Raw genomic sequence first — 288,358 nt, 5'->3', positions numbered from 1 at the left:
ATGTTGGTTGGGGTGGTCTTGTGGTGCAATGGGTAACGTCTCTGCTTCTGAGTTAGAAGCTCTAGGTTTTAGTCCCTAGGACTTGATGGTCATGGAAGGTGCATTCATAACATGGCCAAACAGGTTTATTATCAACCTGCAAACCCTCCCAATATGCCTATGAAGGGTGGTGAGAGAGGGGGCATCTCCTGCTCAGCCATGTTTGAGGCAGAGGGGTGCCTTTCAAGCTGTATCCTCTGGCTTCAGGCTAGCAATCTGTTCTGGGGAGAAATGAGCTATGGAACATAGACATAAGGGTGTTCTTCGTCTGTCTTGTGTGTCTCTTAGCGAGAGATGTTTGGTTGAAGGATAAATGTTGACCAAGACACTGTGGAGAACGCCCACTACTTTTTCAAAATAATACTATGGGACCTTGATGTTCACCCAGGATTGCAGACAGGGAGCTTGTTTAAACTGTACTTTGGAGTATCATTACACTGCATGTTTTCCGGACAATTACTGTACCACCTTCCACTAAAGGATCAGTTGTGAAGTGCTCCATCGAAAAAGTATCTGTCAGTGCCATGATACATACCTTAGGTGCTGGATGCTTTCCTATATAGCTGAGGAAAGCTAGAAAATCCGGCTTCAGATAGCCGTCAATGATAGGGTGAAGGTCACATGTTGAAGACGTGGCACTAACATCTGATCAGTTGTTCTTTTCTCGAGTTTCAAGGTGTGATGTGAAGATCTTCTCAAAGAGAAGAAACCCGAGAAGTTTGTTTCTGTGCAGCTTAAATAATTGATATGCTGTTCGGAGTTAATATTGACTTGGAATGATATCAGTTCAGCTGCCTGTTATCTATCCCTCATGATTTTTAATTTCCATTGACCTCAATGAGTCGCCACTAACTGATATTATCCATTTTATATTGTCACCCAAAGTCACAATTACACCCACTGATTCCCTCAATGACAGTATTGGACCATTTCCTTCACTCAACAAGTACCCAACTGTTCCTCAGGCTAGTTGACTTTGGCTAGTTGATTTCTACTGCATATACTTTTGACTTTTCCAGTTATCCCAGGCAGGAAACCTGGTCCCCATCATTGAACACTGTGATATCTCTTTTCTATTGGTTGTAGTATAAGGGTCTGGCACATACAGGGTTAATGTGAAACTGAGTACACAGTGATGTAAGAAGGCACATGACTCAGACCAAGCAGTTGAGCAGAGATGTGTAAAGACCTAAACATGGAGATGGCTCCTTGCCTGTACCCTTTACTATACTTGTGTAAATAGTTTTAGTAGGTAATAAAGACTTAGAGTTAGCCTACAGAAGACTATGAAAACTTTGTTAAGACAAACTGATCTGTAGCCAACACCCTCCCAACATGGTGGCAACTGGGGGATCAAAAACCCTCAACCTCATCAAATGCTGAAACAAACCAAAATACTAGAAGATGAAGAAAAACTTCAACAAAGGTTTCTGACCTGAAAGAAGTTCCCAAAAGAAGCCGGGGGCACAGAGGAAAGCCAACAGAAAACACTCCAGAAAAAGGCCTGGAAGCTGAAGGCAGAGATTTTTACTGCAGCAAAAGGTTCCACTGAATTTCTTTTGGAAGTCCAGCTTCAGAGTGCAGAACCGACAGAACATGCAAGGGCGAGCCACATCTTTTTAAGTTCCAGGCAGCAGTAAGTCCTGAGAACCCTCTAACTAATTCAGTGTCGGAAGCGCCATACGAAAGTCACCCGTCACCAAAACCTGATCCCCAAGTCGGAACCTCAAAACTTGTCCTCCAAGCTCTCCAGAGAAAAAAAAAGAGAAGAAAAAATTAATGAACTATCTTGGTATCGTTGTGACCATCCAGCTCTGAAAACAGCAAGCATAAGCCCAGAATTTGACTGCCTTGTTACTCGGCAAATTCAATTGCTGAACAAAAGAAGTCAATCCAGGCAGTCATTGTTAGAAATTTTTCTTCAAGAAGCACTCCATTGCCATTTTTCAGATTCCACCAAAAGCAAGCATGGGAAATCTCTGTCTCCGAGCCAACGGCAACGCTGTCTTGAAAGACTGAAAGCTCTTACGGGAACTTAAAATTTTTTTTAACATAGATCACAATTCCACACTTACAAGTCAATTTGGACTAAATTGGGGACTTTGGAGGAAAAGATTCCCACAGTACAGCATCGCTTCAGGTTTATGCAAAAAGTCAGAAGAAGAGCAGGCGAACACGCTGCTTTACTTGATAGGTCAATGGCAGACGACATCATTGTATGACAAGGAATTAATGAATCATCCGCCAAATTTGAAGAGGTGCTAAAATCTTTTGACATTTATTTCAACTTAAGAAGCAATAAAATACTAGAAAGAGCTAAATTCAATAGGAGAGTTCAACTGGAGGCATTAGAGAGAGTACAGAGGAGATTCATAAGAATGTTTCTAGGGATAAGGAACTGTAGCTATGAGGATAGATTGGAGAGGTTGGGTTTGTTTTCCTTGGAGAAAAGAAGGCTGGAAGGAGACTTGATAGAGGTATTCAAGGTCCTGAGGGTCATGGACAGGGTAAATAGTGAGAAACTGTTCCACTCAAGAGTACATCAAGAACTATAATGGGCAAAAGGAGTAGAAGTGATCTGAGGAAAACGTTTTTCACCCAGAGGGTGGTTGGAACAAACTTCCTGAAAGGGTGTTGGGGGCAGGTTTGATTGAGGTATTCAAAAGGGAATTGGATTGCTATCTGAAAAGAAAGACTGCACAAGGTTACAGGATAACGCAGGGGAGTGAGATTAGGTGGAATGCTCTTTCATCCAGCCAGTGCAGACTCGATGGGCCAAATGGCCTCCTTCTGCACTGTAAATATTCTGTGATTCTGTGAACTGCCAGGGGAACCAGTTGATCTATTCATCAATGATCTCAATAGGATGGCAGAAGTTTGTGACTGCAGAGATTTAAAGTCTGAACTCATCAGAGACAGAATAGTGTGGTAGTAATAGATGATGCACTGTCTAACCTCCTACAGGCAAAAGAAGATCTAACCATGGAAAAGGAAATCCGGATGGTTAGACAGTCAGAACTTAGTGACCAGCACAGGATAATCTTAAAGGGAATGAATAAAACACGGCGCAGAGGCCAAACCTCAGCCCAGCTTATCAAGTCACAAAGACACAGGGACAATCCAAATCAGGGAAAGCAATTTCCAAACAGGCCAGAAGAGTGACCTTGCCAGCGCTGTGGAGCAAAGTGACCTCACAGCAGAGGTCAGTGTCCAATGCTTCCACTGCAACAGGATTGGACACTATGCCGAACTGTGCAAGGCAAGAACTCTGAAGCGTGCGGAAGGCCCCAAGATGATCCATGAGGTGGAGACGACAAACCTTGAAGACACACAGCTGTGCTTCCTGAGTGAGGTCAACGATCTTGCTTTCTCATTTTGGAATGCAGACATTTTTGTCAATGACCATCTAACAAATTTTAAATTAGATCCAGGAGCCAGTGTAACAGTCCTGTCAGACAAAGAACCATGGCTAAAATACCACTAGCTTCCAACAATGGACACACCACTTTTCAGGTCCAGAGGAATCTGACTTCCAGACATTGGGATGATCCTGAACCACTGAGGATTGGCAGCAAACAAATCTTTGAGCTGATGTACATCATCCATAACCAGCCTTTCTCTGCCCTGAGCAGAGATGCCTGTGCAGCCTTGGATCTCCTCAAAATGTCGGATGATGTCAAGGCAACCATTATTATTAACCAAACAGAGCTGCGCACTCCTGAGTACTCAAACGAAAAAAGAATATTTTGATGGGAGCTTCACCTCTGACCTCTCTTCTTCCTTTGTGGAGCAGGCTTGTCCATTCTCATTGCATGTCCCAGCAAACCCTCAATGGTCAGACCAGCCAACATCCATGAGATAACCATGACACTTCCAGTGGAAGAGGTGCAGGAGGGTGATCAGGGGACCGATAAGCCTCTACCTCCAGCTCCGATGGTACAGCTGGTCAACTCTCCAACTACAGTGCATATACTGCAATTTCCTGCCAACATCCCATGACCACAAGAGATGCTGGAACCTGGTAGCAGTCACCTACGGCTGACAACAAAATACTTAGGTGAGCGTACTACTAAACCTTCTACTCACCACAGGAATGCTCTTCATCAGCCACAGAGGGCATCGAGAGGACCCGCACAATGAAAGAAGAAAAAGAGGTGACGAGGAGACAAACACATCCACCTCACAAGAAACGAGATAGAGTAGCAGCAACCACTGATCAACGCAAGTGCCAAAGCGACCAAGTGTGGTTGAACGGGAAGGAAAGGAAGAAAAGAATGAAAGCATACCCAGATGTCAGCTTAACTTCCAAACCAACAAGAAGAACCAACACCGACAGAGCCTACCACTCCTCCGACAGAACTGCGACCAAACTATGGAATGGTTATAAGGCCTCCAAACTGCCTGAAACTTCAAATTGAAGGGGGGGGGCAATGGGTTAGGATAATGTAGTAATAGTGATAACGTGGTAACAACAATGGGAGTGATAACAATGTAAGACATGAAGTAACCCATGCACCCCATGTGCAAGGACAGGGTTGAACTTATAGGGCACTGAATTGGCCTCAGCTAGGATGTTGCACCCAGTTCTGGGTGCTGCTCGTTGGTAAGGATGTGAAGAGATTGATAAGGGTGCAGAAAAATTAGAGAAATATATCAGGAATGTCATTTATAACAATGCACGGGAGAAGCTGGGACTGCTTTCCTTGGACTTTGAAGATTGGGAATGGGGGAAATTGATAGATGTATTCATGAGGGGCCTGGATAGTAGATGAGGACCAAGAACAAGAGAGCACAGATTTATGTCATTTGCAAAAGTCATAGATGAGAAAAACCATGTTCAGTGGTTAGGATCTGGAATGCACTGGTATAACTCCAAATACATTGGATAAAGATTCGATTGGAATCCCATCCGCAAACATTCATTCCCTCCATCACTGACGCACAGTAGCAGCAGTGTGTACTATCTACAAGATTCACTGCAGAAACTCACCAAGGCTCCTGAGGCAACACCTTCCAAACCCACGACCACTACCATCTAGAAGCACATGGGAACACCACCGCCTGGAAGTTCCCCTCCAAGCCACTTACCATGCTGACTCGGAAATATATCACCGTTCCTTCATTGTCACTGTGTCAAAATCCTGGAACTCCCTTCCTAACAGCACTGTGGGTGTACCTACACCACATGGACTGCCGCGGTTCAAAAAGGCAGCTCACCACCACCTTCTCAAGGATAATTAGGGATGGACAATAAATGCTGGCCTAGCCAGTGATGCCCACATTCCATAAATTTAAAAAAAGACTCGGGGTGGGAGTAGTATAAGGGTCTTGCAAATATAGGGTTAATGTGGGATTGAGTACAGTACCACCCATACGGTGATGTAAGGAGGCACATGACCCAGACTCAGGCATGGTATTAAGCAGAGACATGTAAAGACCTAAGCATGGAGATGTCTTCCTGCCTGTACCCTTTATGGTACACGTGTAAATAGCTCTAGTAGTTAATAAAGACTTAGAGTTTGCCTCCAGGTGACTACAAAGATTGCTTAAAGACATACAGTTCTGTGACCAACACCCTCCCAACATTAAAAACAAAAACAAAAATACCTGGAAAAACTCAGCAGATCTGACAGCATCTGTGGAGAGGAGCACAGTTAACGTTTCGAGTCCGAACTAAGTAAAAATAGAAAAGAGGTGAAATATAAGCTGGTTTAAGGGGGTTGGGACAAGTAGAGCTGGATAGAGGGCCAGTGATAGGTGGAGATAACCAAAAGATGTCATAGACAAAAGGAAAAAGAGGTGTTGAAGGCGGTGATATTATCTAAAGGAATGTGCTAATTAAGGGTAGAAAGCAGGACAAGCAAGGTACAGATAGCTCTAGTGGGGGTGAGGTGGGGTAAAGAAATCACAAAAGGCTAAAAGGTAGAGATAAAACAATGGATGGAAATACATTTAAAAATAATGTAAGTAGGTGGGAAAAGAAAAATCTATATAAATTATTGGAAAAAAATAAAAATAAAAATAAATAAATAAGTGTGGGGGGGAGGGAATCAGTGAGGAGGTGGGGATGGAGGAAAGAGTTCATGATCTAAAATTGTTGAATTCAATATTCAGTCTGGAACGCTGTAAAGTGCCTAGTCGGAAGATGAGGTGCTGTTCCTCCAGTTTGCGCTGAGCTTCACTGGAACAATGCAGCAGGTCAAGGATGGACACGTGGGCATGAGAGCAGGGTGGAGTGTTAAAATGGCAAGCGACAGGGAGATCTGGGTCATGCTTGAGGACAGACCGAAAGTGTTCTGCAAAGTGGTCGCCCAGTCTGCATTGGTCTCTCCAATGTAGAGGAAACCGCATTGGGAGCAGCAAATGCAGTAGACTAAATTGAGGGAAGTGCAAGTGAAATGCTGTTTCACTTGAAAGGAGTGTTTGGGCCCTTGGACGGTGAGAAGAGGGGAAGTAAAGGGGCAGGTGTTGCACCTTCTGCGGTTGCATGAGAAGGTGCCGTGGGAGGGGGTTGAGTTGTAGGGGGTGATGGAGGAGTGTCCCGGAGGGAACGATCCCTGTGGAAAGCCGCCAGGGGGGGTGAAGGGAAGATGAGTTTGGTGGTGGCATCATGCTGGAGTTGGCGGAAATGGCGGAGGATGATCCTTTGAATGCGGAGGCTGGTGGGGTGATAAGTGAGGACAAGGGGGACCCTATCATGTTTCTGGGAGGGAGAGGAAGGTGTGAGGGTGGATGCGCGGGAGATGGGCCGGACACGGTTGAGGGCCCTGTCAACCACCGTGGGTGGAAAACCTCGGTTAAGGAAGAAGGAGGACATGTCGGAGGAACTGTTTTTGAAGGTAGCACCATCGGAACAGATGCGACAGAGGCGAAGGAACTGAGAGAATGGGATGGAGTCCTTACAGGAAGTGGGGTGTGAGGAGCTGTAGTTGAGGTAGCTGTGGGAGTCGGTAGGCTTGTAATGGATATTGGTGGACAGTCTATCATCAGAAATTGAGACAGAGAGGTCAACGTTAGCCACGTTCCTGTGTTGACTCTGGCTTCAATCCCTTATGTTGATAAATGAAGATGACACCTGGACTTCTCAAAGGCTCCTTTGGCAGAAACCTCTCTTCCTCTGACGCGACTAACTCACTCACTCACCGTTTTTCAGTGGGTGCCAGAAACCAGTGTAAGTTGCTAGAAAACAGACATGGTGCAGTGCAGATGGGATAAAGGGCAGATGCCCAATACAAAAAACCCCTTTGTTTAAGCAAAACGGTTGCTACAGACCATCAGATTTGATGAGCTTGTATTTTTCTCATTGGTTGTTGGTTGCCATACCAACAGTAGGTAAAGCAGCAGCACATTTGTGGCAATGCATTCAATGGATTTTGCCTGAGTTGAATCAAAGAAAAATGAAAATGTCTAGGCTAAGGCCTTTACATGGACACATTGTTCTTTGAAATGAACACTAACCACTTTCAGTCACTGGAAATTTGAAAAGCGGCATTGTCTCTGAAGAAGATTCTGTGCTTGACTTGGAATACTGTATTGGTTTAAGCAGATCTCATTTCAAAGAAACTTTGGCCTTGGAATTGGACCATGCAGCACCTGTTCTTTGGGCACTAACCAGTCGACCACACTTCCAAATACTGGAGAGGAACACTTGCTCCTTATGAAGCAGAAGTGTTGCCTGCCAAATTGGTAAAGATCATACAAGCTGGTGTGGGGTGCCCGCGCGTTAAACAGGCGCTAGCACATGTGCTAATAAGGGGCCTATCATCTAGTTGAGGCCCCCATGGCAACATTGGTCTATCTTGAGAGAAACCCATGTCTGCATGTGGCCTAAAGGAGGTGCTGCAAGCCACCACTGGCAAGTAGGATTTTACAATATACAATCAAAGAACATACGAACATACGAACTAGGAGCAGGAGTTGGCCACTCGGCCCTTCAAACCTGCTCCACCATTCCATAAGATCATGGCTGATCTGATTCCGCCTACCCCTGATAACCTCTCAACCCCTTGTTAATCAAGAATCTACCTAGTTCTGCCTTAAAAATATTCAAAGATTCTGCTTCCGCTGCCTTTTGAAGAAGAGTTGGACTAGTATTCTAGAGACCCAGGGTAATGCTCTCGGGACCTGACTTCGAATCCCGCCGTGGCAGATGGTAAAATTTGAATTCCATAAAAATCTGGAATTAAAATGTTTGATGATGACCATGAAATCATTGCTGATTGTTGGAAAAACCCATCTGGTTCACTAATGTCCTTTAGAGAAGGAAATATGCTATCCTTACCTGGTCTGGCCTACATGTGACTCCAGACCCACAGCAGTGTGGTTGACTCTCAAGTGCCCTCTGCACAAGGGCAGCTAGGGATGGGTAATAAGTGCTGGCCTAGCTAGTGGTGCCCATATCCCCCATGAACGAATTAAAAAAAAGTGATATCCAGTTCTTTTCTTTAAATAGCCTGCTGCCAAGAAGCTGAATTTACTCATTTCCAATTAGTGATGAATCCTGGCTGTTCTTGAAAACGGTAGGATGGATATCGATCCAGGTGTGTTATTAAAGATGGAGATGGAGCCTGCAAAGATCTGATGATCATCACGAGCTAGTCAAACATGAGTGGGATTATTCAGACTTTTCAACATCTTGTCCCTAGCTGTTTAATTTTTACACAACATTGTACAATTAGAACATGTATCCCCCCTTCAAATCTCCTAACTCTTAGGCTCTTACGCCAGCCACCTCAGGAGTCAACTCTGTACAATCGTCATCTTTACCAATTTCTATCCGGCTGAATCGGTAATACTCTTATCTCTGGGCCAGTTGGTTGCAGGTTCTAACTTAGCTCCTTCAAAGACTTGGCACAGGCATGAAGGGCCAAATGGCCTCCTTTTCCATTGTATTGTTCTTTAATACTAACCTCAGCAAACTTCAAAGGTGGTGAACTTGTCGCCATAGGCTGGGAAAATGTTTGGGTCTAATGTTAACCCTCCCCCTCACAGGGTGAGGGAGATTTAAAATTGTGCCCACTGTATTCTATGTACAGAATGTTTAACACTACCCGTATGATAACTGCATTGAATGGCCCAGTATCTAGTCAGACAAAACACAGCAGCACATTGTACATTTTCAGTAAATAATGAACTGCGAGCACTTAATCTGTCTCTTCATCAGGATCTAGTATCTCATTAGAGGGCAGTACATGGCCCATTGAGAGGAGTAGAAAATGCTTATTGATTGCTCCAATGTGGCTTTGATAGTCAAGGACAGAAGCACAGAAAGTATATGCATTGTAATAGAAATCAAAGGATTACTTGGAAACATTTTATAGACTCAGAGATATTTACAGCACAGAAAGAGGCTATTCGCCCCATCATGTCTGCACCGGTCAACAAAGATCTGACCACACTAATCCCATTTTCCAGTGCTTGGCCCATAGCCCCGGAGGCTATAGCATCGCAAGTGAATATCTAAATACTTCTTCAATGTTACGAGAGTTTCTGACTCAACCACCTTTCAGGCAGTGAGTTCCAGACTCCCACCACTCTCTGGGTGGAAAAAATTCTCCTCAACTTCCCTCTTAAACCTCTTATCTTAACTCTACGCCCACTGGTTATTGACCCGTCTACTAATCGAAAAAGTGTCTTCCTGTCCACCCTACCTATGTCCCCCATTTTGTTGCAGATGTATATTAATGTAGTTTATTATAATCTCATGGAATCTAGATTCTGGCAAGTAATCCAATCTGTGTATACTGTGATCATTTTTTAATAAAATCATAGAATCTTGGCACTGTACAGCACAGAAGGAGGCCATTCTGCCCATCAATTCTGCAATGGCTCTTTTGAAGAGCAATCAAGTTACTCCCAAACCCCTGCTCTTTCCCCATATCCCTGCAACTTTTTTCAAGTACTTCATCTTTCAGATGAGACATTAAACCGAAGTGAAAGTGGACGTAAAATATCCCACAACATTATTTCAAAGAAGAGCTGGGGAATTATCCCAAGTGTCCTGGCCAATATTTATTCCCTCAATTAACATCACAAAGACAGATTACCTGGTTGATGGATGTTTGTGGCAGTTTGCTGTTTGCATATTGGTTGTTGCATTTTCTACATTATAGAAGTTATACACTTCAAAAGCACTTAATTCACCGTGAAGTGCTTTGGGACATCTTGTGGTTGTGAAAATCACTATATAAATGCAAGTCTTTCTTTTAATCTTTTATTTATCGTATGTCCTTTTGAAAACTACTATTGAATTTGTGTTCCTACCAGGCAGAGCATTCCATATCACAATATTACAGTATCTTTACAGTGCAGAAGGAGCCAACTGGCCTATCCAGTCTGCACTGGCTTTCTGAAAGAGCATTCGACTGAGTCCCACTCCCCCTGCTTTATCCCCATAACCTTGCACATTCCCCCTTTTCAGGTAGCAATCCAATTCCCTTTTGAATGCCTCGATTGAACCTGCCTCCACCACCCTCTCAGGAAGTTTGTTCCGGACTCTAACCACCTTCTGGGTGAAAAAAAATTTCCTCACATTACATTGACTTTTTTTTGCCAATTATTTTGAACTGGTGCCCTCTAGTTATTGAATAGGAACAGTTTCTCTTTATTTATCCAGTCCATACCCCTCATGCTCTTGAATACCTCTATCAAGTCTCCTCTCAGCCTTCTTTTCTCCAAGGAAAACAAGCTATCCTCATAGTTACAGTTCTTCGTTCCAGGAATCATTCTTGTGAATCTCCTCTGTACTCTCTTCAATGCTTTCACATCCTTCCTCAAGTATGGCACCCAGAACTGGACACAGTCCTCCAGATGAGGTTTAACTAGTGTCTTATACAAGTTCAACATGACCTCCTTACTCCTGTACTCAATGCCCCTATTAATAAAGCCTAAGATATTATATGGTTTATTAACTGCTCTCTCAACAAGCCCTGCAATCTTCAATGACCTATATACGTTTACACCAAGGTCCCGCTGTTCCTGCACCTCCTTTAGAGGCTTTCCCCTTATGTTATATTGCCTCATCATATCTTTCCTGCCAAAATGAATCACCTCACACTTCTCTGCATTGAACTTCATCTGCCACTTGTCTGCCCAATCCACCAACATGTCTATGTTCTTTTGAAGTTCAAGGCTATTCCCATCACAGTTGGCGACATTCCCAATCTTCGTATCATCTACACATTTTGAAATCATGCCCTGCATCATAAGATCATAAGATGTAAGAGCAGAAGTAGGCCATTTGGCCCATCGAGTTTGCTCTGCTATTCAATGAGATCATGGCTGATCTGAGTCGTCAACTCCACTTTCCTGCCTTGTCCCCATAGCCCTTGTTTCCCTTATTGTTTAAAAATCTGTCTATCTCAGTCTTGAATATACTTAACAACCCAGCTTCTATAGCCCTCTGTGGTAAAGAATTCCGCAGACTGACTACCCTCCTCATCTCTCTTTTAAGTGGGTGCTCCCTTACTCTGAGTTTATGCCCTCTGGTCCTAGGCTCTCCCACAAGGGAAATAACTTCCCAGCATCTATCCTGTCAAGCTCCCTAAGAATCTTATATATTTCAATAAAGTCACCTCTCATTCTTATAAACTTCTATAAGTACAGGCTCAACCTATTAAACCTCTCCTCACAAGGAAATCCCTCCATCCCCGGGATCAGCCTAGTGAACCTTCTCTGGACTGCCTCCAATGCCAGTATATCTTTCCTTAGATAAGGGGAGCAAAATTGTTCACAGTATTCTAGGTGTAGCCTAACTAGTGCCGTGTATAGTTTTAGCAAGATTTCCCTATTTTTATACTCCATTCCCTTTGAAATAAAGGCCAACATTCCATTTGCCTTCCCTATTACCCGTTGAACTTGTATGTTAGCTTTTTGTGATTCACGCACACGGACCCCCAAATCCCTCTGTGCTGCAGCTTTCTGCAGTTTTTCTACATTTAAATAATATTCAGCTCCTCTATTCTTCCTGCCAAAGTGCATAACCTCACATTTTCCCACATTATATTCCATCTGCCAAGTTTTTGCCCACTCACTTAACCTGTCTATATCCCTCTGTAACCTCCTTGTGTTATCCTCACCACTTGCCTTCCCACCTATTTTTGTGTCATCTGCAAACTTGGTGATAGTACATGCACTTCCTTCATCTAAGTCATTAATATATATTGTAAATAATTGAAGCCCCAGCACTGATCCCTGTGGTGCTCCACTAGTTACAGGCTGCCATCCCAAAAATACCCCCCTTATTGTTAGTTAGCCAATCATCTATGCATGCTAATATACTACCCCCAACTCTTATCTTATTAAGTAGCCTTATGCGTGGTACCTTATCAAACGCCTTTTGGAAATCCAAATATTACATCTACTAGTTCCTCTTTGTCTAACCTGCTTGTTACCTCCTCAAAGAATTCTAATAAATTTGTTAGGCATGATTTCCCCTTCATGAAGCCATGCTGACTCCGCTTGAGTAGATTATGTATTTCTAAATGTTCTGCCAATACATCCTTTATAATAGATTATGACTTTCCCAATTACAGATGTTAAGCCAACTGGCCTATAGTTACCTGTTTTTTGTCTCCCTCCCTTTTTGAACAAGGTTGTTACATTGGCCGTTCTCCAATCTTTTGGGACTTTTCCAGAATCTAAGGATTCCTGGAAGATTACTACCAGTGCATCCAATATCGCTGTAGCTACTTCCTTTAATATCCTAGAATGCAACCCATCAGGCCCAGGGGACGTATTGGTCTTTAGCCCCATTAATCTCCCTAGTACTTCTTCTCTAGTGATAGTTATTGTATTTATTTCCTTCCCCCGCTTTTGTCCCTTGATTATTTAGTATTGGAATGCTATTAGTGTCTTCTGCTGTGAAGACTGAAGTCTTACTCAAAGTATTTACTCAACTCCTCTGCCATTTCCTGGTTCCCTGGGCTGAATTTTTCTGTCGGTGAGAAAGGGGGCGGGGCCGACTCGCTGACGTGAAAATGATGCGGGATGACATCGGGCAGAACCCCCATTTAAATATTCAGGAAGGCGGGGGTACAGTGAAATCAGCTGTCTGCCCGCCGACCTGTCAATGGCCAATTGAGGCCATTGACAGGATAGTCAAAACAATTAAAGGCCCTGCCCGTCCAACCTTAAGATTGGCGGGCAGGCCAGGAGCCCGGTGGGCTTCTGAAAAAACATGAAACCTCATCCACCAGCGGGGTGAGGTTTCATGTTGGTGTTAAAAAAGTTTAATAAAGTTTTTGTGTGCTTTATTAACATGTCCCATCTTGTGTGACATTGTCAGATGAGGGGGACATGTTAATGATTTTTTATCTTTCTATTTTTAAACTTTGAAATCCTTTCAGCAATCTCCCTGAGGCACCACTTAGCCTCAGGGAGATGTGCAGCGGGGCCCATTTCAACGGCAGCAATCAGCTGCCCGCCTGCCCGTCCAGCGCAAGATTCATCCCCCAATTATTATTTCCCCAGCCTCATTCTGTAAGGAGCCTATGTTCACATTGGTCTCTCTTTTCCTTTTTATATATTTAAAGAAGCTCTCACTGTCCATTTTTATATTCCTTGCTAGTTTACCCTCAATGTTTATTTTCTCCCATGTTATTATTTTTTTGGTCATCTTTTGTTGGTTTTTAAAACTTTCCCAATCCACTGGCTTACTACTAACCTTTGCCATATCACATGTTTTTTCTTACAATTCGATACTGTCCTTAACTTCCTTGATTAACCATGGTTAGGTTATCCCCTTCCTTGAATCCTTCTTCCTCACTGGGATATATCTTTGTTGAGAGTCATGAACGATTTTCTTAAACGTCTGCCATTGTTCATCAACTGTATTTTCTACTAAACTGCTTTCCCAGTCCACTCCAGCCAACTCTGCCCTCATTCCATTGTAATTACCCTTACTTAGATTTAGCACAGTTGTTTCCGACCCAAGTTTCCCACTCTCAAATTGGATGCTAATTCTACCATATTATGGTCACTGTTTCCTAGGGGATCCTTTACTCAGATCATTTATTAAACCTGCCTCATTACACATTACCAGGTCCAAAATAGCCTGATCCCTGGTTGGATTCACAACATATTGTTCTAAGAAACTGTTTCTAATACACTCTATGAATTCTTGCTCGTGTCTACCTCTGCCAGTTTGAGTTTCCTAATCTACATGAAGATTAAAGCCACCCATGATTAATGTACTGCCTTTTTACGTGCCTTCATTATCTCTTGATTTATTCTCTGTTCTACAGTATAGCTACTGTCAGGGGGCCTATAAACTACTCGCACCAATATCTTCTTCCCCTTGTTATTTCTTACCTCCACCCATATGGATTCCACATCTTCCGATCCAAGATCCTTTTTTGCTATCGTACTTATTCCATCTCGGTACTAATAAAGCTACCCCAGCACCCTTTCCTTCCTGTCTATCCTTTCGAAAAATCACATATCCCTGAATATTTAGTTCCCAGCTTTGATCTCCTTGTAACCACTTCTCTGTAATGGCTATAATATCATACCCATTAACCTCTATTTGTGCCATTAATCCATTTATTTTGTTCCGAATACCATGTGCATTTAAGTAAAGGCCATTAATTTGGCCGTTTTACCATCTTTCCCCCCTTTGACTCTATTTGCTGCTTTTTTTATGTTTGTACACTCTGTCCCTTCTGGGTATCATTACTTAAATAGCTACCCTGCAAGGTTGCCATATCCTTTTGTTTTGTAAGCCTCTCCAGAACCCTCCCCCCCCCCACTCTATTTAGTTTTAAGCCCTCTCTATGGCCCTAGTTATTTGGTTCACCAGGACACTGCTGCCAGCATGGTTGAAGTGAAGCCCGTCCCACCGAACAGCTCCCTTCTACCCCAGTACTGGTGCCAGTGCCCCATGAACTGAAACCCATTCCTCCCACACCAATCTCTGAGCCACACATTTAACTCCTTGACTTTATTTATCCTATGCTAATTTGCCCATGGCTCAGGTAGTAATCCCCAGTTTATTACCTTGGATGTTCTGCTTTTTAACTTAGTTCCTAACTGTTCAAATTCTTTCAGCAGAACCTCCTTTCTAGTCCTATCAATGTCATTGGTACCAACATAGATGACAGCAACTAGATCCCTCCCCTCGCCCTCCAAGTTCCTCCCTAGCCCTGAGGAGGCGCTCTTAATCCTGGCACTGGGCAGGCAACACAGCCTTTGGGACTCATACTCACAGCTGCAGAGAATGGTATATATCCTCCTAATTATACTGTCTCCTACAAACCACCACGTTCCTATTTCCTCCCCCCACTTGAATGGCTCCCTATTCCACAGTGCCATGGTCACTTCACTCATCCTCTCTGCAGTCCCCGCTCTCATCCACACAGATTGCTAAAACCTTGTAAGTGTTGGACAGTTGCAGGGGCCGAGACTCCATGAATGCTGCCCTCTGGGTCTCCATACCTGCCTCACCTGCAGTCGCACCCTCCTGTCCCTGATCACAGACCAAATTTGAATTAACTAATCTGAGGGGTGTTCCTGCCTCCTGGAGTGAAGTGTCCAGGTAACTTTCTCCCTCCCTGATGTGGCACAATGTCTGCAGCTCGGACTCCAGCTCCTCAACTTGGATCTGAAGTTCCTTGAGCTGCAAACACTCGGTACAGATGTGTTTGCTCTGGATCACCTTGTCCAGCAGCCCCCATATGCTGCACCAGGAACACATCACCCATTCTGCCATTGCTATCATGTTTATTCAAGTTATTAATTACTCTAGTATCCCCATTCTTTACACTTTATTATAATTTTTTTTTATACACACCAGTATCGATCTTATACTTAACAAGCTATCTTTAAGAAAAAGAGATAAAAAAGGTTAGAGATCTAAACACAAACTAAAGACCTTACTTTTACTTTAAAGACTAGAAATAGTCACCAATCCTACTCACCAATCAGCTGCTCTCTGCGATATTTTCCCTCTCACATTCTTTAATGATCTCTCTCTCTTCTCGCACTCTCTCATTGTTGAAGGCTCCACTTCTCTCACATTCACTCCCTGCAAATGGCCTCATTGTTTCTCTCTCACTCTCTCACTGGAAATTTCCCCTGTTGTTTTTCTCTCTCACTGCCTCACTGTAAAATCTAGGTCATTAATATATGTCAGGAAGAGCAAGGGTCCCAACACTGACCCCTTGGGAACTCCATTACAAACCCTTGCTCCAATCTGAAAAACAATCATTTATCACTACTCTCTGTTTTCTGTCACTCAGCCAATTTCTTATCCAAGTGCCTACTTTCACTTTTATTCCGCGACCTAGAATTTTACTCACAAGTCTGTTGTGTGGCACTGTATCAAATGCCTTTTGAAAATCTATATAAACCACATCAACAACGTTTCCTTTATCAACCTTCTCTGTTACCTCAAGAAACAAAAACTTCACCAAGTTAGGTAAACACAATTTTCCCTTGATGAACCCATGCTGGCTTTCCTTAACTATCCTGCACTTGTCCTAACCAATCATTGTGCAAACCAAATTTTCCTCATGTCGCCTATGACACTTTTGCCAATTGGCTTAAATCCATGCCCCCTAGTTATTGTCCCTTCAGCCATTGGGACCAGTTTCCTTTATTTACTCTATATAAACTCTTCATGATTTTAAACATTTCCTGTTATCCTTCTCTGCTCCAAGGAAAACAATGCCAGCTTGTCTAGTCCACATACGTAACTGAAATTCCTTAAATCTGGTTTCATTCTAGGAAAGGAATCTTCAGCTTCCAAACAGTTCATATTTAAATCATGGAGCATTCCTCCCATATTTAGTTGTTGGCACTAATTTATTTTTATCTTGAGTATGGCTGAAAAGAGAGACATTTTGCTGAAGTGCTTCGCCTTTCACTCATCAGGCCAAACACATGAGTGCCAAATTTCAAATGAGAATATTATTTTATACTACAGGAGAAAAGGGTGCTGATTGGTTGACAGGTCAACTCTGATTGGTCAAGGTATTGTCATAAAGAAAGCAATGGGGAACTATAGGCTCCCCAAGCTCCCAGGTGATTCAAAAAAGGTACAAGGCTTGCACATGTTCCTTTTATTTGCAGAGAACAGGTCCCTGTGTATGAATGTTGAGGCTTGCTCTTTTCTCCTGTAGTATAAATTGTTGTGATTGTTTGAAATTTGGCATTCTTGCATTTGTCCTGATGACAGCAAGACAAAAAGCTTCAGCAATATGTCTCTGCTTTCATTCATGTCCTGTATGACCAAGTGATTTTATTTTTATCTATATTGTACTTCACATTTCTCAGAGGTGTTTCCAGGCCTCTGTTCTGTTGGAGAGAAGCAATTGTTTTGTACAAAACATCATGTTAAGCAGGAACAATTGAGCTGGCTGCATTGTAAACTGATTTTATGACCTTCTTCAACTGAAAGATTGCTGAGAACTTACTTTTCAAATCATATTGATGTTTTAGTAAACTCAGCCTTTGTAGAGGTATCAATTTCACCAATGTAATGTTCGCCACACTGGCAAAGACGGCAATACCAAGAGAGTGATCCTTTGAGCAGCTGAGATCATTTTTAGGAGTTCATTCTTGAGATGTGGATTGTCACTGGCAAGACCAGCAGTCATTAGTTATCCTTAGTTGCCCTGAGAAAGTGATAGACCATCTTCCTAAAGGTGGTTTCATTAAACTGAATGATTTGTTGGGTCACTTCTGAGTGCAGGCAAGAGTCAACATGTTGGCATGGCATTGGGGGGCAGGTCCTGGAAAGAAAGGAAGACTTACATATATAAAGAATCATTTACAACTGTCAGATATCCCAAAACACTCTATAGCCAATGAAGAACATTTGAAGTGTAGTCTTTTTTTTAATTATTTCATGGGATATGGGCATCACTGACTAGGCCAGCATTTATCCCCCATCCTAATTGCTCTTGAGAAGATGGTGGTGAGTCACCTTCTTGAACTGCTGCAGTCCATGTGGCTGTTAAGAATGGAGTTCCAGGATTTTGACCCAGTGACAGTGAAGAACCGGCGAAATATTTCCAAGTCAGGATGGAATGTGGCTTGAGGGGGAACTTGCAGGCAGTGGTGTTCCCATGAAATAGCTACCTTTGTCCTTTCAGGTACTGGAGGTTGCAGGTTTGGAAGGTGCTATCGTAGGAGCCTTGATGAATTGCTGCAGTCCAACTTCCAGATGGTATACACTGCTGCTACTGTGCATCAACGGTGGAGGGTGTGAATGTTTAAGATGTTGGATGGAATGCCAGTCAAGTGGGCTACTTTGTCCTGGATGGTGTTGAGCTTCTTGAGTGTTGTGGGAGCTGCACTCATCCAGGCAAGTGGAAAGTATTCCATCACACTCCTGACTTGTGTTTGTAGATGGTGGACAGAAACAAAAACAGAAAATGCTGGGAAAACTCAGCAGGTCTAACTGCATCTGGGGAGAGAGAAAAAACAGAGTTAACATTTTTGAGTCCGTATGACGCTTCTTCAGCGCTTAGAGTTCAGGGTCACACAGACTCGAAATGTTAACTCTTTTTTTCTCTCCACAGATGCTGTTAGACTTGCTGAGTTTTTCCTTCATTTTCTGTTTTTGTTTCAGGTTTCCAGCATCCATAGTATTTCACTTTTTTTCTTGGATGGTGGACAGGCTTTGGGGAGTCAGGAGGTGAGTTACTCTCCACAAAATTCCCAGCCTCTGACCTGCTCTTGTAGCCACAGTATTTATATGGCTAGTCCAGTTCAGTTTCTGGTCAATAGTGGGGGATTGAGCACTGGTAATGCCATTGAATGTCAAGGGGAGATGGTTAGATTCTCTTTTGTTAGAGATGATCATTGATTGGCCCTTATGTGGTGCGAATGTTACTTGCCACTTGTCAGCCCAAGTATGAATGTTAATGTTGTCTTGCTGCATATGGATATGAGCTGCTTCAGTACCTGAGAAGTCGCAAATGGTGCTGAACATTGTGCAATCATCAGTGAACATCCCCACTTCTGACCTTATGATGCAGGGAAGACCATTGACGAAGCAGCTGAAGATGGTTGGGCCCAGGACACTATCCTGAGGAACTCCTGCAACCATTTCCCACAACCAAGATGATTGACCTCCAACAACCACAAGCATCCTTCTTTGTGCTAGGTATGACTCCAATCAGTGTGGAGAATTTTCCCCCTGACTCCAGGTTTGCTAGAGCTCCTTGATGCCACACTTGGTCAAATGCGGCCTTGATGTCAAGGGCAGTCCCTCTCATCTCACCTCTTGAGTTCAATTCTTTGGCCATGTTTGGACCAAGTCCGCAATGAGGTCAGGGGCTGAGTGACCCTGGCGGAACCCAAACTGAATGTCAGTGAGCAAGTTATTGCTGAGTAACCGCTGCTTGATAGCACTGCTGACAACATCTTCCATCACCTTGCTGATGATTGAGAGTAAACAGATGGGGCGATAATTGGCCTGTTGTAAACGAAGCAGCCAATTTGCATGCAACAACCAGCCTGACTTGGAAATATATCGCCGTTCCTTCACTGTCGCTGGGTTAAAATCCTGGAACTCCCTTCCTAATGGCACTGTGGGTGTACCTACGCCACATGAGCTGCAGCGGTTGAAGAAGGCAGCTCACCACCACCACCTCAAGGGAAACCAGGGATGGGCAATAAATGCTGGCCCAGCCAGAGAAGCCCACGTCCCGTGAATGAATTAAAAAAAAGCTCTCACAAACAGCACTGTGATAATGACCAGATAATCATTTTTTGTGATGTTGATTAAGGGATAAATATTGGCCAAGTCACAGGGGATAAGCCACTGCCCTTCTTTGAATTTTTGCCATGGGATCTTCTGGAGGGCTGATGTGGCCTTAGTAAACAGACCATCCAAAGGATGGCATCTCTGAAAGTGCAGCATTCCCTCAGTACTGCACTAAAGTATCAGCCTATATTTTGTGCTTAAGTCTTGCAATAGGAACCCACAACCTTCTGATTGAAAGGCACAAATACTACCAATTGAGCCACAGCTGACATTGGAAGGTACTGGAGAAGAGGGTGTGAAGCTGAAGGGTGCGGCTGGCAGGAATGCTGCACACAAATATAAGGTTGAGAGAGTTTGTGGAACAGTTTTTGCTGTAGTCCCTTTGAAGACCACTCCTTAGGTCACTTCATGTTGGGATTTATGGGTTGAGTGTGCGAGGAGTTCACCATTGTGCCTCTTAGAAGTGTTCATCACTATGTCAAAGGACACCAATTTGTAGAATCAAGAACAAAAACAAAAATACCTGGAAAAACTCAACAGGCCTGACAGCATCTGTGGAGAGGAACACATTTAACGTTTCCAGTCCGTATGACTCTTCATCAGAACTAAGGAAATAGAGAAATGAGGTGAAATATAAGCTGGTAGAGGGCTGTGGGGGCAGGGGGAGTGGGGGGGTGGGGTAGTGGGTGGGACAGGTTGAGCTGGATAGGGGCCAGTGATAGGTAAAGGCAAAGAAGAGATTGCCAAAGATGTCACAGACAAAAGGACAAAGGGGTGTTGATAGTGGTGATATTATCTAAGGAATGTGCTAATGGGAACATTAAGGGTAGCAAGCAGGACAAGCTAGTGGCAGATGGCTCTAGTGGGGGTGGAGATAAAACAATAGATTGAAATAAATTTTAAAATAGGTGGGAAAAGAAAAATATATTTTTTTAAAAAATTAATAGTTATTGGAAAAAGGGGAATCGGAAAGGGGGTGGGGATGGAGGAGAGAGTTCATGATCTGAAATTGTTGAACTCATTATTGAGTCCGGAAGGCCCTCTCCCACAACTCTTTCTCTGGTACATCGATGACTGTTTCGGTGCCACTTCATGCTCTCGTCTGGATCTGTAAAAATTTATTAATTTTGTTTCCAATTTCCACCACTCCATCATTTTCACAAGGTCCATCACTGACACTTCCCTTCCCTTCCTTGACCTCTCAGTCTCAATTTCTGGTGATAGACTGTCCACCAATATTCATTACAAGCCTACCGACTCCCACAGCTACCTTGACTACAGCTCCTCACACCCCGCTTCCTGTAAGGACTCCATCCCATTCTCTCAATTCCTTCGCCTCCGTCGCATCTGTTCTGATGATGTCACTTTCCAGAACAGTTTCTCTGAAATGTTTTCCTTCTTCCTTAACCGAGGTTTTCCACCCACGGTGGTTGACAGGGCACTCAACCGTGTCCAGCCGATCTCCCTCCCAGAAACATGATAGGGTCCCCCTTGTCCTCACTTATCACCCCACCAGCCTCTGCATTCAAAGGATCATCCTCCACCATTTCTGCCAACTCCAGCATGATGCCACCACTAAACACATCTTCCCTTCACCCTGCCCTGGCGGCTTTCCGCAGGGATCGTTCCCTCCTGCATCAGCCCCTACAGCTCAACCCCCTCCCATAGCACCTTCCCATGCAATCGCAGAAGGTGCAACACCTGCCCCTTTACTTCCCCCCTCCTCACTGTCCAAGGGCCCAAACACTCCTTTCAAGTGAAGCAGTGCTTCACTTGCACTTCCCTCAATTTAGTCTACTGCATTCGCTGCTCCCAATGCGGTTTCCTCTACATTGGAGAGACCAAATGCAGACGCTTTGTGGAACATCTTTGTTCTGTCCGCAAGCATGACCCAGACCTCCCTGTCGCTTGCCATTTCAACACACCACCCTGCTGTCATGCCCACATGTCTGTCCTTGGCCTGCTGCAATATTCCAGTGAAGCTCAATGAAAACCGGAGGAACAGCACCTCATCTTCCGACTAGGCACTTTACAGCCTTCCGGACTTAACATTGAATTCAACAACTTCAGATCATAAACTCTCTCCTCCATCTTGACTCCTTTCTAAATCTAATTTTTTATTTATTTAAAAAAATATTTTATTCTTTTATTTATTTGTTCATTTTTAAAAATCTTTTCTCCCAAACCCCACCTATCCCACCCACAAGGCCATCTGTCACTTGTTTCTATGCGGTGCTTACACAGAGTGCTGACCCTTGTTCTGCTATTAACATCTTCTGCTATCTTACCTTTATGCCACCATCAGCACCTTCTTTACTCTTTATCACTACCATCAACACTCCCTTTGTCTTATGTCCATGGCATCTTTGTCAATCTCTCCTCAGCTGTCACCTATGCCTGACCTTCTATCTCGCTCCAGTTCCCCAATCTATCTTAGCCAACTCACGCCTCATACCTTCATAGTTTCCTTTGTTTAGATTTAAGACCCTAGTTTCAGTTCGGACTACTTCACTTTCCAGCCGAAGGAAGAATTCTAGCATGTTTTGGCCCCTGTTCCTTGAAGGACCCCACACCACAAGATTGTTAATTAAACCCTTCTCATTGCACAATACCGAATATAGGAGAGCTTGTTGGTTTTTTTGACTGGTACATCGAGGAACCATCTCGTACATACTCCAGAATTTCATCCACCACATTATTGCTAATTTGGTTTGCCCAGTCTATGTGTAAATTAAAGTCACCCATGATCATTGTAGCACCCTTGTTACATGCACCTCTAATTTCCTGTTTAATGTCGTCCCCTACCTTACCAATACTCTTTGGAGGCCTATAGACTATTCCCACTAATGTTTTCCGCCTCTTGTCACTTCTTAGCCCCACCCAGATTGACTCTGCACCTAGATTTTCCGAGCTAATATCCTTTCTCACTATCACAATGATTTCATCCTTAACTAACAATGGCACCCCACCACCTCTTCCTTTTTGCCTGTCCATCCTAAATATCAATGGATATTCAGTTCCCAGTCTTGGTCACCCTGCAGCCCTGTCTCCGTAATCGCAATCATATCTTACCTGTTTACATCTATTTGTACTGTTAATTTGTCTACATTATTGTGAATGCCCCATGCAATTAGATACAGTGCCTTTAGGATTAGGGTTTTTAACCTTTTTAACATTTTTATACATTTTTTTTTGTACCATAGCCCTATTTGCTGCTTGCCCCTGTTTCCTCCACCTTCCACTTTTGCTTTCTACTTTTCTGTCTTTCATTCCCACCTTTGTTTCCCTCTCTTTTGCTCTCCGCTCAGGTTCCCATCCCCTTGCCACTCTAGTTTAAACCCTCCCCCATGCTACTAGCGAATACCCCTGTGAGGATGTTGGTCCTGGTCCTGCTTTGGTGCAACCCATCCAGCTTGTACAGGTCCCATCTTCCCTAGAATCGGTCCCAATGTCTCAGGAATCTAAATCTTTCCCTCCTGTGCCATCACTCCAGCCATGCATTCATCTAGTCTATTCTCCTAGTCCTGATCTCACTAGCAAGTGGTACTGAGAGTAATCCTGAGATCACTACCTTTGAGGTTCTGCTTTTTAATTTATTTCCTAACTCCCTATATTCTACTTTCAGGACCTCATCCCTCTTATTAGCTATGTCGTTGGTACCGATATGGACCACGACCTCTGGCTGTTCATTCTCTGCCTTCAGAATATCCTGCAGTCATACAGTGACATCCTTGACCCTCGCATCAAAGGGCCCAATGGCTTACACCTGCTCCTAAGTCCTATGTTCCAATGTTCCTTTGTCCTAAAAGGGGGAAAACACTGCACATGTTGGAAATCTGAAATGAGAAGCAGAAGATGCTGGAAACACTTGATAGATTAGTTAGCATCTGTGGAGAGAAAGATCAGGTTACAATGACCAATGTCTTTGGTATTGGACGCTTGGTGTACAATCATTAAACTGTTGCTTCTCCCCCACATCCCACCACACCCCAACTGCAACATAAAAACAGCTCGCTCGGCCCAACTGGTCTATATGACCATTTGAACCTCATCCCACCTGCTTTCATTTAACCCTATCAGCATATCTTTCAATCCCATTCCTCTTGAATGCATCTAAACCTTAACTATTCCCTGTGGTAACAAGCTCCACATTCTCCCCACTCCCTAAGTACAGAAGTTTCTCCTCAATTCCCTATTGTACTTATTATTGACTATCTTATGTGTATTGCCCCTAGTTTTGGACTTCCCGCACGAGTGGAAAAAGCTTCACCACGTCTCCACCATCGAATGTTTTCTTAAAGACCCTCCAATCGGTTTTTTCCCTTAGCCTTCTCTTTTCCTTACATTTTACTCAGCCTTAATCAACTGGCCTGCTTCTCATGCTTCACCTCAGAGGCAGCCTCACCTTTGATGTTTCACTTACAGAAATGAGGCACATCCCCACCCCAGCATAGAAGCACAGAGCGGATTGCTCCCAGAGTGCTTGCGATTCCCATCTTCTTGTTATGTTCTGCTTTTATTATAGCAAGAATTCAAACTAATTATTGAATGGATATGGAACCATCTCGCTGCCAACGTCTTGCTGGCCAGTCAAGTTTTGCGGCATTGACAATAGCAGCCTCATGTTTCCGTGAATTATTTAAAAGGCCCATCATAATGTAGGTCGAGAAGTGTGAAAGATTACATGAATAAACCTGACTCCAGTGATTTTCCTGGCACAATCAGTTCTATTTTATTCATCAATTTTTTTTTAAGTTTATTCTTTCATGGGATGTCGTCGTTGCTGACAAGGTCAGCATTTGTTGCTCGACCCTAATTGCCCTTGAACAAAATGGCTTTCTAGGCACTTTCAGAGGGCAGTTAAGAATTAACCATATTGCTGTGCATCTGAAGTCAGATTTAGGTTAGGAAAAACCAGGTAAGGATGGTAAATTTCCCTCAAGAACATAAGTTCACTAGATGGGTTTTTTTGTAAATGACTGTCGTTTCATGGTCACCATGCTTTATAATCCTAGATTCCACCAGCTGCTGAGGTGGGGTTTGCACTTTTACCCTAGGCCACTGGATTACTAGTCCTGTGAAGTGACCACTATGCCACCATCTCCCCCATTCTCACTAGCTTTTATCCTTTACCCTATAATAGAATCGCTTTAAGCTTCAGAATATATGTCTGTTTATTATTTTCACATCCCACATGATTGATCAGAAAGTTTAAACACAACGAAAATGATTTTCTCAAGTTTAATCCTTCATATCTCCTTTTCATTGTGATGTACAGGGTGCCTGCCTATTCATCAAAAGACACTCTTCTCCATACAAATTCAGTCTCCTGTAAATCAGTTCCAATGACGTTCTCCACGGTGTTCTAATCAATATTTATCCCTCAACCAACAGCACTAAAACGTATTATCTGTTCATTATGACATTAACAGTTTATGGGACCTTGCTGCATGCAAATTGGCTGTTGTGTTTTCTTACACTATAGTAATGACTGCACTTGAAAAAGAACTTCATTGGCTGTCAAGTGCTTTGTGATATCCTGAGGCTATGTTCTTTGTTACTTCTCTTTATATTTCTGTTTCTCCTTCTAATTTCTTCTCTTCTCCCCCCATCCCCAGCCCTGAAGGTGTTAGTTTCTAGCTGAGATACAGTTCCATGGTCATAAGTCACTCTCTGATTCCTCACTCAAGTGGCAATTATTTATGTATGAGTGTTGACAGTGCACATCAGCAGCTGCGAAGGACATTAACAGCCAAATCTGTTCCTCTCCTCACTCAATGTGCACATGGATATACTTTCAGTAAGGGTTTTTAGATAAACATTGGCCTTGGCAGCGATGTCTACACGCCATGAATGAATAGGAAAAAACCTCCCGAACCTGTGATCTCCAACACTTCAAAGGCATTTTTCAAGTACCCCTCTAAGTCTACACTCTCCTGACTTCAGAATATGTTAGTGTTCCTTCAATATCACTGGTCCAAAATCCAGGAACTCTCTACCTAGCAAATCAGGAATACTCTTTCCTAACTCAGAAACGTTGCAACATTTGTGTAATTTTATGATCATATATGGATGCTCTCTTCCTTCATTGAATATGTTTTTTCTCATCATAGGGTGGCATTTGGAAACAACTTGTCAAGACATCTGTGGTGTCATCTAGGGTAGGCTAACATAATGGTCATGTGTTACGTTCCGGTTGAAGAGAAATCGGAACACCTCGTTTTAACCAATAGAACTACGCCTCAAATTTTAAGTTTTTGAACAAAATCACAGGTTTTATTGTATATTAAAGACTTACACAAAACAAGCACTATTAACCTAACAATATAGTTTATAACTACGTATGTTATGCATCATGTTTACTTCTTACTTCCCCTAAGAATTCTCTTATAAGACACATCAATCTTAGTTATTTATTTCTGTAGGGACCACCATAAGTATGCCACAGTCCTTTGGAGACTACTTCAATGTTCCTCAGCTCCAGCTTTTCTCAGAGGTAAAATTGGCATTTAACATCTCTTAATTGTGGATGCCTCACTCCCCTGTTCTGGTTACTTTTCCAATGCTTCCAAGCTAGTCAGTTGGTTGTTTTCTTTGCCACAAGACTCTATGGGGACCACTGTAAATTCTTCAACTTGTTTCAAACTAGGCAATGTTCAATCTTCTATCTATCCCTCACTAAACTCAAACTGAAATTAAGCCTCATCTACATTCCACACTGTGAAGGATGAAGTTTTTCTTTACTCTGCTTACAGTGCAGATCTATCTAACTGTAATATACTTTGGCTACTTTCTCTCAGTGAGCTGCAAACTGTGGACACCAGTTCCAAACTGCAGCTACTGAGTTTGGATGGCTCTGCGTCTCTTTATATAACCTCAAACAGTTTCTGTCTGCCCAGAAGGTTTGGTTTCCCAACCTCATGTTCAGTTTTTGTTTCCCTAGAAACTGGGAGGGTCAACTTCCTCTCTATGTTTCCCTTTTCTGATCACCAGATAAGGAAGATTTCAAGGGAATAAGTGGGCACTGACTGCTCATACTTCATAGAGGCCAGGGCAGGAGCCAGTGCCAGAAACAACAGTGCAAAAGAATGTAAAACTATAAAGCAGCTGACAACAGTGGTATACAATGTGAAATATGGAAAACATTCAAGCAGTATTGAAGAAAGAGATTCAGAGGAACTTGCGCTTATATGGTGCCTTGCATGACTTCATGATGTCACAAAGCACTTTACAGCCAATCAGCCACTTTAGAAGTAGAGTCAATGTTATCATGTCAGAAATACTGCAGCCAATTTGAGCACAGTGAGCTCCCACAAACAGCGCAATGATAATGAGCATCTAATATGTCTTTGTGGTGTTGGTTGGCGATAAATATTGTCCCAGACAGCATGAGAACTCCCTGCTGCCTGTCATAATAGTCCCATAGGGTTTTTTCCATCCAGCGGAGAGGATTTAATGCTTTAATGGGCTGGGTTTTGCCACAGGCTTCAGGGCCAAATGGCGTTCCTGCCCTGCACCTACTGGCAGTGAGGTTGGCAGCACAATCTCCCTGGAGGCAGCCTCCTAGCTGGCAGCCTCCTCCCCCACCATCCTATTAAGGGTGATAGGTGGTCTCTCGGTGCTGCCAACTTAATCAGAGGGCTGGCAGCTCGAGAGCTTCGGCAGCCCCACTGGGACAGATGGGCGCTGCTGAGGCAGGTCAGGGACCCCGAGGGCATCTCAGCATGGTGGCTCCCTCAGAAGTGCACATTTAAATAAAAAAATTCCGAGGGGCCTTCACACTCCGGTGCATTGGTTGGACGGTATGTGCAGCCTTCTCTGCTCATGGCCCCAAAGCCTCCAGCTCTGATGACCACCCCAGCTACCATTAGGAAGCCACGTTCATTAAGTTGGTGGCCTCCACATGCAGCGGGGGTGCGGTCCTACCCCCCAGTGGCAAACTGTCAGTGAGGCTGCAAGATCACCCTTAATTACAAAGATGTTAATTGGCTGCTTGTCTCCATGGAGTGGACAAGCCCATCCTTTTTCCCAGGCTTCCCTGGGCAAATTCCCTGGTGGCTGGAATGTGTGGGGTCACCATCGCGACTGGGCTTCTCCCATTTTCCCAGCACCCCCCCAACTCCGAAACCATCACCATGGGTCAGGAAAAATTCAACCTAATGCCCGGTTGGAAAGGTGGATTTAATAAGTTTTTAAAACTTCAATAAATAATGATAAATTTATTCGCAGTATGTATCACAAGCGTGAGGGAAGATACAGTTAATCAGAAAGAATTGATTGATAAGCAGGTAGAATAATCCAACAAGAGAGATTAAATTATATGGTCAGTAGCAATGCACCTTAGACCAAAAGTGCCTCGGCGACTGTATAAGTAGAGGTGGCAAAAATAACCACTTCGCAAGATGTTGTAAATTGCAGAGGACTAAAATTAAATGGACAAGGAAGGAAGGTCACTCGAACAATTCCTTGTGCCTGTACATTCCTTGTACCAACACTATGAAAGACAGCGGTGCTACCTTTAATAGTGCGACATTTTAAAATGGATGCGAGAGCGCAACAGCAAGGAGATCACATCAAAACAACACTACAGCGTTTGGACCTAAACGGCGGTGCGTTAAGATAAAAGTGCCATGATACACATTGGCAGGCCTGCCTGTGAATGGATGGTCTGATGTCAGCAACACATACCTAGTGCATCAAAGACCTGTGGTCATTTGTATTGGCATTCAGGCAATTTTACCTCAGTGTATTTGTGAGAAAGCTAATCTTGTGACAAGGATACTCAGGATAAAGTGCCGCAGTGTTTTGAATATGCATACAGGAGTACAAGGATCAATTTCAAAGAGAGCATTAATCACAATTAAGGGAATGCTGTAATTTTCCTTTAGGGAATAATATTATTCATACTGCAGAAAATGAGTTCTGATAGAATGGAGCATTCGGGGATCATGAAGAAATTAGCTGGACCATTGAAATGGGCGATAGCATTAGTGATTATGGATAAACTAATTTGCGGCAACAATAGATCAGTGAGTGAGTGGACAATTTCTCAACCAGATTCTTGAAGGAGATGATGGAAGCACTTAGTATTGATTCATTCAAATGAAAATGAGATTTGGTTTCCTTCATGCAACACCATTTTGGGAATACAGTGAGTAATTTGAGACATGATGTGTGGTGGGTGTAGAATTCTTGGGAGGAACAAGTGACTTTGGACCTATGATTCCCAAAGCTCTCCATTATTTGGAGATTCCTCACCTCATACCTGCAACTGCTGTAGACTATTTGAGAGATTGATCACTGTCATTAGTCAACAACCCCTATTGCTGCATCATGCAACAATCAGGATGTAGAAGATAAACTAAATGGACCTTGACATTTTCTGTGTAGCAATTCCTGTAAAAAGATAATAGAATGTTTGAATCTCAGAAATGTAAGCAAGGATATATGTTGTGTGGTGGGCGAGTTTTACTATGAATGATAGAGTTGATCCGCAGACATTTCTTAGGTGGAAACATTAAGTTTATTTACAATATACTCAGCAACAACTACACGTGTGCTTTCAACTCCAACTCTAGCTCTCTACACTGACTGCTGAGGAAGCCCACACTACTCCTATTGGTTACTACAGATCATGTGATCTTCCTTAACCAGCATTATTCTTAAAAAGGTACATCACACACTAAATAAAGCCATAATTACTACATTCCTCCCCCTCTTAACTCAGCTATACATATATTTACAAGTACATATTTTTCAAGACAACATAATATTTACACTGGGTAAGGAATTTACTAGTTCAGTCTTTCAGGTGGTTTCCTGGTACGTGTGGAATGTCACAGCTCCACAACTTCAGATTCTTTATCAGGAACCTCCTTTTCCAGAGTTGCCTGAGCATCAGGTGCTTTGGTAGCACTTGCAGTTCTCTATCCGCAACTCTTACAGGATCATCAGACATCTCAGTCCTGGGTTAAGTGTCCTCAGCAGGAATCGCTGACCCGGTCACGATCACTGGTTGAACCAAATCTTGGTGATTTGTCTCCCTCTTCCTTAAATGGTCCACATGTTTACAGATGATCAGGCCTTCCACCTCCACATGGTAAGAGGAGGTCCAGTCACTGCACTTATTTCACCCGGTAACCACTTTGGTCCTTCCCCGAAATTTTTCACGTACACCGGCTCTCCCACTGTAAATTTACTCTCCTGGCTATGCTGGTTGTGTCTGGTTTTCTGGCTTCCCTGACTCCTTTCCACCTTCCCCTCTAAATTCAGCATTATTAAGCTCAATCTCGTCCTGAGACGGTGTTTTGACAGTAACTCCGCAGGTGTGACCCCTGTTGTTGTGTGAAGGGTAGTCCTATAATGAAAAAGAAAGCATGCTAGCTTGGCTGCCAAGGAATCACCAGTTAGCTTTTTCATGCCTGTCTTGAACGTTTGAACCACCCTTTCGGCCAGTCCGTTTGAGGGAGGGTGGTATGGTACAGTTTCCGTATGAGTGATACCGTTGAGGCTGATAAACAGTTGAAACTCAGCACTTGTAAATGCTGTGCCATTATCAGAAATAACTACTTTTGGTAATCCGTGAATGGCAAAACTCTTGACGTTGTTTCTCAATTGTAGCAGCCAACGTTGGTGACTTCACCCCATATACGTCCAACCATTTTGAATGGGCATCGATAATGAGCAGAAACGCTGACTATGTTGGACCTTTCCTGTGAAAAATGTGTAGCCGCACCCAGGTTCTACCTGACCACTCACATGGGTGTAATGGAGCTGTCACTGGCAACATTTGCAGTTGCTGACATTGCACACAGTGCTCTATTAAACTCTCTATTTCACCATCCATCCCAGGCCACCATAGATAGCTGTGTGCTATGGCCTTCATTCTGGAAATTCCTGGATAGGCTCTGTGTAGTTCAACTAAAATTGGCTCCCTTTCCTTTGGAGGAACTATCACTCATGTTACCTACAATAAGATGCCATCCTGGCTGGTTATTTCACGTCTTCTGTTGAAGTATGGTTTCATTTAGTCAGATATGGGCTCCTGTGATCAACCTTGTAGCACTTGTTCTCGTACCTGAGATAGGACCGGGTCCCAAGTTGTCCAGTCTCTGACCTGTCGAGCACAAACCGGCCAGAAATCTAAAAAAAATCAGTAAAACATGTTCCTGTGGAAGTGGGACATACTCATCATTTTCTTGTAATGGCAAACGACTAAGGGCAGCGGCTTTTGAGATTTGATTATTTACGAAAGCATATTTGTTTGCTGCCAGAACTAAAGCCCATCTTTGTATTCTTGCTGAGGCTATGGGTGGTGTAGCCTTGTCCTCACTAAACAATCCTAGCGATGGTTTGTGGTCTGAAATGATGTAAAACAGCGGCCATGTAGGTACTGGTAAAATTTCTTGACACCGAAGATGGACATGTCTTCTTTTATCTATCTGCGGGTATCCCTTTTTCGCTATGGTGAGTGTTCTTGATACGTAACCTATTGGCCGTTCCAAGCCATCGTCCATCTGATGAGAGAGCACTGTTCCCACTCTGTAGGGAGATGAGCCACATGTCAGCACCAATTCTTTCGTCTGTTCATAATGCACTAATAGACTGGACGAGTGCAGCCATTGTTTATGAAAGCTTCTTGCTGGGGTGCCTTCCAAGACCAATGTTGGTTTTGTTTGAGTAGAGAATGCAGGGCGGCCAGCAATGTAGGCAAACTGGGTAAGAACCATTCCTCGGAATGATTTGAGCTCTGAGGCGTTCTTTGGCGCGGGGGCCTCTCACTTTCTCCTCAACCGGGTGGAGGCCTTTTGGTATTTTTGCATCTTCTTTCTTCTAGCGGAGTTTAATCTCGGCCTTCTTTGACTTCATTATTGGCCAAGCTTCCCTTAGAGATGAAAACCCAACTCGTGAGCTCAGTGGTTGAGTCTCCCAAAGTTTCAAGGTCTGTCTGCTTCTTGGGACATTCTGCGACTTTTGCTTCTGTAGCCTCTTTGTCTTCATTTTGCTGATTCGTCAGCTCTTTGCCAGACTGCGAGCTTTACTAAGCTGGCACTGCCTTGGAGTTCATTCGAACTCCTGTCCCCTGGCTGTATCCAGCTATACACGACTCCCAGGGCTTCTCTTGACCCTTCTGCGATCACGAGGGCTTCCTCTGAGCCCTCTTCACATTTCTTCTTCTGTGCTTACACTCTACTTTTGAGACAGTCTTCATTTTGCTGAATGGTGACACGTTCCTTTAGCACTTGAAGGACAAACATCAGTTCTTTCAACTGTTTCATTTCTAGTTGCCCTCCCTCTGTGGTCCCCTGTTGCCCTTGGTGGACCTGCCCTCTCTCCGGCCTCTCTTGTTGCCGTCTGCAAAGCTGCCCTCTCTGGGGTCCCTTGTTGCCCTCCCTCTGGGGTCTCCTGTTGCCCTTGAAGTTGTCCTCTCTTCGGGGACTCTTCTTGCCTTCCACAGAGTTGCCCCCCCCACCCCGAGGTCTCTTATTCCCTTCAGCAGATTGGCCCCCCTCTCTAGGGTCTCTTCTAATTTTCTATCCACAGCTATTTTTCGTGTATTTACCACTTTAAATGTATTGCCGCTTTAAGAGCGGTCATCGCTCTTTTAAAACTCGGGCAGTCTTTGCGGCTGTCAGCTTTCCTGTGTTGTGTTTGTGTTTCCCGAGCTTTTGAAGTTTTGGCGGGATCACCATGACCATGGGCCCTCTCCTCCTTTAACTTTGTGGACCTTCATTCCTGTTTGGAAAAATAAAAGCGCAGCAGAGATTTCTTCTCCCTTTTCTGGGCGATTCTGCAGAGTTTTCCCCTTTCACTCTGCAGACTCTTTTGATGTTGGGTGTCCCTCGCTTTGGGAGACCCAGTGTCCTTGTGTTTAACTTTAAAAACTGCAGGACTGCTTTCTGCTCAGTATTCCAAGGGGAGGTACAGCTATGCCAGACACTGCTTCAACTACCCCTACCAAAATCATTTTACCTCCTGATCTTCAAAGTTCTAGACCCTGACGTCAGCTTGGAGCCTTAGAGTACCTCTTGTTCCATTCCGATTGGGCACATGTGGCAGTCATACTTTTTCAGATGGCGAGTTTTGCCTAACTCTGCCAGCTGAAAGAGTCAATGGGGAACACATCCCGACCAATACCGACTGACCTGCAGCCATCCGGGGAGGAAATCCTGCCTTAGGGAGCTGCCGGCTAACTCGATGGCCCATGGCTATGTAGCTCCAGCAGTGCCAGGCTCGAGCAGTAGCCACTGTTCGGATTATAGACAGCCTCTGAAGGGGAGCTAGTGGAGGCTGGATTGAAGCTAAGTCCGGGGTATCGGTGGGGCCTGGCTGTCAGGCCCCAGTGAGGGGGCTGAAGGGATTGTGGGGCCATGTTGAGGGGCCAGGGGTTGGGGTGAGTTAAAGGAGATTCCCCACTTTCTTGCCCGACACCAGCTCGCCCAGTAAAAGCTGTCGGGCCTCCCCTTGCCATAGGTAAAATAAGTGCCTCATCCCACCGTCAGCATTAAGTGGCCGTTAATTAACCAGTCTACCATGTGGGACCTTGTCAAAAGCCTTGCTAAAATCCACATAGACTACATCAACAGCACTACCCTTCGTCAATGCTCCCTGTTCCCCCTGTTGTGATACTGTGTGCATGCCAAGAATAAAAGCAGCTGTATAATGACATCACCATGTGTAAGGCTGGAGGATAAAAGGTACAGTCTCCGTGTTAGATGTTCACTATTGCCTGTGATCTCTATAGCAGATGTCCACGAATGTCTGTGACTCTGTATCAGTAAGATTTTATGTATACCTTATGAATCAGGCATATAGCCAAGTAATCAGCTTATGTAACTCTGAGGACCCAGGCTGTTACTCACAATAAGAGATTGCAGTGGAAGAATTAATCCAGGCAGGTCTCTTGGTTAAGGTTGGTTTATTTTCAAGACAACTCCTCAGCGCTACTAACTTCCTAGTAGCTTCCACACAAAGTATCCCAGCTGTATCTTTTTATTCTATTCAGTTGGGATAATTAATGCCCATCACCTGTTTAACTACCAATTGGTTTTAGGCTTGGCCTAAATAGCCAAGTGGTTATGGTACTGGGTTTGTAACCCTAAGATCAAGAGTTCAAATCTCACAATGGCAAACTATGAAACAATGTAACTTCATCTGAAACAGATGGAAACAGGTTTACTCAAAAGAGTATCAAGAGTTCAAATCTCACAATGGCAAACTATGAAACAATGTAACTTCATCTGAAACAGATGGAAACAGGTTTACTCAAAAGAGTATCAAGAGTTCAAATCTCACAATGGCAAACTATGAAACAATGTAACTTCATCTGAAACAGATGGAAACAGGTTTACTCAAAAGAGTATCAAGAGTTCAAATCTCACAATGGCAAACTATGAAATAATGTAACTTCATCTGAATAGGAACAGATGGAAACGTGTTTGTACTCAAAAGAGTTACAAACTACAGCACAATCTGTTGGTTCCTTTAAACTTTTGTCCTTGGTTTTACAGCTGACCTGAATTAGGGGCTGTGACTGATTTATCCCAATTTTGTTGATTTGATTTTCATTTAAAAGATTATCAAGAGTTCAAATCTCACAATGGCAAACTATGAAACAATGTAACTTCATCTGAAACAGATGGAAACGGGTTTGTACTCGAAAGAGTTACATCTTCTCCCCTCCGTCCTTTTCAGTGGTTGGCGGAGAGGAGGGCTGTGGCCGCAGGGGTGACCAGGATTGGGGACATGCTGGGTGGCGGAGGACTGGGCTGGATGCTCCCACAGGAGTTGGCGCGACGCGCGTCTGTGAGTGTCCAGGTTGCAGCCGATGCCATCCAAGACCTGAGAACGGTCGTGCTCGGACCCGACGTTATTTTGGGTCTTGAGGTGGCCCAGGTGCACAGTGGTCTTCCGTCTGAGCGTTCCCCTGTTCGGACGGAATTCCACATTGGCCCCAAGCCTCGAACCCTCCCTCGGGTGCTGGTGCCCCGCAATATGAGCCGCCTCGGGGACATGCCCTCCGTGCCTTTTGGCACAGCAAAGAGGGGCTTTTTGTACGGACTGCTGCTGCACACCTTCCATTTTCTCGCCCTTGTCCGTCGACCGGACACGCCCTGGCGTGCCTTGTTGCCGTCCAGCGGTGGAGCCCCCCGATGGGAGGACCTCTGCGGAGGTGTCCTCCCCCTTTCTATCGGGGACCTGGGTTGGAGGGTGTTGCATGCAGCAGTCCCCTATAATAAGAGGATGCATAGGTTCACGGACTCTCAGGACATGTGCCCTTTTTGCAGTCTTGTGGAGTCCGTGGACCATGTATACACAGGGTGCACTCCCTTTTTAGTTATTTGAAAAACCTTTTATTGATGTTTTGTTTGCACTTCAGCCCCACGCTCCTGATCTATGGGCACCCGGTGCGGAAGGGGGTCGAGAAGGAGGAGGACCTCTTCGTGAACCTGCTCCTGGGCCTGGCCAAGTTGGCCATTAACAGGTCCAGGCAGCGGGCGATCGACGGGGGAGTCCCGCCCGATTGTTTGTCCCTCTTCCGTGGCTACGTTCGCTGCCGGATGTCCCTGGAGAAGAAGCACGCGGTGTCTGCTGGCACTCTCGAGGCCTTCCGTGCTCGGTGGGCACCGCGGGGACTGGGGTGTTTTGTTGATCCCTTTAATCACATTTTGATTTAAACTTTGTAAGGTTCCTATAAATTTTTGTCCTTGGTTTTACAGCTGACCTGAATTAGGGGATGTGCCTGATTTATCCCAATTTTGTTGATTTGGTTTTCATTTAAAAGATTATCAAGAGTTCAAATCTCACAATGGCAAACTATGAAACAATGTAACTTCATCTGAAACAGATTTGTACTCGAAAGAGCTACAGATCTAGGTTGGTTCACTCATCTCAGTGAAACTTTAGGGCTTGGCCTAAACAGCCAAGTGGTTATGGTACTGGGCTTGTAACCCCAAGATCAAGAGTTCAAATCTCACAATGGCAAACTATGAAATAATGTAACTTCATCTGAATAGGAACAGATGGAAATGTGTTTGTACTCAAAAGAGTTACAAACTGCAGCAAAATCTGTTGCTTGGCCTAAATAGCCAAGTGGTTATGGTACTGGGTTTTTAACCCCAAGATCTAGAGTTCAAATCTCACAATGGCAAACTATGAAACATGTAACTTCATCTGAAACAGATGGAAATGGGTTTGTACTCAAAAGAGTTACACAGCTATCACAATGCTGACTGTGATACAGATCACTCCCTGGTGTGCACCAGGGTTAGAATGCAACCATTTGAAGAAAATCAAGAGTTCAAATCTCACAATGGCAAACTATGAAACAATATGACTTCAACTGAATAGGAACAGATGGAAATGTGTTGGTACTCGAAAGAGTTACCAATTGGTTTTAACAGGGTGATTAAACTTTTGTTTTTTTAAATTAAAACTAAAAAAAATCTCGAACACTTTTTGTTAAACAAAGAGAAATAAATAATGTCACATATTTCCACATCTATAATTCCCAAATTTCTTCTACCACACATATATATACACACACACTTATCAATCAAAAACAATTTTTTTCATTGTATCATCATAAGACACCCCTATTCCAACACATTTCATTTTTTTTTTTACAGCAGGTGTTTTTTTTGTAAAACAGTCTGATAGTTGGTGACTAGCATCAACCCATTTTATCCTAGAGATCTCTCTTCTTCCTAACATCTCCTTTATCCTGGCTAGGTCTATTCATAGTCTTTCCTCCCATGACACTTTATGGAATGAACGTTGTCCCAAAGAGACCAGTTATCAACATAACATTCTATGGGCAAACTTTTCTCACATTGCCCCTTATATGATATTTCTGACAGTGTATTGGATAAGTAAACCCCCATATCTAATTCTTTTACTAAGGCTAACGTTTCAGCAGCTAAGGTACTGTTCACTACCCTCTTTATTTTCTTAGCCTCCCAAGCCAGTGGGCAACATTTAGCGTTCTTTCCCGCCAAGAGTATGATGACCCCTGCTGTGCTAGAGTACCCCTCTGGAAGATCGGCATGTGAAGCATCTAAAAATGACCAACCTCAAATCTTCTGGGTCACCCAAGGCTGAAAACTTGAGCACACATCTCTCAGAATTTAATTTTTTTTTAAGTGTTTTATTTGTTCTCAGAACTTTCCCAACTGTAGCATATTTCATCATGGTACTCAGCTCCAACACACAACTAGCATCAGGCCTAGCCTGAGTGAACAACCAGTTCAACTGCCCAATCCAACTTCTCAACTGTTCCATTTCTTCCTTGGTAGCAGGGTCCTCTTTTTGTGAGGATCTACCACAAGTTATTGGGATAGAATTAACATTTTATAGATAAGATTGTTGATTCAATGTCACTCCGAACTTGCTCTGCTTAATGTCTTTATGTATTTACGTGCTTATGTATTTAAAGGCCCCGGAAGCCTGATTTCCAACCTGGAATTCCTTCTTTATTTTCTCAATTACCCATTGTTCAAATTCTACTGATCCTCCCCACAGGAAATCAACATGCATGATAAAGATTCCAGCTAGTTCCTCCTTATGGTACTAGTAGAACATTGCGGGGTCTGCCTTTAACTGAATGCAACCTATTTTCAACAAGACAGACCTCACAGAAAAATATCATACTCTTGATACATCATTCAACCCATAACCACACTTATTTAATTTCCATGGCTTTCCTTCTACATGCCCGGTTTCTTTGGGCAGTTTTAAAAAACTTCCCTTTGAAACTCCTCCCCCCTGTAAAAATGCAGCCTTTATAACAATTGATTTGCACTCCCAGGAATAGGTTGCCAAAATAGCTAAAAAAAAATCTTCAAACTCACTTTCCCTGCAGCAGGTGAGTTCTCTCTGACATCCTGATCTCCTAGTCTCTCTTCAAAGCCTGGGGCTATTAATCTCACTTTGGCCTTACATGTGCCGCCTGGGAGTACCTTTTCTGTACAGATCCATCAGAGATAAAGCTGGCTGTCCTCTGTCAGGTATTCCAGAATATACCCCAAATTCCTTCCAACTTTCTAACTCTTTCCGTTTGGCTTCCTTTATCAGCTTATTTTCCAATTTATTAGCAGCTACTAGAATCTATCATAAGGACTTCTACTTCTATTGAGATTGCTAGCTTGCTCTCTAGTCCTCTTTGTTAAGCTACAGCCTCTACACATTCCCCTAACTTCCGAACTGCTACTATATGATCATCCTCTCATGCGAACAGAACTCCATTCGCAAGTCTGTGATCTTTTTCTAGGGTCACGACCAATTTCTGGTCCACTGTCAGAACTCATACTGCGCTTTCTGGGTTTCCACATCTTTACTTCGGTTTGCCATTTGATAGGTATGGTCTCCTGTCCTTCATCCTGCACATTTAGCCAAGGTTTGTATTTACCAGTGGCCTTACCTGCTCTCCCTATGATAGTGGCATCCCTCCACACACTGGTCCCTTCTGGCATGTATGTTACTTTTGTTCCTACTTTGGGTAGTTGCCCTTTTGGATGAATAGCGTTGTCCTTTACCTCAGTATTACTGTGTTCATAGTCAGTCAACCCTGTATCCACCATCATCTGTTCCTCAAACTACCCAGTGTATGTGTATGTGAAGTGTATGGTGCCTCCTCACATTCTATGTCCTGTTCAGAACCTGTAAAGGTGTAGTCAGTCCCAATTAACTGTGAAGAATGTACCCTAAGAGTTTTATTGCCGTGTTGCACAATTACTACTTTCCCATCACTCCCTATAACCTTGCCAGGTCCTTCCACTCTTTGGCCTTCCCTTTTATAATATACCACGGGCAGAATTTTGCCTTTGGTTGGCGGGCGGGCCCCATCGGCTGGGCAGTGGGCAGGCAGCCGAACTCCGCCGCTGAAACGGGGCCCGCAGTCATTTTGAGTGGGTGGGCCAATTAAGGCCTGCCCAGCAGCCGGCCTGACAGGAAGCGCTATGCGGTCCCTGTGCGGCGGTGGGGGGGAGGGATTCCCCATCTGTCAAAGTGCGCTCTGTCGCGCACGCGTGTGAAAGAGCACACTGCTCCCTGAGGCAAAGTGCTGTCTCAGGGAGATTAGTGATAGGTAAGAAAAGTCAAAAAATAGAGAAATATTAAAATTATTAACATGTCCCCCTCATGTGACAACGTCACATGAGATGGGACATGTTAATAATAAACACATAAAGTTTATTAAATTTTTAAAGAACGGACATGGAACTTCATCCCGCCAGTGGATGAAGTTTCATGAATAATCTGGAACCCGCTGGGGCTCCTGGCCTGCCCACCAGCCTTAAACTTGGACGGGTAGGGTCTTTAACAAGGTTAAGATTTCGCTGCCCGTCCGCCTTCCTGAATATTTAAATGGCCTGAGATGACGTTGGGGATTCCTCCTGATGTCATCCCGCGTCATTTTCCCCTCGGTAAGCGGGCCCCACCCCCAAATCACTGAGGGGAAAATCCTGGCCCATGTCTCCTGGTCCAAACTGCATTCCTGATGTTCTTATGTGGCTTTGTAGGTCTCGCCGAATTTTCTCTGAAACCTCAGCTTTAATGAAAGCTTTTCTGCCCGTGGGCAAAGCGTTCAGATGAGCAGAAAACTTGGAGCTAATGCTAGTCCCTTCTAGAGCAGGGGGAGCATCTGACACACTGAAGGCAACTTCGGATTTCTTCCGTATACCAACTGATACGGACTGTACCCCCCCAACTATTTGCAGAGAGTTCTTTGCATGCAGCGTCCATGCCAGCGCCGTTTGCAATTTACAACCTGGTGGATCAGCTAATATTTTATGTAACAGGTTATCTATTACTGCATGGTTTCTTTCACAAAGACCATTACTAAACAGGCCCCCAGCTGTAGTGTGCATAACTGTGATGTTTAAATTTTTGCACATATCTAATTTCCTCATTGGCGAATTCCCCACCATTATCTGTGAGGAACTTTGTTAGTGTTCCTAATCCTGTTCCTACCCATTTCTCCATGACCTTATCGACAATGGTCCTTTTGTCTTTACTTTGTACCACAGTGGATAGGCTAAATCTGGTTGCCATATCTATGAAGTGTAGTAAAAAAATACCCCTATCCTTGTTCCAAATTTTCAAGTCCATTGCCACTGCATCGTTAAAGTCCCTGGCTAGTGGCAAGCTCACAATAGGTTGTGATGGTATCTTACAATATTTAAGGCAAGTTTCACATTGAGCAGTGACTCATTCAATAAGATCATCATATCTTTTATCGACCATTCCCACATCTCAAAGCAGAGTCTTCAGTTTCTGTGGCACCGGATGTGCAAACTGTCTATATAATTTCCAAATGACCTTTTTTGTCCACCAAATTCTCATTCTCAACAGTTAACAAAACTTCATGAACTTTTTGATGAGAAATCTCTGGCTTCCTTAGTGGCAAGCAGTAATGGCCTGACCGAGTGAAATGGAGATCCACATTTTTCCAAACACGACTGCTCTATCATTCTTCATACCTAGTGTCATCTGAGCCTTCTTATCACAGATCGACTCAATAGCGGTATCTCGCTAGAAACCACATAAGTACTGATAAACAGATTGATCCCTGCTATCTTATAAGGGAACCACCCATTTGGAGGATGTTAATGTATTGTCATCTGCGAACCTGAAGCAGGTAGAGCTTTCGTTCTCCTTGACCTTCCGCCGGTCTGCCTCATCTAGAGACTCCAGATAGCAGTCAAGCCAGTCCATGTCGCACACTGTGGAAGTGCAACCAGAACTGCACAGTTGAAGGAACCTACAATCAAGATATTCATCACTGGATTCAAATTCTCAAGTGATCAATACAATTCCATCATGGCAGTCACCATCAACCTTTTCAGTTTCAGATGAATCCGTCTCATGGGTCACTTCAAAAACACAATTCCTTCACTATGGGCAGTTCATTGTGTAATGGTACTGGGAATCACACTGAAAACACCAATTAACCATTCCCCATGCATTTTTTGGGTTTAAACGTCTATGGTCACCATCCCAGACACGCTTTTTGTCTCAACTCTCAAATTGGCTAGGGTTACGACTATTTTCGGACCTCTTGTCATTAGCCCCATCTCTGTATTGGAATCTTCGTCTAATATTTGGTTGACCGCAAAATTCGGTCACCATTGAATCCTCTGTCCTTTGTTTTACAGCATAGTTGTTCACATTTGCTAAAAAAGTGGAATGACTGTTTCCCCAGAAATTTTTTTAGGGCAACAGCCATTTGGTCTAAGAGAGGTTCTTTCCCCAAGAACTGAACCCCTGCTAGTACTAAAAGACTATCAACGTGGGAAATGCGAGCACAGTCCAGTAAGTTAAATGCCAACACCGATTCTGGAATTTCAAGTTCGAATCACTGTTGTCTCCTGTACCATTTATCAAAATCCATGACATATTCTTCCATGGATTGATCATCTGATTTCCTAAACCTATCAAAGATCGTCCAAGATTCATACACTTCCAACAACTCATCCTTTTTGTAGAACTTATCCAAAAATTGTATCAGATGGTTTAATCTCTCTTCATGATCCAAATCATTCACTTTCCACTCTGAAAATACTTTACTCTTTATCTTACTTTTGGCTGGTAATGATAACGTCAAAGCCATACCTTGCTTCTTCCGGGGTATGGTAGTAACCCAGGTCCACATTTCAACGTCAGCCTTTCATTGCTGATAAGGTTCAGAGTCAGAAAAAATTGATGGATAGTCCAAGCTTGCAATTTTGCACCATCCTTCCACCATTCCATAACTTAAATTGTTAGCTACGGTCCACTTCTTTTCCATGAGAGAACTGAGGCAGAAATCTTCGTATACAGCAATCAATCAGCAAAGCTTAAAGTTCACCCTCTGCTACCATGTTACTCACAATAAGAGGTCATGGTGGAAGAATTAATCCAGGCTGGTCTCTTGGTTAAAGCTGGTTTATTTCCAAGACAACTCCTCAGTGCTACTAACTTCCTAATAGCTTCCACACAAAGTGTTTCAGCTGTACCTCTTTATTCTATTCAGTTGGGATAATTAATGCCCATCACCTGTTTAACTACCAATTGGTTTTAACAAGGTGATTGCCATATTAACACAGGCTAGATCAAGGCCTTTGCAGAGCTGTTGATAGTTGTTGCGAGTAATAAACATCATGTAATTGTATTCAACCGAACCCTCATCAGTCTCCATATCTTGCTTAGCGTAGAGGTAGATCCCTTGAGGTCTACATCAAGACCCTCAACATATTTGGTGGCAACCGACCACGACAACCTGCTCAAAAAATTCAGTCAAGTAAGTCACATGCGATCTTCCCTTAATAAATCCATGCTGACCATGCTGAGCAACCTGTTCCTTTCTAAGTGACAGTTTATCTTGACGTTTCGAGTCCTCATGACCCTTCGACAGAACTTGAGTGAATCCAAGAAAGGGGTCACCCCTTTCTTGGATTCACTCAAGTTCTGTTGAAGGGTCATGAGGACTCGAAACGTCAACTCTTTTCTTCTCCGCCGATGCTGCCAGACCTGCTGAGTTTTCCCAGGTAATTCTGTTTTTGTTTTGGATTTCCAGCATCCGCAGTTTTTTTGTTTTTGTTTTTATGACAGTTTATCTTGTCTGTCAGAATTCATTCCAATAATTTGACCAATACTGAGGTCAGACTTACTAGCCTTTAATTATTTGGTCTATCCCTTGCTCCATTTTTAAACAGAAGTACCATGTCAGCAGACCTTCAACCCTCCAACGTCACACCTGCATCCAGTGAGGATTGGAAGATGATGGTTGGAGCATCCGTTATTTCCTCCCTAGCTTATTTTAACAGCCTGGGATATATTTCATCCGGCCATGGTGACTTATCCAGGTTCAAGGATGCTAATCCCCTTAATACTTCCTCACTCCCCATGTATATCACACCCAGTGTTCCACACGTCTGCTCGTTAACTACATGGTCTGCATTGTCCCCCTCTTTTGTGAAGACAGATGCAAAATGTTCATTAAGAACCAATTGGTAGGTCCTTTGCTGTGGGTGCCAAAAGTTAAAACCAACCTCGATAGCTTAAAGAAGTGACCATTCTTCAGGCCCTAGCCTGTGCACCTTGTCGCCTTGGTTCAGTTGAGTGAGAAGTTTGTAGCTTGGAGTACTGAGGTTACAATCTGGATCAACCTTCCAGGGCAATGCTGAGAGAGTTCTGTATTATGGGAGCTCCCATCTTTCAGGTGCAATGGTAATCTGAGGCCGATATGCCAGTTTTAGTGGGTCTTAAAAATATAGCTGTGGTATGCTCTGAACAGTTCTCATCCCCATATTATAAAAAGGCACTGGAGAAGGTGCAAAAAAGATTTACTCGAATTATATCAGAATTGAAAGGGTATAACTATCAGGAAAGGTTGAACAGGCTGGATCTCAATTCTCTAGAAAACAGGAGACAGCGGGGTGACATACTGCCAAAGTGTTTGATAGGGTCGATACAGAGACGTTTCCACTTGCAGCGGAGACCAGAAATATAAGATAGCCACTCTTAAATTTAATCATGAATTCAGGAGAGACATTTTTAGCCCGTGAGTGGTTAGAATATGGTGCTTGCTACCACAATGAATCGTCGGAGTAGCCGGCATAGATGCCTTTAAGGGGAAGCTAGGTAACTACACAAAGGAGTAAGGAATAGAAGATTACATTGTTAGGATTGGATGAAGATGGGTAGGAGGAAGCATAAATACTGGAATGGAGCTGTTGGGCTAAATGGTTTGTTTTTTTGTGCTGTACATACATTGTAATTTGCAAATACACCATTAGGAAGATAGGAGTTAGAATGTGAGGTGGGATGGCCAGGGTGGGGGATGGTAGGGGCAGTTGAGTGAGTCTGTTCATTTGCATTTATATGACACGTATCATGACCTGAAAACATCCAAACTGGTAAAGGCTTATTAATCATAACACACCTCAACACAACTGGCAGAACCTCAGCTCAATTGTTTCTTAGAAGACAGCCTAGTCCGCGTTTTCATTGCTGGAGCCACGCTTAGCACAGGCAGTCGATGATCAACAATCCAGGCAGAAAGAGAGTCATGAAATGGGTAGAGTGAGAGAAAGCAGTCTGAAGTTGAACCAGAAGCTTAAGGTGAAAGATCATCATCATAATTGGTTGGCGTGGCTACCAGGAAGAGCCGTGAAAATATGTTGTCCTCGCACAGCTTTGGTCAAGGTGTTTGGTAGTGGAACGGTTAGATTTGTACATATAGATCATGTTTTACTTTCAGAGGTTCACAAAGAAGAAGGGAGTTTGGAGGAATCAAATGAGCCCAATGATTGGGACAGTTAGAATATGAGTAGAGCACCAATAGTTACTCCATCACAAGTAGTGCCTGAACCTAGTTAAGATCTGAGTCAGTCAGACAGCCGTGTCTGATGAAGTGGAAAATTCAATTGAAGGTCAAGGTAGAAATCAATTCTTGTTGGAGAAAATTTCTTCTCAGACTCAGGCCCAGATGGGTCAAGGACCTTCCCCGAGTTCTGAAAGTTTGGGTCAAGAAAGAAGAAATCCTCTTAGGGATTTGGAAACCAGTGGTTAAGTTGGTTTTGGAAATAAATGAAAATTAAGAAATATATAGAAGTTGAGTGGAATTTGAGCTTTGTGTAACATTTTCATTAAGTGTGATAGCACCCTCTTGTGAACATTTGTGTATACATTTATAGAAGCAAACCAGAATAAACCAGTTTCAGTTGGGTACTTGAACTCCAAGTGCACGCACCAGCCTCTTTTTGTCCTGCCAAGATATCACAGTCGGATCTATTACATCCTCCTGAGATGGCTGACTGAGTGCTGGTTTAACAGCTCATCTGAAAGATGGCACCTACAACAGCAATGCACTGGAGTGTCCACCTGGATTCTGTGTTCAAGTACCTGAAGTGGAGCATGCAAATCAGGTGATGCATTTCCTATATTACATTCTCCCTGGGCGGGGGGAGGGGCCGGGGGGGGAGAGATGGTGTTAATGTCGCTAGACCAGTAATCCAGTGACACAGGGTTCAAACCCCACCATGGCAGCTGGTGGGATTTGAATTAGTTAACAAATCTGGAATATAAAGTGGATCTCAGCAATGGTGACCATGGTAATATCATCAATTGTCATAAAAACCTATCCGGTTCACTAATGCTCTTTAGGGAAGGAAATCTGCCACCCTGAGCTAGTCTGGCCTACATGTGACTCCAGTCCCACAGCAATGTGGTTGACTCTGAAATAGCCTTGCAAGTCACTTGGTTCAAGGGCAGTTAGGGATGGGCACCAAATGCTAGCCTTATCATCAATGCCCACATCCCATGAAAGAATAAACCACTACAATAAAATTAAAGAGTCCTCCTTTGGCTGAAATAAACAGGTTGGGACATTTCCCTTTTGAACTCACAACCTTCAGATTTAGAAGCTAAAGTGCTACCAGCTGAGCTTCCATTGACGCTTTTAGGCTGCACATCCAAATACAACGCCCCAAATCGCAAATCTTCACCAGAAGCAGCTAAAAATATGCTACAATGAGCAGGTAATATATCAAACGTTCTGTTCAAAGGGAATTCTATGTAAACGTGTGGAGAAACCAGTGCTCTAACGGTCTGCTGTCATTATTTCTAAAGTTGGATAGGATCTCAGTGACAATATCTTTTAATCTTCGCATTTAAGCCACAGGAAGGGATGTCTAGCCTTTGTTTTAAAATCACTTTTCCTTATTAGACTGTCACCAGGGAGCTTAGGTATAATTTGTAGATCAAAGAGTTCAGAAAGCCGGGTGGATTATAATGACGCCTGGGATTAGAAACCAATCTTTGTAAAAAGCTAATATTACTCATTGCCAGCCCACTGCTCCCAGTCCATTGTTCTCAACCGAGACTGGCAAAGTGCTCCATCCTTTCAATTAGTCAATTTTTAAATTGCGGCTTGGCGCAATAGGTATGTTGGCCAACACACCGTAACTCTACACATTTTCATGTGTGGTAAAGGCCATCTGAGGTACATATTTGTACAAACGCCTGGCTGTCATGCTAGCAGACAGGAATGGAATGAAACCAGGACCGGCATGAGTAAAACAACCACAACTTGCATTCATATAGCACTTTTAACTTAGTAAAATGTTCCAGGGTGCTTCACGGGAACATAAACAAAATATGATATCAAGCCATATAGAGAGACAAGTGAGAAAAAGCTTAGTCAAAGAGGTAGGCTCTAGAGAGGCAAAGAGGTTTAGAGAGATAATGAATAAAGCCAATGTAACAAAGGGAACGTTGAGATCCCTTCATGTGGTTATGAGAAAAATAGCTCGTCATTGATAAATTATTAATTTGCTTATATCCGTTTGGCAGTACAGAGCTTGAGTATTGCTGAAAAAAGAGACGCGACAAAGTTTTTCTTCATGCACTCATCAGGACACTTTGCAACAATACCAATATAAGGGGAAAACAACAATTCATACTGTATGTGAAGAGAGTGCTGATTGGTTAGCAAGTGGACTCTGGTAGAGAAGTTGCCATTGAGAACACTCCAGTGCTTCAACACGTCTCTATTTTCAGCAATATTAATTTGCTGCTCAATCAATGAGTGGAAGAAGGTCGTAAAATTATATTGAAGGATATCAAATGGGATGTGTGTCACCTTTATTCGGAGAGCAACCACACTGTCAGCCAAGGTTCATATATGCTAGTCTGTGTGGGGAAGACTGGTGCATCTTTGAACTTGGTCATAAATCTGTAATGCCAATCTATCTTATGATGCTGTGTGCAAAGCTGAATCAATGTCAAGTTACAATGCCCCTATCACTTTACGAAAGAACTTGCATTTGCTCAGATATATCATCAGTTACTGAAGCCCACAACATTCAGTCTTCGTCTGATAAATGCCAGGCAATGACCATCGCCAACAAGAAAGAATCTATCCATCACGTCTGACATTCAACGGCATTAACTTTGCTGAAACCACCCCACCCCACCAAAATCTTAGGGATTACCATTAACCAGAAAAGAGCAAGTCAGGGGCTGGGAATTCTGCAGTGAGTTGCCCATTTCCTGACTTCTCAAAGCCTGTCCATCATCTACAAGACACAAGTGCGATGTAATACTCTCCACTTGCTGGGATGAGCCTGTTGCCCTCGTTCTTCCTAGGTGGTAGAGGTCACGGTTTAAAGTGCTGCTGAAGAATCTTTGGTAGATGGTGCACACTGCTGCCACTGTGCGTCGGTGGTGGAGGGAGTGAATGTTTAAGTTAATGGATAGTGTGCCAATAAAGCATGCTGTGTTGTCCTGGATGGTGTAAATGTTTTTAGAGATGCACTTATCCAGGTGAGCAGGGAGTATTCATCACACTCCCGACTTGTGCCATGCTGATGGTGGACAGGCTTTGGGGAGTCATGAGGTGAGTCACTCACTGCAGAATTCCTGTCCTCTGACCTGCTGTTATATGACTGGCCCAGTTCAGTTTCTGGTCAATGGTAACCCCCAGGATGATAGTGGGTGATTTATCGATGATGATGCCATTGCATGTCAGGCGAGATGGTTAGATACTATCCTGTTGTAGATGATTTTTGCCTGGCACTTGTGTGGCAGAGATTTTACTTGTCCAGGTCTAGCTGCATATGGGCATGGACTGCATCAGTATCTGAGGAGTTGCAAATGATGCTGAACATGGTGCAATCATCAGCGAACTTCCCCACTTCTGACCTTATGATGGAGGGAAGGTCATTGATGAAGCAGCTGGAGATTGTTGGGCCAAGGACACCACCCTGAGGAACTCCTCCAGTGATGTCCCTGGACTGAGGTGATTGGCCTCCAACAACCAGAACCATTTTTCTTTGTGCTATGTTTGACTCCAACCAGTAGGCAGGCTATCCCCCCTGATTCCCATTGACTCCAGTTTTGCTGGGATTCCTTGATGCCACACTCGGTCAAATGCTGCCTTGATGTCAAGGGCAGTCACTCTCACCTCACCTCTGGAGTTTAGCTCTTTTGTCCATGTGTGGCTGAAGGAAGTAATGTGGTCAGGAGCCAAGTAGTACTGGCAGAACCCAAAATGAGCATCATTGATCAGCTGATTGAGTAAGTCAGAGCAGCCTTCCAGCTTCCATGCTGTTTTGTGGAAGCACCAGGGTGGGTAAGGGAATATAGCATAACAAATAGGAGCTGGAGTAGGCCATTTGGCCCTTCGAGATTCTCGACCATTCAGCAAGATCGTGGCCAATCTTTTACCTCAACTCCACCTTCCCATATTATCCCCATGTCTCTTCATTCCCTTAGTACCCAAAAAAACTATCAAACTCCGTCCGGAATATACTCAGTGAGGTAACTTAACAGAGGCACTGGGGGCATCACGCCAGGGTGATAAATCATGCTGTAAGCACGCTGGTAAAATTACTGGTTAAAAACCTAAAGTGATGCCAACAACTTGTATTTATATAATGGATGGAATCGTCCCAGATTGTGCCCAGAGGCACAAAATGTGGGAGCGGGCGGGAAGAAAGTCGATTTACCCGCCAGCCGCAATAGCGGGTTTCCCTGCCGTATTGTCCCATTTCCACCTCATTAATGATGCAGCCACAGGAAACACCCCGTCTCGCTGGTGGGCGACCTCTGATTTGCCCGCCTCGCTGTTACCTTGCTGCTTCCTCACTCCACGCGTTATATTTAAACTGCAACCGTGCGCACACTTCTCAATGCTTCCAGCCCAGGATTGCTCCGGTGAAGACATGGCCTCAAAAGCCAAGAAGAGTGCAGCCCCCCGATTCAGTGACGCTATGTTCTCTACCCCTGCTATGGCCGCAGGAGACCCATTAGCCTCACCACTCCGGCTTGGGAGGTGGTGACAGAGGTGATCAGCGCCAATGCTGCATGCAAGGTCGGCCATCCAGTGCAGAAAGAGGATGAATGATCACATCCGTGCTGCCAGGGTAAGGTAACCATCTCATCGCTCTAAACTCACACACTCACAAGCCCATCACACATTCACTGGCATCTCACTCACTGCCAGCTCAAGGGACATCACCACTCACCCTCTCTCACATCTCCATCTAGCCTCATCTCCTCTGGAGACTGCCTCCTCAGCCCTCACCCTCTTGAGGTCATTTGCACACATCAACATGTGTCCCCATACACACACCCTGGGTTACCCCCCTTCCCCAGTGCAGCTCTCGTCCTGCAGCCTCTTCCCTCGCCTGAGGCCACTTCTCCCCCTCCCCAAACACGCCCTAGCCCTGCAGCCATTGAAAAGCCACCACCAACAACCCCCCCCCCACCCCCCCACCCCCACCCCACCACCACCCCCGCCGACTTACGGCTGGTCTGGTAGGTAGAGACCTGCCCATGAACCCCCCCTCTAAAAGTGCTGTGGTGCTGCCTGTGAGGTCTGGCGCTGATGTCTGCGAGTGCTGACCGAAGCAAGGTGGGCAAACAGACCTCGAAGTCCCGGGTGACGTGCAGCTCGCCAAGTGCACGGTGTTGATGTACAGTTGTGAAACACGTTGGTGTGATTGCACGCTGATGTGCCCAGATGATCTAGTGTGGGGGGGGGGAAATGATTCTGGTGAGCAGGGCTTATAATGAGACGCTAAGGTATTGAAATTAGGTTCCTGACGTGCGGCGGTGGGAAACGAGGCCCGCCATTGGCGGGTAGCGGGCGGACAGTTGCAAACTGGATCCACGACGACGTGAAACTTGATTTTTGACCATCTCACCATATTGTTATGATGCACGCCACCAACGGGCAGGAAAATTCCAGCCAATGTCTTTAGAGAAATCAATTGTCCCCAGGCAAATCACAGGAGCATTATCAAACAAAGTTTAATATAGAGCCATAAAAGAGCATAAGACGAAAGATGACCATGAACTTGGCCAGAAAGTGAGGTTTAAAGGTGCATCTCAAAGGAGGAGGAGAGAGAGGAGAGGTGGAGAGGGTTAGGGAGGGTGTTCTAGAACTTCAGGCCCAGGCAACTAAAAGAATGGCCCAGTGGTGGGGCAGGGTTGTGCAATAGGCCTGAATTGGAAGAGCGTAGTGATTTCCGAGGGTTGTGCGTCTGGAGGAAGGGGCTGAGGCCATGGTGGGAGTTGAAAATGAGGATGATGATTTTTTAAAGCTGAGGCATTGCTGGCTTAGGAGCCGAAGTAATTCCATGAGCACAGGGCGATGGGTGAACAGGTTGTAGTGTGAGATTGGATATCTGGCTCTAAACCTCAGCACGACAATGATGCACAATTTCAAAACGATGAAACTTCACAGCGATGGTGGACAGACTTCCTTCTTGCAAGGAATGACCAGCACATGGAGTGGACTTTAGGTTATAGGGCTTTTTAGGTGGATGGGCTAAAATATCTTGATCCGTCTTCCTCATGCATATTGATCGTGCGATTAAAAATTAAAATGATCTCATGTGGAGACAGCCTGGGCTGTGTCACATCTATTTGCTCTAAGTGCAGTTGTACCTGCCAAATAATACAATTCATCTGAAGACTCTTGTTGCTCAATAAAAGCTTTAAAAATATTGATCTGTTTATCCACCTCTGTGTATTTACATTGTGAGTTAATGATTGCATTAAGGTAGACCACAGAAAAAAATGACACCTCTGGCTGTTCAACATGACGTAAAGGTGTCAACCATGGCTTAGTCTGTAGCACTCTCACCAGAAGGTCATGGGTTCAAATCCCACTCCAGGCACTTGAGTCTAGGTCGGTACATCACTGGGGGAGAGCTGCCTTGTCGAAGATGCCATTTTTCAAACGAGACATTAAACCCAGGCCTGGCTGCCTTCTCAATTGGGTGTAAAAGATCCTGTGACACTACTTGCAAGAAAACTTTTCTGTGATGTCCAGGCCAATACCTATCCCTTACTTAATATATATTCAGACATGATGGGCCAAATAGCTTCCTGCTGTGCTGTAACCATTCTATGATTCTATTAGATGAAAGCAGACTATCTGGTCACTATCTCACCATTGTTTGTGAGATCTTGTTTTGTGCAAATTGGCTGATGTGTTTCCTACATTAAAGCGGTGACTGCGCTTCAGGAATATTTAATTAACTCACAAAGGCTCCTTCAACAGCACTTTCTAAACCTGCAACCACTACCACCTAGGTGGACAATGACAGCAGACACATGGGAGCATCACCACCTGGAAGTTCCCCTCCAAGTCATTCACCATCCTGATTTGGAAATATATCATAGTTCCTTCACTGTCGCTGGGTCAAAATCCTGGAACTCACTCCCTACAGCACTGTGGGTGTACCTACTCCACATGGGCTGCAGCGGTTCAAGATGGCGGCTCACCACCACCTTCTCAAGGGCATTAGGGATGGGCAACAACGGTTGGCCTATTCAGTGATGCCCACATCCTGTGAAAGAGTAAAAAAATTGGCTGTGAAACATTTTGAGGCGTCATGGGGTTTTGCTTAAATGCAAAATTCCCTGGTTTTCTGATGTTGATTTGAGTGCGTCCAGGAATTGTCATGTTTATCTTAGGTTTAGAGTTGTCATTTCTTGTCTTCAGGTTTTCTTTTGGGTTGTCATTGATCGCACTTATCCAGTCTGCAAGTGCGAAAGACTAACCGTGCAGCATGACCCATGCACCAAAGTGTCAACCAGCCTGCCTTATACAATTGCTATCTACCTAATCACCTACTCTGTCTATCGAGCCAATGGCCAGGATTTTCCCCTTGTTGGGTGGGTGTGGCAGATGGGCCCGGGAGTGGCTAGAAAGCTGACCGCTGCCCGTAATTGAACCCTGACCGCGATTTCCCACTGGCAGGCCTATCAGGGCCCATCCAGTGTGAAACGCAGCTCTGCACTGGTCTGGAAGGGCCGAGCTCGGGTAGGGGCCTCTTGGCTGCCGGGTCCAATGGTGATCCTGTGGCCAGTTAAAAAGCGGCCCAGGCAGCTCAACAAAGGCTGCCAGGGAAGGACCTCTGTCTGCCGTTCTAACTATGGAGTCCAGTGCGGCTGCAGACGCCGGGTGGGAGGACAGGTTGGGTGGGCACTCGGTCCCCTGCTTTTCTGATGAGTGCCCTGCTGCTCTCCTGGAGGAGGTGGCTGCCAAGAGAGACACCCTTGTCTCCAGAGATGGGAGGAAGAGGCCACTGCACCTCAACAAGAGGGCATAGGAGAGGCTTGCAGCCCAGGTGACTAAACATGATGAGGTGTGACACACCTGCGTCCAGTGCTGGAAGCGCTTCAATGACTTGCTGTGCTCAGGAAGGGTGAGTACCCTGTTGGCATGAGTCAGTGTGCAGACGTCTTAAGGTCTGGCCATCCCCCCCCATGGGCCTCAGGGGTGCTAGAGTCTGAGTACCAACTGTCAATGACGCCGGAGCTAGCCAAGGGGATGAGCCCTGGCTGCTTGGACTGAGTACCTTGCAGCTTGAGGGCCATGATTTGGATGTGCCCTGCGAGGTGTTCCTCAGCTGGCATTGGCCAGGCTGCAATGGTGCCACAGGTACAGAGTGGACTAATCAATGGTCCTCTGGAGAAGACAAGCCGTAACCAAGCCGAGAGGACACATACAGGTGGAGGCCTGCCCAACCTGCTGCTGCTCTCCTGGGTCGAGCAGGACACCCTCGAGCTCGAGAACCTGTGCATGGAGAGGCGGGAGTGCCAGATGAAGGTGAGAGCGCAGTGCACAGAGGTGACACTCTCAGATTGTGCAACCATTCTAGTGAAGTCTCCTCACTGCTGTGATCCTCGAACCTGGAGTCCCCATTGATCATTGAAAGATGGTGGCACCGTGATGCAGATCTCCACGGTCTCACCAGGGTGCCTGGCATGCGCAGCGACAGTGTGATGACTTTAACTAATGACATGTCCTTCTTCTCCTTTCAGGTTCACCAGCAGGCGTTCGACCTGCAGACCCCGAAGGACCACCCCTGACACCGAAGGACCACCGGGTGTCCCTGCCACCTGCGTCATACATGCTGTGTGAACCAGGCACCAGCGTAGATACCAGCACCTCGATGGGCATTACATTGGCAGCTAGTATCTCGGTGCACAGCGGTGAGGGCACTTCACAATTGCTTGAGGCGCTGGCGGAGGCAGAGAGTGCCCAGGGCGCTGGCAGTTGGAGGGCTGCTGGGGACAAGGACAATGTTCAGTCGAAGGCTGATGATGTGCCTCTGGAGTGGTCCATTATGCAGCAGATGCTTGGATGTCCAGCAAGATGTGCGGGAGGATCTGGCAGAGATCCATGAGTGCCTGCATGCCATGGCCTCAGTGATGGAGGAGTCCATGCGGAGTGTGACCACATCATGGTCATTGTTGCTTGTAAACCCTGGCAGCAGGATAGTGGTGTCTTCTGCAGCCCCTTCTTCCTAGGACTTCTTGCTGCTGCCGTCATCCAGAAAGCCCTGAGATGACAAGCAGCTCGTGTGCCAACGTGAGGTCGCTCTGAACCTCCCTGCTCGACATGATGGATGGGCACCTAGTTGGTGCAGCACAAGCCCACTCAACCCTGTATGAAGAATCAGAAAGAAAACTGTGGCCAGGAAAGAGGAATGCCTGCAAAACCTCCCCCTATTACCTCAATCAGGCAATGATTGGTTAGGAGAAAATTATATATTTCAGCTTCTGCTATTGGTGCTGCCCTGCAATAGATTATTCCTGCATTCACCACCTTCCTTATGGAGGCAAGGGCTTGATTAGGATGGGGGTCGTGGGGGTGGAGGGGCAGGTGGAGGCAGTGTTGGGGTGGGGGGTGGGGAGAAGCTCCAGATAAAACTCTCCAGTTATGGATGGGAATGTGACAGAGAAGGACATTCACCTGCTCCTCCGTGTAGTGTCTTGGGGCGTTTTTTGATGTTGAAGATGCTATATAATTTTGCTGCTGCTACTGCTGCTGCTTAGGGTTGTCAACTCTGATTAAATGTATTTCTGGAGGTTTCATCACATGACTCCCCCACCCCCCCCCACCACCCCCCCCACCCCCCCACTCCCTGCGATGCTCCAGCCGTTAGTCGGCCAACACATCCACTCTTGTGACCTACTGCCTTTATACGCCAATTGGAAAGCACAAACACTCATTTCCCAATTGGATGATGCTTGACTCTAAGCCAAACATCCTTTTCCCCCCATTTTCAATATTTTTCTATCTGGTGAAGAGAAATGTTTAAGAAAATTTAAAAAATAAACAATCATTTTTAATGTCCCGAGGATTGCATACAGCGGTGTCCTGCAGATTGATCTTCAACTCCTGAAGACTCCAGGCCCACCCTGGAGGCAACCCTACTGCTGCTGTCATTGTTGATGTGGTAGTTAGCAGTAGTTGTATTAGTAGTTGGTTAAGAATAATAGTAATGCTGATTAGTAGAAATAATAACAGTTGTTAATAGCAGAGGAAATAGTATTTATTGTTGTGGTTAGTGTAATAATAGCAGTTAATAAGGGTAGTAATAATAGTCGTGGGTAGTAGCGGTCAGCACTAATATTAGTATTTAGTAATGATGGTTAGTAGAAGTAATAATAGTTGCTAGTATTAATAGCAGTTAATAGTAATAGTAGTTGGTGGTAATAGTAATTAGTAAGAGTAGTATTAATTGTAGTGGGTAGTAGCAGTCAACACTAATATTAGTATTTAGTAATAGTGCTTAGTAGAAGTAATAATAATTGCTAGTATTAATAGCAGTTAATGGTAATAGTAGTTAGTAGCAAAAGCAGTAGTAATAGTAGTTTGTGGTAGTAATAGCCCAGCATTGATGATTGGGGCTTCTCACATTATTGCCAACACTGCCACCCAAGCCATTTTGCCCCCATACTCTCCAAGTGGACACTAGTTGACACTAGTGTGCATAACTGACCACGTGATATCCAATGCCTTGATCCCAGGAATTCCAATGGAATCAGACAAATAATCCACATTGAAACACGAATCTTACTCGACCATTGTTAGGCTGCAGATCAGAAAATGAACATACAAAGTGGGCAGGCAGGCAAAGACCAGCTGATCCATTGGCTGATGACTAGAACATCATGACTAAACCCTTCTGCCATCTCTGTTTCCTCCCCTCCTGCAATCTCCAAGGAGAAGCAAGGAAACAGAAAACAAACTCAGGGAAAATATATGTTGGAACTTTCCTCTCCAACTTCCTTAGGCAATTGAACCAGTCCAGGAGATCACAAGGCCATCTGTCTGATGTGTCTGTCCCAGCCGAGAACCGGTTCAGCTCTCTTGAAGGGAGTATCCCTATAGACTATGAATTCTGCAGTAACGTAAATGATATCAGCTATGGCTCAGGTGGTACTGCCCTCACTTCTGAGTCAGAAAATTCCAGGACTTGAGCACAAATAATAAAAGCTGTTACCCCCAGTGCGGTACTGAAGGAGTAATGCACTGTTGGACGTGCTGTTTTTTGGAAGAGACATTAAACCCAGATCCTGTCTGCTCTCTCAGGTGGACATAAAAAATCCCATGGCACTATTTCAAAGAGCAGGGGAGTTAGTCCCTGGCATCCTGGCCAATATTTACCCCTCAATCAACACTCAGAAGAGCAGATTTTCTGGTCATTATCACATTGCTGTTTGTGGGAGCTTGCTGTGTGCAAATTGGCTGCTATGTTTCCTGCATCACTTTAGTGACTACACTTCAAAAGTACCTCACTGGCTGTAAAGCACTTTGAGACATCTGATGGCCATGAAGGACGTTATATAAATGCAACTCTTTCTTTTACCCCCGCCCTCCCCAAAAATCTTTCTACGGCGATGTCACACTAAAGTGCAAAGATATCTTCGCAGTTAGTCAAATGTGTACATGGCTGAGGGGTGCTTGATACCACTGTGCAAGGCTGCTGGGAAAAATGTTTAATTGCCCAAAAAAACCCTTTTATCTTGATAGTTCAAAAATTTACCAAATACGTAAACAGTGTTCTAGCTTGGCAACTGCACAGTCCGGGGGTAATGAGGCAGTAACATATCTTGTTTATGTCCATTTAATCTCCTGATTATGTAACAGCTCGAAATCAATCCATTAGTGTCTACTTAATCTGAAATGGGGACAGCTCTACTCCTGCTCATTGCAGAGAAATGGAGATTAGTTCTATTTTTAGGAACGTTTGATTAATGTTCTCCAATATTATTTCATTCCATGTTGCATGAATTAGTCATTAATAGCAACTTGAATCAGACCAGCAATTTGCTGCTAGTCAGAGATCTATAGGCATGCAATGAGGAAAGGAACCCTCTCTAATATATATACGTAAGTGAAAATCCAGCCACCGCTGTGTTTGTAGAGAGGAAAATGTTCAGAGTGAATTAACATTATATCCCCACCACCAATCCACCCCACACCACCATGTGATCTGCAGGCCAGGTGTTATCTTGATTTAGAAACAATGATATCAACTGTATCTGCAGAGACAGAGAAAGTGGAATTAGGCCCTAACAGGTTAGACTCTTTGGCTGATACTTGTCACGTTCATGCAATATGAACTCTCAAACTATAAATATAAATCTATGAAGTATAGACCTGAAATGGACACTTTCCTATAACACAAAATGGAGTTGAGAGGTTAGGTAACCATTTTTTCTTGCTCACACATGGAAGTGCAAGAACACTAAGCTAATTTTTCATTTCTGGACAAGCCTCAGTGGCCATTAAAATGCAAATGACCCTTCCTGTATTAATGGCTGCTTTTCTCCAACTAATTAAAAAGGCTGGGTTCACAAAACTGTTGCAGCATCTGTGACTCCAACCTTGAAACCTAGAAACAATGGCTGAAAAAAGCTCTATTTTATCAAGGTGGTATGTGAATGAGAGCTATCTGGCCTCCATTGTCTAGCCATTGCCTAACCATCAAAAACTATTAATAAGGACAATGCAAAGAGATGCCCTGGTCACATGACAGAGAGAAGGTTTCTGTAAGAGTTTTGATAAGGCATCTTCTGGTTTTACAGGCAGAAACTTCTATGTCAATGAAGGAAAAAGATCCAGCCTAAGAAAATCTGCTCTTAAGCTACATGTAGGCAGAGACTTGAGTTGGCCTTGAACTCTCTACCTGAGGAACCATACTAAGGCTCTGCTATTGCACCTTGACAGAAGATAATAAGAGAAGTCGGCCACTGCGAACATAAAATGTCAATAAAGGGAAAGTGGATGTGCTGTACTTATATTTCCAGAAGGCATTTGATAAGGTGCCACGTCAAAGGTGATTACAGAAAATAAAAGCTCATGGTGTAGTGGGTAACATGTTAGTATGGATAGAAGATTGGTTAGCTAGCAGGAAACAGAGGGTAGCCATAAATATGTCTTTTTTGATCCATTCATGGGATGTGGGCATCATTGACTATCCCTAACTGCCCTTCAGAGGGCAATTAAGAGTCAACCACATAACTGTGGGTCTGGAGTCACATGTAGGTCAGGCCAGGTAAAGACAGCGGATTTCTTTCCCTAAAGGACATTAGTGAACCAGATGGGTTTTTACAACAATTGTTTTATTGCTGTCAGACCAGTCCAGATATTTATTGAACTCAAGTTTCACCATCTGCTATGGTGGGATTCAAACCCTGGTTCCCTAGCAAATTACCCTGGGTCTTTGGAATACCAGTCAGTGACAAAACCACTATGCTACCAACTCCTCCAGTGGTGGGATGTAATGAGTGATGTGTCACAGGGATCAGTGCTGGGGCCTCAATGTTTTACAATTTATATAAATGACTTGGATGAAGGGACCAAAGGAATGGTTGCTAAATTTGCTGATGACACAAAGATAGATGAGAAAGTAAGTTGTGAGGAGGGCATAAGGAGGCTACAAAAGTGACATAGATAGGTTGTGAGTGGGCAAAGATCTGGCAAATGAACCATAATGTGGGTAAGTGTGAAACTGTCCATTTTGGCAGGAAGAGAAAAAATGCATATTATCTAAATGGGCAGAGATTGCAGAGCTCTGAGATTCAGAGGGATTTGGGTGTCCTAGTGCATGAATCACAAAATGATAGTGTGCAGCTACAGCAGGTAATTAGGAAAGTTAATAGAATATTCTAATTTATTGTGAGGGGAATTGAGTACAAAAGAAGGGAGGTCATGCTTCAGTTATAGAAGGCATTGGTGAGACCACACCTGGAATACTGTGAACAGTATTGGTCTCCTTATTTAAGGAAGGATGTAAATGCATTGGAAGCAGTTCAGAGAAGGTTTACTGGACTAATATGAGGAATGGGCGGGTTGTGTTGCTGAGTTTTTCCAGGTATTTTTGTTTTTGTTTTGGATTTCCAGCATCAGCAGTTTTTTGTTTTTATCTTTGTGTTATATGGAAAGTTGGTTAGGTTAGGCTTGTATCCACTGGAGTTTAGAAGATTAAGAGGTGGCTTGTTCAAAACCTTTCAGATCCTGAGGGGTCTTGAGAGGGTGGATGTGAAGAGGATGATTCCTCTTGTGGGAGAATCTAGAACTAGGGGTTATAGTTTAAAAATAAGGGGTTGCTCATTTAAGACAGAGATGAGGAGAAACTTTTGCTCTCAGGGGGTCGTGAATCTTTGGAACTGTTCCTCAAAAGCCAGTGGAAGTCTTTGAATATTTTTTAAGGCAGAGCTAGGCAGATTCTTGATTAACAAGGGGGTGAAAGGTTAATGGGGGTAGGTAGGAAGTTACAGTCAGATCAGCCATTATCTTTTTGAATGGTGAACAGGCTTGAGTGGCTGAGTGGCCTACTCCTGCTCCATGCCCATGTTCATATGAGCCAACTAATCTGTCCTAAACTGTCAGAGTTTTACTTCAGTGGACCAAAAAGACCACAGGCCTACATTGCTTCAAGTCTTCACCCCAGGGAAAAGCAAGTATAACAAAGAGCACATGAAATCATAAAATGTAAATGCATACTACGTATAGAATTGCAATCTCTTCCTGAGTGTGTGTGCATCTGTGTCCGTGTGAGTGTAAACGGGGCTGTAGTTGCATATAAAACAAAAACAGAATTACCTGGAAAAACTCAGCAGGTCTGGCAGCATCGGCGGAGAAGAAAAGAGTTGACGTTTCGAGTCCTCATGACCCTTCAACAGAACTGTCGAAGGGTCATGAGGACTCGAAACGTTAACTCTTTTCTTCTCCGCCGATGCTGCCAGACCTGCTGAGTTTTTCCAGGTAATTCTGTTTTTGTTTTGGATTTCCAGGATCCGCAGCTTTTTTGTTTTTATCTCTGTAGTTGCATATATTCGGTTGTTGTACAATAAACATTTATCTTTCTTTTAAAACTTACAAGAACCTGTCACTTGCCTGTTCCTGACAATTGAAGCACTTAGAGGAGTTAAAATGCTTTTTTTCTTAAACACACTATCTTCGATCAATAGATAGGTGAAAAAGGAAGGGGAGCTATGCCAATCACTGTAGTAGGAGGGTCTGGTATATACAGGGTTAATGTTGGACTGAGTACAGTAAAGTCCACACAATGATTTAAGAAGGCAGATGACCTCGACCTAGGGTCAGTGTGGTATTTACTGGCCAGAGATGTGTTAAGACCCAAGATGGAGATAGCTCCATGCTTGTACCCTTTACAGCATGTATGTGTATAGTTACAAGTAGTTAATAAAGACTTGCTGTTAACATACAGAAGTTTACAATGACTTCTCTAACAGACACATTCTGCAATATCCACAGTTCTCTGGGGTGGAGAGCTCCAGAGATTCACAATCTGCTGAGTGAAGCAATTTCTCCTCATCTCAGTCCTAAATGACCAACCCCTTTTCCTGTAACTATGACCCCTAGTTCTAGACTCTCCAGCCAGGGGAATCACCCTTTCAGCATCTACCCTGTCAAGTCCTCAGAATTTTATACATTTCAATGAGATCACCTCTTGCTCTTCTAAGCACCAGAGAATTGACTTAATCTCTCCTCATTTTACAACCCTCTCATCCCATGGATCAGTCTACTGATCCTTCATTGCACTCCCCCTATGGCAAGTACATCCTTCCTTAGGTAAGGAGACTTAAACTGTGCACAGTATTCCAAGTGTGGTCTCACCAAGACCCTATATCCACAGCACCTTCCTATGCAATCGCAGAAGGTGTAACACCTGCCCCTTTACCTCCTCCGTCCCCACCGACCAAGACCCCAAACACTCCTTTCAGGTGAAGCACGGCTTCACTTGCAACTCCTTCAATTTGGTCTACTGTATTCACTGCTCCTAATGCTATATTCTCTACGTTGGGGAGACTAAATGCAGACTGGGGTGACTGCTTTGCAGAACACTTTCGCTCAGTCTGCAAACATGATCCAGACCTTCCTGTCGCTTTCCATTCCAACACATCACCCTGCTGTCATGCCCACATGTCCGTCCTTGGCCTGCTGCAATGTTCCAGTGAAGCCCAATGCAAACTGGAGGAACAGCACCTCAACTTCTGACTAGGCACGTCACAGCCTTCCGGACTTAACATTGAGTTCAACAACTTCAAACTTAAAAAAAAATTGAATTAAATTAATTAATTTATTATTTTTTCCTATCCCACCCTGCCATGCCCGCCCAGTAACACTCCCTTTGTCTTGTGTCCATGACATCCTTGTCCAATCTCCCCTGAGCTCCTACCTATCCCTGACCTTCTATCTTGCTCCAACTGCTCCACCTACTCTCTTCAGCAGTACAAAACCCATCACATTTCTATTTCTCTTTAGCTCTGAAGAAGAGCCATACAGATTTGAAACGTTAACTCTGTTTCTCTCTCCACAGATGATGCCAGACCTGCTGAGTTTTTCCAGCAGTTTTTGTTTTTATTTCAGATTTCCAGCATCCTCAGTATTTTGCTTTCACATATAGCACTGCCATCTTATACTCCAATTCCTTTGTAATAAAGGCTAACATACCAAGCACTGTTCCTTATACTACTTGCAGGGCGATGGTGGCATAGTGGTAATGTCACTGGGCTAACAATGCAGAGGTCTAAGCTAATGCTCTCTAACATGGTTTCAAATCTGACTAAAGTAGCTAGTAGAATTCAAATTCAAGTAATAAAACCTGGAATTTGAAACTAGTCTCAGTAATGGTGACCCATTGAAGCTATAATTGATTGTTATAAAAGCCCATCTGGATCGCTAATGCCCTTTAGGTCTGACCTACATAGGACTCCCAGTTCACAGTAATGTGGTTGGCTCTTAACAGCCCACTGAAATGGCCTTGCAAGCCACTCAATTCAGGGGCAATTAAGGCTGGGCAACAAGTGTTGCCCTTGTCAGTGATGCCATGAAAGGCTAAAAAAATGCACCAGTTACACCCTGCCATGCTGAAAATTACACATTTATTCCTACTCCTCTGTGTTGTGTCCACTAATCAATCCTCAGTCCATGCTCCCACTTTTCTCCAAACTCATGAGCCCTAATTTTGTGTAATAATCTCGTGTTGCACCCTATCGAACGCTTTTCGAAAACCCAAATCCCCAACCCCCACCCCCTGCAATGTGCCCTGCTAGCTAGAGAGTTAGTGAGGTGGAGAGGTTTAGAGCAGGGACGCTACCCTGTTGGTTTCATACCACAGTAACTGAAAGAAAAATCATTCTTGGGATGTGGGCATCACTGGCAAGGCTGGCATTTATTGTCCAACTCTAGCTTCCCCCTTGAGGAGTTGACGGTGGGTCTTCTTCTTGAACCATTGCAGTCTGTGCAGTGAATTTTGCCAGTGAATGGTGGTGTAGTTTAATGGATCGCTGACTTGCGCTTTCCCTGAGTTGTATTCAAGCTAAAAAAGGCTGCTAGATTAGAAAACACTCTATGTAGTAATTATGCTGAAAGAACTGCAAGGCTGGCCACAATTTAAATGGGAGTGCAAATTATGTCAGCCAGACGGTCTCTGTGCATTCCTCTGATATGAGGGAGGCTTGTTTACAGATTATTTTCAGTTGTTGGAAGCTTTTAGTTACACGACAAATTCATCCAGAGCAGCTCACGCAGGCTGAAAGATTAAAACATATTGTGGTTAAAAATTAGCTCGAAATACAAGTTAATAAAACGCTCGTGCATATTGAGCCAGATGTGCAGGGGCAAAGGGAAAAAACAAACTCATTAAAGGATCACCCTGTACAATGACTGTTTTGCCAAAGGTGGACAGTCATAGCCTCTCGCAAACCTGAAATCCTGCAAGGGTGTGAAGTTTGAACAGGAAATGCAGGAATTACACAGCAGGTCTCTCAAAATGTGTGAGGCATCAGCTTGTGTTGCATTTCCTGCAATGGTCACTACATTTCAAAAATGCTTCATTAACTGGAAAGTGTTGTGGGCCATCTTGAAGGCTGCGATATACAGTGAAAGTCCCTCTTCTCGGCCTAAATGCAGCAGTAGCCCCACCGTCGCTGCATGTGGCGATGTAGTTCATGACTGGAAATGCTCAGCAGATCTGGCAGCATCTACGCAAAAGGAAAAAGAATGAACTTTTAAGGTAGATACATAGAAACATGCAAATTAGGAGCAGGAGTAGGTCATTTAGCCCCTCGAGCCTACTCCACCATTTGATACGATCATGGTTGATCTGATTATGGCGTCTCTTTTCCTGCGTACTCTTTGACCCCTTTGTTAGTCAAGGATCTATCCAACTCACTCTTAAAACTATTCAATGATCCTGTCTCCACTCTCTATGACCTTTCACCATTGATCTGAAACATTAACTCTGGCCCAGATTCTCTCTTGTGGTGAAATCCCAGAAATGACTGGAAATCCGAAGTCCCACCCCACCCCCTCGCCACCCCCCTGCCAACACGGCATGTTCCATTTTTACAGAGGGGTGGAAGTGGAGTTGGGCCAGGGTTCTCACACGTATGGAGTCGGCCGTTTAAATCACCAGCCAAATCCACTGAAGTGGGATTCTGGCAGGCCAGGAGTGTGAAACAAGGGTGGAGGCTGCCGGGTGCAGAGGTGGACTGGGTGGGAGACCTGCTTCTGCGCTCCAGCATTGTGTTGAATCAAATTTTTTTTTTTTTAAAAAACAGCCCTCACACCACCCAGCCCCCTTCCCCCACCCTACAAGCTCCCCATGCCCCAATTATGGAAACCTATGCTACCTCATGACCCCCACCAAACCCCCATCTTTCCTCATAAAGCAGATGCCAACCCATGCCCCTCTAACACCTCCCCATGGCCCCCATACCCCCTTTCCAACCCATGCCCCTCTAACCAGCCCTCACTGCAGTTTGGGCCAGGGAAGAGGAGGTCTGAGCTTTGTGGGTTAGTTTGGATAGCCAGCCCTTTGGAGTGGTAGAGTGCCCCTTTGGTTATGGTCCTGGGACACCTTTGAGATAGGTAAGGCACCCTTTAGGTGAGTTAAGACACACTTTGGGATTGTTAAAAGTAAACATGATTGTGCATAAAAAGTGCATAAGCTCATTAGAATTGTCAAGCTGGCAAGGAACTGTCAAGCTGTCAAGGAACTGTCGAAAAACTATCAAGCTGTCAAAGAACTTGTCAAAGAACTATCAAGCTGTCAAGGAACTGTCAAAGGATAATAGGTAAATTGGCATGGAGGGGATAAGGGCAAAGGGTGGTGAGTGGGGGCATGGGCTGACATGGTGATATGGGGGGGGAATAGGGGTATGAGGGACAATGAGGGCTGGTTAGAGGAGCAAGGGTTGGAAAGGGGGTATGGGGGCCATGGGGAGGTGTTAGAGGGGCATGGGTTGGCATCTGCTGTATGAGGGAACATGGGGGTTTGGTGGGGGTCATGAGGTGGCATAGGTTTCCATAATTGGGGCATGGGGAGTGTGTAGGGCGGGGGGAGGGGGCTGGGTGGTGTGAGGGCTTTTTTTTTTAAAAGAAATTGATTCAACATAATGCTGGAGTGCAGAAGCAGGCCTCCCGCCCAGTCCACCTCTGCACCCGGCAGCCTCCACCCTTGTTCTGGGGGGCAGCAGGTCTGACTTCCAATCCACCACACCCCTCCCCCCCCCCCCGACCCTCACCCCGAACTGCGAGTGGCCATTTTTATAAGTTGGGTTCGCAGAGCTGGGAATTCTCCCCGTCTCTTGCGCCCCTGACCCACGAGCGAAAACCTGGGCCTCTATTTCTCTCTCCACCAATGCTGCCAGGCCTATTGAGTATTCCGAGGGCTTTCTATTCTTATTTCAATTTCAAATATCCGCAGCACCCTGCTTCAGTGCTACATGACTGGCACGATATTTAAAACATAATACATCTTACTGAAGTCGAATGATACAGGCCCGACAGTTATAATATTAGGAACCTTGTTGACAGCACAAGAAGCTTGTTCATCACTGAACCAAACCTTTTAAACACTTGTTAATTTTCTGATAGTTTGATCTCCTCTCATCATTCCCTTGCTGCATTAAGCCTTCTATGTTTATTTGAAAAACCACTCGAAACCATCTTATATTTGTTCATGGTCATGCCATGCCTATTTATATCTATCCCATTTTTGTCCAAGTACATTCTGGTAGGTCTACAAAAGCAGGCTGAAAATTACAGCTCATATTATGTCGTGCAAACAAAATGGACCAAATTTTAACTTGCATGAGAGAGTGGGTCTTCAGTGAGTTAAAATATCATGCAATGTGTCTGCAGGAATTGGAATGTTTTTTATTCACTCATGGGATGTGGATTTTGCTGGCTAGACCAGCGTTTGTTACCCATCCCTAGTTGCCCTTGAGAAGGTGGTGGTGAGCCGTCTTCTCGAAACGCTGCAGTCCATGTGGTGTCGGTACACCCACAGTGCTGTTAGGGGGGGAATTCCAGGATTTTAACCCAGTGACAGTGAAGGAACGGCAATATATTTCCAAGTCAGCATGGTGAGTGGGTTGGGGTGGGGGTGATCTTCCAGGTGATGGTGTTCATTTGATTTGCTTGTCAGGAAGAGTAGATTGTCCTGGCATACTCTGGGTATTGCAGATGTACACAGGGAAGGTTAAAATTGTAATCTCTCTCCCACGCACATGAATACATGCACAATGAGAACATGCCAATGTGAGTTGTAGATGTCAACTCATGAATTTTCCAACTCATACCCTTGAATGCAAAAAAAAAAGGTGCAGGCTTATCTGTGGATGGTTCGCAAACAACTCTAGCATGTCAGGTGCTTGCTTAGTGATTTCCTTTCATAAATGTATATCCTTTGTGCTTTTGTTTATCATTGATACGATTCCCAACGCTGCATATTCACTTGAATGAAGTGGGAAAACAGGAGGTGAAAACTGTGTGAAGAAGATTTTTTTGAACATTTTGCTTTTGCTAATTTGACAAAAATTAAAGCACTTGCTTATTCAGTTTCCCTCCGGCACCACCTTTATCCGCCTTTGAATCACTCACACTGAATGGCACCTTAACAGATTAATAATTATTTGAGCTCAGCACAAATTTTTTGGCCTTCTGAGATGTGACACTTTGAATTTGGTGATGATATCGAGCCTGTTGCCACTGGAGCACAGAAGGTCGAAAGGGGATTCAATGAAGGTTTTACCAGACGACCGAAAGAAGCTCAATGCCATCTAGGACAAAGCAGCCCGCTTGATTGGCACCACCTCCTTAAACATTCCCACTCTCCACATTGGCAGCAGCGTGTACCATCTACAAGACGCACTGCATCAACTCACCAAGCCTCCTTCAATAGCACCTTCCAAACCTGTGATCCCTACCAACTAGAAGGACAAGGGCAGCAGACACATGGGAACACCACTGCCTGCACATGACAAGTTCCATAAGACACACACCATCTTGATTTTCAACAATATCTCCGTCCCTTCACTGTCACTGTGTCAAAATCCTGGAACTCCCTCCCTGACAGCACTGTTGGTGCACCTACACCACATGGACTGCACAGTTCAAAAAGGCAGCTCACCACCACCTTCTCAAGGGTAATTAGGGATGGGCAAGAAATGCTGGCCTAGCCAGTGATGCCCACGTCCCATGAACAAGGGAGGGAGTTCCAGGATTTTGACCCAGCCACAGTGAAGGAATGGCAATATATTTCTAAGTCAGGATGGTGAGTGGTTTGGAGGGGAACTTGCAGGTGGTGGTGTTCCCATGCGCCGGCTGCCTTTATCCTTCTAGGTTGTAGAGGTCCTAAGCTTGGGAATGAATTTTTAAAAAATGGACTTTGATCAGGGAAGGTTGTTTCCTCTGGATGGGAAGTCAGTGATGATAGATCATCAAGTTAAATATAGTTTAATGATTATAATAAAGTGGGCAAGCAACCCAGGAGATTTTGAGCTTAGACAGTAGATACCACAGATTTGTTTGACAGCAGTGGGTGGGTGTGGGTTGAGGGTAATCAAAGCTAAACCCGTTCCTATCAGTAAGCAAACCAGACACGTGGGGGATGAGCTGTTATTAGCTGTATTACTGAAATCAGCATGATTTCTAGAAATATGCATTTCTTAAAACCATCCAACTCTATCAATTTGTTTCAGAAACAAATAAGCCAGTATTGCAAAATATGAAAACGGGGAGTATAATTTGACTGTGTATTGCTGCAAAACAGATTTTCAGTTAAAATGTGAAACATACTGGAAATTCCAGGAAATTATTACGCGACTACGCACAGAGTTCCAGGCAGATTCGGAGCTAGAAGGAAGAAAACCGGTGTGAGGACAGAGTGAGTGTTTCAGGGAGAGTCGGGGTGGGAATTCAAGGGAGACTCAGGGCGGGATGTCCCAGGGACAGTCGTGGTGGGAGTTTCAGGGCAGGAATTCAAGGCAGACTCTGGGCGTGAGTTCCAGGAAGATTCAGGGTGGGAGTTCCAGGGAGATTCAGGGTGGGAGTCCAGGGGGATTCAGGGTGGGAGTTCCAGGGGGATTCAGTGTGGGAGTTCCAGGGGGATTCAGGGTGGGAGTTCCAAGGAGATTCAGGGTGGGAGTCCAGGGGGATTCAGGGTGGGAGTTCCAGGGGGATTCAGTGTGGGAGTTCCAGGGGGATTCAGGGTAGGAGTTCCAGGGGGATTCAGGGTGGGAGTTCCAGAGAGAGTCAGAGCTGCAAGTTCCAGGGAGAGTCGGGTGGGAGTTCCAGGGAGATTCAGGATGGAAGTTCCAGGGAGATTCAGGATGGAAGTTCCAGGGAGATTCAGGATGGGAGTTCCAGGGAGAGTCGGGGGCGGGAATTCCCATGAAAGTTGGAGGCGGGAGTTCCAGGGAGAATCGGGGTGGGAGTTCCGTGGGAGGTGGGGCGGGGGTTCCAGGGGCAGTCTGGGTGGGAGTTCCAGGGGGAATGGGGGTAGGAGTTCCAGGGGGAGTCTGGATGGGAGTTCCAGGGACAGTCGGGGTGGGGGTTCCAGGGAGAGTCGTTGTGGGGGTTCCAGGGGGAGTCGGGGTGAGGTTCCAGGGGAAGTCGGGGTGGGAGTAATAAAGTGTAGAGTGTCAAGGGTTTTATTAATAATGGCAAAGACTACAAGAGCAAGAAGGCTACGTTGAGCTTGTATAAATCATTAATTTGGTCTCTACTGGAGTATTGTGTCCAGTTCCGGCCACCGCACAGGAAGGATGTGAAGGCATTGGATAGAGTGCAGAAGATTTATGAGAATGGTCCTGGGATGAGGAACTTCAGTTATGAAGATAGACTGGAGAAGTTAGGGCTGTTTTCCTTAGAGGAAGGAATGTTGAGAGGAGATTTGATAGAGGTATTCAAAATCATGAGAGGTCTGCACAGAGTAGATAGGGAGAAACTGTTCCCACTTGTGAAAGGATCGAGAACGAGGGGGCCCAGATTGAAAGTAATTGGCAAAAGAAGCAATAGTGATATGAGGAAAAACTATTTCATGCAATGACTAGTTAGGGTTTGGAATGTACTGCCTGATGGTGTGGTGGAGGCAGGTTCAACTGAGGCATTCAAAAGGGAATTAGACTGTTGTCTGAAAAGGAAGAATGTGAAGGGTTAATGGAATAAGGCGGGAGAATGAAACTAGGTGAGTTGCTCATTCGGAGAACCGGTGCAGATATGATGGGACAAATGGCCTCCTTCTGAGCTGTGCCAATTCTGTGATTCTGTTAAGTGGTATGCTCTGAGGAATTCCATTTCCCATGAGGACCTCAGTTTGCATATCAATGGTGCTGTGGGAAGAGGTCCACTCTTGGCACTGTGGTGATCGGAGACTGGGGTGAGGGTTGGGGGCAATTGAGTTTGGAGAGCAAGGATCCTGGAGGTTAGGCCCCCAGGAAGAGGACAAGGTCGTGGATATTGGAGCTGCTGAGCTCGGAGCGATGACCTGGTTCTCTTGGCTTCATAGTCAGAGATTAGCACTTACACTTTTGTTGCAGGCATTCTGGAAGACTGGGCACTAAGGGGCATTTGGTTGATGATGAATAGGCACTTCTGCCTCTGCTATTTCTCTCCCTTCCCCGAGCCCACCGAACCAAACCTCCTCCAAGGTTGCTCTTTGACCAAACACAGGAGTTGTGCCTTTCTCTATGTTCTCTCCTATCTCCCCTCATGCCCTCTCCAAGCTCAGGAAACCATGAACCTGTCCATGAGACCCACCCCCTGCTCCCCTGACTCAATTCCCACTAATCTAGACCATACAAAATCCCTTCCTGGCTCCCATGTTAGCTGGTGTTGTTAACAGTTCTCAGTGCTCGGGTACTGTCTCCCTCTCCTTCAAATCTACTCACATTGCCCATCTCCTCAGAAACCCAGCCCTTGGCCCGTCCTTGCAAACCACTGCCCTCACCTCCAGCCTCCCTTTCTTCCAAAAGTCCTGAACCATGTTATCGCCCCTCAAATCTGTGCCCATGTTTCCCAGACTCCATGTTTAAATTCCTCCAATCAGGTTTCCACTCCTGCCACAAGCCGGAAACAATCAAAGACACAGATGACATCCACCGTCACAGGGGGAATACGATGTGGCGCAGTGTCACAAGACTAGAAATCCAGAAATACAGGCTAATACTCTGGGGGCATGACTTCAAATCCCACCGCAGCTGCTGGTGGAATTTAAATTTAATTTATAAAAGCTGGAACGATAAATCTGGTCTCATTAATGGTGACCATGAGAACTATCATCGATTGTCATAAAAACCCATCTGGTTCATGAATGCCCTATAGGGAAGGAAATCTGCCATTCTTACCTGGTCTGACCTACATGTAACTTTGCCCCTGCTTCGGCTCATCTGCTGCTGAACACCTCATTCATGTTTTTGTTCCTCTGGTTTTGGCTATTCTCCAACGCAATTCCCACGTTCTAAACTTGAGGTTATCCAAAACAAGTCCCACTTCTGTTCTCGCTGACCTATATTGACTCCCAGTTAAGCAACATATTTATATCAAAATGTTGTACATGGACTTCCAAAAGGGATTTGATAAAGTGCTACACCACAGGTTTGTGAGTGAAGTTAGAGCATGGATAGTAGCAATATGGATAAGAAATTGGCTGCGTGACAGGAAAGAGGGAGTAGTGATGAAGGGTTGTGTCTCAAGCTGGAGGAAGGTTGATAGTGGAGTTCCCCAGCGGTCCGTGTTAGGCCCCCTGCTCTTTCTGATGTATATATTAATGACCAAGACTTTGGTATATAGGACATAATTTCAATATTCTCAAATGACATGAAACTTGCAAGTATTGTGAACTGTGAGGAGGATAGTGTTAAACTTCAAATGGACATATGAATGTCCATTCCCTAAATTTCACTGTTTGCAAGAGAAGATTTCTTCTCAACATCTACCATAAACTTGCTTATTTACCGCCCCCCCCCCCACTTTTTTTGAAGTCCTTACTCGTGGCTCAACTTGAAACAGTTTATGTGAGAACATTCAAGAAAACTCGGTGAACTAAATAATTTTGAAATAAAGACTATACAGAGGATGTTAATTTTTGATGTTTATGAAGAGATCAACCTCGTGTGCATTGTTTTCAGTCGGCAGTTCTACACGGCTTCTTTGATGAGTGTGGCCAGTCTTTGTAAACCCTAGAAGGAGCAAGGAAAATGCAAATGAGGAATGCTTATTCTATCATTTTACTTCATTATTTTTTGGGACGACAGTGCATTCTCCAGAGTCCCACTGTTCCACTTTCATACTCTTGGGTCAGAAGCTAGTCTCCATGTGCCTGCTCCCTCTCACTGTATAATTACAGAACATGTGGAGCACAGAAACAGGTCATTCGGCCCAAATGGTTATGCTCTATCCATCAGTACATCCTTCTATTCCTTTCTTTCTCATGCCATTATCTAGCTTCCTTTTAAAGGCATCAGTAACGCACTAGGTGCCAACTGTGGCTCAGTAGGTAGCACTCTTATCCCTGAGTCTAGGAAGGTGTGGGTTCAAGCCCTACTCTAGGCCGGAATTGCTCCAGATTCGCACTAAGCTAAAGTACTAAAAAAAAGTCATGCCATCCGCAATGGCTGGTATTGTCTGCTTCCCGTCTCATTAATTATGCAGCCATCATGCCATCTTGCTGGTGGCAGGCCTCTGATTGGCCCACCACACCGCTTACTCACGCCGGGTGACATATTTAAACTGCAGCTGCGCACTCAGTTCTCAATGCTTGCAGTCCAAATCTGCTCCAGTGAAGACATGGCCCTGAAAGCCAAGAAGAATTCAATGACCCGTCACTGGAATGGCTTTTGGAGGCCCACCTCTAGCCCCCCGCGCCCCCCCCCCCCACCACCGCTCCGGCCACAGGAGGCCTATCAGTCCCAGCTTGGGAGGCGGTGGCAGAGGTGGTCAGTGCCAAGGCTGCAGAGAAGAGGTTGGCCATCCAGTGCAGAAAGAAGTTGAATAATCTCATCTGTGCCGCCAGGGTAAGGAAACCATCTCATCGCTCTAAACTCACACACTCACAAGCCCGTCACACATTCACTGGCATCTCACTCACTGCCAGCTCAAGGGACATCACCACTCACTCTCCCACACACACACCCTCACATCTCCATCTGGCCTCATCTCCTCTGGAAACTGCCTCCTCAGCCCTCACCATCTTGAGGCCACTTGCACAGATCAACATGTGTTCCCCCCACACACACAACACCCTGGGTTACCCTCCTTCCCCAGCACAGCCCTCGCCCTGCAGCCTCTTCCCTTGCCTGAGGCCACTTCTCCCCCTTCCCTAAGCAAGCCCTAGCCCTGCAGCCATTGAAAAGCCACCCCCGCCTTACGACTGGTCTGATAGGTACAGACCTGCCCATGAGCACCCCTAAAAGTGATGTGGTTCTGCCTGCAGTGCCTGGCGCTGATGACTACGAGTGCTGCCCAAAGCAAGGTAGGCAAACAGACAGAAAAGTGCAGCTCGCCAGGTGCATGTCACTTATGTGCAGTGTTGATGTGCCCAGATGATCCAGCGTAGGGGGGTGGGGGGATGATTCCGGCGAGCAGGGCTTATAACGAGATGCTAAAGTGTTGAAATTAGGTTCCCAAAGGAAATAGATAGATTTCTGGACCCTAAAGGTGTCAAGGCGTATGAGGAGAGAGTAGAATGACGGTGTTGAGACAGAGGATCAGCCATGATCATATTGAATGGTGGAGCAGGCTCGAAGGGCAGAATGGCCTACTCCTATTTTTCATGCTTCTAAGCTATTGGCGGTTGGAGCAGACGATTGCAAACTGGTTTCACGACAGCACAAAACCAATTTGTGGCCTTCTCGCCATGTGGCTTGCTCATGGCCGCCATGACACCCATCACCAAAGGGACTGGAAAATTCCACCCTAGGATTTCAGCGCACATGAAACTTGAGTGTTGTGCTGAGCGAGTGTTGCACTGTTGGAGGTGCTGTCGCTCAGATGAGGCATTAAACCGAGGCCCTGTCTGCCCTCTCAGGTGGGCCATATGAGATCCCCGGGTACTCTGTTGAGGAACAGCAGGGAAATCAGCCCCAAATTCCTGCCCAAAATTTATTCCTCAATCAACATGACAAACACAGATTGGTTGGTTGGCATCTGCCCACCTGCAAGAGATGATGGGAATGCAGCCTCAGGACTGTGGTGAGATTAGCTGGAATCATCTGCTGCACTTCTTTTGATGGCTAAACAAGTGGATTAAAGCCTGTCACAAATGCCACACATGAGTTGTCCCTGGCCGGTGGTGCAGGGTGATCTCTGTTGGCACCTTGTTTGCAGGGCTGGCAACTGCTTTGCAGCTTCTGAAACCACATGTCGTGTTTGTGGCAAATTCCTGCCCTCGGCTGATGTCGCCATTTGTATCGAACGTCAGCTAGAGGTTCCCACTTGTCGTGATTAGGGGAGGGGATGGCATAGTGGTACTGCCACTGGGATAGTAATCCAGGCACCTAGAGCAGTGCTCTGGGGACAAGGGTTTGATTCCCACCACAGTAGATGGTGGAAATTGAATTAACTAAAGATCTGGAATTAAAAGTCTAATGATGGCCATTGTCGATTGCTGTAAAAACCCATCTAGTTCACTAATGCCCTTTAGGGAAGGGAATCTGCCGTCTTTACTTGGTCTGGCCTACATGTGACTCCAGACCCACAGCAGTGTGGTTGACTCTTAACTGCCCTCTGAAAGCCCTCACAAGCCACCCGGTCGTATCAAGCCGCCAAAAAGTCTAAAAGGCATGAAACTGAACGGACCACCCAGCATTGACCACTGCACTGGAAATGGCAACGTCAAACTCTGCCCTGTGGACTCTGCAAAGTCCTCCTTATTAACATCTGGGGGCTAGTGCCAAAATTGGAAGAGCTGTCTCACAGACTAGTCAAGCAACAGCCAAACATAGTCATCCTCACGGAATCATATCTTACAGATAATGCCCCAGACACCACCATCACCATCCCTGGGTATGTCCTGTCCCACTGGCAGGGCAGATCCAGCAGAGGTGGCGGCACAGTGGTATACAGTCGGGAGGGAGGGAGTTGCCCTGGGAGTCCTCAACATCGACTCCGGACCCCATGAAGTCTCATGGCATCTGGTCAAACGTGGGCAAGGAAACCTCCTGCTGATTACCACGTATCGTCCTCTCTCAGCTGATGAATCAGTGCTCGTCCATGTTGAACGTCACTTGGAGGAAGCACTGAGTGTGCTCAGTGGGCGCAGAATGTTCTCTGGGTGGGGGACTTCAATATCCATCACCAAGAGTGGCTCGGTTGCACCACAACAGGGCAAGTCCTAAATGACATAACTGCTAGACTGGGTCTGTGGCAGGTGGTGAGGGAACCAACAAGATCGAAAATCATAATTGACCTTATCCTCACAAACCTGCCTGCCGCAGATGCATCTGTCCCTGACAGTATCGGTGGGCGTGACCACCGCACAGTCCTTGTGGAGATGAAGTCCCGCCTTCACATTGAGGATACCCTCCATCGTGTTGTGTGGCACTAACACCATGCTAAATGGGTCAAATTTTGAACAGATCTAGCAACTCAAGACTGGGCATCAATGAGGTGCTGTGGGCCATTAGCAGCAGCAGAATTGTACTCGAACACAATCTGTAACCTCGTGACCTGGCATATCCCCCACTCTACCATTACCATCAAGCCAGAGGATCAACCCTGATTCAATGAAGAGTGAAAGGGCATGTCAGGAGCAGCAACCGGCATGCCTAAAAATGAGGTGTCAACCTGGTGAAGCTACAACACAGAATGACCTAAGGGCTCAACAGTCTGAGCGGCAAGCGATAGACGGAGATAAGTGACTCCATAATCAACGGATCAGATTTCCGCTCTGCAGTCCTGAATGATGGTGGACAATAAAACAACTCACTGGAGGAGGAGGCTCCACAAATATCCCCATCCTCAATGATGGAGGAGTCAGCACATAGTGCAAAAGATAAAGCTGAAGCATTTGCTACAACCTTCAGCCAGAAGTGCCAAGTGAATGATCCTTCTTGACCTCCTCTGATTTAGCCAATTCGATTCACTTCACGTGATATCAAGAAATGGCTGAAGGCACTAGATACTGCAAAGGGTTTGGGCTCTGACAATATTCTGGCAATAGTACTGAAGACTTGTTCTCCAGAACTTGCCGCGCCCCTAGCCAAGCTGCTCCAGTACAGCTACAACACTGGCATCTACCCGGCTATGTGGAAAATTGCCCAGGTATGTCCTATACACAAAAAGCAAGACAAATCCAACCCAGCCAATTACCGCCCCATCAGTCTACTCTCGATCATCAGTAAAGTAATGGAAGGGGTCATCAACAGTGCTATCAAGCAGCACTTGCTTAACAATAACCTGCTCACTGATAAAAACAAAAAAACTGCGGATGCTGGAAATCCAAAACAAAAACAGAATTACCTGGAAAAACTCAGCAGGTCTGGCAGCATCGGCGGAGAAGAAAAGAGTTGACGTTTCGAGTCCTCATGACCCTTCGACAGAACTTGAGTTCGAGTCCAGGAAAGAGCTGAAATTATAAACTGGTTTAAGGTGTGTGTGTGGGGGGTGGAGAGATAGAGAGACAGAGAGGTGGAGGGGGGGGGGTTGTGGTTGTAGGGACAAACAAGCAGTGATAGAAGCAGATCATCAAAAGATGTCAACGACAATAGTACAATAGAACACATAGGTGTTAAAGTTAAAGTTGGTGATATTATCTAAACGAATTTGCTAATTAAGAATGGATGGTAGGGCACTCAAGGTATAGTTCTAGTGGGGTTTTTTTTATAATGGAAATAGGTGGGAAAAGGAAAATCTTTATAATTTATTGGAAAAAAAAAGGAAGGGGGAAACAGAAAGGGGGTGGGGATGGGGGAGGGAGCTCATGACCTAAAGTTGTTGAATTCAATATTCAGTCCGGAAGGCTGTAAAGTCCCTAGTCGGAAGATGAGGTGTTGTTCCTCCAGTTTGCGTTGGGCTTCACTGGAACAATGCAGCAAGCCAAGGACAGACATGTGGGCAAGAGAGCAGGGTGGAGTGTTAAAATGGCAAGCGACAGGGAGGTTTGGGTCATTCTTGCGGACAGACCGCAGGTGTTCTGCAAAGCGGTCGCCCAGTTTACGTTTGGTCTCTCCAATGTAGAGGAGACCACATTGGGAGCAACGAATGCAGTAGACTAAGTTGGGGGAAATGCAAGTGAAATGCTGCTTCACTTGAAAGGAGTGTTTGGGTCCTTGGACGGTGAGGAGAGAGGAAGTGAAGGGGCAGGTGTTGCATCTTTAGCGTGGGCATGGGGTTGTGCCATAGGAGGGGGTTGAGGAGTAGGGGGTGATGGAGGAGTGGACCAGGGTGTCCCGGAGGGAGCGATCCCTACGGAATGCCGATAAGGGGGGTGAAGGGAAGATGTGTTTGGTGGTGGCATCATGCTGGAGTTGGCGGAAATGGCGGAGGATGAGCCTTTGAATGCGGAGGCTGGTGGGGTGATAAGTGAGGACAAGGGGGACCCTATCATGTTTCTGGGAGGGAGGAGAAGGCGTGAGGGCGGATGCGCGGGAGATGGGCCGGACACGGTTGAGGGCCCTGTCAACCACCGTGGGTGGAAAACCTCGGTTAAGGAAGAAGGAGGACATGTCAGAGGAACTGTTTTTGAATGTAGCATCATCGGAACAGATGCGACGGAGGTGAAGGAACTGAGAGAATGGGATGGAGTCCTTACAGGAAGCGGGGTGTGAGGAGCTGTAGTCGAGATAGCTGTGGGAGTCGGTGGGTTTGTAATGGATATTGGTGGACAGTCTATCACCAGAGATTGAGACAGAGAGGTCAAGGAAGGGAAGGGAAGTGTCAGAGATGGACCACGTGAAAATGATGGAGGGGTGGAGATTGGAAGCAAAATTAATAAATTTTTCCAAGTCCTGACGAGAGCATGAAGCGGCACCGAAGTAATCATCGATGTACCGGAGAAAGAGTTGTGGAAGGGGGCCGGAGTAGGACTGCAACAAGGAATGTTCCACATACCCCATAAAGAGACAGGCATAGCTGGGGCCCATGCGGGTACCCATAGCCACACCTTTTATTTGGAGGAAGTGAGAGGAGTTGAAGGAGAAATTGTTCAGCGTGAGAACAAGTTCAGCCAGACGGAGGAGAGTAGTGGTGGATGGGGATTGTTCGGGCCTCTGTTCGAGGAAGAAGCTAAGGGCCCTCAGACCATCCTGGTGGGGGATGGAGGTGTAGAGGGATTGGACGTCCATGGTGAAGAGGAAGCGGTAGGGGCCAGGGAACTGGAAATTGTTGATGTGATGTAAGGTGTCAGAGGAATCACGGATGTAGGTGGGAAGGGACTGGACAAGGGGAGAGAGAAGGGAGTCAAGATAACAAGAAATGAGTTCTGTGGGGCAGGAGCAAGCTGAGACGATCGGTCTACCGGGGCAGTTCTGTTTGTGGATTTTGGGTAGGAGATAGAAGCGGGCCGTCCGAGGTTGGGCGACTATCAGGTTGGAAGCTGTGAGAGGGAGATCCCCAGAGGAGATGAGGTCAGTGACAGTCCTGGAAACAGTGGCTTGATGTTCAGTGGTGGGGTCATGGTCCAGGGAGAGGTAGGAGGAAGTGTCTGCGAGTTGACGCTCAGCCTCCGCGAGGTAGAGGTCAGTGCGCCAGACAACAACAGCACCACCCTTGTCAGCGGGTTTGATGACAATGTCAGGGTTGGACCTGAGAGAATGGAGTGCAGTAGGTTCAGAGAGAGACAGGTTAGAATGGGTGAGAGGAGCAGAGAAATTGAGACGACTAATGTCGCGCCGACAGTTCTCAATGAAAAGATCGAGAGAAGGTAAGAATCCAGAGGGAGGGGTCCAGGTGGAGGGAGAATATTGGAGATGGGTAAAAGGATCCGTTGAACTGGGAGAGGACTCCTGCCCAAAGAAGTGAGCCCGGAGACGAAGACGGCGGAAGAAGAGTTCAGTATCATGCCGAGCCCGAAATTCATTGAGGTGAGGGCGTAAGGGTATGAAACTAAGTCCTTTGCTGAGCACTGAACATTCAGCATCGGAGAGGGGAAGGTCAGGGGGTATAGTGAATACACGGCTGGGGTTGGGATTGGAAGATGGGGTGGGGACGGAGGGACAGGCAGGGGTGGAGGGTCCTAGATGGGGGTTGGTGTCGATGAGTTGTTGGAGCTTGCGTTCCTTAGCACTTGAGAGAAAGAGAAAAAGTTTCTTGTTGAGGCGTCGGATGAGCCGAAGGATAAAATGAAACTGGGGGCACGCGCAGCTTTGAAAAAGGGTACGGCGGTGCTGCTGGAGGGAGAGGTCGAGTGTGTTCATATGGCGGCGCATGGCACTGAGAGTGGATTTCAGAATGTGACGGGAACAGCAGTTCGAACCCACACAGGATTACAGGTATCTCTGGGACATAAAACTTTTTCTCTTTCTCTCAAGTGCTAAGGAACGCAAGCTCCAACAACTCATCGACACCAACACCCATCTAGGACCCTCCACCCCTGCCTGTCCCTCCGTCCCCACCCCATCTTCCAATCCCAGCCCTGGCTGTGTATTCACTATACACCCTGACCTTCCCCTCTCCGATGCTGAACGTTCAGTGCTCAGCAAAGGACTTAGTTTCATACCCTTACGCCCTCACCTCAATGAATTTTGGGCTCGGCATGATACTGAACTCTTCTTCCGCCGTCTTCGTCTCCGGGCTCACTTCTTTGGGCAGGAGTCTTCTCCCAGTTCAACGGATCCTTTTACCCATCTCCAATATTCTCCCTCCACCTGGACCCCTCCCTCTGGATTCTTACCTTCTCTCGATCTTTTCATTGAGAACTGTCGGCGCGACATCAGTCGTCTCAATTTCTCTGCTCCTCTCACCCATTCTAACCTGTCTCTCTCTGAACTTACTGCACTCCATTCTCTCAGGTCCAACCCTGACATTGTAATCAAACCCGCTGACAAGGGTGGTGCTGTTGTTGTCTGGCGCACTGACCTCTACCTCGCGGAGGCTGAGCGTCAACTCGCAGACACTTCCTCCTACCTCTCCCTGGACCATGACCCCACCACTGAACATCAAGCCACTGTTTCCAGGACTGTCACTGACCTCATCTCCTCTGGGGATCTCCCTCCCACAGCTTCCAACCTGATAGTCACCCAACCTCGGACGGCCCGCTTCTATCTCCTACCCAAAATCCACAAACAGAACTGCCCCGGTAGAACGATCATCTCAGCTTGCTCCTGCCCCACAGAACTCATTTCTCGTTATCTTGACTCCCTTGTCCAGTCCCTTCCCACCTACATCCGTGATTCCTCTGACACCTTACGTCACATCAACAATTTCCAGTTCCCTGGCCCCTACCGCTTCCTCTTCACCATGGACGTCCAATCCCTCTACACCTCCATCCCCCACCAGGATGGTCTGAGGGCCCTTAGCTTCTTCCTCGAACAGAGGCCCGAACAATCCCCATCCACCACTACTCTCCTCCGTCTGGCTGAACTTGTTCTCATGCTGAACAATTTCTCCTTCAACTCCTCTCACTTCCTCCAAATAAAAGGTGTGGCTATGGGTACCCGCATGGGCCCCAGCTATGCCTGTCTCTTTATGGGGTATGTGGAACATTCCTTGTTGCAGTCCTACTCCGGCCCCCTTCCACAACTCTTTCTCTGGTACATCGATGATTACTTCGGTGCCGCTTCATGCTCTCGTCAGGACTTGGAAAAATTTATTAATTTTGCTTCCAATCTCCACCCCTCCATCATTTTCACGTGGTCCATCTCTGACACTTCCCTTCCCTTCCTTGACCTCTCTGTCTCAATCTCTGGTGATAGACTGTCCACCAACATCCATTACAAACCCACTGACTCCCACAGCTATCTCGACTACAGCTCCTCACACCCCGCTTCCTGTAAGGACTCCATCCCATTCTCTCAGTTCCTTCACCTCCGTCGCATCTGTTCCGATGATGCTACATTCAAAAACAGTTCCTCTGACATGTCCTCCTTCTTCCTTAACCGAGGTTTTCCACCCACGGTGGTTGACAGGGCCCTCAACCGTGTCCGGCCCATCTCCCGCGCATCCGCCCTCACGCCTTCTCCTCCCTCCCAGAAACATGATAGGGTCCCCCTTGTCCTCACTTATCACCCCACCAGCCTCCGCATTCAAAGGATCATCCTCCGCCATTTCCGCCAACTCCAGCATGATGCCACCACCAAACACATCTTCCCTTCACCCCCCTTATCGGCATTCCGTAGGGATAGCTCCCTCCGGGACACCCTGGTCCACTCCTCCATCACCCCCTACTCCTCAACCCCCTCCTATGGCACAACCCCATGCCCACGCTAAAGATGCAACACCTGCCCCTTCACTTCCTCTCTCCTCACCGTCCAAGGACCCAAACACTCCTTTCAAGTGAAGCAGCATTTCACTTGCATTTCCCCCAACTTAGTCTACTGCATTCGTTGCTCCCAATGTGGTCTCCTCTACATTGGAGAGACCAAACGTAAACTGGGCGACCACTTTGCAGAACACCTGCGGTCTGTCCGCAAGAATGACCCAAACCTCCCTGTCGCTTGCCATTTTAACACTCCACCCTGCTCTCTTGCCCACATGTCTGTCCTTGGCTTGCTGCATTGTTCCAGTGGAGCCCAACGCAAACTGGAGGAACAACACCTCATCTTCCGACTAGGGACTTTATAGCCTTCCGGACTGAATATTGAATTCAACAACTTTAGGTCGTGAGCTCCCTCCCCCATCCCCACCCCCTTTCTGTTTCCCCCTTCCCTTTTTTTTCCAATAAATTATAAAGATTTTCCTTTTCCCACCTATTTCCATTATAAAAAACCCCCCACTAGAGCTATACCTTGAGTGCCCTACCATCCATTCTTAATTAGCACATTCGTTTAGATAATATCACCAACTTTAACTTTAACACCTATATGTTCTATTGTACTATTGTCGTTGACATCTTTTGATGATCTGCTTCTATCACTGCTTGTTTGTCCCTACAACCACACCGCCCCCCCACCTCTCTGTCTCTCTATCTCTCCGCCCCCCACACACACACCTTAAACCAGCTTATAATTTCAGCTCTTTCCTGGACTCGAACTCAAGTTCTGTCGAAGGGTCATGAGGACTCGAAACGTCAACTCTTTTCTTCTCCGCCGATGCTGCCAGACCTGCTGAGTTTTTCCAGGTAATTCTGTTTTTGTCCTGCTCACTGATGCCCAGTTTGGGTTCCGCCAGAGTCACTCAGCCCCTGACCTCTTTACAGCCTTGGTTCAAACATGGACAAAAGAGCTGAACTCCCCAGGTGAAGTGAGAGTGACTGCCCTTGACATCAATTGATGAGTGTGGCATCAAGGAGCCCTAGCAAAACTGGAGTCAATGGGAATCAGGGGGAAAACTCTCCGCTGGTTGGAGTCATACCGAGCACAAAGAAAGATGGTTGTGGTTGTTGGAGGCCAATCATCTCAGCTCCAGGACATCACTGCAGGAGTTCCTCAGGGTAGTGTCCTTGGCCCAACCATCTTCAGCTGCTTCATCAATGACCTTCCTTCCATCATAAGGTCAGGAGTGGGAATGTTTGCATATCCTTGGGGATGTGGCCATCTTCCATCCTGTGCACATGTACAAGCCAGCAATGTCTTCTTTGCTTGGCATGTTTGCCCTAGAAAGGGCTGCTTCATTGCCGACTTTGTCATTATCACATTGGTGGTCGTGGGAGCTTGCTGTGTGTAAAATTGATTGCTCTGTTTCCTCCATGACAACAGTGACTATAATTCAAAAGTACTTCATTGGCTGTAAAGTGCTTTGGGAGTGCCTGTGGTCATGAAAGGTGCTATATAAATGCAAGACTTTTTCTTCTTAATCACCTCAACTGCTCCATATGGCAGTGAGTTCCACATTCTCTGGGTAAAGCAGTAGCTCCTCAATTCCCTAATGGATATATTCGTGACTATCTGATATTCGTGGCCCCTAGTTTTGTTTCCCACCACAAGTGCGGACATCTTCTCCGCTTCTACCCTATCAAACACCTTCACAATTGTAAAGGCCTCCATCAGTTTGCAACTCACTCAGCTTTCTCTGTCCTGAAAGAAAGAGCCCCAGCCTGTTCAATCTTTCCTGATAGTTGTAACCTTTCAGTTCTGGTATCATCCTTCTAAGTGCTTAATGACTCAGTGAACAATGAAAGCACTTACTTGATCTATTTGTTCATGGGTAGAAATGGAAAAGGAAGCACGGATGTATGAACAAGGCGTTGAGCTGTCAAGCATGAACGCTCGACCTGGAACGAACAGCACCTGAGGAGAGGCAGACATACCCATTCTTAGCAGGGGACAATGATGAATATACGAAACAGGAGTAGAAGTAGGTCAAGTGGCCCCCATGCCTGCTCCACCATTCAGCAAGACCATGGCCGAGCTGCCCGTGTCTCGGGTTCGACATTCCCATCTACCCCCGATAACCTTTGATTCCCCTGCCGACCAAGAATCTATCTACCCGTGCCTTAAAAATATTCAATGACCCCGCCTCTACCGCCTTCGGAGGCAGAATTCCAAAGTCACACTACCCTCAGACAAAACATTTCTCTTCATCTCTGAACTAAAAGGGCAATCCTTAATTTTAAAACAGTGCCCCCTAGCTCTGGACTCACCCACAAGAGGAAACATCCTTTCCACATCCACCTTGTTCAGGATCCTGTATATTTCACTCAAGTCACCCCTCACTCTTCTAAACTCCAGTGGAAACAAGCCCAGTCTGTCTAACCTTTCCTCTTCAGATAACCCGTTCATTCTAGGTATCAATCTAGGAAACCTCCTCTGAACCGCCTCCAATGCATTTACATCCTTCCTTAAGTAAGACAACCAAAAGTGCACACAGTATTCGAAGTGCTGTCTCACCAATGCCCTGTATAACTGAAACATAACATCCTTACTTTTATATTCAATTCCTCTTGTAATAAAGGATAGCATTTCATTAGCCTTCTTGATTACTTGCTGCACCTGCATACTAACTTTTTGTGGCTCATGCACTAGATCCCTCTGAACCTCAGAATCCTGCAGTCATTCTCCATTTAAGTAATACTCTGCTTTTTTATTCTTCCTGCCAAAGGGAACAATGTCACATTTCCCCACATTATACTGCATCTGCCAGATTTTTGCCCACTCACTCGACTCAGCTTTATCCGTCTGCAAACTCCTTATATCTTCTTCACAAGATACTTTCCTATCTATCTTTGAGTCGTCTGCAAATTTTGCTACCATGTCTTCACTCCCCTCATCCAAGTCATGGATGTAAATTGTAAAAGGTTGAGGCCCCAGCACAGACTCCTGCGGAACTCCACTCGTCACATCCTGCCAATCGGAAAAAGACCCATTTATGCGTACTCTATACTGTTTTCACGGCAGTTATAAACTTGCGTAAAGATACAAAAGGGGCTGGAGGGAGAAATAAATAAAATAAACACATGGGGCAGGATTTTTTGGATGGCGGGGTTTTCCAATTTGCCACCAGAAGAGTTGGCACTGAGCACGACAGCGCCGCTGCCATTTAACGCTTGAAGGGGCATTAATTGGCTGGAGGTGGGATTTCGGTCCTTCACTCAGGTGGAAGTCCTGCCTCAGGTCGCTGACACAAGTTTGATTGGCAGCAGTGGCCAGGACTGGGACGACAAGCAGTTGCCAGATTCTAAGTTCCAGGGTCCAGAACCAGAACCCAGGGGGCCTCACAGTGCAGAGGACAGATGAGGCCCAGGAGTGTGGGGAGAGCGGCCACACACCATCCAGATTTGGAAATATATCGGCCGTTCCTTCACTGTCGCTGGGTCGAAATCCTAGAACTCCCTCCCTGACAGCGCTATGGGTGTACCTACACCCACATGGACTGCAGCGGTTCTAGAAGCCAGCTCACCGCCCCCTTCTCAAGGGCAACTAGGGATGGGCAATAAATGCTGGTCTAGCCAGTGAAGCCCACATCCTGTGAATGAATAAAAAAAAGATCCCCCACGGTCACCTAACATCACCTGGCATTAGTGCCCCTGGACATGCCAGCGGGGAGCCTAGTGACTCTTTAAAGCCCCGTTCTGGAAAAGTCAGCAGGGACATTTGCTCTGCTCGGTATTTTTTACTTTCTTTTAGCACCTAGCAAAAAAGGTGCATTCATTTTTTTTTCTGAATGCATCTTTAAATGGAGTCAGGAGAGGGGTGGGGTTGGTTGAGGGAGGAATTTTGCAAGTATTCTTCCTGGCTCCACAGCACTACTGTGGGCCTCTGCCAGCCCTTCATTCTCCTCCGCCTTTTAGTCTACCTGGTTCTTAAACCAGTTCTCTTCAAAGTGACGAGCTCCCTCTGGATGCCCGATGAGTCTCGAGGCCCAACTTGGGAATGAGCTTTGGGCCTTCAGCGTAGGATGAAGAGCAGGAAAGGGTGAAGGAGGTGAGGGTGAAGATGAAATGAAGGTGGAGAGGGTGAAGGAAACATGAGTGAAGAGGCAGGGAGGGTGAAGATGAGGGGAGGATGAAAATGAGGCAAGGATGAGGAGGAATGGAAGGTAATGAAGAGGAGAGTGAGAATGAAGAGGGGAGAGTGATGAGGAGGAGAGAGAGAATGAAGAAGAGGGGAAAGTGATGAGGAGGAGTAGGAGAATGAAGAGGGGAGAGTGATGAGGAGGAGTGGGAGAGTGAAGGAGAGGGGAGAGTGATAAAGAGGAGAGGGAGAATGAAGAAGAGGGGAGACTGATGAGGAGGAGAGGCTGAAGTGGAGGAGAAAATAAAGAAACAAAAAACAGTTTCATTCCAGATTGTTATGTGTTGCCGGGACAGTTGCTTCCATCAGCCAAGCCATTACCCCTTTTTGCACTGCCTTCTCCGAGATTAGCTGATAAGTGTCTGGGATTCTCTTTAGCTTCATCCAGAAGAACATGCCTGCATTGGGGACATGCCAATCAACTTCATCTGGAACACAAGAAGCAAACAATATGGGGAAAGAGCCATGAAATATTAACCAAATTAACCATATTATAAAACTTGCATATAACTGTTATCTCAGCTAGACAGGAAGGAGAATTTAAAATAGATTAGAGTCTTACAAAGGAAGGTGGCAAGAAGTGCATTTTGTTCAGTTCCCCTCTCCAGTCACCAAATTTAAAAGAATTAGTGGACATGGAGCAAAGCTACAATGTACCAAGAATTAGCGGAGTTGCGTTAACATTCAAGAATTATTGCTCCATTGCTCTCTGTGTAGGGAGGGACTTTACCCATGTGGCCACTAAGCCTAGATCAAAAAATTTCACTTTCTAAATTCCCTTTAGGTAAATGAGAAAGGAGAGTTAATGTTTGGGATGTGAGCCTTCATCAGGGTTTGGTCTGATGGAGAAGCAGGTCAAGTAAAGTTGACCTTCCTCCCTCTTCCAGTTGCTGGCTGACTGTCAGCATGTTTCTGTTCCTCATCTCCTCAAATCTCCATGCGTAAGGAAGGATTAGGTTCTGGCTTTGGCGGGCTGAAATCTAGGGCACCACCCCAAGGTGCTAGCAAAACCACCCCCCATCTCCAAGTTGTCATGGCTCTTCCTCTGCTTCAGGTGCTACACTTAGTCCTGTTGGGCCTATTCACCTCTTCACCAGCTCAATACAAATGAGAAGATATCTTGTCTCGGTAGAAAAATATAACTCTCTCCCTCACTGAGCCTTTTACTTCACTTTCCCAGCAGTTTAATCCAAGTGCTGATTATTTTACAGAAAGCATTTCCTGACTTAGACCCCAAATTTGTGTCATTAGTTTGTCCCCTTTCCATGGTGTATCTTGTGGTGCTTTAGAATCACATTCCCTTATAGATATTAACCACAGCTCATTTGGTGGCACTCATGTATTAGAAGGCTGTTGGCAGAATCGTCCCAAATTTGCACGAAGTGTGGTAGCAGGTGGGAAATACGACGTTTTATCTGCCGACCGCAATGGTGTATCGTCCCTTGCCACATTAATTGTGCATTCCTGGGAAACACGTTGTTTCGATGGCGGTGACCCCTTCTATCACTCTACGGGTAATCGGGAGTAGACCGATGGGGCAGTAATTGGTTGGGTTGGGTTTGTCCTGTTGTGTGCAAATTGGCGGACGTGCTTCCCCACACCAAAACAGTCTTCAAAAGCACATCTTGGTTGTGTATCACCTTGGAATGTCCTTGCGTAGTGAAAGACAAACATCTACTTACTGGCAATCGGCAGTCAAACTTTTTAAAAAATTCGTTCACGGGATGTGGGCTTCGCTGGCTGGGCCAGCATTTATTGCCCATACCTAGTTGCCCTTGAGAAGGTGGTGGTGAGACTCCTTCTTGAACCGCTGCAGTCCATGTGGTGTAGGTAGACCCACAGTGTTGTTAGGAAGGGGGTTCCAGGATTTTGACCCAGCGACAATGAAGGGACAACGATATATTTCCAAGTTAGGATGATGAGTGATGAACTTCCAGGTGGTGGTGTTCCCATTTATCTGCTGCCCTTGTCCTTCTAGCTGGTAGTGGTCATGGGTTTGGAAGGAGCTAAGGAGCCTTGGTGAATTCCTGCAGTGCATCTTGTAGATGGTACACACTGCTGCTACTATGCATCGGCAGTGGAGGGAGTGAATGTTTGTGGATGTGGTGCCAATCAAGCAGACTGCTTTGTCCTGGACGGTGTCCAGCTTCTTCAGTGTTGTTGGAGCTGCACTCATCCAGGCAAGTGGGGAGTATTCCATCACATTCCTGCCTTGTAGATCGTGGACAGGCTTTGGGGAGTCAGAAGGTGAGTTACTTGTCGCCTAAGTTCTAGCGTCTGACCTGTTCTTGTAGCCAGTGTTTTTATGGCTAGTCCAGTTCAGTTTCTGGTCAATGGTAACTCCCAGGATGTTGATAGTCAGGGATTCAGTGATGGTAATGCCATGGAACGTCTGGGGGAGATGGTTGAATTCTCTCTTGTTGGAGACAGTCATTACCTGACACTTGTGTGGCATGAATGTTACTTGCCAGCCCAAGCCTGGATATTGTCCAGGTCTTGCTGCATTTGGACATGGACTGCTTCAATATCTGAGGAGTTGTGAATGGTGCTAAACATTGTGCAATCATCAGCGAACATCCCCTCTTACGACCTTATGACAGAAGGAAGGTCATTGATGAAGCAGCTGAAGATGGTTGGGTCTAGGACACTATTCTGAAGAACTCCTGCAGTGATGTCTTGGAGCTGAGATGACTGACCTCCAACAACCACAACCATTTCCCTTTGTGCTAGGTGTGACTCCAACCAGCAGAGAGCTTTCCCCCTGATTCCCACTGACTCCAGTTTTGCTAGGGCTCCTTGATGCCACACTCAGTCAAATGCTGCCTTGATGTCAAAGGCAGTCACTCTCACCTCACCTCGGGTGTTCCGCTCTTTTGTCCATGTTTGAGCCAAGGCTATAGTGAGGTCAGGAGCTCAGTGGCCTTGGCAGTACTCAAACTGGGCATCAGTGAGCAGGTTATTGCTAAGCAAGTGCTGCTTGATAGCACTGTTGATGACCCCTTCCATTACTTTACTGGTGATGGAGAGTAGACTGATGGGGCGGTAATTGGCTGGGTTGGATTTGTCCTGCTTTTTGTACACAGGACATACTGGCACAATTTTCCACATAGCCGGGTAGACGCCAGTGTTGTAGCTGTACTGGAACAGCTTGGCTAGGGGCGTGGCAAGTTCTACAGCATAAGTCTTAAGTACTATTGCCGGAATATTGTCATGGCCCACAGCCTTTGCAGTATCTAGTGCCTTCAGCCGTTTCTTGATATCATGTGAAGTGAATCGAGTTGGCTGAAGACTGGCACCTGTGATACTGGGGACCTCCGGAGGAGGCTGAGATGGATCACCCATTTGGCACTTCTGGCTGAAGATTGTTGTGAATGCTTCAGCCTTATCTTTTGCACTGCTGTGCTGGGCTCCTCCATAATTGAAGATGGGGATATTTGTGGAGCCTCCTCCTCCATTGAGTTGTTTAATTGTCAACACAGTTCATGTCTGGATCTGGCAGGACTGCAGAGCTTAGATCTGATCCGTTGGTCGTGGGATCACGTAGCTCTGTCTATCACTTGTTGCTTATGTGTTAGATTGGTGTCCATGAGATCCTGCTGCGTGCAAATTGGCTGCTTTGTTTCCTACATTACAACAGTGACCACCCTTCAAATAGGGAAAAGTACTTCATTTGCTGTAAAGGGATTTGTGGCATCCTGAGGTTGTGGAATGCACTTGGGCTCACCATCTCACCCTCGAAACAAAGTCGGCCTACAGCCAACCTGCTCCATGCTGGCCCGGCCTGCTGCATAAAGCGCTGTGGGCCGGCTAAGCAAGGGCCGAGTGGGACTTGTGCCCCTCACTGGGGAGGTGGTCCCACCCTTGGAAGCACCAGGAGCGTGTAGGTGGGCGTTGCCAGGATTGCAAGAGGAGGTGGAAGGCAGCCCATGGGAAGTGGAAACAGGTAATTCTGACTCTTGGGCAGGGAGGGTTTGTGCACCTTTAGGGAGGGTGGGTGCGGGGGTTGGGGGGGATGGGGGAGGTGGTTTTAAGGCAACAGGTGGGTAGGAAGAAAGGGAGGTCGATCTTAGCGGGAGGGGGGGAGCTGCCCTCTGATTGGCAAAGGGCAACCCCTTCCTTCCCGCTCTTTGAAGAGATTACTTAAAAAATCGGGCTGCCCACTCTCGCTCGGCTGCCTTGCCAACTCTTTTATGGCATGGGCACCGTTTTATCGAGGTCAATCGGCTTGCTAAAATGTCCAATTGACCCTCGATTATCTACTTAAATATTGCGGTAGGGCTGCCGATTTCGGAGCCTGCCCACCCACTCCCTGTATTATAGGGGTGAGCTTAGGGGTTGGTGGGAAGGTGGTGGGCTGGACACCCGCCCTAAATTCCCGACCCCCCCCCCCGCCCCCCCCACCCCCGCCTCACAACATGCCCAGCGGGGGCACGTATAATGCAGCGCTTTATCTTTCTCAACTTCCATTCAAGGGCAATTAGGGATGGGCAACAAATGCTGGCCTAGCCAGTGACGCTCACATCCCATGAAAGAATAAATCAAAAAAGGCAATCCATACAGTGCTGGAAGAATACAAGTTAAGAGAGGCTGGCAGTCAATAGCTCTAGAGAGTAGTGCCAGGGTCTCTCAGGCTACGGGGTGTCTTCTTGCTGCTTTTCCTCAGGGCTAGACAGTCTATGGGTTTCGAGAGCTGCTTCCTCTTGTCTAAATTAAGTATTTGACAACACCCGCCAATTATCCTGACTGATACAGTGGAAAATAGAGGGAAGTGACATCAGCAGCAGATTGTGGACATGCCGGACGTCACTCAGACACATCGATCCAAGTCAAATGCTGGAAGTATTGCATCAGGTCTATTAACATCTAAAATCGTTAAAAGGAAAGGCAAGGTTAATGTTTCGGGGAACGTGTGCCACTTTGTCTGATATGTTAGCCAGTCTTTTTTAGGTTTTTAAGTCTTTACGGGTTCAAGGGGAAGCTAGACATACACACAAGGGGGAAAGGAGTAGGTGGAAATGCTGACTGGCGAAGATGACGAGGGGTGGGAGGAGGCTCATGTGGATCATAAACACTGGGATAAACCTAAAACAAAAACAGAATTACCTGGAAAAACTCAGCAGGTCTGGCAGCATCGGCGGAGAAGAAAAGAGTTGACGTTTCGAGTCCTCATGACCCTTCGACCGAACTCAGTCAACTCTTTTCTTCTCCGCCGATGCTGCCAGACCTGCTGAATTTTTCCAGGTAATTCTGTTTTTGTTTTGGATTTCCAGCATCCGCAGTTTTTTTGTTTTTATCTCTGGGATAAACCTGTTGGGCTAAAGGACCTGTTTCTGCGCTACATATTTTACATAATTCTATGTTTGCACATTGCCCGATTTATGAGCCAGTCTTTTTCGCTGTTGAGAAGCTGGTGGGCCTGCTTCAGTTTCTGCCCTTTCCCTTCTATTTTGAACACCGAAATGGTCAAATGAGCATCTGGCGAAGTCTGGATTCCAGCAGACGGGACGTGAAAATAAGCGACAATTAAAAAACAGAAGCCAGCTGTTATTTAACCAGGAGTAATTCCTAGTCTACCGGCTCCCTTCTAATCTTCAGAAGAAGGGGGTAATAGGGGCTGGCATCAGGCAAATCTGGAATGAATTTACACATTCAAGTCTCCCCCCCGTCCACCTCAGGCTTGACGTTTTCAACAGGATGAACCTTCAGGATGCTTGTGGTGAGCTACCGGATTCCTCCTGTCAAATGACAGGGTTCCCCTTCCACTGTGATGGCCTGACAGCTGTGGCCACCCTTAATTTTAATGATTCCTCGAGTCTTCAGTGGCTGCCTCTATCTAGCCAGCGACGTGCACATCCCGTGAACGAATAAATAAAAAAAAAGACCCTACAGACCAGAATGTGTTAAGTTAGCAGATCATCGGTCTTGGGTGATGTTGGTTCAGGGCTAAATATGAGTCACGTATTGCTAAAATGTCTAACTGACCCTTGATTATCTATTTAAATATGGTGGTAAGGCTGCCGATTTTGGTGCCCGCCCACCTACTCCCTGTGTTATGGAGGTGATACTTCCCTTCTTTCAATGGTTCTTCTTTATTCATTCATGGGATGTGGGCATCACTGGCTAGGCCAGCATTTATTGCCCATCCCTAATTGCCCTTGTTCAGAGGGTATTTCAGAGTCAACCACATTGCTGTGGGTCCGGAGTCACACGTAGGCCAGACCAGGTAAGGACGGCAGATTTCCTTCCCTAAGGGACATTAGTGAACCAGATGGGTTTTTATGACAATTGACAATGGGCATCATCAGACTTTTGATTCCAGCGTTTTATTGAATTCAAATTTCACCATCCGCCTTCGTGGGATTCAAATCCGGGTCCCCAGAGCATTACCCCGGGTCTCTGGGATACTAGTCTAGTGACAATACCACTTAGGCGGCTGGATATCTTCTGAACACTTGAGAAAGCAGACAGGGCTCGGGGTTTAACATCTCATCTGAAATTCAGGAAATCGGAGAGCGTTTAGAACAGGGGTTCCCAAACTGTGGATCGCGACCCTGGGACGAGCGATTACCCTCTAAGGCTGCAATGGCAGCTGCGGGGTGCAGACTCAGATCTGGCAGTCCTCAGATCGCCCGTGAAGCCCCTTTAAACGTGCACCAAGTTTTTTTTTTTGGCCTAATCCGATCAGTTCTGAAGCCTGATCGCTGACAACAACAGTCCACAAAATGGTGGGTGTCTTTGTTGGTCTTGGCCTTCACTGTCTCTTTCCTACATTGGCAGCACACGCCTCCCCACTGTGGGGCTGCCTGCTTGCCCACCGTCTCAGGCAATCCAATTGGCTCTCCTCGTCCGCAGAGCCTGCCATCCCTAGATCGACAGGGCTTTCGGAGGCAGCCCCTTTAATTGGCCGCTGCTGGAAGGATTGCGTAGAATGGGTGGGACTTGGGTTCAGGACTCATCTGGGATCCCCGCGCCTAAGATTCTTTTAACGTGGCAAGATCCTGTCATCATTGTTAATAATCAAGAGTTTAATCTTTGGAACAAAAATGATACAAAATGAACTTTCATTTATGTAGCACCTGTCACGACCTCCCAAAGTGCTTCACAGCCAATGAAGTAGCATCACTGCTGTAACGTAGGCAAAAAAAAAGCCGGCAATTTTGCTGGGTCAAAATCCTGGAACTCCCTCCCTAACAGCACTGTGGGTGTACCTACACCACATGGACTGCAGCGGTTCAAGAAGGCAGCTCACCACCACCTTCTCAAGGGCAATTAGGGATGGGCAATAAATGTTGGCCCAGCCAGCGATGCCCACATCCGGTAAATGAATTAAAAAAAAAATTTGCAAAGCAGACTCCCACGAACAGTTACTCCAGGGACAAATATTGACTGAGACATCACAAAGCACTTCTCAGTTCTTCTCCGAAATAGTGCCATGGGACCTTTCACGTACACCTGAGGAGTCATTCTGGGCCACTGTCTAATACCTTATCTGGAAGATGGCATCTGAGACTTGGCAGCACCTCCATCGACACCTCGTTGAAATGTCAGCTTTGATGCTCAAATCTCTGGAGCTGGAGCAATAGTGCCACCCACAGGGCCAGAGCTGTAGTGCACGTGGGTTAAAGGAACCTCTGCTCGAGTCACACAGAACACCTTCAAGTGCCCTCGGTATAGGCAGTCACAACCTAACCCTAGAGAGAACAGGCACACAGGCCAAAAACTTCATAATTATGGGATAGCAAACATTTCACAGTGAAAGAAAATGATGGTTGCTCCTCTCAGATTGGTTAAGTTAGATTATTGAGCCATGGTATTGGCACAACTTGTATTGACATAGCAACTTTAGTGCCAATAAATGTCTTCCCTGTGAAGACAAGGGAACACTAAGCCAAAGGAGCAGCTATTTGAAGGGCTGATGAAAAGCTTGATTTTAAATAGGGTCTTAAAGGAGAGGGAGATTGAGCGACAGAGACCCCACTGACTTGAAACATTAACTCTGTTTCTCTCACTCCACAGATGCTGCCTGGCCTGCTCAGTATTTCCAGCATTTGTCGTTATTATTTCAGGCTTCTAGCAGAATTTCCTAGCTGTTTCCCCTTGTGGGAGAGTCTAGGACCAGAGGGCATAATCTCAGAGTAAGGGGGCGCTCATTTAAGACAGAGATGAGGAAGAATTTCTTCTCTCAGAGGGTAGTCAATCTGTGGAATTCTTTACCGCAGAGGGCTGTAGAGGCTGGGTCATTGAAGTATATGCAAGGTTGAGCTAGACAGATTTTTAATCAGTAAGGGGGCCAAGGGTTATGGGGAAAAGGCAGGAGAGTGGAATTGGGAATGATCAGATCAACCATGATCCTCACTGAACGGCAGAGCAGACTCGAAGGGCCGAATGGCCTACTTCCGCTCCTATGTCTTATGCTCTACTTTTTCCTTTTGCATCCCTGGGTCCAGAGTTTATTTGTTATGTCTTAGCTATAAACCTGAAATCGCGCAGTTAGCATTTCAGGAACATATTGCACTCGAGCCTCTCCGGCTCTCCCAGTCCCCAAGCCACAAGTTTGGTCGTGTCGAAGACACAGCAGCAGAGCAGAACCCCTGGGAAAAGTCGCCCTTCCTTTGCAACTCTGCAAACTAGAACCTCGGTTTATTGATAAATCTTGACACAGGAGGAAACCATTTACGGGTCCATTGAACATCAAGATTCCAGCGTTAAAGATGTTGCAAAAAGATTTCCCCAGTGGGGAAATCATCCAGAGTTTTAAAGGAGACAAAGGCATTCTGGAACAGCAGCTTCCCACAGGTAAAGCCCTTCACATAAGAGTCATTACAACGGAGAAGGAGACCATTCAGCCCATCCAGCCCATGCGTCCCGTCGCGAAGCGGCTCAGGCCGCTTTAACAGGGGCGGGGGCAGGGAGGAGAAGCCAAGGCAAGGTCAATGTGAAAAGCGGTTTTCGGGGAGGCTTTTGAAAGCAGGGGTTTTGGAGCCTTGGGAGGAGAGGGTGGTGTAGTGTCGTGGCCACCTCACTGGATTAGTAATCCAGAGCGCCAGGCTGATGCTCTGGGGGCAATGGGTTCTAATCCCACCATGGCAGCCACTGGAATTTAAATCCAACTAATTCAAAAATCTGGAATATAAAGCCAGTCTCAGTAATGGTAACCATGACAACTATTATCGATTGTCGTAAAAACCCATCTGGTTCACTAACGCCCATTTTGGGAAGGAAATCTGCCACCCTTACCTGGTCTGGCCAACATGTGACTCCTGACCCACAGCAATGTGGTTGGTGACTCTTAACTTCCCCCTGAACAAGGGCAATTAGGGATGGGCAATAAATGCTGGCCTTGGCAGCAATGCCCACATCCCATGAACGAACAAAGTAAAAAAAAATCTCTTCTCTGCAGAACTGTGAATGCTCAATCAATGAGCATGTTTAAGACTCACCTTGAGAGGCTTTCAGTAATTAAAGGGTGGGGGGATAATTTGAGGTAGGAGGTCAACCATTGAATGGTGGAGCAGGTTCGGGGGCCGTATGTCCTCCTCTTACTCCTATTTAATATGTTCTCATATTCCACAGAGTTGGAACATCCTGGGTGAAAGATTGGGTTCAGATGACATAAGGGTAGTGAGATTGGGAGCAGTAATCCAGTTGCCAAAACAATGGAGTAAGCCAAAAATAAAAATAGCTGAAAAATAGACGAAGACAGAGTTAACGCTTCGAGTCCGTATGACTCTTCATCTGAAGAAGTCACACGGACCGGAAATATTAACTGTGTTCCTCTCCACAGATGCTGTCAGACCTGCTGAGTTTTTCCAGCTATTTTTTGTCTTGTTTCAGATTTCCAGCATCTGCAGTATTTTGCTTTTATTATAACGGAGTAAGCCAGCTAGAAGAGAAGGTTTTATCTGGGGAAGGTGGAGCAAGACCAGAGAAGGAACAGAAAATGAGGTGAGGATCTTGAAATCAAGCTGGTAGCAGGGGAAGGGGTGGGGGGGGGGTGGGGGGGGGGGGTGGTGGTGGTGGGGGCAAAGCAAGGAACTGAGCCGTGATGGGGGTGGGAGCAGAAGACATGACCGGCGTTCTGAAGCTTACGTTGTTCAGGAGGTGATGTGGTAAGGAGACAATTTGAGAAGCAGGTCTCAGGGGATAAAAGTTATAAATGAGAGCTTGAACACTAGAGTGAAGTTTTATTTTACTGATTCATTTTGACCATGTGGGCTTTGCTGGCAGGGTGGGCATTTACTCCTATTTGCCCAGGTCTCCTGTAGGGCTGGGAATTCTCAGCAAGTCTGGCAGCAGGCTTAGAGAGAAGAAACAGAGGTAATGCTTCAAGTGGAATGACTCAAAACGTCAATTCTGCTTCTCTCTCGATTTCTAGCATCCGGAGTAATTTGCTTTTATTCCTGTATGAGCTTCTCCGAGACATTCTCCTCTTCTTTGCTCTTGCCTGTCACCCATCCTGACATATGCCCCTGATGTCTGGAGGAGGTGAGGTTCCCCAGTGGAGGGCTCTCTCCGTGGGAATCCTTCCCTTTTCGGTCTGTGGCTGAAACCCTCATTCATGCCTTTGTTACCTCTCAGCGCAACTATTCCAACATTGTCCTGGCTAGTCTCCCACATTCTACCCTCTGCCAACCTAACTTGTACCAAGAGTTGACGTTTCGAGTCCTCATGACCCTTCGACAGAACTTGAGTTCGAGTCCAGGAAAGAGCTGAAATATAAGCTGGTTTAAAGTGTGTGTGTGGGGGACGGAGAGATAGAGAGACAGAGAGGTGGAGGGGGGGGTGTGGTTGTAGGGACAAACAAGCAGTGATAGAAGTAGATCATCAAAAGATGTCAACGACAATGGTACAATAGAACACATAGGTGTTAACGTTAAAGTTGGTGATATTATCTAAACGAATGTGCTAATTAAGAATGGATGGTAGGGCACTCAAGGTATAGCTCTAGTGGGGTTTTTTTTATAATGGAAATAGGTGGGAAAAGGAAAATCTTTATAATTTATTGGAAAAAAAAAGGAAGGGGGAAACAGAAAGGGGGTGGGGATGGGGGAGGGAGCTCACGACCTAAAGTTGTTGAATTCAATATTCAGTCCGGAAGGCTGTAAAGTCCCTAGTCGGAAGATGAGGTGTTGTTCCTCCAGTTTGCGTTGGGCTTCACTGGAACAATGCAGCAAGCCAAGGACAGACATGTGGGCAAGAGAGCAGGGTGGAGTGTTAAAATGGCAAGCGACAGGGAGGTTTGGGTCATTCTTGCGGACAGACCGCAGGTGTTCTGCAAAGCGGTCGCCAGTTTACGTTTGGTCTCTCCAATGTAGAGGAGACCACATTGGGAGCAACGAATGCAGTAGACTAAGTTGGGGGAAATGCAAGTGAAATGCTGCTTCACTTGAAAGGAGTGTTTGGGTCCTTGGACGGTGAGGAGAGAGGAAGTGAAGGGGCAGGTGTTGCATCTTTTGCGTGGGCATGGGGTTGTGCCATAGGAGGGGGTTGAGGAGTAGGGGGTGATGGAGGAGTGGACCAGGGTGTCCCGGAGGGAGCGATCCTTACGGAATGCCGATAAGGGGGGTGAAGGGAAGATGTGTTTGGTGGTGGCATCATGCTGGAGTTGGCGGAAGTGGCGGAGGATGATCCTTTGAATGCGGAGGCTGGTGGGGTGATAAGTCACTTATCATCCCACCAGCCTCCGCATTCAAAGGATAATCCTCCGCCATTTCCGCCAACTCCAGCATGATGCCACCACCAAACACATCTTCCCTTCACCCCCCTTATCGGCATTCCGTAGGGATCGCTCCCTCCGGGACACCCTGGTCCACTCCTCCATCACCCCCTACTCCTCAACCCCCTCCTATGGCACAACCCCATGCCCACGCAAAAGATGCAACACCTGCCCCTTCACTTCCTCTCTCCTCACCGTCCAAGGACCCAAACACTCCTTTCAAGTGAAGCAGCATTTCACTTGCATTTCCCCCAACTTAGTCTACTGCAATCGTTGCTCCCAATGTGGTCTCCTCTACATTGGAGAGAACAAACATAAACTGGGTGACCGCTTTGCGGAACACCTGCGGTCTGTCCGCAAGAATGACCCAAACCTCCCTGTCGCTTGCCATTTTAACACTCCACCCTGCTCTCTTGCCCACATGTCTGTCCTTGGCTTGCTGCATTGTTCCAGTGAAGCCCAACGCAAACTGGAGGAACAACACCTCATCTTCCGACTAGGGACTTTACAGCCTTCCGGACTGAATATTGAATTCAACAACTTTAGGTCGTGAGCTCCCTCCCCCATCCCCACCCCCTTTCTGTTTCCCCCTTCCTTTTTTTTCCAATAAATTATAAAGATTTTCCTTTTCCCACCTATTTCCATTATAAAAAAAACCCCACTAGAGCTATACCTTGAGTGCCCTACCATCCATTCTTAATTAGCACATTCGTTTAGATAATATCACCAACTTTAACACCTATGTGTTCTATTGTACTATTGTCGTTGACATCTTTTGATGATCTGCTTCTATCACTGCTTGTTTGTCCCTACAACCACACCCCCCCCCTCCACCTCTCTGTCTCTCTATCTCTCCGCCCCCCACACACACACTTTAAACCAGCTTATATTTCAGCTCTTTCCTGGACTCGAACTCAAGTTCTGTCGAAGGGTCATGAGGACTCGAAACGTCAACTCTTTTCTTCTCCGCCGATGCTGCCAGATCTGCTGAGTTTTTCCAGGTAATTCTGTTTTTGTTTTGGATTTCCAGCATCCGCAGTTTTTTTGTTTTTAACTTGTACCAAGTCCCATTCACCTATCATCCCGGTGCTCTCAGACCAACATTGGCTCCAGGTTAAAATTCTCATCCTTGTTTTCAACTCCTTCCATGTTCTTGCCTCTTCCCATCTCCCCAGCCCCACAACCCTGCATTTCACTAATTCTGGTCTCGAACACCCCAATTTTAATCACTCCACCATTGGTGGCAGTGCCTTCAGTTGCCAAGGTTCTGGAATTCCCTCCATAAGTCTCTCAACCTCTCTCCTCCTTTAAGGCACTCTTTAAACCTTTATTTATCAGAGAACTTTGAGGAAGTAACAAGCAAGGTGGATGAAGGGGAACCAGTAGGTGTGGTGTACTTGGATTTCCTAAACGCATTTGCTAAGGTGCCACATCACAGGCTACTACACAAGGCAACAGCATATGGTAGAGGGGGTAACAAATTAACATAGATAAATTATTCTCCCACCACCTGGACCCCTCCCTCTGGATTCTTACCTTCTCTTGATCTTTTCATTGAGAACTGTCGGCGCGACATTAGTCGTCTCAATTTCTCTGCTCCTCTCACCCATTCTAATCTCTCTCTCTCTCTGAACTTGCTGCACTCCGTTCTCTCAGGTCCAACCCTGGCATTGTCATCAAACTCGCTGACAAGGGTGGTGCTGTTGTTGTCTGGCGCACTAACCTCTACCTCGCGGAGGCTGAGCGCCAACTCGCAGACATTTCCTCCTACCTCTCCCTGGACCATGACCCCACCACTGAACATCAAGCCATTATTTCCAGCACTGTCACTGACCTCATCTCCTCTGGGGATCTTCCTCCCACAGCTTCCAACCTGATAGTTGCCCAACCTCGGACGGCCCGCTTCTACCTCCTACCCAAAATCCACAAACAGAACTGTCCCGGTAGACCGATCGTGTCAGCTTGCTCCTGCCCCACGGAACTCATTTCTTGTTATCTTGACTCCCTTCTCTCTCCCCTTGTCCAGTCCCTTCCCACCTACATCCGTGATTCCTCTGACACCTTACGTCACATCAACAATTTCCAGTTCCCTGGCCCCAACCACTTCCTCTTCACCATGGACGTCCAATCCCTCTACACCTCCATCCCCCGCCAGGATGGTCTGTGGGCCCTTAGCTTCTTCCTCGAACAGAGGCCCGAACAATCCCCATCCACCACTACTCTCCTCCATCTGGCTGAACTTGTTCTCACACTGAACAATTTCTTCTTCAAATCCTCTCACTTCCTCCAAATAAAAGTTGTGGCTATGGGTACCCGCATGGGCCCCAGCTATGCCTATCTCTTTATGGGGTATGTGGAACATTCCTTGTTCCAGTCCTACTCCGGCCCCCTTCCACAATTCTTGCTCCGGTACATCGATGATTACTTTGGTGCTGCTTCATGCTCTCGTCGGGACTTGGAAAAATTTATTAATTTTGCTTCCAATCTCCACCCCTCCCATCATTTTCACGTGGTCCATCTCTGACACTTCCCTTCCCTCCCTTGACCTCTCTGTCTCAATCTCTGGTGATAGACTGTCCACCAATATCCATTACAAACCCACCGACTCCCACAGCTACCTCGACTACAGCTTCTCACACCCCGCTTCCTGTAAGGACTCCATCCCATTCTCTCAGTTCCTTTGCCTCTGTCGCATCTGTTCTGATGATGCTACCTTCAATACCTTCAAAAAAAGTTCCTCTGACATGTCCTCCTTCTTCCTTAACCGAGGTTTCCCATTCATGGTCGTTGACAGGACCCTCAACCGTGTATGGCCCATCTCCCGCGCATCCGCCCTCACGCCTTCTCCTCCCTCCCAGAAACATGATAGGGTCCCCCTTGTCCTCATTTATCACCCCACCAGCCTCCACATTCAAAGGATCATCCTCCGCCATTTCCGCCAACACCAGCATGATGCCACCATCAACACATCTTCCCTTCACCCCCCCGTCGGCATTCCGTAGGGATCGTTCCCTCCAGGACACCCTGGTCCACTCCTCCATCACCCCCTACTCCTCAACCCCCTCCTATGGCACCTCCCCATGCCCACGCAAAAGATGTAACACCTGCCCCTTCACTTCCTCTCTCCTCACCGTCCAAGGGCCCAAACACTCCTTTCAAGTGAAGCAGCATTTCACTTGCATTTCCCCCAACTTAGTCTACTGCTTTCGTTGCTCCCAACGTGGTCTCCTCTACACTGCAGAGACCAAACGTAAACTGGGCGACCGCTTTGCAGAACACCTGCGGTCTGTCCGCAAGAATGACCCAAACCTCCCTGTCGCTTGCCATTTTAACACTCCACCCTGCTCTCTTGCCCACGTCTGTCCTTGGCTTGCTGCATTGTTCCAGTGAAGCCCAACGCAAACTGGAGGAACAGCACTTCATCTTCCGACTAGGCACTTTACAGCCTTCCGGACTGAATATTGAATTCAACAACTTTAGGTCTTGAACTCCCTCCTCCATCCCCACCCCCTTTCTGTTTCTTCCTGCTTCCTTTTGTTTTTTCCAACAATTTATATAGGTTTTTCTTTTCCCACCTATTTCCATTATTTTTAAATCTTTTATGCCCCCCCACCCCAACTAGTGCTATACCTTGAGTGCCCTACCATCCATTCTTAATTAGCACATTCGTTTAGATAATATCACCAACTTCAACACCTCTGTGTTCTTTTGTTCTTTTGTCTGTGACATCTTTTGATTATCTGCTCCTATCACTGTTGCTTTCCCCTACAATCACACCACCCCCCTCCAATTCTCTCCCCCCACCCAACCCCGCCCCCCCCCCCCCCCACCTTAAACCAGCTTATATTTCACCCCTCTCCTTGGATTCACCTAGTTCTGTTGAAGGGTCATGAGGACTCGAAACGTCAACTCTTTTCTTCTCCGCTGATGCTGCCAGACCTGCTGAGTTTTTCCAGGTAATTCTGTTTTTGTTTTAGATAAATTATTGGTTAGCTAATAGGAAGCGGAGAGTAGTGATATGGGTCTTTTTCAGGTTGGCAAACTGTAACTAGTGCCACAGAGATCAGTGCTGGATCCTCACCTACTTATAATCTATGTCAATGACTTGGATGAAGGGCCCAAGTGTAGGGTAGCTAAATGTGCCGATGACACCAAGATAGGTAGGAAAGTAAGTTGTCAAGAGGAGGTAGAGAGTCAACAAAGGGGTATAGACAGGTTAAGTGAGTGGGAAAAATTTGGCAGATGGGGTATAATGTGGGAAAATGTGGACTTGTCCACTTTGGCAGGAAGAATAGAAAAGCAGCGTATTATTTAACTGGAGAGAGGTTGCAGAACTCGGTGGGATGGAGGGATCTGGGTGTCCCGGTCTGCGAATTGCAAAGAAAGGTTAGTGTGCAGGTACAGCAAGTGATTAGGAAGGCCAATGTCAAGTTGGCATTTATTGCAAGGGGAATGGAATATAAAAGTAGGGAAGCTTTACTGCAGCTGTACAGGGCCTTGGTGAGACCATGGCCGGGATTTTCTGGGACCCACCGCCGAGATTTGGCGGCCCAGCCAAAAGTCCATTGACTATCGGCGGTGGGGGGGGGGGGGCGCGGGAACGGACAATCAGGGTGGCAGCAGGCGGGGCCAGTAAAGTCCCGCCCCACATCTGGAGCACCGTGTACAATTTTTGTCTCTTTATTTGAAAAAGGACATCATTGCGTTAGAAGCAGTTCAGAGAAAGTTCACTCGACTCGCTCCTGAAATGAAGGGCTTATCTTTGAAAGAAAGGATGAACAGGTTGGGCCAACGCCCACTGGAGTTCAGAAGAATGAGGGGTCGGGCAGAATTTTACGCCTTGTGGGCGGGTGGGCCTACGCCTGACCCGAACGGGCGTGAAATAGCGCGAGAAGACGTCGGGCGAGCGTCCTGACATCATCCTGCAGGCTCGCAATCTTCAGGTCGGCAGGCGCACACGGAAGTCGGAGACACTCCCGCCATAAGTTAAGAGGTCAGTTGAAGCCGATTTTACGTTGCCCGTGTGACTTTGTGCTCGTCACGTGGGCTAAACCGGCCGGCGGGCAAGCCCACATTTTGCAAAACCTCACCCAAGGGTGGGATAAAGAGGTTCAGCAGCATCGCCTGTGTGTGCAGTGAGGGGTTGAGGAGATAGTTTGCTGCTGGCGGCTTATTTGAACTTGACAACTTCATCTCAGTTCTGAGCTTCATCCTGAACATTTCCAGGCTTCATTTCAGGACCTATTGGGGTATCCAAGCCCCCCTGAGGATTCTGACCGTGTGGGCCCTTCCAGGTATCAGACAGCCTTCTGTTACCCTGGTGATGGGGATTGTGGTCTCCGCTGGAGGTACCTCCTCTGAGGAAGAGAAGTGCAGAAGAGAGAGGAGGCCAGGTGTCCCAGTGCAGCTTCCAGGGGAGGGACCTGTGGGAGGAGAGGCGCAGGCAGAAGGGGAGCAGGGCCAGTAGGTAGTCCAAGGCGGAAGGGGCCGCAGAAGATGCCACTATCCTGCTGCCAGGGTTTACAGGCACCGATGTAGCCACCTCAATATGTCTGGGGTGCAATGCCGAAGGAGGCTCCGCCTCTCCAGGGAGACAGTGACCTCCATTTGACAGATGATCGGCCCTGAGATCAGCTCCGACTGTGTGGGTGGACACCCCATGCCAGTGGCGCTGAAGGTCACAATTGCCCTCAACTTCTGTGCCTCTGGCTCTTTCCAGGGGTCAGTAGGGGATCTTTGTGGAGTCTCCCAATCAGCTGTCCACAGTTGTGTCAAGCTGGTGACTGAAGTTCTGTTCAGGCGGGTACTGACATTTATTCATTTCAGTCCGGATGAGGCCAGCCAGGCTGAGCGAGCCGGAGGCTTTGCAATGATTACCGGGTTCCCCCGTGTCCAGGGTGCTATAGACTGTACACATGTGGCCATCAAGGCGCCGGCAGGTGAGCCCGGTGCCTTCGTCAACAGGAAGGGCTTCCACTCCATGAACGTGCAGATAGTGTGTGATCACAGGATGCTGATTCTACAAGTCTGTGCAAGGTACCCAGGCAGCTCCCATGATACTTACATCCTGAGACACTCCCAGGTGCCGAGGCTCTTCAGTGCCCCAGCCCCACTGGATGGATAGCTGTTGGGTGACAAGGGTTATCTGTTGAAAAGGTGGCTTATGACGCCTCTATGTCACCCAAGAACAGAGGCAGAGCAGCGTTATAATAGGCGTCATGCCTCTACAAGGGCGGTGATAAAGAGGACCATGGGTCTTATGAAGATGTGCTTCTGATGCCTGGACTGTTCAGGGGGAGCACTACAATAGCCCCCCAAAAGCGGGTCTCTCCGATCATGGTTGCATGCTGCGCTCTCTACAATCTGGCACTGGCAATGGAGGGACCCACTGGAGGAAGAGGATCTTGACACAGCTGCACAGGCCACAGGCTACAGAGGATGAATCCAGTAGTGAGTCAGAAGAGGATCACGGTGAGGAGAACGCTGAGGGGGTGGAGGCAGATCTCTGTATCCTTCAGGGAGGCAGGGACACCAGGGAGGCCTTGATCTAATGCTCCTTCCGCTAGGCTGCCAAAGATCTGCTTCCAGCTCATGCCTGGGCTGCGGCCTCCATCCCAGATGTCTGAAATGACCCTTTCATTTGAACCCAAAGTCTGCTCAGTGCCTGTGCAATAAGGTTTGGAGCCACTCATGTGCAGCATTACATACTGGTGTACCCTGCACCAATAAAAAAGGTGAAACACACTCAGACCATGACGACAAAAACAAAAAAATTAACATCACCTTCTCTGGTCTTAATTCCCAGACCAGTAAACATAAACAAAACATTACACAACAGAAGGTCAGCCATGACCAGTGCCTCTTGTGCTCATGGTGCCTTAAACTTGTGTTTGCGAGTGCAACGTCTAGGCGCCCCCCCCCACCCCCCTTATTGGCAGTGTCATTGGAGGCAGCTGCTGACTCTGGTGTCCTGTTGGCCTTGATGACCTTGGCGGTCGTCCTCTGGCTCATGGAACCTGTGCTGGCCCCACCTGGGAGGGAGCAGGCAGCGCCATGGCTGGCATCTCCCCGGTCAATGCAGCCTCATCAGATGCCACAGTCACTGGCAGAGGGGTGTAGGAGCTGCTGCCTTCATCCAGAGTGCCCTGAGAGGAGCTCACAGAGACAACAAGCAACTCATGCGCCAATGTGAGGTCACTCTGGATCTCCCTGCTCGCCATTGATAGACGGGCACCTAGCTGGGATACTGGATGTCTCATCCATCTCCCACACTGGCACTGACCAGCTGAGGTCATTGCCTGTGTGAGGGCTTGTGGGTCCGAGCGCAACCCCAGGAACCCCTCATTCTGTCCCAGGAGTTGCCTCTCCATGACAGTCACCACTCCCTCACTGGAGGAGGCAGTGTGCTCAGCCATGAGGGTCAACGCAGTGCTTATGCTCCGCATGGACTCCTCCATCACGGAGACCATGGCACCCATACCCTCATGGATCTCCGCCAGATCCTCCCGCAGGTCCTGCTGGACATCCAGCATCTGCTGCCTAATGGACGGCTCCAGAGGCTCATCATCTGCCTCTGACCCAGCATTGTCCTGGTCTCCAGCCGTCCTCCAAGTTCCGGTGCCTTGGGCACACTCTGCCTCCGCCTGCTCCTCAAGCGAGTGTGAAGCGCTCTCACCGCTGTGCTCCGACATTCTAGCTGAAGATCTAGTGCCCACTGAGGTGCTGGTATCTGCGTTGGTGCCTGGTTCAGAGAGCGGGTGTGATGCAGGTGCAAATGAAGCCGGGTGGTCCTCTGGCGTCAGGGGTGGTTCTTTGGGGTCCTGCGATTGGGTGTGTGGTGGTGAGTCTAAGGGAGAACAACAACATGTCATTAGTTTAAATCATCACACTGTCATTGTGCATGCCAGGCACCCTAGTGAGACAATGGAGATCTGCATCATGGTGCCCTCATCTTTCAATGATCAACGATGATGCCATCATCTTTCAGTGATCAACGGGGAATCCAATTTTGAGGCTCCCATCAATGAAGAGACTACACAAGAATGTTTGCACCATCCGGAACTCTCATCTCTGTGCACTGCAACCTTACCTTCTTCTGACACCCCAGCCTCTCCACGGACGGTTGACCGAGGTGTGTGCTGCCTCTGCAGTTCCAAGGGCTCCTGCTCAAATCTGAATAGGATTAGGAGGTTTGAGGGTCTCTGCTTGTCTGTGGCCTCTCAATGCTGTTATGGCTCGTCTTCCCCTGAAAGGACAGAGGAGCTTTGATTTGTCCACTCTCTACCTGCAGCCCCATTGCAGCCTGGCCAACCCCACCTGAGGAGTACCTTGCAGGGCACATCCGAGTCGTGGCCCTCGAGCCGCAAGGCATCCAGTCCAAGCAGCCAGGGCTCACCCTCTTGGCCAGCTCCAGCATCATTGGTAGTTGGCATTCAGACTCTAACATCCCTCAGCTCCACGGGTGGGGAGGAAGGCAAGACCTTAACACTTCAACACACTGATCCACACCAACACGGTACTCACCCTTCCCGAGCGCAGCGGGTTGTTACCCATGTGCTCTGCACGATGTCGGTGGCTACTGACCTGCGCTGCCACCTCCTCCCAAGCCCTTTTTATCAGGTGTGGCAGCCTCCTCCTTCCATCTCTGTGGACAAGGCTGTCCCTCCTGGCAGCTGCCTCCTTCTGGAGGACCACGAGCCACTCGTCTGAAAACCACGGGGGGGAGGGGGGGGGGGCCGAGTGCCCACCTGACCTGCCTTCCCACCTGACGTCTCCGGCCGCACTTGCTGCCATAACTTCAGCGTTCACAATGCAGAGGGTACGTTCTTCCCGGGCAGCCTTCAAGGAGCCGCCTGTGCCATCTTTAAACCGGCCACTGGGTTGTCATTGGCCCTTCCCGACCGTCGTGGAGATGCGTTTCATGCTGGACGGGCCTGAATCGGTCAGCCAGGGTGAAATCGCGGTTGGGGGCCGATCATGGGCAGCCCACCGATTTCCCGACCGGTCACAGACCTGATTGCGCCCATGAGTAAAATTCGGGCTGTGACCTTCATTGAAACATATAAGATCCTTTTTTGTGATTCATGTACCAGAACACCCAGATCCCTCTGTAACAGCAAGTTTTGCAATCTCTCTCCATTTAAATAATATACTGCTTTTCTTTTAAGAGGAGAGTTTTTTTCCTCTCAGTCATTAGTCTGTGGAACTCTCTTCCCTGGGAAACAGTGGAGGCTGGGTCATTGAATTTATTTAAGGCTGAGTTAGACAGATTTTTGATGGACAAGGGAGTCAAGGGTTATGGGGGGCAGACAGGAAAGTGGAGTTGAGACCATAACCAGAGCGGCCATGATCTTATTGAATGGCATAGCAAGCCCGATGGGCCGAATGGCCTAAGTTAAAGTTAAGTGAGTGGGCAAAATGTGGCAGATGGAGTATTACGTGGGAAAATTTCTCCATCTTAAAAGGGAGACCTCTTATTCTTAAACTGTGTCCCCTAGTTCCAGTCTCCTCAGCAAGTGGAAACATCCCCCTGGTATCTGCCCTGTCAAGTCCCCTCAGAATCTTCTTCAAAATCCCACTTTCCTGTAATACCTGCTCCTTTGACCAAGCTTTTGTCCATCTGCCCTGATATCTCTTTATGTCTTTATGGCTTGGTGTCAAATTTTGCTTTATAATGCTCCTATGAAGTGCCTTAGAATGCTTGAGGAAGGTGCTGCGTAAATACAAGTTGTTGTTGTGGGGGTTTGGTGCAGACAAAGCTGTTCCATCCAACTGATTTTTAAGCAGATTCGCGGACTCCCAGGCCGCCTGTAATTTCTGAGGCCTGGATGAGTCCTTGTATATGTAGAGTGCAAGAGCTGCAGCCCCTCTTCCACTGCTTGAAGGGGCTACTCCTCAATTTCTGGCTACACTTCAGTCCCACATCCCCAGTCCTTGGCCAATTGTTTCAGAGGGGAGTTGAAGGACCACCTCACAGGACTGCTCCTGGGCCTGGTCCCACTTCGGCCAGCGGGTAGTCGAGGTGGTTGTTTGGACCCAGCTGCCTGCGCCTCTTTTGTAGCTATGTCGATATCTGCGTTTCCCTTCAGTGGGATCATCTGGTGCCCATTGGTGTGCTTGTGACTTTCTGTGACCCATGGGCACTAGAGGGACTGGAGTTCTTCATCGATGCCCGGAACCAAATTTTAATTTAATTTGATGGAGATATCCATCAAATTTTAGCTTAATTCACATTTAAGTACCGGTACCCCTATGGAGTCTTCGAATATTTTTAAGGCAGAGTTATATAGATTCATGATAAGCAAGGGGGTGAAAGGTTATCAGGGGTAGGCGGGAATGTGGAGTTGAGGTTACAATCAGATCAGCCATGTCCTTATTGAATGGCAGACCAGGTCCGAGGGGCCGAGTGGCCTACTCCTGCTCCTAATTCGTACGTTCATATGCAAATGGGAGAAATTGTGCCCCCCCCCCCCCACCGTGTTCCCACCTCACCCCTCCCGGAAGAGGGAGCGAGGAGGACCCCGGTTAAGATGATGCCGATTGTTTACATGTAACTCTGAATCCTCTACGTAGTACCTTGGGATTTTTTTTTTCTACATTAAAGCAGTTCTGTAAACGTTCATGGTGTTTTGGATGGTGGTTTATCATTGTAAGTTTTACCTTTCAGCCACCTCTCAGCGGAGGACTGCATGGCATCTCGCTGCCTGATATAAAACTGCACCACACTGTTGTAAAACAAATGGAAAAGAAGCAGTTCAAATCAGTCAGTAATATCTTTTATGTTCTCACAAACTCTTCTGTGACACACACACACACACACACACACACACACACACACACACACACACACACACACACACACACACACACCTCCTCATTGAAGTATTGCTTCTAAAAAAAAAAAATCACTTTTGTTATCATTGCTTTGAACAAATCTCAGACTAACCATCCCTTCTGGGGTCTCAAGCCCAGTTGACAACTCGCGCCCACTCACAGCGAGTTACCTTAAATCTGTGCCCTCTGCTTACCAACCCCTCCGCCACTGGAAATAGTTTCTTCTTATTCACTCTGTCAAAAACCTTCATGATTTTGAAAACGGAGTGCAGCCGACTGAGTGAAAATGTGGAGTTCGGTGAGAGGGGGAGTTTTAAGTGTTCGTTTTGTTCTTAAATTTTGCTCTTAAAATCTAACCTAGCCCGTAATTAGCAGTGACTGGAAAGCACTGTGTAAGCAGGCTAAGTTCTTTCTTTCTTGCAGTTTAGACAGGGTAAACTCACTCTCAGCCATAGGAGCTGAGCAGTTAATCAGCTAACTGGGTGAATCTGGTTACGGTAGCTCCAGTTCAATTTACTATAAATTCAGGGTTCTTTAGTGCAGCCTTGGCAAACGGAGGGCAACTGAGCTGACTGAGTGAAGACTTGGAGTTTGGTGAGAGGGGAGTTCAGAGAAGGAGTCATTCGTTTCCTCTTTCTATCTTTCTCACCCTACAGAAATTAGTTCTTATTCTTACTAAAGGGAAAGGAGCTAGCTGTTTGGTGAGTCTCTGGGAAGTGGGTAAGTTCTATTCTATCCCTAAAGTTTAAAATAGCAGGCCATTTGGTGGTAAAATTAATACAATTGAAAAGAAAGCAACATAAATAAGTGGCTAATATAAGGAAGTAATTATTTAAAACACATTAAGGATGGCAAGGCCGGGTGATCTGTCAAGGCTGCACATGTGGGAGCTGCTGGATAACACTGGGCAAGATGAGGTTTCCTAAAAAATGTAAAAGCCACTTTGCCTTTTTGCCTGCCCGACAACTGTTAGGTTGGACGGGCAGAGTAAATTTCAAGTTAATAACATTGTTAATGGTCTTAGTAGGCCTTTTATTTATCGGCCGGTGTTGGCCATGTGCCCACCGAATGAAATTTTGCGTGAGTGCGTGATGACAGCGGGACGCATGCCCCACGTCATCGCGTGTCAGTTTACGCTCGGATGTGTTGGGCACACACCCACACGCCGAGTGTAAAATTCTGCCAATTGTGACCCAGGGCAAACACGTCTGCAGTAAGTGTCTGCGGCTTGAGGAACTTTGGCTCAGTCATTGAACTGGAGGCTGAGGTGCAGGCTCTGCGACACATCAGGGAGGGGGAAAGTTACCTGGATGCTTTATACCAGGAGGCAGTCACACCACTTAGGATAGGGTCTTCTGATTAGGTTAGTGGTCAGGGACAGGAGGGTCTGACTGAGAGTGAGGCAAGTAAGGGGACTCAGAGGTCAGGAGTGCAGTAGCCTCAGCCTCTTCAATTGTCCAACAGGTTTGAGGTTCTCTCAGCTTGTTTGGATGAGAGTGGGGACTATAGGGTGGATGAGCAAACTGACCATTGCACTTTAGTGCAGGAAGCCATCCAATTGGGGAGAGAGAAAAGGAATGTAGTGGTAGTAGGGGACGGTATAGTGAGGGGGATTGACACTGTTCTCTGTGGCAAAGAGCCAGAGTCCAGAAGGCTCTGTTGCCTGCCTGGTACCAGGGTTCGGGACATCTGCTCAGGGCTGGAGAGGAACTTGCAGTGGTCATGGTCCATGTAGATACCAACGACTTGGGCAAGATGAGGTCGGAGGCTCTGCATAGTCAGGCACCAAATTAAGAAGCAGGGCCTCAAAGGTAATAATTTCTGGCTTATTACCTGATCCACATAGTACAAATCAGATTGGAGAAATGAATGTGTGGCTCAAAGACTGGTGTGTGAGAAGTGGGTTCTGATTTGTGGGGCACTGGCACTGGAAAAGTGGGATCTGTACCATTAGGACGGTCTACACCTGAACTGTGCTGGGGCTGGTGTCCTCGTGACCCACCTAACTAGGGAAGTAGAGAGAGTTTTAAACTGAATGGGGCAAGGGATCAAATTTGGGAAGATGTGGTAAACCAAATAGTAGAGACAAAGCAAGAGAGACAGGTATTGATATGGGAAATGGAGACTGTGACAGGAAGGGACAGAGAGTACAAATCTAAGAGTAAATCAGCAGATAAGGCTTAACGTTATAAAAATAACAGAAGGACAAAACTAGAGCCTCTGTATCTAAATGCATGCAACGTTCAAAACAAAATGTGCAAATAGAAATAAATAAGTACAATCTGATAGTCATTACAGAGAAACGGCTACAGGATCACATAGATTGGGAGCTGAATATTGAAGGGTATGTGACATTTAGGAAGGACAGGAAGTTAAGAAAAGTGGAGGGGTGGCTCTGTTAATTAATGATGGAATTAGCACATTAGAGAGGGATGACCTAAGTTCAGGAAACCAGGATGTAGAAGTGGTTTGGGTTGAGATGAGGAATGATAAAGGCAGGCAGTCACTTATGGGAGTGGTGTACAGGACCCCCCCTAACTGTAACTACACAGTAGGACAGAGTGAAAAAGAAGTAATAACGGGAGCTTGCCAGAATAATCATGGGCAAAGGTAGCATTGATAGGAGTTCATAGAATGTTTTCAGGATAGTTTCTTAGAACAGCATGTTCTGGAGCCAACCAGAGAGCAGGCTATACTAGACCTGGTATTGACCAATGAGATAGGATTAATTGATAACCTCCTAGTGAATGCACCCCCAGGTAGCAGCGATCATAATTTGGAGTTTGGAAGAGTAAGAGGCGACTTAATTGGAACCTGTAAGATCCTGAGGCGTCCTGACAGGGTGGATGTGGAGAGGGTGTTTCCTCTTGTGGGAGAATCTAGAACTAGGGGTCACTGTTTAAAAATAAGGGGTCACTCACTTAAGACAGAGCTAAGGAGAAATGTTTTTCTCTGAGGGTCGTGAGTCTTTGGAACTCTCTTCCTCAAAAGGTGGTGGAAGCAGAGTCTTTGAATATTTTTAAGGCAGAGCTAGATAGATTTTTGATTAACGAGGAGGTGAAAGGTTATCGGGGGTAGGCAGGAATGCGGGGTTGAGGTTACATTCAGATCAGCCGTGATCTTATTGAATGATGGAGCAGGCTCGAGGGCCTGAGTGACCTATTCCTGCTCCATAATTTGTATGTCCGTATGTCTCAAGTCTCCTTTTAACCTTCTCTGCTCAAAAAGGAACAATTTTTTGCTTTTAGAAGCTAGAAAAAAGTAGAATTAAATATAAACCTCCAGCTAAACCACTGATCGTATCCTATTACTTAGGAGACAGAAAAGAGCCAATGTTACGGTGTAATTTTTACCTGTCAACATGCTTCAGGAAGCCATCCTGTCCCCACTGTTGAAGTAGCTGCGCAACCATGAGCTATAAGTGGAACATAGATTAGTTGTACACACTTTGTAATGCTTAAGTAAGCAGCAACACCTAGCGTTGAACAAGTTTGACTTCTCTCTGCAACATTAAGCTTATGCTAGTCTTACTACCCCAACTACTTTGGGAGGGTTTAAGTTATCAATTGCACCCTCCACCCTGCCCAATACCCCCCGTTAATGTTTCCTGGGGGAGAGTTTTCTCCCTGTCGGGCGGGCTGGTTGGGAGTGGGTGTGGAGCCGATTGCCACCCGCGATTGGCTGCGTGCCGCCATTTTACGTAGGAGGGCCAATTAAGGCCCGCCCAGTGTGACACACGCCCGGCAGCGCTCAGCGCTACCTGTTGCGGGCGGGGGGAGGGGGGAGAGTCGGGGCCTGCTCTCTTTCATGTGCGCAGAAAACTCACTGAGGCACGGAGCGTTAAGTTCAATTTGCAACTTCAAAATAAAAAAAATTAAAAATCATTTATACATGTACCCTCATGTGACAGCGTCACACGAGCTGGGACATGTTTATCAAACGTTTGAACAATATTTATTAATTTAATAAACGCTCCATGAAACCTCATCCCGCCCGTGGATGAGGTTACAGGAAAAATGCGAAGTCCGCCTGGGCTCTTCACCTGCCCTGCCCACCAACCTTAAGACTGGATGGGCAAGCCCTGTCGATTTGGTTAATTACTTTACTAATGGCCTTAACAGGCCTTTGACAGTTCGGCGGGCTCGCAGCCGACTTCAGTGAGCGCCTGCAAAACGAAAGACCGGAATGGATGCCTGGACACACGCCCGACGTCACCGTGCGACACTTTACCAGTTGGGGGTGTGTGGCCTGCCCCCTGCACACCGAACAGGAAATCCTGCCCCTGATAAAGTATGATTGATGGACAGATTGTCTGAATGAGGGGTGATAGGCCAGTGAGGATCAGCCACACCCACTGGAGCTGGAGGAGCAAGCCCAAGAATAGGACCACAAACATGCTAGCTTTTTTTTAAAATTAGGGATGTTAGGCCAGACATGATTTAAGCCGAAGTGATTCATCCTTGGTATCGTACTTGACCACGAGATGAGCTACTGACAGCACATCTGCACTGTCACTAAGACTACATAATTCCATATACGTGATATCACCGTCTCCACCCCTGCCTCGGCTCTTCTGCTACCGAAGTCCTCATCTGTGCTTTTGTTACCTCTAGACTTGACTATTCCAGCACACTCAAGGCTGACCTTCCACATTCTATCCTGCACTAACTTGGGGTCATCCAAAACTCCGCTGCTCAGGTCTTAAGCTCCTGTACAACTATCACCTCTGTACTCGCTGACCTACACTGGCTCCTGGTTAAGTAACGCTTCGATTTAAACATTTTCATCCTTATTTTCAAATTCTTCCATGACCTCATTCCTCTCTAGCTCTGAATCTCTTCCAGTCTCACGAACCTCTGAGATATCTGCGATTCTCTAATTCTGGCCTCCCCTGATTCTAATTGCTCCAGCGTTGGTGGCTGTACTCTCAGTTGCCTCGGCTCTAAGCTCCCTAAATCCCTCTGCCTCCCTTTCCTGCTTTAAGACACTTCTTAAGACCGAAATCTTTGACCAACCCTTTAGTCATCTGCCTTAAAACCTCCTTATATGACTTGGTGTCATATTTTGTTTTGTGATGCCTCGGGACCCTGCATTATGTTAAAGGTGCTTCATAAATAGATGATACTGTCGTATGTCTAACAGAAAGGGTGAGTGTTGATAACGAGACCTGATCTGATTGTGAAAATCAATCCTTCAGCTTTTGAATCTGCTGCTTTTTAGAAAGCTGATTAAGTGTTTGACCTTCATACAGACTCTGGAGGGTTTCCAAAGGTACATCTTCTCACCAATTCAACTGTTACAGAAGACGACTAGTCACAGCGCTCTGTCGATGTTGTTGTCAATGAATGAAACAAATGCTTTGACGTGTCTCTTTTTTCAGCAATACTCAAATGCTTAGTTCTTAATTATTTTATGAACTCTACATTCATGATGCTACGTAATTTTATCCAAGGTGTCCTTCAATTATGTCAGTCTTAGGTCATGTCAGCTTTAGGCCGTGTCGGCCTGAAGTCAAAGTCAGCCTTAAGATACGTCAGCCTTAAGTCGTCACCTTAAAGTCCACGTCAGCCTGAAGTCAAAGTCAGCAATGAAATATAGACCGTTGAGGTAAAGATCAGACTGTGTAATATATGGTAACTAATGAAACAATCTGAGAAAGGTGGGTGGACTGAATTGTAAACAGGCTCAGTGACCATGGCTGAGGAGTGGTGGGGTTCGAGTTACTCACATAAATGTTCTGTTACACAATCTGAAAGGCCTTTTGACTCAGGGAAAATCTGTTAAAGATTCCTGAGCTCAGCGCAGAATGAGAACAAAAAAAAAAAGGATTTGGATTTATATTGCACCTTGCATGACCTCAGGAATACTTTACAGCCGATGAAATACCTTTGAAGAATCATTACTGTTGTAATGTAGGAAACACAGCAGCCAATTAATGCACAGCAAGCTCTCACAAAGATATGTGGTAATGACCAGATAATTAAAAAAAATGATGTTGATGAGGGATAAATATTAACCTCACTCAGGTCCCAGCAGGAAAATAACAACGACTTGCGTTTATGTCACACCTGTAACTTTGTGAACTGTCCGGCAAAAAAAAGGTCACAGGCGTACATCAAGTAAAATGCTCGGCTGAGTCACATATGGAGAGGTAAGGACAGGTGAACAAAGGCTTGGTAGAAACACTTGGTTTTAAAGGAATGATTCAAAAGAGAGAGGTGGAGAGGCTTAGGGAGGGAATTCCAGAGCTCAGGGCACGGCAGCTGCAGGTATGGCTGGCACTGTATGGCTGGCACTGGCGGAGGAGGGAAGGATATCGGGAATTAGAGGGCCACTGAGATCGTAGAATGGTGTAGGGTTAGAGGAGGTTACAGAGACAGAGGGAGGTGAGGTCATGGAGTGATATGAAAAAACAAGGATGAGAATTTTAAAAATAAACTAGCGAATGTAGATCAATGAGCACAGGTGCAACGGGTGTTGCAGAATTGGGGTTAGTCAGGATACTGGCAGTCAAGCTTTGGAGGACCGGGGGCGGTAGGTGGGAGGTAGGCCAGGGGAGCATTCTGAGTATAGTCCGGAGGTAACAAAGGCATGGGTGAGAGTGCCCAACTTGTTTGAGATGGAAGTCAAATCGGGGCAGGGCAGGAGGGGCAAAGTAGATAGGCACAGGGAGAGACTGGCACTGACAAATCAACTCCAACGAGAAACTGAATTGACTTGTTGATAGAGCCAACAGCCGGAAATCCCTGCGATTATCAACATGTTTGTAAATTTGTTCATGAGGATTCTCTTTGTTTGGTACTTTCTAAACAAAATGGCCAACTTGTTCCTTCAGCAGTAGCTGAGGTAATCTTCACAGATGGATTTTTAAAAAATTTATTCATGGGATGTGGGCTTCACTGACAGGGCCAGCATTTATTGCCCACCCCTAGTTGCCCTTGAGAAGGTGGTGGTGAGCTGCCTTCTTGATCCGCTGCAGTCCATGCGGTGTAGGTACACCCACAGTGCTGTTAGGGAGGGAGTTCCAAGATTTTGACCCAGCGACAGTGAAGGGACGGCGATATATTTCCAAGTCAGGATGGTGAGTAACTTGGAGGGGAACTTCCAGGTGGTTCCTACTACAGATTGGTGACCAGAAGAATTCTTTACACTCTACACTGTTTGTAGCAACTGTAGCTTTAAGGAATGTAACGACCGTAGCTTTAAGCCACATTATACTGTGTGGTACCACGTGACAGCGTGAATGAATCAGCCCGAAGCGTGGAGAACCTTTGGGGGGGGTAGTTTTTGTCTGGTTGCGGATCTTGATGGAAGCGTGTAACTGCTGCTGAAGCCCTGTAAATAAAGTTCATTGCTTCTTATGAGAAACCTATCTGGAAAATTAAGTCTATAACACTGTTCATTCCAGGTGCTGAGTATAACTGGCTTGAGAAGGAGAGGGTTGTGACTGAGTACTTGAACAGCAGGGGTTGAAAGCAAGCAACTTGCAAGATGTATAGAATGACATCCCCTTCCTCTTGCTGCAAATGTTTCAATTACTTTCACAGAGATTGTATAAATGAGAATGGATGAACTTCCCATTTTCTAAACTTGGGTTAGTAACTTGAGTCATTCTGCCTTTTGCAAATGTATATATTCCAAATAAATTGGGGGATTCTCACAAAACATTTGCTGTAAAATGATATGACTGTGAAAATAATTGAACACGTTATTTAATACGAAGAAATGAATTGTTTGATGGGATGCTTAAGTGGTCTGTCAAGAGAGATCATGCATTCATTGTTTTTTTCATAGTCATCATTAGACTTTTAATTCCAGGTTTATGAATGAATTCAAATTCTACCATCTTCCATAGTGGGATTCGAACCTGGGTCCAGAACATTACCCTGGGTCTCTGTATTCATGATGGATTGATTATTCACCTACTCAATCACTGAAACCAATTGATCACGTTAGTCAATTGACTATTTAGTTAAGCAATTTGTCTTTGGCAACTCTAATCTACATTTTGCAGAATCAGACAGAGCCACTAATTTATCTTTTGAGGCAATCGATTACTTGTTCCCGTGCACTTCCGGCATTGCAAAGTCCATTTAGTTGATCCTATCCATCAAGATTAAATAAAAATCCAGTAACATTTAAGCATCCACTTCTTGCAGCTCCTTTGCAAAGAACACATAGATGATAGATTGGTTCTCGTCTGTCCTTCAAGGTGAAGATCACCATGTTCATCACTTGCGGTGGGTATGTAGGTGACTGCTATTATTAAATCATTTTGATGACACCTTATTGAGTTTTTGCTCTTTAAGCAGACTTGGAATGTGTCTGGATAATAACCCCAAACGTTTTTCCACCTCTCAAGGCTATAGACCCACTATGGATGATGCCATGTCTCAGAATGGATCACCAGCTTTTGTGGAGGGCAGTGGGGAGGGGGCTGGTCGGAAGGTGAAATTCCAAAATATGTTGACTAAAAAGTATGTCACTGTTGGGAGCTTGAAGAATGAAATGGCATAGTATAATACTTGGAAATAGGGAAGGGATTAGCTTTGGTTCTATTTGACCTAGAGAGGTTAAGGAGGCCTAGGGAACTATTTTGTGAAAATATGGAACTTGTTCAGATGACACGAGGCACTTTTTTTCATGGAGAATCGGTGACCTCCAGACTAAGTTGATGGCATATGTAACAAATGCAAATTCTCTGTCAGCATTCAGAAGGCTGGAGAAGTGGCAAGCATCACTGCATACCAAAAGCAAGCCAAATGAATTGGGGCTAATGGCACTTGTCGCTGTGATTTCCTGAAGATCACGTGGTCAGCACTAAGTCAGTTTCGTGGTGGGGGGGGGGGGGGGGGGGGGGGGGGGGGGGGGGGGGGGGGGTGGCATTTAATCGGGCAGAAAGGTGGCAGGTGGGGATCTTGGTGTCTTCCCGCCTCCACCCTGATTAAGTCTGTGGCTGAAGGCTCGTGGATGGCCTTCACACCCCAGCGCCAATTGAGGCCCTTAAGTGGGCACTTAATGCCCACCTAAGGGCCTCATCCCATTGCTGCTGGCATTCATCCAGTGGCGAGTGGGGTAGTTGCCTTGTTGGGAGCATGACAAGCCAGCCTGGCGGGGTTGCTTACAAGCTTTTGGTGAGGGGTATGCCCTCTTTCCAGGGCATTCAGTGCCTGATCGAGGGGCCTGGTATCGGGAAGCTGAGAGAGGGGCCCGCTTGCTGCTGACTCCCCCCACACCACCCTGTGATCTCCATCCCACCATAACTCACTTGTGGCCTGGGTCCATGATGATTCTGGGCCTCAGGCAGTTGGCACCTTTCGGGATCCTTGTTCCTGGGGATGGTCCGCCAAGAAGAGGCGCCGTCTGGCCCTTGCCAGCCAGCTGACGAGACTCCTGTGGCCTCCATTAAATGGGGCCCTTAAGAGTTTTTTTGAAAAAAATGTTCCTACGTTACAACAGTGGCTACACATCAAAAGTATTTCATTTGCTGGAAAGTGCTTTGAGCCATCTTGAGGTCTTGCTGATTCACTCTCAACGCAAGTTCCTTCTCTTTTTGTCTCCTTCTCTGGTTTATGACCTCACACAGTTGAATCCACGACTGTGGGGGGAGCTGGGGTCGGTGGGATAAAATAATATGTGTGAAAGTCACACCATGCCACTGGGACAGGTTCAATGGTTTTTTCTTATCCCTATTCAGAGCCCGAATTCACCCCATGCTATTAGCCCATAATATGGGACAAATGTTCAAATAAAAATAAATGGGCATTAAATCTGTTCCTTTTCACCAACATTGATTGTTAAAAACTTATCCTTTTGATTTAAATTTGATATCAGTCAGGAACGAACTTACCTGAGTGAAGGTGCTGACGTGCATCGTGGAAACTTGAATGTGTAAAATGACTCGATCAATGAGCGGTTTGGGACCAGTTATGAATCCTATTCTCAACCTATTCAAACACAAGAGCAAGATCAGATGCTTCAAATATTTGCTGCCCTTTGTTTTTACGTGTTCCTTTCTTTTTTAAGTGAAAGGAAGGGGAAGTTATGTTCATTACTTGAAGCAGCTCAATGGACACCACTCCATTTCTTCCTCCGATATGGCATACAAAGTCTAAATTGAACTCTTCCGCAAAATTACCCTGACAAAGTCTCTTACTCCAAACTTTACCAACTGGTGTTTTAAGATGCTTATTTGAATGGATTTGATGTTGTGTCCTAACAGTTGTTCCAATGGAAACCATTGCCTTTGAAATGGCTACAGATGAAGCAACAAGGGAATTTAATGCCCTCCCCCATGGCGAATTAGATGGTGGGGTGGGCATTTAATTGGGCAGGGGGGTGGCGGAGGTTGGCACTGCCTTCCTGCCCCCACCCTGATGAAGTCCATGGTGGGAAGGCTTCATGAATGGCCCTCTTGCCTTGCCGTCAAACACGAATAAAGGTTCAGTGCAGTGTCCAATGTTAGAGATCTGGTATTGAAGTAAGTTACTTCAACAAAGATTGGAAATATCTTGGGAAACTAAAGAAAGCCTTTGCCGTGTTGATCTACATTAGCTGCCCATCCAGCAATGCCTTGATTTTAAAATGATCATCCTGGTTTTCAAATCCCTCCCTGCTGTGATGGGAATCTCTGTAACCTCTTACAACCCTGAGAGATATCTATATTCCACTTCTGGCCTCTTGTACATCTCCAATTTCCATCGCTCATCCATGCCTTCAGCTGCCAAAGCCCTAAGCACTGGTATTCTTTCCCTGAACTTCTCCACCCTTCCTTATAAACTACTTCTTCGGTCAAACTTTTGCTCATCTCTTCTAATGCGAGTGCATGTAACTCAGTGTCAAATTTTGCTGGATAATATTCTTCTGAAGTCCATATTAAGAGTGCTATGTAAATGCAAGTTGTTGTTGCTTTGAGCCCTTTAACCTGCATTTCTCAGCTTCATGACTTATTGTAAAAAAGCTCCAAATTTCCATATGCGACACCCAACACAATGCCCCTTACAGAAACCTATAGATTTGGTTGATTAAACAAAAAAAAAAAGAGGCGTATGATGCATGTCAGGTGAATTCTTCAAGCAAGAACCCGTCAAATACAATTGGTTTAAAGGGGAGGTGAAGAGGTAAATAAGACGACCAAAAAACAAATATGAAAAATAGAATGGCAGCCAACATGAAAGGGAACCCCAAAATCTTCTACCGGTCTGTAAATAGTAAACGGGTAGCAAGAGGTGGAGTAGGTCCTATTAGGGAGACAGGGGGTGATATATGCTTACAGGCACAGAACAAGGTTAGAATACTTAATGAGTTCTTTGTAGCTGTCTTTACTAAGGAAGACGAATCTGACAAAATATCAGTAGAAGCGGAGATAGTGGAGGCAATGGACAGTGTGAGGATTGAAAGAGCTGAGCTACTGGAAAGGCTGACTATGCCTTGGGTCAATAAGTCACCTTGCCCGGATGTCTTGCATCCGAGGTTGCTGAAGGGGTAGGGGTGGAGATAGCAGAAGGGTTTGCCTTAATCTTTTAACCTTCCCTAGATATGGGGGGGAGGTGCCAGAGGATTGGAGAGTGGCAAATGCGGCACCATTATTCAAGAAAGGATGTAAGGACAATCATAGCAACTACAGGCCACTTAGATTAACATCAATGGTGGATAAGGTTTTAGAAACAATAACCAGGGGAAAAAATCAACAGGTACTTGGAGAGGTTTGAGTTAATTAAGGAGTGTCAGCATGGATTTGTAAAGGGCAGATTATGTTTGACTAATCTAATTGAATTTTTTGATGAAGTAACAGAGAAGGCTGATGAAGGGAATGCGGTGGAAGTTGTCAATATGGATTTTAAGAAAGTCTTTGAGGAACCACATAAAAGGCAGGTGAATAAAATTGAGGCTTATGGAATAGAAGGGTCGGTGTCCAATTGGATAAAAAAAAGGGTAAGGACAGAAAGCAGCGAGTCATGGTAGATGGTTGTTTTTCAGACAGTGGTGTTGCAAATGAGTTAGTACTAGGACCACAGTTATTTTTTGCTATCTATAAAAGACTTGGATCTTGGAATGCGGAGTAGAATTTCAAAATTTGTTAATTATACCAAACTTGGCACAAATCTAAAGTGTGTAGGAACAGAGGCACCCGGGGATCTATGTACATTGATCTTTGATGGTGACAAGACATAATGAGAGAGTAGTTAGCAAATTATGTGTGATCTTTGGCTTCATAAATAGAGGTATTGAGTACAAAAACAGGGAAGAACATTTATAAAGCTCTGGTTAGGCTCCACCTTCAGGCACTTAAACTGTCCCTCGCTGTTGCAGAAAACTGCAAGCCAATTGAAAAATCCCAGTTAACCCCCCCATTAATTGGCCTTAATAAAGTCCTTAACATGATCGGTTAGCCTAATCATTTATCCCTGCCAGCCCTGATCCTGCTGGTGCTGTGAATGGCATCATGAAATCAGCACGCTGGTTGGCACCGCTATTTTCGCACCCTATTTGCATCCATTCCTACCTCAGCGGGACCCGAAAATCTAGTCCTTTGACTCTAACGAGGCATCACCTCGAGTCAGGAGAGAGCCCTGGTTGTGGCTCTTGCCCTGCTCATTAAAATCTAACTGGCTGTGGTCAGGAATTTCTTTCGGCTGGGCAGACAGCAGTGTTGGTGTAGGCTGCCTGGGTGTCTCTCACCAGGCGTCACAGGTTGGCAGTCCACTGAAAATATGAGCAGGAGTAGGCCATTCGGCCCTTCGAGCCTGCTCCGCCTTTCATCATGATAATGGCTGATCATCCAACTCAACAGCCTGCTCCCACTTTCTCCCCATATCCTTTCACCCCAAGAGCTATATCTAACTCCTTCTTGAAAATACAGTGTTTTGGCCTCAACTACTTTCTGTGGTAGCGAATTCCACAGGCTCACCACTCTCTGGGTGAAGAAACCACTCCTCATCTCAGTCCTAAATAGCCTACCCTGTATCCTCAGACTGTGACCCCTGGTTCTGGACTCCCCCACCATCAGGGACATTTTTCCTGTATCCACCCTATGTAGTCCTATTAGAATTTTATAGGTTTCTATGAGATCCCCCCTCATTCTTCTGAACTCCAGCGAATATAATACTAACCGAGTCAATCTCTCCTCATATGTCAGTCTCACCATCCCAGGAATCAGTCAGGTAAATCTTCGCTGCACTCCTTCTATAGCAAGTACATCCTTCCTCAGATAAGGAGACCAGAACTGCACACAATATTCCAGGTGTGGTCTCACCAAGGCCCTGCAGCAAGACATCCCTGCTCCTGTACTCGAATCCTCTCATTAAGAAGGCCAACATACCATTTGCCTTCTTTACCACCTGCTGCACTGGCATGCCTACCTTTAGCCACTGGTGTATCAGGACACCCAGGTCTCGTTGCACATTCCCCTCTCTCAATTTATAGTCATTCAGATAATAATATGCCTTCCTGTTTTTGCTACCAAAGTGGATAACCTCACATTCATCCACATTATGCTGCAACTGCCATGCATTTGCCCACTCACTCAGCTTGTCCAAATCACACTGAAACAACTCTGCATCCTCCTCACAGCTCACCCTCCCACCCAGCTTTGTGTCATCTGCAAATTTGGAAATATTACATTTAGTTCCCTCATCTAAATCATTGATATATATTGTGAATAACTCGGGTCCCAGCACCGATCCCTGTGGTACCCCACTAGCCACTGCCTGCATTTGGAAAAAGACCCGTTTATTCCTACTCTTTGTTTCCTGTCTGCTATCCATCTGTTTTCTATCCATCTCAATACACTACCCCCAATCCCATGCGCTTTAACTTTACACGCTTAGACAGGTACTTTCATTAATAGTGTAAAGAACATATCTTTTGATTTCTTTTGGACTGTGGATTAAAATTACAATGGCTGTAGTTTGAAGGACATGTCTTCTGGAATAGTGTGAGGGATATATACAATGTTGCTGTCCTGGAACAGAGTGTGCCATGAAAGACAGGATGGTGCTGAGGAGGAGCCTGGTCTAATGGGGAACTGCTTGGCAACAACATTTTAATTGGCTCCTGACCAGGTGACCAGGGTTTATGTGAGAGCAGTGTAGCAGAATAGCTCATAGCCTGAAAGGAAAAAAACCTAAAACCTCTGTCTTCTGTGTGTAAGGTTCCTGTAATTCTACAATATTAGCTAGTTGGCTTTTTTTTACTCATATCTCTATAACCTCTCTCTGAAAACCCCTGTCAAGAGGAAAAGGGGAAAAATCACCGTTGGAGACATTGAAAAGCAAATGCTCAACCAGTGAATTAAAGACTGAAAGTACTGGAAGACCACCTGGTGTCATCAACAAAGAACTGAAAGGAATTTAGAAGACAGCGATCAAAATCAAGCCACTGAATCCTGTACTCTGGTACTGCTTTATCCTATCCTTAAAATCTATGTTTTTGTGTGTCTTATGTGTCTTGTATGTGTGTGTTTTTAGGAATTTAAGAAGGGATAGAGTTTAGGTAATAGAGTTAGAAATTAGCAGTTCATATATTTTTTGCCACTGGTTAAAGACAATTTGTTCAGTAAACAGTTATTTACTTATTAAGTTTACAAACCTAGTGCTTATATTTTGTCAACCTAAATTAAACAATTAAGTGGGTTGATCAAACTTTTCACATTTGATATGGCTCGGGGAGCAGTGGGGCTTGATATTACAGCGCACTATCCCCAGTGAGTCCGTGACAACAGCAAAAGAGAGAGACAACAGCCTTACCCTGAAGACAAGATCTTGGAGAAGGAATCTGTCCTGATTACCCGACCATCAACATCCAAAGAAAGAAACGATGGAATCCAAGGCTGAAAAATCAAATGCAAAGCACAAAACAGCTCTAATCAGTTGTTCAGAACAATATGAAGATCCTTCATAGTGTGTCAGCTGTGGGTAGTGCTGAGTTTCGCCTGAGTCAGCTGGTTGTAGGTTCAAAGTCTAGATCCAGAAATTTAAGCACAGAAATCTAGGCTGATTATCCCAGTGGAGTACTGAGCAAGTGTTGCACAGTTAGAGGTACTGTCTTTCGAATGAGATGTTAAGCCATGCGGATATAAAAGATCCCACAGCACTCTTTTTGAACAAGAGCGGGGGAACTTTTGCTGGTGTCCTGGACAATGTTTATTCCTCAATCAACATCACTGAAAGAGATTAACCGGTCATTATCACACTCCAATTTGTGGCAGCCCGCTTTTTGCAAATTGTCTTGTCTTCTGAAGGCAATAGATAGATTTCTGGACTCTAAAGGCGTCAAGGGGTATGGGGAGATTACGGGATAATGGCATTGAGATAGGGGATCAGCCACGATCATGTTGAATACTGGAGCAGGCTCGAAGGGCCAAATGACCTACTCCTGCTTCCATTTTCTATGTTTCTATATTACAACAGTGACTATTGTTGTGACCATGTTAAGGGCCATTAAAGTCTAAAGAAGAAATCCAAGCACCCAGCAATTAACCGACAGAACTATGCTACAAGATTTTACGTTTTTAAACAAAAACAAATATATTGTATATCAAAAAAGAATTAAACAGAGAAAACACCATTAACAACACTATAGTTTGCAACAATGTATATTATGAACTCAGTTTTACTTCTTACTTCTCCTCCCGCCCCCTCAAGAGTTTTCTTTTCTTGTGAAATCTTGAATTTCATTCACTTTTCCTGGGACCAACCAAAAAGGTATGCCACAGCCCTCCAGAATTTATTTTAATTCTCCTTAGCATTCCAGTTATTCCCCAAGGGAAAAATTGTGTGGAGATCCATCCATCAGCTTTTGGCTAAGTGATCCTTCAATTTTCTTTAAAGTCTTCACTGCTGTGGATTCTTCATTTCTTTATCCTGGCTTTGGACACACATAGATTGTTCTTTCCCAGTCCATTCTCATAGTTCCTGTAAGGAGCTTTCTAAGTTAACTATTCAAGTTAACTGCTTTCTGCCACAAGGCTCTATGAGCACTGCTGTAGACTTCTCCCCCCAGCTCAGACTAGGCAAACACTCCGGCTTCTTTCCCCCTCATAAGTTCCAAACTGAACTGTAGCCCTGACCTGTATTCCATGTGGTTTACAATAAAGTTAGTATTTTCTCTGCTTAAATTCAGGCCTGACTAACATTCATCTCCTTTTGCTCTCCCCACTCTGAGTTGCAGTGTACACAAGGCCAAGTCTGCAACTGGCACTATCTGTTCCCAAACTGAACTGCTTGCCTCTGTCAGTAAACACACACAGATAAATTAAACAAAAGGATCTTACACCTCCACAGCCCGTCTCTATGACAACATGGTATGCTTTGATATGGGCACAAACAGAAAAGCAAATAAATTAGTTTACCTTCAACAGAACTCTTTGATTCTGCAACCCACAGGAATAATCTTTAATAGAGTCTTACGAACCTCATTTTCAGAATTAACTTATTTTACGGAAATGAGGACAAACACCCTGGATCAGAAATGGTTCATTATCAGTAAATAGTAAATCAGTAAAGATTTTTCCCCCCCCACTATCAACTCTGACCTTGTAAGATAAACACGGGTTAGCTTTTAACTGTAATAAACTTCAAGCTGTTTTAATTGCATTTGCTTCAGGGTTGCTTATCAGTTTCTTAGTCAGATGCCCCCATTTGTTATTTACAATTAAAACTTTAATTCCTGGAAGTCAGAGTTCTATTTTAAAACATATGAATTATGAACCCGATTTTCACAGCTCTACACAAACTCTTCACAAAGCACTTTGGGAAATCCGAAGGAAATCTGAAGGTTGTGAAAGGAACTACATAAACACAACAGCAACTTATTGTTATATAGCAACTTTAACGTAATAAGCCTTCCAAGGTGCTTCACAGGGGCAATATAACATATTTTAAATTATTATCTGGCTGGGGAAGTATAGTTCGAGGTTAACAATCCATTCAGATGGCTTTGGAGTTTAGAAAGATGAGGGGGATCTGATTGAAACTTACAGAATACTGAAAGGCCTGGATAGAGTGGACATGGGGAAGATGTTTCCATTAGTAGGAGAGACTAGGACCTGAGGGCACAGCCTCAGAGTAAAGGGAAGACCTTTTAGAACAGAGATGAGGAGAAACTTCTTTAGCCAGAGAGTGGTGAATCTATGGAATTCATTGCCACAGAAGGCTGTGGAGGCCAGGTCATTGAGTGTATTTAAGATCGAGATAGATAGGTTCTTGATTGGTAAGGGGATCAAAGGTTACGGGGAGAAGGCGGGAGAATGGGTTTGAGAAACCTATCAGCCATGATTGAATGCCGAATGGCCTAATTTCTGCTCCTATGTCTTATGGCTTAAGTTAATGCAGTGTGGGTGGTTCTGATGCCACCAGAGTAGATCTCTCAGGTCAGGAGTCAGATAGTCTGACATGGATGGTGTCATAAGAGTATAATAATTTTCATATTATTTTTCTGGTGCATTATAAAGTAGGTTTATAGGGGTAAATAGTTAGGTCTGGCTGTGTGTGTGATTTAATTACATCTTGTAGCCGAGCAGACTGTAAGTTGAAGTTATCAAAAGAAGGTGTAGAAGGGTCTTCAACATGCTAATGAGTAAACATGGTTGGGGTCTTAGCATGTAAAATGTGACAGGAATTTGAAGTTTTAGATAGATGTAGGGGATTTCAATATCAAAGAGGTTAATGAGAATAGTAGCACCATGAAAAGGTTAAATTATGAGAAAGGTCAAAGTTCCAAAGACATATAGAAACAATGGAATTTACACATTAATAGGGAGAAACATGTATAAAGGAGAATAAGGCTAGGTGTCGAGGAAAGCATTGTAAGATCTAACAGAAGTGTGAGAAGCCTCTAGCATTTGTGCATTTGTGGTCTGGCCTACACGTGACTGCAGACCCACAGCAATGTGGTTGGCTCTTAAAATGCCCTCTGAACAAGGGCAATTAAGGATGGGCAATAAATGCTGGCCTAGCCAGCGATGCCCACATCCCAGGAATTAATTTTTAAAAAGCCTGCTGTCTACAGAAACCAAAGCTGGAGAAAGCCACTTTGAATTCCACTGTCCAAGGTAATATGTTAAAATGCTGGATCTGTTTGAAATCTATTTTTGGACCGTTGCCTTAAAGGGAGTGTAACTGGGAGCCAGGTTAATTAGGAATTTTAGGAGTTGTTATATTAATAAATTTTAAACCTATGCATGTGCTTGAAATATTTTCTTTCGTTAATAAATATTTTACAATTAGTTTTTTGAAAAATCTCTAGAGTTTTGGTGGACTTATTGCTTCTGAATTCAGGGCATGTCTCTCGAAATAAATACAAATTGCAAAATCGTTGAGAAAGCGCGATCAAGTTCCCCTCGTGGCCTGGCACACACAAGATGATCATGGCTGATCTACCCCAGGCCTCAACTCCTCTTTTGTGCCAACTCCTCCTAGCCCTCAACTCCCCGATTATTTCAAAAATCTGCTGCGGCATAACAGATGGTCACAGTCACAAATTGAGCTGTTGCTCATGTTCTACTTGTGGACAAAGTGGCCCCACCTTCTCCGCCAGTCCTCAAGTGGTTGAGGGTTGTCCAGATTTTCTATGGAAGTTTGAAAGCTGGGACTTCATCACTCCGGTCTGTGCCCTCCTTATCCCAACTCTATTTTCTATTAGCTAGCTAATCCTCTACCCATGCTAATATACTACCCCCAACACTATGGTCTCTTATCTTATTAAGTTGCCTTGTGTGCAGTACCTTATCGAACGCCTTTTGGAAATCCAAATATATTACGTCTACTGGTTCCCCTTTATCTATCCTGCTTGTTACCTCCTTAAAGAATTCTAATAAATATGTTAGGCATGATTTCCCCTTCATGAAGCCATGCTGACTCTGCTTGAGTAGGTTAAGTGCTTCTAAATGCTCTGCTATTACATCCTTTATAAAAGACTCCAACATTTTACCAACAACAGATGTTAAGTTAACTGGCCTATAGTTACCTGTTTTTTTGTCTCCCATCCTTTTTGAATAAAGGGCCATTGGCCATTCTCCAATCATCTGGGACTTTTCCAGAATCTAAGGACTCTTGGAAGATTACTATCAGTGCATGCACTATCTCAGTAGCTAGGTCCTTTAATATCCTAGGATGCAACCCATCGGTCCAGGGGGCTTATTGGCCTTTAGCCCCATTAGATTCCCTAGTTATTGTATTTATTTCCTCCCCACCTTTTGCCCCTTGATTATTTAGTATTTTTGGAATGCTATTAGTATTTTCTACCGTGAAGACTGAAGCAAAGTATTTATTCAATTCCTCTGCCATTTCCTGGTTCTCCATTATTATTTCCCCAGCCTCATTCTATAAGGAGCCTATGTTTACTTTGGGCTCTCTCTTCCTTTTTATATATTTATATTACTTGCTAGTTTACCCTCAAAGTTTATTTTCTCCCTCTTCATTTTTTTTTTGATCTCTTGTTGGTTTTTAAAACTTTCCCAATCCTCTGGCCTACCACTAACCTTTGCCACATTGTATGTTTTTTCTTTCAATTTGATACCGTCCTTAACTTGCTTGGTTAACCACGATTGGTTTTTCCCCTTCCTTGAATCCTTCTTCCTCACTGGGGGATATATCTTTGTTGTGAGTCATGAACTATTTTCTTAAACGTCTGCCATTGTTCATCAACTATCTGTTCTGCTAAAATCCTATCCCAGTCCACTCCAGCCAACTCTGCCGTCATTCCATTGTAATTACCCTTGTTTAAGTTTAGCACAGTTGTTTCCGACCCAAGTTTCTCTCTCTGAAACTGAATTGTAAAGTGGGGTGTGTTCCAGGGAGGGAGTAGGTTTTCCAACTTGAAAATCCACGAACTGATGCTGTCAAGAAGGTGAAACCCGGCCACCAGGCTCCCACTGCAAGTAGTAAAAACCCACTGGAAAATGGATTTTCTCAGGAGCAACAGGGCTGAGAAACAGGACAAGCAGCAAGAATATACCAGCTCAAAAATGAAGGCCAATCCAGGGCAGAACCTGAGCTACTCGCAAAAGGACTCTCTGACAGGGAGGTAGACATAGTCACCTGGCAAGAAACCCTCTCAGTGACCAGTCCAGTATCAAGCCCACATTCTTTGGAATTCTCTACCCTACGGGTCTGTGGATGCTCTGTCAGTGAGTATGTTCAAGACAGAACAAAAACAGAATTACCTGGAAAAACTCAGCAGGTCTGGCAGCATCGGCGGAGAAGAAAAGAGTTGACGTTTCGAGTCCTCATGACCCTTCGACAGAACTTGAGTTCAAGTCCAGGAAAGAGCTGAAATATAAGCTGGTTTAAGGTGTGTGTGTGGGGGGCGGAGAGATAGAGAGACAGAGAGGTGGGGGGGGGGCTGTGGTTGTAGGGACAAACAAGCAGTGATAGAAGCAGATCATCAAAAGATGTCAACGACAATAGTACAATAGAACACATAGGTGTTAAAGTTAAAGTTGGTGATATTATTTAAATGAATGTGCTAATTAAGAATGGATGGTAGGGCACTCAAGGTATAGCTCTAGTGGGTTTTTTTTTATAATGGAAATAGGTGGGAAAAGGAAAATCTTTATAATTTATTGGAAAAAAAAAGGAAGGGGGAAACAGAAAGGGGGTGGGGATGGGGGAGGGAGCTCCCTCCCCCATCCCCACCCCCTTTCTGTTTCCCCCTTCCTTTTTTTTTTCCAATAAATTATAAAGATTTTCCTTTTCCCACCTATTTCCATTATAAAAAAAAACCCACTAGAGCTATACCTTGAGTGCCCTACCATCCATTCTTAATTAGCACATTCGTTTAGATAATATCACCAACTTTAACTTTAACACCTATGTGTTCTATTGTACTATTGTCGTTGACATCTTTTGATGATCTGCTTCTATCACTGCTTGTTTGTCCCTACAACCACACCCCCCCCTCCACCTCTCTGTCTCTCTATCTCTCCGCCCCCCACACACACACCTTAAACCAGCTTATATTTCAGCTCTTTCCTGGACTCGAACTCAAGTTCTGTCGAAGGGTCATGAGGACTCGAAACGTCAACTCTTTTCTTCTCCGCCGATGCTGCCAGACCTGCTGAGTTTTTCCAGGTAATTCTGTTTTTGTTTTGGATTTCCAGCATCCGCAGTTTTTTTGTTTTTATCTCTATGTTTAAGACAGAGGTCGATAGATTTCTACATATTAAAGCTATCAAGGGATGTGGGGATAGTGCAGGAATTAGGGGGTTGAGGTAGAAGATCAGGCATGATCTAGTTGAATGGCGAAGCAGGCTCGAGGGGCCAAATGGCCCACTCCTGCTCCTATTTCCTATGTTCCTGTTCTCGGGTACCAACCCATTGCAAGCAGGGATAACAAGACATAAGGCCTAGCCACCTACATTACCGAAAGCGTCACCATACAAGTCCCGGCTTCTGCACGTCACACTTGTCAGTGTGTGTTCTGTACCAGCATGCTTTCCCACCGACGTGGGCGGATATTCCAGCTTGACAGGGGGGGCAATTCCAATGGGCAGGCCTAATAATAATATGTCGATGTCTTACAATATGCTTTCCAACGTCCGATGGCAGAGAGCGCAGCCTGCCAGCGGTGGGCTGAACAGGCGATCGCGAACTGGTTTCACGCCGTTGTGAAACTGATTGCACCACACTGTCCGCTCACGCCACTGAACACGCCCAATGCCAGCGGGTATGGAAAATCCCTGCCTCAGAGTCAGAAGGTCGTGGGTTCAGGCTCCACTCCAGAGACTTGTGGACGAAATATAGACAAGACACTCGGGTACATCCTGAGGGGGTGCCACACTGTCGAAGATGCAGACCCAGATGGGGCTTTAAACCGAGGAACTCTCTCCCCTCTCTTTTTTAATATTCATCCATGGGATGTAGGCGTCGCTGGCTGGGCCAGCATTTATTGCCCATCCCTAATTGCCCTTGAGAAGGTGGTGGTGAGCTGCCTTCTTGCACTGCTGCAGTCCCCGTGGTGTAGGTACACCCACAGTGGATGAAAAAGATCCTATGGCACTATTCAGAAGAAGAGCAGGGGATTGCTCTAGTGTCTTGCCCAATATTTAGTCCTTATCCAAAATCGTGTTGCTGTTTTTGGGAGTTTGCTGTACACATGCTGGCTACCGTGTTTCTTTCGCCGCACTTCGAAATTAATTAGCTACAAAACCTTTTGGGATCCCCCGAGATTGTGAAAGATGTTATATAAATGCAACTCATTTTTCTTACCTTTTCAAACTGCAGAAAGTAATAAGGATCATCTTCAATTATCAGCAAGTCGTATTTTCTGGCAATCTGCAAAAATAAAAAGTACAAACTGAATTTGTACAATAGAGAGGTTTTACTTATTTTCCTAATGTTTTCGTCTCCGGGTACAAATCGTTCCTCTATTTTTATGGTCATTTCAGTCTACAACAGTGCAGATTTCATCAGTGAAAGTGCTGATAGCACAGGGGTGAGTTTTCACAGTGTGTTGCTCAAGTGGCCTAAAAGGTGTATTTAAAATGGAGTTTCCAGCATTCCTGGAGAACTCTGGGTAAACAGAAAGGGTTGATATGAAGAAGGACGGGTACTTCATGACAATGCTATGAACAAACGGAAAGGTCAGTTGGCATCTGTATCCCAACTGGTCCACAAAACTAAGAGCAATGAGGGGCATGGCAGCTTATGCTTTGACTGCAAGAGAACATAAGAAATTGGAGTTCTCCAAGTCTAACTCACCATTCAATAAGATCATGGCTCCACCTTCTCACACCATCCCCATATCCCTTAATACCCAACAAAAGGTAGCATACCATTTACACTCCTCCACAAACTTTAGCTTGTCCAAAACATTGCTGCCCATGTCCTACCCCACACCAAGCCCAGCTCACCAATCACTACTGTCTTTGCTGGTCTAAATTGGCTCTCGGCTCACCCTCCACCCTCACCTTCTCCAATTTAAAATTCTCATCCTTGTGTTTGAAACCCTTCACATGGTGTCACCCACCCTCCCTTCATAATCCTCCTCAGCCTTGTCGGCCGAGGCTCATTTGGTAGCACTCTTCCTTCTGAATCACAAGTCCCACTCCAGGGCCCGAGCAGAAAAATCCATGCTGACACTCCAGTGCGGTACTGGAGGAGCTGTTAAGCCGAGGCTCCCTTTGCCTGCTCGGGTGAATGGAAAAGATCCCATGTCGTTATTTCGAAGATGTTATCCCAGTTGTCTTGGTCAATGCTCATCCCTCATTCCGTGTCACGATAAAGTAGATTATCTGGTCATTATCACGTAGGTGTCCATGGGAATTTGCTGTGTGCAAATTAGCGGCCTCCTGTCTTGCAACGGTGACTACGCTTCTGAAGTATTTCATTGGCTGTCGAGTGCTTTGAGATGTACGACTATAGGAAAAGCGCTATATAAATGCAAGTCTGCCTTTCTTTTCCAAAAACCACTTCCCCAAACTCACCATTCCTGACTCAGGCCTTTACGCACACCTCCCTCCTTTTGTCCCACCACTGGCCATCAGGAATTCGGCCATCTAGGCCCCATGCTCTGAAGTCTCCTCTCCACCCCTTCCTTTAAGTCCTCCTCCCACCCTGCCAATATCACCTTCCTTTACTTGCTATCCATTTCCGACCAATTATATCCCTAGGGAGTATTAGAATGTTCCACATTAAAAAATTGTACGTCAATTTACAATTTGAATTTGCCTTGTTAATCATTTTTTTTATTTGTTCATGGGATGGGGGCATCACTGGCCACTGGCTAGGCCAGCATTTATTGCCAATGAGAAGTGAATGGCTTGCTAGCCATTTAAAAGTCAACCACATTGTTGTGGGTCTGGAGTCACATGTAGGCCAGACCAGATAAGGCTGGCAAATTTCCTTCTTAGTGAACCAAATGGTTTTTTTTTTTTTACAACAATTGACAATGGTTTCATGGTCATTATTAGCCTTTGAATTCCAGATATTTTTATTTTACCATCTGCCATGGTGGGATTCAAACCCATGTCCCCACAGCATTGCCCTGGGTCTCGGGATTACTAGTCCAGTGAAAATACCACTACACCACTGCCTCCCCATAAAGGACAAGTAAGAGGCGATCTCATTGAAGCATATAAAATTCTTACTGGGCATGACAGGATAGATGCAGGAAGGATGTTTCCCCTGGCTGGGGGTGTCTAGAACAGAATAAGAGGTAGGCCTCTTAGGACTGAGATGAGGAGGAATTTCTTCAGTCAGAGGGTGGGGAATCTTTGGAATTCTCTAAACCAGACAGATGTTGAGGCACAGTCATTGAGTACATTCAAGACAGGAGTCAATAGATTTTTAGATAGTAAAGATATCAAGGTGATATGGGGATCGTGTGGGAAAATGGCTTTGAGCTAGAAGATTAACTATGATTGAGGGAACGAACGGCTTCTTCTGCTCCTCTTTCCGATGCTCCTGTAATACAAAAGCAATACACCACGGATGCTGGAAATCAGAAATAAAATGTGGGAAATACTCAGCAGCTCTGGCAGCGTCTGTGGAGAGAGAAACAGAGTTAATGTTTCAGTTCGATTACCTTTCACCAGAAGTGGGAAAAGTTAAAAAAGTAATGTTTTAATCAGGTGGAAGAGGGGAGGGTGGAAGAAGGGAAGGTCTGTAATAGGGTGAAAGGCAGGAGAGATTAAATGACAAAAAGGGCCGCCAAAGGTAGTGGTATGGAACAAGTAAAGAAATAAAAAATATGTCTAGAGAAGGTGTGAATGGCAGAAGGATGAACAGCTATTGTTTGAAAACATAGAAAGAGAAAATCTTGCAAAGAAAATGGAAACAAAGGGATCCAGGGATTACATCAATGTTAAGTCCAGAAGCCTGTAACGTGCCAAATTGAAAGATGAGGTGCTGTTCCTCAAGCTTATGTTCAGTTTCACTGGAACAGTACAGCAGACCAAGGACAGAGATGGCAGCGCGAGAGTAAACTGGAGAATTAAAATGGCAGGCTACCAGGTTGAATGGAGGTGTTCCACAAAGTGATCACCCAGTCTGCGTTCGGTCACCCCTGGGTAGAGGAGACGGCATTGTGAGCAGCGAAAACAGTAGACTAAATTGAAAGAAGTGCAAGCTAACCGCTCTTTCACCTGGAAGGAGTGTTAGAGGCCTTAGACAGTGAGAAGAGAGGAGGTAAAAGGGCAAGTGTTCCATATCCTGTGTTTGCATGGAAGATGCTGATGGAAGGGGGAGGAGGTGTTGCAGATGATTACAGAGGGGACAGTCCCTTTGGAATACTGACCGGGCAAGGAAGGAGAAGATGTTTTTGGTGGTGGATCATATTGGAGGTGGCCGAAATGGTGGAGGATGATCCATTGAATATGGAGGCTTGGTGGCATGAAAGGCGAGGTCCAGGGAATCCCTATCATGGTTCTAGGAGGCAGGGGAAGATGTGACATCAGAAGTGCAGGAAGTGTGTCGGCATGTCCCTGACAACCACATTTGGGGTGGGAGGGTGGAAAGAGGAGGGCCAGGGGATTCCTACGTTGTTGAAGAAGGAAGACATATCAGAAGCAATGGTATGGAATATTGTATCCAAGGAATGGATGAGAAGGGGATGTAGAAGCTGGGAGAATGGAACAGATCCCTTAGAGGAAGTAGGGTGTGAGCAAGTGTAGTTGAGATTGCTACGTGAGGCAGTGAGTTTATTTGTTGATTGTCCCTAATTCTGGGGATAAGTTGACAAATTGAGGGTCAGAAGGGAAGAGTTGGTGACCGACCATGTGAAGATAAGAGAAGGGTTGAAATTGGAAGCAAAATTGATTAAATTTTCCAGCTCAGGCTGAGAGCAGAAGAGGCAGTGGTGCAGTCATCCATGTGGATGAAGAGGGGAATCGGGGGCCCCAGTAGGGAACAAAGAATGTTCTGCACACCCCACAAAAGGCATAGTTTGGACCTGTGCATGTACCCATAGCAACACATTTTATTTGGAGGAAGTGAGTGGAGTTGAAGTGGAAGTTGCTGAACGTGAGATTAAGTTCAACCAGGCGGGGATAATGTGGTGGGTGGGTGGAGGCTGGCTGGGCCTCTGTTCAGGGAAAAAGTGGAGAGCTCTCAGACTGTCCTCGCGGGGATGAAAGTGTAGAGAAAATGGACGCCAATGGTGAAGAGTAGAGGGATTGGAAACTGCAAAAGGTAATGGGCAGAATTGTCCCAGATTTGCACTAAGTGCGATAGTCACAGAATCACAATGCAGGAGAGGCCCTTCGGCCCATCATGTCTGCACCGACATGTGAGAAACAGCTGACCTACCGACCTAATCCCATTTACCAGCACTTGACCCATAGCCTTGAATGTTATGACGTGCCAAGTGCTCATCCAGGTACTTTTTAAAGGATGTGAGGTAACCCACCTCCACCACCCTCCCAGGCAGCGCATTCCAGACAGTCACCACCCTCTGGGTAAAGAAGTTTTTCCTCACATCCCCCCTAAACCTCGGGCCCCTCACCTTGAACTTATGCCCCCTTGTGACTGACCCTTCAACTAAGGGGAACAGCTGCTCCCTATCCATCCTTTCTATGCCCCTCATTATCTTGTACATCTTGATCAGGTCGCCCCTCAGTCTTCTCTGCTCCAACGAAAACAACCCAAGTCTATCCAACCTCTCTTCATAACTTAAATGTTTTCATCCCAGGCAACATCCTGGTGAATCTCCTCTGCACCCCCTCCAGTGCAATCACATCACTCCTATAATGTGGTGACCAGAACTGTACACAGTACTCCAGCTGTGGCCTCACCAAGGTTCTATACAATTCCAACATGACCTCCTTAATTTTGTCATCTATGCCTCGATTGATAAAGGCAAGTGTCTCATATGCCTTTTTCATCACCCCACTAACATGCCCCTCCGCCTTCAGAGATCTATGGACACACAGAACTTCCTAGTGCCATGGCGTTCATTGAATACTTCCTTGTCAAATTACTCCTTCCAAGGTGTATCACCTCACACTTTTCAGGGTTAAATTCCATCTGCCACTTATCTGCCCATTTGACCAACCTGTCTATATCTTCCTGTAGCCCAAGACACTCAAGCTCACTGTTAACCACCCGGCCAATCTTTGTGTTATCCGCAAACTTACTAATCCTACCCACCCCCCCCAGTTATCTATGTCGTATATATAAATGACAAATAATATGGGATCCAGCACAGCTCCCTGTGCTATGCCACTTGACACTTGCTTCCAGTCACTAAAGCATCCTTTTGTCATCACCCTCTGTCTCCTACAACTAAGCCAATTTTGAATCCACCCTATCAAATTACCCTGTATCCCATGCGCATTTGCCTTCTTTGTAAGTCTTCCATGTGGGACCTTGTCAAAGGCTTTGCTGAAATCCATATAAACAACATCAACTGCACTACCCTCATTTACACACCTGGTCACCTCCTCAAAAAATTCACCAAATTTGTTAGACATGACCTCCCTCTGACAAAGCCATGCTGACTATCCCTGATCAAACCTTGCCTCTCCAAGTGGAGATAGATACTCTCCTTCAGAACTTTCTCCAATAGTTTCCCTACCACTGACATGAGACTCACTGGCCTGTAGTTCCCTGGCTTATCTCTACAACCCTTCTTAAATAGTAGAACCACATTAGCTGTTCTCCAGTCCTCTGGCACCTCCCCCGTGGTCAGAGAGGAATTAAAAATTTGGGTCAGAGCCTCTGCAATCTCCTCCCTTGACTCCCCTCAGCAGTCTGGGACACAAATTATCTGGACCTGGAGATTTGTCCACTTTAAGCCTGCCAACACCTCCAATACCTTGTCACTCCCTATATCAATTTGCTTAAGAACCTCGCAGTCTCTCTCCCCGAGTACAATACCTTCATCCTCATTCTCTTGGGTGAAGATGGACATGAAGTATTCATTCAACACTCTAGCGATGTCCTCTGGCTCCACCCATAGATTGCCCCCTTGGTCCCTTATGGGCCCTGCTCTTTCTCTGGCTATCCTCTTCCCATTGATATACTTACAGAATATCTTGGGATTTTCCCAACTTTTACCAGCCAGAGCTTTCTCATATCCCCTCTTTGCTCTCCTAATTGCTTTCTTAAGCTCCACCCTACACTTTCTGTGCTCCACTAATGCCTCTGCTGATTTGCTTTCCTTGTACCCGTTAAAAGCCTCTCTTTTCCTTCTCATCGTAACCTGAATATCTCTGGTCATCCATGTTTCTCAGGGCTTGTTACTCCTTCCTATCACCCTAGAGGAAACACGTTGAGCCTGTACCCTCCCCATTTCCTTTTTGAACACCCCCCCCCCACTGCTCCTCTGTAGATTTCCCCACAATTAACTGTTGCCAGTCTACCTTGGCCAGATCCTGCCTTATTTTACTGAAATCCACGCTCCCCCAATCCAAAACATAGTGGGCGGGAAAGCTGCAGTGGCGGCTCTGCATGCTGTATCATCCCAATCCTGCCTCTTTAATCGTGCATTCCTGGGAAACATGCTGCTTTGATGGTGGGTGAGCTCCAATTTGCTCACTGTCATCTTGCCACTTCATTACGCCAGGTGTAACACTTAAAGTGCAGCCGTGCGAACACCTCCCAGTGCTTCCACCCCAGGGCTGCTACAAAAAAGACACGGCCCCTAAAGGCAGGAAGATTGCAGCCCATCAGTTAAGTGATGCGTCCTTCGAGCGCCTTTTTGACGCTATGGAGGGCTGCTGTCATTTCTTCTAACCCCCACTCTGGCCAAAGGAGGGGCAGCTACATTACCACTCCGGCTTGGTAGGCGATGGCAGTGGTGATCAGTGCCAATGCTGCATAGAAGAGGTTGGCCATCCAATGCAGATAGATGCCATCCAAACTGTGCCACCAGGGTAAGGCAACCATCTCATCACTCTAACCTCACACACTCACAAGCCCATCACACATCCATTGGCATCTCACTCCCTGCCAGCTCAAGGGACATCACCACCCATTCTCACACACACACACCCTCACATCTCCATCTGGCCTCATCTCCTCTGGAGACTGCCTCCTCAGCCCTCACCATCTTGAAGCCACTTGCACAGATCAATTTGTGCCCCCCCCACACACACTCTGGGATACTCTCCTTCCCCACTACAGCCCTCGCCCTGCAGCCTCTTCTCTTGACTGAGGCCACTTCATCTCTCGCCCAAGCAAGCCCTAGCCCTGCAGCCATTGAAAAGCCACTCCCGCCTTATGGCTTGTCTGGTAGGTAGGGACCTGCCTGTGGGCCCCCTCTAAAAGTGGTGTGGTGCTGTCAGCGAAGCCTGGCACTGATGACTGCGAGTGTTGCCCGAATTAAGGTCAGCAAACAGACCTCGAAGTCCCGAGCGACGTGCAGCTCACCAGGCACTCGTCACTTATGTACAGTTGTGAAACACGTTGGCATGCAATCACGCCAATATGCTCGGATGATCCAGCGTGGGGGGCCGATTCCAGCGAGCCTGGGTTACAATGAGATGCAGACGTATTACAATGAGGTTCCCGATGTCTGGCGGTGGGAAACGTGGCCTGCCATTGACAGGTAGAGTGGACAATTTTTGGTCTTGTCGTATTGTCCACTCACGTCGCCAAAGACACCCGATGCCAACGGTCAAGGAAAACTCCGCCCAAGGTTTCCTTTGACATAGAAGTCAATCATGAAGCACAAAAAGTAAAAGAGAAAAGATCAGGAAAGGGAGATAAGAGAGAGGTGGAGAGAAGTTTAAGAGTTCACCAACTGGGAAAGATGCAAGTAATTCAAGTACAATCTAAACCTGTAATAAGTAAAACAAAAACAGAATTACCTCTTCCGACTAGGCACTTTACAGCCTTCCGGACTGAATATTGAATTCAACAACTTTAGGTCTTGACCTCCCTCCCCCATCCCCACCCCCTTCTGTTTCTTCCCCCTTCCTTTTGTTTTTTTTCCAATAAATTATATAGATTTTTCTTTTTCCCTCCTATTTCCATTATTTTTAAATATTTTTAAATCTTTTATGCTCCTCCACCCCCACTAGAGCTATACCTTGAGTGCCCTACCATCCATTCTTAATTAGCACATTCGTTTAGATAATATAATCAACTTCGACACCTATGTGTTCTTTTGTTCTGCAGTCTGTGACATCTTTTGATGATCTGCTTCTATCACTGCTTTTGCCTACAACCATACCACCCCCCCTCCACTTCTCTTCTCCCCCCCGCCCCCCCACCAACCCTCCACCTTAAACCAGCTTATATTTCAACCCTTCCTGGGATTCACCTAGTTCTGTTGAAGGGTCATGAGGACACGAAACGTCAACTCTTTTCTTCTCCGCCGATGCTGCCAGACCTGCTGAGTTTTTCCAGGTAATTCTGTTTTTGTTTTGGATTTCCAGCATCCGCAATTTTTTGTTTTTGTTTTTATCTCTGTAATAAGTAAAGCCAACTGATGCCAAGTTACCCAAGTGAACAACCTTTGAAGCCTTAGTCATTAATTTCATCCAATAATATTGACCTCAATGGCTGCATACTTTTATTGTTTAACATGAGGAGTTACTAAAGAAATGGTCGCTTAGGAATTCATGAACTGACTTCTTTTTTGAAGACTCGGCAAGAGGAAGTTTGAATCAACACCCTATATGTGTGTACCCTAATAGGTGGTTGGTAACATAATCGGGACGCTTGAAGAGCCAAGTTCAGGCAAGTATTAATTCACTTGACAGGGGACTGTAAATTTCATGACTCTTCTTTGATGAGGAGTCAAGTTGAAGCAGCTAAGGGTACACGTTCTTGACCATCCTTTACAAGGCTCACCATTAGGAAAATAATCTCAATGTCCTTAAAACTGATGACAGCATCTTATATATTGGATATCCCAATCACATGTGAATCTCAAATTGATTTTTAGAAAAGGACATACAAGCAAAAACAAGATGAAGAAGATAACACGTGTCTTTTTTGGCAATTCTCACGCTCTGTGAGAATAACTAAAAGGTTTTCTCTAGTGCCTTTAACATAATAAAAATGCCAGAGCATTATAACACCAGATTTGACACCAAGCCACAAAATGAGATATTAGGGCAGACGAGAAAAGGCTTAGTTAAAAGGTAGGTTTTAAAGGAAGAAAGACTTGTGCAGAGGTGTTAGATGGGAATTAGACAGCTTAGGGCCTAGACAGCTGAAGACATGGTCACCAATGGTGAAGCGATTAAAGTTGAGTATGTTCCAGAATTAGAGGAGCACAGGTATTCCAGTAGGTTGTAGGTCTGGAACAGAATATAGAGATAGGAAGGGCTGGGCCATGGAGAGATTTGAAAGTTGATGAAGGGAAAAGCTGCTGAGCAACATCGATTGAATGCAAATAAAGATGTCTTCACTCCACCATTTCCTTTGGACAATTTGGTTTATTGGGGGATAGACTATGTTTTCCTTCGTGCAGCCGTTGGAGCTGGGGCAGTCATGTGATTAAGAGTATTTCCCAGAGTTTGGCAACCTTACTATCTATAAAATATTCTGCTTGTGCCATACCTGATACACCTCCCTCTTCCGGTCAGCTGGCATGGAGGCTCCAGTTGGGTTCCCGCCATTTGGAATTGTATACAGAACCCTTGGAATACCAGAGGCTGGATTCTTCGCATCCTCCGGCTTCCACTTTGAAAGGATGTCTGACAGGGATTGTGGAATAAGTCCGTGTTGATCACTCGCAATGCTCAGGATCTTGCAACCTAGTGGCTGGAGCTGTACAAAAACAAGGGCTATTTACTGACTGGTCGTTCCTTCCTCAATACAATTAAAATACAATACAATAAAGAATAACAGTCAGTTGTTAGTGGCCACTGCTGCTGAAGAATGTAATGCCAAAGAAACGTTTTGCTAAAATAAGAGGTACTCCCTATGCCTCAATTAGTAATTGCACTGACTAACATGGATTTGAGTTACTATGGTTCCCTGACTCAATCCTGGACTATGCCATTTGTTGATCTCAGCCAGTGTGGTGTCACAGCTGCCCTGACTCCTAGCATAGGAAGGTGCTGGTGGTGGTTGGGATGAATAGGAAATGAATCGGTCGACGTTCTTATACCTGATTTGGACACAGGCACTGTGCTGGGAAATGTGAGTGAATGGGTGTTGGGCGTGGGCGGGGGTAAGCGATGGAACGTGAGGGAGTGAGAGCGCACACGTGAGCAAGGGAGAGCACGAGTGAAAGCACAGGCGCATGCGCGAGGGAGCAAGAGTGCGAGAATGAGCAAGAGTGAGATAAAGAAACAAAGAGTGCGTGCGAGCAAGTGAACAAGAGACTTGCATTTCTACGCTACCTTTCATGACCTCGGGGTGTCCAGCCAATGAAGTAATTTTGAAGTGTAGTTATTGTCACAATGCAAGGAAACAGGGCAGCCAATTTATGCACAGTAAGCTCCAACAAATAGCAATATGATGACTGGATAAATCTCTGTTCACAGAGATGCTGAATGTGGGATAAATATTGACCAGGACAACACTGTGGGGAGAGCAACCCTACTCTTCTTTGAATAATTCTGTGGGATCTTTTATGTACACCTGGGATGGCAGACGGGGCATTGGTTTAACATCTTATCTGAAAGATAGCACCTCTGGCAGTGAAGTACGCTCTCGCTGAAGGGCCTGTCTAAGTCTCAAGGGTGGAATCTGAACCCACCACATTCAGACTCGAAGGTGAGAGAGGGTTACCATGGCTACACGGATCGCACAAACCCAATGTGGAACCTGTCCAGAGAATGAAAATTGGGTAGCTGTTCAGAACAGGCTGTGATCGCTGAGCACCAAGTGTAGGCAGGGACAGCTTCTTTCCACGCATACTTTAAGCACTCCTTACCGCGAATAATGTCCCAGGATAGGTCGGAGTGTCTAGAAGAACCGTGTCGCCGGGACTGATGAGCATCTCAAATAACTGCAAGAGAGAGAAACAACAAACCACTGTTGAGACCACAGATGTGAAGATTTGACAGCATGCACCTCCTGATCACTCCGCAGCGCCATTTCTGGTCATTCCACAGCGCTGTTCCCCGTCACTCCGCAGCGCCGCTCCCGGTCACTCCGCAGCGCCGTTCCCGGTCACTCCGCAGCGCCGTTCCCGGTCACTCCGCAGCAACATTCCCCGTCGCTCCGCAGCACCGTTCCCCGTCACTCTGCAGCACCATTTGTGATCACTCTTCAGCCTTGCAGGACAACTGGGCAAAGATGTTGTTCCTGAATTCTACACTGGATTTATTAGTGAATATCCTATACTAGCAGAGACCCGCAAAACATTTGTGGAGAAATTAGTTTCTTTACTGCAACAGTTTTCTATTAAACTCCGAACCCGTGCCATTTCACCTGTCCCATGCAACCCCCAGCCAATTCTTTTCACTCAACTCATATCATCCCCATCCCATCCCATCCTACTCCTTCTTCCTACGAGACCTCCATTCCACACATCCCGTGCCATTTCACCACTCCCCGTCTCCGTACCTCCCAACCCGCCCCCACTGCTCCTATGTCACAAGAGCATAAGAAATGTAGAGAGGGGAGGTGGGGGTGGAGAAGGAGGAGGACATCCATATAAGCCTGCTCTTGGACCTGGCCAAAGTGGCCAATAACAGCTCCAGTCAGCGGGCAGTCGAGGGGGGGTCATCTGGTGCGTCTGCCCCTCCTCCGTGGCTACGTTTGTGGCTGGGTGTCCCTGGAGAGGGAGCACGTGTGCCCACTGGTAACACTGGAGGCCTTCTGCGACCAATGGGCACCGCTGGGTCTGGAGTGCATTATTAGACCCCAAACCAATGTTTTGGTCGGGTTAGGCAACATCCTTTGGAGTTCTGTTCCTATTGCTGAGCCCCTTTAAGTGGCTATCACTTTGATTTAATTAATTTTAAAAAAATTAAAGAAAAGAACATAAGAAATAGGAACAAGAGACGACCATGCAGTCCATTGAGCCTGCTCTGCCAGTCAATGTGATCATAGCTGATCATCAGCCTTAACACTATTTTCCCATCTGCTCCCCCTATCCCCTGATTCCCTGAGACACCAAAAATCTGTTTAACCCAGCCTTAAATATACTCAATGATGGCACATCCAAAACCCTCTGGGGTAGAGAATTCCAAAGAATCACAACCCTCTGAGTGAAGGAACTTCTCCTCATTTCCTTCCTAAACGATCGGCCCCTTATCCTGAGACTGTGTCCCCCGTGTTCTAGGTTCCCCAGCCGGGGGAATCATTTTTTTTTCTCTCTTTATTCTTTCATGGGATGTGGGCATCACTGGCGGGGCCAACATCTGTTGCCCATCCCTAATTGTCCTTGAACTGAGTGGCTTGCTAGGCCATTGCAGAGGCATTGCTGTGTGTCAAGAGTCACATGTAGGCCAGACCAGGTAAGGATGTGAAGCATTTTGTCACTGCTAAACAATTAGGCACACGCACGTACACATACACGTACACGCATGCACACACGCAAACACAGATCTGCTTCTGAACCCCAGCTTCCTGTGTAGAAAACAGGAGGTTCCTTTCTTCCTTATTCTACACCAGAGGGCAATAGATCTGGGACTTCGCACACCCTACTGTCAGGTTTTTTATATAACACTTCTTTTTAACTAAAATGTCCTTTTACAAAAAAGCATAAACGTTAAACAAAAACCTCACAGGGCGGCAGATTTCCTTCTCTAAAGGACATTAGTGAACCAGATGAGCTTTTAGAACAATCAATGATAGCTGTCACAGTCTCCATTATTTCCATCACTGAGACTAGCTTTCAATTTTTTTTTATTAACTGAATTTAAATTCCAGCAAATGCCATAGTGGGATTCCAACTCATGTCGCTACGGCCTTAATCCGGTCCTCTGGATTACTAGACTAGCAATATAACCACCATGCCACTGTCTCTCCCAATTGCCAATCCCTCAGTGTCTACCCTGAAAAGCTCCTTCAGAATTTTATATGTTTTCATGAAATTGACTCTCATTCTTCTAAACTCCAGAGAATATAGGCCCAAGCCAGGGTAACTTTGTTATTGGACCTTTTGGCTGGCAAAACTGTAGTGCTGAAATTAATATTATCACAATAGTACTTTTTAAAATCCCCAGCCAAACGTTTTTTACCTCTTCCCATGCCAACTCTCTCATGCCATACCCACCCCATTCTTTCTATGACATCCCGCCCCCCACCAGTATCCTCCATTGCCACCTGCCCACACTCATTCATGGGATGTGGGTGTCACTGGCTAGGCCAGCATTTATTACCCATCCCTAATTGCCCTTGTTCGGAAGGCACTTAAGAGACAACCACATTGCTATGGGTCTGGAGTCACATGTCGGCCAGACCAGGTAAGGGTGGCAGATTTCCTTCCCTAAAGGGCATTAGTGAACCAGATGGGCTTTTACAACAATCGACTTGGTCATCATTTGACTTTTAATTCCAGATTTTTATTGAATTCAAATTCCACCATTTCTGCCGCGGTGGGATTCGAACCGAGGTCCCCAGAGCATTACCCTGGGTCTCTAGATTACTAGCCCAGCGACAATGCCACTACGCCATCATCTCTCCTAATTTTGGTGAAACTGCTCTGTAAACCTCTCTCCTTCTGTACCTGTGGGATGACAGTTAACTCACTGAATGTTTTAAAACTTTATTCTAACATTCGGTTACTGAGAGTACTATGAAATAAACCAACCAACTCCTTAAACTGACCAATTAAAATGGCCCCAACACACAAAAAACTGCGTACTATTATTATACATTTATGATCTTTAGTTTTGGACTTCCTCACAAGTGCTAACGTTTTCTCTACACCTGCCCTGTTGTAAGCTGGCATCTACTGCGTGGATAGCTTCCCTCACAATTATTAATTTTTTATCTGCAGGCAGGAATGAAGAAAATGCCTTAAAATATTGAGAGGGACATTTTTGAGACCTGTCTGCATTTGTTATCCGTGAGCGAGTCACCTTCCCTTTTTCAAAAAAAAAACAAAGCTTCGTCCAGCAGTACTTTTGTTTATTCTGTTGGCTTTCGAGGCTGCCAAATGAGCGATGTGCAGCCATTGATTCAATCCAGCTCTCCTTACCTTACTGAGTCCCTCCTGGCTGCCGTTGGTGACACACAGATCCATCTGCCCTTGCTCAGGACTGTAGCTGACGCTTGGAGGATTATGGATACGTTTCTGCAGGTCCTTCAACCACGAGATTAATTCTGGAATTCTGAAACACACAGTGACACAGTTTACCGCTTCGGAAATCTATCCAGTGGCCGTTCTGAAGGATTGCAGTGCAACCGGTTCAGAAGGCAGGGTGAGTAAAGCCCCCTCATTTAAAATGAAAACTGGACATGGTCTAATTTCCCTGTTATCGATGACCTGGAATTGAAATCATATTTTTGCACATTTCAAAGCCGCTTATTCCTATTATTTCAGTTTTATTTTAGAATCGATAGGCAGGCCAGCGCAAACCAGTACATCAACAGTTAAACCAGATGAACCTTATACACTCTCAAACTTTGTACACCATCAGCGTTTGCAATTACTAGCAAGGTCCTGGGAGTTAGACTGGAGACTTAGGTCGGAAAACAACTAAGATTAAGTGTGCTCTTCAACAGATAGGGGAAGGACAGATAGTCCTAGTTTAGGTAGGAGGGAAGGTCTCTGCCTGGGTGAAAATAGGGACATACGATGCATGTACCTGTTACCAGAGATGTCGGTTTAACGTAAACCTATATGTTGATGAGATTGGCATCTGGAAACTGTTCTTGTACGTGACCAATAATGTATAAATATGCTGATCACTTGTAATTTAGCAGAGTGATGTCTCAAGCTGCCTTGAGATGGTTCTCCCCTTGCAATTGCTCGAATAAACGATCGTGACCTGTACCATTTGTCAAAGTTACCACAACAGTTTGGCGTAGCCGACAGGATACTCGGATCGGATCATCGGGACAGCTCTGCAAAGTGGATGAGTGTATTTTATTTACCACCTGTAAGCCTACCTGAGAATGGTCCGGTCGAGTAACAAAAGAGTCGGGAGGAGGACTCAGGACAGCAGGTAGGAGGTGCCAGCGTAGGAGGCGGAGCTGTGCAGGCGGGCTAGCAGTGCCAAAGCCACGCAGGAAGGCCAAACCACTACCCGAAATAGAAGGCAGAGCCGTGCTGGCGTGGTTACGGTTTGAAACATAACCTTAGCCAAAGCCGCGAAGGAAGGCCAGACCCCAGGGAAACAAGTAGACCGCACGCACCTCAAATAACTAAGTTGTTGGGGCCGCGTGAACCTAGCACGCAGGGGCAGACGGGGATATAAGAACAGGAGGCCGTCAGGAAAACAAAATGGGGCTATGGAACTTGACTGGGGAACCGCGGACTCCGTTACGAGGTTCCTAGCAGAACAACAGTCAAGATTAATCACAAAAATGCCTAAGGAGGGGTGGAATCCACAGGGAATCCCCGGAGAACAAAAACAGTGGCGGGTAGAACAAGGAAAAGGAAAAGGAAAAGAAAGGGGTGATGGTTATTATTACCTTGTATCTGCAGTTGTGTAGATGGATTAATGCTACCATCCAGTCGATTAGAGAGGGAGAGACAAAGACAGATCTGGGAAAGATCAGAGCAGTGGCAGCAGTGATACTGATCAGGAGGAGGAAAGCTTCAAATGATAAAGTTGGGACAAAAATTGCCCTCGTACAACACTGTACCGACCGCCCCACCGCTGATTGCAGTTTTGATTAGAATACGAGAGTTTTAAGTTAAGGATAGAGGAATATAAATACATATCCCAAAATATATGTTCGTTTGCGTGCAAGGAAGCATTTGTATGTGAGCTTTAATGTGCTTCCCTCCTTAAATTGTCATTTGTGTTTGTAGCTCAGCATTTTAGGGTTGAAAGCCCCATGTTAGATTAAAGGAAAAGTATACTAAAACATTCCAAAGTTTTGCGTATAAGGTTTGACTTATTTCTAGCAAAAAAAAAAATCGCAATTTGAAGGTATCGTAAAGCTAAACAGGGTTAGATGAACCAACCTTTGTACCCTTGCAGACTAGTATCACCAGCTTCCAAGCTGATTGGGATTGATACACATGAGTTACATTAACTCATATGAATCAGTATTCTAAAATACTGAGGGAAAAAATTACCTGAAGTTCAAAGGATTCTAGGAAAACCAAAAGGCATAAACACATGGTCTAGGTGGTTCCAATGGATAAAAATGGGTTTCTTTTGAAGAGATTTATTAAATATTCCAACAGCACTGTAATTTGAATTTGGGACAAGCCTCAGGGATCTGTGCTGGGACCATTGTTGTTTGTTGTCTATATCAATGATCTGGATGATAATGTGGTAAATTGGATCAGCAAGTTTGCTGCTGACACTAAGATTGGAGGCGTTGTGGACAGCGAGGAAGGCTTTCAAAGCTTGCAGAGGGATCTGGACCAACTGGAAAAATGGGCCAGAAAATGGCAGATGGAATTTAATGCGGAAAAGTGTGAGGTGTTACATTTTGGAAGGACAAACCAAGGTAGGACATACACAGTAAATGGTAGGGCACTGAGGAGTGCGGAGGAACAAAGGGATCTGGGAGTTCAGATACATAATTCCCTGAAAGTGGCATCAAAGGCAGACAGGATTGTAAAGAAAGCTTTTGGCATACTGGCTTTCATAAATCAAAGTACTGAGTATAGGAGTTGGGATGTTATGGTGAGGTTGTATAAGACATTGGTGAGGCCAACTTTGGAGCATTGTGTGCAGTTCTGGTCGCCTAACTACAGGAAGAATATCAGTAAGATTGAGAGAGTGCAGAGAAGATTTACTAGGATGTTGCTGGGTCTTCAGGAGTTGAGTTACAGGGAAAGATTAAACAGGTTAGGACTTTATTCCTTGGAGCATAGAAGAATGAGGGGAGATTTGATAGAAGTTTACAAAATTATGAGGGGTATAGACAGAGTAAATGCGAGTAGGCTCTTTCCACTTAGATTAGGAGAGATAAACACGAGAGGACATGGCTTTAGGGTGAAAGGGGAAAGGATTAGGGGGAACTTCTTCACTCAGAGAGTGGTGAGTGTGTGGAATGAGCTACCATCTGACGTGGTAAATGCGGGCTCACTCTTAAGTTTTAAGAATAAATTGAATAGATACGTGGATGGGAGAGGTCTGGAGGGTTATGGACTGGGTGCAGGTCAATGGGATTAGTGGAATAATATTTCAGCACTGACTAGAAGGGCCGAGTGGCCTGTTTTTCTGTGCTGTAGTGTTCTACGGTTCTAAGGCTTGAGGTGTAAAGTGCAGTGTAGTTTAGAAGATTACTTTTGAATCACTAGGATGCTATCTAAGATAAGGAATGTGTCGATAAACATATGGGACTTTTAACTTGGGTACACATCAATACATATCAGAAAGAGGTAGTTTTAATTTTGATAGCATAAATTACATTTCTTACAAAGTTTAAAATTTGAGGTTTGGTTCCTGATAATTACCTAAAAGGGAATTTTCATTTTAAAAGGTTTGACAACAGTTGGCACTAATTCAAATGCTACAAGCTTTTGTATTTGTAAGTCTGTTCCCAAAATATGAAGCTAAGCTCAAGACCTTGACAAAGTTTGGCAGAAATCCAATTTTTAGCCGAGTTAATAAATCTGGGATAATTCTAAGAAAAGGGTCAGACACAATTTAGTGGGTTACTTTTGAGACAATAAAATGTTGTTTAAGAAGAAGATAAGGAAGCAAAACATGTCAATGGCTGATTTCTGTTTTAAAACTGTTGTGAGAATATTTTATTTATTTTAAAGTCTCTCCAGACACCTGAACAAGATAAGATGGTAGCTATTGTATGTGTAAAATGGTCTGAGGCAAGTAGGAGAAAGAGTCAGGAAAAGAGGATACGATATACAAACTGTTCAGCACCTATGGAACTTGGGCACTGGAACAAGCCCTAGAAAATTTAAGACAGATTAATGAAGGGGTAACTAATGAACATTTATTTAATCTTTCATGATATGAGAATCATGACTTGACTGGTTGCCAGCTCAGAGGTTTAACATGTGGAAATAGAATGAATGTTGAATGTATAGTGAATAATAATATGCCAATAGGCATTGTATTAGTAATACCTGTCATACCTATGTCATACCCAGCAGGACATTATATAAAGTAGAAGATATTGGGGTGATATGGGGGGATTACTACATTAAGTACCATGATATTCCACCATATGCAGTAGACATAGAAGGAAATATAGTAAGCAAGACATTAGAAGGGTGTGGTATAGAGACCACGGCTGTAGTATGTGCACATCGAATATATGAGACGGAAGAAGCTAAATGTGGATTTAAAGCAGCAGCAAACTGTATGATGGAAACTATATGGGCTGCAAAAGAACTGACCCATGTTGTATAAACAGGGAATGGGAGATATTGTATCACCACGTGGCAGCAGAAGATCCAATACGGGGGCAACCGGATATGCCCCATCCATAATCATTCAGTGTGCCTACACCCACAGGTGCCAGCAAGGGTGGGGAAGGTGGAACTGGTCGAAATAGTTTATGGAAAGCGTGAAGGATAATCTGACACAGTAGTTGAACCAGTTCTCCTATGAAATTCCCTTAATATCATAGCACTTAATTGCGATTCGGAGACAGGCTCAACAAATATATAGGACTTACCATACACTGCAGCAACAAGTTAGAGCCTTAAAAGAAGGTATTGATCGAATAGGTTGTTCCACGTGGCAGGAGGATCTGTGGAACTGGGGCACAAATGTACAAATACACCCATGGATTATCTCCCATGCCCTAGTTGTGATTCAGCTGATAATAATTATATATTTAACATGCTTGATTCATCGTACTCGAAGGTTGCAAAAAAAAAGGTGGCGCTGGGGGAGTTTATACTGGTGGGGACAAAATTTAGTAAGCCAGAGGCCTGAATGAAGGGCCAGATAATACAGATGGTCTGACAGTACCTTTTACATCCCAAAGCTGGATGACTGGCCAGTATCAATGGGTGGCAGTGTGTAAAGGGACAGACAGTACCATTATAGTTGGCTAACTTGGGCTAGGCCAAGGGCCAAAAGGGGGCCCTGTTAGGGGAGCGAAAGTAAGAATTTATGGTAGGGGAGAATTCATTATAAGGGAATGAATTACTTAAATTAGAATCGACAGGCAGGCCAGCGCAAACTAGTACATCAACAGTTAAACCAGATGAACTTTATACACTCTCGAACTTTGTACACCCTCAGAGTTTGCAATTACTAGCCAGGTCCTGGGAGTTAGACTGGAAACCTAGGTCGGAAAACAACTAAGATTAAGTGTGCTCTTCAACAGATAGGGGAAGGACAGATAGTCCTAGTTTAGGTAGGAGGGAAGGTCTCTGCCTGGGTGAAAATAGGGACATACGATGCATGTACCTGTTACCAGAGATGTCGGTTTAATGTAAACCTATATGTTGATGAGATTGCAATCTGGAAATTGTTCTTGTACGTGACCAATAATGTATAAATATGCTGAACACTTGTTATTTAGCAGAGTGATGTCTCAAGCTGCCTTGAGATGGTTCTCTCCTTGCAATTGCTCGAATAAACAACCTTGACCTGTACCTGAGACTACTGTGGTCCGTTTGTCAAATTTACCACAACATGGACCTTTGTAGCTCGGTGATATTCCTGGGTTTTAGGAGATCTCTTCTGGCTTTTGTCTTCTGCGAATCTGCAATGTTGCCTGTATGTTATGGCCTAGGAATTTTATTGCGGGTTTGGAAAACTCGCACTTCTCGTTAAGCATTAAGCCAGTGCTTTGTAGTGTCCTTAATACTCTTACTCTTTTGTCATGTTCTTCCTTTGTTGAGCCAGGGATCAAAACACCATCCATGTGGCATATAAACCTCAATGCCTTCTAGAATGTTGGACATTGTCCTTTGGAAAATTCCCAGCATGGACCTGATGCCAAAGGGCAGATGGCTGAACCAGTAAATGTCCAAAGTTTGTTAGATAAGGAATGTGTCGATAAACATATGGGACTTTTAACTTGGGTACACATCAATACACATCAGAAAGAGGTAGTTTTAATTTTGATAGCGTAAATTACATTTCTTACAAAGTTTAAAATTTGAGGTTTGGTTCCTGATAATTCCTTAAAAGGGAATTTTCATTTTAAAAGGTTTGACAACAATTGGCACTAATTCAAATGCTACAAGCTTAGAAGGTTAGAAGGTTAGACTCCTGATCCAGTGGTAACTGCCAGAATCTGCTGTTCGCATCGACCTTGGTAAAGAATGTACTTTTCACAAATTTTGGGCGAGATTCTCTTCTACCCGATGCCACTGGATGTATTTCTCGTTCAGTTGGGTCAGGTCAATGCATATTCTGATGGATCCATTTGGTTTTGGAACTGGTACCGTACCAGAGCACCAGCTGGTTGGTTTGACAACTGGTGAAGTAAACCATTGTTGAAGCATCACCTCAATCTTACTCCTGACCTGTTTTAGAAGTGGGTGTGGGACCTTCCTGGGTGTAAACGGGCAAATGGGTTTTGCATCTGTCTTGAGCGTGATGTGGTATACAGTTTTCAATTTACCCAGGCTTTTGAAGAGTTTTGGAAAATCTCTAAATTCCTTGTCCTGTTCTTTGATTTCACTAATTTTAAGGATGAGGTTCAGACCTATTGAGGCTTTCCTGCTGAACAAAGAGCATTCCTGGTTCTGAATAACATCTGGTGTCTCAGAGATTTTTCTATCTTTGCATTTTAAGTGTTGCATCAAGATGACCTCTGACATTTAGCTTGATTCCCCCTGGACCTTGGAGTTGGATTGATGATGGTAACTTTTTCCAGCCACTGAACGCTTGTCAATAAAACTGAGGCTCCAGCTCCTGTGTCCAATTTAAATTCTGTATGATGTCCATTGACGTCAATGTTAGCGCTCCGGTATTGGCTTTTATTTCCCCTGGGTAGGTGTTTTCTCTGGCAGTCTGGTTCTTTTTCTTGTATAGAGCTTCCTTTGAAAGATTTCTCTTTCTGCTTTGCAGACACAGGCTTTTTTTTGAACAGCTTACTATTTTAAAATGACCACCCATGCCATACCCACGACCCTGTGCAAATCGGGCGCAGCCAAAGAAAATTAGGGGGGAGCATTGGTTACAACTTCCTTAAAGGGACCTTAATGAATCAGCAGAGCTTTTAGCACAATCCTACAGCTTCATGGTCACTTTTACAGACACCAGCTTTTTTTTAAAATATAAATTCAACTTAAATTCCATGCCTCTAAGTATCCCTGAGGGAGAGTAATTCAATGAGGCAATAGTGATAAGTGGAGTTTCTAATTACCCGTTTGAAGCAGAGTACTGCAGCGCCCTATTCATTGTATCCCGACTGAAGCTTATTTTCAGACCACCCTTGATAGTGAAGTCGGCCGTCTCAAAGGGGAACATATTGGGGTTCGGCATTCCAGTTGCCAAAGAGATCATGGTTGGTGGGCTCCTCTGTAACAGGGCAGCTGTAAACAATCAAAAGCATTTCAGATCACAAACGTCATTATTAAGAATCGCATTCATTTGTATTAGTAATCCTCTCTGGAAAAGCACCAGGCGGAATCATCCCAGGTTTGCACTAAGCTAAAATGACGTTTTACCCGTCGGCCGCAATGGCAGCTTCTCACGCCGTATTGACCCAAACCCACCGCGTTAATTATGCATTCCCAGGAAATGCGCCATTTCCATGGTGGGCGGGCTTGTATTTGCCCGCCACGCCATCACCTCGCCGCTTCATCACGCTGGGTGTCACATTTAAAGAGTAGCCACGCGCACACCTCTCATTGCTTCCAGCCCAAGACACCTTCAAAGGAGGCATGGCCCCTAAAGGCAAAAAGACTGCAACCCCCACTTCAGTGACGTGTCCCTCGAGCACCTTTAGAACACCATGGAGGCCCCGCCATGATGTCCTCTACCCCCACTCTGGCTGCAGGATGGGTAGCTGCATCACCAATCCAGCATGGGAGGCGGTGACAGAGGTGGTCAGCGCCAATGCCCTGCAAAAGAGGACATCCGCCCAGTGCCGCTACAGGGTGAATGGTCTCATCTATTCTGCCTACATAACTCGCTCTTCTCGTCACTTTCAACTCATACACTCACAAACCCATCACACACCCACAGGGATCTCACACCTCAAGGGACAGCACCACTAACTCTCACACACACACCCTCACACCTCCGTCAGACTTATATCCTCTCGAGCTCACATCCTCATCCTGTCCATGGCTCTGCTCAACGCACAAACATTCCAAATGGTGCCAAGTGTCCTGCTCACATTCACTCCATCTGTTTTCATGCAGGAGAAGCTGGCCTCCATTAGCAGGGAGAGGTCCCAGACTGGGGGTGGAATGACCCACAGTAGGCCCCTCACTCACTATGAGGAGTATGACATCGCGCTGACTGGTGAGGACATGGACCGTGCCTGTGGCGACAGTGAGGTTGGCGTTGAACATCCTCGTGAGGATCCTGCGCCATATCATCCTCCCTCAATGCAGCTGTGAGTGCTCTCTCTCTTGTTTTGGACTCTGCTGCCATGCACTAACTATCTCTACGTTGGTTCACAGGGAGCTCTGCCAAGTGACTGACACCCTCAGTCCCTCAGCTCCATCCAGGTCCTCACCTCCAGCCAAGAAGAGCTGGAAATAAGCAGCCTGGAAGACCCGTCACAGCTTTTCCCCACACCCTGCACTAGCGCAGAGGCACACACTTTGGTGGGGCCTAGATCTAGAGCAGGCTCGGATTCACAATCTGATGCCCACTGCACAGACACGTGTCTGCAGCAGGAGGAGGCAGGTTCGACTGAGCTCCCTGGCCCTTGGAGGACTGCTGGGGAAAAGGAATCTGTGAGGTCCGAGTCAGATGATGAACCTCTGGATTTGACCTTCCAACTCATCATGGAGAATCAGCAGAAGGCGAGGGAACATCACGCAGAGCTATTGGAAGCCTTCAACAGAGTGGCACTGAGAGGGGGAAACCGGGCACCTCGATTTCCCTCCAGGTGCTCCTTCCCCTCAAGGAGTCAGGCTGGGGCCTCCAGGTACCCGATAGGAGGAGGAGGGGCAGCTGAACACCCCTGGGTCAGCTACAGCAGCTGTCCACTGCCTCCGAGCCTCATTTGCCTGTGAGCTCCTCAAACACGTCCTCTATCACCGCAGAGGGAGCAGCTGGTCAATGAATGATTCTGGAGGGAAATGTGTGTATGTGGCAGGGCCTTTTGGAGCCTTGTGCACTCTCCCATGCCCAGGGATCCTTCCTGTCTCATCCTCACCTCAACGTCCAGAGCGTTTTCAATGCTGCCTGGTGGGGTTCTCTTTCAGTTGTCTATGTGAGCTGACCTGCATCTCCACCCACCCACTGATCACACTCCCATGCAGCACCAAGATTCTCATTTCATTTTCAATTTAGACAGTATTTTGATGGTTCAAATTTTTGTGCGCTCCCCTGTCCTTTCCTCTCCCCAAGTCACCCATTTCTTTTGCCCATCATAGTTGACACCCCGATGGCATCTCCTTCCACCCCCTCTCCATGACCTACCAGCTTTTCCTTTGTCCAGGGGTAAGTGCACGTTCCGTTCCTTCCTGAAAATCCCACCCCCACCCACAATAAGGGGAGGTGATGACATAGTGGTATTGTCTCTGGACTAGTAATCCAGAGTCCCAGGGTAATGCTCTGGGGGGGAGGGGGGCAGTGTTCGAATCCCACCACGGCAGATGGTGGAATTTGAATTAAAAAAAATCTGGAATTAAAAGTCTAATGATGGCCATTAAAATCATTGTCGGTTGTTGTAAAAACCCATCTGGTTCACTAATGTCCTTTAGGGGAGAAAATCTGCTGTCCTTACCTGATCTGGTCTACACATGACTACAGACCCAAAGCAATGTGGTTGACTCATGGAATAGCCGAGTAAGCCACTCATTTGTATCAAACTGCGATAAAGTCTCAAGAAAGGAATGGAACCAGATGGACCACCCGGTATCAATCTAGGCATCGGAAACAACAAACTCAGCTCCGTCGACCCTGCAAAGTCCTCCTTACTAAGATCTGGGGGCTTTGCCAAAATTGGGAGAACTGTCTCAGCAACAGCCTGACATTGTCATCCTCACGGAATCATATCTTACAGATAATGTCCCAGACACCACCATCATCATCCCTGGGTATGTCCTGTCCCACCGGCAGGACAGACTCAGCAGAGGTGGCAGCACAATGGTATACAGTTGGGAGGGTGTTGTCCTGGGTGTCCTCAACATCGACTCCAGATCTCATTAAGTCTCATGGCATGAGGTCAAACATGGGCAAGAAAACCTCCTGCTAATTACCACGTACTGCCCTCCCTCAGCTGATGAATCACTGATCCTCCATGTTGAACACCACTTGGAGCATTGAGGATGGCAAGGGTGCAGAATGTACTCTGGGTGGGGGACTTCAACGTCCATCACCATGAGTGGCACAGTAGCATCACTACTGACCGAGCCAGAAAGGACATAGCTGCTAGACTGGGTCAGTGGTAGGTGTCGAGGGAACCAACAAGAGGGAAAAACATACTTGACCTCATCCTCACCAACCTGCCTGCCGCAGATGCATCTGTCCATGACAGTATCGGTAAGAGTGACCACCGCACAGTCCTTGTGGAGATGAAGTCCCACCTTCACATCGCGGATACCCTCCATCGTGTTGTGTGGCACTATCACCGTGTTAAATGGGATAGATTTCGAACAGATTTAACACCTCAAGACTGGGCATTCATGAGGCGCTGTGGGCCATCACCAGCAGCAGAATTGTACTTGAACACGATCAGTAATCTCATGGCTCGGCATATTCCCCCACCCCACCATTACCATCAAGCCAGGGGATCAACCCTGGTTCAATGAAGAGTACAGTAGGGCATGCCAGGAGCAGCACCAGACATACCTAAAAATGAGGTGTCAACCTGGTGAAGCTATAACACAGGACTACTTGCATGCTAAACAGCATAAGCAGCAAGTGATAGAGTTAAGCGATCCCACAACCAATGGATCAGGCCTAAGCTCTGCAGTCCTGCCACATCCACTCATGAATGCTGGTGGACAATTAAACAACTCACTGGAGCAGGAGGCTCCACAAATATCCCAATCCTCGATTATGGGGGAGCCAAGCATATCAGTGCAAAAGAAAAGGCTGAAGCATTTACCACAATCTTCAGCCAGAAGTGCCAAGTGGATGATCCACCTCAGCCTCCTCCGGCAGTCCCCAGCATCACAGATGCAGGTCTTCAGCCAATTCGATTCACACCATGTGATATCAAGAAATGGTTGAAGGCATTGGATACTGCAAAGGCTATGGGCCCTGACAATATTCCAGCAATAGTACTGAAGACTTATGTTCCAGAACTTGCTGTGCCCCTAGCCAAGCTATTCCAGTACAGTTACAACACTGGCATCTACCCGGCTATGTGGAAAATTGCCCAAGTATGTCATGTACACAAAAAGCAGGACAAATCCAACCCAGCCGATTACCGCCCCATTAGTCCACTCTCAATCATCACTGAAGTAATGGAAGGAGTCATCAACAGAGGTATCAAGTGGCATTTGCTTAGCGATAACCTGCACACTGACGCCCAGTTTGGGTTCTGGAGGGCCACTCAGCTCCTGACCTCATTGCAGCCTTGGTTCAAACATGGAGAAAAGAGGTCCTTCCGGGTGCCTTCTTGCCATATTGTCTGCTCATGCCACCGAACACACCCGATGTCAGCGGGCACAGAAAATCTCGCCCAATGTCTCAAGACAGAGGTCTTTAAAATTATGGGGAGTTTGATTGGGTGGATGTATAGAAGATGTTTCCTCTTGTGGTGCATTGCAAAACTAGAGGTTGTAAATATAAGATAATCACTAACAAATTCAATATGGAATTCAGGAGAAATTTTCTTTACCCAGAGAATGGTTAGTACACGGAGCTTGTTACCACGTGGAGATATGAAGAATAGATGCATTTCACGGACTCTAGATAAACACATGAGGGAGAAAGTAATGTAAGGATGTGTTGATAGATGAATTAGGGTGGGAGGAGGCTGTCATGAAAGTATAATAATCCTTATTTAATTGTAAAAGTAGGTTAATAGTGGAGTTTAGATCATTTCACTGCGTGTGTGTGTGTGTGTGTGTGTGTGTGTGTGTGTGTGTGTGTGGAATTTAATTAAATTGGAGACAGCTGGTCTGAAGGCTTTGACTTCTCAGAAAGAAGCTAGGTTTGAAATGCTAAATACATAAACATGAGTCAAGTTTTAGAAGGTGAGGTGAGAATTTTCATTTTTAGATAAATCACGGTAGTTTGGATTTCAAAGAGGTGGTAAGATGTTACACGTAGCCAGAGAAGCTACGCCAAGCAGTGTGTTTATTTTTCACAAAGATTACTGATAGAATTAGCATCATGAAAAGATTTATATTATGAGAAAGGTAAAGTTCCAAAGACATATGGGAACAATGGAATTTGCATTAAAAGAGAGAAATGTGTATAAAGGGAAAGAGGCTATGTGTCAGGGAAGGCATTGTAAGATCTACCAGAAGTGTGAAAAGCCTCCAGTATTTGTGCTGCTGTCTACAGAAACCGAAGATGGGAAAAGCCACTTTGAATTCTACTGTCCAGGGTAGTGTGGTGATTTGCCTGGATCTGTTTAAATCTATTTTGTTTATACTGTTGCCTTAACAGGGGTGTAATTGGAAGCCAAATTAATTAGGGGTTTTCGGAGTTATAATAGTAATTTGTGTGTGCTTGAAATTTTTTCTTTTTGTTAATAAATGTTTAATTTAGTTTTGTAAAAATTCTCTAGAGTCTTGGTAGACTTACTACTATTGAATTCAGGGCACGCCTCTTGAAATAAAATACAAATTGCAAAATCGTTGTGACTGCATGATCAAGTTTCCCTCGTGGATTTGATCTGCCTGGCACATATCATCTGCTGTCTCAAAACAAGGCTGTTGTGGAGCATAAGCACCTGAAGTTATTTCTGTGCCACAAATTCAAGGTAAACATAACTCTACTCTGTACGTCTGTTATATTCTATTACAGAGGAAGCTCGAGTGAGGCGTACTTTACTCTCCCCTCAAGAACTGTTAACTCATGGATTGGAGAAAAGAAAGGTTAGGTATGTTACATTCTTAACACATGAACTCTGCTCAGTGGGCTCCTCACAAACTTATTTCCTTGTGATTCAATAACTAAAAGATGAGGAATCTGCTGACTTATTCCACTGTGCCCATCCACATGTTAAACTAGTCTTACTGGAATAGCCAGGTGTTTCATAATGTCTCGGTCAATCATTCCTAACACCCATGATGCTGCAAGGAGTCACCAATGGAGCTTCAGAGTAGACATTCGTCTAGCAAAAGCTCATAATATCATAAGAAACAGGAATAGGAGTAGGCCATTCAGCCCATCAAGCCTGTTCTACCATTCAAGATGATAATGGCTGATCTGATTGTGGCCTTAACTCGACTTTCCTGTTCTCCATAACCCTTGACAATCAAAAATCTACTCTTTGGGGAAGAGAATTCCGCAGACAAATGACCCTCTGAGAGAAGAAATTCCTCTTCAGCTCTATTATTATCTCATCGCCTTATTTTTATTTATAAGCTATGCCTTATTTTTAAGCTGTGTCCTCTAGTTCTGGATTCCTCCATGAGTCGAAACCTCCTCTCAGCATCCACCCTGCTGAGCCCCCTCAGAATTTTATGTGTTTCAATAAGATCACCTCTCATTCTTCTAAACTCCAATGAGCATAGGCCCAACCTGCTCCACCTCTCCCCATAGGAAAACCCCTTCCTCCCAGGGATCAGCCGAGTGAATGTTCTCTGAGCTGCTCCAATGCAAGTATATCTCTCTTTAAGTAAGGAGACCAAAACTATACACAGTACTCCAGGACAGATCTTATGCTCTGTACAGCTGTAGCAAGATTTCCCCGCTTTTATTCTTTATCCTCCTTGCAATAAAGGCCAAGTAGAAGTATTTGGGATTGTGTGGGGACTTCAATCAAGCGGGTCTTCTTACTCTACTCATTCCCCAGAGATCAGGTTACTGCCAAAACAATGCAGGTAATACTTTAAAAGTACTTGATGTAGGTGCCACTCTACATCCCTGGTTTCTTACTGTCAATTGAGAACATTGCTGTAAACACAATCATCTTTATTAAACCAAGAAAAATGAACTATATTACACCAGGCAAAAAGGTTGGAAAGATCTCAATACAAACACAAGAAGATGATTATCAAATTTCCACTAATCCTTTACCCCAGCAATATCTTTACAAACTCATAAACTAGTCAACAGTTACCATCAGCTTGACACAAAGGCTTCTCACTTGAGACCGGCACAGTTGCACACAGGTTTCTTCCAGTGAATTCCTGAGCATCCACTTGATGCTTCTCATCCAACGTGTATCTCCCCACGAGACACCCAAAAACCACACTCTAACTCACTATTTCTTCAAGCACGGAGTAAACAAAATGAGTTCCCTAAACTCAGTCTTCCAGTAGCACCTCTGTTAAACTGATTACATTTCTGAGTCCTATAACTGTTATTCAGTTAACTACTGTCCCAACAACCTTGTAGTTTTTCCGTATCAGAGAGCTTAGAATTCCTGTCCTCAGCTCAGTGTGTGTCAGGCGTTTTTTCCTCTGTGTCTGAGTCCTTGGACCACTGTCATGAGGCAACAGTAAAGGTTTTCTACGTTGTGTTTTTTCTTTTCATAATCACTAAACTTTTAATGCCTTTTAACCCACCTCTTTAACTTCAGGGGCTCTAAAACCTCATTAACAATGTATAATGTATGTACAAACAGATCCAAAAGGCCTGACCTTTTAGTCAGGAGTCTTTCCAGACTCCCAAGCACCAAGACTCACAAACAACTTAAATGAAACTGAAACCATTTAACTTTTCTTAACACACAAATATATATACTCAACTTAAAAACTGTACATGGTTCGTAACACTGTCTTGCATCTAATGTCATTTTGGAGAATACTGTCACTAGTTAGAATAGAAAGTTGATTGTGCTAGGACTAAATGTACTAGAGCATTCACACTCTTCCATTCCATTCATGAGATTTATCCTTTGGAGGGGATGACAGAAAGTTTCACTTACTTACAGATCTGGGTAGCAGGTAAGCTGAACTCACTGTACAAAAGTCAAGTTTCTGCTCATTTTCTAGGCGATTAATGTGAATCACTGCTGACTTGGATTTATTATAAGAATCGCTTTCCTTCCAGTGAAGAACACAAAACTAAGTTGCTTCATTTTATTGCAAGAGCAAAGTATGTACTGGCTCAGTGAAAGCGGTATGAATCATAAAAGAACTGTTACAGAACAGAAACAGCCCACTGATATGTTCATTAAGTCTTCTAGTGCTTTTCTTCACAAGCCATCTGGTGTGCTCCTACTGTTCTGGTCATATCTGCAAACCCTTAACATTTTATTTTATTAAGCAATTATCAAATTCCCTCCAAAAGAACTTAAGGGGCCAAGATTTTTTGACCATCCTATGGACAGGTGCAGTGGTTATACAGGGCTTTGGTAAGATCGTACCTGGAGTTCTGGAAAAGTTTTAGCCTTACCTAAGAAGGCTAAATTTAGAGGGATGCAACAAAGATTGATCCCTGGAACGAGAAGGTTATTCCCTAGAAGAGAGAGAGAACTCGAGCAGAACAGGCCGTATTCCCTGGAGTTTAGAAAATGAGAGGCGATTTCATTGAAATGTACACAATTCTTAGGAAGCTTGACAGGGTTGATGCGGGGTTGGGGAGGGGAGTACGGGGGGCACCGTTTCCCCTGACTGGGGAGTCTAGTTTGAGGGAGATGGTGGTGCAGTGGTAACGTCACTGCACTAGCAATCCAGGCACTCAGGTTAATGCTCTGGGCTCTGGAGACAAGGGTTCAAATCCCACCAAGGCAACTGGTTGAATTTAAATCTGATTAATTAATTTAAAAATCTTGAATATTGACCATGAAACTATCATTGATTGCCAAAAACACTTATGCTCACTAATGCTCTTTGGGAAGGAAATCTGCCATCCTTCCCGGGCCTGGCCTACAGGTGATTCCAGACCCACAACAATGTGGTTGACTCTTAAATGCCCTCTGAAATGGCCTAGCAAGTCACTCAGTTCAAGGGCAATTAGGGACAGGCAACAAATGCTGACCTTGCCAGTGATGCCCACATCCCATGAATAAAAAAAAACAAATGCGCATGTTGAGGACAAGGATGAGGAGAAATTTCTTCACTCAGAGGGCTTTGAATCTTTGGAATTCTCTACCTGAGAGATGCTCAGTCACTGAGCAGATTCAAGACTGAGATCAATAGTTTTGGGCACAAAGAGAATCAAGAGATTGGGCAGGAAAGTAGCACTGAGGTAGAAGATCAGCTATGATAGTATTGAATGGCGGGGCATGCTCAAGTTGCATGGACTACTCCTGCTCCTACTTCTCACCTTCTGGGTGCAGGGCAAATTCCCTGCCCTGGGCTGTAGAATAACCCAGGACCTGGACCAGCCCCCATAGACGGGAGAATGGAGCCAGCTTTGAGCGTCTTCAATCCAAAGTTAGAAGGCCCCATTAAAGCCTGAAGATCTGGTCAGTGAAGTTTTTAAAGATTCTTACTGTATGCCTTTCAAGTCCTTTTCGGCAGACCACGCCCCATGGGTGACGCAGTCTGAGGGAGGGCTTGGTGCAAGCCCTCAGGACAACTCTTTTGGCCTCATTTACAATCTCTAGGTGAGCTGTCAGGTTCACTGCTGATCTTAATCACAAGTAGGGCAGGATCCAACATTGGAGATCTATGTCCCCTTACTGGTTGATATATTATGAGTCACTGCAGGCCACATGCAGAAAAACTGAGGTGGGGAACGGAAGGGGGTGGGATGGTGGGGAGGAGGTTTGGGGAATGAGGGGAAAATGCACTCATGGATTTCTTCAGGAGGTCATAGCTGGGGCTGTTTTCTGTCAATTGCATTGTCCAGCTCCATTCACAATTCCTCACACATAATGAGACAGTGCATGATTGCTGGCCAAAAGACTTGGACAACCTCCAGGTCACCCTCATCTTTTTTATTTCAAGACTTTGATCTCTTGGCACAACCTCCAATCTTCCGCCCTCTATAAACTTGACAAACTCTGCTGCCTGAATCCTAACGCCTTCATCCTTTTCCCCTGCTCTCTGACATACATTGGCTCTCAGCTTGGCAATGCCTCAATTATAGAATTCTCATGCTTGTTCACAAATCATCCCATGGCTTTGCCCTCCCCAACTCTGTAACCTCTTCCAGCCAGACATCCCTCCGATATTGTTGCCCTCCTCCACATTCCCGTTTTGATCGTTACACCATTGCTGGCTATGCTTTCAGCTGCCTAGACACCAGGAATTCCTTCCCTAGACCTCTATGCCTGTCTCTCCTCCTTTGACACGCTCCTTAAAACTCACCTCTTTGACCGAACTTTTGATCATCTGCCCTAATATCTCCTCACGCAGCTCAGTGTCCAATTTTGTTGGATTAACTCCAGTGAAGTGCTTTAGGACTTCTTGTTACATTAAAGGTGCCATATAAATAGAGGTTGTTATTGATATGGACGATGATGATGATGATGCAGTGGTAGGTACCATTTTACAGAATAATAGAGCATAGAATTAGGACATTCAGCCCATTAAGCTTATACAGGCTATGTAAAAGAGCTATCCAATTAGTCCAACTATCATGTTTTTCCCCTGTAACCCTGCAAATTTTTCCTTTTGATCTTGAGCATAAAAATCAAGGTTGACACTCCATTGCAATACTGGGGGAGTGCTGCCCTGTTAGAGGTGCCATTTTTCGGACAATACACTAAACCAAATCTGCCTCCGTAGTTGATTTAAAAGATGCCATGACAGTATTTCGAAGAAGAGCAGGGAATTATCCCCGGTGTCCTTGTCAATAGTTAACCCTCATTGACAGCTCAAAAACAGATTCACTGGTCATTTACACACTGCTGTTTGTGGGGGATTGTTTAAGCAAACTGGCTGCCACGCTTCCTACGTTACAACATTGACTACATTGACTACACTTCAAAAGTACTTCACTGACTGTAAAGTGTTGAGATGTCCGGTGGTTGTGAAAACAGCACTGTATAAATGCAAGTCTCACTTTCTCTTTTATTTTCAAAGTTACCTTCAAATCTGCTTTTTTCACAACATGCCAGGGGTTTGGAACCAGATGGTCACATACTAGAGAGGAATACCAAGGTGCAAGGAATATTGGGAGAGGCAGACAGTGCCAGTGTAGGAAATAGTAAGGCATTGGGTGGGTTCAGAGGAAGAGGGAAAGTAATAAAGTCTAAATTAAGGTCACAGTGCATGTAGGTGAATGTGTGAAATGTGGTAAATAAGATTGGTGATTTACAGGTGCAGAAAACTATGTGGAAATACGAGTGGTGGTGATGACAGAGACCTGGCTTGAAGAAGGACAGGGCTGGGTATTAAGTATTCATCAATAAGAGGTGTTCAAGAAAGATAGGAAAGGGAGAAAAGGAAAGGAAGAAAATGGTGAGGATGGCAGTATTGATTAAGGAGAACATTGCAGTGCCGGAGAGAGAGAAGATTTCCCAGAAGGGGTCAAGGACAGAATCTATTTGGCTAGAGCTAAGGAAGAGAAAAGGTGTAATTACATTGCTCAGTGTAGTCTATAGGCCACCAAATAATGTGCAAGATGAGAAAACAAACTTGAAAGGAAATTACGTGGAGGTGCAAGAATTATAGTGTTGTTACAATGGGTGACTTTAATTATCCAAATATAGACTAGGATAGTAGTACTGTAGAGGGCAAGGGCTTTTAAGAGTGTGTTCAGGAGAAATTTCAGCTGTATGTTTCCAGTCCAATGAGAAAGGTGTCACTGCTGGACCTGGCTCTTGGGAATGAAGTGGGCCAAGTCTCAGTAAGGGAACATGTAGAGGACAGTGATCATTGTATCATGAAGTTTAGGTTGGTTATGGAAAAGGACAAAGCATAATCCAGAGTCAGAATAATTAACTGGGGGAATGTTATGACATAGCAGTTGATAAAGGCTGAGTTATTTAAAACCCCAGAGGGAAATTTTAAACAATTGTCATAACCTATATTTTCAATTTGCATGTTTTGAACTGCAGCTCTAAATTCAGGAATAAGACCATCAGTTCTCTTATATCAAACTAAATGAGACATTTATTAATTTACATCAAATTAAACACATACACATGGCAACAAATTACTACTATCATAACTTTTAACAAATTCCCAAGTTAATCTCCACTACAGCAACAATAACCGTAAGGCTTAGCCAGACACCAGGCAAAACATTGTCACCTTATGAATTCAAAATGAGGTTCCTTTCAATTTTGTTCCTTTGCAGACAGTTATAGGCTTACAGGCTTAGATCTTATCTGCCTCTGCCCTGCACACACAAAAGCCCTTCTGCTATACCCAGCTTTTCCCTTTGAATGCACCTCTTCTAACAATAAAACCTCTTTCATAGTACCAATTTTATTAGTAATGTAAACATTGCTTGGTATCTCTTAGCTCGGTGCAAGATTTCACTCCCACTCCTGAATGCTCTATTCAACAAAATGCAAATGTACCCTCTACCTACTGTTTACATCTCAAAACTACTATACATCAAGCACCCAGACTAGATGGCTTTAATCCAATCAACACACACAGACTATACCTCTATTTTAAAAAATAATTTCCAATAACATTATATACATTAATATCTCTTCCTGACAAAGAAAGCCAACTTTCATGGATCTGGCACAGATAAACTGGAATCAAAAATTAGCAGGCAAACTGGAAGTGAACAAAGGGCCATCTTTAAAGAATTGATAGTTCAAGTATCGTCAAGGTACATTCCCCGAAGGGGAAATGCAGGGCATACAAATCCAGAGCTCTCTGGATGATGATAGAGATTAAGATGAAGCAGAAAAAAAAGTATGCATGTGACAGGCGTCAGGTGTGTTGAGAAGATATAATAATGTTATTGGAAATTATTTTAAAATAGAGTTCTCGTGGAGTCTGTGTCTGTGTGTGTCTTACTCACCAGGTGGGCAATCCATGGTGAAAGACTGTTTTGTACTTGGCCCAATATTAGTTACCAATATCTGGTAGGGTGACGTTAAAACTGGCCACATTCATTTCCATATTTATTTCATTGTCAACATGTCTTTGCATTTTTTTTTATTCTTTCACAGGATATGGGTGTCGCTGGCAAGGCCAGCATTTACTGCCTATCCCTAATTGCCCTTGAGAAGGTGGTGATGAGCTGCCTTCTTGAACCGCTGCAGTCCATGTGGTGTAGGTACACCCACAGTGCTGTTAGAAAGGGAGTTCTAGGATTTTGACCCAGTGACAGTGAAGGAACTGCGATATATTTCCAAGTCAGGATGATGTGTGGCTTGGAGGGGAACTTCCAGGTGGTGGTGTTCCCATGTGTCTGCTGCCCTTGTCCTTCTAGGTGGTTGTGGTTGTGGGTTTGGAAGGTGCTGTCTCAGGAGCCTTGGTGAGTTTCTGCAGTGCATCTTGTAGATGGTACACACTGCTGCTACTGGTGGTAGAGGGAGTGGATGCTGAAGGTGCCGGATGGGATGCCAATCAAGCGGGCTGCTTTGTCCTGGATGGTGTTGAGCTTCTTGAGTGTTGTAGGAGCTGCACTCACCCAGGCAAGTGGGGAGTATTCCATCACACTCCTGACTTGTGCCTTGTAGATGGTGGACAGGCTTTGGAGAGTCAGGAGGTGAGTTACTTGTCGCAGCCTGTGACCTGATCTTATAGCCACAGTATTTATATGGCTAGTTCAGTTCAGATTCTGGCCAATGGTAATCCCCAGGATATTGATAGTGGAAGATTCAGTGGTGGTAATGCCATTGAATGTCAAGGAGAGATGATTGGATTCTCTCTTGTTGGAGATGGTCATTGCCTGACACTTGTATGACGTGAATGTTACTTGCCACTTGTCAGCCCAAGCCTAGATATTGTCCAGGTCTTGCTGCATTTGGACATGGACTGCTTCAGTCGTGAATGGTGCTGAACATTGTGCAATCATCACTGAACATTCCCAATTCTGACCTTATGATGTAAGGAAACTCTTTGATGAAGCAGCTGAAGCTGTTTAGGCTGAGGACACTACCCTGAGGAACTCCTGCAGTGATGTCCTGGAGCTGAGATGACTGACCTCCAACAACTACAAACATCTTCCTTTGTACACGGTACGACGCCAACCAGTTTTCACCCAATTCCCACTGACTTCAGTTTTGCTAGGACTCCTTGGTGCCACACTCGTGGCCTTGATGTCAAGGGCAGTCACTCACCTCACCTCGGGAGAACAGCTCTTTTGTCCATGTTTGATCCAAGGCTGTAATGAGGTCAGGAGCTGACTGACCCTGGCAGAACCCAAACTGAGTGCCAAACAACACGATGGAGGGTATCCTCAATGTGGAGATGAGACAACTGTGTGGTGTTCACTCCTACCGATACTGCCATGGACAGATACATCTGCATCAGGCAGGTTGGTGAGGATGAGGTCAAGCATGTTTTTTCCTCTTGTTGGTTCCCTCACCTCCTGCTGCAGACCCAGTCCAGCAGCTATGTCCTTTAGGACTCAGCCAGCTCAGTTAGTAGTGGTACTGTCGAGCCACTTTTGGTGATGGACAGTGAAGTCCCCCACCCAGAGTACCTTCTGCACCCTTGCCACCCTCAGTGCTTTCTCCATGTTCAAGATGGATAATTAATCAGCTGAGGGAGGGTGGTACATGGTAATCTGCAGGAGATTTCCTTGCCCATGTTTGGGCTGGTGCCATGAGACTTCATGGGGTCCGGAGTCAATGTTGAGGACTCTCAGGGCAACTTCCTCACTCCCTGTGCCGTCACCTCTGCTGGGTCTGTCCTGCCAGTGGGACAGGACATACCCAGGGATGGTGATGGTGGTGTCTAGGACATGATCCGTAAGGTAAGATTCCTTGAGTTTGACTATGTCTGGCTCTCCCAAATCTGGTATTAGCCCCCAGGTGTTAGTAAGGAGGACTTTGCAGGGTTGACAGGGCTGAATTTGCCGTTGTCACTTCCAGTGCCTAGGTTGATGCCGGGTGGTCTGTTCAGTTTCATTCCTTTTAACTTTGTAGCGGCTTAGTACAACTGGGTGGCTTGTGAGGCCATTTCAGAGGGCAGTTAAGAGTCAACCATATTGCTAGAGGAGATTAGTGAACCAGATGGGTTTTTACGACAACCAACAATATTTACATGGTCACCATTCTAGTTTTGATTTGAGATCTTTATTGAATTCAAATTTCATCATCTGCCATGGTGGGATTCGAATCTGTGTACCCAGAGCATTACCCTAGGTCTCTGGATTATTAGACCAGTGGAAATACCACTAAGCCAGAAAGGAGGATTCTGCTAGCCATACTTCAGGCATATCCTTATCCTTTCCCTTTCCAGGCTTAATAACCAGTTTTCTTTCAGGCTCTTTGGCTATGTGAGGCATCTCCCTCACTATTTCTTTCCCTGCTCTAGGGCTTCTCTGATTCCTGTTTAATTCTGGGAAACTTGGTGAATCTTTTTCAGATTCTAGGGGTCTTTTTTAGACCTCTTGTAATTTTACTTTCCTCCTCTCAGCCTTTTTAAATCCAGGTAGCTTTTCCTGAGCCACCTTATCCCTGCAGGGCCTCTGAACTTTTTTCAGCCTTCTGCCGCACTGCGGAGTTTTGCTGAAACTGTAAGGGTTTGCCCAGCCTCCCTGGCCTGTTCTGGCTTCTCGGGGCACAGTGCTTGGGACCTCACCAAGTCATTTCCCTGTGATATAGTAATTCCCTCTGTTTCCTCTCCATCTCCTTTTGGAATTCTCTCTCTGATTCCTGAGCTTTTATTTTTATCTCCAGGTCCTTTTCTGGTGAACCCGTTCTCTCTCTCGTTCTCTTTCTAGAACTCGCTCTCTCGTCTCCTCCTTTCCAGCTCTCACAGCTATTTGGTGGCTAGGGTAAACATCTTGAATTCAGGTCTCCAATCATTGATTGGTTCTGATTCTTCTATCCGTTTTGGATAGGGACTGAGGTCTAAATTCTCCAAAAGTATCTGGAGTTCCTCAGGGTTTTTTGGCCTCAGGAGGAACGTTTACCTGTATTTTCCAGGCTACGGACCTTAATTCTCCCTGACTTAGGGAAGCCAAGGTTTCACTAGTTAGTACTTCCTCTTCCACAACCGTCTTTGGAATATAATTTACCACGTTGCTCTAACGTGAGATTGAAAGAATTTCCTGTGGTAAGTTACCTGTGTTTTAAAATTTGTTCCAGCCACCAAGTTTTACTCTTAGGGCAGAAAATTAAGCTCGGTGGGCACCACCCGGCTGAGTGTAAAAAGACGCATGATGATATCGGGTGAGCGCCCCAACGTCATCGCGCAGTCCCGCGATATTTCGTTTGGCGCCGTGGTTGGCAGAGCACCCACCAACAATTAAAAGGCATATTAAGGCCATTAAAGAGTAAATTAAATTCAAATTTACACTGCCCGTCCAACCTAATGGTTGGCGGGAAATCAAAAAGGCCAAGCGGCCTTTACTTTTTTTTAGGAAACCTCTACAGGCGGGATGAGGTTTCCTAAAGCAAGTAAAAAAAAACACAAAAATTTTACGCTTGAATTAAAAACATGTCCCTGCTCAGGCGACAGAGTCACATGAGGGGACATGTTTCATAACATTTATAAGGTCTTTAACATTTTATCCGAAATCAGTTCACCTCCTTCAGGCAGCTCGCTGTCTCAGGGAGATTATGTAGTGAGCACTTGCATGAAGGTCATGCTCACTCGGCTCACACTCCTCCCTCTATCCGCTTGCATTTTGCGCTGGGCGGGCCTTAATTGGCCCGCCCAGCGTGAAAATGTCTTTCGGCCCCAATCACGGGCACTGGTCGGCTTCCTGCCCGCCGAGCCTGCACGCCAAGGGCAAGATTCTGCCCTGAGTTTCCAATTGGCTTTTTTTGCATCAAATTTGATCCGTCTCTTAACTTGGTCAAGTTGAAATTGAGTTGATCCCAGATTTGAGCTCCCAATTTCTATCATGGACAGGAGGGGGCTTAAATTTAGAATAACCCTGATTTCTTCACTCACTACCCTTCCATAAATAGAGAGGCGATTTTTTTAATCTTTGATTTCCCTCCTTTATAAGTGGCGGCTTACTTTCCCCAACCCTTCAGTTTTGGAGTGATCCAATCCTCTATTAATAAGCCCACAGCAAACTCGAGATAGGGTAAAATCAGAGGGGTAGTTTATTTTACACACTCAAAAAACGTGGGAAGTGTGTTTGCAATGTCCCCCACTTTTGCATCCATAAAATAAAAGAGGAATAAGGGAAAGAAAGGGGTTCAGGGCCAAGACCTCAGACAAGAATAAGAATTATGGCTTCATGTGAGTCCAGAGTCCAGAATCAAAAAGTCCAATGGGGTATTCCTTCAGAGAAGCTAGCAGGCTGAACTTGATACTGGGTGAATCACTTTTTCAGTAGCACTGACTTCTACAATGGGAGAAGCATGTAGAAGTGAATCAATCTTACAGTAGGCACTGGTACAGAAGTTCAGATGTTCCAGTAAAAAAAAGTATAGATGAGGGCCAGACAATTTTAAACCTGGACAGAGCTCTGGTTCTGCTGCTACTTTTGATGGAACATGGCAGACAGAGGCAGGCTGCTAGCCTGCAGTCCTGGTTCTCTCCTGAGGCTAAACAGCGACTGAAGATAAAACCCAAAAGCTGTATAATTAAAGCAGTTCAAACAACTCAAGTCCCGGTCACGTGATAGGGTGTTTCCTGTTGAGCTTTTCAGCTAACGAGGCCCCTTGTTAAAGCCCATTGGGTTTTGAACAGGTAACTGTAGAACCATTGTCATGATCCCAGTTGATGTTACTGCTGGACAAGTATGATCTCAGGGTGGAACCCAGCTTGATAGATCCTAACTTTTATTTTTTGTTTAGAAACGTGCAGAGTAGCTACTGAACAGAGTCACAGGAGTCAGCTAATGAACTTTTAACAAAAGAACAAAACAGTTATTAAACAAGAACAGGTGAACTATATTGCATTACTCCTTCACCCACAACTATACCTTTACAGATATTTACAGAGTTGTAAAGATAACACAAGTTACAAAAGCTATCTTACACTTTGATGTTCACAGTAAGTACACAGTCCATATAAACCAATAGGTGACCTGTGGTCAGACACACCACACTCTGAAACCAAGTGACAGATGCCGCCTCAACCAGATGCTATGGATCTCTCATCAACTCCCCCAGACACTTGTCACACTGTGAGCCAACCGGTCTCACTGAACTCCATCTTTCACATGAGGGTTTCAATCTCCACTCTCCAAGAACTCGCTTTGGAATTTTCTCCCAAATCGACGCTTTCTCTCTGATGCCTTCTGCAAGGGTCCACCTCCAGGGTTTCAAACTCTCCTTCCAACCTTCCTCACCCCTGGGTCACCACGTGTATTCAAACTGTCCTCCATGCACTCTCTCTCACTAATTCAACAGTCAACAGTACACCACTGCCTCACATGCCCATAGTAAAGAGTTCCAGACCTTCAGCTGTCTCTTTGGACCTTCCGACTTCTCACATACCTATAATGGCTTTCAATCTGCTTCCTACAGCTTTCGTATCTTTAAGTTTGAAGCTTGGAGCCTTCCTCTGCTCCTCACTCTTAACTTCACTTAACAGGTCCTTTGCCGGGATCCTGTCCTTCGGTTGATTGGACGGTCTTCTTGGGACCTGCTCCTGTTTGACAGCGTGCTTGTGCGCGAGCATGTGTGTGTGTACGCGAGCGTGTGTGTGTACGCGAGCGTGTGTGTGTACGCGAGCGTGTGTGTGTACGCGAGCGTGTGTGTGTACGCGAGCGTGTGTTCCCTCTCTGGACCTCTTTTTCTACTCGTGCTTCCTTTAACTTCTCTTCCAGAGCCATAAGACTCGTTAGAAATGCAGGTATAGAAACAGAGCATTAGGCCGGCTGTCTCCACTCAAAAATGCAAATAGATCCCAGGTTTTACCCTTTAACCCACAAATAGAAAAAAATATAAATAGAACTTAAACTTAAAGATATACCTTATTCTTAACGCAACGAAATACACATAACTTACTTAAACTATCTCTATTTCCTAACACTATTAACACAATGTTGGAGATGAGGAGTCACAAATAGCTCTGCCTTTGTTCACAGTTGGCTGGTGTGGACGTCTCCTCTACTATCCTTTGTGTCGGCTTAGCCGGAATGTTTATACAATGCAAGGTGGTGTTACCTTCCAGGGGTTTGATGTGTTAACCTTTGTCCATTTTTAAAATGCTCAGAAACCTCCAGGACTACCGTCATGTGGTCAAGCAGTGGCCATTTTACCAGTCCAGCCATATGTCCATTTAAAAAAAAAAAATTAAACAAGAGAATATGGAAGAGAAACACATTTCTTTTCGATGTTTTTCCTTTTCTCGTACCGTCTCGGCGGGACACAGAGTAACTGGTCCACAATCCGTGAGTAAATTCATTTTAAACAACTGAAAATGACTTTAAGAAACTATATAAAACCGTTTGCTGGTTATATTGGTGTACACTAGTCAATTAGAAAGAAAGACTCACATTTCTATTGCACCTTTCACAACATCAGAATGTCTCTGATCGCTCTACATCCAATTAAGTACTTTTTTTCTGAAGTGTAGTCACTGACACAATGCACAAAATGCCGCAGCCAATTTGCACACAGCAAGCTCCCAGAAACAGCAATGCGGTAATGATGAGATAATCTGAATTAGCAAAGTTAATTCAGGGATAAGTATTTACCAGAACAGCAGAGGTAACTCACTCCCCTGAGAACAGGCAGGCCCCCAGTTTAATGTCACATCCAAAACACCTCCAACACTGCAGCACTCCTTCATGCTATTTCACTCAAAATTCAGCCAACTCTGCAAACCTGGCGCACCAGCTTTGGTTTTTGTGCTCAAGCCTCGGAAGTGGGACTTGAACCTGCAACCACTGGACTCAGAGGCGAGTGCTTCACACAGGGCCATAGCTGACACTCTTTAGCTGTGGCATTGGGACCAGTTCTGGGGCAGGTGGGAGCTGCGGACGTCTGATGGTCTACACCTGGGAGGAGTATCCTCGCACGGAGATTAGCCGGTGCTGTTGTGGGTGGCTGGGTGGCAGGGCAGCTGGGGGTGGCGGGGGTTAAGGTGGTTAAACTAGATTGGTAGGGGGCTGGGAACCTGGGAAATTCAGAGCAGGGAACGGGAGATGGAGAATTAGGAGTGAGTTTGAAAGGCAGAAGAAGCACAGATTAAAAAGTGTACAGCACAGGAATTTGGCAGTGTCGAAAAGGCACATGTGTAAATACAGGGAGGACAGCTGATGGCACAGATAAATACATGGCAACATGATATCATTGCTATAATGGAAACTTGGATTAAAGGGCAAAAATGGCAGCTCCACATCCCTGATATAGAGTTTTCAGGCAGGTTAGTGAGGGGGATGAAAAGGGTGGGGGTGTAACATTATTGGTTAAAGAATCAATTACAGCCGTGAGGAGGGATGATATGCTAAACGAAGCATCAAATCAGGCCATATTGGTTGAGATCAGAAATAAAACAGGGGCAGCCACACAGCTAGGATTGTACTAAAAGCCCCTAAATAGTGGAAGGGAGTTGAAGAGCAAATATGTAGGCAAATTCCTGAGTGCAAAAACAATAGAGCAGTAATAGTTGGGGACTTTAACTACTTTAAGGTCAATTAGGACACGAACAGTGTGAAGGGCAAAGAGGGCTCAAAATTCTCAAACTGCTTTCAAGTGAACTTTTTCAGCCAACATGTAATAAACCCACTGAGAGGGGCTGCAATTCTAGATTTAATCTTAGGAAATGCAAGTGGGCAAGTGGATGAAGTAGCAGTGAGGGACCATTTTGGAGATAGTGACCATAATCCAGTTAGATTTAGCGACATTATGGAAAAGGACAAATATAGAACAGGAGTAAAAGTTCTAAATTGGAGGAAGACAAATTTTACAAAGCTGAGAGGGGAACTGGTGAAAGTGAGGGGGTGGGGTTGCTTTGTTGGTAAGGAATGAAATTAAATCGATAGCAAGAAACGACGTAGGGTCAGATGATGTAGAATCTGTGTGGGTAGAGTTGAGAATCGCAAAGGTAAAAAAACCATAATGGAAGTTATGTACAGGCCTCCGACCAGTAGTCAGGATGTGGGGCACAAGATACACCAGCAGATAGAAAAGGCATGTAAGAAAGGCAAGGTTACAGTGATCATGGGGGATTTCAATATGCAGGTAGGCTGGGAAAATCAGGTTGGTAGTGGATCCCAAGAAAAAGAATGTGTGGAATGTCTACGAGATGGCTTTTTGGAGCAGCTTGTGGAGGAGCCCACTAGGGAACAGGCAATTCTAGATTTAGTGATGTGTAATGAGGCAGATTTGATAAGGGAGCTTAAGGTGAAGGAACCCTTAGGAGGAAGTGACCATAATACGATAGAATTTACCCTGCAATTTGAGAGGAAAAAGCTGGAATCAGATGTACAGTTGAATAAAGGCAACTACAGAGGCATGAGAGAGGAGCTGGCCAGAAATGACTGGGAGATGAGCCTAGCAGGAAAGACAGTGGAACAGCAATGGCAGGAGTTTCTGGGAGTAATTTGGGAGACCAAGCAAAAATTCATCCCTAGGAAGAAGAAGCATACTAAAGGGAGGACGAGACAACCATGGCTGACAAGAGAAGTCAGGGACAGCATAAAAGCTAAAGAGAAAGCATAGAATGTGGCGAAGAGCAGTGGGAAACCAGGGGATTTGGAAGCCAACAAAGACCAACAGAGGACAACTAAAAAAGAAATAAGGAAGGAGAAGATTAAATATGAGGATAAAGTAGCCAGTAATATAAAAGAAGATTGCAAGAGTTTTTTTCAGACATATATAAAGAGAGAGGCAAAAGTGGACATTGGGCCGGTGGAAAATGACACTGGAGAAGTAGTAGTGAGGAACAAAGAAGTGGCGGAGGAACTGAATAGGTACTTTGCATCAGTCTTCATGGTGGAAGACACGAGTAACATCCCCAAAGTTCAAGAGAGTCGGGGGGCAGAGGTGAGTATGGTGGCCATTACCAAGGAGAAGGAGCTAGGAAAACTGAAAGGTCTGAAGGTGGATAAATCACCTGGACCAGATGGATTACACCCCAGAGTTCTAAATGAGATAGCTGAAGAGATAGTGGAGGTGTTAGTGGTGATCTTTCAGGAATCACTGGAGTCAGGGAGGGTCCCAGAAGATTGGAAAATTGCTAATGTAGCCCCCCTGTTTAAGAAGGGAGTGAGGCAAAAGACGGGAAATTACAGGCCAATTAGCCTGACCTCAGTTGTTGGTAAGATTTTAGAGTCCATTATTAAGATTGAGATTTCAGAATACTTGGAAGTGCATGGTAAAATAGGGCAAAGTCAGCATGGTTTCATCAAGGGGAAGTCATGCCTGACAAATCTGTTAGAATTCTTTGAGGAGGTAACGAGCAGGTTAGACAAAGGAGAGCCAACAGATGTTAACTACTTGGACTTCCAGAAGGCCTCTGACAAGGTGCCGCCCAGGAGGCTGCTCAGTAAGATGAGAGCCCATGGTGTTAGAGGCAAGGTACTAACATGGATAGAAGATTGGCTGTCTGGCAGGAGGCAGAGAGTGGGGATAAGGGGGTCCTTCTCAGGATGGTGGCCGGTGACTAGTGGAGTTCTGCAAAGGTCAGTGTTGGGACCACAACTTTTCACGTTATACATTAATGATCTATATGAAGGAAGTGAGGGCATCCTGGCTAAGTTTGCAGATGATACAAAGATAGGTGGAGAGACAGGTAGTATTGAGGAGGCGGGGAGGCTGCAGAAGGACTTGGACAGGTTAGGAGAATGGGCAAAGAAGTGGCAGATGGAATACAACGTGGGCCAGTGTGAGGTTATGCACTTTGGTAGGAAGAATAGAGGCATAGACTATTTTCTAAATGGGGAGAGAATTCAGAAATCTGGAGTGCAAAGGGACTTGGGAGTCCTAGTCCAGGATTCTCTTAGGTTAATTTGCAGGTTGAGTTGGTAGTTAGAAAGGCAAATGCAATGTTGGCATTTATTTTGAGAAGACTAGAATATAAAAGCAGGGATTTGCTGCTGAGGCTTTATAAGGCTCTGGTCAGCCTACATTTAGAATATTGTGAGCAATTTTGGGCCCCATATCTCAGGAAGGATGTGCTGGCCCTGGAGAGGGTCCAGAGGAGGTTCACGAGAATGACTCCAGGAATGAAAGGCTTAACATATGAGGAATGTTTGAGGACTCTGGGTCTATACTCGATGAGGGGTGATCTGATTGAAACTTACAGAATACTGAAAGACCTGGATAGAGTGGACGTGGGGAAGATGTTTCCATTAATAGGAGAAACTAGGACCCAAGGGCACAGCCTCAGAGTAAAGGGAAGACCTTTCAGAACAGAGATGAAGAGAAACTTCTTTAGCCAGAGAGTGGTGAATCTATGGAATTCATTGCCACAGAAGGCTGTGGAGGCCAGGTCATTGAGTGTAGTTAAGACCGAGATAGATAGGTTCTTGATTGGTAAGGGGCTCAAAGGTTACGGGGAGAAGGCGGAAGAATGGGGTTGAGAAACTTATCAGCCATGATTGAATGGCAGAGCAGACTCGATGGGCTGAATGGCCTAATTTCTGTTCCTATGTCTTATGGTCTAGGTGGACGGGGTACAGCTATTAGAAGGGAGAACGGTGTCAAATCAGTGGGACGCATTCAAAAGCGAGGTTCTACAGGCACAGTGTTTACATGTCCCCATAAAGAAACAGGGCGGTACTGCCAAATCTAGAACCACCGGTTATCCAGAAGCATAAAGATAAAGCAGAAAAAATAAAGCTTATGACAGTTCAAAAAGCTTAACCCTGTAGGAAGCCCAGGGGAGTATAGAAAGTACAGAGGTGAAGTAAAAAGGGAAATTAGGAAAGCAAAGAGAGATATGAAAAAATATTGGCAAGTAAAATCAAAGAAAACCCAAATATGTTTTACCAGTACAGTAAGAGCAAGAGTATAACTAAGGAAAGAGTAGGGCCTATCAGAGATGTACATGGTAACTTGTGTGTGTTGATGCTGAAGATGTGGGCAGGGTTCTCAATGAGTACTTTGTCTCTGTCTTTACTAAGGAGAGGGATGATGCAGACATTCTAGTTAAAGAGGACGGGTGTGAACTATTAGATAAAATAAGCATAATGAGAGAGGAAGTATTGGAAAGACTGACATCCCTGGAGGTGGATAAATCATCAGGACCCGATGGATTGTATCCCAGGTTGTTAAAGGAAGCCGGGGAAGAAATAGTGGATGCTCTGAGGAGCGTTTTCCAATCCTCACTAGATACAGGTGAGGTATCAGAGAACTGGAGGTCTGTGACTGTTGTACCAATATTTAAAAAGGGTGCGAGGGATAGGCCAGAAAATTATAGGCCGCTCAGTCTGACTTCAGTGGTGGGCAAATTCTTGGGATCAATTTGGAGAGACTTAGAAAGGCGCAGATTGATCAGGGATAGTCAGCATGGTTTTGTTAAGGGAAGATTGTGTCTTACTAACTTAATAGAATTTTTAGAGTAAGTAGTAAGAAGGATTGATAAGGGCAGTGGAGCAGTGTTGTCTCTACAGATTTTAGTAAGGCATTTGACAAGGTTCTACATGGGACTGGTCGAAAAAGTGAAATCCCATGGGATACAGGAGAAGGTGGTGAGTTGGATCCAAAATTGGCTCAGTGACAGGAAACAAAGGGTATTTTTTGGAATTCTACATCAGAGTGGAAGTGTCTGAGAAGTCATGAGGTGTACCTTTATTAAAGTGACATCAATTCCTTCACTTGGGTAATATTTACTGGACTTTTATGGTTAATATCTATAAAGGGTTGTTGCCAAAAAGGTAGTTTGACTGTGTACTTTTGACCACGCATGTTTTTTGGGGTTGCTCTGTAGGACTGTTTAACTGTGTAACTTTTATCTTGTGTGTTTCAGTTTTTTTTTTCTTTTTAATAAATCTTTTGATTTTTAAAATTCTAAAGGTGTTACTGGAGTTTTATATTTTTGAGGTCAGTAGCACTTCCTCCTTGCTTTCACAACAAAAGGTAAAGGTTTATGAACAGTGAGACAGACTTCACTTTGGGGTCTGGCATGCTCAGCAATAACTTCAGCTGAGGTCATAACACTTTCTTTTACTGGACAAGGTATTGAATACAAAAGCTAGGATGTAATGATGGAACTGTATAAAATGCTGGTTAGGCCACAGCTGGAATTTTGTGTACAGTTCTGCTCACCACATTTCAGGAAGGACATAATTGGTCTGGAGAGAGCACAGAGGAGATTTGACTGTTGCCAGAGCTTGAAAATTGTACTTATGAGCAAAGGTTGTTTTCCTTAGAACAGAGGAGGCTCAGGGGTGACCTCATTGAAGTGTTCAAAATTACATGGGGCCTAGACAGAGTAGAGAGGAAAGACCTGTTTCCCCTAGCTGAGGGGTCAATTACCAGGGGGCACAGATTTAAGGTGATTGGTAGAAGGATTACAGGGGACATGAGGAAAAACTTTTTCACCCAGAGGGTGGTGGGCGTTTGAAATTCACTGGCTAAGTTGGTGATTGAGGCTGAAATGCTCAACTCATTTAAAAGGGACCTGGATCTGCACCTGAAGTGCTGTAACCTACAAGGCTACAGACCAGGTGCTAGAAAGTGGGATTAAAAATGAGTGGCTAGTTTCTTTTTGTCTCTTCTTTTGGCTAGTGCAGACATGATGGGCTGAATGACCTCTTTCTGCGTTGTAACTTTTCTAGGGTTCTATGGTAATTTTTAAAAAAAATTAAAGCTTTTAAAACTATTGGTGGCCTTCGACTTAAAAAAACAAGGTAACTTTAAGAGCCCCTTGCAGGCCCGCAAACCAGGGGAAATAACTGAAACTCACTGCGGTGTGATTGACTCAATCTGGGAGCAAGACAAGTTTTACAGGTGGGATCAGATTCCAGCACAGTGCCAAACCAGCACTGAAGATAACAGAAACCGGATTTGTACTGAACACTGTGATGTGGGCACACGTTAACTGTATGCGGGTGGCATCTGGTGATTGAGGCTGAAATGCTCAACTCATTTAAAGGGGACCTGGATCTGCACCTGAAGTGCTGTAACCTGCAAGGCTACAGACCAGGTGCTGGAAAGTGGGCCATTCCTTTGTTCGCTCACTGGTGCATGTCTGTGAGGCAGCAGATTCTTAGAGCCCCCTAAACTCCAGCTGTGCCATAAATTCTATCTAAATTTTAGGTAATTAATAGGCCCGTGTTTGGAAGGTGCTGTTGAAGGAGCCTTGAGGAGTTGCTGCAGTGCATCTTGCAGATGGTGCATTCTGCTGCCACTGTGCATTGGCGGTGGTGGGAGTGAGTGTTGAAGTTGCTGGATGGGATACCAATCAAACGGGCTGCTTTGTCCCAGATGGTGTCAAGCTTCTTGAGTGTTGTTGGAGCTGCACTCATCCAAGGCAAATAGAGAGTGTTCCATAACACTTCTGATTTGTGCGTTGTAGATGGTGGACAGGCTTTGGGGAGTCAGGAATTGAATTACTCTCTGCAGAATTCCCAGCCTCTGACCTGCTCTTGTAACCACAGTATTTATATGACTAGTCCAATTCAGTTTCTAGTCAATGGTAACCCCCCCAGGATGTCGATCGTTGGGCATTCAACGATGGTAATACCATTGAATGTCAACTGGAGATTGTTGGATTCTGTCTTGTTGGACATGGTCATTGGCTGACACTTGTGTGGTATGAATGTTACTTGTCACTTATCAGCCCAAGCCTGGATATTGTCCAGGTCTTGTTGCATGCTTCAGTGCCTGAGGTGTTGTGATTTGGTGTTGAACATTGTGCAATCATCAGCAAACATCCCCGCTTCTGACATCATGATGGAAGGAAGGTCATTTCTACCCTCATGTGTCAAATTTTGTACAAAACTACAGCCCCTTCACTAGATTCCCTCGCTGATCACACAAGGACGACAATGTGGGCAAGGGGCGGGTAGGGGAGGGGTGATTAAATCTCAATGGATTTTAAAAAATACAGCAGTACAAGACCAACAATGGCCGATTTGTTCCTTTACTTACTCAGCTCTCTAATCGGTGATGCTTTCCGAGCTGCACTGACTGCATTGATATATCGGAAGTAATTCATGATGCCTGTAAAAAAACATTATATATTAAAAATACATAGGAAACAATAACAAGACAATTTATGGTTTAATGAACATTTGACACTTCTGGTATAAAAGCAAAAAACTGCAGATGCTGGAAATCCAAAACAAAAACAAAAATAGCTGGAAAAACTCAGCAGGCCTGGCAGCATCTGCTGAGAGGAACACAGTTAACGTTTCGAGTCCATTTGACTCTTCAACAGAACTTTTATACTTCTGCCTTTCTTATTTTATTAACATAGTCTTGATTTGCCAACTTGACGTGTTTTATACAAAATCTTCCGAGTTTTTTGATGTAATTTGGTTGTCTCTATTTTAATTTCTATTTTTGCTTAGTTGCACAATGTTGGTGAAAAAATGTGATAGTGCCTCAGTTTTGTCACACCCTTACAGCTCCAAGCACATGTGGGTTTAAGCTCCAGTCTAGGACTTCAGCATGTAATCTAGGTTAGCACTTCAGTGCCGAACTGAAGGGGAGCTGCAGTGTCAGAGGTGCGATCTTTCAGATGATATGTTAAACTGAAGCCCCCTCCTCAGGCCTCAAAACCAGTACACAGGACTTACAGCACAGAAATAAACCACACAGCCTCACAGGCCTATGCCATTTCTTCCACTCCAATTCATTTAACCCTACACATAACCTTTCATTTCTTTCTTCCTCGTGTATTTATCTAGTTTACCCTTAAATAAATCTATGTTATTCGCCTCAACTACTCCTTGTGGTACCAAGTTTTATGTTCTGTTTTGAAAAATTATTCATTCACAGCACTGTGGGTGTACCTACACCACATGGACTGCAGGGGTTCAAGAAAGCAGCTCACCACCACCTTCTCAAGGGCAACTAGGGATGGGCAATAAATGCTGGCCCAGCCAACGAAGCCCACATCCCGTGAATTAATAAAAACATTTTTTAATCCAGTGATGATAAAAGAACAGTGATAAAGTTCTAAGTCAGGATGGTAGTTAGTAGGACATAAAAGATCCCATGGAACTACTTTGAAAAGCAGGGTACTTCCTACGAACATACGAATTAGGAGCAGGAGTAGGCCACTGGGCCCCTCGAGCCTGCTCCACCATTCAATACGATCCTGGCTGATCTGATTGTAACCTCAACCCCACATTCCTGCCTACCCCCGATAACCTTTCACCCCCCCCTCGTTAATCACAAATCTATCTAGCTCTGCCTTAAAAATATTCAAAGACTGCCTGGTGTCCTGGCCAATAGTTATCCCTCAGTTAACGTCACCAAAACAGATTACACATGTGATATTGGAAATCTGAAATAAAAACTGAAAAAGCTGGAAATACCCAGCAAGTCTGTGAAGAGAGGTACAAAATTATTGTTTCAGGCAATGACCTTTCGTCAGGAGTTCTACTGAAATGTCACTGACCTGAAACATTAACTCTGTTTCACTCTCCACTAAAATAGATCATTTATGCCTTGTCACATAGCTGTTTGTGGGACCTTCCCTAAGTTACACCTCAAAAGCGCTTCACTGGATGTAAAATGCACTAGGATGTCCCAAGATTGTGAAAGGAGCTATACAAATGCAAGTCCCTTCTTTCTTCTGAGGAAATTGAATGGGAAAGAAAAATAATTTCAACTCGTTATCTCATTAAAACTACAATTATATTTGCAGTTTTATACATCAGTGCCTGGAAGTTGCTGACGCAGCTTTTTTATTTGTTGATATATATTTGGGATGTGGGTGTCGCTGGCTAGGTCATTGCCCATCCCTAATTGCCCTTGTTCAGAGGGCATTTAAGAGTCAAACACATTGCTGAGAGTCTGGAGTCATGTGTAGGCCAGACCAGGTAAGAATTGCAGATTTCCCTCCCTAAAGGACATTAATGACCCAGATGGGTTTTTTACGACAATCAGCAATGGTTTCATTGCTGTCATCAGACTTTGAAATCCACCTGCTGTGATGGGATTCAAACCCGGGTCCCCAGAGCATTACCCTGGGTCGCTGGAATACTAGTCAGTGACAATACCACTAGGTCACCGCCTCCTCCTTTCCAATCCGCTGAGACCATTCTAGAATCCAGGAAATTTTGGAAGATTGTAGCCAGTGTATCCACTATCTCTGCAGCTAGCTCTTTTAGAATCCTTGGATGTAAGCCAACCGGTCCTGGGGATGTCAGATTTTAGGCACCTGTGTTTCTCTTGTTCCCTGCTCACATTTCGTCCCTTAAGTTTCACCCTTTGGTTACCCTGTTTCTGGTATGTCAGTTTTGTCTTCCACTGTGAAGGCAGGCACAAATTATTTGTTTAAAAAAAAAGCAAAGTACTGCGGATGCTGGAGATCTAAAATAAAGACAGAAAGCGCTGGAGAAACCCTGTCGGTCTGGCAGCTTCTGTGGAGAGAGAAACAGAGTGAACGTTTTGAGGCCAAAAGAAGAGGAGTCACGTTGGACTCGAAACGTTAACTCTGCTTCTCTCTCCACAAATGATTTGTTAAACGCCCCTGCCATTTCTTCAACAGTTGGGATCGGGTTGGACGCCCCGTTATACTGGAACTTTGCAAGGTTCCGCCATGGCTTTCATACCAGGTGCAACACACCAGCAGTTTAGTGTGAGGTGGGCAACTTAATTACATAATTACATAAAATTTGGATAAAATTTACAGCACAGAAACAGGTCTATTCCGGTGCTGGTGCTCTGGAGGAGCCTTCGCCCACTCTCTTCATCTCAACCACGGTGAAAGCTTCTTTTAAAACATAAAAGCACCGGAAGGGTATTGATAGGGCACTTACTGGGAGTTTCAGCTTGCGGGAGAGACTAGCACCAGGGGACACAGTTTAAGAACAAGAAGGCTACCGTTTAAGACGGAATGAGGGGAATTTTTTTCTCTCAGAGGGTTGTTAGCCTGGAATTCTCTTCCCCAGCGAGCAGCAGAGGCTGGGTCATTGGATTTATTCAAGGCAGGGTTAGATAGATTTTTGATAGACAAAAGAGTCAAAGGTTATAGGGGGCAGACAGCAAAGTGGAGTTGAGACCACAACCAGGTCAGCCAGGATCTTACTGAATGGCGGAACAGGTTTGAAGGGTTGAATGGCCTACTCCTGCTCTGAAGTCCTGTGTTCTATTCCTTCCTCCTTCATATGTTTATCCAGCTTCCTCCTCCATCTATCCCATGGGTCTAAATGATCCCATGGCACAATTGCAAATAGCGTAGAGGAGCTCCCCCTTGTGGCCCCAGCCAATATTTAACCCCTAATTAACATCACAAATAAAAATTGTGGTCATTATCAGATTGCTGCTTGTAGGAGCTTGCTGTAAACAAATTATCTGCCACGTTTCCCACATTATAACAGTGACTACACTTCAAAAGTGCTTCATTTGAAGTAAAGCAATTACAGACATGCTGAGGTCATGAAACACACTAAAGAGATGCAAGTCTTTCTTTATTTGAGAGGCACCAAATCCTATTTGTGCTAGCGAGTTCCAAATTCTAACTACTGACTGAAGATGTTTCTCTGAAATTCTCTATTTAATTTATTGGAAATTAATTCTAGAGCTTCGCTTCATTTAAGATCTTGATATCCTGCATGGCCATAATTGTGAATTATGTATCTGTACCCCTTGACCGACCTTAGACTAAGATCATGGTTTATCAGGCAACATATATCTCGGTGGTCCTATATGCTTCAGGGAGCCGAGGGTCACACTCAAATCTACAGCGGACACCTGAAAGCATAGAAGTACCATCAGCGGTACCTTTGCAAGTCCAGGGGCAAGCAAGGTGGTCCAACAGCAGAGTCCTGTCCCAGGCCAACATGTCCAACATTGAGACACTAATCACTTGACACCAGCTTTGCTGGACAGGACACGTCATTGGTGTGCCTGACACAGACTCCCAAAACAACTCAGAACTTGGTCATGGCAGGAGACTCCCGGGAGCATAGCGGAAACGCTTCAGCGATGTCCTCAAAGCCTCCCTGAAGAGATGAAACATCCCCACCAACTCACGGGAGACCCTGGTTCGTGACTGAACTAAATGGAGAAGGTTCGCTCAGCAAGGCTGGTGAACACATCGGGAGGCTTTGTCAGGAAAGTGCAGAGATGAAGTCGAGGCGTTGGAGAGGGTGCACCAACCTCCAAACACCTCATCTACCCGACCCTTCAAGCTCCACCTGCCCTGCAATGTGGCAAAGTCCGCAGAATCTGCACTGGACTCATCAGCCACCTCGGAACCCATCAAACTGGAACCGAAGCAAATCATCCTCAATGCCTGAGGGACTGCCTAAGGCGAAGGAGGAAGGACCCTTTCACCCCTCTACCTTCCCCACCCACCCCCAACCCCCACTCATTTTCTGAGGAGTATGCAACCTCTTACTCTTTCTACCAAAATGCCCAACTTCAAAAATTATCGATATAGAAATTCCTTATCAAAGATACGTCTTTGAACCGTCTGCACACATAACAAGGAGGCATTTAGAAATAAGACAAAATTGCTTTTCAGGAAAGCAGATGATCTTAACGAATAGTAAGGGCTCTGTCCTGGCCAAAAGAGTGAGCTGCAGCCCACGGTATAAGGTTGATTATTTTCTTTTGCCTCCCCAATGCACTGCCAGTTCAAAGTGGAAGTGTTTTCCAGTGGCAAGCCCCCCCCCAAAAAAGTCCTGACTTGGGCAGTGGGATGAGTTCTCTCCACACTCCAACCACAAACAAGCCCTACTGCTTAGTGGATCTGGGTTGGCGCTGCTCCTTTCGCTGCTGATTTGAAGCTGCTGGTTACTGGTCAGCTCAGTTGTCAATCTCACACACACACACACACACACACACACATACTGGCAAGACGCCAGAAAGTCCCTTCGGTCGGCTATCGGCTACTGAAGGTGACGAGTTTTCCGCCCGCACGTTGCAAAAAGACATTGAACTCGCCGCCCGCCCTCTGAGCGTTCACCTGCACTCGGTCCCGATCCGCTTCGTTTGCTGCCAGCAAAGCGCACTCCGCCGGCTCATCCGCACTCCGCCGCCACTGCGCTCCAAGCGGCCAATCGACGCTTTGCAACCCACTCACGAGCGTAACTGGACGCCCGAGGGGCAGGCTCCGCACTCACCCCTTTGCGATTTGCAGGGGCAGAGACTTGGGTGGAGCAAATGTGGGGTGGTGGGGTTTTTTTTTTTAAACGATAGGTGGATCTTTGGAGTCAAATATTTGTCTTTGGAAATACTTTTGGAACGTTTTCCCTCACTCGTTCATTGGATAATCAGGCCCATCCCTGATTGCCTGTGAGGTTGGTGAGCAGCGCAAGGGGATCATGCTAAGGGCAGCACCAGGTGTGCCTGGGCAATTTTCAGCAACTTCAGATCATGAACTCTCTCCTCACATTCTCCTGTGAATATCAAGGGGGAAATCAACAAAAATTTAAAAAAAAACCTTTATTTCCTGACGGGTAGCGAGTGGAGATATTATTATTCCATCATGGGACCTGGGTGTCACTGGCTAGACCAGCATTTAGTGCCCGTCCTTGATTGTCCCTTGTTAAGAGGGTATTTAAGAGTGAACCATGTTGCTGTGGGTCTGGAGTCACATGGAGGCCAGACCAGGTAAGGATGGTAGATTTCCTTCTGAGAACGGCTAATGTCCTATAGGGGAAGCAGATGGGTATTTACAACAGTCAACAATGGTCATCGTTGGACTTTTCATTCCAATTTTTTTTTTAACAATTCAAATTCCACCACAGGAGAAATTTGAATCTAGTTCCCCAGAGTCTCTGGATTACCAGGTCCAGCAACAATACCACTGCACCACCACCACCTCCCCTGCAAAACCAGACCTGTTCTAAATTAAACTCCCTCCTGCTTGTAACAGCTGATTAAAATGCTTATTTTATATGATAAACCCATGATCAGCTGTCTTAGTAAAATCGCACAAAGTAACCATTCATAAAGAGAATATTGAAATGTTTTTTATAAATGCTTAAAGAGCAAGATGGCAGAAGGGCTGAAGTTTATGAAGGGTTTGAAATTGAAGGTCAGCCAGGAGTACATTGGAATATTCCACTCCAGAGGTAAAAAAGGCATAGATGAGGGTTTCAGCAGCAGCTGAGCTGAAGCAGGGCCTCCCCATTTTGTCCCATTTCTCCCTCACTTTCAAAGGCCTCCTCAAAATCTGTCTTTTGAACTAGTCTGTGATTGTCTTCCTTAACCCTTCTCCCTGCTTGGTGCCTCGTTCCCTTTCTTTGTTAAGCTCCTCGGGACAGTTTGCTGTGTTAAGGACAGCAGACAAGTGCAAGTTGTGTGGCAGCTGGACACCTAGTGGAGAAGCACTTAATTGCATAATGTCCAAAAAACTTGCTGGAAGTTAGATTTTTTCATTTCACTGAATGAACTCAACTATGAGTATACTAATATTTATACAAGTATTTGGGTCACCATTAGGCAACATAAAAGCATTGGGCTAACATTTAATTAATGCAGAGCATTAGGGTGTTAGTGGTAGTTGTTGCTGGAGGTCACCGGTAACAGTTGTTGACTTAGTACAAAGAGGAGAAGAGTCAATTCTCTCTTAACTCTAAATTCACTTGATTCACGTTGTTAGATCACATACATACAGCTTATATGTCTGGTTAGATATAGACATGCAATTTGCACCAGGTTATGCAGTCTTATACCCAAACTAGGATCTAAACGCACACCCACTAGGTTTCTCTGACACTCCCTGAGTGGTCATAGAATATGAAAGTTAATACCCAAAAAGGAGAGCTGACACTGGCCAGGCATTCCGTTCTCTCTCTCTTTCGATGTCGTCTCTACGTTGCTGACGTAGGTTCTTCCACTTCCATGATGGTTGTTCTCTGGAGTTCTCGTTGGTACCACACCAGAGATCCTCCACTCTTTCTTATCTCTCCAAGCTGTGCTGTCTCTCTCCCGTTGGTTTAGGCTCGCTTGTCTAGTCTGTGGCATCTTCTCATTGGCTCTGTCCCAAGGACTTAGGTAACATTACCTCACTACTCCTTTTCTAAATAAGGACTTGTGTCTTATCATATTCCCTTTGTTCTTCATGAAACTCAACTATTCAAACCAGTTCCAGCCAGCTCAGGCCAGTGACTGGACTCAGGTTACTTCAGGTCAAAAGTTGCTTTTGCCTGTGTCAGCAGTTTGGCTGCAGCCCCTGGCCAACATCTCCCCCCTTTTGATCCAAAGATACAAATCTTAGGATCATTATTCTCCCTTTCTGTGTACCACTCCTGAGGTTGTCATTGTCCCCCAATGGTTATGTTACATTCGCGATATCATATGCTTATATAAAAATATAAAAGAGAAGTGTATATTAAATATACTTCACAGTGTCCTTATACTGATAATCGTTTCGTCTGTTTCATTATAGCACTAACATTCAATCGGTGCAAAATTTCAATTTTCCACCTTCTAAGCTGATATATGCTGAATATGACAAGTATTGATGCACATATAATTACAACTACAGCAGCATGTGATAAACTCCTGATCCATGGATGTATTTGAACATTAGATCCCCAATTCCAAAACTTATCCCAGAACCTGGGGTCCTGTAGCAGTGCCTCTGCTTTATCAACATGAGTTCTAATTATTTTAGTATGTTTAATCCATTGATGAATTATCTCATTGGCTTCCTCCACTATTTGCGTCCAATCTGCAGTCAGGTGTGGAATGTGTGGTAGTTCGGTAGGAACATATTTCCGCAGATCTTGGTCTATATCGGTACGTTGGACTGTGAGTTTTTCATTTATTACCATCCTCATTATTGGCTTAGGCAGAACTTGTCCACCGATAACCAGGTCTAAGGTCACATTGTTAATGGTCACATTGTGTCCTTCCAGGGGGCACTGTTTCCATCCTTTGCTAAGGGTGTATTGTATAAAGGACTGGCTGTTAACAGGCAGAATGGACAATGAACAATTTTCATAAGTACTGAACCCACAATTAATGAGTTTCTGTCTCATTATCTCTGCTGGACAGGCCCAGTGATTCCCTCCTTGGTGACACTTTGACAAACCTACCCCTTTCTCAGCACCATCCATTACGATAGCATGAGATGGTGGGTTGCTCAAATATATCCAAGTACCCTCATGATACTTGCCCACGTTATGAACTCTTTTTAAAGGGTAGGTCAAATTGCTTCCATGCCGGGGAATATGAAACACCGCCCCGACATAATATCTCCCTTATGAGTCACTACCCCAGTCAATATTCACATAGGTGTGATCCCAGTGGACCATAATTTTTCTCCGATGGTTGCTCAGTAAATGGGCCCACAAATTGACTAATAATTTTTCCCTCTGAGATTACCGACAATGTCACCTCTAGAACTTTGTTGCATGAAAACAGTACTCCTGCTCCCTCTGGTATACCCAAAGTTTTTCCCACGCATGTTAACCCATCCATTCCCGTATAATACAAATTTAAATCCTCTCTTTTCCCTTTGTTGGTTCGGACTGTCTTATTCTGCAGAGCAAAGCTGTTCCTGGTCTCGGGATATCCCTCCGCCGTCGACACTGCTTCAGGCACGTTCATTCATTGTGACGGCTCCGAGGCAGGTTCAACCGCAGTTCTGACAATGTTCAGTCTGATAGCAACAAAATGCATTATCCCCTTCATTTTAGGCTGGACCTGTAATGAACAAGAGTAATTTCTGTTCTTATTTACAGTTTCTTTTAAGCACTATTTTAAGTCCAGTCTCTTCATATACCGAGCCAGACTGTCCATACCTTGTTCCCAATTTGTTTCAGATTCTAACCATCCGTTTCTTCTAACCCACTTATTCACCCTCTTTGTTTTATTTTTCTTTTGTTTTTTTCCCTGGATTCTCCTCTGCATGTGAACGGACAGTATCAAATTTGTTTTCAATCACCTCTTCTTTGAGCTGTAGCTGGTCCTGTTCTTGATCTCCCTGACCTTCAGGATTCAGAACATCGTTAGCATCAAGCAGCACATGCCAATGGTGATTATTTTGTTTATCCCCCACTAACTTTAGCTGATTAACGTGATACCAGCCACTCTTATCTGGTGTCGTTAATATCTTGTATACAGATGGGCTAGCTTTATCTACTATCTCATAGGGGCCAGCAAACTTTAGATTCAAGAATGAGGTGGGCTGGTGTACCCTAGTCATTACTCTTTGTCCGGGTCTCAACTCTATCAGGCTGGCTTTTGCGTCGAAATAAGCCATGCTTTGCTGTTTCTTCTTTCTGTGTCGGTGAGCAGCTACATAATTTGCTTCTTTTACTGTTTCTACTAGCTATTGTACTCATTTTTCTGATATAATGTGGTCTACCTCGGGTTTAGACAAATCCAAACCTACCAACACCTCCATTCCCCTCATGTCCCTATAAGGAGTGTAGCCTGTTGATGAAGCCATGGTATGAAGCCATCCCTTTGTGTCCCCAAAAGTCATGGTACCAGTGGATAATTTGGTTTTGTCCCCCCTCTGTCACCACAAATTTTCCCTCACATAAAACGACTCCGTCTTGAATATAGACCCCCTCATACTTTTTGTATGTGTCTGACTCTGCTCCTTCTATTAGTTTTTTTTTCAATTCTCTGTCTTTCTTTTGCTCCTGTGTTAAATCCAATACTTTGACCTGCTTCTCTCTCTGGCCCCCGATTTCCCCAATCGGTGGCTGCCATTCCTGTCCACTTACAGCACCTCGTTTGGCTAGTTCATCAGCGTTCCTGTTCCCTTCGGGAGATAGTTTTGAATGAGCTTTTACTTTTGTGACCCCAAATCCTTTCCCCTGTGCTTCTTCAAAGATGTACCGTAATAGCCAGGCCGAAGGAAGGGGCCTTCCATCCGCTGAGACAAATCCTCTCGCTTCCCATAGGGGCAAATGTTCTGTGAGGCTATTACAGACATCCATGCTATCAGGGTAAATGACTGATCTGGGCAGAAAGTATTCCGGGTGACCAACTACATATGCAATGACTGCTAGTTCTGCTGCCTGCGCACTCGTGGTTTTAGGTAATGTCAGAGGCTCACTATATCTTTCCTGTCTGTGTTCATCCTCCTTGGATATCCCACAGCCAGTTCTCCTTTCCACATCCTGTACTGATGAAGAGCCAACCACAAACATTTTAAAATAGGGTTCTTCCTTTCCTGTTTCCTTTGTTTTTCTGCTTTCAGGCCCCATCTTACTCCCTCCCTTCTTTTTGATACGAGTGGGCCCTTGGGGTCATTTGCTGTCATCAATTGACACTCATGTTTTTCTCCCTGATAAACTAAGTTGTCTGTTAACATAGTGGTGGTTTTTACCCCCTTTATGGTTATATTTCTCCCTTGTAGCAACAATGTCCATTTAGCGAATCTATTTTGGCTAACTGCACCATCCTTAATCCTTCCGTCTAACAGTAGCTGAACGGGGGGTGTGTTCTGTTAATATTGTAAGTGGGTTTAGTCCCACAATATAGGTAAAATGCTGCACTGCCCAAAAGACAGCTAGCAAGTGTTTTTCGCATATCGTATACCCCTGCTCTACTAGTGAGAGAGTACGTGAGGCGGACGCTACTGGTGGTAATTTCCCGTGTGTCTTCTGTAATAGAACTGCCAAAAGGGTGGTGTCTGTGGTAGCCACCTCCAATGAAAACGGCTCAGTTGGATTTGGGGTTTTCAGAGCAGGCACGGCAGCTAGTGCTTGCTTTAGAGCGGTCATGGCCTGGGTGTGTTCTGTCTTCCACTCCCAGGCCACATTCTTTTTTAATAATTTCGTAAGCAGGGCCGCTTTTGTGGCGAATCCATCAATGTGGTCCCTGCAATAAACCACCAAGCCTAAGAAAGACCTTAACCGTTTTACATCCCGTGGAACAGGGAGTCTGCCAACTGTCTCTATCCTTCAGATATAAAAACAAACAACTGCGGATGCTGGAAATCCAAAACAAAAACAGAATTACCTGGAAAAACTCAGCAGGTCTGGCAGCATCGGCAGAGAAGAAAAGAGTTGACGTTTCGAGTCCTCATGACCCTTCGACAGAACTAAGTAGAAATAGGAAAGGGGTGAAAAATAAGCTGGTTTAAGGTGTGTGTGTGTGTGTGGGGGGGGAGTTATATTTCACCCCTTTCCTATTTCTACTTAGTTCTGTCGAAGGGTCATGAGGACTCGAAACGTCAACTCTTTTCTTCTCCGCCGATGCTGCCAGACCTGCTGAGTTTTTCCAGGTAATTCTGTTTTTGTTTTGTCTCTATCCTTCGCTTTTCAATGTCCCTCTTCCCCGGTGTCAGAATCATTCCCAAGTAAGTAACTTTTTGTTTCATGATCTGTGCTTTTTTAGGGTTAATCTTTAATCCCAAGTCATGTAAAAACTGCAGTAATTCACTTAGTAGTTGATAATGTTCCTTTCTGGTTTTAGTTTGTAGGAGTAAGTCGTCTACGTGCTGCACTAGACATTCAGGCCTTGAGAATCCTTTTAACCCTTCCCTCAGCCGCTGCTGAAATATGGACGGGGAATTGTGAAATCCCTGCGGCAGGGCGGTCCACGTATATTGCTGTCCTTGGAAAGTAAACGTGAATTTAAATTGACATTCTTTCTCCAGTGGAATAGACCAAAAACCGTTACTTATGTCCAAAACCGTAAACCATTGCACATCCTCATTTTGTCGAATCACTGTCTCTGGGCTAGTTGCTACAGTAGGGGCTGTTAACGTGGTGACTTTATTTAATTCTCTGTAGTCTATCGTTAGTCGCCAGCTACCATCGGGTTTCCTCACCGGCCAAATAGGCGCGTTGTTAGTAGAAGCTATTGATCTTAATATCCCTTGCTGCAGCAGACTCAGTATCACCTTCCTTATCTCTTCTTATGCTTGTTTTGGGAAACCGTACTGCTTTTGTAGTTTGAGGTCTGGACCTTGTATACACACACTCCCGGTCATTTTCCCACAATCATGTTTATGTCGGGCAAATGCTATTGAGTTTTGTGTGATAATTTGTTGTACTTCACGATCGTTACTCATTTCTCCTGGTTCTATCCACATTTCCCCGATCGTGCATATCATATCCTGATATTCCCCCACCGGGACGAGTGTGTGATTTATACTGCCCACGCCCAAAGGTATTTGCCAAATCATACAATTGACAGGGTCAAAGCAGAGTCCCGCTTTGGCCATAAAGTCACTCCCTAATATATGTTCTTGTTCTCTGGGTAATCTGATAAGGACCACTGAATGCTCTATCACTATGTCTCCCACACCGACTTTCAACGGTACAGTCACATATCCTACTTGTGAATGCCCTGTGAATCCACTTAGAATAATTTTGTTTTGAATTTTCCAATCTACGTCATTGATCTGAGTGGTGTTAACGGTGGTGCGGGACCCCCCGTGTCCCAAGGGAATGTAATAGGGTGGCCTCCAACCCTACCATTCACTAGGGGTCTCCCCGAGTCATCCCACCGCATGTCACACACCCATAACGGAGAGGCCTGAGACCGTCATTGCAGTTCGGGGTACAACCCGGAACTCGGTGGTATTTCCATCATATCACACTGAGGACTTGGTCTATTCGGCCCTTCCACGGGTAAGCTCTGGTTTCCTCCCCGACCTGCATTCTCTTGTCTCAAGTTTGGGCAGTCCCTTGTGAAGCGTCCCTCTTGGCCACAGTTATAGCATCTGGACACCTCGCCCTGAGTTCTTCCCATTCCAGAGAAGTTTCCTTTTCCTCTACCTCTACCTCTTCCCACTGTCTGATAAGCTGGAGGGGGTTCCCTCTGAGTAGGTCCCCTCCCTTCATTTCCCCAGGTTGTAGCCTGATTCTTAACAGGCATTGCTCTGTTCCCGGATGTCTTGGGTAGTTTTAGTGTTTCCCTTTCCCATACTCTAACCAATTCCTAATTATCCAGGGCTCTGTATGTATGTCATCAGTGGGATCAAACTGATCTAATGCTTTCCTCGACTCCTCAGTGCCACACGACACTAGCTTTCTCAGCCATCGGTTCCTAACCTCCGGCGGTAAATTATCCCTATCTAGGCCTGTGCCGTAGACCCCTTGAAACATCTCCCAAATGCGAGCCGAAAATGCAGTGGGGTGTTCACCTTTTCTTTGATAGCATTTCATCAGCGCCTCCACTGGGTTCCCTTTGTTATCGCCCATGACTGATAATACCTGGTTCTTTAAGGCCTCATTTGTGCCTCTACCAAGTTTTTGTTTCTCCGGTAGGTTGGAGTGTATATGTGGGTGTAGGCACATTAGGATTAATTTTCTTTCCACAGCATCGTCTAAGCCGTGTACCCCTCTCTGTTGCCTGACTGCTAGCAACAACTCCCTAGGATCATCCCTGGGCGCACACGTCCCTATATCTTTCACAATATCCCTCAATTCTTGTACCCCAAGTGGGGTGGAATATGTCATATTTGGGCCAGCTGGCCCCTGGTTATCTGCCCCTACCTGTGCTCTAGTGGTTACAAGGGGGGCCAATGGGGCAGACGGTTTATCCGGCTCTGGAATATATGCTGGCGGTGGATCCTCTGGTGGAGGTTCCCTGTCACCGCTGCTGTATCTATCCACCCCGTCTGCTAAATCATCCCAATCTACATCCCCTTGACCACTTTCTTCAACTCCGTACAGCTAGCTGATCTTGCAGCTTCACTATCAGTTTCTGACACTTTGTATGATCACCGGTACTGCTCCTCTTTTCCTGAGCTGCTCTGTGAATCACATTCATAGCAGTTTTTAAATCACTACATTGTTGAGTCCATCCCTCCGCCTCATCTTTAGCTGCTTGGGCTTCTCCCTCTCTCTTACTCTCTTCACTAGCCAATTTTTCGCGCTGTAACTGATATTGGTTCACGTGCATCAAATCCGCACTTCTCTGTCCCTTTAAATCAGTTACCTTCTCACTAAGTTGGGCTATCTCCTCACTGAGTTTTTTATTCTCTTCCTCTAGTCTGTCTCTCTCTCTCCCTCCTAGCCTGCTGTCAGCATTCTATCCATTCCTCAAATAAACATACGATCACTACGGACTTCTGTACCTTTTTAAATTTCTTATCTGACATCATTGTTTGCGCAATTCTCCAAAGGGCCCTCCCCAGCGGGTTTTTCCTTGTCACCAATGTGACCTGCATACTTCCCACATTGTGGCTACTTCCCTATTACGTATTTCTGGAGGAGTCCCTTCCAGTCAAAACAATCCAAGTCCCCATGGCTTGGAGATTCCCTTTCATTCATCATCTTATGTTAACAGCTATGAATTAACCCAAACTCCTGTTCTCTGTGTACTTTGCTAACTCGGTTCGGCTCGAGTCTCCCACTGACACAACGGAGAGATTTATCCTCGAACCCACCCAGGGATGCCAAATATGTTGCCGGAGGTCACCGGTTATGGTTATTGGCTTAGCACAAAGAGGAGAAGAGTCAATTCTCTCTTAACTCTAAATTTGCTTTATTCATGTCATTCGATCATATACATATAGCTTATACGTCTGGTTAGATATAGACATGCAGTTTGCACCAGGTTATACAGTCTTATACTCAAGCTAGGATCTAAACACACACCCACTAGCTTTCTCTGACACTCCCTGAGTGGTCACAGAATGTAAAAGCTAATACCCGAAAAGGAGAGCTGACATTGACCAGGCGTTCCGTTCTCTCTCTCTTTCGATGTCGTCTCCACGTTGCTGACACAGGTTCTTCCACTTCCAAGATGGTTGTTCTCCGGAGTTCTCACTGGCACCATGCTCAAGGTTCTCCACTCTTATACTGAATCTTATCTCTTCAAACTGTGCTGTCTCTCTCCTGTTGGTTTAGGCTCTCTTGCCTAATGTGTGGCATCTTCTCATTGGTTCTGTCCCAAGGACTTAGGTAACATTACCTCACTACTCCTTTTCTAAATAAGGACTTGTGTCTTATCACATTCCCTTTGTTCTTCACGAAACTCAGCTACTTCAAGCCGGTTCCAGCCAGCTCAGACCACTGACTGGACTCAGGTTACTACAGGTCAAAAGTTGCTTTTGCCTGTGTCAGCAGTTCGGCTGCAGCCCCTGGCCAACATGGTGAAGGATATTGGGTATAGGGAACTGAATTCACCGTGGATAGTGAGAGAATTACCTGCTGCTCCAGATTTCTGCTTTTAAAATATATTTACATAGTCTCATCCTGCTTAAGAAACTGATAATTACATCAGGAAATTACAGTTTCCTTTCAAGAATGAAGACTGGCTTTGGTCGGAACATTGGCAATAGAAATGTGTTCACCGAGACTTTATTCTAGTGGAATCATGAAGACGTTCTTTTAGCACATGCTTGCGATTTTACTAAATGCATCAAGCTGAGGAAATCTTTGATACAACACACAATTATGGAATCAAAATATGTGAAGGTACAAATCACAGTTGACGATGTTACCATGCAAATGTTTAACACACTGATGCAGTAACAGAGAGGCTCATGGTTGACATTGCCTATGTGAACTTTCAAAAGGTCTGCCACCTAATAGACTTGTTAGCAAAGCTGAAGCCCATGGAAGTCAAGGGGCCATATCAATGTGGAAACATAATTGGTTAAGGAACAGAGACAAAAAGTAGCAGTGAGCCGTTAAACTCATATAAAACACTGGTTCGGCTTCAACTGGAGTATTGTGCCCAGTTCCGAGCACCACACTTTAGGAAGGATATGAAGGCATTAGAGAGAGTGCAGAAAAGATTCACAAGAAAGGTTCCATGGATGAGGAAGTTCAGTTACATAGGTTGGAGAAGATGGAACTATTTTCCTTGGAAAAGAGGAGGCTGAGAGGAGATTTGATAGAAGTGTTCAAAACCATGAGGGGTCTGGACAGAGTAGATAGGGAGAAACTGTTCCCAATGGTGAAAGAATTTGAGAAGAAGATGGCACAGATATAAGGTAACTGGTTAAAGAAACAATGGAGACATGAGGAGAAACGTTTTCACACTGTGAGTGGTTGGGATCTGGAACGCACTGCCTGAGAGTGTGGTGGAAGCAGAGTCAACTGGAGAATTGAAGAGGGAATTGGGTTATTATCTGGAAAGAAAGAATGTGTAGGGTTACAGGGAGAAAGCGGGGGAATGGCACTTGATAAATTGTTCCTTCAGAGAGCTGGCACAGACATGATGGGCCGAATGGCCTCCTGCTGTGCTTTAAGAATTCTGTGAGTCATTTTTTAGACTGGAGGGAAGTGTGTAGTGTTGTTCCCCAGGGATTGGAGCCACTACTCTTTTTGATTTATTGGTACCTAGGGAATAATTTCAAAGTTGTGGATGCAGATGCATTAGTAACTGTTGGGAGAAAATTGTACTTATACTTGAAATGAAAAGGTTTCCAGGGCTATGGGGAAAGAGCTGGGTAGTGAGACTAATTAAATAGCTCTTTCAAAGAGCCAGCACAGCCATGATGAGCCGAATAGCCACCTTCTGTGCTATAAGATTCTCAGATTCTCTGGAATGTACACTTGCACTATTGTCACGAAGACTTGAAAGGCGAGTTCCCACATTTTAATTTGTGTGTGTAAGCAATAATTCATGATAGAGCACTTGATTCAAGCAGCAGAAGTGTCAGTAATCAGAAGTCACAGAATGAAGGCAATTGTCAAGAGAATTGGGGGGGATTTGAGAAATTCCCTTTACATGATGAGTTGTCGTGGTGTGGAATGTGCTGCCTGAAAGGGCCGTGAAAGCAAATTCAATAGTACCTTTCAGGATGGAATTGTGTAAAGACTTGTAAAGGAAAAACATTCAGGCTATGGGAAAGAGGAGGTTAGTATGAGTGCTTGGATTGCTCTATTACATCATTCCATAATCCCTGCCATTATTTCTCCTTCAATTACTTATCCAATTCCTTTCTCAAGGCCAGTATGGGCTCTATTTCCACCACCCTTTCAGGCAGTGCATTCCAAATCCAAACCATTCATCATACAGAAAAGATTTTCCACATCTCATTCTTTTGCCAATAACCTTCATTCTGTGCTCTCCCTTGATCGACGTTTCACCAATTTGAAACAGTTTCTCTTAATTTACTTTATTTTATCTAAACCCTTCATGATATTAAACACCTCTACCAAATCTCCTCTTAGCCTCCTCCTCGAAGGAGGACAATCCTAGCCTCTCTAGTTTGTCCATATGACTGTAATTCCTCATCCCTGGGTCAGTCTAGTAAGTTTCTTCTGAAGACTGTCCAAAGCCTCCACATCCTTCTTAAACTGTGGTGTCCAGAATTGGACACAATACTCCAGCTGGGGCCAAACTAGCATTTTGTAAGACCATAAGACAGAGGAACAGAAATTAGGCCATTCGGCCCATCGAGTCACTCCCTAGCCATTGTACTTTATACTTCCATTTATAAAGCCAGGGTCCCATATTCTTTATTAACTTATTTTTTAACCTGTCCTGCTGCCTGCAAAAATTTGTGCACAAACATCCCAATCTCCCCCTCTCTCTTCCTGCACCAGCTTTGAAATTGTGCCAGATGCACATATTGTCTCCTCATTCCTCCTATCAAAATGTATCACATCGCACTTTTCAGGATTGAATTTCATCTGCCATGTCTCTGCCTATTCCATTGTCCCTTTGTCCATGTCTTCTTGAAGTCTATTATTACCTTCATCATTGATAACTACACTTCCAAGTTGTTTGGCACCTGCAGATTTCAAAATTGTAACTTCTGCTCCTGAGGCGGAGTCATTAATTTATGCAGAAGTAGTGGTCAAAATACCAAATAGTTGGGTAATAAATAGAGCCATGTCAATGATTGTTACTTCTCAACAAACCAAGCACTTTGGTTAGATTGCACTTGGAGTACTGTGAACAGTTAAGAACATGAGATAGGAGCACGAGTAGGCCATTTAGCCCTTCCAGCCTGCTCTCCTCAGCACCATTTTCCTGCACTATCCCTGTATCCCTTGATGTTTTTAATATGTAGAAATCTATTGAGCTCTGTCTTGAGCAGACTCAATGACTGAGCCTCCACAGCCCTCTGGACAGAGAATTCTAAAAATTCACCATCCTGAGTGAAAAACCCCTCCTCATCTCAGTCCTAAAGGACCTGCCCCTTATTCTGAGACTGTGTCCCCTGGTTCGAGACCCTCCTGCCGCCCCATAGTTTCTGATTGAGCTACATATTTTCAAATTTAATGTAAAATTGCATCATATTATGGTCACTTTTTCTGAAAGGCTCCTTTACAAAAGGATTATTAATTAGCCCCTTTTCATTGCACAAGTTCCCAGATCTATTAATTGGGTTTCAATTCCACTAGCTGCCCAGGTAGGATTTGAGCCTATGTTACCAGAGTATTAGCCTGGGCCTCAGGATTACTAGCCCAGTGACATTATCGTTGCACCACCGCCTGCCCTGAGAGTCCTGGCTATGTGGATATAGAAGCGCTGGAAATGCTGCACGAAAGATTTATTGACATGAAACCAGGAATGAGCGGCGATACCTATCAGGAAAGATTGAACACGCTGAGGATCTTTTCTCTACAAAAGAGGAGGCCGAAGGGTGACTTGATAGAGTTCTTTAAGGTTAGGAAAGGATTTGATAGGGGAAACATAGAGTAGGTGCTTCCACTTGCAGAAGACACCAGAACTAAGGGCTATGAATGTAAAATAATCACCAATAAATCCAATAGGAAATTCAGGAGGAACTTCTTTACACAGGGAATAGTTAGGAAGTGGAATTTTCCACCACAAAGCAGTTGAGGCAACTAGCATGGATGGATGGCCTACTCCTCTGCTCCGAGACATTTAAAAAGGAGGCTAGGTGAACTCATGAGGGAGAAAGGATTAGAAGGGCGTAGGTCATGATTTTCCGGCCACCGAGTGGGCTCGGGGCGGGTGGGGGGTGGGGGGGGGGGGGGCAGCGAGCGGGAGCAGCAGCCAATCGGATCGCCGCCTGCAATCGGGCCGCGACCGCCATTTCACGCTGGCTGGCCAATTAACGGCGTGAATCGCGCGCTGCAGCCCCCGCCTGTGTGTGTGTGTGTGTGTGTGTGTGTGTGTGAGGGGGGTGGGGCAAGCGCGGAAGCTCGCGCCTGCGCTCGTGTGTGCGGGTGGGCACGCTGTAAAAGCCTCCCCGAGGCACAGAGGAACGCCTCGGGGAGCTGAAGCTTTTCGAAAATAAAAACGAAAGGACATGAAAGTGTTAATGACGTCCTCCCAGGCGACCCTGTCACACCAGCAGGGACATGCGACAAATTGGTTTGAAAACATTTTCTTTTGAATCACTGATTCCCGCCCGCGGATGAGGCTTCGCAAGAAAATCCAAAGGCCGTGAGGTTGGGACGGGCGGCAAAAAAAAAAAAATAAATTGCTTTCAATGATAACTTCTTTAACGGCCTTTAACGGGCCTGCTAATGGTCGGCGGGCGCGTTGCCGACGCCTGTGCGCGAGTGCGCGAGCGGCCTCAGGGCGCTGGTCCGACGTAGCGCCCTTTCAGAGAGGAGGCGCGGGCACAGTTGTCCGGCTGGGACTCCCCGTTCTTCAGCTGCCTGACCACCTGATTCTAGGTGGTGTGGGAGCTTCGTCAAATCTGTCAAGAGGGGGCGGGATTTATTTATTTTTTTTTTACGCCCTTTTGACTTTTGAAGGGCTCGCTGCATTTTACGGCCTCCGCCCTGGGCGGCGACCGGGCTGTAAAGTCCTGCCCAAAGGGTTACACCACAGGACGCTGACCTCTCTGATCCGAGTGACCCCCTGCAAAGAGCTTGCAGGTTTTCCTGCTTTTGTTTCACAAACGCGTCCCGACCCCCTCCCCCTCCCCCTCCCCGCTGTAACCCCGGCAGCCACTTGCCGTTAACGGCGGCTCTTTTGAGATAATTACGTCAGATATTACATTATTTATGTTAAATATTATATATTTATATATGAGTATAAATATAAAAATACGTAAGCTCCTTACCACCTAAGTTTAGTTTTAAGGTTTCAAGTTTAGCCAGCGTTTGTGCCCGTTTCATAGGCTTGAAATGGGAGTGATGGCACAGCAAAGAGTGTGACCATCTGACCTACGCGGTGTTTGGGCTGCAGCTAAATGGTTCGTATTTTTTTTGTGAATGGCCCTGGTGAAATGAGATTCCTGGCGTCATTTCAGACCTGGACATGTAAATACAGATACCGTGTGATGTAGCTTGGCCTAAAGAGCCAAGTGGTTATGATACTGGGTTTGTAACCCCCAAGATCAAGAGTTCAAATCTCACAATGGCAAACTATGAAACAACGTAACTTCATCTGAATAGGAACAGATGGAAACGGGTTTGTACTCGAAAGAGTTACCGCAAGTTTCGACCTGCATTTCTGGCTCTTGAGTAGCCCAGCCAGAGGTCCTTTTCGGGTTCGCTGGAGACGCTTCACAAAAAGCCCTAAACAAAAGTTGAAAATGTTTGGTATTTGGTGGATGTTGGAAGGAAGAGGAACGTGCCTCCTGGGTGCCATAGATCACAGGCGAGCCTCCACCTACCCAGCCTTACTTGCTCCTCCTGGTCGCTTCTTCCCCACTCCTCTCCCGGAGTTCCATCTCAATCTCAGCGGAGAGCGAATTAATACGACTCCGATAGGTAGTATAGGTATCTGTCGAAGGGTCATGAGGACTCGAAACGTCAACTCTTTTCTTCTCCGCCGATGCTGCCAGACCTGCTGAGTTTTTCCAGGTAATTCTGTTTTTGTTTTAGGTATTGACAACCCCAGCTCCCCTGACTTATTCTGACGAGGATCCAGGATGAATGCACTTTAGGCCTCAGGCCTCTCTGTTCTGCCAAGGACTGCGTCCGGTTTGAATGCAGGGAGCCCCGGCCCGTCTCCAGCACATATATCATAGGAAAATCTAAATGATGCTGGTGGCACTAATTCAATGCCAAAAGCTAAAAGTTTTATCTCATTAGGTGGCAGTGTTGTCACATCGAGGCAGAGGTTTTTGAAATTGCTCTCAACAGCTGGGGAATCTGCAGTCAGGAACAGTGGTAGGTGTCAAACTTGAATTAGCCATAAATGTACCTACACCCATTCGTGCCTCTATAATTTTACTTTGAATCCTAATTTTTGACAGCCAATATTATTAAGGGTGCCTAATTGCTGCTTCCGATCTCTTAGGCAGCCATTAAAGTAATGATATTGGAGCATTCTACATTGATAAATACAGTGTACTGATTAGGGATGATAGTGGGGCTAATGATGTTCCATTCAGAATGTTCTGATTAAGTATCAACTTATTTACATCTGGCTTTAACACATGGAATGTTACCTGTGCGGTACTGAGGGAATGCTGCACTGTCTGACATGCCATCTTTCCGATGAGATGCTAAACTGTCTGCCCTCTTGGGTGGATGTATTACAGAACTTGATTGCTCTATAACTGAGGAGCAGGGGAGTTCTTCCTGGTGGCCTGGACCAATATTTATCCCTCAACCAATGCTTAAAGACAGATGATCTGGTCATTAACGCATTGCTGTTTGTCTAGGATCTTGCCCTGTACTATGAGTCCCGCGTTTGCCCACATTACAGGAAGGACTGCTCTTCAAAAATATTTTGTTGGCTGCAAAGTGCTTTGGGGCATCATAAGGTCGTGGATGTTTTATTTTTTTAAAGTAGTGAAAGAAAGGCAGTCAAAGACCACATTGCCTCTACAACGTTGGGGTAGGCTTTCCATGCCAGCGGGCAGGAGAGTCAGCCACCTAAATTTGAGGTCAAAGGTTGCAGTAATTGAGCCTCAGGAGTAAGCTGGCAGTTTGCTTTTAATATTTTTGTTGGCCTGTAGCACTGCAGGGGAGATGGTGGTGTAATGGTCGTGTCACAGGGTTAAAAATCCAGAGGCCCAGATTTCCACAGCACCTGATGAAAATTGAATTACATGAATAAATCTGGAATTATAAAGCCAGTCACAGGGATGGTTCACTAATCTCCTTTAGGAAAGGAAATCTGCCATCCTTACCTGGTCTGGCCTACATATGGTTAACCCTTAATTGCCCTCTGAAATGGCCTAGCAAACCACTTGGTTCAAGGGCAGTGAGGGATGGGTAACAAATGCTGGCCTTGCCAGTGACACCCACATCCCACGAAAGAAAAGTGCAATGGACCACAAGGCAGCCAGCATAGAAAAATTAGCCCTGCCTTGTTTTGCGATGGGTGCTTCAGAAAGATAGTTACAGGAAGTTTCATTTCCACTTTCCTTTCATATTTAACAAAATCAGTAAATTTAGAAATGCTAAAACTTTAAATTATTTTCCCGATTAGCCAATTGCAACACATCCCAAAGGCCTGTAAAACATTGCAATTAACGGAATGCTCATCTGTGCTTCAACAAGTCTTATAATAGCACATCTCAATTAATCAAACCGATTAGAGAATGTTGCAATATTGGCTTGTTTCAGTCTTGTGCAGTCCTCAGTTGTTGCTTTAATCAGTGCTTATAGTCAAAGCACTGCAGAAGATAGAAATCTGTGGCTGCCAGGTGGCAGCATTGCAACAATGGTTCTTGGGAACTATAGCATTACCAGGAATAATGAGCATAGCTGCTGTCCTATTTTTACTATCAGTCTAACAGATAGCTGCTTAATGGATCCGTTCTCTAAAAAAAAAACTTGCAAAAGGGCAGTGAGAGTTTAGTTCTGTAAAGCAATAGAGAGTGGTAAGGAAGAGACACACTTCTTTAACATTTTTACAAAATGGTTGTAACTAAGTGCAAGAATGCCATCTATGCTTTGCCATCCCTAAACTCTGTCCGTTGGTTTTGGGATCATAAAATGACAGAATGGAGGACCATAATTAGATTAGGTCTCAACTCCAAACTCATGGGAACACATAGGGCTGAATTGTCTGGTCTCTGGATCATTGAAGGCCGATGTAGATATGCATTGGGACCCCACGGAAGTCCTGACCCATGGACCTATGTAGGAATTGCCCAGGAAGTTTAAATTTTAATGGGCAATTTCCCCGCTGCCTGTGGTCCTCCGTGAATGTCTTCAACTCTGAATTAGAGGTAGACACTTTGGATAGTTCCGATGTACTTTCCTCAGTTACCCAGGAAAGGATAGACAGATTAAAACCTAGTCTAACATCTGGGTAACTACGCAACCAACTCTCCAATCACCTTCCTGACTCCGTGACGTCACTCCCTCTGCCACCCAACTGTCCCCCTGACCACTCACCAGCTCTCCCACCCTGAACTGACCCTGATTCCCAACCTGACTACTGCCCTGACCTGACCCAATTACCACGCCCAACCAGAACTGGCTAACCTCCTGACCTGACCCAGCTACCTTCGCAACCAGATTGGACTATCCCCCCCGCCCCGGCCAGACCTGATTACACACCGGCCAGTAGACTAGCTCCAACTGCCCCCCTCACCAGACCTGACTACATCTTGACCAGCCGACTCCCACCTGACCCGAACAAGCCATACCCCTGATCAGACTTGACTAGCCCTCCTTGATCAGACCCGATTACCCCCCTGACCACCTGACTACCCTGACCCTATCGAATTACACATGACCCAACTACCCCCTGACCCCACGACTGCTCTGATCCTACCTGACCACCCGACAAACCCCGCCTTCAGCCTGACATGATTACCCTGGCCTGACCCATCTACCCCTTCAACCTCCCAACTGCCCCAAACCCAACTTGACCCAGCTACCCCCTGCCTCCCTACTGCCCCCAACTACCGTACGACCACCCGAATACCCGGTCCCAACCTGATCCAATTCCCCCCCGTTCTGACCAACTACCCTGACTCCCGGATTGCTCCCGACAACCCAGCTGCCCCAAACCTCATCCTGACTACTACCCCGACTACGTGATAACCCAGGCTGGCCACCCTACTGGCATCCCCGATCAGATTTATTTACCTCCCCAACCTGCCTACCCCATTGACCCAACTACGCCTCCCGACCTGATCCGACTACCCCCCACAATTCGAAGACCAACTCACTGCCTACCCACCACATCCACCTAACACCTCACCCACCCCTAACCACCTACCCACCAATCCACCCTACCCATTTACCGCCCTACTCACCTTACCCACTTACCAACCCTACCCACCTACCAACCTCACCCACATACCCATTCACCCACTCACCCGTTCACTAACATTCAAAGCCTGGATCTTTAAACTTATCATGCAGCAGCTGGTGCTGTAAAAAGAGAGGTTGTGCCCTCTCTTTCACTTGACTCCACTCCACTTTAACTGTGTTCCCTGAGGGATGTTGCGCTATGCATTTCTGTGAAAGCTGGGATCGGTAGGTCCCAGAGGGAATGTGCAGTAGTGTCAAATCGGGGGAATTTACTAGTGCAGTGGCAATCTGATCACCACTGCCATTGTTGGTGGTCAGGGCCAATATCTCAGAATTGAGAAAGTTAGGCTTCAGGTAGAGAGATCCTTGGTCAAACCCCAGCTGGAGGACTGTTTTCAGTTAGGCCACTGTATCCTGGGAAAGCTGTATTATGGAAAGGACAGATTGCAGGTTCACCAGGATGACACCAGGGCTTAATTAGTCAATTTACAAGGACAGGTTGCATAAAATCACTTTGTATTCTCATGAGTTTAGGGAGCCGTTGACTGCACGGACATAGCTCTGCAGGCCCCAGGGTACAGGAACCACAAGGGCCTAACAATCATCAACCCATCAAAGTGCAGTTGGTGTGTGACCATGACCCCTATCATGGCAGTAACCACTGTGCCCTCCTCCTGAGACAGCAACTGTTCTCTTGAAGAAGAGCCATACGGATTCGAAACACTAACTCTGTTTCTCGCTCCGCAGAGGGTGCCAGACCTGCTGAGTTTTTCCAGCATTTTCTGTTTTTATTTCAGGTTACCAGCATCCGCAGTATTTTGCTTTTAGCAACTGCTCTCGTTGGCTTTGGGCCAACTATGTGTTAGCAGGACAAGGGCAACAGGCAACACACCATCTGCCAATTCCTTCCAAGTCACACACTTGGAAATATATTGCCATTCCTTAACTGTCACTGGGTCAAAAATCTTGAACACCCTCCCTAACAGCACCGTGGGTGCATTTCTACCACATGGAAGACAGCAGTTCAAGAGGGTAGCTCATCAAGGCCTTCTCAAGGGCAAGTAGGAATGGGCAGCATATGCTGGCCTAGCCAGCGACGCCCACATCCCAAATAAAACATATTTTATAAAACGATAGGATGAGGTGTTAGGGGAGCTGCAGTCTCAGCAGCTGCTCACAGACAGCCCACCCAGAGCAAAAGAGCCCCAGAAGACTCCTCCCTGCTTCCTCTTCCTCTTCCTGGGGTGGCAAGGGCTGTGCCCTCATTCATGGTAGTGAGGTTGTGGAGGTCACAGCAGAGATCACCATTGTTCCACTTTCCAATTCGTCAGCTACACTACGCCTCCCGACCTGATCCGACTACCCCCCACAATTCGAAGACCAACTCACTGCCTACCCACCTCATGCACCTAACACCTCACCCACCCCTAACCGCCTACCCACCGATCCACCCTACCCACTTACCGCCCTACTTACCTCACCCACTTACACATCTAACCAACCCTACCCACCTACCAACCTCACCCACATAACCATTCACCCACTCACTCATTCACAGCATTTTTAAAAAGCTCTTTCATGGGATGTGGACGTCGCTGGCAAGGCCAGCATTTGTTGCCCACCCCTAATCGCCCTTGATCTGAGTAGCTTGCTAGGTCACTTTGTAGGGCAATTAAGAGTCAACTACGTTGCCTGTGGGTCTGGAGTCACACGTAGGCCAGACTAGGTAAGGGTGGCAGATTTCCTCCCCTAAAGGACATTAGTGAACCAGATGGGTTTTTATGAAAATCAATGATAGTTTCAATTTCAGATTTAATTAATTGAATTCAAATTTCACCAGCTACCACGATGGGAATTGAACGCAGAGTATTAGCTTGGGCCTCTGGATTACTCGACCAGGGAGCTCACCACTATGTCACCCACCTGCCTGTCCCTCTGCTTGGCAAAATGCTGAAATAAAAGACATCAACCAAAAATGTTTCCATCACAATATTATCAAATAACACATCTCATAATGCATACAAAACAGAACTATTCACCCTTGTGCACCCTCTTGGTGCTTGCCTTGTGAGTGTCTGGAAACCTGAAATGTTAAAGTGTGTATGCTGCCTGCCGAAATGGGACTGGGAACCTGCTAAGCCAACGAGAGCAGTTGCTAAAAGCAAAATACCGCGGATGCTGGAATCACACCCCTGTGCCTGAAAACGAGAGCAATAACGTCTTCCCCCCACCCCAGCCTACCCTTGTTCAAGGCATCAATTTTGCTTTAACTTTATTGCTTTTGCAGCATTAACAACTTTTGGGCTTTGTTAATTGAAAACTGTTTATTTCAGAAAAATAGATACACCTCTTAGCTGTTTCACAAATAACTACAGATTTTGCTAACAAGAAGACTGACCGCTTGTTATTTTACATATAAAAGGTCAAAGTGAATAAATTGCCAGTTTATCTAAGGCCATTTCATAATTAGATCAGAAAACATGCAGTTTTGAACAAATGAAATGTAGCCACTCATCATATTTTACGGACAGAGCAAGCCTTTAGTAATAGTTTGCTAAATCCCTTGGCTAGAACACAAAATGAACTTAATAATATTGTGTTGAACAGGTAATGTTCCAGTTCTCAATATTTACCAAGAATAGATTAAAATACAGGCACTTCCAGATTACATTGTTAACTTTCTTTGATTTCAAATTTGCTGTCAGCATTCCTCTTCTCAAAAAATCCTACTCTTTGCCCTTCTGTACCTTCAACTCTGGATCCATTTCTAGCTTCCATTCTTCTCCAATGTCCTTGAGTATGTTGTCACTTTCCAAGTATGTGCCCATCTTTCCCTCAATTCCATGTTTAAATCCCTCTTATCAGGCTCTGGCCTGGCCACAGTGCAAAAACAGCCCTTGTTAATGCACAAATGACATTCTTTGAGAAAGTGATAATGGTAAACTAACCCTCCTTCTTGACCTTTGATGTGTTTGGTCACACCATTCTCCTCCAATACCTCTCTGCTGTCCAGCTGTGTGGAATTGCCCTAACTTGGCTTCCTTTTTAACCTGCAGTGACTTCTCTTCCCATTCTCGCCCTGTTCCTCTTGACTTCCTCAGGGGTCTATTGTTGGCCCCCTTTTATTTCTCACGTACATGCTACCCCCTCAACGATATCATCTGAAAACACAACATCAAGGTCTACATGTAATGCACTATCCCACCACCATCTCCTGGGATCCCTCAACTATCTCTGATTTGTCATACTGTTTTCCTGACATCTAATGTCGGATGAGGAAAAATTTCTTCCCACTAAATATTGGAAAGATTGAAGCCATTATCTTTGGTCACCACCACAAAGACATTCTCTGTGCAGCTTTTCCAACCCTGTTAATTGTCTTAAATTGAGCAAAGATGTTCACAATTTGTTGTGCTTTAGCCTGAGTTGAGTTTCTAATCACATATCCACACGATTAACAAGATCACCTGCTTCCACATCCAAAACATCACTCAATTCAACCCCGCCTTAGCTCATCTGTTGCTGAAACACTCATAAGATGATAAGAAATAAGAGAAGGAGTAGGCCATTTGGATCCTCAAGCCTGCTCTGCCATTAAATGAGACCATGGCTGATCTGATTGTAGTCTTAACTCCACTTTCCTGTCTGCACTCCCCCATAACCCTTGACTCCCTTGTCGATCAAAAATATGTCTAATTTAGCCTTACATATATTTACTTAGCCAGCCTCCACTGCTCTCTGGGGTAGAACATTCCATGGAGTAATGGCCCACTGAGAAATGAAATTCCTCATCCGTGTTTCAAAAGGATTACCCCTCATTCTTTTAAACTCCAAAGAGTATAGGCCCAACCTGCTCAACTTTTCCTCAACCATGCATTTGTTCTCATCTACCGCCCTGCATGAACTCATGCTTGGCCAAAGTTTTCTGTATGTATCTTAACAAACTGCAAATCATATTCACCCATTCTCCCCAAGCTTGTTGATATTCAGTATCTCACTGTCTATCAATGCCTTGCTTTAAAAATCTTCATCCTCCCTTTCATGTCCCTGTGTGGTGTCGCCCCTCCTTATCTTTGTTGCCTTCTCCAATTCTACAACTCTCCAAGTTGTATCCATCGCCCCTTGATGTGCAATGCCATTACCGTCACTGAATGCCCCACTATCAACATCCTGGAGGTTACCATTGACCAGAAACTGAACTGGACTAGTCATATAAGTACTATGGCTATGAGATCAGGTCAGGGGCTAGGAATCCTGTGGCGATTAACTCATCTCCTGACTCCCCAAAGCCTGTCCACCAACTACAAGGCACAAGTCAGGAGTGTGATGGAATACTCCCCACTTGCCTGGATGAGTGCAGCTCCAACAACACTCAAGAAGCTGGACACCATCCAGGACAAAGCAACCTGCTTTATTGGCACCACATCCACAAACATTCACTTCCTCCATCACTGATGCACAGTAGCAGCAGTGTGTGCCATCTACAAGATGCACTGCAGCAACTGACCAAGGCTCCTTAGACAGCACCTACCAAACCCACGACCACTACCATCTAGAAGGACAAGGGCAGCAGATAGATGGGAACACGACCACCTGGAAGTTCCCCTCCAAGTTACTTACCGTACCTGACTTGGAAATATATCACCGTTCCTTCACTGTTGCTGGGTCAAAATCCTGGAACTCCCTCCCTTACAACACTGTGGGTGTACCTACACCACATGGACTGCAGTGGTTCAAGAAGGCAACTCCCCACCACCTTGTCAGGGGCATTTAGGGATGGGCAATAAATGCTGGCCTAGCCAGCGATGCCCACAGTCCATAAAAATGAATAGAAGAAAAAAATCTGTGCTCCTCCAATTCTGTCCTTTTATGCAGCCCTGAGTTTAATCACACCACTGTAGCAGCTATGCTCTTGGATGCCTGGTCCCCAAGCTCTGGAACTCCACCCCTAAACCTTTCTGCTGCTCTCCTTTTGTAAGATGCCCCCTGAAAACTGACCCCTTTGATCAAGCTGATCAAGATGATCTTTGGTCATCAGTCCTGATTTCTCCCTTCTGTGGCTCAGTCTCAAAAAAAACGTGAAAATGTTTTTATTCGTCTCGCTCTTTTTAAGTGCCTTGGAACATTATACTACGTTAAATGCGTTATCTATCCAAGTGGTTGTTATTTCCTCAGGCTGAATTAAATATTTATTATCAGCTCCTAGTTTGGTTTGGTTGGAAACTCACTGTCAGTAGACGTGGCTGGTTGAAACTCTTAAGAGGTCCCGGCTGTGATTTAAAGGATCTATGGCGTAAACATATTCCGACCCAAACTTAGCATCACATGGGCAATGCACCCCATCTAAAGGGCCTGAGTTCCAAATTACTGTTAGTCTTTGTGTGAAAAAGTGAATCCCAGTTTCGCTCCTGAACATCTGAGCCCTAATTTTAAGATTTTACTGGGAGACAGTGGCATTGGGGGGGTCCGTGGTGGGGGGGGGGGGGGCAGAAAGTAGGGAACTGTAGACCAGTTAGTTTAATGTCTGTCGTTGGGAAATTGTTGGAATCCATTATTAAGGAAGTACTAATGGGGCATTTGGAAAATCAAAATGCAATCCATCAGAGTCAGCATAGTTTTATGAAGAGTAAATCGTCTTTGACTAATTTGCTAGAGTTCTTTGAAGATGTGACAAGCAAAATGGATAATGGGGATCCTGTAGGTGTGTGTATCTGGACTTCCAGAAGGCCTTTGATTAGGTGCCGCACAAAAGATTAATACACAAGGTAAGATCACACGGAGTTAGGGGTAATACATTAGCTTGGATAGAGGATTGGCTAACCAACAGAAAGCAGAGAGTTGGAATAAATGGGTCTTTTTCTGGATGGCAAGCTATAACTAGTGGGGTGCCACAGGGTTCGGTCCTTGGGCCCATAAGACATAGGAGCAGAAATTAGGCCATTCGGCCCATCGAGTCTGCTCCGCCATTCAATCATGGCTGATAAGTTTCTCAACCCCATTCTCCTGCCTTCTCCCCGTAACCTTTGATCCCCTTACCAATCAACAACCTATCTATCTCGGTCTTAAATACACTCAATGACCTGGCCTCCACAGCCTTCTGTGGCATAGACTCACCACTCTGGCTAAAGAAGTTCCTCCTCATCTCTGTTCTAAAAGGTCTTACCTTTACTCTGAGGCTGTGCCCTCCGGTCCTACTCTCTCCTACTATTGGAAACATCTTCCACATGTCCACGTCTATCCAGGCCTTTCAGTATTCTGTAAGTTTCAATCAGATCCCCCCTCATCCTTCTAAACTCCATCAAGTATAGACCCACAGTCCTCAAACATTTTTCATATGTTAAGCCTTTCATTCCTGGGATCATTCTCATGAACCTCCTCTGGACCCTCTCCAGGGCCAGCACATCCTTCCTGAGATACGGGGCTCAAAATTGCTCACAATATTCTAAATGTGGTCTGACCAGAGCCTTATAAAGCCTCAGCAGCACATCCCTGCTTTTATATTCTAGTCCTCTCGAAATAAATGCTAAAATTGCATTTGCCTTCCTAACTACCGACTCAACCTGCAAGTTAACCTTAAGAGAATCCTAGGACTCCCAAGTCCTTTTGCACTCCAGATTTCTGAATTCTCTCCCCATTTAGAAAATAGTCTATGCCTCTATTCTTCCTACCAAAGTGCATGACCTCACACTTCCCCACGTTGTATTCTATCTGCCACTTCTTTGCCCATTCTCCTAACCTGTCCAAATCCTTCTGCAGCCTCCTCACCTCCTCAATATTACCTGTCCCTCCACCTATCTTTGTATCATCTGCAAACTTAGCCAGGATGCTCTCAGTTCCTTCATCTAGATCATTAATGTATAAAGTGAAAAGTTGTGGGCCCAACACTGACACCTACGGAACTTCACTAGTCACAGGCTGCCATCCTGAGAAGGACCCCCTTATCCCCACTCTCTGCCTCCTGCTAGACAGCCAATCTTCTATCCATGCTAGTACCTTGCCTCTAACACCATGGGCTCTTATCTTACTGAGCAGCCTCCTGGGCGGCACCTTGTCAAAGGCCTTCTGGAAGTCCAAGTAGATAACCTCCTTTGTCTAACCTACTCATTACCTCCTCAAAGAATTCTAACAGATTTGTCAGGCATGTCCTCCCCTTGATAAAACCATGCTGACTTTGCCCTATTTTACCATGCACTTCCAAGTATTCTGAAATTCATCCTTAATAATGGACTCTAAAATCTTACCAATGACCGAGGTCAGGCTAATTGGCAAGTAATTTCCCGTCTTTTGCCTCACTCCCTTCTTAAACATTACATTAGTGATTTTCCAGTTCTCTGGGACCCTACCTGACTCCAGTGATTCCCGAAAGATCACCACTAACACCTCCACTATCTCTTCAGCTATCTCCTTCAGAACTCTGGGGTGTAATCTATCTGGTCGAGGTGATTTATCCACCTTCAGACCTTTCAGTTTTCCTAGCACCTTCTCCTTGGTAATGGCCACCATACTCACCTCTGCCCTCCGACTCTCTTGAACTTTGGGGATGTCACTTATGTCTTCCACCATGAAGACTGACGCAAAGTACCTATTCAGTTCCTCCTTATTTCTTTTTACTTGTCCCCTGTTGGTCTTTGTAGACTTCCCAATCCCCTGGTTTCCCACTGCTCTTTGCCGCATTGTATGCTTTCTCTTTAGCTTTTATGCTGTCCCTGACTTCCCTTGTCAGCCATGATTGCCTCGCCCTCCCTTTAGTATGCTTCTTCTTCCTAGGGATGAATTTTTGCTGTGTCTCCCAAATTACTCCCAGAAACTCCTGCCATTGCTGTTCCACTGTCTCCCAGTCAATTCTGGCCAGCTCCTCCCTCATGCCTCTGTAGTTGCCCCAACTATCTACAATCTATATAAATGGCTTGGATTCAGGGATAGAAGGTACGATAGCTAAATTTGCAGATGACACCAAAATAGGTGGGAAAGTAAGTTGCAATGAAGAAATAAGAAATTTACAAATGGATATGGATAGGTTAGGTGAATGGGCCAAAATTTGGCAGATGGAGTTTAACGTGGATAAGTGTGAGGTTATCCATTTTGGCTGGAAGAATAAAAAGACTTATTATTCAAATGGAGAGAAACTTCAGAATGCTTCAGTGCAGAGGGATCTGGCTGTCCTCTTGCATGCATCGCTGAAAGCTAGTATGCAGATACAGCAGGTAATAAGGAAGCCAAATGGAATTTTGGCATTTATTGCTGAAGGAATGAAGTATAAAAATAGTGAAGGGTTGTTGCAACTGTACAAGGCATTGGTGAGACCGCACCTGGAGTACTGTGCACAGTTTTGGTCCCCTTACTTGAGGAAGGATTTAGTTGCACTGGAGGCGGTTCAGAGGAGGTTCACTAGATTGATTCCAGAGATGCGGGCTTATGAGGAGAGATTGATCAGTTTAGGCCTATACATGCTAGAGTATAGAAGGATGAGAGGAGATCTAATTGAGGTATATAAGATGCTAAAGGGGATAGACAAAGTAGACATGGAGTGGATGTTTCCCCTTGAGGGGCATTCTAGAATGAGAGGCCATAGTTTTAGGCTAAGGGGTGGTAGATTTAAATCAGGGATGAGGAGGAATTACTTTTCTCAAAGGGTCATGAATCTATGGAATTCACTACCTCAAAGCACAGTGGATGCTGGGACGCTGAATAAATTTAAGGAGGAGATAGACAGATTTTTAATTAGTAACAGGTTGAAAGGTTATCGGGGGAGGCGGGGGGAAATTGAAGTTGAAGCTGAAATGAGATCAGCCATGATCATATTGAATGGCGGGCAGGCTCAAGGGGCTGAATTGCCTACTCCTGCTCCTAGTTCTTATGTTCTTATAGTGGAAATGTCAATAATAATGTTCCAAGGTCCCCAAATTGATGCCCCTGGGGGCACAGATTCAAAGTCCACCATGACAACTGGCAGAATTTAAAATCTATTAATAAAGTTTGGAATTGAAAACAAGTCTGAGTAATGGTGACCATGAAGTTATCATTGATTATCATAAAAAAGCACCTCAGGCTCACTGATATTCTTTAGGGAAGGGAATCTGCCCATTTGGTCTGGCCTACATGTGACTCCAGACCCACAGCAATGTGACTTGACTCTTAACTGCCCTCTGAAATGGCCCAGCCATAAGACCATAAGACATAGGAGCAGAAGTAGGCTATTCAGCCCATCAATCTGCTCTGCCATTCACTGAGTTCATGGCTGATTTGATAATCCTCAACTCCGCTTTCCTGTCTTTTCCCCATAACCCCGATTCCCTTACTGATTAAAAATCTGTCTATCTCAGCCTTGAAAATATTTAACGACCCAGCCTCTACAGACCTTTGCAGTAAAGAATTCCACAGATTAACTACTCTCTGAGAGAAGAAATTCCTCCTCATCTCTGTTTTAAATGGCCGACCCCTTACTCTGAGCCGTTCAATTGTACCAAACTGCTACAGATACCAGATGGACTGCAGTATTTCAATAAGGTGGCACAGCACCACTTTCTCAAGGGCATTTAGGGTTGGGCCATGCTTGCGATGCCCACATCTCATGAAAGAATAAAAATATTATGACCCCTTGTCCTTGCCTGCCACACTAGAGGCAACATCTCAAATAGGTCAACCCTTGTGATTATGCTCAAAAAAAAACAAGACAGTTTATGTGACCTGTCCTTAGTAGGATATTTGTTAGCTGATGATATTATGGCTTTGGAACAAAAGTGATGGCGTTGAGATGCAGATCAGCTATGGTCAAATTAAATGATGGAACAGGCTTGCAGGGCTGAATGGGCTCCTCCTGTTCCTGTGCTCATCAAGGAGTTGGAGAAATCAATGCCATATTGATGGAGACATGGAGTTTAAAACTGTAATGAGACCAGATTGTGTTGCAAGTGCTTGCCTCAAGACATGCCATCTGCTAGCAATGAACACAGTGCTGAATGATTTGAAGGCAGTGAGAAGAGAATGGCAGTGTTGGGTTTTTGCTAGTGTCTTAGGGGAACACAAATTGCAATTGATTTTTTGTTGGCGGGGCTGAGATTCCATGGCCTTTGAAAAATGTCAGTGTTGTATTACTGATTACTGATGTATTACTTTTGCCTTGTATTACTGATTGCTCATTACGTCACACAAAAGAAAGGTTGGGTGGAGTGGCAGCTGCTCCAACAATGCTTCTTTGAAAATGTTGTTCCCTCTTGTTAAATGCTATCTGTGACAGAGCTGGACAATAAGTGGAAGTAAATAGAGGCCTCTGAAAGGCGAATGTGAAGATGTACGCTTAAAATTTCTGGAGTCAGATCGTAAGACCGACAAAGTTATGCTTGAAATTGCAGGAGCAAAAAGAGCTCTTCGAAAGTTCATCCAGAAAATAAAATATCAGTACTTTGGCCATTTGATCAGAGTTGAAAAGCAACGGAGACCTCTACTAGAGGGCAAAGTGGAGGGGCAGCAAAAAGAGGGGTGGACCTAGGTGTAGTTGGATGACGGACATCACAGAGGCGCTTGCAGAGGAACAGCAGTGGATGTGTGAGGATGATGCAAGACTGATGAGCGTGACAAACCATGACAGCAGATCTCCTGGTAAGAGTAGCTACAAGCAGCAGCAGCAGCAGACAGACCTTCCTGAAGAAGCACTTCTTGTTCTAGACCATCCTCCAGCCCACCCAAACATTGATGTTTTTATAATTGGACATTGAAAGCTTTAAGTTCACTTCATGTCCACCAAATACTATCCTGTCTCTCCATCTATTGCAGATTCAGATGTGCAGCTAAAGGATTGCGATGGCCTTTCAAGATAGACCCAACAGATTTCATGGCGCTATTTCGAAGAATGGTGGGGCAGTTCTCCTGGTATCCTTGCCAAGGTTTATCCTTCAATCAACATCTATTAAAAAACACAGACTTTTTGGTCATTAGCACATTTACTGTTTGTGGGAGCTTGCTGTGCACAAATCGACTGCCATGTTGCCTAAATTACATCATGAACTGCACTTCAAAGGGCTTCATTGTCTGTAAAGTGCTTTGCGACATCCTGAGGATTGATTGATTCATTAATGGGATGTGGCTATCACTGGCTAGGCCAACATTTATTGCACATCCCTAATTGGCCCTGGGAGCCACTTTCCTGAAATGCTGTCTTTGTGGTGTGGGTACACTCACAGTGCTGTTAGGGAGTCCCATGATTTTGACAATCAGTGATGAAGGAACGGTGATATATTTCTAAATCAGGATGTTGTATGACTTGGAAAGGAACTTGGATATGGCGGTGTCCCCTTATGCCTGTGGCCCTTCTAAGTAGTAGAGCTTATGAGCTTGGAAGGTGCTGGTGGGTTGTTGTGGTGCACCTATGACAACATTCCGGCAGTAGCGTCAAGGAGCCCCAGCAAAATTGGCGTCAATGGGAATCAGGAGAAAAGCTCTCCACAGAGGAAGGTGGTTATGGTTGTTGGAGGTCAATTATCTCGTTCCCAGGACATCAATGCAGGAGTTCCTCAGGGTAGTGTCCTCAGCCTAACCATCTTCAGCTGCTTCATTAATGAACTTCCTTCCATCATAAGGTCAGAAGTGGAGATGTTCGCTGATGATTGCACAATGTTCAGCACCATTCGCGACTCCTCAGATACTGAAGCAGTTTTACCATTGCTGAATCCCCTACTATCAACATCCTGGGCCAGGAGCAGATTATGACATGCTGTGTCCCTAAGCTATGTCAAGCTTAAGAGCTCCCATATAATACTTTATTATTCTCGCAGAAAGGACTGAGAAATTATAAATATGAAAGCTTTATATTTGCATATATACAAAGGGGAAGGCACAAAGAAAAAAATTATAATCTAACTAAAATACATGTCTTGCAAAATACCTGTTTGAATTATATAATACTTTACAATTTAAAATATGTTCATAATTTCTTAATTATTATATATGAAAACTTTTTTTATCAACACCAACAGATAAGCTGTTACGCAAATCAGCAGCTTACTAAATGGAAGCAGTAATCCAATCTACAGTGTGTCTGCACGACACATGAAGTTAAAAATTTAACACATTTTGGTTCATGATTTTTGGAGAGCAAAGTCACCGATGATGTCCTCAAATGATAAGCTCTGAAGCATATCACATTTGACGCATATAAAGCTTAGGGCAGATAACTTTCCTTGCAGCACTTTTTGTCATTTTTCAGTCACGCCAATGACCTTTGCCCTGAGCAGTTTGTTACTCTTAGATTCAAAAATAACCACAATGTTGTTTCTAAGTTAGGGAATGCCAGCTAAATCTTATCTCGGCCAATAACTTGTTACAGGCCCTGGTGGCCTAAATGTCCTTATCTGAATAATTTTTCCTTAATATAATCATGGAAGTGCTTTATTTCCCCAATGAGGTTAACATCAACATCGTCAGGATAAATTTTTCGTCAGAGGTTTTACACCTTCACACAGCTGTTTTCCCAAGGCATCTAAATCAACCAGATGAAGAATTGTTTGCAACATTTTCGTACATGATTGCTCTTTTCTTCAAGTTGGTTCCAAGTGCATCCATCATAGGGATAAAGGATTTCACTCGAACCTTGACTCTTGGAGAAAGCTTTTCATCACCATCATTGACTCCTTTTTTTCTAATCTTTCTCCTTTTATTCACACACTTGTAGTCTACATCAGGCAGGTTTCCTTCCTGGACAGGTTTTGGGGAGTCAGGAGGTGAGTTGCTCGTCGCCGCAGGATTCCTAGCCTGTGACCTGCTCCTGTAGCTAGTTCAGTTTCTGGTCAATGGTAACCCCGAGGGCTGTGCAGTATTTAAGCTTATGCTAATTAAGCTGCAGCTTCAGGGTCTCACAAAATGAAAGGCTTCTAAAGAAGGAAAAAACTGACTCAATATCAAGTTTTACCATAATCGGTTGTTGAATAAAGAAGATATGAGAAAAAGACTCTCTAAATACAGTCTTTTCATTCTAATATGACTAAAGCATGCACCTACTTGGCTACACAGTTAATAGTCATATTGAGTTCATAAATTTGTGAAAGTATAACAATAATTCATCTCAAAATTTCATGAAAATTCATTGAAAAATATTGAAGCCGGACAAAATTAAAGATTTTGTTTGGCTACCCCTGCTGCTATCCACAGAATTATTGTCTTTGTCTTAAACGTGTCCCTTGTTGAAGTTTTAACTTGTATGCTGTGTGTATTATACCCAGCAGCCTGCTGGTTCCAGCTGCATGGCAGCATCAGTTGTGTCTCTGTTCGAGTCGCATAAGAGTTCTTTCTCTCTTTGACACAAGATAAATATCTACATTATTGAACGTGTATGTGTGTAAATACATACACACACTGGGCAGTGCTCAGATAATTTTTGGGTCCTGATTCCACCGAACTGGAATGTCTCTCTGACACTAGGTGGGAAGCACATGCAAAGGCTACTTCAGCCGCATATTCAATGATGTAGGTATTTACCTTGCACCATCCATGTGGTGCTTGATTGGCACCACATCCACCGTCTTAAACATTCACTCCCTCCACCAGTGCCAGCAATGTCTATCATCTACAAGATGCACTGCAGCAACTCATCAAGGCTCCTTTGATAGAATCTTCCAAATCCACAACCTCTACCACCTAGAAGGACAAGGGCAGCAGGTACATGGGAACACCACCACATGGAAGTTCCCCTCCAAGTCACTCACCATCCTGATTTGGAAATATATCGCCGTTCCTTCACTGTCGCTGGGTCAAAATCTTAGTACTCTCGTCTTAACAGCACTGTGGGTGTACCTACACCACATGGACTGCAGCGGTTCAAGAAGGTGGCTCACCACCACCTTCTCAAGGGCAATTAGGAATGGGCAATAAAAGCTGACCTAGCTGGTGATGGCACATACTGTGAAAGAATTAAAAAAACTCTGTCTCGGTGGTGGAGGGAGTGAATGTTACAGGTGGTGGATGGCATTCCAAACTAGTAGGCAGCTTTGTCCTGGATGATATCCAGCTTCTTGAGTGTTGTTGGAGCAGCAATGCAAGGCCCTGCGTTGAAATTTGTTTGTTTCTTTTCATATTCCTGGAAGTGTTCCAAAAGGAGACCATAGTCGAAAAATTGAGCAATCAAAACAGTAGCATCACTGTCACTGAGTTTGCAATAAAACCTTGACGGTAAAGGACTTTGTTTACACTGCAACATGAAGAATTGGAAAGGGGCTCAGTGCAGAGCTTCCAGGGCGAACTTTGACATCTGATAATCAGCAAGAAACCCAATGGCCTGATCACAGCCTAAAGCCAGGACACCTCTGCTGGTGACCATCCATAACTTGTTTCCCAGATTAAAAGTTCACAAGATGGGGGAAGGCGAATGGATCCGAATCCTGGAGTTCAGGTAGCAGAAAATGATGAGATCATTCAAGAAGGCATTGGAACCTCTGTGAACAGTAAAGAAGATGAGGGTGAAGCATCGTTCTTTGTCAATGGCACGAATTAAGGTTAAGGATCTAGAGGTGGAGAGCATTTATTGGACGATTACTTGAACACATATCCCGTCCGAACTGACCCCTGTTCAGATCGAATTTCGCATGTGCGGTTGACAGAAGGTTTCGGGTCCCAGGGCTCAAGTTGAGCCGTCTTGTGGAAATTCCCTCTGTGTCACTCCAATCTGCACAAAGGGGTTTCCTGTACAGGTTGCTGCTGCACACCCTTCACTTTCTCGTCCATGTCAACCTTCCAGACACCCGTGATGTTCCGTCCTGCTATCCGGTGGTGGCAGGGACCTCCGGTGGGAGGCTCTGTAAATGGGAGTCTTCCCCATTATAATCAGGGATTTGGCGCGGAGGGTGTTGCATTCAGCAGCCCCGTGCAATGAGAGGCTAAAGTGGTTTATGGACTCCCAGGCCGCTTGTCTTTACTGCGATCTTGAGGAGCCTGTGTTTCACGTACATGTAGATTGTGCGAGATTGCAGCCCCTATTTGATCATTTGAGGGGGCTGCTCTTCAGGTTTTGGCTGCACTTCAGCCCCATGCCCCTGATATTTGGAATTTTTTGGCCACCTGTTGCAGAGTGGGGCTTGGCGGGGGTGGGGTGGCTGGTAGATTGGAAGGCCTCCTCATGGGCCTTCTCCTGGACCTGACCAAGTTGGTCATTAACAGGGCCAGGCAGGGGGAGGTTGAGGGTGGCTGTTAGACCTGACTGTCTGCCCCTATTCTACGGCTACATTCACACCCAAGAGTTCCTGGAGCGGGAGCATACAGTGTCCATTGGCACACTTGGGGCCTTCCGCGACCGGTTGGCACCATGGGAGCTGGAGTGCTTCATCAGCACTGGAAATGACATTTTATTTTAATTGGTTAAGCTTTTTTTTAATTTAGTCATGAGATGTGGGTTCCAATGGCTAGCCCTGCATTTATTGCCCATCCCTTGTTGCTCTGGAGAAGATGGTGGTGAACCACCTTCTTGAGCCTCTGCAGTCCACGTGGGGTAGGTACACCCACAGTGCTGTTAGGAAGGGAGTTCCAGGATTTGGACCCAGTGATAGTGAAGGAACGGCGATATATTTCCAAGTCAGGATGGTGAATGACTTGGAGGGGAACTTCAGGTGGTGGTGTTCCCATTTATCTGCATCCCTTGCCCCTCTAGATGGTAGTAGTTGTGGGTTTGGAAGGTGCTGTCTAAGGAGGCTTGGTGAGTTGCTGCAGTGCATCTTGTAGATGGTACATACTGCTGCTACTGTGCATCGGTGGAGGGAGTGAATGTTTGTGGATGTGGTGCCAATCAAGCAGGCTGCTTTGTCCCAGCTGGTGTCAGGCGTCTTGAGTGTTGTTGGAGCTGCACTCATCCAGGCAAGTGGAAAGTATTCCATTACACTCCTGACTTGTGCCTTGTACCTGGTGAATTTTCACATCAGCCATGATCTCATTGAATGGCGAAGCAGACTCAATGGGCCGAATGGCCTGCTTCTGCTCCTGTGTCTTATGGTCTTATAGACAGGCTTTGGGGAGTCAGGACTTGAGTTACTCGCACAGGATTCCTAGCCTCTGACCTGCTCTTGTAGCTACAGTATTTATATGGCTAATCCAGTTCAGTCCCTGGTCAATGGTAACTCCCAGGATGTTGATAGTGGGAGATTCAGTGATGGTAATGCCATTCAACATCAAGGGGCGATGGTTGGATTCTCTTTTGTTGGAGATGGTCATTGCCTGGCATTTATGAGGTGCGAATCTTACTTGCCACTTTTAAGCCCAAGCCTGGATATTGTCCAGGTCTTGCTGCATTTGGACATGGACTGCTTCAGTATCTGAGGAGCCGCGAATGGTGCTGAACATTGTGCGATCATCATCGAACATCCCCACTTCTGATCTTATGATGGAAGGAATGTCATTGATGAAGCAGTTGAAGATGGTTGGGCTGAGGACACTGCCCTGGGGAACTCCTGCAGTGATGTCCTGGAGCTGAGATGATTGACCTCTAACACCAACGACCACCTTCCTTTGTGCTAGGTATGACTCCAACCAGCATAGAGTTCCCCCCACCCCCCGATTTCCATTGACTGCAGTTTTGCTAGGGCTCCTCGATGCCACACTCGGTCAAATGCTGCCTTGATGTCATGGGCAGTCACTCTCACCTCACCTCTGGAGTTCAGCTCTTTTGTCCATGTTTGAACCAAGGCTGTAATGAGGTCAGGAGCTGAGTGGTCCTGGCGTAAACCAAACTGATCATCAGTGAGCAGGTTATTGCTAGGCAGGTGTTGCTTGGTACTATTGTTGATGACCCCTTCCATTACTTTACTGATGATTGAGAGAAGATTGATGGGGCGGTAATTGGCCGGGTTGGATTTGTCCTGCTTTTTGTGGATGGGACATACTGGGTAATTTTCCACGTTGCCGGGTAGATGCCAGTTTTGCAGCTGTACTGGAACAGCTTGGCTAGGGGCACGGCAAGTTTTAGAGCACAAGCCTTCAGTACTATTGCCAGAATATTGTCAGGGCCCACAGCCTTTGCAGTATCCAGTGCCTTCAGCTGTTTCTTGATATCACGTGGAGAGAATCGAATTGGCTGAAGACTGGCATCTGAGATGCCGGGGACCTCCGGAGGTTCCCTTTAAAGTTCTATCTTTTTGTTATAGTATTCCTTTAAGGGGCTGTTAACTTGTTTATTAGATTATTAATTCACTTTTTTTAATATTGATTTTCTCAAAAGAGTATAACGAGATACCTGCCCTGTCTGAAGTGAACCCTGGTTGGACAGAATTTCACATGAGCCCCGGATCCTGAAATCTCTGGGGAACCTCAGCTCCACAAGTTGAGTCAACTTGCGGAAGTTCCCCCGTGTCAATTCATTCTTCATGGAGGGGGTTTACTGTACAAGCTGCTGTTGCACACCTTCCCCTCCCTTGCCCTCGTCAGCCGTCTGGACACGCATTGGTGCTCTGCCCGGCCATCCGGAGATGGTGGGTTCTCCGGTGGGAAGCTGTCAATGTGGGAGTTCTCCCCTTTTCGCAGCAGTCCCACATAACAAACGACTAAGGTGATTCACGGACTCCCAGGCCGCCTGTCTTTTCTGCAGCATTGAGGAGTCCGTGTCCCACGTCTACCTAGGATGTGGGAGATTGTGGCCCCTGTTCCATTTTTTGAGGTGGGGGGGGGGCGTTCCTCAAGTGCTGCTTCCGCTTCAGCCCACACTCCTGATCTTTGGGCACCCAGTGTGGGGCGGGTAGGAGGACCTCCTCGTGGCCCTGCTCCTGGGCCTGGCCAAAGTGGCCATTAAGAGGTCCAGGCAGCAGGCAGTTGAGGGGCCGCCCGACCCAACCATCTGCCCCTCTCCCATGGTTACGTCCATACCCGGGTGTCCTTGGAGACCGAGCAAGTGGTGTCCACTGTTACGCTTGAGTCCTTCAGTGACTGGTGAACACTGCAGGGACTGGAGTACAACATCATCAGCTCCCAAGTTATTATTTTAATTTAATTTTGACAAGTTTCCATTGAGGTTTAGCTACAGTGCCCCTTCAAGGGGCTGTAATTTCAAAAATTTGTTATTTAGTTTATTTGTTTTATTGATTTTCTCAAGAGAGTATAAAGAGACACTTATCCCATCTGAACTGACCTCCATTTGGACGGCATTTCACATCAGCTCTTGGTCCCAAATCCTCTCTCGGGAGCCTCAGCCCCGCACTTTGAGCCATCTCGCAGAACTTCCCTCAGGACCATTCTGTTCTGCGCAGTGGGGTTTACTGTATGGGCTGCTGATGCACACTCTGCACTTCCTCACCCTTGTCAACCATCCAGACACACTGGGTCCTCGGTGGGAGGCTCTCTATGTTGGGGTCATTGCCTTTTCCATCGGGGCTTTGGCGTTTTAAGATGGTTCACGGACTCTCAGGCTGCTTGTCCTTTCTGCAGCTTCAAGGAGCCTGTAGTCCCTGTGTGAGGTTGCAGCCCCGTTACTCTATTTGAGGGGGCTGCTGTTTAAGTTTAGTTTGCACTTCAGCTCCACTCTCTTGGTCTTTGGCTATCCAATGTGGCGAGGGGGGGCGGGGGTGTTGGGTGGGTGGGGGGTGGGGGTTGGGTTGGTGGGGGGGTGGATGGGCCTGAGCAGATGACCTCCTTGTTAGCCGGCTCCTGGGCCTGGCCATGATGACCATACATAGGTCCAGGCTGTGGACGGTTGATGGGACCATTCGACCCAACTTGCCTGCCTCTCTTCTGTGGCTACTTTCACTCTCGGGTGTCCCTGGAGAGGGAGTACACAGTGTCCACCGGTACGCTTGAGGTCTTCTGTAACCAGTGGATGCCACAGGGCCTGGAGTGTATTGTCAGCACCCAAAACAACATTTTAGTTTAATTTTGGTAAATTTTGTTTGTAATTTTGTTTTGGGTACAGTGCCCTTTAAGGAGTTGTTAATTAGTTCATTTTGTTCATTGGTTAATTATGGTTCAAAAGAGCATAAAGAGACACTTTTTGACACCTGTATTGGTGTGTAGAGTTAGGAGCTATATATTCATAATGTTTCACTTTGTAAATAAGTCTAAAACTGAGCAAAGGTTGAGTTCTGGTTTCCTACTTCAGCAACTGGCTGTGAGGAGTTTAGGATGGTAGCAGAGAGTGGTTGCTTCATGATGAAGGTTGGAAACTAAGAAAACATTTTCTCAGACAGGGTGAGTCTTGTGTTGGAAAATGATCACATACCAGAGAGAGTCTTTGATCAAGGGCGAAAGAGATCTCAAAGCAGTCGGACTTGAAAGACATCAAAGTGCAAACAGAGGCTACAGCTTGAATGGACTACACAATGAAAGGAGGCCTACAGAACAGTCTGGAGATAGGACCACAAGCAGGTGTCCTCAGATAGGAGGATAAACTAATGTAAGAAGCAAAACAAAAGGCATTGGATAACTGGAAGGAATTTGGAATTTACTCTGAAGTATCAGATAGGAGGCAGCCAGCTCTGTCACATTCATGGATTTGTATGGAAAAGATCCGTGCAGGTGGGACCTACAAAGACTAAAGCGAGGCTAGTTTTTTGGGGTTTTGACGAGCAACTGAGCAATACAGATGACAGAGTGAACTCTCCAACAATGGGAGTTTGTAATGGGACTAAGACCTCACACTGTATGTTTTTATAAAATATGTACAGATATCCTCATGACTAGTTATAACATTTTAAAAATTGCACAAATACCTTTTAAAATGGCTGAAGCTATGTCTGCCAACACCTTCGAACAAAAGGAGCTATCATGGCAGTATCAAAGAAACTTGCACCTCATATTATCTCTGAAGAGACCTTAACGACCCCCTCCTCCCTGTGAGCTGCAGAGACCAAATTGAGAACTATACAAAGTCCTCTGCATTTCAGAACTCAGGCAGGCCAACCAGAGTCTACTAGTCTGGTAGGACAAAGGACCCTGCAACCTTCCTTTCCATTCTTAATGCCAGGACATTTAACCCTCTCTGGAACCCAGATGAGGGATATACATGCCTTGTCAAAGACAATGTGGGAGTAATGTGACATGGGCCTAGCTTGTGGAATCAGTAATTTTTCCTTGTAGAGTCTGCCATTTTACCATCTACAATCAGCCTCACAGATTGAATACATGGCCGCATCTACACTGCTTCTATTGGAACTGCTGTACCATCGTCTACAAAATAGATCCATCTCTGCATGGCTATCTCATCGTGGAAATCAACTCTACTTTTAAAAGTGAATTGTACAGCATCAATTTTCAACCTGCTGGCCTCTGTGAAGGAATATCTTTGATTCTGGACTCTAGACTCACATGAAACAATAATTCTTTTCTCTGCGGTCTTCGCCCTGTAAATCTTTCTTTTCTCTATCCCTCTTTTACCTACTGTGTGAGTGTATGTTGTGACCCTTCTCCCACGTTTCCGTGCATGCAAATAAACTAACCTTTTGAGTTCGTCCTATTTCAAGTTTGCTGTCAGGTTATTAATAGGAAATTGGATCACACCAAAACTGAGGGGTTGGGAGATGTGCCACTGCTTATAAAGAGGGATGCAAATCAAAAACACCTTTCTGTTTATGGATGAGGTAGCGAGAGGTTAGATCAGGGCTGTTTACATTAACCCCCCTCCTGTCGGTAACAGAGTTTTACAAAAAGAACTACTTGTACCAAGAGGTTGTTGAGGATTCTAGATGAGGGACATCTTGTAATGTAATGCTTTGTGTAGAATAGGGAAAAGCATTTTTTCTTTCTTCTCAGTTTGTTTTGAAATATACTTTGTGAGTGATAATTGTTAAGTTTTATTCTTAAAAAAATGAAGGGCCCTTGTTAATTCTGTAAGTTAAAGTCAAGAGTATACAAGTGGGAAGCATTCTTTGGATGATTACTTGAGCACATATAAAGAGGCTCTTCTGCCTCTATTCCATGGCTATGTTTGCACCTGGCTGTCCATGGAGAGGGTGCACACGGTGTCCGCCGGTACACTTGAGGCCTTCCGAGGCTGGTGGGTGCCGTAGGGGCTGGAGTGCAACATCAGCCCCGGCAACATCGTCATAATTTAATTTGATAAGTTTCCTTTTTAAGCTTTTTTTGTTACCCAGCTACTCCCAATACCCCAATATTCTCAACATCTCAAGGGCAATTAGGGATGAGTAACAATTGTTGGCCTTAGCAGCGGCACTCACATCCCATGAAAGAATAAAACGAAACATTCCCACCTCTGGGCAGTCTGATTATTAGGCAAATTAAATAGACAAGAGAGCCCTCAAAGCAGGCTCAAGAGCCATCAAGGATGATTGGACAGTTGTGTTATAATGATTCCATTTAACTGTCAGAATAAAATCACAGTTATACTTGGCTGTAAAGTCAGGGTACAGGGAGAGTATAATTTCATTCAGTTTTGAGAATTCAAAGTGATTCCAACCTAAGCTGCATGTTGTGATAAAAGTAATTGCTTGTGTACATGATTGCCGATGACACAATGAACTCTAGCTTGTTTTGTGATAATTTTGTGGAGCTCGCTTGTTCGCTCATGCATTGAACCATGTTGTCATGTTTGTCTAACAGCTAAGGTTACAGATGTACTTTCTCATTTACTGTTTATCTCCTGGTAAGTAACTTAGCATATTTCACAGATTCGTAAATCATATTCTAACAGGGTTCAAAGTCATGCTTTTACCATCAACGCTTACTCCAGCTGTTGCACGTGTCAACTGTTGCTCTTGGCCCTGTCAGATGTTGTGGATTTAAATCTCACTCCAGAAGTGTGAGCAATTAAATCTCAGCTAACGTTTCCAGTGCAGCACTGAGGGACTGCCGCACTGTCAGATGTGACGTCTTTCCGATGAGATGTTAAACCATGGCCCCATCTGCCCTCTCAGACGTAAAAGGTCCCACAATACTGTTTCAAAGAAGAGCACCTGAGTTATCCTGACCAACATCCCTAAGGCAGATTACTAGGTCATCATCTCATTGCTGATTGTGGTGTTATTGGCTTATGGTTGCTCTACATTGCTGTAGTGACCAGCCTTCAAAAGTATCATCCTGAAGTCTGTTGTATGTTGGTTGTGACTGGCTAAGGGACAGTTGCAGGGATATAGATATGTCGGAACAAGCATTAGTTTATTGTATGCACGTAACTATGCACAGATACACAAGGCTAGGTGTTACTTAGTCTAAGCCAATAGCTCTCCTACTTGACTCTTCATCATATGACTGTCTCTTACATCATCATGTGGGCGGTACTATTTCTTCAGTCCTTTCAGCGCTGAACACCCTAATGTTACATCTCCCCCCAAGTCTTTGCCCAAATATATTTCACCTTTATGTTTATAAGCTACCCCTACCCTCTGCCCCTCCACCAAGTCTCTGACTTTATAGGTTTAAATGGTCTGGAAGTTTCATGACTCTCCCTGATTGCATTCTTATGAGGCTTAGAAGATTGGTAGTCTTCCATTGGACTTATTTGGTTGGACTTGGGTAAGAGTTGCAGTTCCTCATGCATTTTCAGTTTGAACCTCAACATCTGGTTCTCCCAAATTTGTAAAGGAAGGTCATATTATCTGGATCTAGAGTTGATCCCCTTTTCCTCTCCCTGTTCTTGTAACTCTCTCAATCCACTGTTTCTCTCTCATGATTGGGTTTCGTGGGTTTATCCCTCTCTTTACGTTTGATATGTTGCCTATCCATGGCTGTTGAGTTGACCCAAGCTCCTTTTGATGGTTTTGTCTGCCTTTCTCTACTTCAGGAACAATGACTCCTTGCCGTCTCTGGTTTGTGATGTCTTGGTTGATCCTGGATTGCTGTTGCTGGAACTAATTGTTTAGGTAGGACAGGAAACTGTGAGGAAGGCACTCGATTTTCCTCAACTGCCCATAACCCTAGTGTAGCAGTAATGTCCTCCAATGTGGAAGAGGTGGGCATTACCTGGTTCTGTCTCTGGTTTTGGACTTGTTTGACTGTTTGCACCCTGGACTACCACCTTTTGGTGGACAGATAGGTGCGATGCACTTAACAAGTGGTCAGCACTGTCAGATGAATGTGGTATTGTACCTGTGTATTCTACCGCCTGAGTTTCGTCTTCCATCTTCTGAGGTGAGAATCAAACCTGGAGCTTCTGGGTCAGAGTCAGGGTGCTACCCACTCCACCAAAAGACTTCCCAAAGGAAATTAGGGATGGGATAAATGCTACCCTTGTCAGCAACATCCAAATTCTAGGAATAAATATTGAAATAATGCAGCTAGCTTCCTCACTTCTTTTTCCTACTGCACCAGGACCTGGAAGGGGTTATAGAATACGTACTATGCATTTACAAAGGCATTTGTATATTGATCTTTTTATTGACTTTCCATTAGGCTACAGAGTTCATTTGTAATGGTGCAGATTTAAGTGCAGATAAACAGATAGATCTGCATTGTAGGTGAAGTTAAGTAGAGCACAGTCATCTGAGATAAAAATGTTGACAGGTTTAGGGGATTGTTCACTTTTTTTTTTGATGGGGCTATAAGCTCAGGATAGTGGGGTCAGCCATTAAGGACCGGGATGAGGAGAAATTTCTTCACTCAGAGGGTTGTGTATCTCTGGAATTCTCTGCCACAGAGAGCTGTGGATCCTCAGTTGATGTGTATATTCAGGAATGAGATCAATAGATTATTAGGCTCTAAGGGAAGTAAGGGATAGCGGGCAAGTGAAGTTCAGGGAGATGGTGGTGCAGTAGCAATGTCACTGGGCTAGTAATCCAGAGGATCAGGCTAATGCTCTGAGGACATGGGTTCAAATCCTACCATGACAGCTGGTGGAATTTCAATTCAATTAATAAATCTTAAATTGAAAGCAAGTCACATGGTGACCATGAATCCATTGTCGTAAAAACCCATTTGGTTCACTAATGCACCTTTAAGAAGGAAATCTGCCTTTCTTTCGTGGTCTGGCCTACATGTGACTCCAGACCCACAGCGATGTGGTTAACTCCTAACTGCCCTCAGTAATGGCCTCTCAGTTGTATCAAACTGCTACGGAAAAGTTGATAAGGAATGAACCATATGGCATCACACTAAGCACTGGAAATGACAATGGCACGCTCAGCCCTGCTGACCCTACACAGTTCTCCTTACTAACATGTGGAGGCTTTTGCCAAAATTGGGAGAGCTGTCCCACAGACTAGTCAAGCAAAAGCCCGACATAGTCATACTTAGAATCATACCTTGTAGACAATGTACCAGACGCCACTGTCACCATCCCTGGGTATGCCCTGTCCCACCAGCAGCACATTGGTATACAGTCAGGAGGGAGCTGCCCTGGGAGTCTTAAGCATTGACTCTGGAACCCATGAAGTCTCATGGCATCAAATCAAAATGGGCAAGGAAACCTCTTGCTCTTAACCAACTACTGTCCCGCACTCCCTCAGCTGTTGAATCAGTGCTCCTCCATGTTGAACACCACTTGGGTGTTCAACACCACTTGCAAGGGCACAGAATGTATTCTGGGTGGGGGACTTCAATGTCCATCACCAAGAGTGGCTTTGTAGCACCACTACAGACTGAACTGGCCAAGTCCTAAAGGACATAGCTGCTTGACTGGGCCTGCAGCAGGTGGTGAGGGAACCAACAAGAGAGAAAAAAATACTTGACCTCATATAATAAAAGCAAAATACTGCAGATGCCAGAAAGCTGAAATAAAAACAGAAAATGCTGGAAAATCTCAGCAGGTCTATCAGCATCTGTTAACTCTGTTAGTATTTTGAGTCTGTATGACTCTTCCTCAGAGCTCTATTTCTCTCTCCACAGATGTTGCCAGACCTAATTGACCTCATCTTCACCAACCTGCCTGCCATAGATGCATCTGTCCTTGACAGTTTCGGTAGGAGTGACCACCGGACTGTCTTTGTGGAGATGAAGTAGCACCTTCACATTGGGGATACCCTCCATCATGCTGTGTGGCACTGCCACCATGCTAACTGGGACAGATTTCGAACAGATCTAGCAACTCAAGACTGGGCATCCATGAGCTGTGGGCCATCAGCAGCAGCAGAATTGCACTCGAACACAATCTGTAACTGCATGGGCTATCATAATCATCAAGCCAAGGCATCAGTCCTGGTCCAATGAAGTGTGCAGGAGGGCATGCCAGGAGCAACACCAGGCATACCTAAAAATGAGGTGTCAACCTGGTGAAGCTATAACATAGGACGACTTGCATGCCAAAGAGTATAAGCAGCAAGTGATAGATAGGGCTAAGCGATCCCACAACCAACGGATCAGATATAAGCTCTGCAGTCCTGCCACATCCAGTCATGAATGGTGATGGACAATTAAACAAATCACTGGAGGAGGAGGCTCCACAAATATCCTCATCCTCAATGATGGGGGAGCCCAGCACATCAGTGCAAAAGGCAAGGCTGAAGCATTTGCAAACATCTTCAGTCAGAAAGGCGAGTGGATGATCCGTCTCAGTCTCCTCCAGAGGTCCCCGGCATCACAATGCCAGACTTAAGACAATTTGATTCACTCCATATGATATCTATAAATGACTGAAGGTACTGAATCTCGCAAAGGCTATGCAAACCTCCAGCAATAGTGCTGAAGATTTGTGCTCCAGAACTTACCGTGCCTATCGCCAAACTATTTCAGTGCAGTTACAACACTGGCAGCTTCCTGGTAATGTGGAAAATTGACCAGGTATGTCCTGTCTGTTCTCAATCACAGTAAAGTAATGGAATGTTTTGTTGACAGTGCTAAGAGGTGGCACTTATTCAGCAATAACCTGCTCGGTGACACTCAGTTTGGGTTCCACAAGGGCCACTCAGCTTCTGACATTACAGCCTTGGTCCAAACATGGGCATCAAGGCAGTATTTGACTGAGTGTGGCATCAAGGAGCCCTAGCAAAACTGAAGTCAATGGGAATCAGGGGGGAAAATCTCCACTGGTTGGAGTCATACCTAGCACAAAGAAAGATGGTTGTGACTGTTGGAGGTCAGTCATCTCAGCTCCAGGACATCACTGCAGGAGTTCCTCAGGGTAGTGTCCTAGGCCCAACCATCTTCAGCTGGCTCATGAAAGATCTTCCTTCCATTATAAGGTCAGAAGTGGGGATGTTTACTGGTGACTGCACAATGTTCAGCGCCATTCACGACTCCTCAGATACTGAAGCAGTCCATGTCCGAATGCAGCAAGACCTGGGCATTGTCCAGTCTTGGGCTGCCAAGTGACAAGGAACATTCGCACCACACAAGTTCCAGGCAATGACCATCTCCAACAAGAGAGAATCTAACCATCACCCCATGGCATTCAATGGCATTACCAGCGCTGAATCCCCCACTATCAACATCCTGGGGATTACCATTGACCAGAAATTGAACTGGACTAGCCATATAAATAATGTGGTTACTAGAGCAGGCCTGAGAATAGGAATTCTGTAGTGATTAACTCACCTCCTGACTCCACAAAGCCTGTCCACCATCTACAAGGTACAAGTCAGGAGTGTGATGGAATACTCTCCACTTACAGTTCCAACAACGCTCAAGAAGCTCGACACTGTCCGGGACAAAGCAGCCCGCTTGATTGGCACCCCATCCATAAACATTCAATCCCTCCACCACCAACGCACAGTAACAGCAGTGTGTACCATCTACAAGACACACAGCAGGAACTCATCAAGGCTCCTTTGAAAACACCTTCCAAATCTGCAAACTCTACCACATGGAAGGACAAGGGCAGCAGTTGCATGGGAACACCACCAACTGAAAGTTCCCCTCTAGGCCACCATCGTGACTTGCAACTATATCAGTGTTCCTTCACTATTGCTGAATCAAAATCCTGGAACTTGCTTCCTCACAGCACTGTGGGTGTACCAATATCACATGGACTGCACCGGTTCAAGAAGGCAGCTCACCACCACCTTCTGTCAAGGGCAATTAGAGATGGGCAATACTGCCTTGCCAGCGGTGTCCACATCTCATTAATGAATGAAAAAAAATTGGTTAAGGGGAGGAAATCTGCTACCCTTACCTGTTCTGGCCTATTTATGAGTCCTGTTTCACAGCAATATGGTTTATTCTCTGAGAATTTCTCTCTGAAGTGGCTGAACAAGACCCTCAGTTTGTATCAAGCTGCCACCACTTCAAGAGGGCCCACCGCCAAATTTCTGAGGCAACTTTTGATGAGCAATAAACCCTAACCTTACCACATCTGGAAAATGAATAATAAAAAAAAAAATCAACCTAATTGCTTATATCTGTCCTTTGAGCTTTTGCTTTATACGTTTCCTTCAAAATTATTTTACAGTAATCCGCAAAATGTGGGGAAAAGCCAATATCATTTGCAGTTCACTACTTGCCTTCAATATGGTGGAAGAGAGTTTTTGAGTCACTGCAGTCTGTCATGTTCTCATAATGATATAGTACCTTGGACTTGTCATTCTAGGAGATTGTTTTTAGTTGCATTTGGGATCTTGTCCTAGATGCAGTAGGACTGTACGGTGGTTGAAGAGCTGGAATGGATCTGATATGTCCTCGGTTATGCCTCACAGTTGTGCCTTTGTGTATTATGACTTGTTTCTGAACAAATTCTTGTTACCTCAGCTGCAGTGAAATTGGGAATGCATGGGGACAAGAAATTAAAGAGACCTCAACATCTTTGAAGATTGCCCTTATCTTGAGGAGTTGGCATGGCTTTAATATCCTCTATTTTACTTGAAGCAGGACATATGCCAGCACTGGAATAAATAGAACCGAAGAAACGGGCACGTTGATGTCGCATTTCAGGCTGTTGAACACTAATCCTTCATTATGTGCCGCTTGCATCAATAAATGCAGATTATGATCATGTTCTTGCATTCCTCTTCCCATGAAAGCTATATTATCTGCGATACAGATGCACCCTGGCACAGTGCATGTAATGCAATCCATGCCTGCTGGAAAGAGATCCTGGCTAACAGTCTGAAAGGAAGTCATTGAAAACAGTGTTGCCGAATGGGGTTTGAAATGTAATCAGTTCTTTGAGCTTCTCCATGAGATGAACTGACCAATAACCATACTTGGCCTCAAGCTACTGGAAGAATTTTGCACCTGCAAATCTCGGATTTATCTCTTATGATGTGGGTATTTTGTTAGTGGGTTTCAAAGCTATGTATAAACATCTTGCATTGAGGCATGCTGTCAATGATCCGCCCTTCTTTATGACATGTAATTGAGCTGCATCAATTTGTGTGGTCTTGTATTCTTCTAATGCTGCCGTCATACGCCATTTTGTCTCATTCAACCTTCAGTTTGTTATGTGGATGCTACACTTGTGTGGAGCAATGCAGCTATAAATATGGAGCTGTAAGAGAATCCATCTATAAATATGGATTAATAAGATTAAAGGTGCAATTCTCCTGTGAAGTAGGGATTAAGAATTAAGAGTAGAGTTTATCTGCTGGACAAAGGTTTAAAAGTTCATAAACATGATTGGACATAATTGTGTGCTCAAGGACAACAACATCCTGTGGTATATCCTCTAACAAATGGCAGTTCTGATAAAACAGGAACTGGCCTTTACATCACCTCAGCAAGGCATTGGTAAATTGTAAGATTCTACAGTCTAACAATGGATACTCTAAAGGGTGACCCTTACTAACTTGTATACTGAATCCTGGAAACTGGGTGTTGCAAGGAAGTGACCACTATCTGCTCCTCTCAGTTTCCTGTTTGACTGAAGGATGTTGACTAAAAACAAAGTATATTGTCCAGCATAAGTGCTCAACATGCTCCCTGCTGATTTAGTTCTTTCAGGGTATAAATATTGGAACTACACAGTAGGATTTTTAGATTTATTGGATTCACTTCAACATCTCTCAAGGTAACAGTAGCTGCTGTAGTGTGGTGATGATAGTTCTCCCCTTAAGTGGGGTAGAGTTATCTTGCTAGACTCAATAGCTTTCTATCTGGGATTTAAGATAAATACTACTTTAAATATTGATGGATATCTTAAATATCTCTCTGCAACATTAATAAGCCTTGAATTCTCTATTCAAAGCAAGATTATACTTTCTTTTTCTAGAACTTTCAACGTTGTGATTACCATCAGAAGGGAATTGCATGCTCAGTTCTTTAATAAACTCTTACATAATTTAGAAAATATATTGTCTCATATAGTCTTCTGCATCCAAACTTGAAAACTCATCTCCATACACTCTTCAGTGGAGAGATACATTGTTGAGGAGAGATGTCCAGACCCTTATAATGTCTGTGTTGTTATAATTTGGCTAAAACTTTTTAAAAAGGCTACCTAGAGAATGGTAACATTCTCTGGTGGCTCCTTTCCTTCAGGGAGAGTCAGATCAGTTCTTCAGGCCCATTTAAGTGTCTGTGAGGCCTGTCTTTCACAACCTTAAGTAAGAGTAATCATCTAAGGAGTAGGCCTGATCCAGAATTGTCCCAAGAACGTGCTAGGATTATAATCCATTTCAGATCAACTGACAGACTTGCATTCTCCTGCAACTGTAAAGTTGCAGCTCCCTTGAAAATGCCAATTTTGTTAAAACATTCTGGATATTTCGATGTTAGGTCATGGACTGAGGTGATAGGAATAGTTTCTGAGGTGGATCTGCTTTGTGATGTCTGACTGATTCCATGGATTGTTGCTAGTGTTAGGGCATGACATGCCGGTAGACCTGCAATTACTGGGCCTTTAATTTCCATAATGTAGAAAATCTGTGGACCCAGGAGGACTGATTGTACTTGCATTCTAGGACTATGGATTCTGCACATGGAATTAGTGAACCGTCAGATACGCTGAAAGTTTCACAGTAGTAGGTTTTGCTTTGGCCTTCCTCGTCTGTGGATATATGTCTTTTAGAACTTGCAGGGGTAGTATGTTGGCACTTGCCCCTGTGTCAGTCTTGGCCAATAACGAATTGTTACCAACTTACTCAGGACAGATAATTTGAATCTTGGCAAGCGCTTCAGATGGTGTGATGACATCCATATTTTCCATGGAATTGATGGTGTGAAACACGTTTACCACTCTTCATCTCGTGCACATCATCCTCATTTTCTGGTTTGTTAACCACCTCATGTATATACTTCTAACAGATTACTGGATTGTCATACTTATTGCTTGAAGGTACCTGTTCAGTACAGCCTGTTTGGATCAGTGCACAGCTGTTTGTAGCAGGATCAACTTTTACTCCAGTGCACTGCCGCTGCCAATGGCCTTTTCTGCCACCTGCCTTTCAGAATTGATCAAAATCTGGGCATTTCCTTGGTGCGTGTGGAAGACCAAATCTTCCATTTGCAATGTTTGGATGTTCTCATGAGTGCGTCCACAATTTGGGTTGTAATTAAGTCCTGTAAGCTTTGTCAAGCCGCGAAGATCACTCCATGTTTATGCCCATCCTTCGATGCTATCGGTTTTGGGCTTGTCAAGCAGGTCTTTCTAGATTGCTACCATGGGAGTGGATGCAATCACCAACTCAACAATTCTGTCTGCTACCACTGCACTTGAAGAATCATAGTATGTACCCTTTTATCTGCATCTGCTGACGAAGTGGTCTATGTATTCTGCAGGCTGTTGTCGAAATGGCATAAACACTAGCTGATGAATACAGAAATTTATCCTGATTTTGGACTGCTCTTCCAGTGTAGTCTATATCTTTTGGGGATCCATTAGCTCTTCTTCTGTTAATCCTGACGTTTCAGCCTGTGTAGACCTTCATTCCCAATTGCTAGGCAAATTTTTATGGCTTGCTTGTCTGGTTCAGATACTCCTGAATCAAGAAACCAAATCTCTGTACGCTGTTTAAACATTTTGAATTTGGATAGTAGATCAGCTGCGTCCCAGTTTACACTGGGGAATTTTGTGGACATTCTGACAATATCCCTTTGACCTGCCTTCTTCTGTAGTGCCTGGGATGACTGCTGCCAAAGCCACTTTCACATGCTTTTCCAAATCTTTGGAAATCTTGCCCATGAAGATGCGTTATGACGGGAATGCACTCAGGAGTAATGGCACCTTTGCTTTTTATTCAGCCGTTCCCGAAGCTCCGCCCATTAAATCGCTGGCCTGATTTTTATGATGGCTTTTCCCTCGTTCAACTCTCCCTTGTTCGCTGTCGATCCGGCACCACACCCTGCCCACTTGCCTTGCCTGACTGAGCTAACCTAGTGCTGGCCCTCTCAATACGCTGTCCCACTCACGGAACTGATAGGCTGTGCTCTGTAATCTCATCGTGCTAACCAGCTCTTTATTTGAGCACTAGGTCAGCGCTGTTTCTGCAAAGCTTTTCTTTGCAGTCACCATAGTACGTTTTCAACACTCTCCGACTTTGAGGCTTCGTTGCAGCCTGACCAAAAGGTCAATGGTCTTTTCATGCCACGTAGCACGAGCTAAGGCTTTTCACCATGTTGTACCTGTACTTAATCTTACTGCCACCTGTCTTACCACCGCTGATCACCGTGTGGTGTTATTATAATGATATAATGCCTTTGGCTTATTTGCTGTACAAGACACATGGCACCAATTGCTCACAGGGATTGGGTAAACATGTGTGTTCAGTTGTTAAGACTAGGCACATGAGAACAGTTATACATAGGTATAAAGCCTAAAGGCATCAGAGCTGTGTGTGTGTGTGTGTGTGTGTGTGTGTGTGCGCAGCTCAAAACACAAATGAAACTAAGTCAGGATCAAATGACCCACTTCCCTTCTAGGGATGTCATACTGATATCCCTTAAAGACATGCCAAAGTATAGTCCATGTAGTAAATTTATTCCTGCAGTGCAGTTAAGTATGGAATTCTAGGAATTTGAGCCAGCAGTGGTGAAGGAATGGCAATATAGTTCCAAGTCAAGATGGTTTGAGACTTACGGGGGAACTTGCAGTTGGTGGTCTTTGAATAGATCTACTGCCCTTGTTCTGCTAGGTGCTAGAGGTCGTGGGTTTGGAAGGTGCTGTCGAAGGAACCTGGTTGAGTTGCTGCAACGCACCTTGTAGACGGTAGTCGCTGCCGCCACTGGTCCTTACTTGTGGGGGGAGTGAATGTTTAAATTATGGTTGAAGGTACATCAGTGCATTTCAGACATGTGGACAATGTGATTGATTGGAGAAAGATGCGAATGCAACTTCTGAGCTGTAGGCTGACCTCGTCTGGATGTGAAAATCAAGGTCACCTTGAAAATGAAGATTAAAAATTCAGCACTAACATCAGCAAAGCATAAACCTCATGTTGATCTGCTGAGGCAATGAGATTGAGTTGTTCCTGCCAGTGACATAAGACTGACAAAGTTTGACAAGGCTTTAAACCATCAGTGGTCCTTGAGAACATTAGAAGCTTCAGATCTATTTAGAAGTAATATTCAGTGTGTTAGGTGCCACTTTCTGAGTTTGAGAGTAGGTGGAGCTGTCAAACATGTGGGGAACCTGAACCAACAATGGGATTCATATGGCCTTGTAATGGTTCAATTTGAGAAAGAGGGATTGACAACTAAAAGCAATGCCTGTTGTATCCTTAACCCCTCTCTCTCTGTTATGCTTTAAATTTACAACCAATCAGGATTTTTAGAAAATTTGCTGCCCATTGTCTGACTGACAAGTCAAAAAAAAATATCAGTCAAGAACAAAGAAAAGTACAGCACAGGAACAGGCCCTTCGGCCCTCCAAGCCTGCGCCGATCATAATGCCTGTCAACTAAAACATTTTGCAGTTCCAGGTTCTGTATCCCTCTATTCCCATCCTATTCATGTATTTGTCAAGCTGCCTCTTAAACACCACTATCGTACCTGTTTCCACCACCTCCACTGGCAGCGAATTCCAGACACTCACTACCCTCTGCGTAAAAAACTTGCCCCGCACATCTCCTCTATAGTTTTCTCCTCTCACCTTAAATCTATGTCCCCTAGTAATTGACTCTTCCACCCTGGGAAAAAAACTTCTGACTGTCTACTCTGTCCATGCCACTCATAATTTTGTAAACTTCTATCAAGTCGCCCCTCAATCTCCATCGCTCTACCGAGAACAATCCGAGTTTCTCCAACCTCTCCTCATAGCTAATAACCTCCAGACCAGGCAGCATCCTGGTAAACCTCCTCTGCACCCTCTCCAACGCCTCCATATCCTTCTGGTAATGTGGTGACCAGAATTGCACGCAATATTCCAAGTGTGGCCTAACCAAGGTTCTATACAGCTGCAGCATGACTTCCCAGCTTTTACACTCAATATCCCTGCCAATGAAGGCAAGCATGCCATATGCCTTCCTGACTACCTTATCCACCTGCATTGCCACTTTCAGTGACCTATGGACCTGTACACCTAGATCCCTCTGCCTGTCAATGCACTTAAGGGTTCAGCCATTTACTGTATAATTCCTGCCTGTATTAGACCTTCCAAAATGCATTACCTCACATTTGTCCGGATTAAACTCCATCTGCCATTTCTCCGCCCAAGTCTCCAACCGATCTATATCTAGTTGTATCCTTTGACAATCCTCTTCACTATCTGGAACTCCTCCAACATTAGTGTCGTCTCCAAACTTACTAATTAGCCCAGTTACGTTTTCCTCCAAATCATTTATGTATACTACAAACTGCAAAGGTTCCAGCACTGATCCCTGCGGAACTCCACTAGTCACAGCTCTCCATTCAGAAAAGCACACTTCCATTGCTACCCTCTGTCTTCTATGACCAAGCCAATTCTGTATCCATCTTGCCAGCTCACCTCTGATCCCGTGTGACTTTACCTTCTGTACCAGTCTGCCATGAGGGACCTTGTCAAAGGCCTTACTGAAATCCATGTATATAACATCCACTGCCCTTCCATCTTTGTCACTTCCTCGAAAAACTTGATCAAGTTAGTGAGACATGACCTCCCCTTCACAAAACCATGCTGCCTCTCACTAATACACCCATTTGCTTCCAAATGGTAGTAAATCCTGTCACGAAGAATCTTCTCCAATAATTTCCCTACCACTGATGTAAGGCTCACCAGCCTGTAATTTCCTGGATTATCCCTGCTACCCTTCTGTAAGGATAGAACTAGCTAAAATGTTACTGTTTGGTTCTCTCCCCCGAGAAAAATGGGTGCCTGAAATAGGCTGCTGTCTTGTGCAGTGGATACTGATATGCTAATGTTTTTTTCAATCAAGATCTGTGGACCTGTTTCTTGTTGGTGGGAAGGTGGGGTGTTTGTGGTGGTGGTGGGGGGTGCGGTGGGTGGATGGGTGGCGGAATGGTGTAGGGGCAGGAGAGGTCACACACAAAAGGTCAGTCATGTATAACATCAATCAGGGTCAGTGTGATCTCCTGGACTATTCTTGATCACCTGAAGAAGTCAGAGAGGCATTTCCTATTTTTTTTCCTGAATATAGTCGACCTGGGGCTCTTTGATTGATTTTTTTTGCCTCTCCTGGGAGATCACAGAGTTTGAGGGTGGGGTGGGCACGAGGAGCGTTATGCATCACAATTGTGTGTGTCAGGCAGGCTAAGTCATGCCCGTCACTGGTCATATTGGACCAAAAACATTAATTCTGCTTCTCTATCCACAGAAGCTGCTAGAACCACCTTTCTGTTTTTAGTTCCACCGTTGGTTGGCAGCTCAGAAAGTCGGCCAAATTGATGAAATACCGAACTGATAGTTTTATTTGAATTTTAGAAAGAGCTGTCTCACTACTCTTACACCCTGCACACTTAGAGAGTGAGCAATAGAAATTCACTATTGAATCAGTGACCAACACCCTTTCAATCAGTGCATTCCAGATTGCAACGAGATGCTGTGTGAAATAATTTTAGGAGTTTGCCTTGAATCCTAGGAAACAGGGGCATAGACGTCCTTTTTGTTGGTAAGAATGAGCATTACCTTTGTCTTCTGTAGCAATTCGTGCTTCTTAAACTGCTTTTATATTGCACGAAGATCCATGTAGCCCATGTGTAACTGTAACAGGGTTCACCATAGTCGCTGAATAGGAGGAACTGTCTACCTTTGTTATGTGAATAACATCAAGCCTACCTTCTGATTGGAATTGGGTTTGCAAATGTTGGGTTTACAGGTCATAGTGCAATACAAAAGAAGCTTAAGATATCAGGGCACAAATCGGTAACATTAGTTGATCACACTTTGGCTGTAAATAAACAATGCAATCATTGCAAATTCAGCCTTCCCTTCCCCTTATCATTGCTAAACTAACCAACATGTTTTTTACCCCACTCCTTACCAGAGCAACGCCCCTCAGCAAGTTACTCTGGAGTGAGGATGGATCAAAGCCAGGAAAAAGGGAGGTGAACGGTACCACTCGGATTGGACTGAAAGGACAGAGATAAATTAAACCAGGAAATATCAGATTGAGAGCTGCGATTCAGCCAGTTATTGCAGAAAGTGAAAGGACATCATTATTCCTACCACATCTGGAGTACTGTGTACAGTACTGTTCTCCTTATTTCAGGAAGGATGTAAATGCGTTGGAAACAGTTCAGAGAAGGTTTACTAGACTAATACTGAAATGGACAGGTTGTCTTATGAGGAAAGGCTGGACAGGCTAGGCTTGCATCCACTGGAGTTCAGAAGAGTAAGAAGCTACTTGATTGAAATATATAAGATCTTGAGGGATCTTGACAGGGTAGGTGTGGAAAGGATGTTTCCTTTTGTGGGAGAATCTAGAACTAGGTGTCACTGTTCATAAATAAGGGGTCACCTATTTAAGACAGAGATGAGCAGAGGCTCATGAGTCTTTGGAACTCTCTTTCTTAGAAGGCAGTGGAAGCAGAGTCACAGAATCACAGAATCACACAGTGCAGAAGAGGCCCTTCGGCCAATCGAGTCTGCACCGACACATGAGAAACACAGTCTTTGAACATTTTTAAGGCAGAGCTAGATAGATTCTTGATTAACAAGGCAGTGAAAGGGTATCAGGGGTAGGTGAGAATGTGGAGTTGAGGTAACAATCAGATCAGCCATGATCTTATTGAATGGCGGAGCAGGCTCGAGGGGCTGAGTGGCCTACTCATACTCCTAATTCATATGTTTGTATGTATGTTTATATGTATTCGCTGTCATGAGAATTTGAAGATGCTAATTGCTGATTTTAGTGATGCAAAACCTCAGAAGGTCAAATATATTTTCTGTTGATCCTTATCCAGTTAACATAATACTACTACAGCTTTGCTCCTCAAACAATGGAGAATAGCTCCATTTGAATCTATTTGATACCAGCTGATCTGTCAATATGGGCAGCTAGAAATAATGAACATAACCCTATGCAGTTTCGCATTGTGTGATTCCTTTTGGCAGAGAAGACAGTGCATTTTCTATTTCTAAACCACACAGCAATATGGCTGATTCTTAAGCCTTGAAATATTTCCCCTTTCCAGGGACTGAAGCACACCCAGGCTGGCACTCCTGTGCAGTACTAAGGGAGTGCTATACTGCCAACGGTGCTGTCTTTCTGGATGGGAACCCGACAGGTGGATCTCTAAACTCCCATGGCACTATTTCGAAGAAGAACAGGGAGTTCACCCCAATGCCCTGGTCAATACTGAAGCTTCATCAATGTCACTAGAAGAAAGAGATCACTGTCAGAATGCTATTTTGGGAGCTTATAATTGGCAAAATAACTGCTGCGTTTCCTACATTACCATAATGACTACAAGTTAAAACAAAATGTGTCACCTACGAAAGTACGAATTAGGAGCAGGAGTAGGCCATTTGGCCCCTTCAAGCCTGCTCTGCCATGTATTGGCTGCAAGGTGCTTTGGGGCACCTTTGGGCTTTGAAAGGGGCTAAATAATTGCAAACTTTCTCTTTATTTGTAAGGCACCAAAACAACTATAATTCCCTCCCCCCCCCCTTTCCATTTTACGTCAATAGAATTGGCAACAGCTTGCTATTGAACAAGGTGGTTTCATTGCCACTTAGCTCCAGTGTTGAGATAAATTCTGATTCCGGAGCAGCACTCACAATGTTCATGCTGATATTCACCCTGATGATCCTGAAGCATGGTCTAATCAATGCCTCCTTTCAACTCTGAATAATTCGGCACAAAACCATCGTATCAGCTGCTGATGTGCCTGGAAGGCGAATCTGATAGCGGTAATTAACTTGTTAAGATGGAAAAACAAGGATGCCAGGGTTTACCTAATGAAAAAGACTTCAGAGTCAATTGGTGACATTTAAAAGTACACCAATAAAACAGGATGATTACAACCTAGACTTGCACAGAGAAAGAAGGATTTATTTCAGGAGGTGAATTATAGATCAATGTTTCCTACAGCTCAATAATGGAAATTATATCAAACTTATATAGGCTCTTGGTTAGTCACCATGCAGAATACCGTGCACACTTCTGGTCTCCATATTATGAAATCGGATATTGGGGGGAATGGAAAATGTGCACAAAAGATTTACAGGTTATAACCATCCGGAAAGGTGGGGAAAGAGAAGGTTGACTGGTGACCTGTTTGAGGTCTTTAAGATTATGAAAGGGGTTCAGTAAGATAAACTTAGAGAAGAAGTTTCCACTTGCAGGCAGTCCGAAGGAGTCCCAAATAAAAAGTTGCCACTAATAAATCCATTAGGGAATTCAAGAGAACCGTGTTTTACCCAGGGAGCAGTACGCATTACCACAAGGAGTGTATGAGGTGAATAGCCTCCCATCTTGTAAGATGATAGTTTGCGCCTTGGTGGTCAACTCTTGTTAAGCATCGCCTCGTATGGCTCAGGAGCCCCACTCTAGCATGGCAGTCTGAGGCGAATAGCATAGGTATATTTAAAGGGAAGCTAGATAAACACATGAGGGAGAAAGGAATATAAGAGTAAACTGTGAGAGTGGGAGGAAAGGTGTGTGGAGCCAGGAGAAAGAGAGAAAGGAGCAATTACATTCGGATTGGACTGAAAGGAGAGAGACAAATCCAGAAAATAATGCTTGGAGAGTTGGTATTCATTGGCATCAGCCAGTTGAACTGAATGGCTTGTTTCTGTGCTGTAAATGCATGCAGTTGGATAAAATAGGAAACCTTACCACCAATGCAATAAAACTGCAGTCAGAACCTGAGCTAATGGTGGTGGCTAATTGACCTGCAGCGCCATGTAACATGTTGTGTACTGGTCATGTTTCCATTGCAGTTTGTGTAAAATAAATTTGCAATGTTAGAATAATTGCAAACTAAGAATATTTTAAAATCCAAGTTTATGTGATTCCTTTGAGGAGCTCACGCGACGAAACATTTCCAGGTTAAAAAGGTATCTGATGATAACAAGCACAGGGAGTTGGAATCGGCGACGAGGGAACAATGTTTTTGACGGAGGCTGAAGATGGTGACTCTGGTTTGTGCAATATTTAATTGGAGAAAATTCTGGCTCATCCAGGATTGCATGTTGGACACGTAGGCAGTGGAGGAGATCGAGAGAGATGGTGATGAACTTGCTGCACTCCGTTCTCTCAGGTGTACCCTGATGTTGGTACCAGTGTTAAGGAAGGCAAGATCCAACAACTAATGGGTACTGATGCCTCCCTGGATCCTTTCTCCTCTTCCCTTCCCTCTGACCCCACTTTTTCTTCTTAAGATTTCAAGAATCAAGGTGACTGGTAAAAGGATTGGAGGGGACATAAGGAAAAACTTTTTCACCCAGAGCGTGGTGGGCGTCTAGAATTCACTGCCTGAGGTGGTGGTTGAGGCTGAAATGCTGAACTCATTTAGAAGGTAAAAGCAAAATACTGCAGATGCTGGAAATCTGGAACAAAAACAAAAATACAAAAATACCTGGAAAAACTCAGCAGGTCTGACAGCATCTGTGGAGAGAAATACAGTTAACGTTTCGGAAGAGTCATGCGGACTGTAACCTGCAAGGATATAGACCGGGTGCTGGAAAGTGGGATTAAAATGAACAGGTAGTTTCTTTTTTCTCTTTGGCCGGTGCATATACGATGGACTGAATGGCCTCTTTCTGCAATGTAACTTTTCCATGGCTCTATGGCTCTAATCCCACCACTTGCCCATAGTATTCATTATGCCCTCTGACCTTTCCTTTCTGATAATGAATGATCTGTGCTTGGCAAATAATTCAGTTTTATCCCCTTACACTCCTACCTCAATGAATTTTGAGCTTGGTACAATGTTGAACTCGTCTTCCGTTGCCTTCACCTCTGTGCCCACTTCTTAGGCCAGGAGTCCCCCTGACCAGTGGACCCTTTCACCCATCTCCAATGTTCTCTCTCCACCTGGACCTTTCCCTCTTGCCTCCCACCTGCCCTTGACCTTTTCATTGAGAACTGTCGGCGTGATGTCGGTCACCTTAATTTCTCTGCTCCTCTCACCCACTCCAACCTGTGTCCTTCTGAACTTGCTGCAGCGCATCTTGTGGATGGTACACACACTGCTGCCTCTGTGCGTCAGTGGTGGAGGGAGTGAATGTTGGTGGGTGGGGCGCCTATCAAGCAGGCTGCTTTGCCCTGGATGGTACCGAGCTTCTTGAGTGTTGTCGGAGTTGTAGCCATCTGGCCAAGCGGAGCATTCCTCTCTGAGTGTTAAAATCTCACTTTGCGTTCTGCTTGCTGTGATATCCATCCAAGCTTCCATTGACAGTGAACTTCCCAGCTTTTCTTTGGCATCTCTCATACAATTGCCAGCTCTTAACCCAGGACACTAGAGTTTGAGAAACAGCTTAATCACCTTTTGTGATCCACGCATTTAGTATTCCATTTAACTCATAAAAATTCATAAATTTCAGTTCAAACTTTGTTAATTTGCTGTGCAGAAGCAACGTTTGTATTGGATATCTGCGCACTGTGCATCCAGACCTTTTACATGAGCAACATTTAACTAATGCACTATAAATCACTGTCAGTATAACTGAATTACTGTTAGTGGAAACGGAATAGGGCATATATATATAAAAATATATATACATATAACTTTAATAAAGTTAGGGAGGTGGGTTTTTTTTTAGAACAAGTAATTAAGAAAGCTAATAGAATGTTATCATTTATTTTGAGGGGAATTGAATACAAAAATAGGGAGGTTATGCTTCAGTTATACAGGGCACTAGTGAGACCACATCTGGAGCACTGTGTACAGTATTGGTCCCCTTATTTAAGGAAGGATGTAAATGCGTTATAAGCAGTTCAGAGAAGGTTTACCAGACTAATGCCTGGAATGGGTGGGTTGCCTTATGAGGAAAGGTTGGACAGACTAGGCTCGTATCCGCTGGGGTTTGGAAGAGTAAGAGGCGACTTGATTGAAACATATAAGATTCTGAGGGCGGAAGTGGAGAGGATGTTTCCTCTTGTGGAAGAATCTAGAACTAGGGATCACTGTTTAGAAATAAGGGGGTCACCCATTTAAAACAGAGCTGAGGCAAAATGTTTTCTCTCAGAGGGTCGTGAGTCTTTGGAACTCTCTTCCCGAACAGGTGGTGGAAACAGAGCCTTTGGATATTTTTAAGGCAGAAGTGGATAGATTCTTGGTAAGCAAGGGGGTTTTAGGTTATCGGTGGGAGGTGGGATGCAGATTTCTGGTTACTATCATGATCTTATTAAATGGCTGTGCAGGCTCAAGGGGCTGAATGGCCTATGCCTGCTCCTTGTTTGTATGTTCACATGCTCTTAACAGCATTAACATGGAAAATTAAAGCAGAAAAAAGGATTGTTCGCTAAGAGCTAATGTAATAACAAGCTACACTCAGTTTTGAATGAAGAAAGGCTTCAAATTAAAATGTAGCCATTTGCTTGTTCCTTTAGTGTCAACTGTACCTTAGTCAGTAGCACTGTCACCTCTGAGTAATAAGGTTGTGGGTTTGTCCCACTCTAGGACATGAGCGCAAAAATCAAGGCTGATACTTCAATGCAGTACTGAAGGAGAGCTACACTGTTGAAGGTGCTGTCCTTTAGAAGAGGTGTTAGGCCCCATCTGCCTTCTCAGGTGGGCATAAAAGATCCTGTGATTTTATTTTGAAGGAGAGCAGAGGAATTATCCTTGGTGTCCTGGCAAATATTTACCCCTCAATCAATATCACAAAAACAGGTTATTCGTTCATTAACTAACTTAGCTTTGCTGTGTATAAATTGGCAGCTTTTTTTTATTTGTTCATGGGATGTGGGCATCACTGGCTGGACAAGCATTTATTGCCCATCCCTAATTGCCCTTGAGTGACTGAGAACTGAGTGACTTGCTAGGCCATTTTGGTCTTAAAAGAGTCAACCACATTGCTGTGGGCCTGGAGCCACATGTAGGCCAGGCCAGATAAGGACAGCAGATTTCCTTCCCTGAAGGGCATTAGTGAACCAGATAGATTTTTTAGTGAACCAAATGGGTTTTTTACAACAATGGTTTGATAGTCATCATTAGATTTTTAATGAATTCAAATTCACCATCTGCCATGGTGGGACTTGAATTCAGATCCCCAAAGCATTACTCCGGGCATCTGGAGTAATAGCCCAGTGACGATACCACTATGCCACCACCACCACTATATTTCCTACATTACACTGTGCTTCATTGACTATAAAGTGCTTTGTGACATCCTGGGGTTGTGGAAGGCGCTATACAAATGCAAGTTTTTTTCATCATTCGTGACTGCTAACCTTACTTTCTTCCCATTGTGCATTCAACTGTTTCCCATAACCCTGAGTCAAACCATCCTGCCTAGCAATCAGCTGTTCATCAGCCTCCATGTAAAGAAATCAATCCTCATGCTTGTCTCAAACTTGGTTTTCTCAATAAAAGTAGACACGCATGACCAAAATCTGTAGGACATTCTCGAGTCTTTCTTGGCTAAATGGATGGAATGAGCAATAAATTCTGGCCTAGCCAGTGACGCTCACATCCCATGAACGAATAAAAAGAAAACACGTGCTGCCTTGATGCCAAGAGTGGCTACTCCCACCTCCTCTTGCATCCATTTTTGGATCAACACAGTGAGGAAGTCTGTACTTTCCCTACAGTCCTGCAGTTTCCACCAAGTATTTAATTAATTAACTTTTGAAAATTACTGTTGAATCTGCTTCCACCCACCCTTTATGTTGTACATTTTACATCATAACAACTTGCTACGTAACAACATTTTCCTCACATCACCTTTGGTGCTTTTGCCAATTATCTTGGACAGTGGATGTTGCTTGATGATGATATTGATGGCTCTTTCAATCTCTTTACTGTTTAATGAGATGATGCTCATTGTATGATAAGTGTCTGGGTTACATTTTTTTCGTTGTTTAATAGATAGGACAGACCTGGTCAATCTTCTACAGTGTGGGTAGATGCTTGTGCTAGAGCTATACTGGGGGAGATGTAGATGTACGTGTAGGAAGATGGATATAGAGAGATAGGTGATATGAAGAAAGACTCGCAGTTATATATCACCTTTCACAACTGAAGATATCCCAAAGCCAATTAAGCACTTTTATGTGTCATCACTGTTGTAATGTAGGTAATGCAACAGCTGATTTGTGCACAGCAAGCTCCCACAAACAGCAATGAAACAAATAACTGGATCATCTGTTTCAGGTATCGGTTAAGGAGTAAATTATGGCCAGGACATTGGGAGGACTCTCCCTATTCTTCTTCAAAATGGTGGCGCAGGACCTTTTACATTCATCTGAGAGGGAAGACAGGTCCTCAGTTTATCATCCCATCTGAACATCAGTGCCTCTAGCAGTGCAGCACTCCTTCAGAGCTGCAATGCAGTGTTGATTTGGATTTTATGTTCAAGTCTCTAAGTGGGACCTGAGTCCCCCAACCTTCTGAGTCAGAGGCAAGAGTACTGCCAGATGCTAACACTAGTGATTAATTATAAATAGAGTTATAGCCAGATACCGTGCTCCTTGAATATAAGCAACAATCGTGTCACTTTTTTGTTTCTGATTTTTACTGGTGAGTAATAAATTACTTAAAAAAATAAACATATGTAGTGCAAACATTTGAAATCTCTATTGCCATATACTTTAAGCATGATTTTTTTATTCTTTCACATGATAAGGGCATCACTGACTAGGACTGTATTTATTGCTTATCTCTAATTGCCCTTGAGAAGGTGGTGGTGAGCTGCCTTCTTGAACCGCTGCAGTCCATGTGGTGTAGCTATACCCACAGTGCTGTTAGGAAGGGAGTTCCAGGATTTTGACCCAGTGACATGAAGGAACGGCAATATATTTCCAAGTCAGGATGGTATGTGGCTTAGAGGGGAACTTACAAATGGTGGTGTTCCCATGCAACTGCTGCCCTTGTTCTTCTAGGTGGCAGTGGTTGCGGTTTTGGAAGGTGCTGTCAAAGGAGCCTTGGTGGGTTGCTGCAGTGCATCTTGTAGATGGTACGCATTGCTGCTACTGTGTGCCAGTGGTGGAGGGAGTGAATGTTTATAGTGGTGAAGAGGGTGCTGATCAAGCGGGCTGCTTTGTCCTGGATGTGTTGATCTTCTTGAGTGTTGTGTGAGCTGCACTCATCCAGGAAATTGGAGAGTATTCCATCACACTCCTGACTTGTGCCTTGTAGATTGTGGACAGGTTATGGGGAGTCAGCAGGTAACTTACTTCTGACTTCCTACTGGACTAATCCAACTTTAACCAAATTATGTGGTGGTTGAATATTATTCATATTCTGCGCTTCCACCACCAGTCATAAAATCAAAGCAAAGATTATTGAAGTGCCAGTATAGTTATCATCTGATTCCAAGACAATTACCTCTAATTGGCAGTGGACGGACTGTTTCTTAGAGTCATGGAACAATGCAGCACAGACGAAGGCCATTGTGCCTGCGCCAGATTTTTGAGTGAGGTATCCAACTAGTCTCACCCCCAACCCCCTGCCTTTTCCCCGTAGCCCTGAATAATTGTTTCGCCTTCAAGTATTCATCCAGTTCCCTCGTGCAAGTTGCTATTGAACCTACTTCCACCATCCTTTCGGGACTGACCTCCAAAGTTCCCTGTGGTCAAAGGTAAGACAGAACGAGCATTTCTCAAATCCTTTTAATGCCGCTGGAAGATGCGAGCTTTTGTTAAGCAGATGTGACAATCCACTTCACTGGTGTAGCTCTGATCAGAAGCAACCTGCGTTGTGCATGTTAGTTTTACTGTTACTGATTCGATGTTTTTTGAGGTGGGAGTTACAGCGCGTGACATGCTAAATTATTACCTGCGATGATTGAAGGGAAAACGTCTGTCCATTAGGAGGCTTCTAATTCCAAAATTCTTGTTCGCTTTGTCTACTTTCAATTAATGTGCTGGCTGCTGTTTGTTTACCTCCCTCCCTTATCGTTATGTGGTTCCTGCTAATTTTTTCATAATTGAAAGCCATGAAAGCGTAACGTCAGTTGTGAAAGACAATTAACTCACTCAGGGAGATGAAAAAATATTTTTGTTCGCACGTGATAGAAATTGTGAAATGTTGAGCGGCGCGATTAAGCACCTGCAGATTTTAATCAACCCTTTTGAAATGAATGCTTGGTTAGCTTGACATAAATGTGGCGTCGCTCTGACAGGTGTAAAGCCCATCCCAGTACACTGATTTGCACATCTGCCTCCTGCAAAAAGTGTTCTTGAGCGTTCACCATCTGGAAACCTCTTTGCTCGGTCTCTTGCCTGAGCCTCACCCTGAGGATAACAAGATGTGCAGTTCAGGGAAGTTCGGCCAATTTTCTGAAGTGAGAAGCCCTTTGGTTGATGAATGAATGTGTTTTTTTTTTGCAAAAAAACTCAGGCTCTTCAATTTATGAGATTAAAAAGAGCAAAACATAACTGCAAGTATTGGAAATTTGAAATGAAGAAAGCGAAGATGCTGGAAATGCACAGCAGGGGAGTCAGGACCTGTAAAGATGAAAAACCAGATTAAGATTTCACTTGCAGATTTGAAATATTAACCTACTTTTTTTTCTCTGTCTTTACAAATGCTGATGTCCTTGAATTTCCCCCAGCTTAGAATATTTTGCAGTGAAATTTGCTTGTGTGGTGACTGTATTTTTGGAATTTTGGGTGCCGGGCTGAATCTAAAATGGTGTCCAATTCTGATGTGCACTGCACAGAAAATATTTTGGGTGGATTGTTTGTGCAGGAGCAGGGAGCTTTCACCAGAAGTATGCAGAGAAGGTAGATTGTAACATCAGTCAGCATGTAGCACTCATTTGACTACAGGTGTCATTTTGGACCTCGACGCTTTCACATCTGAATATGTATCCAGGAGCAGGAGGGTACTCTGTGTCGAGTGATATAAATCCTAACTCCCTGAAGCCTCTTCCCACCTTAAAAATTCACACCTTTCTCCATTGGTGTACAGTGATTGCAGTGTGTGCCATTTGAAGATGCACTGCAGCAAGTCATCTTCAGCAGCACCGCCCAAACCCACGACCTCCAGGACCTAGAGGGACAAGGGTAATGGAGGTAAGGAATGCCATCATCTCCAAGTTTCCCAGCCATGTCAGATGCCATTCAGATTTGGAAATATATCAATTTTCATTGCCGCTGGGTCAAAATCATAAAATGTTCTACCTCAGTGTATAGGTACATAGGTCATTGAAGATGGCAGGACATGTTGAGAGAGTAGTTAATAAAGTATTTAGTATCTCAGGCGTTATTAATAGGGGCATTGAGTACAAGAGTAAGGGGTCATGTTGAACTTTTATAAGACATCAGATAGGCCTCATTTGGAGTACTGGGTGCCGTACTTGAGGAAGGATTTGAAGGAATTGGAGAGAGTATAGAGGAGATTCACCAGAGTGATTCCAGGGATAAATAACTGTAGCTCTGAGAATAGATTGGAGAGGTTGGGACTGTTCTCCTTGGAGAAAAGAAGGCTGAGAGGAGACTTGGCAGAGGTATTCAAGATCCTGAGGGATACGGTCAGGGTAAATAGTGAGAAACTGTTCCCACTCAAGAGAACATCAAGGACTAGAGGGCACAGATTCAAAATAATTGACAAAAGGAGTAAATGTGATGTGGGGAAAATTTTTTTCACCCAGAGGGTGGTTGGAGTCTGGAACAAACTTCCTGAGAGGGTGGTGGAGGCAGGTTTGATCGAGGTATTCAAAAGGGAATTGGATTGCTATCTGAAAAGAGATATTATATACGGTTACAGGGATAAGGCAGGGAAGCGGGACCAGTTGGAATGCTTTTTCAGAGAGCTGGTGCAGACTTGATGGGCTGAATAGCCTCCTTCTGCACAGAAAAGATTCTGTGACTTTGTTTGAGGCCAACTACACCTCTCATTCACTATTGAGGCAACATCTTCAAGGAAGAAGTAGACGTTGAGGTGGAGAGCTTTAGGGAGGGAATTCCAGGGAAGAATTTTCTCCCCGTCGGGCAGGCGATTCGGGAGCGGGCGCAGGCGGGCACGTAGCCGATCGCTGCCCACGATTGTCTGTGCGCTGCCATTTTGTAATTGGCCTACCCAAGGTGACAAGCGCCCGGAAGTGCTGAGCGCTTCCTGTGCGGGCGGGGGGAGGAGGGTGAGTCGGGGCCTACGCTCTTTGGCGCATGCACATGTCACATGAGCTGGGGCATGTCAATGATCTTTAATTAAAAAATTTATTTGATTTATAAAGCCTTCATGAAACCTCATCCCACCCGTGGATCAGGTTTCATGATAAATGCGCAGGCCGCCTGGGGCTCTTCGCCTGCCCCCCGCCAACCTTAAGGTTGGACGGGCAGTCCTGTTAATTCTTTCAGTTACTTTTAAAATGGCCTTAATGGGCCTTTGACAGTTCGGTGTGTACCCACCGAACTGAAGAGTGGAATGATGTGCACGCCCGATGTTACCGCGCGTCATTTTACGTGTCGGTGAGCGGGGCCTGCCCCTGCATGCTGGCCGGAATATTCAGGCTCCTGAGTTTAGTTTCTAGGTAGCCGAAGGCCACAAATGGTGGGACAATTAAATAATTAAGAGGCCAGAATTAGGGAAGTGCAGATATCCCGAAGAGTCGTGGGGCTAGAGGAGGTTACAGGGATAGGGAGGGGTGAAGCCATGGAGAATTTGAAAACAAGGATGAGAATTTTAATTTAGAAGCATTCCTTGACTGAGAGACGATACACGTCAGCGAGTATAGGAATGGTGGGTGAACAGGACTTGGCATAAGGGCAAGGGCAGCAGAGTTTTGGATGATTTCAAGTATACAGATGGTAGAATCCGAGAGTTCAGCCAGGAATGCATTGGAATAGTCAAGTCTGGAGGTAACGAAGGCACAAATGCGGGTTTCAGCAGCAGATGGGCTGAGGCAGGGGTGGAGACAGGTGAAGGTGGCAATAGGCTGCGGTTTTAGTGTTGCATGGATGTATTGTCGGAAGCTCATCTTGGGGCCAAATGTGATTTAAAATAGACATAAAGCAGGTTTCATGGTTCATTTTTGAATAGCACATCTTTCAAGACATTCACAGTTAATATCGTAACTTGAGATACCCTTACATTCATTGCTATTTGGACAGATTCAATTACCTTTGAATGGCTAAAACACAAAATGAGAGCTCATGGTGTTTGAGGTAACATATCAGCATGGATAGAGGATTGGATAGCTAATAGGAAACAGAGAGTAGGCATAAATGGGCCATTTTCAGTTTTGTAAGATGTGACGAGTGGAGTGCAACAGGGATCAGTGCTGGGGCCTCAATTTATATCAGCGACTTTGATGAGGGGACCAAATGTATGGTTGCTAAATCTGCTGATGACACAAAGATCTGTGGAATAGTTAGCTGTGAAGAGGCCATAAGGAGCCTGCAGAGGGATAGGTTAAGTGAGTGGGCAAAAATTTGGCAGATGGACTATAATGTGGGAAAATGTGAAGTTGTCCATTTGGCAGGAAGAAGTGAAAAGCCGTATATTATATAAATGGAGAGAGATTGCAGAACTCTGAGGGACAGAGGGACCTGGGTGTCCTGGTGCATGAACCACAAAAGGTTGGTATGCAGGCACAACAAGTGATAGGATGGCAAATGGAATGTTGTAATTTAATGTAAAGGGAATGGAATTTAGCCAGAGTTGTACGAGGCATTGGTGTCATCGCATCTAGAGTACAGTTTTGGTCTCCTTATTTAAGAAAGGATATAAATGCATTAGAAGCAGTTCAGAGAAGGTTTCCTAGACTAATACCTGGAATATGGGTTGTGGGGGTATCTTATAAGGAAAGGTTGGACAGGTTGGGCCTGAATCCATTGGAGTTTAGAGGTGATCTTATTGAAACATATAAGATCCTGAGGGGACTTGACAGGGTGGGTGTTGAAAGGATGTTTCCTTTCCAGGAGAAACTAGGGCTAGGGGACACTGTTTAAAAATAAGGGGTCTCCCATTTAAGACAGGATCGGAAGTCTATGGAACTCTCTTCCCCAGAGAACAGTGGAGGCAGGGTCAATGAAGCTTTTAAAGGCAGAGGTAGATAGATTCTTGACTAACAAGGGAGTCAAAGGTTACCTGGGTTAGGCAGGATTGTGATGTTGAGCCTATAATCAGATCAGCCCATTATACATGCGCACCCTCAATTGTCGATTTACTGGTGCCCTCTTCCAGTTGCTTCATTTACAAATGCCCTCCGCCAATTACTGGAGTTCCCCACCGCAAGTGGAAACCTCTAAAACTCTTCCATTGCTGTGCTGAACTTCCACTCACAGTTACTAATGCTATCAACCAGTTGTTTTAATGAAGAATGCGCTGTAACATTGGTCAAAAAAGGAGATACCATGGACCGTGGAGAAGATCGGGGAAGCTTCTGGTTTGACAGGTCCCTGGATTGAAGAATGTATTGCAGAACTGATCAGAAACCAAGTTATGGAGCCCAATTTTGTAGACCACCTCTATGCTATTTGCCTCAACTGCTCCTTGTGCCAGCAAGTTCCACATTTTGTCCATCCTCATAGAGTCATAGAGGTCGACAGCACAGAAAAAGGCCCTTTGGCCCATCAAGTCTGCACCAGCCAAACAAGTACCTAACTATTCTAATCCCATTTTCCAGCACTAGGCCCATAGCCTTTTATGCCATGGCATCGCAAGTGCACATCCAAATGCTTCTTAAATGTTATGAGGGTTTCTGCCTCAACCACCCTTTCAGGCAGTGAGTCCCAGATCCCCACCACCCTCTGGGTGATAAAATTCTTCCTCACATCCCTTCTAAACCTCCTGCCCCTTACTTTAACTCTATGCCCCCTTGGTTATTGATCCCTCCACCAAGGGGAAAAGTTCCTTTCTGTCTACCCTATCTATGCCCCTCATAATTTTATACACCTCAATCATGTCCCCCCTAAACGTCCTCTGCTGCAGGGAAAATAACCCCAGTTTATCCAATCTCTTTTCATAACTAAAACTCTCCAGCCCAGGCAACATCCTGATAAATCTCCTCTGCACTCCCTCTAGTGCAATCACATCCTTCCTATAATGCGGATTCCAGAACTGCACGCAATACTCTAGTTGTGGCCTAATCAGTGTTTTATACAGTTCCAGCATAACCTCCCTGCTCTTATATTCTATGCCTCGACTAATAAAGGCAAGTATCCCACCTTAACCACCTTATCTACCTGTCCCACTACCTTAAGGGACCGGTGGACATGCTCACTAAGGTCCCTTTGATCCTTGGTACTTCCCAGGGTCCTACCATTCATTGTGAATTCCCATGCCATGTTTGTCCTGCCCAAGTGCATCACCTTGCACTTATCTGGATTAAATTCCATTTGCCACTGATCAGCCCATCTGACCAGCCTGTCTATATCCTCCTGTATTCTAAGGCTATCCTCCTCACTATTTACCACCCCACTAATTTTCGTGTAATGTGCAAACTTACTGATCAACCCTCCTACATTCGAGTCTAAATCGTTTATATATACCACAAACAGCAAGGGACCCAACACTGATCCCTGTTTAACCCCACTGGACACAGGCATCCAGTCACAAAAACACCCCTCGACTATCACCCTCTGCTTCCTGCCACTCAGCCAATTCTGGATCCAATTTGCCAAATTGCCTTGGATCCCATGGGCTCTTACCTTCGTTATCAGTCTCCCATGCGGGACCTGATTCCCTGGGTAAAGAAATTTCTCCTGAATTCCTTGTCAGATTTATATTATTTACTTCATATTTATGAGCTCTAGTTTTGAACTCCTTGCACAATTGGAAACACTTTCTCTATATCTACTGTACTAAACCCTTTCATTATCTTAAAGACTGCTATCAGGTCATCCTCAACTCTCACAAGAACACCCACTTTGGAAAGGTACTTAAAGGCATCCATTGCCCTTTGGAAGAACATTCCAGTAAGGAGCCAATACCTTCAATAGAAGAGCAGTTGGAACAATAACAACTTGCGTGTACATAGCACCTTTAACATTACAAAATACCCCAAGGCACAAGTTGCAAGAGGGCAGGGCAATGAATAAAGCAATGCTGCTGTAAAGTGATTTAGAGTGGTTTAAAGGAGCTTGCGTAAATTAGGCTTCAGGAAATAAATAATCTGAGTAGAAAGAATTATTGGTGAATGACATCCATAATGATGGAATAGGACATTTTCTTCAGTTTGCTGAATTATTTGTAGTTTTGTGCAGGCTTATGTGAATCATTGTGGACTAGATTTCCCACTTTGTTTGGGAATGAATGTAGGCATCTGCATACTATGCATAGTAACATTAGGAACAGGAGTTGGCTATTAAGTCCCCTGGGCCCAATCCATTATTCAATGCAATCATGTCTGATTTGTATCTTAACTGCTTTTCTCCGCCTTTGCTTCATACCCCTTGGTACTCTCACCTAACACGAATCTATTGATCTCAGTCTTGAAAGCTTCAATTCTCCTGGCATCCACAGCCCTTTGGGAGAGCGAGTTCCAAATTTCCGCCGATCTTTGTTTGGAAAAGTGCTTCTTGGTTTCACGATTGAAAAGCCTGCCTCTAAATTCAAGCTTAAGCCCCATTGTTCTTTCATCCCAATCATCTCAATTTACCCATCCTTCAATCCTCAATACGAAAGGGAATGCAAGTCAACTTTTAAAAAATGTATTCTTTCATGGGATGTGGGCACTGCTGGCTGGGCCAGCATTTATTGCCGATCCCTAATTGCCCTTCAGAAGGTGGTGGTGAGCTGCTTTCTTGAAAAGCTCCAGTCCATGTGGTGTAGGCTGTTAGGGAGGGAGTTCTAGGGTTTTGACCCAGGGGCAGTGAAGGATGACGTGTGGCTTGGAGGGGAACGTGTAGGTGATGGTGTTCCCATGCAGCAGCTGCCTATGATGGTAGGGATCGCTGGTTTGGAAGGTAATGTCGAAGGAGCCTTGGTGATTTTCTGCAGTGCATCTTGTAGATGGTACATGCTGCTGCCACTCTGCGTTGGTGGTGGAGGTAATGAATGTTGACGATGGTGGAGGGGGTGCCAGTCAAGCAGGCTACTTTGTCCTGAATAGTGTCGATCTTCTTGAGTTGAAACCTGTTCTCAAAATTGAACTCTCTAAGCCCTGGTAAAGTTTTACCGCACCTGTATTGCACCACTCCTCCAAGAGCAACACATCTTTCCTGAGGTGTGTTGCCCAAATCTGAACACATATGGACATATGAACATATGAATTAGGAGCAGGAGTAGGCCACTCTGCCCCTCGAGCCTGCTCCACCATTCAATAAGATCGTGGCTGATCTGATTGTAACTTCAACTCCACATTCCCACCTACCCCAAATAACCTATCACCCCACCCCTTGCTTATCAAGAATCTATCTGGCTTTGCCTTAAAATATTGGATCACCCTGCTTCCATCACCTTTTGAGGAAGAGTTCCAAAGACTCATTACCGTCTGAGAGAAAAATTTTCTCCTCATCTCTGTCTTAAGTGGGTGGCCCCTTATTTTTAAATAGTGACCCTTTGTTCTAGATTCTTCCACAAGAGGAAATATCCTTTCCACATCCATCCTGTCACAACCCCTCAGGATCTTATATGTTTCAATCAAGTCACCTCTTACTCTTCTAAACTCCAGCAGACACAAGCCTAACCTGTTCAACATTTCCTCATAAGGCGACCCACCCATTCCTGGTATTAGCCTGGTAAACCTTCTCTGAGCTGCTTTTAATGCATTTACCTCTTTTCTTAAATAAGGAGACCAATACTGTACACAGTGCTCCAGATGTGGTCTCACTAGTGCTCTGTATAACTGAAGCATAACCTTCTAGTATATTGTAGCATATTGCATATTGCATCTAGCATAGCCTCAGTCCTCAAGATGTGGTCCAACCTTTCCTTATAAGGCAACCCATCCATTCCAGGTATTAGCCTAGTAAACCTACTTATTAAACACAGTTCTTCAGATGGGGCCTGACTAAGGCTCCGTACAACTGAAGGGAGCATCACTTTGTAGCCTAACCCCCTTTGAGATAAAATCAGCAATTCACTGGTAACCATGCTTATTTCTGCCAATGCTGTGCCCACAATTTGGAAACCTGGAGGGGGTGAGTTAATTCTCACTAATCCTGTGTATGGGCACTGAAAATATGAACTTCCACATCTGAGATGGAAAATGCATAACATGTATGTAGCAGGAATGTTGAACTCCAGGAGAGGTGAACTTGAGTAGATGCCCCAGTCTTAAAAGAAGGGCTTAAGACATTCCACGTTTCATTCATCATTTCATGCTCCTTAATCTTCTGGAGCAGGATTTTACACTGGCGCGAGTTTACAGTCCCGCCGAAGTCAATGGACTTTTGAATGTCTTGTCGCATTTTATGGCCCCACCCCTGCTGAAATGGAGCCATAAAATTCCACCCTAGGCTAATTTTTAGTCTTCTAGGGATATGAGTATTTATTTGACTAGAAAATCAACTGAACCGGCCACATAAACACAGTGGCTGCTAGAGCAGTGGCTGGGCAACCTGCAGTGAGTGCCTCACCTCCTAGCTCCACCACTTGCAAGGCTTGATTCAGAAATATATGTGGAACATATTTCACTTATCTGGATCGGTGGAACTGCAACAACATTCAAGAAGCTCTACAGCATCCAGGCCAAAGCATTCCATTTGATTGGCACACCATCCACCGCTTTAAACTTTCGCTTCCTCCATGCCTACCAGCAACGTTTGCCATCTACAAGATGCACATCAGCAATGTGCCATGGTTTCTTCAGCAGCATCGTCCAAAATTCCATCGCTTAGAAGAACATGGGCAACGGGTTCGTATAAGGATCTCTGATTTCTTCTTCGAGAGTTTCTCCTGAACAAGCAGGAGGAGAACAGAGGGCACGTGGGAACACCACCCCCTCTAAGTTCCCCTCCAAGCTTAGAAATATATCACCAATTACACTATCAGCACTGGGTCAAAATCCTGGAATTTCTCCACCTAACAGCAATATTAGTAACAGCCTACACCACATGCACGGCAGCAGTTTAAGAAGAAGGCCCACCAAATCCTTCAGGGAAAATAGGGACGGTTAATAATCCAGGCCTTGCCCACATTTTCAGAATGATGAAAATAAAGGACGGGGAAGGACCTCAAGGGGATTCCCAAAGACTGGAAAATGTCATGCAACATCGCATGGGGGCTTTTGACAGTATTGGTAGTGAAGTTATTCTTCTGTTGTTGCCCTTTGTTGCATTGTTGCTTCACCAGGTGATCAGTTCTCCGGGTAGCAGCAAACCTTATAAAACACAGGAGGAAAATTTAGCAGTGAGAATGGCCTTTGCAGTCCATGTGGTCACTTCCAACATTCAAAACCACGTGCTCCCCTATCTTTCATAGCAACCTTTCCAAATATCCAATATGAATTTAACTTTCCAGTCCTGTCTCAGTGGTGCAGTTTTTTTTTATTATTCATTTGTGGGGCATGGGTGTTGCTGGCTGGACCAGCAGTTATTGCCCATCCCTAATTGCCCTTGTTCAGGGTCAACCACCTTGCTGTGGGTTTGGAATCACATGTAGGCCAGACCAGTGGATTTTCTTCCTTGATGGGTTTTCACAACAATTGTTAATGGTTTCATAGTCATCATTAGGCTTTCAATTCCAGATATTTATTGAATTCAAATACCACCATCCGCCGTGGTGGGGTTTGAACACCCATCCCCAGAGAACTACTCTGGGTCGCTGGATTATCAGTCCAGTGACAATACCACTAAGCCACCAACTTCCCTTCACACCTATACAGCACAAAGTAGAATACATGGTTTCTTGGAGGGTCTCCTCATTCAAATATTAACCCCCTACCTTTCCATTGGGGGAATTGGTCACCTTGGAGGAGTGTAGCTGTCGTGGGGTTAGGGTGTCTAAAACTGGGACACTCGCACACTTAATGGCCTGGCTTCAAGGACAGCTGAATTGGTCTGATTGAGTTGCCAAACTTGAATGACCTATGCATCTGAAGCAAGTGCAAGTGACCACGCTGAGAGGAGACTGCTCTTTCACATCACTGGTTGATGCCACAGGAAGTATCCCAAAGTTGGATTGTCAACCTTTGACCCTCAGAACATCAGCAAGATATGTGCTCGTGCAGTGGCTGTGCGGGGACTTAAGAGAGAGTGTCTGACAACTAGAAACTGTAATGGGAATGGTGTTCTGGAAAAGATTAAATCAAATGTGTTGAAGGGTCCTCAAACACGTTGCCTGGGCTGGAGAGTTTTAGTTATGAGGAGGGATTGGATAGACTGGGGTTATTTTCCCTGGAACAGAGGAGATTGAGGGCTGAATATGATTGAGGTGTATAAAATTATGAGGGGCATATATAGGGTAGACAGGAATGAACTTTTCCCCTTGGTGGAGGGATCAATAACCAGGGGGCATAGATTTAAGGTAAGGGGCACGAGGTTTAGAGGGGATGTGAGGAAGAATTTTTTCACCCAGAGCATGGTGGGAATCTGGAACTCACTGCCCGAAAGGGTGATAGAGGCAGAAACCCTCATAACATTTAAGAAGTATTTTGATGTGCGCTTGTGATGCCATGGCATACAAGGCTATGGGCCTAGTGCTGGAAAATGGAATTAGAATAGTTAGGTAATCGTTTAACCGGCGCAGACTCGATGGGCTGAAGGGCCTTTTTCTGTGCTGTAGACCTCTATGATTTTGCTTAATTTTTTTTGCATGTTAACCAAGATTCTAAAAAAGATGTTAAATTGAGTTTATTTGTTTACTTTTTTATTCACTCATGGGATGTTGGCATCGCTGTCCAGGCCAGCATTTATTGCCCTACCTAGTTGCCCCTGAGAAGGTGGTAGTGAGCTGCCTTCTTGAACCACTGCAGTCCATGTGGTGTAGGTACACCCACAGTGCTGTTAGGGAGGGAGTCCCAGGATTTTGACCCAGGGACAGTGGAGGAATGGAAATATATTTCCAAGTCAGGATGGTGTGTGACTTAAATAAAGCATTAAATAAAGCTATTAAAATCAGGAAAAAAATGTCCAAGCATCACAATCAGTCACCTGAACATACACAAGATAAAAATGCTGTCCATAGATTTTCCTTTGTCTTTCATTTAATAATGGAAGCCTCATCCCGCCCTTGGATGAGGTCTCATGAAAAATGCAACGTCTGCCTGGCCGATTAGCCCATCTGCCAACCCTCAGGTTGGATGGACCATGAAAAATCAGAGACAATTGCACCTTTAGTTACCTTAAACGGCCTCTTAATTGTCGGTGGGCGCTCTTCCGACTTTTGCGCACCGACCGAAATGTTGCGTGAGCGCGGGATGTCGTTGGGACACTTGCCCGGCATCATCTTGTGTGATATCACGCCCACCCGATCAGCGTAAAATTCTGCCCCATGTGTCTGCTGCCCTTGTCCTTCTGGATGGCAGTGGTCGTGGGTTTGGAAGGAGCCTTGGTGAGTTCTCAGAGTACATCTTGTAGATGGTACACACTACTACTACTGTGCACGGTGGTGGAGGGAGTGAATGTTTGTGGATAGGGTGCCAATCAAGCAACCAAATTGGTACAGTTGCACACATAATGGCCTGACTTTGAAGACAGCTTTGTCCTGGATGGTGTTGAGCTTTCTGAGTGTTGTGGGAGCTGCACTCATATAGGCAAGTGGAGAATATTCCATCACATCACATTCCTGATTTGTGCCTCGTAGATGATGGACAGATTTTGGGGAATCAGGAGGTGAGTAACTGCAGGATTCCGAGCCACTGACCTGCTCTTGTAGCCACAGTATTTATATGGCTAGACCAGTTCAGTTTCTGGTCAATGGTAACCCCCAGGTCTTGTTGCATTTGGACATGGACTGTTTCCGTATCTGAGGAGTCACAAATGGTGCTGAACATTGTGCAATCATCAGCGCACATCTCCACGTCTGACCTTACGATGGAAGGAGGGTCGTTGATGAAGCAGCTGAAGATGGCTGGGCCTGTCGAGCAGCTGAATTGAAACAGATGGCAGGCCCTTCACAATCCTTCTACCTGTATCATAGAACCATAGAACGATACCTTCCAGCAGAAGTCCATTGGACCCATTATGCCTGTGTCAGCTCTTTCAAAGCTTGATGGATAGGCTTTTCCCATAGTCCTGCGATTTTTTTTCCCTTTTAACTATATAGTCAATTCCCTCTAGAAAATTGTTATTTAATCAGTTTCCACCACCCCTTCAGGCAGCGCATTCCAGTTCATAACAACTCGTTGCTTGAAACATTTCTCCCCATATCAGTCTCTGGTTCTTTAGCCAATTATCTTCAATCTCCATGTTCTTGTTGTTGTTCCTCCTGCCAATGGAAATAGTTTCCTCCTCTATCAAAACCCTCCAAAATTTTGAACACCTCCATTAAATCTCCTCTCAATCCTCTCTGCCACTAAGGTGAAACAATCTCAGCTTCTCCTATCTCTCCAGATAACTGAAGTCCCTCATTCCCATGCCAGCAAATCTCCTCTGCACCCTCTCCAAGGCCTTGACATCTTTGCCAAAGGGAAGTGCCCAGAAATGGGCACAATTCCAACTGAGGCCTAACCTGTGATTCATGGAGATGTAGCATGGCTTCCTTCTAATATAATATCCTCAGAGAACATGTTGTTTTTGTGTGTAATGGAACATTTTTATTGAATGTTTTCCTCAGTAGGGCATATAAGCAGTGTGAGCAAGAAAGAAAGTGATGGTTCCAATGCCGGAAACGGCTTAGAGAACAGCAGGTTCCTCTGAGGAACCTTGGGTGCTGTTCTGCCATTAATGAATCAACTGGGTCAAAGAGTTCTGGAGGAAGAACAGTTTTCACAATATCATGAAGAAGATAGCCCTGTAATAAATCTTCCCAAATTTCCAGCAGTCTGTCATTTAAGAAGTTTCTTTAAAAAAAAATTCTCACTTTTAATGCTTTTTTTTTCTCAACTTTTTATGACGTGCAGAGTTCCCCAGATTGAGGTGGCAGGCAAATGATCTGGGCCGCTGGTTTGTGGTGACAGAATAATACATCAAGTTCAGTTTTTATTACAGAGGGTATCAGATTGTAGCTGGTGTTCAGGGGGAGTGCATTCAGAAGTAAAAGTAAGAAAGAGAGAACTTGCATTTATGCAGTGTCTTTCACGGCATCAGGATGTCCCTACGTGCTTTACAGTCAATCCTAGAATGATACAGCACAGCAGCTGGCCATTCGGTCCATTGTACCTCTGTTGGTTCTCTGAAAGAGCTATCCACTTAGTCCCACACACCCTGCTCTTTTCCCATGACCTTGTATGAAGTGCACCTCATGCAAAGGCATGTTGGCAAAGTCTATCATGGTGAATTATCTTGCCAGCACTTGTCATGTGAGACCATACTTGCAGAAAGTACTCTTGTGCAAGGCAATGGAAGGCTAAAGGAACCTTTGGAACCGTCACCAGGAAAGCAACCTATCCCTTTAGAAGAGGAACAGGAAAACAAATTGTGGGCAAATAGAAGTGTCACTAATGTTCTGGGAGTAGCACATCACAGGCTCAATGATCAAATGACAGGTTTGAGTGAAGTTAAAAACATAAGAAATAGGGAGCCGGCCAGAGGGTCCCTCGAACCCAGTCCTCCATTTTATAACAATATGGTTGATCTGCTTTTACCCCACTTTCCCCTCTTATCCCTATAGTGCGACTCCAGTCGTGTCCAAAAAAAAAAATCGATTGATCTCACTCTTAAATTGTACTCAGCGGATGGGCTTCCCCGGCCCTCTGGGGTAGAGAACTCTAAATGGTCACTGCCTTCCTTTTGGGACTGCCATTTTATTTCAACATTGGGTGGTCTGCTGAGCCGGGCCCTCAGCTCTCCCCGTAACAGCGTAGTTCCTTCCTCACTGTAGGGCTCACCCAACTTTAGAGGGTAGAGCAAGAACAACCTCCTGCAATGCATGAGTATTGCTTTGTCATCAGGCGTCCAAGTCCCATCCCACATTGTGAATTCAAAATGGAGTCACATTTTTTATACCCTTTTTTTCAATGGAAACAGTTCTGCAATACAAGGAAAATGAAGCGTTCGTTCACATTCTGAAAATTGCCCAAAACGTTTTGCAGCTAATGAATTACTTTTGAAGTGTTTGGCAGGTGAAGCCCTCCCATTTCTGTGCAATCTTATTTATTTAGTCAATTATTTAATATTGTGCATTGATAAAGCAACAGAACGGTACACTCACCTAGCTTGCAGATGAAGGAAGAAAACTCACCAACTGCTGGAGGCTGACAAAAAGGTTAAAAAAGGAGTGCTTCTTTTCCCATCCAAACCAGAAATTCCCACCTGAACCAAATTCTGTCTGTATCTCACTCTGGTGTAGTGTCTCTGTGTGTCCCCTTACTCTGTATGGTTTGTAAAACCTGTCTTCTTATATAGAGCCCCTGATGAGTAACTAGCTAGCTTGGCTTCCTGCTATAGTAATTGTACAGTATGTATTGAACCAACTAACTCAGCTGATTAATGGATAACTGCCACTGTCAGGCAGCTTCCTGTTTAAGAAGGCTATTTAACTCATTTAGAGGTTCTGTATTAGAGGTTGACTCTTAAACTAAATTTAAAGTTGAGAAAAACTTACCAGAACTTAACAACTGAACCAAATCTCAACCACATACTCTGTCTACATCTCACTCCACCGTAGTCCGCTCTCCATGCATCCCCTTGCTCCACCTTGGTGCATTTCAAAAGAATCTTCATTGATAAAGAGTGAGGCAGAAACATGTTCTTGCCAGGGACACCACAAGTGCTGCAGCTGCTTCTCAGATTTCTGTGTCAGTCAAAAAAAAAATACCTGCAATGCCAGCAATGAGACTTTCACACAGCGGAACTCAAATCCCAAAATCTTAAATGGCCTACTTTATCTTATAAATGTGTCCTACAAAGCAAGGGTTCAAATTGGACCAAAACTGAGTGCTTGTATATAAATGTTGCAAGAAGTTGTGGTCACTTCTTTTAATCTATTAGGAACATAGGAATGCGAGAAGGCCATTCAGCCCCTTGAAACTGTTCTACTATTCAGTTATCTCATGGCTAATCTCTATCTAAACTCCATCTGCCTATGTTGGCTCTGTGAACCTTAACAGCTTTGTCTAAGAAAAATCTATCAATCTCAGGCTTGGAACTCTAAATTCACACCCAGCTGCAACAGCTTTTCCATGGGACAGAATTCCAGATTTCCACTTGCCTTTGTGTGAATAGGTGCTTCCTGACATCACCCCTAAATTGCCTAGTTCTAATCTGAAGGCCAGGCTCCCTCATCAAACAAAATAGCTTCACTGTCTCTACCCTGTCAACCCCTTTAAACATCTCAGTTGAATCACCTCTTAATCTAGTTAAGAAAGTGAAAGCCTAAATTAGAGTCATAGTGTCATAGCATAATAGAGTTACTACAACAAGGAAAGTGATCGTTTGGCCCATCGAGCCCATGCCAGCTTTCTGGCCTTAGCCCAACCATCTTCAGCTGCTTCATGAATAAACATCCTTCCATTAAGGTCAGAAGTGGGGATGTTCGCTGATGATTGCACAATGTTCAGCACCATTTGAGACTCCATGTCCATGTCCATGTCCAAATGCAGCAAGACCTGGACAATATCCAGGCTTGGGCTGACAAGTGGCAAGTAACATTCATGCCACACAAGTGCCAGGCAAGGACCATCTCCAACAAGAGAAAATCTAACAATTGCTCCCTTGACATTCAATGACATTACCATCACTGAATCCCTGACCATCAACATCCTGTGTGGGTGGGGGGGGGGGGGGGGGGGGGGGGGGGGGGGGGGTGGGGGGGGTGGGGGGGTGTTGTTACCATTGGACAGAAACTGAACTGGACCTGCCATATAAATACAAGCCACTCTTGTGGCTACAAGATCAAGTCAGAGGCTAGGCATCCTGCGGCGAGTAACTCACCTCCTGACTCCCCAAAGCCTGTCCACCGTCTACAAGACACAAATCAGGAGTGTGATGGAATACTCCCAACTTGCCTGGATGAGTGCAGCTCAAGAAGCTTGACATCATCCAGGAAAAAGCAGCCTGTTTGATTGGCACCCCTTCAACAGATATTCACTCCCTCTGTGTACCAGCTACAAGATGCATTGCAGAAACTCACCAAGGCTCCTTAGGCATCACCTTCCAAATGCATGACTGCTACCAGCTAGAAGGACAAGGGCATTGGGTAGATGGGAACACCACCACCTGGAAGTTCACCTCCAAGCCACTCACCATCCTGACTTGGAAAGATATCGTCTGTCACTGTCACTGTCACTTGATCAAAATCCTGGAACTCCCTCCTTAACAGCACTGTGGGTGTACCTACATGACATGAACTGCAGCGGTTCAAGAAGGCAGCTCACCACCACCTTCTCAAGGGCATATAGGAATGGGCAATAAATGCTGGCCTAGCCAGCGAAGCCTACATTCTGTGAATGAAGAAAAACAATCCAGTCAGATCCATTCCCCTGCTCTATCCTTGCAGTGCTGCAAGCTTATTTTTTGCAAGTGCTCATTCAATTTCTTTCTGCAATCATTGATTTCTGCTTCCACCACCCTTGAAGGCAGCAAGTTCCAGGTTATAACCACTGTGTAACCTGTCCACATAATTTAATTGTTTTAGCCCCAGTATCTGCTGCATCTGTACTGCACCCCATCCAATGCCAATATATTCAAAGCTATGGTGTAAATTTCCAACTAAGCCACCATACAGGAAACTGTGTTCACTGTGAGTCAAGCACTTCCATCCCAATGGATCCAAATCTGGTTCAACAGCATGAAACTCTGCACTGGCACCAATGAAGTGTGACATTTACCCCACTGAGCCTTACTGGCACTCAACAGTTGCAGACTACATTAGTGCAGCAAAGTAATGCCACCTGGATGCAGTAAACATTCATGCATTAAACAGCACGGTCACCTCGAATTTATGTTCATTGCATACATCCTTGATTGCTATTTTCTTAACTATTTTTATGAGAAGATATTTTCACAAGACCAAAGCCACAGATTATCTGGACATTATCATTGATTTAGGTGAGACCTTGCTACGCAATTTGTTGCCAAGTTTCTTATACCTAAACAGGAAAGATCAGCAGGTGCACCAGACCAGCACCACCTACACATTCCCCTCCAAGCCACACACCATCCTGACTTGGAAATATATCGCTGTTCCTTTATTGTCACTGGGTCAAAATCCTGGAGCTCCCTCCCTAACAGCACTGTGGGTGTACCTACACCACGTGGACTGCAGTGGCTCAAGAAGGCAGCTCACTACCCCCTTCTCAAAGACAACCAGGGATGGCCTCGCCAGCGATGCCAACATCTTATGAAAGAATAAAATAAACCAGCAGCAACTACACTGAAAGAGGACTTCATCGGTTGTGAAGTGCTTTGGGACATCCTGACACCATATCGAGTGCTATAAAATTCATAGAATGGCAGAATCATAGGCCGGAACTTTCCGGCCCCATTGGCATCGGGTGCTATAGTAGGTGGGACGGGGCGGGGCGGTGGTGGGGCAATATGCCGAGAAGTTGTCGTGAAACCAGTTTGCGATTGTCCGCTCCACCTGTCAATGGCAGGCCGCGTTTCCTGTCACCGCACGTTGGGAATCTAATTTCAATAACTTTAGCATCTCGCTCCAAACCCTGCTCACCGGAATCATCCCCCCCCACGCTGGATCATCTGGGCACATCAGCATGATTGCAGACCGACGTGTTTCACAGCTGTACATAAGTGACGTGCACTTCGCTTAGGACTGCCCAACTTGCTTCAGGCAGCACTCGCAGTCATCAGCGCCAGGCTTCGCAGGCAGCGCCACATCACTTTTGCGGGGGGAGGGGGGGTCATGGGCAGGTCTCTACCTACCAGACCAGCCGTAAGGCGGGGGTGGCTTTTCAACGATGCAGGGCTAGGGCTTGCTTGGGGAAGGGGGAGAAGTGGCCTCGGCAAAGGGAAGAGGCTGCAGGACGAGAGTTGTACTGGGGAAGAGGGTGGGGGGGGGGTGGGGGGTGGGTGGTATCCCGGGGTGTGTCTGGGGGGCACATGTTGATGAGGAGGCAGTCTCCAGAGGAGATGAGGCCACATGGAGATGTGTGCGAGAGTGAGAGGGTGACGTCCTTTGAGCTGGCAGTGAGTGAGATGCCAGTGAATGTGTGATGGGCTTGTGAGTGTGTGAGTTTAGAGTGATGGGATGGTTGCCTTACCCTGGCAGCAGAGATGAGATCATTCATTCATCTGTTTTCTGCACCTCTTGTGTGCAGCGTTGGCGCTGACCACCTCTGCCACCGCCCCCAAGCTAGAGCGTTGAGACTGCTGGGCCTCCTGCGGCCAGAGCCGGAGTGGAGGACATTGCGGCGGGTCTCCACAGCGTCCAGAAGGTGTCCCAGGGACGTGTCACTGAATTGGGTGGGGGGTGGCTGCACTCTTCTTGGTTTTCAGGGTCTTGTCTTCACTGGGGCAGTCCTGGGCTGCAAGCATTGACAGGTGTGCGCGCGGCTGCAGTTTAAATATGACGTCCCACATGAGGAAGCGGCGAGGTTGCAGTATGGTGGGCAAGCTGGAGGCCGCCTGCCAGCGAGACGGCGTGATTCCTGTGGCTGCGTCATTAATGAGGCGGGAATGGGACGATACGGTGCGAAACCCTACCATTGCGGCCGGCGGGTAAATTGACTTTTTTCCCACCCGCTAATGCGCTTAGTGCAAACCTGTGACGATTTCGCCCATAGAAGCACAGACGAAAGGCCATTCTGCCCCCACCTGCTCTCTGCAGGAGCAATACCAGAATGCAAGTGTTTAAAATTATATTTTTCTCTTCCTTTCATTCTTTCTTTCCTTCCTTCTGCCTATCACTTGCTGCTGCTCTGTTCTACAATAATACAGTGAGTGGCCAGGAGAGGGCTGCAAGCAACCAGGATTTCGGGGAAGGAACCAATGCAGCCGAACGGGTAATGAAGAGATAGATGTTCAGGAATGCAGCAGAAACACTACTGGGTGAATTTAATAAGGCTGTTGATTCATAGTGATCCCAATCAAATAAACATATCCAGTATTAACTGCTGTGGATTTATTTGCCTTTCATAATGTATCACATTGATCAATTGCAGCAAGGCAAAGAGATGTGCCTGAATGGTCTGCTCATTTGTCACTGCATTATAATTAATACCCTAGTTGCAGCCTTATGACAATTAATGTTAGGATAGACATAATAATTATACTTACATAATTTAAAATATGTTGAAAGGTCATCTGGTATGCTCGAAGAGTTCTTTATTTTTTAAGCAGTAATTACCAAGCTAATGAATTGCTTGAGCAGTCCGGTCGTACTGAAGTCGCCTGTGCTTGTTGTTACTGGGTGAGGGCAAAGATTAGCTCTCGCTTCTGGTTAAGAATGTTTCTTCTTTACGAAGGCAGGTAGCCTGTAGGCTGTAGACCCTGCCAGGGATTCCAGGGGTAGTTCCAGCTTTAAGGGGCCTGCAAATAAATGATTGTGGTTTTTTTTTTTGTTTCCTTATGTTATATTACATCATTTCTCCTGGTTACTTTTATGTTCGATCCTGAAAGATAGATTCTGTCTTTGTTGGTGAGAAGGTTAAATTTCTGTTAGATGGGCTGCAGAGGGGAGCATAGGATAGGACGGATTGTACATTAGGCATGGAGCCATTTGATTTAACACAATTTACAGCACAGAAACAGATCTTCAGCCCAACAGGTCTAAGCTGATGGTTATGCTCCACAAAAGCTTCCTCCTGCCCTACTCCATCACCTCTTCCTTTCTCTCAAATGATCTAGCTTTCCTTAAATGCACCTGTGGTATTCACTACTCCTTATGGATGCGAGTTTCACATTCTACTCCCTCTCTTGGTTAAGGAACTTCTTCCGAGTTCCCTATTGGATTTATTCGTGGCTATCTTATATTTATGACCTCTAGCTTTGGACTTGCCCACAAGTGGAGACATTGTTTCCATGTCTACCTTGCCAAATCCTGATTGAAAATCTGAAATGTCAACACATCAGAATGGGGTTCTAACACCTCCCCCCGCCAGGGCACTTCCGGCCCACAATGGAACAACATTTCTGAGCACAAATGCTGTTCCAATCTCAAGCTTAATTTACGTTTCCATCTGAGTTAATAACGTCTTTGATTTAATGGAGAAAGCTGCCAAATCCAGATCCAATTTTAAGAGTGTACCAGCTAGCCACTGCGCACCATAAGACCATGATGCTAAATTAACTTTATATATTCATATGCTGAGAATCTCAGTGACCCATGCATCTGGAGGTTTAAGCTAGCTGCACAATCAATTATTACAATACCACTGGAAGCTTTGGGCCTGTGCTAATCCTAAAGATTGAAGGGATAGAGTGAAAATAATCCTTGTTATTATGGAAATATGAAACAGAAGAGAAGTGTGTTCAATCTTCTGCAGTCCTACTGATATCATTTTGTTACAGAGAAATTAACGTGTGCTGCTGTACAATAAGTCCGAGCCTTGCCTCAGTGTTAAAACCTTCACCTGAGTTGGGAGGCCTGGGGCTCACTCCAGAGACATGAGCACATTAGCACAGCACTGAGATAGTAGGTACCACATTATCGGCGGTGAGACCTCATTTACCTGCTCGAGTTGAAAATCCCTTAGGACTATTTGAAGAAGGCCTGGTGTTATCTTCAGTGATAAAAACAGAAAATGCTGGAAAATCTCAGCAGGTCTGGCAGCATCTGTGGAGAGAGAAACAGAGTTAACGTTTCAAGTCCGTATGACTCTTCTTTAAAGCTAAAGGGAAGTATAAATTTGATGGATATTATTCTGTTTAAGGGGAGGTTGGAGCAAGTAGAGCAAAATAGAAGGTGTGAGCTCAGGAAAGATTGATAAAGATGTCATGGAAACAAGACAAAGTGAGTGTTAATGGCAGTGTTAAAGACTAAAGAAGGTGCTGATGGTGACATAAAAGTAAGATGTCAGATTTCCAGCATCTGCAGTATTTTGCCTTTATCTTAGTATTGTATTCTTCAGTGACCTGGCCAACATTAATCCCTCACCCAAAATTTAAAGTAACAGATTGGTGCGGTGTGCTCCTGATCACTCAGGATGTCCAAGTTGTAATGGTAACATGCGTTTTTACACTTTTGTTGCAGTCTGGAGCTACAGATGTGATGTTAGAGGCTCCACAACATTCTTTCCAACACATGGCTGACCAGGAATCTCTCCAGCTTTTATCACCTGCTATATGTATGTGCTAGAAAGACTTGCAGGATGTCAATCTATTTAACCATATTAAGGACTCACCTTCCTTAGCCATTCTGTCCTGGGGTGGGACATAATTGTCCCATTGAGCCTGAAGCTTCTAGTTTAGAGGCAAGGACACTAGACCTCCTAAGCAGCAGCTTATCTCGTTGCTGGTTGTGGGATCTTGATGACAACCAATTGGTACATACACTTGTTTCATCATTCGTTTGGGGTAGATGAGGTTTCTTTAGGATTTTCCTGTCATCCTGAGAAGGCTGCCATAGATTGCTATTCATAAAAAATACTCTTGTTTATTTACAGATCAATTTACATCTCAGTACTCTACACAAGATTGTACTTCTGCTTCCCACCAGATCTCTAGTTACTGGCATTGCATCTTAGTTACATCAGTAGTTACATCAATATCAGGTGCTCCTGATGTTAACCCTTTACTCTACAATGTTTACTTATGTTAAAACAGCGGTGATGACTCTAAAGTGCATATTTGGCTGTGATGAGTTTCAGGAGACCCTGAGATACATTATAAATGACTGTATTAATCGTTCTTTCTAAGAGTGCTTTTAAATTCACACTTTTACGTTACAACAAATTGCACTGCCTGGCTTTGATACTATGTGGAGTATGATCTCTACTGTTGGATCCTTCTGGGCTCCTTTGAACCATCTTGTGAACTTAATTGAAAGTTGAAAGACTGAAAAAGGCTGATGCCCCTCAACCAGCTTATATTTCATCTCATTTCTATTTTTCCTTAGTTCCGATGAAGAGTCATACCGACTCGAAACGTTAACTGTCTTCCTCTCCGCAGATGCTGTCAGACCTGCTGAGTTTTTCCAGCTATTTTTGTTTTTGTTTCAGATTTCCAGCATCCGCAGTATTTTGCTTTTATGAAAAAGGCTGGGACTTGGTTCTCTAGAAAGGGGATGGCTGAGGGATGTCCTAGTAGAATTGTTAAAAATTATAATGAGTTTTGAGAGGGTAATTGTACAGAAGACGTTTCCGCTCTCTCCAAGATTTATGATAGAGTTCCCCTTGACCTCACCTTCCAGTCCATTAGCCTCTGTATTTAATGGATCATCACCTGTCATTTTGGTGACTCCAGAGTGATGCCATCACCAAACACATCTTTCCCTGCCGTCCCCTTTCAAAATTCCAAAAGCACCACTCGCTCCGCAGCACCCGAGTCCACTCCTCTGTCACCCCCAACACCCCCTCCCTTTCCATGCAAGTGCAGCACCAGCCCTTTCCTTCAAGGGATTTTCCAGCAGCTTTGCCAGCACCATCGTCATCTTTATAGTCGAAAGATAATCTCAACACTGTTGACTTTACATGCCCATATTATTGAGCAGTGGCCATTAATTAGGTTTGTGTCAAATTTCATTGGATCCCGAGCCCCAACAATCTTGACACCTTGCCAGTCACCCTAACCCTAATCCCCCACCCCCACCCAAGTGGTAATTCTTCATGTGTGAGCCTAAATGACGCTGTTAGCACAATTTGACTATGATATTGGCATACCTCAAATGCTAAGTTGAATATTTCCATGAACCACCATAAGATATAACTTTCTAACCTTGACAGATTACTGACTGGACCTGAGAATTATGGAAAATAATGAGACAATACTCAAACCCTAACATCTTTACTGTGTTTGGTAGGCATATCAGAGATGGAATTTTATGCTGCGCTGGTGCCCCTTCAGCCCCTGGTGTTAATGTAACCCTAGTTTCAGCACCTTGTCCAACAGCAATTTAATACTCGGCTTGAGCCGGACCTTTCTGTCCATCGGGCCAATCAAATGGATGGCACCTCTCTGCTCCCAGAAGTGCCACCAGGAAACAGTGGCCACTGCTGGAATTGCATCAAATTCAGAGAGGTTGGGCAGGCCAGAGGTGGAGGGGAGCCAGAGGGGGTGGGGGCTCTCCACTGGACCCTGGGAGCCTGTTCTGCCACCATACCCTGGGAGGATCATAAAATTCAGCCCCAGGGAACAATACAATACACCTGTTAGCAACATACCCGTCTCTGTCTCAATCTCTGGTGATAGACTGTCCACCAATATCCATTACAAGCCTACCGACTCCCACAGCTACCTCGACTACAGCTCCTCACACCCCACTTCCTGTAAGGACTCCATCCCATTCTCTCAGTTCCTTTGTCTCCGTCGCATCTGTTCTGATGATGTCACTTTCAAAAACAGTTCCTCTGACATGTCTTCCTTCTTCCTTAACCGAGGTTTTCCACCCATGGTTGTTGACAGGGCCCTCAACCGTGTCCAGCCCAACTCCCGCGCATCTGCCCTCACACCTTCCTCTCCCTCCTAGAAACATGATAGGCTCCCCCTTGTCCTCACTTATCACCCCACCAGCCTCCGCATTTAAAGGATCATCCTCCGCCATTTCCGCCAACTCCAGCATGATGCCACCACCAATCACATCTTCCCTTCACCCCCCCCCCGGTGGCACTCCAAGGGATCGTTCCCTCCGGGAGACCCTGGTCCACTCTTCCATCACCCCCTGCACCTCAACCCCCTCCCACGGCACCTTCCCATGTAACTGCAGAAGGTGCAACACCTGCCCCTTTACTTCCCCCCTCCTCACTATCCAAAGGCCCAAACACTCCTTTTAAGTGAAGCAGCATTTCACTTGCACTTCCCTCAATTTAGTCTACTGCATTCGTTGCTCCCAATGCAGTTTCCTCTACATTGGAGAGACCAAACGCAGGCTGGGTGACTGGGTGCAGAACACCTTCGGTCTGTCCACAAGCATGACCCAGACCTCCCTGTTGCTTTCCATTTCAACACTCCACCCTGCTCTCATGCCCACATGTCTGTCCTTGGCCTGCTGCATTGTTCCAGTGAAGCTCAACGCAAACGGGAGGAACAGCACCTCATCTTCCAACTAGGCACTTTACAGCCTTCCAGATTGAATATTGAGTTCAACAATTTTAGATCATGAACTCTCTCCTCCATCCCCACCCCCTTTCCGATCCCCCTTTTTTCCCATAATTTATATAGATTTTTCTTTTCTCACCTATTTCCATTATTTTTAATTGTATTTCCATCCATTGTTTTATCTGTACCTTTTAGCCTTTTTTGGTTCCTTCCCCCCACCCCACCCCCACTCGGACTATCTGTACCTTGCTTGTCCTGCTTTCTACCCTTAATTAGCACATTCCTTAGATAATATCACCACCTTCAACACCTCTTTGTCCTTTTGTCTGTGACATCTTTTGGTTATCTCCACCTATCACTGGCCCTCTATCCAGCTCTACCTGTTCCACCCCCCTTAAACCAGCTTATATTTCATCTCTCTTCTATTTTTACTTAGTTCTGTTGAAGAGTCATATGGACTTGAAACGTTAACTGTGTTCCTCTCCGCAGATGCTGTCAGACCTGCTGAGTTTTTCCAGGTATTTTTGTTTTTGTTTTGGATTTCTAGCGTCCGCAGTTTTTTGCTTTTATCACAGTAAACACCATTCTGTTTTTCATTTAAACTACCAATGGTCCCCTTCGGTTGAAGAGCTTTTGCGAATCTCAACCACAGGTTTACAGCTTTTTACACCATTGTTTTAGGCTGATTGATATGGGTAACTTTCTTTTCCTGATGAACTGTTAATTTGCTGGTAGTGAACAGGTTGGAAATGAAAACGTATGATTTTGGACGCATCTTAGGTTGAAAAACACAGGAAGATTGATTCATTTTTGGGGTTACTGAGGGAGGGTCTTAAAAGATTTCTCCAAAATGTAATGCGTTTTTCTAAGAATATGTATTGTCCTTGCTTATTTGGCTTTTCTTTGAGGTCAGTCAAGCTCTTTCCACTGCGGGTCAAGTGTATTCACTCAGTATAGGGGTTAGTTTATATGAAATCAGATAATGGGCAAACATTATCTCTTGATTTGTCATTCACTGCTTGTAGCATTCTGAATGGAGACAATATCTTCTACAAATATAGAGCAAAATAATCGGCCTCTGAAACTTTCTTCCCTTCTATGACTTAGATTCTTGAAACATGTCTGGAGCCTTTCTAAATAATACCCTTCTTTAGGTGAAGTGACCAGAACTGGACAGTAACTCACAAAATGCTGGAAAAACTCAGCAGGTCTGACAGCGTCTGTGGAGAGAGAAACAGAATTAACGTTTTGAGTCCGTATGACTTTTCTTCAGAGCTCTGTAACATTTCGTGTCGGTAAGACTTCTTCAGAGCTCTGTAACATTTCGAGTCTGTATGACTCTTCTTCAGAGCTCTGTAACATTTCGTGTCAGTAAGACTCTTCTTCAGAGCTCTGTAACGTTTCGAGTCTGTATGACTCTTCTTCAGAGCTCTGTAATGTTTCGAGTCTGTATGACTTCTTCAGAGCTCTGTAACATTTCGTGTCAGTAAGACTCTTCTTCAGAGCTCTGTAACGTTTCGAGTCTGTACGTCTCTTCTTCAGAGCTCTGTAACATTTCGAGTCTGTAAGACTCTTCTTCAGAGCTCAGTAACGTTTCGAGTCGGTATGATTCTTCTTCAGAGCTCTAACGTTTCGAGTCGGTATGACTCTTCTTCAGAGCTCTGTAACATTTTGAGTCCGTTTGACTCTTCTTCAGAGCTCTGTAACGTTTCGAGTCGGTATGACTCTTCTTCAGAGCTCTGTAACGTTTCAAGTCGGTATGACTCTTCTTCAGAGCTCTGTAACATTTTGAGTCCGTATGACTCTTCTTCAGAGCTCTGTAATGTTTTGAGTCCATATGACTCTTCTTCAGAGCTCTGCTAACTTTGTTTCTCCACAGATGCTGTCAGACCTAGTGCGATTTTCCATCATTTTCTGTTTTTATTTCAGATTTCCAGCATCCGCAGTATTTTGCTTTTATTTTATTATAGGCGGTAATCCAGTTGGTTTTGAGCTTATATAAGGTAACATAACTTTTAAAAAAAATTTGTACCCTCCTCATTTGTTTTATGTTTCCCTTTACTTTTAAGTTTTACCTTGGTGAGTCAAGATCCCACCTTTGGTCAGTGTTGTGTGTCTCTTGGCAACAGTGATTGCCACTGCATTATCCACTTTCTTCTAATGTGCTTTTATAAAATCTACAACCATTGCAGTGGTGTAGAACCAAAAGAAAGGCTAGAGGGTGCCACCTGGATGGCATCCATGCACAGATGGGGAGGTGGTGGCATAGTGGCATTGTCACTGGGCTAGTCTCCCAGAGGCCTAGGGTAATGCTTGGGGGACCTGGGTTTGAATCCCACCCCAACAGATGGAAAACTTGAATTCAGTAAAAAATCTGGAATTAAGTAATGATTGTGAAACCATTGCCAATTGTTGTAAAAACCCATCCAGTTCATTGATGTCCTTTAGGGAAGGAAATCTGCTGTCCATGCCTGGTCTGGCATACGTATGACTCTGAACCCAAAGCAATGTAGTTGACTCTTAACTGCCCTCTGAATTAGGGATGGGCAATAAATGCAAGCCTAGCCAGCAGTGCCCACGTCCCATGAATTAATTAAAAAATTGTTTCTAGTGAGAGTTCTAATATTTAACATGGCGATACGTGCCTTTTAATGAATGCTTTCTTTGTGGATATCCATTTCAAAATGCTTTCCTTTCTGTCAAGCCATTTTTCTGATTAGTAGCAAGGCAGTTTTGACAGTGCCCAGTCTTTCACTCCACTGAGGTGAAATAACCACTGAGTTTGGCGGAGCCAAGGCATCGGAAACATCAAATGTCAGATTTGTTTTCCACTTGACTTATGTGGTGCTTGCCTTCCATTTCTATCTAAACGTTGCACTGGCTGTGGGACTTTAGTTTGTTTTTGTCGGGGAGAAATAAGGATTTTAATTGAGAAGAATGCTTCTGAGCAGTGGAGTCTGAACCGATGGATCTCTGGGACTTTCCCTGAAGGATTAGGCAGTGAAACTTAGCTCATTTAGATTACAATCATTTGACTCAGTTAATAGATCCGATGTCACCAGTCAATCATCAGACGCTTTTGCCCAGGACAGACTCTAATGCCAGTTCTGACATCTGAAGGGCCTTGAACAGATTGCCAGGTTCCATGATAAATAGGGATCCTATCTTTTTGGCTGCTTGTGCGACTAATAGTTGTGAACTTCCCAAATCCAAAGCTCAGTTTATACCATCTCTGTAAACTCTGCACTGTAACAGATTATAATGTAAACTCTGCTGGTGTATGAAGAAGAGAAATAATGGGCCCAGAATTTTCTGCAGCAGGGTACCTCCCATGGTGAGTTGGATATATTTCTCCCCGATCCAATTATTTTTTACGCCACAAATTATTGGAAACACGGTTTGATAACGGGGCCCCTGGGACCTGAGTGAACAACAGGACCAACAGTCTACCTCCATAACCAAGGAAAATTAAGGTTAGAGAAAGGAACAAAGGAATGATGGAGAAAGAGATCGTGTGAATTGGAGACAAATTAGATACTGAAAGAAAGAAAGCAAGAGAGAAAGAAATAAAAACAATGCTGAAAAACTCAGTCGGTCTGGTAGTATCTGTGGCAAGAGAAACAGAGTTAACATTCTGAACCCCTTCTGGCTCTTTTTCGGAACTGACTTCTTCAGTTCCAAAGAAGGGTCGTTCATATTAGACTCGAAACATTAACTCTGTTTCTCTCTCCACAGATACAGCCAGGCCTGCTGAGGTTTTCCAGCACTTTCTGTTTTTATTCCAGATCTCCAGTTTCTGCACTATTTTGCTTTTATTATCAGAGGGAAGGAAATATTGAGAGGGAGAATGAAGAGTCAGAAACGAAAATTGCAAAAAAATGAAAAGGTTTCAAAAGTAAAATTTGAAAAAGAAAATCTAGAAGCAATTTCATGATTCGCTGTAATGAAACTCTACAGTATCAATTGTTTCCTTTTGGGTTCCTAAGCTTGATGCCCATAACTAGTGGGATTCTCTACACTGAAAAATAGCAGCCCGAACTTCCTCTTGAGGTTGAGCTCATATTTCTGTGAGCAACGCAAATTCTCCAGCAATCGTAGCAATTTGCAACTCGTGGATAAGTGTGAGGTTATCCATTTTGGTTGGAAGAATAAAAAGGCGACTTATTATTTAAATAGAGAGAAACTTCAGAATGCTTCAGTGCAGAGGGATCTGGGTGTCCTCGTGCATGAATTGCTGAAAGCTAGTATGCAGGTACAGCAGGTAATAAGGAAGGCAAATGGAATTTTGGCATTTATTGCTAAAGGAATAGAGTATAAAAATAGGGAAGTGTTGTTGCAACTGTACAAGGCATTGGTGAGACCGCAACTGGAATACTGTGCACAGTTTTGGTCCCCTTGAGGAAGGATGTAGCTGCATGGGAGGCGGTTCAGAGGAGGTTCATTAGATTGATTCCAGAGATGTGGAGCTTGTCTTATGAGGAGAGAGTTTAGACCTACATTCGCTAGAGTTTAGAAGGATGAGAGGAGATTTAATTGAGGTATATAAGATACTAAAGGGGATAGACAAAGTAGACGTGGAGTGGATGTTTCCCCTTGTGGGGCATTCTAGAATGAGAGGCCATAGTTTTAGGCTAAGGGGTGGTAGATTTAAATCAGAGATGAGGAGGAATAACTTTTCTCAAAGGTTCGTGAATCTGTGGAATTCACTACCTCAGAATGCAGTGGATACCAGGACACTGACTAAATTTAAGGAGGAGGTAGACAGATTTTTAATTAGTAACGGGTTGAAAGGTTATGGGGAGAGGGCGGGAAATTGGAGTTGAGGCTGAAATGAGATCAGCCATGATTGTATTGAATGGCGGAGCAGGCTCGAGGGGCTGAATTGCCTACTCCTGCTCCTAGTTCTTATGACCTTATGTATATCTGCTTTTATTTTATATCCAAATTCTGATGTATTCTATACAACCTACAGAATGGATAAAACTGCAAAGCAATGCCTGCAGTTATATAGCTCCTTTCACAATGTCACTGTGACCTACAGCACTCTACAGCCAATGAAGAACTTTTAAAGTTGTAATGCAAGAAATCAGGCCGCTAATTTGAACACAGCAAGCTCCCCTGCGAACAACAATGTAGTAATGATCAGGCTGGCAAATTGCAATGAGTGGAGTGCTGCCGGGTTTAGTGCTGGGGCCTCAACTGTTTACAATTTACGTTAATGACTTGGATGAAGGAACCCACTGTACTGCAGCCAAATTTGCTGATAATACAGAGATAGGTTAAAAAAAAAGCTGTGAGGAGGGCACAGAGAGTCTGCAAAGAGATATGGATAGGTTAAGTGGGTGGGCAAAAAATTGGCAGGTGGTGCAAAATGTGGGAAAATGAGAGATTGCCCACATGAGCGGCAAAATGGCCTGCTCCTGCTCCGGTTGCTTATGTTCTTAAGTATGATGTTGATTGAGATAAATGTTGGCCAAGGCACTGGGGATAGCTCCCCACTCTTCCTCGCAGAGTATCTTCTACGTCCATCTGAGGGAACAAAAGGGGCTTCAGTTTAATGTCCCATCCATAAGACAGGACCTCAGACAGTGCAGCACTGCTATGGAGTGTCAGCCTAGATTTTTGCACGCAACTCTCTGGGGTGTGACCCGAAATGAGAGTGGAGCGTGCGCCCCGCTGATCCATGGTGACAAGACATGAGGTGTTGCATTTTCTAACAATCACGAAGGCCTATCCTTACAACTTCAGAGGCAACGGATTTACTTTTTAATGCTTGGCTGAAAACTGATTTCACTCTCAGCTGCAGAGTATCACCGGCAGGGAAAGGAAAGAAAGACTTGCATTTATTTAGTGTCAAACTTTCTCCAACCTCTCACATAATATACATAGAGTGAATTTTATGTAATAACATAGGAGCAGGAGTAGACCATATGCCCCTTGAATTTGCTCTGCCATTAGTGAGATCATGGCTCGTGGCCAATTTTAACCTCAGCTCCATTTTTCTGCTGATCTCCATGTCCCTTGATTCATTTAGTGCCCAAAAATCTATCAATCTCAGCCTTGAACATACTCAAGATCAATAAGCGTCCAGAATTTCAAAGATGCACAACACTCTAAACGAAGAAATTTCTCCTCATCTCAGTCCTAAATGGATGACCCCTTATCCCGAATCAACCTCCACTTTAAAAACCTGAGCAAACAATCTATGTTACTATTCCTGTGCTATACTGAGGGAGTTTAATCTTTGACCTGAAAGAATACACCTCTGACAGTATGGCACTCCCTCAGTATTGCACTGGAGCGTCGACCTGGATTATGTGCTCAGGTTTCTGAAGCAGGGTGGAACTAATACCGTTCTGATTCAAGAGGTGAGAATGTGATTCCTGACTAAGGCTGACCTGACACATATGATAACTGTATTTTTCAGATGATTTTAATCTCATTACGATGTGCCTTTTGGTTTGATTTCAGAAATGCGAGGTTCTAAACATCAAGAGTAGGTGAACAGCCTAGGTCTCTTTCCTCTCAAAAAGACAAGGCTGATGGGTGACCTAATAGAGTTCTTTAATATTACGGAAGTTTTAGATAGAGTGCACTCAGAAAGAGTGGGTGGAATCGCCCCAGGTTTGCACAAAGTGTGTTGGCGGGCAGGTGAAACGACTTTTACCCGTCGGCCGCAATGGCGGCTTTTCACACCGTATCGTCCCAAACCTGTCACATCATTTGTGCATTCCTGGGATACATGCCGTTTCTATGGTGGGTGGGCTCTCATTTGCCTGCTACGCCATCATCTTGCCGCTTCATCACGCCAGGCACCACAATTTAAAGTACAGCCGCACCCAGTGCTTCCAGCCCAGGGCTGCAGCAAACAAGACATGGCCCAAAATGGCAAGAAGACTGAAGCCCTTGGACGCTTTGGAGGCTCGCTGTGATGTCTTCTACCTCTGTTCTGACCACAGGAGGGGCAGCTACATTACCACTCCGGCTTGGTAGGCAATGGCAGTGCTGGTCAGTGCCAATGCTGTACAGGAGAGGTTGGCCGTCCAATGCAGATAGAGGATGAATGATCTCATCCGTGCTGCCAGAGCATGGCAACCATCTCATCACTCTAAACTCACACACTCAAGCCCATCACACATTCACTGGCATCTCACTCACTGCCAGCTCAAGGGACATCATCACCCACTCGGTCACACACCCTCACATCTCCACCTGGCCTCATCTCCTCTGGAGACTGCCTCCTCAGCCCTCACCATCTTGAGGCCACTTGCACAGATCAACATGTGTCCCCCCACACACACCCTGGGTTACCCACCTTCCTCAGTACAGCTCTTGTCCTGCAGCCTCTTCCCTTGCCTGAGGCCACTTCTCCCCCTTCCCCAAGCAAGCTCTAGCCCTGCAGCCATTGAAAAGCCACCCACACGTGGCTGATCTGGTAGGTAGAGACCTGTCCGTGAGCCCCCCTAAAAGTGATGTGGTGCTGCCTGTGAAGCCTGGCGCTGATGACTGCGAGTGCTGCCTGAAGCAAGGTAGGCAAACAAACCTCGAAGTCCCGAGTGAAATGCAGCCCGTCAAGTTATCGCCTTATACATGCTGTTGTGAAACATGTCGGTGTGTTTTTCCACCGATATGGGTGGACAATCCAGCATGGGGATGCTGAGCCCGGTGGGCGGGCCTTATAATGATATGCTAATGTATTACAATGAGGTTCCTGACCTCCGATGGCGGAAATTGTGGGCCACCATCGACGGGCTGGGTGGACGATCACAAACTGGTTTCATGACGTCGTGAAACCAATTTTGGGCCTTCTCGCCACATTGTCCGCTCATGCCACCAACCACACCCGATGCTGGTGGAAAATGCTGGAAAAACTCAGCAGGCCTGACAGCAAAACTAGAGACCGTTAATATAATATAGTCACCAAGAAATCAAATAGAGAATCTAGGAGAAGCGTCTTTACCCAGGGAGGGCAATGGTGTAGAAGGCACTAGCCCATGGAGGGTAAATGAGGTGAATAGTGTAGATGCATTTAAGGGGAAGCTAGACAGGCCCATGGGGGAATGGGAATAGAGGGTTAGGCTTACAAAGTTAGATAAGGAAGGATGGGAGAAGGTTTCAGTGGCGTATAAACATCACCGTGGACAGACTGGGCTGAATGGCATTTTCCTGGTGCTGTATATCCTACGTGATGTGTGTAAAGCTCTCTTTTGTTGGCTGTGCTCTCCTTTTTTTAAGCCCATTGTTAGAAGCTTTGTTCTGGTAGGCACAGTTGGGCATTTTGACAGAATGAGAGCATTCCACAGCACTTTTACTGCTCTCCTGGGAGAGGGGTGGGGCGGGGGGACGGTGAATAGTCCCCGAGCTCTGTGGAGCAATGCTGTAAGAGATCACACTTTGTTCGAATTTGCAGGTACAGCAACTATTCCTCGCAGGAGGATGGCTCTGTTGATTGCGAATTGGGTACTTGGCACCATTCTGGACGGAATGGACTGTGGCAATTCATGCCTGATGAACAATCGCCCTAATGGTTGGCAGTAAGTATGCAGGGCGTAAAAGAACAGCGACCCCTCTGATTGTCCCTAGCAACATGAATTCGTTACAATCAGATTTGACTTTAGCCAGGACTGTACATTATAGCAAACAGGCATCAGCACCAAATAAACAAAAAGCTCAATTTTTAACCTGTGCTATCTTAATACATAATGAATATTACCAATGTAAAATTAATCAAGAACTTCCACTTTTCCTATCAAATTAACAACAACAGCAGCAATTTGCATCTAGATAGCACCCTCATTGTATGGAAACATCTCAAGGCACCCCACAAGGGCATAGACAAAAGATGACACTGAGCCGAAAGAGCTATTAGGATGAGAAACTTAAAGCCTGGTTGAAGATGTAGGTTTTAAGGAGGGTTTAAGGGAAGAGAGAGTGGTGGAGAGGTTTAGGGAGGGAATACCAGAACTCAGGGCCCAGACACCGATGGCAGGGCCATCATAAGAGGGCTGGAGGGATCAGGGAACACTCAAGGAGTCAGAGTTCTCGCTGGGCTGGAGGAAGTCACAACGTAGGGTAAGAAAAGGATTTTTGTCACAGTCGAAGCTTGCCTGGATTTAGATTCAGAATATGCTAAATGAAAGAAGCACTATTCAATATAGCACCTTCCACACCTCAGAATGCTTCAACTCCAATGAATTACTTTGGAGTGTGGTTGGTGTTGCTATGAAGGCAATCATGGCATCCAAATTTCACACAGTGAGGTCCCACTAGCATCAAATGAGCAATTTGTCTATTTTGATGCTGCTAGTGATTAAGGGATGAATATTAGCCTGGTCACCAATGAAGTCAAAGTGCTTGGTGGCCAGGGATGTGAATGCAGTGAGTGTGCTAATAGCTATACGAACAACCAATTTAAGGTAAGCAGTTGAGCTCATAATGTGGTTCACTTACTAGTGTAAGTGAACTAGAGGAGATACAGATTCATACACTGGAACCTGTTCTCTGCAAAGAGGAATATGTTCAAACCTTGCACCTTTAATTACCCGGGAGCTTGAGGAGCCTATAGTTCCCTGTTGCTTTCTCCATGGTGATGTCTTCTCTTTCATCTTTTTATGGGATATGGCTGTCACTGGCTAGGCAAGCATTGTTGCTCATCTCAGCCAATCAGAGTCAAATTGCCAACCAATCAGCACCCTTTTCCCCTGTTGTATAAATTGTTGCGATCGTTTGAAATTTGGTTTTCTTGCGTTTGTGCTGTTGATTGAAAGGTGAAAAGTTTTGGCAACATGTCTCTCTTTTCAGCAATATTCAGGTTCTGGATTTTTGGGAAGGCCGGGTTTCCCTTCTCGCCATCCAAAGAGTGGGTGGAAAACACATCCCCACCAATACTGCCAGCAACCATTTATCACTCCAACAAGTGTTAGTTGGCTGGAGGCGGGACTTCTGCCCCTTGCTGGGGAGGAAGTCCCCTTTCAGGAAGCTGCTGAACCATCAGGTTGGCCTGTGGCTATTTAGCCCTTACAGCACCAGAAGCTGCAGTGGACAGGACAGGGACTGCAGGCAGTTCTTGGAGCCTAAGTCCTGGGAGTCAGGGCCAGTTAAGTGTGGGGTTGGGGGATGGTCGTTGGGAGGGAAGGGCGGGGGGGTGGGGGGTAGGGGGTTGAATCTCAGGGTGGGGAGGGGAAGTGAGGCCCAGGATGGTGGGCAGAGGGGGTTGGGAGTATTGGTGGAGAGTCCGGGAGTGTTGGGGGAGCTGACATTCTGGGGTTGGTGGTGGTTGGGGGTGGGGGAGTGGGGGGGGAGCGCCTGATGTTTATAGGAGGCTGCTGATGGAGGCATCCTCACCCCAACCCTTCCCACCTGAGGTCTGACAACGGTTCATTTTCAGGCTTCTCCCCTATCCCTGAACTCTTCCTGCTAGCTTGAAAATTGAGGCTGGGTGGGAATCGGCCCTTAAGTGGCCAAAATTGGCCACGTAAGGGCTTCAACTGGGGGAAGGGCAGCCTAGGGCTCACCCATCCAAGTGTAAAATGGCAGAGAGGTAGGGGTGGGCAAGGTGCTGGAAGGAAGGCCCATCTGATAAATTTTATGGTCACACCCAGTCTAAAAACTCACTGGTGGCAGAACATAAAATTCTGCCCTTGTGCTACCAAGCAACTGAATGTTTATTCCAGTGATTGATATGACAGGCAGCAGCAGGGGTGATTTTAATCTTTCAGTGATGAACCGATAAGGGAAATGAATAGAGGAAACGTCAAATATACAGAGATTAATACTTCATAGGAATATTGGACCAATGAGCAGGAGTAGGCCAATCAGCCCTTGGAGCCTGCTCCGCTGTTCAGGAAGACCATGGCTGATCTAGTTGTGGTCTCAACTCCACTTTCCCACCTGCTCTCATAACCCTTGTCTCGCTTGTCTATCAAACATCCATCTAACTCAGCCTTGAATAAATTTAATGATCCAGCCTCCACTGCTCTCTGGGGAAGGGAATTCCACACACTGACAACCCTCTGAGAGAAAAGATTTCTCCTCCTCACCGTCTTAAAAGGGATTCTTATTCCTAAACTGCTTACCCTAGTTCCAGACTACCCACGGAATGGAAATGCCCTCCCGCTATCTGTGCTATAGTCCCATCCAAATGTGTTATCGTGCAAACATGTAAATTCGTTTGCACCAAAGAATTGGTTGCAGCATGAAACCTATTCCACACGTAACAGAGAAAAGCAAAATACTGCGGATGCTGGAAATCTGAAATAAAAACAGAAAATGTTGGGAAAACTCAGCAGGTCTGACAGCATCTGTGGAGAGAGAAACAGTTAATATTTCAAGTCCATATGACTCTTCTTCTGAGAGAGGATGAATGATCTCATCTGCTCCACCAGGGTAAGTCTACCTTCTACTCACTGTCGACTTCACACTCTCATAAGGGTTATCAGGGACCAAGGGCTACAGTCCACAGGAATCTCACACACTGTTAGCAGAAGGGACATCTGCACTGAATGTCTATCACACACTTTAACATAAGCACCATCTCATGCATCATCCTGCACACTCAACACCTTCCTGGGGAGGGCACACCCAGCAGCCATGCATGCGTCCCAACTTCTCTTCCATCCATTCTTAACACATTCCATTCCATCTGTCTTCATGCAGGCAAAGCTAGCCCACGATGAGAGGGAGAGATCCCAGATCCCCGAGATACAGGAGCGGACTCCCTTTGAGGAGGAGGCAGCCCATTTGGCAGGGGAGGAGAGGGATTGCTCCTGTGGCCAAGGTGGGAGTGGCCTTCATCAGCAACCCAGTGTGGATGAGCCTTCCAATAGCTGAACACATCATGACCTTCACATTGAGTTGAGTTAAATGCAATGTCAGATTCTGCTCACTCAGGAACTAATTCCATCTTCTCTCTCTTCCAGGGACCAGTAGGAGCAGGCCAGGACACATATCCAGCCAGTCCCTAAGCCCCAGACCCTCACCCGCCTCAGATGATGATGCTGAGGACCCACTTTATGTCAAGACACCATCTCACCTCTCCACATCTTGAGGCTGTCTGTACGATCACACACCGAGACCACCTCCACCAGAGCTTCGAGTACCACTACCCCTTCCCGTATTACATGTTCCCCGTCTGGCTGCAGATGTCTCCCGACATGACAATACCATCTGCAGCTCAGCACCAAGCCACACACCTCCAGCACCTTGGTGTGTGAGGCACAGACCACCCCCTGCACACCAATCTGTGCACCACCCCCAAAGTGCAGACAGGCCTTTCCCTCCCTGGACCTGGACCACGACATGCATGCCATGCTTAGCCCTGTAGCATGGCCCGCAGAGCCCCAGGACTGTCTATAAGCTCTCACCCCGACAATGTGGCCCACAGAGCCACAGGATTGTCTTTAGTTTCTCACCCTGACAATATGACCTCAGTCCCAGGACCAAATGACCAACTGCTAAAATGGTGTAGGACCCTAGGTGGGTGAGAAAATGGTGGATGGTGTGAGGACACAATCTTAACACCGCCCTCCCCCCCATGCACGTCCCGTTTTCTTCAGCTGTATGGGGAGCGGGGAGGGGAACTCGGGAGGTGGCTCAAATTGGGGCTTCGGTGTAGGAAAACTGATGAGTAAGTTCGCGGCAAATGAAGTTATTTTAACAAATTAATGTAATTGGACCTGCATAAGGGCTAGATTTTGATCAAATACTGGTTTCTAGGAAGTGGCTTGATGAAATGCGAGGTTTCGCCACTTAGTATGTATCCATTGTATTCATTAGTTATGTTGACATCCCCAGCATCAAGATGCAGATTCACACTCCAAAACAGGTTGGTGCATTTCCAAATTTTTCCCGATAAAGGTTTAATGGCCCAATTCAGAGCTAAAATGTGAGTGTCCATTGAAAAGCCTTTGCAATTATGTTCCTGACTTTCTAAAAATGATCTATCAATGTGTTTGTTTGAAATGCTGGCAAAGATGCCTCTTGGAACACTGCCCTCAGTCACATCGATAAAGGAATTCACATGGATGCTACCAGATGGACCCCTCTTATATTTAACCTTGATTGAAAATTTATTTTTGTTGAAAACAACTTATCTAGATCTTGAAAACCTCACAGAAATAATTACTTTGGTATAATAGTAGTGCATTTAGTCCAAGCCTGTCAAATGTAAGATAGCTTCAGACCTGCTTTGGCTGGATCTGTTTAACAGTGACAGCACATCTGCTATACACTCAGACACCAAAATAGATGAGAAGAGAATCGTTATAATTTCAAGAGTCACTTTATATAGAATTCACGAAACACAAACAGGTCAATGCTAACATCTATGATTCACACGAGCCTTCCCCCATCTTGCTTCACCTCACCATATCAAAATGTCCTTCCATTCCTTTCTCCCTCATCTGCTTAGCCAGCTTTCCCTTGAATGTGTTCTATGCTAGTCACCTCATCTACTCCTTGTGAGAACAACCAGTGTTCCCCCTAAATTTTCTTTTGTTGGGTGCAGCCTGTTCATTTGAATGCAGTGGTACTTTTAAATCACAGAATCATGGATTTGTTATGGCACAGAAAGAGGCCATTTGGCCCATCGTGTCTGCACCGGCTCTCCAAATGAGTGTTATGACTCAGCGCCATTCTCCTGCCATTTCCCTGTACCCCTGCACATTGTTTCTATTCAAATAATCATCTAACACCCTCTTGAATGCCTCGATTGAACCTGCCTCCACCACACTTCCAGGCAGTGCATTCCAGACCCGAACCACTCACTGTGTGAAAAAGTTATTTCTCAAGTCACATTTGCTTCTTTTGCAAATCACTTTAAATCTGTGCCCTCTCGTTCTTAATCCTTTTATGAGTTGGAACAGCATCTCCCTATCCACTCCTTCCAGCCACCTCATGATTTTGAATACCTCTATCAAATCTCCTCTTATCCTTCTCTTCTCCAACCTATCTTCATAACTGAAGTTTCTCATCCCTGGAACCATTGTTGTAAACCTCTTCTGCACTCTCTCCAAAGTGTTCACATCCTTCCTATAGTGTGGCGCCTAGAACTGTACACAATACTATTGCTGAGGTCTAACTAGTGCCCTATACAAGTTCAGCATAACCTCTTTGCTCTTGTACTCTATGCTGCTATTAATAAAATCTAGGATACTGTATGCTTTATTAACTGCTCCTTCTACCTGTCCTATGACCTTTAATGACTTATGCACATATACACCCAGGTCCCTCTGCTCCTGCACCCCCTTATTTTATATTGTCTGTCCATGTCCTTCCTACCAAAATTGATCACCTCACACTTCTCCGATTGAATTTCATCTGCTGCCTATATGCCCATTCCACCAACTTGTCTATGTCCTTTTGAAGTTCTACACTGTCCTCTTCACAATATACAATGCTTCCAAGTTTTGTATCATCCGCAAACTTTGAAATTGTCCCCTGCACACCAAGATCTAGATCATTAATATATATCAAGAAAAGCCAGGGTCCCAATACCGATCCCTGGGGAACTCCACTACAAACCTTGCTCCAACCTGAAAAATATCCACTAACCTATTACTATTATTCCTATTACTCAGCCAATTCTGTATCCACATGCTACTGTCCCTTTTATTCCATGAGCTATAACTTTTCTCACATGTTTGTTGTGTGGCTCTGTATTGATTGCCTTTTGAAAGTCCATGTACACCACATCAACAGCATTATCCTCAGTGACCCTCTCTGTTACCTCTTCAAAAGCTCCAGCAAGTTAGTTAAACATGATTTTCACTTTAAGGGATCCATGCTGGCATTCCTAATCAACCCATATTTTTCCATGTGACTATTAATTCTATCCTGAAAAATTGTTTCAAGAAGCTTCTCCACCACTGAAGTTAAACTGACTGGTTTGTGATTGCTGTGCTTATCCTTATAACTTTTTTTGAACAAGGATATAATGTTTGCAATTCTCCAGTCCTCTGGCACCTCCCTGAGTTGAGGGGAGACTGAAACATTATGGCCAGTGCCTCTCCAGTTTCCTCTTACTTCCTTCAATATCCTTGGATGCATCTCATCTGGCCCTGGATTCTTGTCAACTTTAAGTACTGGCAGTTTATCCAATACCTTTTCCTTATCAATAGTGACCGAGTTTCCTCCTCTGTTACCATGGCCTGGGTAGCATCTGCTTTCTTGGAAAAGACGGATGCAAAGTGTTAACTTAACACCTCATCCATGCCCCCACCTCCATGCGTAAATCCTCTTTTACTCCTCCTTTTACCACTTTTTTTTACTATTAATGTGCCTATAGAAGACTTTGGGATTCCTCATTATCTTGGCTGCCAGCCTTTTCTCATAATCCCTCTTGGTTTCTCTTATGTGCTTTTTCGCCTCCCCTTTAAACCTTCTATAATCCTCTTGGTTCTCATTTGCATTTTCTACCTGATACCTGTCATAAGCACACTTTTTCTCCTTTATCTTAATTTCTATCTCCTTTTTCATCCAGGGAGTTCTGGATTTGTTTGCCCTACCTTTCCCTTTTGAGGGAATATACCTTGACTGTACCTGAGCCATTTCTTCTTTGAAGCTGGCCCATTGTTCAGCTACAGTTTTTCCCACCAACCTTTGGTTCCAGTCTATCTGGCCCAGCTCCATTCTTGCCCCATTGCAGTCAGCTTTCCCCCAGTTAATTCTTACTCTGGGTTGCCCATTGCCCTTTTCTACCATCATCCTAAACCTTATAATGCAATGATCACTGTCTCTTTAATGTAACTCCACTGACACTTGATCTACTTGGCCCTGCTCATTTCCAAGAACCAAGCCGAGCAGTGCCTCCTTTCTTGCTGGGCTGGATGCATATTGTTGTAGAAAATTCTCTGGAACACACTCTAGGAACTCTTTCCCCTCTCTGTCCTTTACACCACCTCTATCCCAGTCTATATTCAGGTAATTAAAGTCCCCCATTGTAACAACTTTATAATACTTACACCTCTCTGTAATTCCCTACAGATTTGTTCTTCTACTACCTTCCCACCGTTTGGCAGTCTATAGGCTACACTGAACAATGTAATTGCATCCTTTTTGTTCCTTAGCTCTAGCTAAATTGATTCTGTCCTTGAATCCTCTGGGACATCCTCTTTCTCCAGCATTGCAATGCTCTCCTTAACCAATACAGCTACCCCTCCTCCTTTTCATCCTTTCCTATCTTTTCTGAACACCTTGTACCCAGGAATATTTAATACCTAGTCCTGCCTTTCCTTGAACTAGGTCTCTGTTATCGCCACAACATCATAATTCCACATGGCAATCTGGGCTTGTAACTCACTAATCTTATTTATCATACTCTGTGCATTCACATACAAGCAGTATAACCCTGATTTAGACTTAATTACTTTTCTCTTACTCCGACCCCACCTATTAAATTAATATTCTCTATTCTTTTGCTATCTGTCTCTCCCAGTATTTTGTGCACCTTGGTATTACTCTCTAATATTCTCTCCTGGTTCCCACACTCCTGCCGAGTTAGTTTAAAGCCCGCACACCCCCCACCCTGCCCCAAAACAGCACTAGCTAAACGACCCACAAGGAACTCAGTTCTGGCACTGTTTAGGTGCAACCCGTCCGGCTTTGTAGAGGAGCCATCTCCCCAAGAGCCTGTCCCAGGAATCTAAAGCCCTCCCTCCTGCACCATCTTTCCAGCCTCACGTTCATCTGCCTTATCCTCCTATTTCTGTACTCACTGGCTTGTGGCACTGGGCGTAATCCGGATATTACTACATTTGAGGCCCTGCTTGCTAATTTTCTACCTGGATTCCTAAATTCTGATTGTAGGACCACATCTTCCTTCCTAGCTAAGTCATTGGTACCAATGTGGACCACGACCTCTAGCTGTTCACCCTCCCCCAGAAGAATGTCCTGCAGCTGCCCTGACACATCCTTGATCCTGGCACCAGGGAGGTAACATAACATCTTGGAGTCTTGTCTACGGCTGCAGAAACACCTGTCTGTTCCTCTAATCAATGAATCCCCTCTCACCATTGCTCTTCCTTTTTTCTTCCTCCCCTCCTGTACAGCCAAGCTGCTCATGGTCCACAAACTTGGCTCTGACTGCAATCCTCTGGGGAACCAACACTCTCACCAGTATCCAAAACAGAAAATCGATTAACAAGCGGGACCAAAGGAGAATCTTACACTACCTGCCTAGTTCTCTTGGACTGCCTGGTGGTCACCCATTCTCTTCCTGCTTACATACCCCTAACCTGCCATGTGACCACATCGCTGAACATGCTATCCATGCAGCTTTCAGCCTCGTGGATGCACCACATTGACTCCAGCTGCCATGTGAGCTCCGAAACCTGGAGCTCAAGTTTCTGCAGCTGGAAGCACATCCTGCACATGTGGTTGTTTTGGTCACCTGTAGTGTCCACCACTTCCCACATATTACAGGACATGCGCTCCACACGACCGAGTTTCCCTGCCCTCTCTTAACTTTACTTCCCTTAAGTTACTTTTATTTTACTTTGGTTTACTTACATTACTTTACGTTAGTGGCCTTGAATCCCCTTTATTCCTAGTATTTCTTACTTGAATCCAAGCAGCTACTTTAAAAATGATATGCTTTTCCAATTTACAGCTATTTAAAGACACCCCCTGCTCAGATGGTAATCCTGATAATGAAAATCTTAAATAGAAATAATCTAAAGATGGGTCTTGAAGATTGCAAGTGATGGGTTGTGACTATTTCCTTTGGCGACTTGTTCCATTGCGGGATTGTCATTGGGAAGAAAGATTCAGGCACTTGTTTCTGTCAATTCCCACTTCTCAGTACCCCTCCACTTATTGTGTTATTTCTTGACCTGTTAGACTTTCCCAAATGCATTACCTCACAAATCTGCGGATTGAATTCCATTTCACACTATTCCACCACCTGACCCATCCATTGATATCTTCTTGTCGTCTACAGATTTCTTCCTCACTATCAACCACACGGCCAATTCTTTTATCATCTGCTTGGTTTTTATGCTCAAGCCCTAGAGTGGGTCTGTGGGTCTTTAGCTGGTTGAGCGTGCTACCAACTGGGCCACGGCTGACACAAAATTCTCAGGACACAGTTGGCAGCAGACATCAGGATTGTGCTTTCAGCTTCTGAGTCAACATAGAGGAATAAATTATTAATCTGGTGATTGTAAGGAGTAGGAAACTGCAGGTGTGCTTCCCATGACTTTCCCTTCATGGATGCAAATGTTAACCTTCATTGTCCATGGTATGGTAGGATATGACTGATCGTCATCGATATGATGACACTAATTTCCTACCCTTGCGAGGCCAGAATGCCTGCTGCAGGCTCTTTTTAATCAGGCCCTCTGTGAGGTACATGGAACCCTGAATGCCGTTTTAGGACAGAATTGGATGAAGAATAAATTTTGTCCCACCTATCTTAACCTAACCCCATCAACATGCCCTTTGATTCTTTTCTCTCGTGTCTACCTAGTTTCCTTTTAAAGAACATATGAACATAACATAACAAATAGGGACTAGAGTAGACCATGTGACCCCTTGAGCCTGTTCCGCCATTTAATACGACCATGCCAAACTTCTGCCTCAACTTCACTTTCCCACCCTCCCCTCATATCCCTTGATTCCCCCAAAGATCAAAAATCTATCTTAGCCTTGAATATATTCAACAGTGGAGCATCCATAACCCTCTGGGATAGAGAATTCCAAAGATTCACAACCTACTGTGTAACAAAACTTCTCCTTATTTCAGTCCCAATTGATTGACCCTTACCCTGAGGCCATTTCTAGATTCCCCAGTCGGGGGAGGCAACCTCTTCATGTCTACCCTGTCAGGCTCCTTCAGAATTCTCCTCAATTAGGTCTTGTGTTGAATTCTACATTCTCACCACAGTCTGGGTAGAGAAGTTTCCCCCGAATTTCCTACTGGGTTTATTTGTGACTGTCATCTTTATGACTCTTTTTTGGTCTTCCCCACAAGTATGAAACACCTTCTTTATGTATACCTTTATCAAAGCCCTTCATAATTTCAAAGAGCTCTATTAGGCTACCACTGCCCCTGCCACCTCAGCCTTCTCTATTCCAGAGGAAAGAGATGCAAACTGTTCAATCTTTCCTAATAGTTTAATTCCACCCATTTTCAGCTGGCTGACTGGCTGAAAAGAACTGATAAGGTTGAACAGACCTTGAACAGGGCCTATACCCATCAGAGTTTAGAAGAATGAGAGGTGATCTCTTTTGAAAATTATGAGATCCTGAAGGGACTTGACAGGCTAGATGCCAGGAGAATGTTTCCACTTGTGGGAGAGAATGGAACCAGGGACCCCAGTTTGAGAATAAGAAATCTAACCTTTAAGAAGGAGATGAGGAGAATTTTTTTCCCTCAAAGGGTCCTTGAATTCTCTTCCCCAGAAAGCAGTCATTGAATTTATTGAAGGCAAAGTTAGATAAATTTTTGATAAGCAAGGGAGTCAAGGGTTATAGACGCAGATGGCAAAGTGAAGTTGAGACCACAACCAGATCAGCCGTGATCTTATTGAATGGCAGAGCAGTCTTGAAGGGCTGAATGACCTACTCCTGCTCCTAAGTCTTATGTTCCCATGTTTCAAATCCCAGAAGTTAGTTTTTAAGTTTGTTCTGCTGGACTAGATTACCCCCACCTCCTCACAAGAATGGATTCTCTCCCAAACCCCATATCTTTCTTTCCTGGGCCTGGAGGCCAGACTAGCATTGCAATGGCGTGGTCCTGGCAGGTTTTCCGAAGAGGACTCAATTCCAAACTCCAATCCCGCAGCCAAAATTAATCCCTTAGCCAAAACCACCAGAAAAAAAGCCAGGTTCACTGGTCATTCACCTTATTGTGATTTTCCCAGCTTTAGTGTGCATTAAAGAAGAGGTCTTGTGGTGCAGTAGCTAGTGTCTCTGCTTCTGAGTTGAAAACTGTGGGTTTGAGTCTCAGCCAGGACTTCATGGCCATGGAAGATGTGTTCATAACATGTCCAAACAGGTTGAATCCTCCCGACATGCTTTAATGACATGTGGCCCGACTGGGAAAGGTTACTGGTCAACCATGTGATAGAAAGAATATTGGAGCCTCTACCATGTCTCCAGACTAAAAATGCATGTTGCCGCAGCAACTTGGACTCTGCCAATGAACCGTAACACACACCATGCATTAAATGGGCTTCCACGTAACAGGCGCAGCATTTTGAATCGCCATATGAACACACTCGACCTCTCCCTCCAGCAGCACCGCCGTACCCTTTTTCAAAGCTGCGCGTGCCCCCAGTTTCATTTTATCCTTCGGCTCATCCGACGCCTCAACAAGAAACTTTTTCTCTTTCTCTCAAGTGCTAAGGAACGCAAGCTCCAACAACTCATCGACACCAACCCCCATCTAGGACCCTCCACCCCTGCCTGTCCCTCCGTCCCCACCCCATCTTCCAATCCCAACCCCAGCCGTGTATTCACTATAC

At 45.1% G+C, this 288,358-nt stretch overlaps 1 protein-coding gene and 1 long non-coding RNA gene across 5 annotated transcripts; one reads left to right on the top strand and one right to left on the bottom strand.

Annotated features, from left to right (window-relative positions):
• Nucleotides 1-61,941: 61,941 nt before the first annotated feature.
• Nucleotides 61,942-180,659, bottom strand: aadat (aminoadipate aminotransferase). Of its 4 annotated transcripts, XM_041187011.1 has the most exons (15): nucleotides 180,549-180,659; nucleotides 175,553-175,624; nucleotides 148,679-148,847; nucleotides 141,450-141,582; nucleotides 138,231-138,305; nucleotides 136,907-137,116; nucleotides 127,664-127,729; nucleotides 120,203-120,285; nucleotides 115,306-115,402; nucleotides 108,809-108,870; nucleotides 105,282-105,346; nucleotides 83,228-83,334; nucleotides 80,582-80,683; nucleotides 69,471-69,541; nucleotides 61,949-62,056 (listed from the first exon to the last, which is right to left on the bottom strand). In XM_041187011.1, exons 2-14 carry the CDS (start codon nucleotides 175,617-175,619, stop codon nucleotides 69,500-69,502), a joined length of 1,278 nt encoding a protein of 425 aa, XP_041042945.1. In that variant the 5' UTR covers nucleotides 175,620-175,624; nucleotides 180,549-180,659; the 3' UTR covers nucleotides 61,949-62,056; nucleotides 69,471-69,499. The 4 variants fall into 4 exon arrangements, 3 of the variants coding, with proteins under 3 accessions (XP_041042946.1, XP_041042945.1, XP_041042944.1); XM_041187010.1 differs by lacking the exon at nucleotides 61,949-62,056 and having other exon boundaries at nucleotides 69,441-69,541; XR_005942885.1 differs by lacking the exons at nucleotides 61,949-62,056; nucleotides 69,471-69,541 and adding an exon at nucleotides 90,391-90,597 and having other exon boundaries at nucleotides 80,665-80,683.
• Nucleotides 180,660-194,600: 13,941 nt separating this feature from the next.
• On the top strand, nucleotides 194,601-218,892 carry LOC121277362. The gene is made up of 3 exons (XR_005942863.1): nucleotides 194,601-194,832; nucleotides 210,334-210,443; nucleotides 218,706-218,892. It is a non-coding gene; the product is annotated as an uncharacterized LOC121277362 (long non-coding RNA).
• Nucleotides 218,893-288,358: the final 69,466 nt, after the last annotated feature.

This window comes from Carcharodon carcharias, chromosome 4 (genome assembly GCF_017639515.1).
Source record: "Carcharodon carcharias isolate sCarCar2 chromosome 4, sCarCar2.pri, whole genome shotgun sequence".
Classification (NCBI taxonomy): Eukaryota; Metazoa; Chordata; class Chondrichthyes; order Lamniformes; family Lamnidae; genus Carcharodon; species Carcharodon carcharias.
The sequence above is the reverse complement of the archived record's forward strand: the minus strand, read 5'-3'. Positions and strand labels throughout refer to the sequence as shown.

Bases quoted from the DNA above. Each gene is read 5' to 3' on its own strand.
- aadat (XM_041187011.1), bottom strand. From the start codon at position 175,619: ATGAATTACTTCCGATATATCAATGCAGTCAGTGCAGCTCGGAAAGCA. The intron at 108,871-115,305 runs GTAAGTTCGTTC...TTCCACTTATAG, and splicing joins ACGTCAGCACCTTCACTCAG to CTCATGGTTGCGCAGCTACT. The intron at 80,684-83,227 runs GTAATGGCTTGG...GCCTCTCCTCAG, and splicing joins AGAAGGCAGTGCAAAAAGGG to GTGCTGTTCGTTCCAGGTCG.